Below are 284,340 nucleotides of genomic sequence, written 5' to 3'. Positions count from 1 at the left end.
CCAGACTCTAGATCCCCCATTTTTAGGAGATGGAAAAGCCCCTCTACCTTCACCTACACTTCTATGGTTCTTCCAGTATTGGCTCAGCAAGGGCTCTCCTTAGTACATCCCAGGTAACCTGGCCCTATGGAGTGTAGAGGAGCAGGGCAGGGCACTCAGAAAGGGATTTATCAACTTTCCAACATATTTTCTGGGAAGATAGCAGGCTGCTCATCTCAACACTTCTGAAAAATCCCACCTCAGGAGTAGAGCTCTGCAGGAAACCCTGATATATGGCATCAAAGATGTTGGTTAACTGTAGCAAATTCCTGTGGGTGGTTGCAGGAAGTGAATTCTTTTTTTTTTTTAAAGATTTTATTTATTTATTTGAGAGAGAGAGAATGAGAGATAGAGAGCACGAGAGGGAAGAGGGTCAGAGGGAGAAGCAGACTCCCTGTCGAGGAGGGAGCCCGATGTGGGACTCGATCCCGGGACTCCAGGATCATGACCTGAGCCGAAGGCAGTCACTTAACCAACTGAGCCACCCAGGCGCCCAGGAAGTGAATTCTTACTAGAAAGGAGGGCCCTGGATCCAGGTGGGGACTACCTTACCTGAGACCTCCGCGGGACATAGATTCCCAGGAGAAATGCCTCTGACGATCAAAGCACCTAGTGATTCTGTGGAGAAGATCTTTATAGGTAGTGCTTCAGCTCCCAGGTTTGGGCACGTAGGCACATGTAGCATGGATTCTGGAGCACAGCCAAGGCTCTCTGCTCTGGTCTCATCACTGATGCTCAACCTCCAGCATCACAGCTTCCTCATATTGGCTTAAGACTAACACTGTAAAATTGCAAATATGTCTCATGATATTGGTCTCACTGGTTGAGGTTGCCTTCAATGAATGAGTTTATTAGATCCTTTCCCATGAGTATGTTTAGGTTGGGAGGAAGAAGAGAGGGGGTACAAGGCACCTGGTCTTCCAGGAAAAGGTCCAGTAAATCAGAAGGAACCCAAGTGACCATCTGGTTCAAAAGTTAGAACTCAAAGCCCACAGGCCAAATCCAACCTGTGTGTGGTTGGTCTAGAATAGTGCCTAATACAAACTTTGAATTTTGTTTCCTTTAAGTAGGATATGAGCCTTCCACTTCGTCGTGGATCCCATCACTCCTCATTGTCTTGCATCTGTTTACTTCGTCTGTTCAGGACACCTAGCCCGAAAATATGTGTGTTTGTGACCCTGAATTCTAGTACCAGTTTCCTCTCAATGCAAAGTCCTTTTGACAACCTCAAGCAGTCTGTCTTGATTTGTTTTTCACACATTTATTCAAAATATATGTACTGAGCACCTACTACAGGGAGGCTTATGAATGCATAGTAATTTAGGGCATGAAGAATCCTTGGAGATGTTCTAGTGCAACCAAAGCCCAGAGAGCCGCATGACTCATGTAATGCCACAAAGCTGCTCCAAGGCAGAGCTAAATTTAGTAAGAAACTGGGTGGGCAGAGGTGGCTGCTATCTCTCTTGAGACTGCCAGGCACCTCGGTGAAACCCAACTACACTTTGACTATGACACTCCCCTAACGTGCTTAGTTCAGTGATTCTCAAAGTGTAGTCCAGGAGCCTCTGGGGTCTGAGAGCCTTTCAGGGCATCTGTGAGGTCAAAACTATTTCCATAATGAGACAAAACTATCATTTGCTTTTGTAACTCTCATTCTCTCACATATGTATGGAAGTTCCCAGAGGTGTGTGATGTGTAATATAGCAACAAATTGAAGGCAGAAGCATATATGAGATTATCAACCTGTCACTGAAGAGGTTAGCCTAACTGTATAACTATGCCACTGTTCTCACTAAATCTTTGTTTGGAAAATATATTCTATATATTATTAATATATATATATTTTTAATTTTTTAAATTTTATTATGTTATGTTAGTCATCATACAATATATTTTTATTTAAAAATATGTTATTTATATCGACATTTAACATGTTTTATATTTATGTACTGTTATTCATTTAAAATACATTAATAAACAGTTTTTACATTTCTCAGTTTTAATTTCTAATGTGGTAAATATCAATAGACATAATCCACATCAACTATAGCTTTGGGGGGTGTTCAATAATTTTTAAGATTATAAAGAATTCCTGGATTTAAAAAGTTTGAGGACTGTTAATTTATTCTGATAAACCTAGCAAAGGAAAATTATAGTACTTGAATTTTTCCAACAGGCATATGGTCACGTAAAAGTTGTATAATTATTTCTTAAAAAGGAAAAAAATTGAACGGGGTCCATTTTTGCTTCTTAGAAATGAAACATAGCACCTTGTGTTGTGGTAGGCCCCATGACTCCCTCAGTTACCTCAAGGATTGGTCTGACTTGAGCTATTCCGTCACCAAAGACTGGATGGAATAACCCTGGTCCTGTGGTGAATAAGGTATGAAATGAGGGCCGGTGTTACTAGGATTTATATCTCAACCCCCACACCCGCTCCTCCTGCTTTCGTCTTAGCTACAAGTCCCATCATCACGAGGGGCTGGGGCCAAAAACCTGGGTTCCTCTTCCACTCTCCTCTCACTTTCTGTCACACTCACCACAGCTGTCTGCCTCAACAGCTCTGGTACCTTCGTCTTTGCTGCATCAGCTGCAGTTGAGACAGCCATGATGTCATGCTTGGAGGTGGCTTCTGTCTTGCTGATCTCCACCCTTCTGGTTCCCTCCATAGTGGCGCCGCTCTGCCTCCAGATTAAGCTTTCAATTACATGAATCTGATCATGATCCATCCTGTTCCACCTTCTTCAAGGCCCTTGGTCATCTGGCCCCTGAGGACCAACGAGCCCCACTGTCTCACACACCTCTTCCACCACGGAGAACTCTTTATATGTCTGCAAACCCACTGGGCGCGGTAGGGCTTCAGGGCCTTTCCACCTGGGATTGGGAGTTCCCCCAACCTGGAGTACATTTCCTTCCTGTTTGTCTACCTGACCAACTCAAGCCTCAGCTCAAGAACTCCCTTCCGGGGCACCTGGGTGGCTCAGTTGGTTAAGCGTCTGCCTTCGGGTCAGGTTGTGATCTCAGGGTTGTGGGATCGAGGCCCCCTTGGGCTCCTAAGCAGGGAGCCTGATTCTCCCTTCCCCTCTGCCCATCTCCCCCTGCTCCTGCTCTCTCTCAAATCAATCAATCAATCAATCAATCAATCTTAAAACAAAAAACAAACAAAAAAACAACAACTCCCTTCCTTTGGAGGAAACCCCAGCTCCTGGCCCCATACAAAGTAAATAATACAGTAAGCCTTTGTTAAACTGCTTCAATGTTAAAATGTTAAATGCAAATGTTCAAATGTTCAAATGAATGAATCCTTCATTTGAAAAAATATTCTATACTGTCTGTTAAATTTCCCTGCCTTCTTAAGTATAGCATAACAAACTGAGCTGATAATTGCCATCCTGCAGGGTCAGTGGTCTTTGCTCTGGATGCCAGGCCTCATTGTGCATGCCGCAGGGTAGAGACAGTGAGTTGGAATGAATCTTCATCGACCTTCAGACTTGACCCAGAAGTTAGTTTTCTCTTAATATATCTTAATATCAACTGTTTTCTTGTCTTCTGCTTATTTCTCCTTAAAATGGAATCACAGGGTGAGAGCAAGATGATCTGTGTTTCTAAACAGGTGATGGGGATTAAGGAATACACTTAACCATGATGAGCACTGAGTAATGTATAGAAGTGTTGAATTACAGTATCGTACACCTGAAACTAATATAACATGGTATGTTAACTATACTGGAATTAAAATTGAAACTTAATAAAAACATAAAGAGAAAAAATACCTTTAAAAAAAGATGATTTGTAGTTCTAATAAATTGGCTTCTGGTTAAATGGTTCTGTCACTTTAAGGTTAGTAATACAATACTTATGAAGCTTTTATCCAGTGTAAATAATTCATGGATATTATTCTTATCACTTTCTCATTTAAAACAGTACTTTGTAACATTACTTCGGGCAGCACTTTTCTTATAGTGTCAATATGAAATAGGATAGGTTGTCACAGAGCCTTTTGCCTGATTAAAATAACCTGTGATCTCTATTTCTTATTCATAGAGAAAACCTTACAGAAAATATAATCTGTTGAAATAACCCTGTTCAAGCACATAAACCACTTGTCACATGGTAGTGAACAATAAATGCTAGTTCTTCTCCCTTCCATCATTAAAGTCAAATTTGACAAAACTAAGTTCAAAGTTTTCAGCATGGCACGTAAAGCCCTATTGATCTGACCCCCATCCACACTGGAAACGTGCTACTCTCCCCATGCAACTTTGCCTTCCAGCAACCTGCCTTGCCCACGATCCCTGGATACACACCGCCTCTCTTCTCTGCCTTTATTCACTCGGTTTCTCTGCTGGAAATGCCCTTGCTCCATCTGTCTGCCTCCTGCCCTGCCAGACTCCAAGCAGGTATCACGCTCTCCGGAAACACTTCTGGTCCTCCCCAGCGAGGGTTAATTGCTCCACCTTGAAGCTCCAGCCCAACCTTAGGCTGACCTCTCTCAGAGCTCTATGACCTTGGGCAAGGACCTGACCTCTCTTATCTCAGTTTCCTCTCTGTAAAATGAGTAATAATGGTTTCCACCTCATAGGGTTATCGAGATAATTACTTGAGATTTATGTAAAGTGCTTAGAATAGGAACTGGGACATATTAATTACCCGCTAAGTGCTAGCTGTTATATTTGTTTTGGTATCACTTACCATGATGAAAATATCTGTGCACTTATCTAGGTCTCTATGACTTTTTTTTCCTCTGTCTCTGAGAATCTAGCATACCTCCCAGCAAGTGCTCTGTAAATTGAACTAACACTAATTCTATTATCTATCAATGTACATATAAAGATTTATACCATAGTAGTCAACAGAGAACAGTAGTCCACATTCTGATCTTTCACTTTACATCATCCATGCTTTTGCCCCCCCCCTTTTTTTTCTTTTTTAGGTAGGCTTCATGCCCCGCATGGAGCCCAGTGCTGGGCTTGAACACACGACCTTGAGATCAAGGCCTGAGCTGAAATCAAGAGTAGGATGCTTAACCAATTGAGCCACCCAGGCGCCCATGTTTTTGCCACTTTTAACAGCTATGTACATGTCTATTCATTTCCCTTTATGTTTTTATAATTGATTTGGTTATAAACATCTTTAGCATTAGACAATAAGTGTTTCCTTGTGGCAGCAAACAGTTAGTTATTTGGTCAAAACTCATAAACACCTTTACAACCCTTGAGGGGGATCACCACACTGATCTCCAAAGAGACTGAGCTAATATATAATTTCTCATGAAACTATTTCTTCCCAGACTTGTCATCATTGGATTTTATCACTAGTCTTGTTGTTTTAATGTGAGTATAATAGTTTCTCTGAGTTGTTTTTATTTGTCCGTTTGTAATCACTAATAAGGATGGACGTTTTAGCACATGATAAGGTGCTATTTCTTTTCCATCAGCAACAAAACATCTATTCCTTTTTTACTACATTCAAAGTGGAATCCAAATGGTAACCTTATATGTTTCTCTTTTTTTAAGATTTTATTTATTTATTTGAGAGAGAGAGAGAGAGAGAGCAAGCATGAGCAGTGGGAGGGGCAGAGGGAGAGGGAGAAGCAGACTCCCCTCTGAGCCGGGAACCCAACCTGGGGCTCCATCCCAGGACTCTGAGATCATGATCTGAGCTGAAGGCTGACGCTTGACTGACTGAGCCACTCAGGTGCCTCAGGGTATATTTCTATAAAATTTTTACACTTCTTCAGATATAAAATACCCTCACCCTATGCCTTTTCTTTTTAACATGTATTTACAACATCTTCAGCTACCACAGAATTTTGTACATCAACAATGCCCTTGTAGTCAGGCGATAGTAATACTGACATTCAATCTGTCCTTTGACAGTCTTCGATAGTATTCAATTATGCTAATTTTTTACTCCAAGCTCCTTTGAAAGGTTGTTTTTAAATAGTTTATTCTTTGACTTATTCAAGGTCTATCCTATGGTATAGCTCCGAGTTTATTCTCTTCCCTACTGAGATCCAGTTTCTACAAAGCAGATTGAATAGTGATTCTTTTCCCTGCTGTGATACTGTTTCTAGCATGTTATAAAGTTCTGTACAATTTTGAATTTCTGAAATTTCTGTTCTATTGCACTGATGAATCTTTTAAATTGCAAGTTATATGGTTTCAATTGCTGTTACTGTTTGCATTAAGTTTTTAATTTTAATTCCAGTGGAGTTAACATACAGTGTTATATTAGTTTCAGGTGTACAATATAGTGATTCAACAGGCCTATACATTACTCAGTGCTCATCATGATAAGTGTACTCTTAACCCCCATCACCTATTTCACCCATCCCCCCACCCACCTCCCCTCTGGTACCCAACAGTTCTCTATAGTTAAGAGTCTGTTTCTTAGTTTGTCTCTCTCTCTTTTTTTTCCCCTTTGCTTATTTGTTTAGTTCTTAAATTTCATACATACAAGTGAAATCATATGGTATTTGTCCTTCTCTGACCAGCTTATCTTGCTTAGCATTATACCCTCTAGCTCCAACCATGTCATAGCAAAAGGCACAATTTCATTCTTTTTTATGGCTGAGTAATATTCCACAGTATATACCACATCTTCATCCATTCATCAATTGATGGGGACTTGGGCTGTTTCCATATCTTGGCTATTGTAAATAATGCTGCAGTAAGCATCGGGGTGCATATATTCCTTTGAATTAGTGTTTTTGTATTCTTTCGGTAAATACCCAGGAGTGTGGTTACTGGATCATAAGGTAGCTCTCTTATTAACTTCTTGAGAAAACTCCATACTCTTTTCCACAATGGCTGTACCAGTTTGCACTCCTACCAATACTGCACAAGGGTTCCTATTTCTCCATGTCCTCTCCAACACCTGTTGTTTCTTGTGTTGTTGATTTTAACCATTCTGATAGGTATGAGGTGGTACCTCATTGTGGTTTTGATCTGCATTCCCTTATGATGAGTGATGAACATCTTTTCATGTGTCTATTGGCCATCTGTAGGTCTTCTTTGGAAAAATGTCTGTTCGTGTCTTCTGCCCATTTTTAAATTAGATTATTTGGTTTTGGGGTGTCGAGTTATATCAATTCTTTGTATATTTTGGATACTAACCCTTTATCAGAGATTTCAGTTTGCAAATATCTTCTCCCATTCAGTTGGTTGTCTTTTAGTTTTGTTGATTGTTTCCTTTGCTGTGCAGAAGATTTTAATTTTGATGTAGTCCCAATAGTTTATTTTTGCTTTTGTTTCCCTTGCCTCAGGAGACATACCTAGAAAAATGTTGCTAGAGCTGATGTCAGAGAGATTACTGCTTGTGTTCTTTTCAAGGATTTTGATGGTTTCCTGTCTCACATTTAGGTCTTTAACCCATTTTGAGTTTATTTTTTGTGTATGGTGTAAGAAAGTGATCCAGTTTCATTCTTTTTCACGTAACTGTCCAGTTTTCCTAACACCATTTGTTGAAGAGACTGTCTTTTTTCCCCATTGCGGATTCTTTGCTGCTTTGTTGATGATCCATTGACCATATAGTTGTGGGTTCAATTCTGGGTTTTCTATTCTGTTCCATTGATCTATGTGCCTGTTTTTGTGCCAGTACCATGTTGTTTTGATTACTACAGCTTTGTAGTATAACTTGAAATCTGGAATTGCGATACCTCCAGCATTGCTTTTGTTTTTCAAGATTGTTTTGGATATTTGCGGTCTTCTGTGGTTCTCCACAAATTTTAGGATTGTTTGTTCTAGTTCTGTGAAAAATGTTGGTATTTTTTTATTATGTTCAGTTAGCCAGCATACAGTACATCATTAGTTTTTTATGTAGTGTTCAACAATTCATTAGTTGTGTATAGCACAACACAGTGCTCATCACAACACGCCCTCCTTAATACCCATCACCTGGTTACCCCATCCCCCCACAACCCTCCCCTCTGTAACCCTCAATTTGTTTCCCAGAGTCCAGAGTCTCTCATGGTTTGTCTCCCTCTCTGATTTCTTCCCATTCAGTTTTCCCTCCCTTCCCCTGCGGTCTTCTGTGCTATTTCTTATATTCCACATATAAGTGAAACCATATGAAAACTGTTTTTCTCTGCCTGACTTACTTCACTTAGCAAAATACCCTCCAGTTCCATCCATGTCAAAGCAAACGATGGGTATTCATCCTTTCTGATGGCTGAGTAATATTCCATTGTATATATGGACCACATCTTCTTTATCCATTCTTCTGTTGAAGGGCATCTCAGCTCCTTCCACAGTTTGGCTATTGTGGACATTGCTGCTATGAACGTTGGGGTGGAGATGCCCCTTCTTTTCACTACATCTGTATCTTTGGGGTAAATACCTAGTAGTGCAATTGCTGGGTTGCAGAGTAGTTCTATTTTTAACTTCTTGAGGAACCTCCATACAGTTTTCCAGAGTGGCTGCACCAGTTTGCATTCCCACCAAGAGTGTAAGAGGGTTCCCCTTTCTCCGGATCCTCACCAACATCTGTCATTTCCTGTCTTGTTAATTTTTGCCATTCTAACTGGTGTAAGGTGGTATCTCATTGAGGTTTTGATTTGGATTTCTCTGATGCCGAGCGATGTTGAGCACTTTTTCATGTGTCTATTAGCCATTTGTATGTCTTCTTTGGAGAAGTGTTTGTTCATGTCTTCTGTCCATTTCTTGACTGGATTATTTGGTTTTGGGGTGTTGAGTTTGAGAAGTTCTTTATAGATCTTGGATACCAGCCCTTTATCTGAAATGTCATTTGCAAATATCTTCTCCCATTCCATGGGTTGCCTCTTAGTTTTGTTGACTGTTTCCTTTGCTGTGCAAAGCTTTTTATCTTGATGAAGTCCCAAAAGTTCATTTTTGCTTTTGTTTCCCTTGCCTTTAGAAACGTGTCTTGAAAGAAGTTGCTGTGGCCAATGTCAAAGAGGCTACTGCCTATGTTATCCTCTAGGATTTTGATGGATTCCTGTCTCACATTGAGATCTTTCATCCATTTTGAGTTTATCTTTGTGTATGGTGTAAGAGAATGGTCTAGTTTCATTCTTCTGCATGTGGTTGTCCAGTTTTCCCAGCACCATTTATTGAAGAGACTGTCTTTTTTCCATTGGGTATTTTTTCCTGCTTTGTCGAAGATTAGTTGACCATAGAGTTGAGGGTCCATTTCTGGGGTCTCTATTTTGTTCCATTAATCTATCTGTCTGTGATGTTATATGTGTCTAGGAATTTATCTATTTCTTCTAGATTGCCCAATTTGTTGGCATATAATTTTTCATAATATTCTTTTATAATCTTTTATATTTCTGTAGTGTTGGTTGTCATTTCTCCTCTTTAATTTCTGATTTCATTTATTTGAGCTCTCTCTCTCTCTCATTTTTGTTTTGTTTTGCTTTTTTGAGTCTGGCTAAAGGTTTATTGATTTTATTGATCTCTTCAAAGAACCAGATCTTGGTTTCATTGATCTGTTCTATTGTTGTTTTGTTTCTGTTTTGTTTATTTCCAATCACTGTTACATGCTATACAGTGTATCAGGATAAGAGGAATGTTATTGCCCATCTAAAATGGTTTTGATGTTTTTGCCCTCATTTCTTCTCAGGGGTGGAGAAGTGAGAACAATGAGAGTCAAGATGGTCAGGGAACCTTACCTTTCTTCCCCATCTGCAGAATTTGGATGGCTGTAATGGTTTACAGCAGACCTCAGCAACTGGCTGCCCTACCTGACCTACAGTCTTGTTTTGTTGAGAGGATGAGGGTAACGTGGAGTTGGTGTGTCAGGGTATTGCAGAGTTTCAGCTTGGGATAATGAAAGTGTTCTGGAAATGGACAATGGTAAGGGTTGTACAACAATGTGAATATACTTAATGCCACTTAATTGTGCAGTGAAAAACACTAAAATGGTGGGGTGCCTGGGTGGCTAAGTCAGTTAAGCATCTGACTCTTGATTTCAGCACAGGTCATGATCCCAGCATCGTGAGATCAAGCTCCAGGTTGGGCTCAGTACTCAACAGGGAGTCTGCTTCCCTCCCTCTTCCTCTGCCCCTCGCTCCTGCCCTCACTCAAGCGCACAGGCGTGCATGCACACACACTCTCTCTCTCAAAATAAACAAATAAAATCTTTTTAAAAAATTAAAATGGTAAGTTTTATGTTACATATATTTTACCACAACAGAAAACTTTTTAAAGGGATTATAAACATAGGGAATAAGGGATAAGATGAAAAATCTTTCTGATATAAAAAAGCATAGTGCAAAATTATATCTATAATATCACTGAAAGAATATAAAATTGATACAAATGAAAAAAGATTAGAAAGGATCACAAATAATTAAAAGTACAATATTTTAGGACCATGCAATTATGTATGAATATCTTCTTTCTTTAATTTATAATGTTAATAATGTTGGCACAATGTTTTTGATTTCATTTAACATAACTGGGTAGTGAGTGATATCCTCTTCGTTCCCTCCCCTAAATGCTGAATTTGAACAAAGGAATGTATATTGATAAGTTTAAAAGTACAGAGAAACACCTCCTTCTGCCATGAGGGCTCAAGGAATAAGTCAGTCTGGAAATGCTTGAAAAGCAACAGAAAAAAAAATTCTCACCTGGATGAGTCCCTGGTTTATTCTCACTGTTGATCTCTGCCTAATAGAATGGCTTTTTATAACTCTTCTTTACTTATTACTTGCCAGAGTGGACTAAAAAATCATCTTTGCAAATTACTTCCTGTATCAGGAACAGAATCAATTAATATGAATGCCTCCAGCGGTCATGGTATTTACAACCCTAGATCCTTCCTTGGGTTACTTGTGCAGAATAGGATGCAAAGTAGCTATAGCACATTATAGTTCAAGGAAGGAAATGAACTTTATTTGACCACTTAGTACTGACCACATGCCAGATTCTGGACTAGGCATTTAGGTGAGTATTTTAGCTTACTTCAGAGCAAAGGTAGGTATCTTTATTTCTATTTCAAAGGTGAGAGACTTAAGGTTCAAACGATTAAGGAACTTGCTAGTGACTTACAATTCTGGCAATATGAAGAAAGAGGTAAACTACCTGAAAGTCCTCCACTCTCGTACCCTGGAAAGGTTGGATATATTTATGACCAAAAAGATAACATTTTAAATGCATGGATGAATTCACAAGAAAAGGGTAGAAATATATAAACATTAGCAACAAGAGAAAGGCATAAAGGAGAGTAGTGAGAATAGTTAGTGAGAACAGAGCCTGTGGCTTCCTGAGGAAAATGTTAGAACCCAGTAACTTAGGCATTTGGATTTTACCACCTTGTGAGAACTGAAAACAAGTTCTTGGTCCTGCAAAGAATAGAAGTTAGAACTGAGGCCCATACACACAGCCAGGACCATCTAAAAGCAGAATGCTCAGTAAAAAGGTGAACTAGGAAAAAAAAAATCCATCTACCAGCACCGAATGACAACAAAGAATGTCCATGTTTTTGTTTGGAATCAAAGTGAGGAAAAAAAATACTTTCAGTTGAGAATATGAAAACATGGAGCCTTATTTAATGAGGATTTGTGTTTCATTTTCTCCTAGTTACTTCTTTTTGGTTATTGTCAGAACTCCCAGGCCAAGGAATTCTTCTAATAATTGATCCCAAAACAGTGATACTATACTTAATTCTTCTCTGGCAGGAGGCCAATCCAGTCCACAAGGATTTCTCTCCAGAAAAAAAGCAAGTGTCATCAGTGATGAGCTCACAATCAAAATTTTAAAAATACATAAGGTAGATGGAACTAGAGAGTATTATGCTAAGTGAAATAAGTCAGTCAGAGAAAGACAAATATGTGATTTCACTCATATATGGAATTTAAGAAACTAAACAGATGAGCATATTTGGAAGGGGGAAAAAAGGAGAGAGGGAAGCAAACCATGACAGACTCTTAATTACAGAGAACAAACTGAGGGTTGCTGGAGGGAGGTGGGTGGGGGATGGGCTAGATGAATGATGGGGATTAAGGAGGGCATTTGTTGTGGTGAGCACTGGGTGTGATATGTAAATGATGAATCACCAGATTCTACTCCTGAAACCAATATTGCACTGTATATTACCTAACTAGAATTTAAATATAAATTTGAAGAAAAAATAATTTTTAGTATGCCAGTTAATTTCCAATAAAAACATATTTGTAGGGGCGCCTGGGTGGTTCAGTCCGTTAAGCATTTAACTCTTGATTTTGACTCAGGTCATGATCTCAGGGTCATGAGATGGAACACCCCACCCCCCCCACCCCCGCCCCAATCAGGCTCTGTGCTGGGATGGAGCCTCCTTAAGAGTCTCTCTTTCCCTCTCCCCCACCCCTCCCCCCTCCACTCATGCATGCACTCCCACACTCTCCCTCTCTCAAAAAAATTAAATAAATAAAATAATAGGGACACCTGGGTGGTGCAGTCGGTTGAGCATCAGACTCTCGGTTTTGGCTCAGGTCATGATCTCAGGGTCGTAGGATCGAGTCCCGTGTCGGGCTCTACACTCAGCATGGAGTCTACGTGAAGATTCTCTCCCTCTGTCCCTCCCCTGCACTCTCTCTCTCTCTAAGGTAAATGAATAAATCTTTAAAATATATATATATTTGTAACAATAATAAAAAAATAAAAACACATAAGGAAAAAAAGTCACCCTGTGCACAAGTCAGCAGACACAGTAAATATCAGAATTTGAGCCCTAAAAACTTGAGACAATGGAATTGAAATTTTCAAAAGTAGAATTTCTAGAAATAAAAAAATAGTCATTGAAATTGCAAATAGTGGATGAGCCAAATAGCTTATTAGACACCTGAAGAGAGAAACTGGATGATAGATATGAATCCATCCCCTGGGAGAGGCCATTGTTTGCGCACAGGGAAGGTGATCTTCATTCTGCTACTGAGGACCCAGGCAGACCATGGGGCCTGGCAAGCACTACCAAGCCTGTAGGAAAACCCATGGACAATTCCATATACATTGTCAATGAGGAGAATCAACTTGACCCCAGTTTGGGGCTATTTGATTACTAGAGAAGATTTTGATATGGCAGTAGGAGATTTCACTCTAGTTGGGCTCACTGACTTGTTGGGTGGATTTATTGCTTAAAATTGGGATAATTATTAATCAGCTTTGGAAAATATTCTTGGTCCACTTGCTGATGAAATCCCTATCAGCACTCTATATATTAGCTTGACCTGTGCAGATCTTACTCCAGTTTCACTTGTTTATATGATAATTTCAAAGATGTAATATTGGCTGCTACCATTTTTATGTCAGATATTGAATTTTCTTCCAACACTGAGAACACCTGCTAAGTATTTCAATCCTTGCTGTGTCACCACAACTTAAAACCAGCATGCATCAGCAAAGTAAACACAGTAGTCCAGTTAATCTTGGCAGTTTCTTTGGCAGCTCTGGTTTTCAATTATGCTGACAGTATTTATCTTCAGATACGGTGGTGTTTCATATTTTGCAGCACAGCCGCATTAGTTTACAGTTACTATCATGCTCAGAATGCTGGTCAGGGGAAAAAATGAGATGAAAGTCATCCATCATCTTTAGGAAGGAAGTGGTATGCACCATTGGCAGCAGGACCACTCGGAAATCTACAGGAATTTCCCATTTTAGTGTTCAGCCTGAAAAACGACGTGTCAGAACAAACCATATTCAAAATTGAAGTAGCACATTGAAAATAAGATTTATCATGAAGATATGCAGAATTTCCAGTGTATTTTTGAAAGATTTTATTTATTTGAAAGAGAGCATGAGAGAGAGATTACAAGTAGGGGGGAGGTGTAGAGGGAGAAGCAGACTCCCTGCTGAGCATGGAGCCCAAAGCAGAACTTGACCCAGGACCCTGGGATCATGACCTGAGCCGAAGACAGACGCTTAACCAACTGAGCCACCCAGGCGCCCCCAGTGGATTTTTAAATGCAAAGAGAACTTAGAATACCATTTTATTTTGAGGTTCTTTCATTTTTTTGATGGCTGAGTAGTATTCCATTGTGTGTATATATATGTATATATATACCACATTTTCTTTATCCATTCATCTGTCGATGGACATCTGGGCTCTTTCCATAGTTTGGTTATTGCAGATATTGCTGCTATAAACATCGGGGTGCACGTAACCCTTCAGATCCCTACATTTGTATCTTTGGGGTAAATACCCAGTAGTGCAACTGCTGGGTCATATGGTAGCTCTATTTTCAACTTTTTGAGGAACCTCCATACTGTTTTCCAGAGTGGCTGCTCCAGTTTGCATTCCCACCAACAGTGTTGGAGGGTTCCTCTTTCTCTGCACCCCCACCAACATCTGTTGTTTCCTGACTTGTTAATTTTAGCCATTCTGAATGGTGTGAGGTGATATCTCATTGAGGTTTTGATTCGGATTTCCCTAATGCCGAGCGATATGGAGCACTTTTTCATGGGTCTGTTGGCCATTTAGATGTCTCTTTCTTTGGAAAAAATGTCTGTTCATGTCTTCTGCCCATTTCTTGATTGGATCACTTGTTTTTTGGGTGTTGAGTTTCATAAGCTCTTTATAGATTTTTGTTACTAGCCCTTTATCTGATATGTCATTTGCAAATATCTTCTCCCATTCTGTCGGTTGTCTCTTGGTTTTGTGGACTGTTTCTTTTGCTGTGTGAAAGCTTTTTATCTTGAAGAAGTCCCAATAGTTCATTTTTGCCCTTGCTTCCCTTGCCTTTGGTGAGGTTTCTAGGAAGAAGGTGCTGCAGCAGAGGTCGCAGAGATTGCTGCATGTGTTCTCCTTTAGGATTTTGACGGACTCCTGTCTCACATTTGGGTCTTTCAACCATTTTGAGTCTATTTTTGTGTGTGGTGTAAGGAGATGGTCCGGTTTCATTCTTCTGTATGTGGCTGTCCAATTTTCCCAACACCAATTGTTGAAGAGGCTGTCTTTTTTTCCACTGGACGTTCTTTCCTGCTTTGTCAAAGATTAGTTGATCATAGAGTTGAGGGTCCATTTCTGGGCTCTGTATTCTATTCCATTAACCAAAGAGGCAAAGAATCTGTACTCAGAAAACTATAAAATACTCATGAAAGAAACTGAGGAAGACACAAAGAAATGGAAAAACGTTCCATGCTCATGGATTGGAAGAACAAATATCGTGAAGATGTCAATGCTACCTAGAGCAATCTACACATCCAATGCAATCCCTATCAAAATACCATCCACTTTTTTAAAAAAAATGGAACAAATAATCCTAAAATTTGTATGGAACCAGAAAAGACCCCGAATAGCCAGAGGAATGTTGAAAAAGAAAAGCAAAGCTGGCAGCATCACAATTCCAGACTTCAAGCTCTATTACAAAGCTGTAATCATCAAGACAGTATGGTACTGGCACAAAAACTTTCATTCATTTCTTATTGCTGGAAGGTCATAGTCCTTTCTTCTGATTGGAGAAGGAAACACGCTGGTGGAGAAGGCAAGCCAGCATTTACTCGGCCCTGCTCTCTGAGACGGACAAATTCTCAGCTGGTGGATGGGCTGCTTTGGTGTCTCTGCCATCTTGTGGTTTCGGGCTTTCTGGGCGTCTGCTCTCATGTTTGAAGGTGCAGCGATAGGCAAGACCTATCGCCATTGGGTCTCATCTCCTTGATTCCCCATGTCTTCATTGCTGTCCTCTCTTGGCGGTCTTTGGCATGGACAACCCCTGAGAATCGCTGTCTGTAACTGCCCCCCCTCCGCCCCCGTCCCTATTCTGTCTCACTGGTCTACCTTGCTCTCCTGCACCCTGCTTCTCAGCACTCTCTATCCCTTCCCCCTGCGCAGGAGGGGTGGAGTGCAGTGGTTGCCAGAGGTAGGGTCCATGTGCCAGCAGGTGGGATCAGTAGCCTGGGCAGGGTGGGTGCTGTGGGGCCTGGCCTCAGGGAGCACTCTCCCACCCCTCCTTCTTTCCCCACTCTCACTGTTCTGGTACTTTTGTGGGAGGACACTGAACCGGGGCTAGGATGCACTCTTCTGCATAGTTCCTGCCTTGCCCTGGGGCACCAACACGGCCTGAAGCATTGGTTCCTCTGAGGACATCAGGCCCCACAGTCTCTGCAAAGATACTTCCCCGGGGTTCTTCTTCTTTATGGCAGTCTGGTGTACAAATACATCTTTCTTGGTGTCATTCCTGTTGATGAAACCAGATATATCTTTTTCTTACATGCAACCATTTTACTGTTTCCACAACCTTTCTTGCAGTGACATTCTTGTCCCTGCCAGCAGGTGCCTCAGTGTGAGGCTCTTAGTACACACTCCCTGGGCCACTGTGGGTGGTGCGGGGCTGGGTGTCACCAGGCAGTGCTGATGGTTGGTGGCTGTGAGCTGCCCTGTGTCCCTGTCACTGCACAGGGTTGTGGTCACAGTGACTGGGCTGGCTTCTGCCACTGTGGCTCCTCTCGGGTGTGTGTAACTAGCCCTTTGGTGGTGGGTGTGCTGCTCAGGGCTCTCTGGGGTCCACTCTCTGTACATGCTCTAACAGTACACTTTAAATGAGTGAATCTTGTGGTGTGTGAATTAATATCTCCAGAAAGATGTTTTAGAAAATCTTTTTTTTCATTATGTTCAGTTAGCCAACATACAGTACATCATTAGTTTTTGATGTAGTGTTCAATGATTCACTAGTTGCATATATCACCCAGTGCTCATCACAACACGTGCTCTCCTTAATACCCATCACCCGGTTACCCCATCCCCCCACCCCCTCCCCTCTGAAACCCTCAGTTTGTTTCCCATAGTTAAAAGTCTCCATGGTTTTTTTTATCCCCCCCCCCCCTTCAGTTTTCTCTCCCTCTCCTATGGTCCTCCCTGCTATTCCTTATGTTCCACAAATAAGTGAAACCATATGATAATTGACTTTCTCTGCTTGACTTATTTCACTTGGCATAATCTCCTCCAGTTCCATCCATGTCAATGCAAATTGTGGGTATTCATCCTTTCTGATGGCTGAGTAATATTCCATTGTCTATATGGACCGCATCTTCTTTATCCATTCATCTGTTGAAGGGCATCTAGGCTCCTTTCACAGTTTGGCTATTGTGGACATTGCTGCTATGAACACTGGGGTGGAGATGCCCCTTCTTTTCACTACATCTGTATCTTTGGGGTAAATACCTAGTAGTGCAATTGCTAGGTTGCAGAGTAGCTCTATTTTTAACTTTTTGAGTTAAAAAATACTGTTACATACTGTTTTCCAAAGTGGCTGCACCAGCTTGCATTCCCACCAAAGTGTAAGAGGGTTCCCTTTCTCCACATCCTCGCCAATATCTGTCGTTTCCTTTCTTGTTAATTTTAGCCATTCTAACTGGTGTGAGGTGGTGTCTCATTGTGGTTCTGATTTGCATTTCCCTGATGGCTAGTGATGTTGAACATTTTTTCTTGTGTCTGTATGTCTTCTTTGGAGAAGTGTTTGTTCATGTCTTCTGCCCATTTCTTGACTGGATTATTTGCTTTTTGGGTGTTCAGTTTGATTAAGTTCTTTATAGATTTTGGATATCAGCCCTTTATCTGAAATATCATTTGCAAATATATTCTCCCATTCCATGTGTTGCCCCTTAGTTTTGTTGACTGTTTCCTTTGCTGTGCAAAAGCTTTTTATCTTGATGAAGTCCCAAAAGTTCATTTTTGCTTTTGTTTCCCTTGCCTTTGGAGATGTGTCTTGAAGGTCTTGATAGTAAGTGATAGCCTGAAAATAAAACTGATTAGAGCCAGATATCCCAGGATCAAGGGCCAGTTTGGTAATCTGGGCCTCTATTTTCATATGTAGAAGATGTACTAGATGACCCCTAAGATTCTTTCCACCATTTAGAATACAAGAGTCCACAAAAGACAGGTGAACAGCATTAAGACAAGTTTCTCTGCTTGAAATTGAGGCTCCCCTTTATGTAAGGTCAAGTGTTGGTTTCTTTGTGTTTGTGGCAGGTGGTGGGGAAATCCCCCTGAGAGTTCCCCATCTACTGTTGTGTTAGAGACACCAAAATCAAGTGGAAGAGAAGAAAGAAAAGTCTATGAAGACAGTAATTTAATCCTGGCTGTGATGTTCGAGCCTTGATCTGGTCCTAGGCAGCCCTTAGGGGATTGGGTCAAGTTCCAAATCACCCATGATGAGTTGCAACCCAGGATGTTGCTGTCCACCTTACCCTCATCACTCTAATGTCAGATTTGTATTTCATAAATTATGCCTATCTTTATCTGTAGAGAGAAAAATTTAGTATATTACTCTGCATTCTGTTAAACTCCAGAATACAGAATCAGGCAATGTGTAGGAATCACTGCAGACTTTGGCTCAAAATAAGAAGAGATTTTCTAATAATTAAAACTATATGAAAATGGAATGACAATCTGATAATATGGTGAAACTCATTAGTGGGCATGTCCAAGAAAGAGATCACACCACCAAGACTGCAATCGAGCAGTTCTCAAACTTTCTCTGCATCAGAAACCTGGGAAGCTTGTTACACCACAGATCACTCAGCTCTCTCCCAGAGCTTCTGATTCAGCAGGTTTATGGCAGAGCCATATAATTTGCTTTTCTAACAAATTCCCAGGTGCTGCTGGTGTCGCTGATCCGGGGACCACACTTTGAGAACCACTGCTAAAGAGGATCTCCTGCCGTTGGGCTGGATGCCATAGTAGATAACTTCCAAGTTATGTGTCAGCTCTGAGATTCTGTGAATCCATGGAAGGCCCATACAAGGCAAACAAGCAAGTTCCAAAGGGATGAATTTGCTCCAAAAATAGAACTCAGTTCACTTTAGTTCAAAGAACCGAGAACTTACAGAACACTCATTATGTTCTTAGCAGTATGCTATTAAGTACTTAAGGTACTATTTAAAAATTTACAGGAAATAATCCTGGCTCTCAAAAAGCCTACATTTGAACTAGAAAGGTAAACCCTAGGTCCTCCACGTAACTTTCGCCTATTTGACAAATATTCATTATGTTTCTATGTTTCTACTATTCTTCCATCTATAAGCTACACATGGGGGTACAAAGCCGGGGGGGGGAGGTGATCCAATCTAAGAAGTAGATAAAGTTATAATCTTTCTAAAAATGTATTTGCATGTAAAAGGGAAAAGATACCTACTTCCCAAAATCATTGTGAGAATTAAATTAGATAATTGTTTATGGAAGTGCCCATGATAGGTGCTCAATAAATACAGTAGTCCCCTCTAATCCATGGTTTCAGTTATCCGCAGTCGTTCATGGTCCAGAAGCAGATGATCCTCCTTCTGACTGTAGTGAGAAGATCAATAATAGCCTACCACTAGGTCACAGCGCCTACATCATTCCCCTCACTTCATCTCCTCATGTAGGCATCTCTCATCTCAAATCACTGCAAGAAGAAAGGTGAGTACAGTGCAATATTGAGAGAGAGAGACCACATTCACATAACTGTTATTATAGCATATGGTTATAATTGTTCTATTTTATTACTAGCTGTTGTTAATCTCTTACTGTGCCTAACTTATAAATTAAACTTTATCATAGGTATGTATGTATAGGGAAAAAAGCAGCATACGTAGGGTTCGGTACTATTTGTGATTTCAGGCATCCACTAGGGGTCCTGGAACGTATCCCCCAGGTATTGAGGGGAGACTACTGCACTTCTTTTGTCTGGGATGCTTCATATCAGAAATAAAACTTGATCAGGTCCTTGAGAGCTGACGAAGTAAGTTCCTGGCTGTCATATCTCCATGGAACAAGTGAGCAGGGTATTTTTCTAACCACTCCTCACTGTGATCTCTTTCCTCCCACTGTCACAGTTTCTCCCCCTCTACCAAGAGCAGCAGAACTAAGTCTCAGAGGACCCCAGGAAAAGCTGTAAGAGCCATGTCATCACTGGCGCCACCATTCCTAAGTACCCCGGGTGGTGATGAGCTGATAAGCAGCAGTGTACAGAGTTTCTCAACTTTGGCACCATGACTTCTTGGATTAGATAGTGTTTTGTTACTGGGGGCTGTTTGTGCATCGTAAGATGTTTAGCAGCATCCCAGCCCCCTATGCTCTAGAAGTTAGCAGCACTCCTTCCCTGGTCGTAACAACCAAAAATGTCTCCAGACACTTCCAAATGTCCCTTGTGGGGTAAAATCATCCCCAGTTGAGAAACACCGGTGTTGATGGATTCTCACACACATAGAATTGCCAGATTTAGCAAATAAGAATACAGGACCCCTGAAAAGGCAACCCATAAAGTGGGAGAAAATATTGGCACATCATATATCTGATATATGATAGCGGGGATGAATTTCCAGAGTATACAAAGAACTCCTACAACTCAACAACAACAAAAAACATCAATTCAAAAATGGACAAAGGACTTGCATAGATAGTTCTCTACAAGACATACAAATGGCCAAGAAGCACGTAAAAAGCTGCTCACCATCTCTAGCTATTAGGGAAATGCAAATCAAGATGACAATGAAGCATAGGGGGGAAATGATGGAATGGAAGAAAATATTTGCCCTAGTAGAATGGTGGTTGCCAGGGCCTGGGGAGGGGAAATGGGGAGATGTTATTCACTGGATATCAAGTTTCAGTTATGCAAGATGAATACATTTCTAGAGATCCACTGTACCACATGGCACCTGTTGCTAACAATATGGTCTCGTGCACCTGGCACATGCTAAGAGAGTAGATCTCAAACAATAATAATAAAATAAAATGGAAAAAAACACAATGAGATATTTCTTCACACTTACGGCTATTCTAAACATAATTGTTTAAAGCATGGAAAATAAGAAGTGTTGGCAAAGATGAGGAGAAATCGAAATCCTTGTGTACTGCTGGTGGGAATAGAAAATGATATGGCTGCTGCAGAAACAGTTTAATGGTCCACCAAAAAGTTAAACACAGAATTACCCTATGATCTGGCAATTCTACTTCTAGTGAATTCCAACAAAAATAAAAGCGGGGACATACCCCAATGTCCAAGGCAGTAGACAAAAGGTGAAAGACACCAAATGTCCATCAACAGATGAATGGATAAACAAAATGTGGTACATACAATGGAATAAGATTCAGCCTTAAAAAGGAAGGGAATTTTGATACATGTTACAACATGGATGAACCTTGAAAACAGGATGCTAAATGAAGCAAGACAGACACAAAAGGACAAATATTCTATGACCCCACTGATAGAAGGCACCTAGAAAAGGCAGATTCATAGAGACAGAAGATATTGTAGATGTTCCTGGGGCATGTGGGAGGGGGTAGGGAGTTCTTTTACAATGGGTACAGTTTCTGTTTGGGATGATGGAAAAGTTCTGGAAATGCAAAGTTCTGATGGTTGCACAATATTGCGAATGTACTTCATGTCACTGAATTACATACTTGAAAACTGCTAAAAGGGTAAATCTTATGTAAATTTCATCACAACAACAACAAAAAATGTTGACTACAGGACCACCCAATTACATTTGAAATTGATGTGAGCAATGAATTTTTTGGCACAAGTATGTCATGTGCAATTTTTAGGATGTACTTATACTAAAAAAAATTTTTATTGTTTTTCTAACATTCGAATGTAGCTAGGCAGTCTGCATGTTCTCTGGCAACCCTGACAGGAGATGCTCAGAATCTTAACTTAGGGAGAAACAAAGAAATGGAAAGGATTCCAGAGATGTTTTAGGATTAACACTGTTAGGACTTGGTGACCAAATGGAATGAGCACATGCTGAAGAGGGCAGAATTTCAAATAGCACTGAGGCTTCTGTTTTATAGCACAGGGATGCCATTCATGGAGAAAAAGAGCCACCACGAACATTCAGTTCATTCATTTGTACCACTTAACCCGTATACTTTGTTGACATTGTTATACGGGCTATCCAGACCTCAGTGAGGAAATAAGGAGTATAGGGTCCAGTAGGGTCAAGGACAAGTAAGGAGACAGTGACAATGGGTTATGAAGAGTTCCATGATGGAGGGAGTAGCCGCTGCAAGGACAGCATGTGGTGGGGCTTCCTAGACAGGATCAGATGGCAGCTCACTGGAATTCTGGAATAGGCGAGAAGCAGCATCAGGAGCCCTTGGAAGACTACTGGAGACAGTCCTGGCCTCCTGGGCTGTCACCTGGGGTGACCACGAGGAATCTTACTTTTTTATTGTCTTCCAAAGATCAATGTCCTAAGGAGGAACTTCACAGCTCCCAACCCAGGCAAACCTGTTGCCAGCAGATTCAGATAATATCTTGCAAACTGGAATGACTACCGTCTGCCCTGCAGCCTTCCTGGAATAATGATTTTAAAGATAAAATATAAAATATATTGTCAGGGTCCTTCCCAACCACAGGTTTCCCAGCTGCCAATGTGTGGGGCAGCCAGTGGGACCTGGAAAATGGGCAGCTTCTCGGTTGGGTTGATTCCTTGGCTTCCCTTCTGCCCTGGCTTAACTGGCCCCCTCTGCTGCCTCGTTATACTGTGCGCATCCATAAATTATCACTTCATTAGACACGTTGTAGCACCACTCAAATTACATCTGCAAAATGCACCATTAAAGGACTAGGGCTGGCTCAGGAAGAATGAGTCATCGAGATTAAAGAAGAGCCATTTCTAAAATCCTGGCATTTCTTGGGAAATTCCCTGAGGCTGCTCAGTGGGAAATTAAATTGCCTTGTTAGCCAACTGGATTCTTTGTAACTTTCTGTGCCTAGAGACACAGCCTCTTCTCATCTCCTTTTGGATCTTCCTCCTTGGTAGGGAGGGTGAATTTCCTGTCAAATTTGGTGAAGATTTAGAGGGGTCTGGCTGGTAAATCAGCCGAAATCCTGGGGCGGGTGGGGCAAGGCAACTTGAATATATGCTGCACCTTGATTTCAATCCAAGTGAGCGTAATCTTATCTTATTCTTGCTTGGGCACGGGAGGCATGGGGGCAGACCCCAAGAAGAACAAGAGGGATGAGCAAAAGGGGCTGCAGCTGGAATTTTTAGAGCGGTACAACTATTCTGTATGATACTGTAATCGGCATATGTGTCACTATACACTTCTCCAAACCCATAGAATGTACACCAAGAATGAACCCTAATGCAAACTAGATTTTAGGTAACAATGCATCGATATTGGCTCATCACTTGTAACAAATGCACCCCACTAGTGCCAGGTGTTAGTAATAGGAGAAACTAGGTGGGCAGTGAGGGGAACTCTCTATACTTTGAGCTCAATTTTCTGTAAACCTAAAACTGCTAAAAATAAAATAAAGGCTCCTAATTTAAAAACAAGAGAGGGGGGCTGCCAAGTCTTCCCAGGGTAGGACTGGGATGGAGGCAGGACAGGCAAGGAATGGATTCATTCATAAATGCATGAGGTCCAAGCAAGCAGGACTGTAACCACTTAGAAGGCAAGGACGAGCACCTGGGTGGCTCAGTTGGTTAGGCGACTGCTTTCGGCTCAGGTCGTGATCCTGGAGTCCCGGGATCGAGTCCTGCATCCGGCTCCCTGCTGCTCCGCAGGGAGTCTGCTTCTCCCTCTGACCCTCTTCCCTCTCGTGCTATCTCTCATTCTCTCTCTCTCAAATAAATAAAATCTTAAAAAAAAAAAAGAAGGCAAGGACGATTTTATTAATCTCTGTATGTGTACATCATAATATGTTTGCTGTATGAGTGAATGAATCAATCAATCAATGAAACTGATTTAAGGCGGTTATCAAGGAGTAAATGATTTAGAAACACCAAGGAATTTTTCTCAAAAGATACAAACCCATTTGTCTATCTGCCCAGCCCATAAGATTTGCAATACACACCCACATGTGTGCACAACCCCCCCCCCGCCACACACATACACATAAAGCTTCCTCATCTGCAGCCAATCCCTAGGTTGAGAGCTACAGTTTTTAGGGATCTCCTCACCCTTCATGCACATAGCTATAGGATAAATGTATTATTGCCCTGTGTTGCCTGGAGGAGACCCAGGCTAAGAAAGAACCCATCTTTGCCAAATTAATTTTGCATGTGACAGAGCCCTACATGCAGGCAGAGAATGCAGCTTCCCAGAAGCATATGCAAGAAGTTCTCTGCTTCTCTTCTTACTGCTTCTCTCTACCTGGACAGAAGCCTCCCTCCAAGTGCTTACTGGACTTCCTTACATATTCCAGAAGGCCTCTGTTAAAACACCTGAACCACTCCTATTCTCTCCCCACCGCACTGAAGCATGGCCCATTTACCTGATGATCTAGCTGGCACCTTACTCCTTGGGAAGAGGAGGCAGGGTAAGAGGCTATCCTGGATTATAAGAGGGTTCGGAGGAGGCTGGCAGTGGAAGGTCAGTTCTAGAAGGGTATTGAAGGCCTGGCTTAAGCTTTGGATTCAGGGAATCATGAAAGAGTTGGCATTTAAGCTCAGGTTTAGGAATAAATAGTAATTTCCATGCAGGCAGAAAAGGCCGGAAGGAATTAAAATCAATTTGACTGTTTCAGAGATTAAGAGTGGGCCCACTCACCACTGCCCAAATCTGACGGCAAGAGAGAGGCAGTTTTAAGTTGCTTATGCATGGGGTCCTGAGCCCACATTAGCTTTAGAGGAAGGGCAGATCTCAGATCTGAGCAACTAACCCGGTGAGTCCCAGCCCTGGACAGTCTGGGTATTTCTGGCTCAGAGCCTACTCTACTTAGGTAAACTTGCCCCTTCTCCCTCCCTCTGTCCCTCCCCCTCTCCTTCCCCCCTCTTCTTCCTCCGCCTCCTGTTTTTCTCCTTTTTCTCTTTTTCTTTCTTTCTTTCTTTCCCTCTCTCTCCCTTCCTTCCTTCCTTCCCTTTCCTTTTCTCTTCTCCTCTCTGCTCTTTTCTTTCTTTCCTTCTCTTTCTGTTGTTAGAAATACCAAGAACATGTTCCAGCTGTCCAATTTCTTAGCTTGTCTAAGAGGTAAAGCAGGGCGAGCTCACTCCACGGGAACTTGGAAAGATTTCCCCAAGCCCAGAAACAACACAGTGTGTCTCACATTCAGAAGTCCCACATGGAAGCCTGTGATACGAGCTGAGCAAAGTATTGACTTTATGAATTACACTAGTGCTTCCCAAACTTTAATGTGCATACAAACCACCTGGGGATCTTGTTAAGTTGTAGGTTCTGATTCAGTAAAGCTAGGGTGGAGCCTGAAATTCTGCATTTCTAACCAACTCCCAGAGGTTGCTGTTGATTCTAACTGGTGGGACCTACTCTTTGAGTAGCAAAGGATAGATACCTCACCCCAATGTAGAAGGAAGTTCTCAGCCTCGTTGGTAGGGTATATGAAAGAATGTTTGCCCATCACCTGTCTGCCCATGGCTACTTCCAGGTACCATTTTCTGGGACTGGAAGGGGACTGTTGGTTCAGAACATATTCATATACCTGCGTCCCTACCCCCAGACAGTAGGCATCAGCTCGGACTAGTTGTCAATAAGTTTCTTTCAACTAAACTGTGTGAACAAGGCAAGATGAGAAGAGTGAAGCTAAATCCTTTTTTTTTCCAAGTAAAAAACAAGGTATTAACATTCACTAAAATGTCTGTTTGTCATCACTTTATTCATAGCATCTACCCTAGAACGGACTTTGGCACCTGATAGGTACTAAATGTACAAATGAGTGAATAATAATAGTTATCATGCACTGAGCATGGAGTATGTGTCAGATTCTACACAAATTATCTCATTTCTTTCCTACAACCAGAAGGAGTCTTTATTAATTCCAATCCTACTGGTAGGTCAACCAATGCTTAAATAGCTTGCTGAGCTAACAGACTTAGTGGTAAAGCTCAGGCGAAAGCTTTCTTTATACCTTCTGTGGCCAGTCATCATTCTAGCCTGTACTCTGGAGACTTTCCAGTGTGCGGGCATTCTCCAGGCTTGTCTTTCTTGGCTCAGGAGGATAACTGGACAAGGGAAGAAAAGGTATATTGAGAAAACAGTCAAGCAAAGGTTGAACTATCTTCGTAGCACCACTGAGGCCAGGGGCACTCCATGGGGACCATTTGTAAGCAGGCCACATGTATGAAGAATGGTAACAGAGCCAGCCGTTGTTCGCTCTCAGACCCATTCTCTGCATTTCACAAACTCCCTTGTCTGCTGGCTTCTGGGTGGTAAGTCCAGTAGGATACATTGGCCGAGGAGAGCAGAAACCAAGATAATTCTGTCTTTCCCAATTTGCCGTGGGTGGCACTTGCGGCAGTGGCCTTCTCCTCTGAGCCCCAGCTTCTGTGACCTCTCACCTTGTGGTTCCACCTCTGACTGGCTGTCCCCACTGTGGTTCTAACTCCAAGCACAGAGTTCCAGCATCGCACTTTGACAAGGCTCCCTTGTTCTGTTGTCCAGCCGGACCTAGGGATGGAGCGGCGTCCTGCTGTTCCTAATCATAGGATTGTCTCAGCTTCTCATGCTTAGCTTCCAAGCTCTTTCATCTTTTCTATAACCAATTCCTTATATTAAATTCCCTCTGTTGGAAGACTTAGAGCTGTACCCAAATAATCCAATTAAAAATGAGCAGAAGACGTGGACAGGCATTTCTCCAAACAAGACATCCAGATGGCCAACAGACACATGAAAAGTTGCTCGATGTCACTCATCATCAGGGAAATATAAGTCAAAACCACAATGAGATATCACCTCACAACTGTCAGAATGGTTAAATTAAAAAACACAAGAAACAGCAAGTGCTGGCAAGGATGTGGAGGAAAAGGAACACTCGTGCACTGTGGGTGGGAGACTGGTGCAGCCACTGTGGAAGACAGTACAGAAGTTCCTCAGAAAGTTAAAAATAGAGCTACCTTATGATCCAGCAATCACACTGCAGGGTATTTACCCAAAGGATACAAAAAAACAGTAATTCAAAGGAATACATGCACCCCAACATTTATAGCAGCATTATTTACAATAGCCAAACTATGGAAGCAGAGCCAGTGTCCATTGATAGATGAATGGATGAAGATGGAGTAGATAGATATACAAAGAAGTATCATTCAAGCACAAAAAGAATGAAATCTTGCCATTTGCAACCCTATGGATGGAACTAGAGAGTATAATGCTAAGCGAAATAAGTCAGAGAAAGACAAATACCATATGACTTCACTCATATCTGGAACCGAAGAAACAAAACAAATGAGCAAAGGGACAAAAAAGAGAGAAAGAGAGACAAACCAAGAAACAGACTCTTAACAAACCCGCGGTTGCCAGAGGGGAGGGGGGCGGGAGGATGGGTGTAATAGGGGATGGGGGTTTAAGAGTACAGTTATCACGATGAAAAAATAAAATAAAATAATATTTTAAAAAGAACAGATTTTTTAGTAGGCACTTTTCAGCTCTGAAATGTATAATTTCTACTGAGAGGCCCAGTTTCAATCAAATAAAGCATAGCAGCCAATGTGTATCATTGTCTAACCTCAGACAAACGAATCCGTGAGTTTCCCCTCACTGGAGTAGACCACATTAACATCAGTGACACTTGCCCAAGACAGCTGCAACAAGGATTCTTTCATCAGATAAGAGGATTACATCAGAGGGCCTCAAAAATCCCTCCTACGTTTATGATAAATATAAGGTAGACTAAGAGCTCTTTAAGATCTGTCTTGCCCACCAGAACATTCCCAACACCTAGCACAGTACTTAGGATTTAATAGGTACCAAGTAAACATTTGCTAAATAAATGACTGGCGGTTCTTGGATTCTTGGGCCTGTAATTCTATTATTGGTGTCTGAAGCTTATTTTATAACACTTACCACAATGTGTTGTAGCTGTTACTTTATCTGTTATCTGCGCTCCTTTCTGACTTCCCCCCAACGACTGGGGCCGCTTTTTTAATTTTACTAACCAGGACCGTACACAACAGAAAGCAAATACTAAGTGAATGTTTGTTGGAGACAGGGAGAAAAATAGATGAACAAATGAGTAAATTCTTTGATCCACAATTCTGTGACTTGTGAACATACCAACTGCACACCTCTTGTCAGAGATTCACTTTAAGAAAGAAAAATCAAGACATAAGGGATAAAGACCCATAACAAAATGGCAGAAGGGATTCCAGGGAGAAAGTTGACTATGGAAATAATTGCTAACGTTCCAGAGGGGACGTTTTGTATCTGAAATCAGTCAGGGTAGAGCAGACACCTACCAGGTTCACGTCCCCTCCCTACATGCTGAGAGGTGACGATTCAAACTTTCCTGAACTTATCGTCTAGATTAGTGGTCAGCAAGCTTTTTTGGTAAAGGGCCAGATAGTAAACATTTTCAGCTTTGCAGGTCAGATTTCCCCAAGGCAACTACTCAACTCTGCTTTAGAGCCAAAGCAGCCATAGATAATATGTAAGCAAATGGGTGCGACTGCTTTCCAATAAAACTTTATTTATGAACCTTGCAATTTGAGTTTCACATAATTTTCATATGTCGTGAAACATTATTGTCTTTTTGATTTCTTAAATAAGTAAAGCACAGGGATCTTTGAGGGAAGCGAAACTATCCTGTATGATACCTTGATGGTGGCTACATGTCATTTTGTATTTGTCAAAGCCCACAGTGTGTCCAACAGCAAGAGAATCCTATGGGTTCTATGAACTATGGACTTTAGTGAATAATAATGTCTTAATATTGGTTTATGAATTTTAACAAATTTGCCACACTAATGAAAGATGTGAATAGGGGAGACTATATGTTGGGGGGGGGAAGTGGGAGGGGAGGTAGACACATGGAACTGTATGTACTATCTGCTCAATTACTCTGTACATCTAGAACTGTGCTTTATTTTTTTATTTTTTTTTTAAAGATTTTATTTATTTATTTGACAGAAAGAGAGACAGCGAGAGAGGGAACACAAGCAGGGGAAGTGGGAGTGGGAGAGGGAGAAGCAGGCTTCCCGCCGAGCAGAGAGTCCGATGCGGGGCTCGATCCCAGGACCCTGGGATCATGACCTGAGCCGAAGGCAGACGCCTAACCGACTGAGCCACCCAAGCGCCCCTAGAACTGTACTTTAAAAAAGATCTTTAGGGGAGCCTGAGTGGCTCAGTGGGGAGCCTGCTTCTCCTTCTCCCTCTGCTGCTCCCCCTGCTCATGCTCTCTCTCTCTCTCTCACTGCTCATGCACTCACTCTTCCCTGAGATGAGAGTCAGGGGCACCTTCTGTGAGGTCTTGAGCTGACCACTGCCCTCTCACACAGCAGTGACCAAGGCCCTCTGCAGAAATCATAGTACGAGATCAGAAGTCTCCAGATTGAGGCGCCTGGGTGGCTCAGTAGGTTAAGCGCTTGCCTTCGGCTCTGGTCATGATCCCGGGGTCCTGAGATCGAGTCCCAAGTTGGGTTCCCTGCTCAGCTGGGAGTCTGCTTCTCCCTCTCCCTCTGCCCCTCCCCCTGCTTGTGCTCTCTCTCTCTCTCTCTCTGTCAAATAAATAAATAAAATCTTTAAAAAAAAGACTCTAGACTTTTCTAATACTGGGGAACAACTTTTCTAATACTATGGCAACTCATTTCAGAGATTAATCCTTACAGAAGGGAAGAAAAAAACAGGGGTAGGAAGAGAAGAAGGATTAGTAATGAAGAAAAAAAGGAGAAAATTCTCAGATCAAGTTTTGCTGAGCCCGCTTTTCTGCCTCTCTGCTCAATGTTCTCTAATTCAGAGCCCCTGAGAGGCAGGCAGGAACGTGCTTCTGTGTTCCTTCTCTGTGATCAGATGCTGATAATGAGAAGGTGCACAGGGGAACCGTAAATTCAGACAAATATGAACAAAGCACTGTGTCCTTAGAAGGATGAAAAGAATTCAAGACGTAAGTTGGCGTGGTTTCCTTAGGTCAGTCAATATTTAACAAGCACTTACCATACATCAGGCCCCGAGCTGGGTGAGGATAAAAAGAAAAGTGAGCAGAATTTTGTGTGCCTGTCTTCAGGGAACTGATGATGGAACATTTGTATATAAAAGATGATCATCTTTATCCTCTCTCTTGGAACAAAGAAATTGATTTGCCCCCTCTGCTCTTAGTGCAACAAGGTAAGCACAATTCCAAGGGAACTCCCACTCAAGCTCTTGGATTTTTTTTTTTTTTTAAGATTTTATTTTTTTACTTATTTGAGAGAGAGAGAGAGAGAGAGCATGAGCATAGGGAGGAGAAGGGGAAGCAGGCTCCCCACTGAGCAGGGACCTGGGACTCGATCCCTGAACCCTGGGATCACGACCTGAGCCAAAGGCAGATGCTTAACCTACTGAGCCACCCAGGTGCCCCCACTTTCAACTTTTAATTTAATAACCGATAATCAATTCAGTCACTGGGAAGCATTTAAGTATGTTTGGAACAACTTGGGTATACAAATCAACTTTTCAGCTGGAACGTTTATAAAATCTAAGTACAGATCAAATATTACCAATGAAAATTTACCAGCTAAATTGAGATGTGCCATAAGTGTAAATGCACACTGGAGTGCAAAGACTCAGGAGGAAAAAGCTGTTACGCAGTTTACTGATAATTTGTATATTGGTTACATGTTGAAATGTCCTATTTTCAGTCACTCAGGATAAAGTATAGTATTTGTATTAACTTCACATTTTCTTTTCTACCCTTGCAATGTGACCTTAGGAAATCTACAGTACTATATGTGGCCTGCCTTTTGTTTCTACTGGACAGCACTGCTCTGAAATGATTGCAGTTTCTTCGTTGGGCTCCAGCCCCCCCACCCCCACCCCCAAGTGGCTCTGAGTTTTGCTGTGTCCTCTGTGCCAGGAAGCCCCTTCTCCAACTCTGTTTTTCACAGGGCAGTTTTCCAGTGGGGGCCTCCCGGATCAGATCAGATTATAACCTGTCAGTTCGCAGTCACGACTCCCCAGCCACGTCCCGGCCCCATGCAGCCCACTCCTCCCCCTCTGCCGCCCCACAGCCTGTACGGTGGGCAGTCTCTTATCTACTCCCCGCCGGGCCGCCTCTGCTCTCGCCAGACGCAGGTTTTGCCAAGCCCATTTTGGTCTTGTGCTTTTGTTGCTCTCCCAAGCACTCCTCCCCTCAAATCTCACCGCTTCTCCAACCTACGGCTTCCACCCCTTCGATGTGGGTCTCAAAAATCCAGCTCTTCCGGAAGTATTTCCCATGGCAACGCCAGCCCTGCCCATTTCCCCCTCCCTCCTCCCCCCCGCCCCCATTCCTGGGGCCTTTAAGTCGCGTCCTAGGTGCCGCTCCTCCCGACGCGCGTGCCCGCGCCTTGGGCCCCCAGCCGGCTCGCCGGCTCCCCGCAACAGACGCATGCCCGCTCCCTCACGGCGCCCCGCAACCCGCCGCGGCGCTCGTCTTTGCTGATGAATGAACCGCCTGCGCGGTTGTAAGCCCTCAGGAAGGAGGCGCAGAGACAGAGGATAGGGTTTCCATGTACTCATACTTCTTCCTACAGATTTGTTTTGTGTGGTGTGAGACCACGCCTGGCCATGTCACCTTTCATGTCATGTGTAGAAGGGACACACCTTCATCAAAGCCTCCGTTTGCCCAAAGCACTTTACAATAAAGCCCCTTGCTTTTACTTAAAGCAGACATTTGTACAGGCAGAGCTGTTCGCCTTCTATCTAAGAGACGGCCTTGGCGCTCTCTCAAACTTACGGGTTCTGGTTGTTGGGGCTTTTTGTCATTTTTAATGGCACGACAGTATTATTGAGCTAGTACGGCCTTAGAAGAAAAGTTCCATGGAACTTTCAGTCCAAAAACATCCTTCCCAACTTCTGATCTACACACAGTGAAAATCGCCTTCAAAAATGAGGACAAGGGGCGCCTGGGTGGCTCAGTGGGTTCAGCGTCTGCCCCTGGGGTCAGGTCATGACCCCAGGGTCCTGGGATCGAGCCCCACATTGGGCTCCCTGCTCAGCGGGGAGCCTGCTTCTCCCTCTGTCCCTCCCCCTGCTCATGCACACTCTTATCTCTTTCTCTCTCAAATAAATAAATAAATCTTAAAAATGAGGATAAAACAAAGACATTCCTAGATACAAGGTAGCTGAGAGAATTTCCCACACTCCAGTTGACCCACACTATAAAGAATGCTACGGGTTGTTCCTCAGGTTGGGGGAAATACTACCAGATAGAAACTTGATTCTACAGCAAGAAAAGAACATCAGAAACTGCGGGTAAATATAAAATACCGTGGTTTGTTTTTCCTTCTTGAAATTTCCTCAGAAAGACAACTGACAATTTAAAGTGACAGTAATAATATTATACGGACAGGTTTATAATATGTGTACAACTGAAAGTCATGACAACAATAAAACGGAGGGTAGGGAGAGTAGGTGAATGGAGTAATACAGATGGAAAAATTATCATACTCGTGAGGTAGGAAGTGTCAGGTATGAAGTGGACAACTGGAAATGTGAAGGGTAAGGCGTAAAGAGAAAAGTAGAGAGTGTGAAGGGGGCAGGGCACCTGGGTGGCTCAGTGGGTTAAGCGGCAGCCTTTGGCTCAGGTCATGATCTCAGGGTCCTGAGATCGAGCCCCACATCGGGCTCCCTGCTCAGCGGGGAGCCTGCTTCTCCCTCTCCCTCTGCTGCTCCCCCTGCTTGTGCTCTCTCTCTCTCTCAAGAAAATAAATAAAATCTTTAAAAAAAAAAGTGTGAAGGGGTGTGAGGTTGACTTGAACGGCCTTTGATATGTTAAGGACACATATTGCTATGATGAGAGTGGCCACAAAGTGTTTTGTCTCAGCTAAGGTATTTTACATCATCTGCACGTTACTGTTCGTGTTTGCTAAATTGGCGCTTTTATGTTAACTATGGTATTATACTCTGCTACCAATTTGAAAATTGGATCAAGACCTCAAATATGATTCACTGAAGTATCAAAGTCATGATTAAAATAATAGCAACACCAGATTTCAGAATAAAATCATAAATATAAAGAGCAAAAAGAAAGCGAGTCTACGTAGACTAGGAGTCTGTACTGGGACCAGTGAATCACTGAAAGTGATGATTTTCCGAGGCAGCGGAAAACGGAAGTTACCCATGTGAAATACAATTTCGATCTGAAAAGTTGATCTGATGATGGGGCAATCCACTCATCTCTGGTGCCCACTGCCCTGTCTATTAGGGAACATCTCAATCACAAAGCCGTTAGATGCTCTTGTTTCATGTTCAAACAAAGACCAGTGGCCTTGTTTTTCAAGAAATAGGTTAATCTAAAAAAAAGAAAAAGAAAGAAAGAAGTAAATGTAGTCATTGGAGAAGAGAAAAAACCTAGAGACATGGCTCAAACTGTGCACCTTGGACAAAAATAAATAAGTAAATCATATATTTCCAAAGTTTCTAAAACCACCTCCCAAAGTTCAGAAAACAATATGATACTTACAGAGAGAAGAGGAGTTAATGATACATTTCCTGTGTCAGATGACATGAACAGCACACACTGTGGGACAACAGTGGTGAGCCATGTGCATACTAGCAAAATTTTACTTGAGTTGAATGAAGTGTACTGTAGTCTTGTTGGTCAGTACTCTGAGGCTCCATGAGAGAGTATGATTCAGTTCTTGAAATGGAAAGTACCCATATCGGAAGGAAGTGCTTACAACCTTTCTTTCCTTTTTAGATTGTATTTATTTATTTATTTGAGAGAGAGAGAGAGAAAGAGAAAGAGCACACATGTGTAACTGGGGGGGGGGTAGCGGGAGAGGAAGAAGCAGAGTCCGTGCTGAGCATGGAGCCCCACATGGGACACGATCTCTCCACCCTGAGATCATGACCTGAGCCGAAATCAAAAGTCAGATGCTCAACCAGCTGAGCCACCCAGGTGCCCCACAACTTTTCTATTTATCACTGAAAACCAATGTTATAGGAGCAGAACATTTTGTTAATTCACAATCAATGTGTGAGTTCTGATATGGGCTCAAAAGGCATTTGGAAATCATTGTTGACAAAAAGGTCTTGTTAGGTGACCCGAGCAAGTCACTCCATCTCTTCACCTCGATTTCCTCCCCTGTGGTCTGAGTGTCAGTATCCATGACCACCACGGTTCTTTCTCAGTCCCCCAGGCGGCCACTGAACTTGGGCAGCGCTAGGACAGAAGCTGGGTGTTGGTCCCTAAGCCTTTTCCTTCATGCTGTTCAGGAAGGTAGCGGTGTATAACAATTCAGGACAATGGCTCTGGATTAGCCTCTCTATACCTCAGTTTCCTTCTATGTTAAATGCGGATGATGTGGTGAGACCACTCACCACAAAGTATTGTGAGTATTAAAAACAGTAACTTAGCAGAGACATGACATGTAAAAAGCACTCCATCAATATAAGCTATTATTACTGTTGTTGTTGTTACTTGTTTATTATTATTAATTATTATTATTATCACCTTCCTTCTAACTGACATCAGTTGTCAATGAGGACAGCTTGTAGGAAGACATAAGTTTAGGAAAGGAAGAAAAACAAAATTCCAGTTATATATCTTTACATATCAGAGAAAGAAACAGGTCTGGTCGGACCTGTTCTTAAATGGGGAAACTGAGGCAATGAGCTATGGAATTGCAGATCAAAGGCTATCCAGTAAGTCAGTAATAGAACCTGGAACAAAGCCCAGAAATGGATTTTCTGAAGAGAGTGGTAAAGGCTGTTCAGGTCCCAAGTCTTAGGAGATTTCCCAACAAGGAAGTGTTCCACTTTCTCTACCCTAACATCAGCCTGAAGGCCATCAGTCAAAGAAAGGCACATGGGTACCTGTACTGAGGTATAGAGGGTATTGGAATGAAGCAAAATTTTAAGGATAGGAGGACTCGTGATGATAAGCTCTCTGAAATAATTTTTTTAAATTTTTAAATTTTTTATTATTTTTTTATCGTGTTCAGTTAGCCAACATATAGTACATCATTAGTTTTTGATGTACTGTTCAACGATTCATTAGTTGCCTGTAACACCCAGTGCTCATCAGATTACGTGCCCTCCCAAGTACCCATCACCCGGTTACCCCATCCCCACGCCTTCCCTTCTGTAACCCTCAGTTTGTTTCCCGGAGTCCAGAGTCTCTCATGGTTTGTCTCCCTCTCTGATTTCTTCCCATTCAATTTTCCCTCCCTTCCCCTGTGGTCCTCCACACTATTCCTTATGTTCCATCTATGAGTGAAACCATATGATAATTGTCTTTCTCTCCTTGACTTATTTCACTTAACATAAGCCCCTCCAGTTCCATCTATGTCGATGTAAATCGTAGGTATTCATCCTTTCTGATACAGCCCCTCTGGAAAACCATATGCAGGTTCCTCAAGTCGTTAAAAATAGAGCCTTCCTACGACCCAGCAATTGCACTACTAGGTATTCATCCCAAAGATACAGATGTAGTGAAAAGAAGGGGCAGCTGCACCCCAATGTTCATAGCAGCAATGTCCACAATAGCCAAACTGTCAAGGAGCCGAGATGCACTTCAACAGATGAATGGATAAAGAAGATGTGGTCTGTAAATACAATGGAATATTACTCAGCCATCTGAAAGAAATTTTTCTTCCCAGAGCTCTCTCATGGAGCCTCAGAGTACTGACCAATAAGAGGAGCTGTAACTCCCCATCCCACTACAAAGACAGGGGTCATGGACAAGTGCCCTAGGATGACCCGCCTGGCCACAAATGGAAACTCTGTAAGAATCACTGACCGCACACACTCTCACTGAAGGTAAAAAACGTGCTTTGTCCTCATCTCCACTTACTTTCTAGAAACACAGTCAATGTTCACTAAATACTACTTCGATCAAATCCTGACTGCTTCTCGCCATTATTCCACTGTTTAAACCCCTAGATTTATGTCATGTGAATGCATTTAGAATCAGAAATCAAAGTCGAACCTAGCATACGTAAGCTTTTATCTCCCCCACATTTACTCACTCTACTGAGACAATCACCGCTTTCCCATTCTCACTCATGCAGTTGGGACAGAGATGACTGCATCCCCTAGCTCAAAAGGGGCGTATGTGACACCAGCCTAGATATCAGAGCACCTCATCTTCCTGGTCTCTGTAACTGGCTTGGAACACATCACTCAAAAGGGCCAGCAAAGAACAAGGAGACTTTTTCTGAAGCTACAGAAAAAGGTGGAGATTCTTTTCCACTGGATTGTAAACCATGGAGCATATGACCCAACCCCACCCAGGGCCAGCAAATAAAGGCAGAAAGGTAGGATATGGAGCCGAGAGATGAAAGAAGCCACATCTGGTGATGTCGTGGGGCCCCCTAAATTTAGCAGTGGTCAAAGCCAGTCTACCACTTATTAGTTATGTGGCCAATAAATTCTCCTTATTAAAAAGAGCCAATTGAAGTTTGTTTATATCTATACTTGTCGCTTGAACTTGACCAGTGTGTTAGTCTGCTGGGGCTGTCATAACAAAGCAGCACAGGCTAGGCGGCTTCGACAACCGAAATGTATTTTCTCACAGTTCTAGAGGCCAGAAGTCCAAGATCACGGTGTCAGCAGGTTTGGTTTCTTCAGAGGCCTCTCTCCTTGGCTTGCAGATGGCTACCTTCGGGCTGTGCCCTCACCTGGTGTCTCCTCTGTGTGTGCATCCCTGGTGGCTCTCTTTGTGTGTCCAGATTTCCTCTTCTTTTTTTTTTTTTAAAGATTTTATTTATTTCTTTGAGAGAGAGAGAAAGAGCACAAGCAAAGGGAGCGGCAGGCAGAGGGAGAGGGAGAAGCAGGCTCCCCGCTGAGCAAGGAACCTGACGTGGGGCTCGATCCCAGGACCCCGTGATCATGACCTTACCTGAAGGCAGACGCTTCACTGACTGAGCCACCCAGGCGCTCCTAAATTTCCTCTTCTTATAGGGATGCCTGTTATATTGCAGAGCTTTAGGAAAAGGATAATTTCAACCTTGAATTCTCTACCTGAATCATCTATCGCTTATGTTGAGGGAAGAATAAAGACACGTCTAGGCATTCAAACCTCAGAATTTATTTTTAATAGGCCTTTGGGGGGAAGCTATTGAGGATATTCCCTAGCAAAGCAAAAGAACAAGCCAAGAACAAGGAAGACATGCATTCCAAGACATGGAAGCAGTGAGGAAATCCCAGAGTAGTGACTGCGCAGCATGCAGAGAGCAGGCCGTGAGAGGACAGAGCCCCAGGAGTGGACGTCGGGGGTGGGGGTGGGGCGACAGACACAGGGTATTTAACAGAATGCCTCTTTGGATCAAGTATTCAAAAATAAATTAAGGATGTAACAAAAGCAAACAGTGCCAGAAAAAGGAAGGACTTACAGGAAAAACCCAAAACTCTACAAGAGAGAAAATATAATCATCGTACAAAGTCAGACTCTGCCCTGAACAGTTAAAATGATCTTCCACTCTTAAAATAAACCTACAGATGGAGCACAGTGTACAGTTACGGTGTCAGGACAGAATGTGTGTATCATCAATCATGACGCCGTGCAAGTCCAACGGAGAGACGTCGGGAGGTGGGAGGCAGGAAGGGGAGCTGACGGGCACGGTAGGGATGGGGATGGCCCTGTTTGGCAAAGCGAGAGTCAACAAGTGTCTAGCGCTGAACAAGATATAGAATGGTAACAAGTGATGTGGAGCATTTTTTCATGTGTCTATTGGCCATTTGGATGTCTTCTTTGGAGAAGTGCCTATTTATATTTTCTGCCCTTTTCTTGACTGGATTATTTGTTTTGGGGTGTTGAGTTTGATAAGTTCTTTGTATCACTCGGCATCAGGGAAATACAAATCAAAACCACAATGAGATACCACCTCACGCCAGTCAGAATGGCTAAAATCAACAAGACAGGAAACAACAAATGCTGGCAAGGATGTGGAGAAAGGGGAACCCTCCTACACTGTTGGTGGGAATGCAAGCTGGTGCAGCCACTCTGGAAAACAGTATGGAGGTTCCTCAAGAAGTTAAAAATAGAGCTACCCTATGACCTAGCGATTGTACTACTGGGCATTTACCCCCAAGATACAGATGTAGTGAAATGAAGGGACACCTGCACCCCAATGTTCATAGCAGCAATATGCACAATAGCCAAACTGTGGAAGGAGCCGAGATGTCCTTCAACAGATGATAAAGATGTGGTTCATATATACAGTGGAATATTACTCAGCCATCAGAAAGGATGAATACCTACCATTTACATTGATGTGGATGGAACTGGAGGGTATTATGGTAAGTGAAATAAGTCAATCACAGAAAGGCAATTATCATATGGTTTCACTCGTATGTGGAACGTAAGAAACAGTGCAGAGGATCATAGGGAAGGGAGGGAAAACTGAACGGGAAGTCATCAGAGCAGGAGAAAAACCATGAGAGACTCTTCACTATGGGACACAAACTGAGGGTTGCTAGAGGGGAGGTGGTAGGGGGATGGGGTAACCGGGTGATGGGCATCAAGGAGGGCACGTGGTGTAATGAGCACTGGGTATTGTATGCAACTGATGAATTGCTGAATACTACATCTGAAACTAATGATGTACCATGTATTGGTTAACTGAATTTAAATTAAAAAAAAAGACATAGAATGGTAAGTTTGTGACAAATTTCCAAGGAAACTGATAAAAGAAGCGGAATAGTGATATAGCTAAATCCAAAGGTTGCGAGCAGGGGGATGGAGGATAGTAAAACCACAGTAGACCAATGGCGGAAATTCAGTAACTGATTTCTAAATGTGAACAATCACAACAGAGGACTTTAAACATTTTTATTCAGAGATGAGGAGTGATACCAAAAGAACCAGTAAAAAGGGGACAAGTGGCTGCCCTAGGGAAAAGGGCAGGAGTTAGGAAGGGAGGAGGTAAGGAACTGTGGCTTTTATGACCAGAGTTCTATACTATTTGATGTGTTAACAAAGGTCAGTTATTTTATAAATTTATTTTTTTTATTTTAAAGCATTTTAATGTTTCCTTTGGGAATCACTGCCAAATTACCTTTTTAGCCCTTGCTTCATGTACAGATTCAAATTCTCATGGGCAGCTGCCAGGCCCCAGCGCCAAGAAGTCCTTGGGTGCAACCCCCTGTCTTTTCATCCATCTATCTGGGAACCCTATAAGCAATGAAGCTTCCATGAGCTTCCATAAGTCAAGGGTTTTTAATAGCATTTGATATTTATATGGTACCTTTCATCTGAGGGCCACAGTGCATGTTACAACATTATCTCACCATGTTCCTCTGGAGAAGGTAGGAGGCGGGTGCTATTAACCCCATTATACATATGGGAAAACTGAGGCAAAGGGCTCTCATGACCAACCTGACGGTTGGATCTGTAACTCAGGATTAAGGGGATAACTGCTAAGCCTCAGGACCCTCCTAAGGGATTCTGGGAGATTTAACCTGTTTTTTAAAGTCCTGAAGAGGATTGTTTCTGAAGACACTTGTGAGTGGGCCTCATTATGGGCTTCATCTTTTCCCTCTTCTGGAGTGGAGCCATGGAGAGAAGGGAGTAAGTCACAGAGATGGTGAAGAGAGGCAGAAAGGAGAAAGAAATCCCTAGTTAATTATGGCCAGAGTCTTACCATTCACTAAATAGACCAGCAAGTACCCATAACGCCCCCTATAGGTGTTCAGGTCTAGGCTTGAGGCCAGGCAGAATTCCAGGAAGAACAGAATTAGTGCTCATTGATCAGTAGTTCATCATTTACCCGGAGTCATAAGAAATACGTGCAACAGAAAACATACAAACAGGGCACCTGGGTGGCTCAGTTGGTTAAGCGACTGCCTTCGGCTCAGGTCATGATCCTAGAGTCCCGGGATCGAGTCCCACATCGGGCTCCAGTCCCACATCGGGCTCCATGCTCAGCGGGTTGTCTGCTTCTCCCTCTGACCCTCCCCGCCTCATGTGCTCTCTCTCTCAAAGAAATGAATAAATAAAATCTTAAAAAAAAAAGAGAGAGAAAACATACAAACAATGTTACACTGTCAGGTAGAAGCGGGAAAGGAAGTGAAATCAGATTTTAGGGGAAAGTAAGGTGAGCAAGGGCTTGAACAGTTACTTTTTTTAAACCCGTGTTTGTTTGTTTGTTTTATTCAAGGGAATGGGCTCCTAGGGTCTCTTTTTCTGGAACAGGAACACTAGGTAGCAAGTGACAGAATACGACTCAGTGGTTTCTGTGTGCAGGGCCAGTCCTAAAGACTGTTGACTTCCCCAGCTCTTTGGTGCCCTCCCTTCGCTGCCCTATTCGCTCCTTCCTAGCCCGTTCCTTTAAGTGTGAAGAGCAAATCTCAGGAATGCCCTCTGGATGAGGCTAAGTAGAAATAAGCAGATCTGCAGTCCGTGCAGAGCCTTTGCTGAGTCGTGGAGCCCAGCCACCACCCTCCCTTACACCCACTGGGCCTGGGTAGGCTCAGCTCCTCAGGCTCCATCCCCTCTTGCCTCCACTGCAGGGCACTTCTAAGTCTCCTGGGGTCCCTAGACATAGCCTAATTGCCGACATCTCTCTGCTCCCCTAGAAACATATGATTGGTCTTGTTACCACTAATAATTAAGTTTTTAAGATTTTATTTATTAATTTGAGATAGAGAGCACACGCATGAGCGGGCAAGGGGCAGAGGGAGAGGGAGAAGCGGGAACAGACACACACACACCCCACCACCCAACCCTGGGCTGAGCAGGGAGCAGGGAGCCAACCGTGGGGCTCAATCCCAAGACCTGGGATTAGGACGTGAGCCGAAGGCAGATGCTCAACCAACTGAGCCACCCATGTGCCCCAATAATTAAGTTATTATTAGCAAATATTCTATTTGTTGTAACTAATGTTATCAAAATTAGCATAAATACATGTAATCATTACTACTAGTAGTAAGTTTAACTATTTGATTCACAAAAACCCCTGTAGGGTTAAATGGACTTGTCCGTGAGCCGTCAGGAAATAAGCATGCGGCTTCCCAGGCATAATATTTTCTCAATTAGCCAAGTGAACAGCTGAATAAGAGAATGTGCGCTCTGCTGCTCGGTTCACACAGCCCTCCTTTCTTCCCAGGGCTTTGTGCTCTCACAAGGTCGAGACGCCCTCTAATGGTCATATGTGGTAACAAAGGAGTCCCTCAAGTTCACCCAGAAACCTGCTCGGACCTCCAGGGACAAGATAGTAGCCCTGAATCAGACGTGGCCTCTCAGATCCTGTGGTACCTTCTGGTTTCACAAGTACTAAAGCCCAAAAAGGTGAAGATCAATCCAAATTCCTCTCAACTGATCATTAGAAAAGGAGCCAAAATAAAGTTTTGAGACATACATGAAATCTATTTGGTAACTTCAGTAGAGAGGCTGAGGTCCTGAGACTTTCATGCTTGAATCCGAAAAGCTATGAAATTACAAATGGACATTAGACCCCACAGGTGTGAGAGAACGTGACACTCGTGTTGTTCAACTGCTCACCTGATCTTCAGTTCCTTCCCCTGCACCCTGCCAAAGGAGCCAGCCAGCCTCCCAAAGCCCGACTTCGGTGTGAGTCCAAGTCAGTGATGACAATAAACAAGCTGGCTGTTCATGGGGCGAACCCGGAGAGGAAAGTCCCATCATCCTTTTAAAAAAGAAAAGAAAGAGAGGAAAGACAAGATCTATATTCTTAATTTCCCATTTAATTAATTATCCAGTTCATTAAAGGCAGATGAATTATAATATACATGTGTAGTCTCATGCTTAAAAATCCCCAACAGTAAATAATAAAAGCAAAATCCCTCTTTGTGAAGTTATTTTAAATATCGTATTTCCAGCGTCGATTCTAAAGATGACCAAATAGAATCGTTGTTTAACCATGAGGGATGGTACCTGTGTTTGTCTCTGCTCCCTCCTGAAAACTGCCTCCAAAAACACAGTACAAGAATTGAAAAGGATAAAAGAATGAGAGAGGAGATCACAGAGCAGGAAATGTGAACGTATTTGGGGACAGTGGAAAGCAAACGCAAGTGGGGAACCTAACTTAATCAGAAGGGAGGAAGCTGGACTCTAAATGCCTAGGGAAGAGGAAACTGATGTGAACGCTAAGGACCCAGCATTTCAGCCGGGAAGGGCTCAGGAACCAGAGTCATCTGGTTCGGAAGGTGGAGGTGGAGGATAGAGCTGAAAACATCTCGTGGCTCGAGCATCCCCTAGGATCTCTGCAACCAGCCAGCAGACAAGAGAAAAAGAGGTTGGAGACTCACACACGAAGGATGATTACGGGCCAAGCCTGGAAGTAGCACACGTCACAGCAGCCAGTACTCACTGGCCAGAATATAGTCACATGACCACACTTACCTGCAAGGGATGCTGGGGAAGTAGTCTGGCTCTTTTTGTCCCAGACAAAAAGGAAACAGGGTTTGGTGATTGCATAGCAATTTTGCCACAGGCTGGAACTCTTCTAATAGATGGAGCAAGTTATAAAGTTCTCAGTGCTCCGTTATAGGGTGCTCACCAAATACTAGATCCTCTAGAGTCATAAACCATAACTTTCCTGGGGGCTAACTCTGCATGTTTAATAATAAATCCCATAGTGTTTGCATAGTGTTTACTCTGCACCAGGCATGGTTTTAAGTACATTACACTTACAAACTCATTTAATCCTCAAAACAACCTGTAAAATAAATACTATTATCATCCCCATTTTACAGATGAGAAAACTGAGGGATGGAGAGGCTTGTAACTGGCTCTGATCACTCAGCAACTGAATGGCAGAACTGAGATCAGAGATCAGCCAATACGATTCCATAGCTCTTACCCTAAATCCTTCCACCCAAAATTGACCTATATGGCATCAATAGGAGCATTCTTTGGGTTGTCTCCAAGACGGGCAAAGAGGGTATTTAGCATGTTTCTTGGGAGCTGTCCCAGTATTCATGGCTCTACATGGTGCAGCGGCCATTTCCAACCTGGATCGTAAACAAGAATCTCCGTCTCCTGCCACGAGGCATTTGCCACCCCTCCCCACAATGACAGTGAGGGTGACCAAGATGCCAGCATGCAGACCAAAGAGCTGCAGAGAGCATCAGCACCAGCGGCTGTTCCTGGGGCCATGGTCAGGCTCCGGCATCGCTCAGGACACAGTGGAGGGAAGCCCCTGCCTTGGCAACACCCTGGATCACAGTGATCATAAACACGTCCTCAGAGAGTGCAGTTAAGGACTCAGCAGTCAGTACTCCTTCACACAATACAAGTGGGTGGCATTTATTGAGCATTTACTCCCCATCAGGCACTATCACATGTTTTGTGACTACTCTCTATTGACAAACAGGATTTGCATGTACTAGGAACCTGCAATCCTGACCATAACCCTATGAGTTATGAGGTCATCTTGCTATGATTGTGATCCCCATTTTAGAGATAAGGAGACTGAAAATGGAGAAGTATTTACCCAAATACATACAACTGGTAAGGGGCAGAACAAGGTTGTTAGTGTCCAAACACTTTGTGCTATTCGGCAGCATAGCACATGAGCAGCATGAAAAATGTAGGAGAGGATCAACAGGGCCTGGGAGGAGAGGAAGCTCAGACTGGAGCCCACCGAAATCACCTCCTTGGCTGTGCATTTATGCTGCTTCATTAGTGGGATGGAACTGGAGATGCAGGAAAACTCTATGTAGAACTCAGTTATAGCCGTGCATATATGTGTTTGCACTAATAATTACATCCACTAGATCTCTGTTTTTTTATGATTTTATTTATTTGAGAGAGAGAGCAGAGGGAGAGGGAGAAGCGGACTCCCCACTGAGCCCCGATGCGGGGCTCAATCCCAGGACACTGAGATCATGACCTGAGCCAAACTGAGCCACCCAGGTGCCCCTACATCTGCTAGATCTTTCTGCAATCCCTGTAAGGTCCCTCCAGTTGTGTGATCAATATCTGGACAGGGTGGACTAGCCTACTGCAGCCAGGATTCCGGGCACCAGAGGGGCAGACCCGATAAGCACATCACTCCATGATGTTTTAACAAGTCAAACAACTGTGGGCGCCTGGGTGGCTCAGTTGGTTAAGCAACTGCTTTCGGCTCAGGTCATGATCCTGGAGTCCCAGAATCGAGTCCCACATCGGGCTCCTTGCTCAGCAGGGAGTCTGCTTCTCCCTCTGACCCTCTTCCCTCTCTCGTGCTATCTCTCATTCTCTCTCTCTCAAATAAATAAAATAAATCTTTAAAAAAAGTCAAACAACTGTGAGTGTGCCTCAAGTTTCATATGCTGACATATAATCATGAGTACATGTAAGTACATATGTAAACATGTAAGTAAATGTGTGTATAATACTCATTGTAGGTGAGCAAGCATATACAAGCCGGGTTCAAGTGCCACATCTTCCATCTATTAATTGGAAGACTTGGGGCAATTCTTTAATTCTCTCTGAAACTCAGGTTTCTCCTCCGTGGAAGAATACCTCTCTCACAGGGCTACTGTATGAAATGTATCTGAAATCTCTTTATAAATCAGAAAACTTGCCTTAAAACTGTGAGTTATTGTATGTATATGTATCTAAGTATAACACAGATTCTTTATTAGCCTGCTTGACATTTTTACCTTATTACCTCTATGCAAACCGCAAGTGAAATTTCCCCATCTCTCCTTGCCTGCTCCTAGAAGCACATTCGTCAGGGAATGATGTTAAGGCTATGCTTTGGAAGATGGTTGCATTATTTTGGATCCTTTAAGAATGGTGTACTCTTGTTAAAAGGCACCAAATAGTATAGACATTTGGCAGCACTGAATAGAAAAATCTGCCAAATGCCACCTCTACCAGGCTGACCTGGGGACCCCATAAAGCCATGTCTTTATTAAAAGTTGCCCCCCACCCCACCCCACCCCCGTGGAAGGCAGCCTGTCCGGGCACATTGTGTAGGCGACAAGCAGTGTGGAGTACACGTGAAGGCCCAGAATCTCCTCCAGTGGGACAGCCCAAGATCAGAAGGTTATCTCAGTGCCATGGAAAGAGCACAAAAATGAGAACCTTGATCACTCTCTTGGTTGCACTGACCTTGGGCAAGTCAGATCTTCACTGATCCTGGTTCCCCATCTGAATAATGAGGAAAAAATAATATCACGCTGACAGGCCCCTGGGTTCGCCAAGAAAAGAATGTAGGCACAACCCGGAAGAGCACTTGGCGATCACTGTAGTTACTGATGGTGACATGGTTAGGCCTCGAGAGCCAGGAGTCTGACCAGAGGGTCCCTGGTTCCACTTTCTCAGGGGCTTAGCAGCACAGCGGTAGTGGCTGCATAGGAAATGTAAGACTTGGTAGGTTGCTAAAGGGATGTGTGTTCCCATGGGCAGCAAGGCCAAAGACAAAGAGGGCATTCTCCCACAGCCTGCAGGGGTGCCTGGCTGGGAAAGCCGGGAGAGAACTAGAGCAGAGCCCCTGGGGCTCATCCCACTGGGCGACTGGGTGACCGGCTGCTGCCATGGTGCCCCCAAGTAGTTACACTGCATCCGTCTCTTGCCACATTAACATCACCGCATCAGGGGCAGGAGGGACGAGGGAGATGGAAGACAAGGCCCCCTTGACAAGCCATTTCCCTTCCTTGGCGGGCTGAGAGACCAGGTCCAGCCAGGAAGCTGAGGCACAACCAGGAGGACGCCTTGCCTACCTATGTGAGGTACGACCCATCAACAGCCCCGGGGCCTTGAGCAGGGGATATTCGAGAAGACAAGATGGCCAGGTGATGCTCTGACCCCCCAGTCCCTAACCTGGGCCCTTCCTACACAAGTGCATGCAGGGCCGGTGGGCCCATCCTGCCTGCCAACATCCAGAGCAACCACATCCCCCACACCCTCCTCCAGTCGCAGCTGAGCGGAAACACATCCGCCAGGGAAACTTTTCAGAGGTGATCAGGAGTGACCCAGAGAGAGGAGACGAGCGTGGTGAGCACAAGTGTCTTTGCAGCCGGGGGCCACTTGGCAGGGGAGGCAGTGCTGGCTCTTACTGGGGGAACTTGAGTCACTGTGCCCAGCCTGGGGGAGCAGGAGAGAGGTGGGGCCAGACAGGGAGCAGGGAATCCTGTGCCTCTCAGAGTCCAGGGTGCCATCGTGCTGGGGGGCCTCAGAGGGTCCTGGCAAGGGCTTCAGCCTCTAAAGAGACAAGTGACCTCCTTACCGAGAAGACTTTGGGCAAGATCAGACGGCTGTGGTTAGACGCCCAAACTGCCCTGTGAGGTGGGTGCCTGCTGAAAGGGGGAAGGACCCAGACAGAGCCTGCCAGAAACTTCCAGAGGCTGAGCTAGAAGATTCTCTGGAACTGCCACATGGCTTGCAGGCCCCTTCACCACGGCTGGCCGGGCCGGGCCGGGCGCCCTGTGCCCCAAGCCCCCACTGACCAGCTACTGGGTTGATGGGTATGTCTGTGTGTCTCTGCTTAAGGGTGGGCAGGATTGGGACGGCAAGCCTCAATGCAGCAACCACGCTGTCCAAGCCAAGTTTAGGGTGTAATCACCCGACAAGTATGAATATGAATATATGGGGAGCAGGGGACAGACGATTTGATATGAAAGCTGTGATTAAGGAATTTAAGGGATTGTGATTTTCCCACCTGCCAAGCATGGTGAGGCCCAAAGCTATGGTAACTGGATAGACTCAGAAGAAAAGCGGGCTCATTGCAAGCTGTGTGACCTCAGACAAGTTCCTTAACTTCTCTGAGCCTCAGAGGGATCAGCAGCAACTGAGTAAAATAGGCCTAATAAGGACGTGTCTGTCTCTGGACTATTGCAAGATGAAGTGAGAGAATGCCTGTGAACATGATGGCAACTATTTGTGCTATTATTTCCAACTACATAGCTGTCTAACCTTGAACAAGTGGTTACTACTCTCCAGGGCTATGCTTCCTAGGAAATGAAGGCACTGGATTTCAGAGAGTCCTTAGCACCTTTAACATTCTCTGCCAGGACCCAAGAGAATGATCAGTTTCTACCGTTTTATTAAGTGCCCACCTTGGGTGCTGCATGGTTCCCCTTTCCAAATGTGGTCCCAGTCTCCCCCTGCCATACCCTCCCTTTCCTCTTAAGAAGATCTGCAGTTTTCCTGGAGAGTTAGCACAACCGTATTCATTGCAGCAAGGGCTGTGACATCCAGGCATCAAGGAGAAACGGGGGGCTTTTGGATTGGTACCCTTCTACAGGATGTAAGAGGGCTCAGCCGTGCTCTGGTGCCTACTCTGCTGCCCTAACTAGGTCTAACTCCAGGTGGAAATGAGCAGACCTACACTGAGTAACAGATCTGTTATTTACCAGCTGGGAGACCCTGAAATCTCTACTGCTATGAGCTGGTTTCCTCCTGCAGCTATGGAGTGGTTACCCCACAGGGATGTTCTGAGGATTGAACGAAATCGTGTCCATCATGTGTCGAGAGCGAGTAGCAGTAGTCGTATGTGTTGCTGTCGTCTATTGTAAAGTATTATTTCCCAGTGTTACTACATTCTCATCGTAACTACTATTAGTGATCATAATGGAGAGTGACGTCAGCAGACTTGATCGCCTTCATCCACACAGAGGTGCTAGAGGCAGCACCCCACTCAGGCGTCAGCTTTCTGCAGCCCTGAGTTTGGATCTCAGAGAGAAATAAAACCCCAAGGGGCACCTGGGTGGCTCAGTCGGTTAAGCGTCTGCCTTCGGCTCAGATCCCAGGGTCCTGGGATGGAGCCCCGCATCGGGCTCCCTGCTCTGTGGGGAGCCTGCTTCTCCCTCTCCCTCTGCCTCTCCCCCACCCCCGCTTGTGCTTGTGCTCTCTCTCTCTAGCTCTGCACTCTCTCTCTCAAATAAATAAATAAAATCTTTTAAAAAATTCTATAAACAAACAAAAAAAAAAAAGAAAGAAAGAAAACCTCAAGCATTCTCATCCTGCCTAAGCCATTGTTCATTAGTAACTTCGGTTCCTCTGGGGAGGAGTAGAATGCTAAGGCTGGACGTTCTCTGTTTTGTCCCCAAAGAGAGGGCCCTGGCTCTGCAAATTGCCCCAGACTGCCCCCATGGGCATCAGGCACCCCACAGAGGTGTCTGGAGGTAGTGAATGAGATGCTGTTCATGAGCCAGTTAACAATCTCAGCATGCATCTGAGATGAGAATGGGCACAAAGCAGTGTTAAGAGAGCGCCACCTAATGCAAAATAGGAACCCCTCCCCAGGTCACAGAGACGTGGTCCAGAGAGGAGCCCCTGAGTCCCCGAGCAACGCCCCCAAGCACCAGCGTTGCAAGCTTCTCCAGCAGCTTTCACTCCACAAATGAGGTACTGAGTTTTCTCCGACTCATTTATGCTCAGGAACAGTGAGCGCAGAGAACAAAACAAGATGCAAAACCTTTCCCTCTTTCCACATGCCTCCATCCCGGCTTCTCGGAAATCTTCAGGGTCGATATTAACAAAGAGAGTGAGGAAGGAAATTTTCCATGTAAAGAAAATGAGAGGCCAAGAGGATTGAGATCCTCTTCTTAATTCGGTAGCTGCCCTGCATTGAGAGTTTTATACGAGGATGTTTTTGAAAAGGCTTATTTTCATCCTGTCAACAATCCTACAAGGTGAGTGCTATGTCAGTCCCACTTTCTAGATGAGGAAATTAAGGCAAATGATGTAAAATGTGTGACCTTGATCTGGCCCAAGGTCACACAGCTGCTAAGCGAGGGAGCCAAGGTTTGGACCCAGGTCCTAATTCATGATCATTAGGGGAGCTCGCAGGGAATGGATGAAAGAACCAGAATGGGGACTGAACATTACTTCAGTCCCCCGGTCCTTTAAAGAAAGCCTGTTGAAATATCTATTATGAGCCGCATGCTTTTGCATTTACTATACTTCCTTTAGTCCACACACCACCATCTATGAGGTCGATATTTTCTTTATTGATGTGCGGACCTGAGACCCGGAGAGGGGAGAGAGCTCCCCAGTCCACGTCATCCACCAATAGGAGAGCTGGCCTTGGCATCTCGCTGTTGGGGCTCTGAGGCCGGTGCTTTCCCTCGTGGTTCTGCAATGGCTGGACTAGGCAGCTTTCTGATATTGGTTGTTTTCTCTCTCCCTTCCAGGGAGGATTCGCCATATGTTCTGAGATAGGCTCCAGGCGCACGGGCATGCTCCTCTTGGCCTTGGCCATCATGGCCATCATCACCAACCTCCTACTGTACTTTCCCAGTAGGCAGGTGCTGGAGCCTGCCAAGATTACAGACTTGATCTGGCTTCTCTACAGCTTTCTTGGAGCTGGACTCTTGGTAAGAAGGAGACTTAGCTACCTTGCCTCCTCCAAGTCACAAAACAATCATCTCATCTTGGGCCCACTTTCTCTGGGCCCCCAGAACATGGCTAGCTCTCTCCCTCTGTTCCCCACAACACACGACACATAAACACTCAGTACATGGTACTGCAAACATCTATGTGCTCCCCCACTGGGCTGTGAGCCCCTCAAGAACACAGCCCACGTCTCATTCACCTTTGCCCTCTACTTGCCTACCTAGCAAAGTGCTGGCTTTGACTAGAGTTTAATATGAGCTTGTTAACTGCATGAGTGATACATTATAAAAAGCACAATAACCGAGTATTTGTCAGGCTCATCAGGTTTCAACCTCCCATAAAGTCTTCCCTAGGCAAAATTATGAGGCTGGCAACCTTTTCCTGTAAAAGGCCAGATAGTCAATATTTCCAGCTTTGCGGGCCTTGTGGTTTCTTGTTTCAACTACTCACCTCTGACACCAAAGGGCAAAAGCAGCCACAAACAATACATAAACAAGTGGGTGTAGCTGTTGTTCCAATAAAACTTTATTTATAAAGACAGGCAACCTGCTGGATTTTGCCCACCACCTTTAGGTACTGAGTAGGTGCTCAGCAAATGGACGGTTGCATGCACGGGGCATAAAGAACCCTCAGGAAAAAGTGACCATCTTCCTTCCTATTTCTTCTCCCCACACAGTGGGAGACGCAGTGGTCCCCTGTCCCCCGCCCCGACCCCCCCCCCCCCCCCCCCGCCGCCCCGTGCTGGCAGAGGCTGGGCCTTCCTGCCCAAGAGCACATTTAAATCAGCCATACCTGGACAAAGCTTGTCTGGGTCTCAGCTCAGAGCCCTTCCTGAGAGGCAGCACAGACCTCCCTGAGCCTCAGTTAAAAGGAGAATCACACCATTTCAGTGCGGAGAACATGAAATGAGAACATACACAGGGCACCCCGCACATACCTGGCAGCCAGTAACATGCAATCTGTCCTCTTTCCTGGCTCAGATGACCGACTCCTCACCTCCTCCACGGACCAGGACCAGCCAAGCATCTTCTCCTGCCTAGCCCCCACCTTGCTTACTCCCACGGAACATTTGTCAGCTCCCCCACCAAGCAAATGCTGAGCTCCCCTCGGCCTCGCTCTCCTCACCTGCAGGATATATAGGAACATTGGCGCGCAACTCTCTCAAGATATAAATGAGCAAATGCAGAAACTATTGAAGGCAGTCAAGTCAAGCAGCTGGAGCGAATTTAGTTTCCCTAATAGCAGGATCTCAGAACGTTTACTGGGAGAGAGTGACCCAGAGGGAAAACATTGCCCGGTCCTCAGGAAAGCAGAGTGGAGCCTGACTCAGTCCCTCTTTCTCCTCTTTCCTTCTTCTTCTTTCCCCCTTTTCTTCCTTTTTCTCCTTCTTTCGGTGTTCAGTCAGTCTTCAGTGTCTGTTCTATGCCTTGACACGGGCCAGCTCCAAGGCACGCTAAGGCGGCAGCCCTGGGGTTGGAGAGAGGGAGGAGTGTTGGAGCCATATTGAAAGGCTGAGCTGGCAGGGTCTGAAGACTGACGGGGGTGAGCGGAGGGAGCAGTCCCGGGCGGCTCCAGCATTCTGGCCCGGGCACCTGGGGAGTCAGGGGGGCATTCTCCGAGGCAGGGACCTCGGGGCTGCAGCCGGGAGGGAGGCAGAGGTCCCCCGTCTCCTGAGGGATCAGAGGAAGCTCGGCTCGGCCTGGAACCCAGGAGAGAGGCAAGATGGAGAACAACTGTGGAGAGGCGAGGGGGGACCCCAGAGGCAGAGGGTCCACCCAGGGCTCATGAGGGGAATGAGAGGAGAAAGGAAGCCAGGTGAAAACCCTAAGCTGTGCTGCAAATTAAAAGGCACGAAGAAGGAGGAAAGCATGGGAAGGAAGACTGAGAAGAACGCCTAGAAAGTCTCAGGTGAAGCCGAAAAGAGGCAAATGAGAAAAGCTGAGAACATTTCAAGGCATGAGGAATCACAGTGCCCACTGCAGTGGAAGGGACAGGGGCTGGGCCCGGCCAAGCATCTGGGGCACAGCGAGGTGCCCAGGGGTTCGTGGCTGGAGCGGTCCTGGGGCTGGCAGGGCTCCAGACAGCAGAGGGCTCAGGAGTGAGTGCAGGTGAGGAGCTGGGCTCCCAACAGGGGGGAAGAAAGGGCAGGAGGCCTACCTGCCTCGAGGAACAGGATCTCAAAAGCCACAGGGGAGGGCACCTGGGTGGTTCAGTTGGTTAAGCGACTGCCTTCGGCTCAGGTCGTGATCCTGGAGTCCCGGGATCGAGTCCCACATCGGGCTCCCTGCTCGGCGGGGAGTCTGCTTCTCCCTCTGACCCTCCCCCCTCTCATGTGCTCTCTATCTCCCATTCTCTCTCTCTCAAATAAATAAATAAAATCTAAAAAAAAAGCCACAGGGGACACTCTGTGGACAGTAAGAAGCACAACCATTACTTAGCATCTGCTCCACGTGGAACACGATTTAAGGATCTGTAGGAGATCATCCAGGATCCATGCTTTCTGCCCTTTAACAATAATTGTAACAGGCATGTGCATGAAGGTTTCAACATACGATTTCATTTCCTTCCCACAGCAACTCTGCAAAGTGGAGATCACTCTCCCCTCCTGATGGGCGAAGAAATGAGGCCCAGGCTGATTAAGTCATTGTGACCTCAGCCGCACAGCCGGCACGGGGCAGAAATGGGACTTAAACACCCGTCTGAGTACAGAGCCTGTTATCTCTCCATTTCTCGCCATCCGCTGCGGCCGTGCACCCGCAACACAGGACACAGAGAAGGATAGCATGAGTGGGGCTATGGCAGCAGGGCACCTGCTCCCCGACACGTCCCTGGTGAACAGGACAGGGAGGCAGCTTGAGGGCTACTCCAGACAGTGCTGCTTTGCAGATGAGACACAGAAACAGGGCCACGTGAGTCACCACCCCCCCACCAGGCAGACAGTCTTTTGGGGGCTGCCTTCCTCCTGCAGTCAGTCACAGCCACAGTGTGTAAGGACATATCCAGCAACGTGTCATCTTGGTAGGGACGTCCCCGGCAGCCGCCCCCTGTTGTCACTGGAAGGCAGCCTCATGACATCAGCAAGGCAGTTGTCTCAGAAAGCCAATGCCAAGAATAAAAGCTCTCTAGTTGCATGGCACCACGGGCCAACCCAGAACTGGCAGGCTTCTGTGGTTAAACACCTGGGCACCTGGAACAAGCAGACCTTGAATTGGGTACTCTGGGGACTGAGAAACAGAGCCCCCATTTTTTTTTCATGTAACCAGTGGTTGTTTTCCAGCAAGACCTTTAAGAGGGACAGTTTCAGACTAGTCAGTGGTGTGATTTGGGATCACTCAGGGGCCCGATTGGGAGTAGAAGGACTGCAATGCGTGGGGGTCTGCCCAACCCAGCAGAAATGGGGTTCCTATGCTCCTTCAGGCCAAGGGAGATGGACAAACACACAAATAATTCAGCCCAGTGGGGTGAGTCCCCACTGCAACGGAGCCCGGGGTCTGCAGAAGAGGAAATATTTACCTGTGGGAACTAAGAGAGGCATCCCCAAGAAGAAGGTGTCTGCGCTGTACTGTAGAGAATGAGCAGGTGTTCGGCAGGCAGAGAAGGGAGGAGGGTGGTCCAGGCAGAGGAAGCGGTTTGCACAAAGGCATAGGAGCATCAGTGAGCCGTGGAAAGCAAGCATCCTGCTCACAAAGGCCAGAGCTGCCTAAGTGACAACGAGAAGGCAGTGGTGCTGGAATGCGGGTGAAGGCAAAATTCCACGTGACCTTGTACACCATGCTGATGAGCAGCTTCTTTCCCTTGACTGCGTCACCCACAAGCGTTTCTTGAGCACCTACAATGTGCTAGCACTGTTCTAGGCATGAGGGACACAGAAGTGGAAAAAAAAAAGCCAACAAAATTCCTGCTTTCCTAGCGCCTAGTGGGGAAGAGAAAGACCATGAATATCATCAACTGTATAACATAATGTCAGGTGGAGAGGGCTCAGAAGAAAATAGAGTAAAGAAAATATGGCAAAATGCTATGTGAGGAGGTGGTGTTTGAGCAGCTGCTTGAAGCAAGTGAAGAATAAGCCGTGTCGATATCTGGCGGGGAGAGCATTCCAAGCAGAGGGAATGGCACGTTCTATGGCCCTGGACAAGGAATGTGCTAGAGAGTTCCAGAATCAGCAAGAAAACCAGGGTAGCTAGAGTCAGGTCAAAAAGGTTTAGGAGAGAGGGAGGGAAATGAGGTCAGAGAGAGGAAAAAGTAGCCACTGGAAGCTGAAAGCAGGAGAGAAGCATGACCAGGTGCCATCCTGCCAAGACAGTCTGGCCTGCCACCATCCCTGCATTCTGACCCCTACCTTGGAGCCTGGCTTGCTCTAAGCACCAAGCTGTGCTCCCCAGAAGGTGCTCAGAGAGACTCAGCACACACATCTTCCAAGGTGATTCCCACAGTTCCTACGCGTTGGCCGCAAACATGTACCCTCACCACACAGTCCCCAGCTGGTCCTCCCATTTGACTCAGGGGAACTTTGGGTCCCCACAGGCCCAACATAAGAACGGAAGTAATTCCTGATGTCAGAAGGGTCATCAGAACAAGAAAAAGGAGCTCACGAAAGGGAACGTGTTGGCCCACCTTCCAGGATACAAGTGTACAGGGACCTGAGGCCCATAGGTGCCCACAGCGCCCCCCCCAACCCCTGCCACCAGGGCAGCCAGGGGTCCTGGCCTAGATCTACCTACCTGGAAGGTTCTCATCAGCTCTACATCCCAGCACTGAGTTGCCTAGGGGTGAGTTTGAAAATCTGAGGTTCTTGTGAAAATACTTCATTTAAAGAAATATGTGCATTGAATAAATGGGAAGCACACATGCCCATTATATTCGTCAAGCTTTTCCTGAAAATTTTAATCTGCTTTATTCGTGCCGTAAAACAGTTCAGGGCACACAGTCATTTGATAATTTGCGTGAGGCCTGCAGGCAGTAGCAGCCATTCTGGTCTGGGAACAGTTCTCCCCTCTGGGGGGTTAAGAATTCAGCTCTGTGACCTGATTTATATTGTTGTTGGGGGGAAAGAAAATGAGGTGGAAAACCAGGAGGGAAAAGGGAAAGAGCGGGCTGCATCAGGCTCCCTGCTCAGTGCAGAGTCTGCTTCTCCCTCCCCCCTGTTCGTGTGCTCTCTCTCTCTCTCTCTCACTGGTTCACTCTCTCTCTCTCAAATAAATAAAATCTTTAAAAAAAAAAAACATACCCCGTTTAAGGCACCTTGGAACTGAATCTTTGAACTGGAAAGAATCTTAGATGTCAATATTTTAAGGCTTCTTCTTTTATAGATTAAAAATGAAGAGCCAAGAGAGGTTCAACTCGATCTGGCCCACAGAGATAGTGTGTGGTACAGCAAGGGTAGAATGCAGGTCTCCGGGCTGAAGTTTAAAGAATGCCCAGGATAGACTTGACAGTGACCACTCAGGGCAGCAGTGCCTCCATGGAGTCAGTTCTGGTCAAGGTCTGACATGCAGCATCACAGATCAGGAGCCCCGTTTCATCTGGACCCAAAAGCAGACCTCTCAGGAACCAAGAACAATACTAACCAACTCGTACACCGCTGCTCTTTGTCCTACGCAGCGCTGCTAGGCAAAAGGTATGGAAATGTCCCTACAAATTTTGCAAACTTGTTTCCATTTGACAACGAGGAAAGGGAAAGCCCAAAGAGGCTGAGTGGCCTGCCCAGATTTGCATGGCTTTAATTTGAGATCCAGAAAGCAAGTTTAGGATTATTTAGCCAACCTCAGGGAGAGTGTAAGTTCCTTTCTTCAGCGCCAGGCCCACATCTTACCATCTGTGTACCCCCAGGTGCCTGACACACACACAGTTGGCTCTCAGGTCAGGTCCCTCCAAATGAAGGCAGGACTGGCCAAGTTGGGACTCAGTCTCTGTCGCCTGGCTCCTGGGATCAGGCTCTCTCTCTCTCACTTGCAAAAACTGCTTCCCAGTGTCCCTGATCACAACCAGGTGTTCATCGCCCTTGCGATTCTAGTTCAAACACCATCTCACTTTTCTTTTCTGCTCCAAAGCCCCCTCTCCTGTCTCTTGCAGCCGCCAGTCAGACTCTCCCCAGATCCTTAGCCCCTGTGTTGTCCGAGGACCATCTCCAAAGGGTTCCCAATCCCTTCCATTCAGCCCTGGCTGTCTCCCTCCCTCCAGCCCTGTGGTAGGAAAGACACAACTTGGACGTGTCAGGAATAAAAGCTCATGCTTTGAAGCAAACCCATCCCTCAGCTCTGTCCCAATTCATTAAGGCACTAATATGCCAGAAGGTCACCTCCCTTTGACACTGGCGTCACCGCCACACTCACCCACCCGTCCAGTCAACATGTAATTATGGAATTTGTACACAGTAAAGCCCTGTGTTGGTCACTGACTCAGCCATTAGAAAAACAAGTATTCATTTACTCGCCCAATCATGCAACAAACAGTTGCTGAACATTCAGCACCACAATGGCTGATAGGTTTCATTTAGAGCTGATTGACCCCTTGTTCTGTGAAGGACTGTGAGGCCTTGTCCAGGGTCGTTGGGGAAGACTGCGGAGATCAATGACTGATGTCTACAGTGAGCGCCGACAAGAAGACGGGCGGCACGCCTCATGTCCATGCCAGGCCGTGGGTAGGCACTGGCGGTTCAATGGTGAATCAGGTACATTTCCCGCTCACAATTTTGTAGTGAATGATTTCATTCTTTAGAACTGCAGCGGGGGCAGGTGAATGGACAGAGGGCTTCTCAGCTCTAGCACTCCGTTCTTTGTGCATTTGAGAAGCAAAAGAAAAACACCTACCTGGGGCGCCTGGGTGGCTCAGATGGTTAAGCATCTGCCTTCAGCTCAGGTCATGATCCCAGGGTCCTGGGATCGAGTCCCGCATCGGGCTCCCTGCTAGGCAGGAAGCCTGCTTCTCCCTCTGCTTCTGCCTCTCTCTCTCTCTCTGACTCTCATGAATAAATAAATAAAAAAACATTAAAAAAAAAAAAGAAAAACACCTACCTGGTCTGGCATCTACAAGAGAAGATTCAGATTGTCTTCAGTTTACCAGGAAACTCAAGGGATGCATTTTTAGAAAGCAACTTACCACCTCCCTCTTCCTATTACGGCACTGAATTTTTGGCTCTGTTCCACCGCAGATGCTGTTCCCTGTGCTTCTGGCCATGCAGGGCACTATGGGGGCTTTGTACTGTGTGGTCATTTCTTCAGTGGGTTTGCTTAGCAGCCCCTTCTGTGAGATAGGCAGTGGAAACTACACCTACCTTTTCAGTAGTAACACCTTGGAGTGAGTAGCATTCATGGCCTTGGGTCAGTGTCTGACATCTAAAGATGATACAACTGATGACCTCAAAGAGTGTGCTCTCAATATGTACCTCCATTCACACCCAGTGTCTTGTTCTTCCCCAAGCAACAATATCTAGGAAGTGGTTGGCCAAGGCAAGGAGCCCTAGTATGGCTGAGGAATTAAGCCATCCATCTACAGAATTCCATGCAATAGCTTGACTTCATTAGCCCTAATTATTAAACTCAATTGAGTATGAGCTGAGGACTTGCTTAGTACTGGCTAGGCACTGTCGTGAGAGAAAGGAGTACAAAGGAAAGAGAAGACAACCTGCCTATTTGCAAGGAGCTCACAATCTAATTGGGGAGACAATGACCCCACTTGGGGTTGCACAAATATCCTGACATGGGTGGGCTCTGTGATGCACATTTCTTTTCCTAAAGGAATAAGAAACCCAGCACCAATGATTGAGAGAGACCCTGCTTCTCTTCTCATTTTGTGTTGTCTCCCTAGCAGATCTCATCTGTCCCCATGGCTTTCAGAACCATCCATCTACATATGTAAATAATCCCAATGTGTTTATTTCTAGCCTAGATCTTTCCTCTGAATCCTTTTTTTTAAAAGATTTTATTTATTTATTTGACACAGAGAGAGAGAGAGAGAGACAGCGAGAGAGGGAACAAAGCAGAGGGAGAGGGAGAAGCAGGCTTCCCGCTGAGCAGGGAGCCCGATGTGGGACTCGATCCCAGGACCCTGAGATCATGACCTGAGCCCAAGGCAGGTGCTTAACGACTGAGCCACCCAGGTGCCCTTTCCTCTGAATTCTTAACGCAAATATCTAATTACCTTGTTGGAATTTCCTCTTGAACATCTCACAGCATTTCAGTAGTAATATGTCCAAAACCCTTGATGTTCCCCCACAAATCTTCTTTCTCGGTCATCCCCAGCCCATTAGATGGCACCTAGAACCTGTGAGTCATCTTTATTCTTCCCCTTTCTTACCTTCCCCATTCAGTCCACCACCAAGTCCTGCCAATCCTCCCTCAACAGTATATCTGAATTGGCCACTGCTCTTCACCTAGACTGCCATCACCGGCTTCCAAATCCTATCCGGTACCCTTTGCCTCCAACAAGCATCCACTTCCATTTTGCCCTTCAATCCTTTGTCATACATTTGTCAAAGGGGTTTTGTGAGATGGAAAGGTGCTGATAAGGCCACAGCATCTTTACACTTAAGAAACTTGTGATCTCATTGGGAACTATATAGAAATGGATATGGGTATATGGGTAAAGGCAGAGATAGAGACGGAGATACCAAATAATACATAGCCCCATGAAATATGGCCTGAAAACCTATTCCATTTCCCTCTGTCCAACCAGTACTCTCTGATTCCAAATTTCCCTTATAATTTTTGCTTACACACTATTTCTTCTTACAGTTCATTGGTCTCCTCTCTGCCACTGCTCCTTCAAGGCCAAGTGACTCCAGCTTTTCCTCTGAGGTCTTCTCCAGTTACTCTAGGCCTCTCAGGTCTCCCCTTTCCACAATAATGATTATGATGTAAATAAAATATATCACCTACTACATGGCAGGCGCTGTGCTAACACCTTAACTGATCCTTCCAACCACGCTATGGTATTAATGTTATCATCAACCCCATTTTCCATATAAAGAATCTTATGTATGGTAACATTTGGGAAACTTCTTAGTGAGGGGGCTGGAATTAGGACCTAGGTCAGTGGGACTTTGAAGCCCAAGTTCTTCACCACTTTTAACTGCCCCTGAGATCCATACAGCGGCAGTTAGGCAGTTAGACCCTGCTTCTCGTCCCATTTTGTGTTGTCTCCCAAGCAGAACTCATCAGTCCCCATGGCTTGTATCACACAATTTCCTGTTTCTCCATATGCTTTCTTGTGTGGCTATGTCTGTACCTACAACACCTTGCTGAGATGTTGAGATGTTGTGCCAATCGAGGGAAAGATGGTGTGTTCAACACTTTGACCAATGGGCAATGATAAATCTGCTGTCTTTATGAAGATGAGAGCAACAAAGACCCATAAGCTTTGTAAGCTTTGTAAGCACCTGTGTTAGACTCATGCTTCTACATGCTTGTAGGTAGCAGGTCCCTCCGTTTACTGTCTCTCAAGGCTGGGCTAACGTTCTCCTCTGTCCTGCAGGGATGACTACTTATTCAACCAGCCTACCTGGGCCACCTGCCAGGAGCCTGAGCATATTGTCCTCTGGAACGTGGTCTTGCTTTCCATCTTCCTGGGCATCGGTGTGGTAGAAGCTGTTCTCTGTGTTAGCCAAGTTGCCAGTGAACTCTGTGACATCTTCTGTGGTACATGTGTCAGAAAAGGACAGGTTGGTGTTTCTAGAACCCAGGAATGTTCAAGTCATTTCCCCCTGATCTGTTCATGCTGTCTCCCTCCTAGTCCAACCCCAACACTCAGAGAGGTAAGCCAGTAACCAGAAAATGCATTTTGAAATACAGAACTTTATCTGACACTTTGGGTTTAATTTTCTTCGAGGTGAACATCACTGGCTTCTGACCTAAGAAATCACACCTGACTGGCACATGAAGGAGAGTTCCTCAGTTCGGAAAGAACCAGATTTACAATGGAATAGTACTTGGACATCAGAAAGGATGAATACCCAACATTTGCATCAACATGGGTGGAACTGGAGGGGATTACATTAAGTGAAATAAGTCAAGCAGATAAAGACAATTATCATATGGTTTCACTTATATGTGGAACATAAGGAATAGCAAGGAGGACATTAGGAGAAGGAAGGGAAAAATGAAGGGGGGGAATCAAAGGGGGAGACGAACCATGAGACACTATGGACTACAGGAAACAAACTGAGGGTTTCAGAGGGGAGGGTTAGCCTGGTGATGGGTATTAAGGAGGGCAGGTATTGCATGGAGCACTGGGTGTTATAAGAAACAATGAATCCTGGAACACTACATCAAAACTAATGATGTACTGTATGGTGACTAACATAACATAATAAATAAAATAAAATAGATAAACAATAAATGAAACAGAAAGATCTAAAAAACAAAAAGAAGAAGAACTGGATTTGTTGAATATCAATCCCCAGAGTTCTGAGGAGCTGAGGGAAAAAACCCAACTTTCTTTCCAGAGGAGATTTTATAAAAACACAACTGTTATAAAAACTTCATCTTCTTTGTTAGAATCAACATTGTCATTTCCCCTGAATGACCTCTAAGAATGATATAAGATGTCATAAGGCTGTACAGTAATAGAATAATAACAAATGATCATCTAACAGGAGGTGTTTAATATACTCATTCTTATATCCCAGGTTCTGTGTTAAGCACTTTATCTACATTATTTCAATTAATCCTATAAAGCAAGTGGCATTAGAACACCATCTTGAGATGAGGAAACAGGCTCAGAGAGGTTCAGTTACTTGTCCAAAGTCAATTAATGTAAGTTTTGAATTTGAGCCTGCTGTCAACGTTTACATTCTTGATCACGCTCCAGTGGTTCTCAGATTTTGTTGCTTAGACACTTGCTCCATGGATCGTCATAGGTGTTATTCATTCACAAAATAAGTGGTGCAGAGGACTCTGTTGTCAAGTTAATTTGAGATACAATAGGTTTCTTCACTATAGGACTTGTCAAAACCTTTACAAAGGCAATATAAAATATTGCTAATCTCCAGGAAGAGCATACAAAGGCAGAGTTGCCCAGTTTTCTTTGACCACAAAACCCTTTTCCCCGGAACCATTTTTATGGCGCTAATATCCCATGGATCACACTTTGAGAAACACTGCATAACTCAGTGAAACCTACCTCACTTAACCCGTGAGAATACAAGAGACTTCCAAACCACGGGAGAAGCAGAAAAGTATAGGATGAAACAGGTTAAGGACTACTCACTTGTGCTTAAGAAAGAAAGAAAGAAAGAAAGAAAGAAAGAAAGAAAGAGAAAGAAAGAAAGAAAGAAAGAAAGAAAGAAAGAAAGAAAGAAAGAAAGAAAGAAGAAAGAAAGAAAGAAAGAAAGAAAGAAAGAAAGAAAGAAAGAAGAAAGAAAGAAAGAAAAGAAAGAAGAGAAGAAGCGGAGAGGAGAGAAAAGGAAAAGAAAAGAAAGAAAAGAAAAGGTTTACTGTAGTATCTGGAATCAGAATTTTCTTTCAGGTTTCTTTACTGTCATTGCAACAAACATCTTTGAGACCCAGTCTACCGTACAAGCTGTGACAATTACCAAAGAGGCATCAAGACAAGGTCTCTGCTTTATAAGCTTGCCAACTAATGGATCCTGCATAGTTGATTGCTTCCACAGAAGATGTCCAGGACCCCTGCCAGCTCAAATGGCACTTTTGTGCACATTAGAAAAAAGGCAGAGGATATAGCTTGGCAATGGCAAATTTAAAAAGGCACCTTCTTGTCCAAGTTGATGCAGCCTATAGGGGTTCAATATCACACACCCCCCCACCCCCCAAAACTTCACATTTAACAGAAACCTCAGAATGTGGCTTTATTTGGAAATAGGGTCTTTGTAGAGCACCTGGGTGGCTCAGTCGGTTAAGCATCTGCCTTCGGCTCAGGTAGTGATCCCAGGGTCCTGGGATGGAGCCCTACATCAGGCTCCCTGCTCAGTGGGGAGCCTGACTCTCCCTCTCCCTTCCCAGCTCCCCCTGCTTGTGCTCTTTCTCCCTCTGTCAAATAAATAAATAAAATCTTAAGAAAGAAAGAAAAAGAAGAAAGAAAGGAAGAAAGAAAGAAAGAAAGAAAGAAAGAAAGAAAGAAAGAAAGAAAGAAAGAAAGAAAAGAAAGAAAGAAAGAAAGAAAGAAAGAAAGAAAAGAAAGAAAGAAAGAAAGAAAGAAAGAAAGAAAGAAAGAAAGAAAGAAAGAAAGAAAGAAAGAAAGAAAGAAAGAAAGAAAGAAAGAAAAAGAAAAGAGAAAGGAAAGGAAGGAAGGAAGGAAGGAAGGAAGGAAGGAAGGAAGGAAGGAAGGAAGGAAGGAAGGAAAGGTCTTTGTAGACATAGTTAAGAAGTGGTCATACTCGGTTAGGGTAGAACCTAGGGTGGACCATAACCCTAAACCCAACATGACCAGTGTCCTTATAAGAAGAGAAGAAACCACACACAGGAGAAAAGGCTGTGTGAAGACAGAGGCAGAGATTGAAGTTAGGCTGCCACCAATGAATGCCAAAGATTGCTGGCAACCATCAGAAGGAGAGAGTCATGGGACAGATTCCCCCTCTGAACCTCCAGACAGACCCAGCTGACATCTGGATTTCAGACTTCTAGCTCCAGAACGGCGAGAGGATCAATTTCTGTGGCTTTAAGCCACCCAGGTGGTGGTAGTCTGCTAGCCTGTTGGTTTGGTAGCAGCTCTGGGAAACTCGGACACAGCCCCACACCAGGGAGCAGGTGAGCAGGACGCAGGCCGGATTGCAATACTTTCCCCCACCCTGCCCCCCACCCCATCTCCTGGATATGCTGCCTTGTGCCAAAGCAACCTGCTCAACTGAACAGAGCAACCCTGCTGCTGTCACGAGCACCCAGCTGCCCTGCTAATGCAGGCAGGCTGCTTCTTAGCTTCCCCTTAACTGGCCCACTGCCACAAATCCAGACACACAACCCCCAGGCACAAGATGTACCACGTGCCGGGCAATGAGCCCAGCACTGCGCCTGCACCCAATTGCTCCCTCAGCCCTGACAGCGCTGTGAGCTCGTTGCCCCGTGAGGAAGCTGGGCTGAGAAAGGGCAAGTCTTTAGGACCTTCGGTCCCCCACATAGAATGGCTCTATAGGCTCCAAGTACTATTTCCCTGGGGGGGGGGGGCGGTGGGGAAGCCAAAGCAAAGATTTTTATTAGCTTTTCCTCATTGAAACATGCTCTGTGCAAATTGATAGATTTGGAGCAAGGGAGGAGAAAAGTGTTCCACCTTTGGCAAAAGTCCGTCTTGTGGCTCTTCCTTTGGTGAGTAAAAGGAACTCGCTGTTAAAGACACCAAAGTACAAACATTCTGGGCCAATAAAATGGGCGGAGGGGGCCCTGAGGCAGGGCCCAGCTCATAAAGGTGGCAGGGCTCTGCTAAAGCACATCATGAAGGGCTTTGGAGGACGGGAAGAGCGCCTCCAACATTTTAAGTGTGGGGGCCAAGCATGAAATGGTCATGATTAAGCCACTTAAAAAAAAAAAGGTGTTTATTGCCAAATAGAAAATAACTGAAATTAAGTAGATTTTCAAGGCTGACCTAGGTCTAGTCTTTAGCTGCTCTACAATTATTTCCTGAATTTCCACCAAGGGCCAAGGCAAAGTGCCTGGAGAAAGGAGGGATGGAAGGGCTCTTGGTTCTGGAAGAAAGGGTCTAAGTGGAGGGAAAATCTCACTGCACAGCCGCCCAGAGGAGCGGCGGAAACGGGGGAGCTTATAATTTCCGCTTCTATCTGTCTTCGAGCACATCTCAGCTTTTAAAATTCCTTCCTTTCTCAGGAGAAACTGATGTTTTCCAGACCACGGTGGACTGACACTTCTCAAACTCATCCTCTGGACATTTAGAATTATTTTTCCTTCAGGGTACAACAGTGGTTTTAGAATAAGATACATGTATTATCGGGAAGAAGAAAATAGCTCTCCATAGTGAGTTCAGAAATTCTTCCCACTTTACACTTTGCTAGAATATAAAAATTTTCCCATTTTCCACAGAAGCAAGGAAAACTGTTATAATCATAAATATCTGTGAAAAAAAATTGAGTTTACCTTTCGCAGAAACCTTCTAGAAGACTCCTCTGTCTGCCATGTCTGGTGAAATGCTCTTGCAGTTTTAACCCCGACCTGAGAGAAACTTCAGGACTCAAGGCTCATGGACAAACCAACATATAGTATTTCTTCCAAGTCAAATGGGCAGAGATAAAGTTAACACAGGGAGATGCACAGTAGGGTGTGAGTGTTGGAGAGGGGGGCTGGGAATGAAGCTAACCTAAGTAGCTTGAGAAAATTTGGAAAAGGTTGCTTTAACTGGAAACTGTGAGGCTAAAGACCAAAGGAACTGTATATGAACACTGTACTCTAAATTTAGTGTTCTGAGAGGTAGGAGTGAACAATTATGAATCTGCTCTGTGTGTGTCCTGGGGTTGCGTGGGGGGTTGTGGGAGGCAGGTTTCTCACTGTTAAAGGAAGAAGTTTCAGAAAAGCAAGGAGAGAAGGCTAGAATGACCCATGTGGTACTGGATTAAGAGTCAAGGGCATCAAGGGCGCCTGGGTGGCTCAGTTGGTTAAGCGTCTGCCTTCGGCTCAGGTCATGATCTCAGGGTCCTGGGATCCAGCCCCGTGTGTCAGGCTCCCTGCTCAGCAGGGAGTCTGCTTCTCCCTCTGTCCCTGCCCCCCGCTCATGTGCTCGCTCTCTCTCTCAAAAAAAAAAAATAATAATAAATAAAATCTTAAAAAAAAAAGAGTCAAATGCATCAGTATAAACTCATATTTAATTTAATATAGATGCAGATGGGTAAGTACAGAAATACAGCTGTGTGGATACATACAGGTTATTATATATGCAGGCATTTCCTGGCTTTGTCTGCCAAGAGAGCTAGAAGCAATGACACCCCGTGCTCATTTTTATTATTTACTTTAAATAATATATGATTTTAAATCTAAAATTTTATTAGATTTATTGAGTTATTAAGAAAGAAAAGAAAAAGGAAAATGGGCTTCCTTGATTAAGAGGCTTTGAGCTTCCCTGCCTACCCAAGCAGCAGTCTAGAAAACCCAAGTCATCCATAATTGGAGGCAGACTCGACTCGCTTGTCCCATGTCTGAGCATCATTGCCACAGCCACGAAATACAGGGCTCATTACGTACGCTCCCTGATTCAGCCTTTTCCTCCAAGGCAGTGTGATGACAGGGGGTCTAAAGAAGTTAGTTTAGGTCACAGACACAATATCCATGCCCCATGCCCCCTGAGAAACCAGCAGCTCAGCCCTGACGCAACTGGGAACGTGGGTGCAGAAGTACAATAAAGTCGGACCGATTCCTTCGCATTGGATGCTTTCTTTCCCTACCACCAAGTGCCGTCACATGCCTGCCATGCTGACGGACCCTGCAGGCAAACAGTACTCTGAGGATAATCCACAACCCCCTGGTTTGAGCAGGTGGCCCCTCTGCTCCCTGGACATGTCCCCATTGTCGCGCCTGCCTTGTTCACACCACAGATCCCTCCATCTGGCCGCAGTGTAGGATAGGTCTTATTCCCCTCTGTCTCCCCAGTGCCCAGGGCATGACAGGCTCTCAATAGATGTTTAGTGAATGAATAAATGAGTGATTGACCGAATGTTCCAAACCTGCAAAGGTGTTCGGGAAATGTAAATATACCAAGGGGTTTATACAGAGTGAATGCCCAGCTCTTTAAAAGTCACCTTCCTTCTTTTTGTCATCCTCTCTCTCAGCACCCTGGCCCACATGTGGACCTTCCCAGAAGGAAACACAGCCGATCCCAGTGGAGTTGCATTTTGCAACTGTCGCCAAAATATACTCCATCACTTGCCAGCACCGTTCAGCTGAGGCTTCTGTCAGGTTCTCAGCACGGGCCGTGTTGGTCCAGGTGCAGCACCGTGCTACTGCGATCTGTAATAAAATTATATATACTCTGGTCTCCGTCTAGAGCTCCCAAAACCCTTAGAGTTTCCTAAGTGATAAGAGCAATCAAGGCGTCTTTTGTTGCTCATAACAAGCCCCTTTCAAACCACACTTGAGTTTATGTTAATCACGTGACTTTTGGAAAGCCACCCCCCCCCCCCGCCCAAGGATGGGGACTGAGTGTCAGGGGAACAAACCACGTGATTAGAGAGTTGGAACTTTGGGCCCCACCACCCCAACTCCCACCTCCAGGGAGGGGAGAGGGACTGTGAGGTGGAGTTCCATCACCAATGGTCAATGATCGAATCAGTTGTGCCTATGTAGGAAGCCTCCATAAAAACCCAACAGGACAGGGCTGGGAGAGCTTCTGTGTTGATGAACACATCAAGGTATTGGGTGGGTGGCACACCCAGAGCAGGCATGAAGGCTCCATGCCCCTTCCCACAGACCTGCCCTGGAATCGCTTCCACCTGGCAGCTGCTGAGTTCTATCCTTTATAGGATAGAACATCTAGCAAGTAAACTGGTTTCCTGGGTTCTGTGAGCCAACTGAGCAAATTAATCAAACCAGAGAAAGCGTTGTGGCAACCTCTGACTTCCAGCCAGTCAGATGCACAGGTCACAGCTGGGCTTGCAATTGGCACCTGAGGTCGGGGGGTGGGGGCAGGACAGTCTTGTGCGACTGGGGTCTTAACCTGTAGGACTGATGCTTTCTCCAAAGCAGATCGTGTCAGAATTAAGTTGTAGGACACCCAGCTTGTGTTGCAGAATTGCCTCAGGTGGGGAAAAACCACCACACAATCGGTACCAGGATAAAGAAGTATTCAGAGTATCGGATGCAGGATAAAGGAAAATAATAGAATTTTTTTTTTCCTTTACAGTATGACACACAAAAACCCTATGATGATGATTGTGTCACATTGTCCAGGGACAAATGGTGATCACCGTTTTACTGGTGGGTGGGAACCGAGGTTCAGAGGTAGCTGCCCAAGACGAAGCAGATATGCGGCCCAAAGCTGAACTTCTGAGTCTAAGTCCAGGGGTTCCTTCCATGGAATCTTGCTGCTCGTAGCCTCAGGAGGAGATAAGGCCAGTCAGTACAGAGGAAAGAACGAGAGGGCTCTGTGCTGTGGGCTGGAGCTCTAAGGGAGGCCTCGGGAGGAGAGGAGCTTGAGCTGGACAGGTGGGCAGGAGCACAGGGAGGAAGCAGGACTTCTCAGGGCCTCGGAGAAGTGCACTAAGGAGGCCCGGTGATAGGGACAGCGGTTCACGCCTTGCACATCTGGGAGCAGAGAAGCTCTGCTCTTGGTGAACTTGTGATGTACAAACGTTCACAAAAAAACAAAGCAAGCTGAAACTCAGGAGCCAAAATGCCCTTGACCAGCATGCGGTGGTCTTAACAGTCATTTTACCCTCTGACATATTGTTAGGGCACGTTGCTATGTTCAGATAGTTGTCGTTTTTGTTTTGTTTTGTTTTGTTTTTGGCTTTTTAAGTTTTTACTTAAATTCCAGTTAGTTAACGTACAGTGTTATCTTAGTTTCAGGTGTACGGTATAGATTCAACACTTCCATACATCACCTGGTGCTCACCACGACAAGTGCCCTCCTTCATCCCCATCACCTATTTCCCCCATCCCCCCACACACCTCCCCTCTGGTGACCACCAGTTTGTTCTCAAGAGTTAAGAGTCTGTTTCTTGGGGCGCCTGGGTGGCTCAGTTGGTTAAGCAACTGCCTTCGGCTCAGGTCATGATCCCAGGGTCCTGGGATCGAGCCCCGCATCAGGCTCCCTGCTCAGCCAGAAGCCTGCTTCTCCCTCTCCCACTCCCACTGCTTGTGTTCCCTCTCACGCTATCTCTCTCTCTCTGTCAATTAAATAAATAAATAAAAATCTTAAAAAAAAAAAGAGTCTGTTTCTTGGTTTGCCTCTCTCTTTTTTCCCCTTTGCTCATTTGTTTTGTTTCCTAAATTCCATATATGAGTGAAATCATATTATATTTGCCGTTCTCTGATTGACTTATTTCACTTAGCATTATACTCTATAGCTCAATCCATGTTATTACAAATAGCAAGATGTCATTCTTTTTGATGGCTGAATAATAATCCATTGTATATACCACATGTTCTTTATTCATTCATCAACTGATGGACACTTAGGCTGCTTCCATATGTTGGGTATTGTAAATAATGCTGCTATAAACACTGGGGTGCATGTATCCCTTTGAATTACTGTTCTTGTATTTTTTGGGTTAAATACTCAGTAGCTCGATTGCTAAATCATAAGGTAGTTCTATTTTTAACTTTTTGAGGAAACTCCATACTGTTTTCTAGAGTGGCTGCATCGGTTTGCATTCCCACCAACAGTGCACGAGAGTTCCTTTTTCTCCACATCTTCACCAATACCTCTTGTTTCTTGTGTTGTTGATTTTAGCCATTCTGACAGGTGTGTAGTTTTGATTTGCATATTTCCCTGATGATAAGTGATGAACATCTTTTCATGTGTCTGTTGGCCATCTGGATGTCTTCTTTGGAGAAATGTCTGTCCATGTCTTCTGCCCATTTCTTAACTGGATTATTTGTTTTTTGGGTGTTGAGTTTTATAAATTCTTTATAGATTCTGGATACTAACCCTTTATCAGATACATCACTTGCAAATATCTTCTCCCATTCTGTAGGCTGCCTTTTAGTTTTGTTGATTATTTCCTTCACTATGCAGAAGCTTTTTATTTCGATGAAGGCCCAATAGTTTATTTTTGCTTTTGTTTCCTTTGCCTGGGGAGTTTTAAGGCTTTGCTAAGATTATTAATGAAAGGAGCATCCTTCAGTGGAAGCAAAGGTAGAGACTTAAAAAAAAAGGAGTTTATAAATGATAAGGAAAGGCTCGTGTTGTATATTCTAATGGCTGAAACCTTTGACAATAGAAATGATTCTCAGAATCAAAGAAAATTCTGCCATATGTCAGGAGGGCTGTAACAGCAAACATGTACCAACCAGGAAAATACCAGAAAGGGAATGAATGAAATGAAAGCTTTTGAATACAAACACAGCTTAAAGTTCAGCATGGACTCGGAACATATGAGAGACTAATGTAATTAGAAGTCAGCTGGGAGCTTTTTATTTAGTCATTCCATAAATATTTTTTGAGCATCTACTATGTGCCAAGAACTGTTCTAGATACTGAGGCTAGATCAGTGAACAAAATTAACGTCCCTGCCCTCATGGAACTTTGTAAGTAAGGAGAAATAGATGGAAAACAATGTACTTATCAGGTGCTGGTAAGTGTTACGGAGAAAAATAAACAGGGCAACTGAGTTAGGGGGTAATGGTGTGGGCAGGGCAAAGGAACATTGGTATTTGTACTCTGTGGTCAGGAAGACCTCTCAGAGGAGGTGGCTTTGGTCAGAGACCTACCAAAAGTGAAGAAGTGATTCTTTGAGATTTGTAGATTTAAACACGATGAAAATGCTGCCAATGAAACTTTTTGAAATTTTAAAAATTTAACTAATTTTTGTTTAAATGTTTAAAGATTTTTGCTTATTTCATGTGGGCTGGGGCAGAGGACTGAGGCTGCAAGACACAGAGAGTCTAGCAGGTTCAAGTCCCCTGGCGGATGCTGTCACATTTAATTAAAAGCCCTGCAGACCAGTCGGGTCCTGTGGACACCAGAGATGCTGGAGTTTTCTCAGACACTTACAGAGATTCTCGAGGAGCAAGTTTCCTGCTTGCTTTGCTTCGGCTTTGGCCAACTGCTAATGAAGCAGAAACAGGCCTATTTTGGCAAAAGATGCATGATGATAGAGTCATCACTAATAGATGGCGAGTGTGTTTGATTTTGAAGCCTAAAATTAACTCACATCTTTATTAGGTAGAAATGATCTGGGAAAATACAAACCTCAACAATTTTTGTCATTTTGATCTTTAAAACTGACCTCGTTGGCAAGCTGCCGTGCTGGGAATTCATTTCCTTCTCTTGTAGTTCTTCACGGAAAATAGACATTTGCTTTGCCTTCCAGATGCTGGCGGGAAATCTTGAGTGCTGTCATTTTTGGCCCTTCTGATGAGCCACATGTACCATACACCTAGCCCACAGGGAACATTCCTTCCAATTTCGAGAGTGCATTTGTCATGCATATTGCTGGCACCAGCCTGACACAGAAACTCTCATAATTCAAATCCAGTGGCATGGTGTGACGAGGCAGAAGCAAAGCAAAGCAAAACTCAGAGGAAACACAAAACCGGCCCAGCTGTCAGCCCAGATGGCCTGACTCATGGCCTCCGTGCCCAGGGGAAGATGCGTTAGGCTCTGGTGACACTCCCACAAGCCAAATCAAGCACTCTGAGTTGGACTGTTCCGGGAGGAAAATGGGAACTTATCCTTTAATTATTTAATATCCTAAGAGTCCATCCCCTGTGTTGTGGAACTTGACCTCTGCAGCTACTACCTGGGTTTCCAGCTCAGCTTTGCTACTGACTGTGGGACCCTGGGCAAACAGCCTCTTTCCCCACTTCCTAGGAAGGTTGTTAGGATAAAGCGAGATAAAATGGGAACCTATGTGCCTGGAACATAATAAGCTTTGAATCAATGTGAACTACTGGTGTTATTTCCCCTCATGATCTCTTGCCTACACACCTGCAGTGGTCTCTCAACTGATTTCCTGCCTCCAGTCCCTACCTAAATCCATCCCACACTCTGTTGCCGAAGTCATCTTTCAGCACACAAATCTGATTCTGAAACCCTCCAGTGATTCCTCGGTCAGGATATGTCCAGATTCACGTGCAGGACATCAAACCCTTTACCATCCGACACCTCTGTACCTCTGCATGCTGCATGCCCAGCCTAGAAGGCCCTCTCTCACCTTGACCACCTGCAAAACTCCAACTCATTCCTTAAGATTCAATGTAAGCATCATTTTCTTCAACCTCCCCCTGCCACTTGATGCATAGTCAGGCATCTATTTCTTTTTTTTTTTTTTTTTAAGTAGGCTTCACACCCAGCATGGAGCCCAACAAGGGGCTTGAACTCATGACCCTGAGATCAAGACCTGAGCTGAGATCAAGAGTCAGATACTTGACCGACTGAACCACCCAGGCGTCCCTTGAACATCTATTTCTGTGCTCCCTACAGAACACTCAGTGTTGGCTTTGATGATGGCACTTCCTGCATTGTGCTGCCATTGTTTGCCTCTCATTCTTCGCCTCTAGGCAGTTTCATTGCGCCAGACCACAGGAGTGAGACCAGATTCGAGGACCAGAAAGAATGGCAACTCAGACTCAAGAATGGTGCTTTTACTCTGGTTTTCCAGCACTTCAGCCAGCTGGCGATGCATAGAACACGCACGATGCAAGGCCATCCTCTGCTCTGCGATGCCAAGGACTTGAGGAGTTATTCTGAAGAAAGAATAGTTGTAAGAAGGGGAAGTGAGGTGATCAGTTTTCAAGAACTGATTGTTAGGACCAAGACCAGAGGCAGGAAATGAGCAAGAGGAATTAGAGCTTGCAGTTTCCCAGACTAAAGAAGATGACAGCCGGAACTAGGGCAGTGGCAGTGGGTTGGAGAGAAATGGAGAGATTTGAGACAACTCAGGGTCACAGAACGCAATAACTGATTGGAAGCAGGGGTGAGGAAGGAGTTGACTGGGGATGCTATTAATTGAAGTAACCCAGAAAGTAGAAGTCTGTTAGAAGAGATAAATTCAGTTAAAAAAAAAAAACAGATTACACACAAGATCAAGGGTACGTAATGATGCAAATGGTGAGGCACACTCCCTGATTCCTACAGGGAGTGCTCAAAATTCAGGAGTCTTAGCAGACTTCAGAGTGGGAGGAATTTGCTCGGTCAGGGAAGCCCAGAGGTGAGGGTTTGCTGCTTTTCATGAAATTTTAGCGCCAGGATAAGAACCATGTAAGATCCTGTCCCTGGTCCTAAAGTTGGGTTCACAATATCTTGCTGCACCACAGTTATACAAGATATTTACTTACACAAATGCAAGGTTTCAAGGTACTAGACCTGACCCTGGCTTATCATACCGTGCATATCCTGCTGACAAAGACTGTATCTACATACACAGACAGATAGATATAGTAGGTGCTCAATAAGTGTTTTTTTAAACAAAGAAATCAATGGCATCTATAAATACATATAATACGAACTTCATAAGGTTATATAAATTTGATGAGATAACCAGGCAAAGCCAGACTATAGTTTATATACAGAAAAATCCTGCTGGCATTTATTGGAAATTTAAGTAACCATGTTTAGCCTTACCCACAGGGAGCTAACCTATTTTATCATATTCATTCAATTTTAACATCAATTCATTGATATTGAATTCAGTTCATTGAATATCAGTTCATTCATTTTCAGTATCAATATCAATTCATTCAATTTTATCAATTCATTCAATTATTCAATGTGTTGCCTGAAAACATACTTTATATAAGACATGTCAAAGCATAGACATATCAGAGACACATATAATCTAATGATCAAATGCTGTGAATAAAAATAAATAAATAAAAACAGGACGAGGGAATTGAGATTGACAGGCGAGGACGATTTTGCATATCACAGAAACTTTCCCTGAGGAGGTAAAAATTGAACAGATACTTAAATGAATTGGGGTGTTACACAGACATCTGGGGAAAGAGAGTTCTAGGCTGAGAGAGCAGCAAATGCAAAAACCCTAAAACAGCAACAGCTATGGTCACATTTTCCTATGTCTTGGAATGTCTAGTCATTCTTGTTGGGAAGCTAGACATTATAAATTTTATATTATTGAGTACTGAATCTTGTTGTACAAAAAGGATTGGATTATTTTCTGGTCAAGTAGGTAAATTACTTGGAGTTCGGCTTGATCATTTTGAGCCTTGTTTTTAAGTTTGGTTAGTGCAGGTCTCAAGTAGTCTTCACTTTAGGACTAGTTTAGCCCTATAAATACAGCACTAGCCCTTTGAGGTTTTTACTGAATACTCCAGGAATTCACTAGCACTGCCCCTCAGCTGATTAAAACACAAACATCTTCCAGATTTCTACACATAAGTGCTGGGAATTTTTCAATTTCTAGGACCTAGTCATTCTCTGCTTGGTCTCCTGGAAGTTTACCCTATGTGTACATAGTTTGGTACTCAGCAACAGACGTGAAGGGACACTTAGAAATATTTCTCCCTCTGTGCAGTTCCTTTCCCCACTTCATTACTCTGCTTTGTCAATTTTAGCCACCTTAGCCCCTCCAAACTCAAATCTCTCCACAGCTCAGCAAGGTTGCCATGTTCTGCTTGGATTTTCTCCACTGCACTACAGTCTGGAAAGCACTTCCAGGCAGCAAGCTGAAGTGATCATAGGGTTCACTGTGCATGCCTCTAGTTTTCCGATTTGAAGTTTTAAAAGTTGAGTCTGGCTGCTTTGTGAATAGAATGAAAGGTAAGAAGAGTGGCAACATGAGACCAATTAGGAGACTGTAAAGTAGTCTGGGTAAGGGTAAGGTAGAGCAACTGAGGAAATGAGAAGTTAGATTCCGAAGATATAGATAGATAGATAGATAGATAGATAGATAGATAGATAGATATAGATAGATAGATAGATAGATGATAGATATAAAATGTATATTTGTATATGTAAATATGTGTATATATGTAATGTAATTTGAATATGTAAATATATATGTGTATATATATATATTTAAAGATTTATTTATTTTTTTATTTTAGAGAGAGAGAGAGTGTGCGTGAGCTGGGGAAGGGGCAAAAGAAGAAGGAGAGAGAATCCCAAGCAGACTCCCCACTGAGCACAGAGCCCAACACAGGACTCGATCCCACAACCCCGAGATCATGACCTGAACTGATCAAGAGTCAGATGCTTAACCGACCGAGCCACCCAGGCATCCCCTGAATACATTTTGACGGTAGAACCCACAGTGTTTGCAGAAGAGTTATATGTAGAAGTGAAGGAAAGAGAAAAATCCAGACTTTTTGACATGAGCAGCAAAGTGAGTTGTGGTACCATTTACAGGATGGAGCACACTGAGGGAACTGGGGGGGCTGGGGGGAGGATGAAAAGTCTGGTTTCAGGCATGGCAAGTCTGAGTTTCCTACTGGCATCCCTGGGGAGACGATACATAGGCCGTTGGTTATGTGTCTGGAAAGTAGTGTAAAGGCCAGCATTAAAGACATAAATCTGGAATACAGAATGAATTTAAAGTCAGAACTAGGCAAGATCACCTAAAAAGTGAGTACAGCTAGAGAACAGGTTCAAAGCCTGAGGCTTGGGGACTTCAACATTTAGAAGGCAAGGAACCAGCAAAGGAAACTTATTTTTCCACCCGTCATAATATCATTTCTCTGTGGCATCGAAGATGTGAGGCTTCCAGAAAGAATACAAGGCCCACGTCACAGTGTGGGTGAAGAGCCATCCTATGCGAAATTACCCCAGAAAGCACAACTACCCTAGATGGCCCACATGTGCCTGAGACCCATCTGAGTTGGAACTGGCCAAGGTGAGTTTCTAAGTATGGCATAATGTAGTGACAAACGCACGGGATCAGCATCAGAGATAAGAATTCCAGTCCAGACAATGGCTTTAATTAACTGAACTCAAGCAAATATCAACTTCTCCTAGTTTCTTCACCTATAAAATGAAGAGATTGAGCTAAGTGGTCCTTAAAGTCTCTTCCAGATTTTTTTTTAAAAATCCAAGAGAAGAAGTGCCCAACACCAGGAAAGAGAGATTTATAATTCCATCCTCCACTGAAGATATGCCTCCTAGACCGCTCCGAATGTTTTGGAACAAGCAGTGCCTCTTCATATCTCGAACTGCTCCTGCGCCCCGTGCCTACCTTCCAGAAAGGTGGCTACCCAAAGAGGACCCACCAGCCCCTACAAAGGGAGAGACTTCTCATCAAATCCCTCAAGAGTTTCCAAGACTCAGGGTCCCTGTCAGAGTGCAGTCCATACCACACCAACTACCACAGCAGTTATTTGGTGAGAGAGAATTTAGATTTGGTGATAGAGAATTTAATGTAAAGAATGGTTTGCTGGGTTTGGAAGAACTGAAAAGGCAGAAAGAAAAGTCTAAGCTATCACTGAGCTAAACAAGTGCAGGAAGCAGTTCCCACCCCCAGGCCTGGGGAAGCAGAGGGAAGTGGTTGGAATGAGTCATACCTAGAAGTCTGGGAGGAGAGGCCTGATGGGACTGGGGTCCAGACCCCAGAGGAGGAGGAACTAACCTCCTAGAGCTGTTGGCCTGCATCAGGCAGGGAAGAGTGGTGCCACGAAGCTGATTCTACAAATGTTGGGGAAACTGCCAGTTGGATTCACCTTGCTGCTATTGGACTAACTTGGCCCCGCCATGGTGAAGAAGTATTTCTGGGGTCACGCTGAGAGGCACTAGAAGCAAAAGAACAGGGCCCTGTCCATGTCTGTGTTTTCGTCTTCCAGCCTTCCTCTAGCATTACTTACTGGTGCTACCCAGGAACAGCCGGCAAAGGAGAAAGGTGATTTGCAGAGCCCCAGGCCCCACAGTGCTCCCTTGTCCATGGGGGATACGTTCCAAGACACCCAGTGGATGTCTGAAATGGCAAGTAGTACCAAACTCTATCTACTGTTTTTTCCTGTACATACATACTAATGATAAAGTTTAATTTATAAATTAGGCACAGTAAGAGATTAACAATAGCTCATAATAAAATAGAACAATTATAACTGTAACAAAGGTAATGTGAATATATTCTCGCTCTCTTTCTCAAAATACCTTAGTGTATGTACTCACCTTTCTTCCTGGGATGATGTGAGATGATAAAATGCCCCTGTGAGGAGATGAAATGAAGTGAATGACGTAGGCCTTGTGACCTAGCTTGAGACATCTACTGACCTGACGATATGTCAGAGGGGGACCATCAGCTTCCTGAACATGGTTGGCCTGGGGTAACTGAAACTGTGGAGATCAAAACCACAGATAAGGGGGGGACTCCGATATAGCAGACCACATTTGAAACTGGGAGATAATAGTTTAATTACTGACCCACTCGTTTCTTTTGAAATTACTACGAACAATACTGGGTTTGTAATCTGTAAGACATAATGTAGTATCCTTTAAATTCTCTGTTGAGCAACCTAGAGCTTCCTGTGTTTATTTTTAATGGATCTGAGTTCCTACACTTCAAGGTATGCTTTTGAGCCCAGTAAATAAATACTCCCACGACACCCAGAAGGCATCTACAACTCCCATTCCATTACACACCATCAACCAGTGTCTGAGCAGCTGCCATACACCACCTGTTTTTGTAGGCACTGGCTTCTTACCTATGTGATTTGAGAGTCACCAAAAGTGGAGTTACCTTGCACCGGATAACGAAGAGTATTTTCTCCAGAAAACATTATTAAAATGTAGACATGCACTGGCATGTTGGTGAGTCCTCTAAACCTCTCCTGACACCATTCACAAATCCCTTCCCCAACATGCCCTTGCCATTCACATTCATTATCCTGTTGATCCCCCAACCACATGTGGAAACAGACGGAGATGAATATACCCACGTCACTGAGGGAAGAAAGCAAGATTTGGAAAGGTGGTCAGTTTACACACAGCTTTGCAATTCGCTGAGCTATTATTTACACCCACTCTTCGGATTTAAAATCCGGGACTCTGGATGGTTGATTACATTGGTTGACTTTTAAATGTTGACCCACCCTTGTGTCCCTGAAGTACTCCACTTGGTCGTGGTGTATAAACCTTTTTTATGTATTGCTGAATTCTATTTGGTAACACTTTGTTAAAGATTTTTGCATCTATGTTTGTGAGGTTTATGGGTCTGTAGTTTTCTTTCTTTTATTTTTTTGGTACTGTCTCTGGTTTTGGTATCAGGGTAACACCAACTTCATGAAATGAACTGGTAAATGCTCCTCCCTCTTCTTTTTCCTGGAAGAGGTGTGTAAAATTGGTGTTAATTTTCTCTGAAAATTTGGTGGAATTCTCCTGTGAAGTCATCTGGCCTGGAGCTTCCTTTCTGGGAGTTTTTAAGTTACAAATTCAATCCCCTTAATTGTTAGGGGGCTACTAAGCCCTCTTTGATGTTGGGTCCATTGTGGTAGTTGTGTTTTTCCCAGGAAGTGGCCCATTGCGTCTAAGTTTTCAGATTTATTTATGCTAGTACGTGGTTTTAATAAAGAATACATTATTTTTCATGGATTTTGTGATGTGTGTGAAATTCGACAGTTTTTACAAAATTTGTAATCTGTTGTGATTTCTTCCAGTCTAACTAAAAATGCACCTTTGGATGAAATAAATAAATTAAGTAAGTAAGTAATTAAATCTGGGACTCTGCCCACCACACTAGGATGTCCTTTGCATGAATAGTTTATCAGGTTGGCTGGTGGTATAGACCTTCTGGGGAAGATTCAGAAATGATTTCATATAGTCTCCCCAAGCAGGCCCAGATCCCCTATAGTTCCACATCAGTATGCCCAACCAGCCTGGCCACCTCACTTGACTGACCACAGATAGCATCTTATCCGAAATCCTGCAAGGTGAAAATGCCAGGTGGCCTGACAACTCAGAGGCAAACTAAGAGCAATGGAGAGCCTCACCCTGGCATGCAAAAGAGGAAAAGAAGAATGCTCCCTTCCTCTCTCTTTTGCTACCCCCCAACCCTCCTGCACTCCCCACATAAACATTCACGGCACCTCACAATGACATCCCCAATTAATGGGGAAGAAAACCAGAACCAGTAAGGAAAGCCAGATGAGCCCCATTTTCATTAATGAAAACAAACATTTATAGGGCTCCCATTATACACAGGGCATGAAGGTGGTGAGGATGCAGGGTGGTGTAACATGTCTTTGATGTTCACAGATGATTTAATTGCCCTCTATCCCCAATAGCAGACAAATAGATCAATGAGAACTAGCAAAGCTCCTTGAAAAATAGGGCATGGCCTTTTATCTCAGAAATTTCAAAGACCCTTTACAAACATTCATTAGGCCCAACCTCATTCCATAGGCAGTGAGTGGAAGACCCAATATGAGCCATAGACTGAACTCTACCTCTATTACTTCCAGCCCAACATCACACAATCACCTCTCCGGTAGCGTCTGCTCAATGAACCTTTTTGCTCTACTCATTTACTTCTTTTATTCAGCCTTCAGTGAGCTAGCCAGGTGCAATCTTGACAAGGAAGCAGCTATGTTGCTGTAGGATGGCCTTCTCCCTTTCTAGAGAGAGTAGGACGATCACCAGGAGAGCAGATACAGCAGGAGGGAGTGGCAGGCACTGAGGCGAGTCTCTGGCTTCCATCCTCGGGGCATTTGGTCATCCCCCAAAACTAAGGAATTATCAGTCTCACCAAACTCCATATATTATATTTATCACAGTAAGTAGCTTATTTTGAGCACTAACTATACTCTCAGTTTCTCATTATCTGGCTAAGAGGTTACCTCTGGAATCAGAAAGATGTGGGTGTTGATCCATTTTTGTTACATAATAGCTATGTGACCTTAAACAAGACTGATTATTCTCCAAGCCTCAGTTTTCTCATCTGTAAAATGGGAATGATAATAGTATCAGTCTCACAGAGTTGTGGGAACTAGATGAGGAAACTCACCTGAAGCACTTAACATATGCCCAGCACAGGTTAAATGCTCAATAACTATTAGCCAATATTAAAGTTTGCTGCAATTCCCTGAAGCAGATATTAGATATCATTAGTCCCTTTTTATAGATGAGGAAATGAGGATTCAGAGATAAAGTCATTTCCTAAGGTCACCAACTCTAAGTAAGAGAACCCAGACTCGGTGGGGGTGTAACTGACCCAGATCCCACGCTGGTAACCACCATCATGTATGGAACGGGTCACAGTGCTACAACCATGGGGCTCATGGCCACCATCCCAACCTAGCCATGCTCCAGTCATCCTGATAGAATGCAAGGATCACTCAGGGCAGAGCAGAAACAGGGAAGCAAAAGATTGGAAGACTTGGGTGGCCCAGACATGAAGCTCAAACTATCATATATAAGTATCAAAGCAATGGCAAGCAAAGAAATGCTTTGGTCTGAGATACTATTATCAACACTTTTATTACAATGGGGAAGTTGAGGCTCAGAGGGGTTAGGTGACCTGCATAAAGCCACATAATGAGTAAGAAACAGAGCAAGGACTGAAACCCAGGCTTTCTGGCTCTTACTTGCTGCATGACATGGCTACAACCCTATAGACAACCCTGTACAGTTGGCTCTTTCTGGGTCTACATACAGAACATGTCCCTGCTTCAACTGAAGAAGAAAAGGAAGCAAATCAATCGTTACTGAGCACCTCCTGTGTGTCCATCTCCTTGCTAAATACCCTGGATGTATTCATTTAATCATGACAACAACCCACAGAGGCAAGTTTAATCTTACAGAGAAGAAAACAGAAGTTCAGTCTCTAATTCAGGTAAATCTACCAAGTAAGAAGCAGGGAATTTGAAACTCCAACTTGGCCCACCTCACTTCCCACATCACACTACCCCTTGGGGAAGGCTTGGGAGAGCCCATTTTCTCATGGGCATGGCAAGCTCAGGACATCCTTTAGCCATCTGGAATTTTTTTCTTCAGGAACTGGGGCAAGATCAGCTCAGACTGTTGAGGGGAGACCTGTCATCAATACCCATATTATACCCGCCGTGAAGTTGTCTTCAAAGCTCATCAGGAAGATAGATAAAACCTGCCACCTAAAACCAGTCTCTTCATTTCAAGAGGAGCAGAGGGGTGCCAGGGCTGAGATGACAGCCTCGAGGCCCATAAATTTCATGGAGGAAGATTTGTATCCTCGTACATTCATCTGGCAAGTAACAATAATACATAGAAATGGTGCTTACTGCAAAAAGCCATAAACTCAGAGGACTGAGCTTGATTCAATTCCCAATCTAAAGCTATTTTTCTCCTATGATTACAACTATTAGTTTGCTCCAAGACAATTGACTATTTTTCCTTTCTGCTGGTACATTTTGGGCCATCACTCTCATTGCAGGCTGCACTAAACATCGTGCTCTGCAAGATGGGGCTGGAGGGGCTGGGTGGGAGCCACAAAGCAAGTCCCTTCTCACAGGGGTCCCAAATCCCAGAAACCCCAGGACCCAACAAGATCTTAGCGCTGGCACCCTCATAAGTCACTTTCGTTCCCACCTTGGAGAATTGGTCCCTTGTTGGCACACAGATGTCTGGGTTTTCTCTGCAGTCTGGGAAAAGCTTGAGCCCATGCTGGGTTAATCAGTGCATATTAACAACAATGAGCATTTTTCTCTCCTTCCTTTACACTTGGTGAAATGCTTTGGATTAAACAGGTATTCACGATATATAAAACTGCCACTTTTCAAGTGAGGTCATGTTTAAGGAGTGTCAAAAGAGGGTGGATAAGAGAAAGATTCAAATCACTTTTAGGATGTCTGTAGATTTCCAAAGGATTAAAGGTTTGCTGTGTGGCCAGCCCGGAGGCTGTACTGTCTCTTATCTGAATGGGGAGCTGAGACGCAGCTCAAATTAAGAGGGCTGTCTCCCAGTGTGTTCCAAGAAGAAAAATATCATTAGTCATAATAATCATGTGTACTTATATAAGACCTTTCATCTGTGCCTCTCAAAGTATTCTAACCACCATTAATTATACCTCCTGACACACCTCTGAGGTAGGTAAAAACTATTATACCCATTTTACAGGTGAATAAAGGACTACCAAGGGAGGAGGCGTGAATTATCTGGGGCCTCACATAAGCCAGTGGCTGAGCAAGCAATTCCTGCCCTCCAGGTCAGGGTTAGGGCTGCCCTGTTCTTGTTGGCTCTTCTCCCTGAAGGACTGAGCTCTGATGGAGAGTCAAAGATGCTATTGTGATGCCACCTTAGGGGCCAATGGAATCAACCCCTCTTAGTGCAGGCTCTTAAAAAAAAGTAAAGCAGCCTATTTATGGAAAGTATAAAGGCGGAGTAGTCTCAGGCTTTGGTCATTGTCCCTTAGTATCGATATGGTCGGTGATCCACGGGATGCTTAGGACACACCTTGGGCCCTGACTCAGCTGCCTTGGGCCCTGACCAAGATGTTCCTTTCAATAGTCACAGAGTCGGGTCTCAAGGTAAATCTGAACCACAGACGTTCTGCACAGTGGCTCTTCCTAATGACCAGGGCTCTGTCTTCTCAAAGCATTGTCTCCCCCATTGCCCCTCACCTTCCGTTCTCCATTGCCCACACCACAGGAACACATAGCAGGGATATCTCACTTAGTCTTGGGAACTTGGGAGAGCCCAAAGGAAGGGTGCAAGAATGCCAGCAGAGGGATTGGGAAGGGAAGAATTTTAGTGAGAGGTAACAGCAGCATGGGGCTGAGAGGGGACAGAAAGCATAAGTGTGAGGAATGCAAGGCATCCTTTATGGATGATATGCAGCATGTGTGAAGGAGGAGTGAGTGTTAAGAGCCAAAATAAGGAATTTTACAGAAGAGCATCAGTAGACAGTGGTGAGCTGTGGAAAAACCCAATCAAGTCTGTATTTTTGGAGTGGTTTGTATTTTGGAAGCCTGAGAGGAGTCCCAGGTGTGGGTGGATATGATGCTGAGCTCAGCAGGGACATGCGAACTTCCAGGTGCCTGTGGATGTCCAGTGGGTCTGAGAACCGGGGTCCAGAAGTCAGAGTCTGGGCTAGAGATGGCAAGTCGGGGTACTCAGAGCCACGGTCTTTGATATTTCTAAGATCTCAACAAAAGGTTTGACAGTCACACTTCATTTTCAGGTTTTCCTGGCAGTGTCCTAGATTTGATCTTTGCTCGAAAGCCAGTTATTAATTTTAGCACCATTTGCCATCTGGAGAGGCTGAGAATATTCAAAACAATCAAGTGCTGGCTTCCTTTTGCTTCACGGTCCTTCCACTGGGTTATCCCTCTCTTCTCACATTTTACAAGCCATGGGGAGAAATCAGGAGTTATCTTCAACTCTTCACTTGGAAATCCCGTCAAGTAGATACCCCACTGCATTCAGTATATTCTCTACTTTCTATCTACTATTGCTGCAGGCGATGGTGTTACTTATCATTTCTGCCATTGCATAAGGATGGCCTTTCTTCAAGTTTCCAGTAAGATTTTCCTTACTCTCCTTTAAGGCCTCACTTAAGACCTTCTCAAAGTCCAAAATTCTGTGAACTGTGGGCACCTAAAGCTTTCACTAACATTCTCTTCAAAACCCTATAGCCAGCTTCCAAAGACACTCCCACATTGAGATTTTCGTTACAGTAGCACCCCACCTCCAAGAACCATAATCTGTATTAGTTATCTACTACTTTAGAACGAATTACTCCAGAATTTAGCAACCCAAGACAATGAACATTTATTATCTCACAGTTTCCCATTGTCAGGAATCTGGAAAGCGGTTGAGCTGGGTGGTTCTGGGTGGTTCTGGGTGGTTCTCTCTAAGACGGCAGTCAAATTAATTGACAGCCAGGGCTGCTATCATCTCTCGGTTTGGCTGGGGCTGAAGATTCCTTTTCCAAGCTCAGTCTCATGGTTGTTGGCGCACCTCAGGTCTTTACTAGCTATTGGCTGGCAACTTCAGTTCCTTGCCACACAGGCCTCTCCATATGGTAGCTCACAACATGTCAGCTAGCTTTGCCCAGAGAGATTAAAGAGAGAGAGGGGGAAGACACCCAAAATAGAAGCCCAAGTCTTTGTTAACTTAATCTTTGTGGTGACATACAATCACTTTTGCCATATGCTATTGGTCACGTAGACCAATGTGTGTGCAGACCAGTAGGCAGGGATCATTGGAGCCATCTTGGAAGCGGGCTACCACAGCTGGGAAAAATTGATTCACCCGGTTTTGTCTCCTTTCTCCCTCCTTTGTTAGTTCCTAGTTTCACAGACACCAAGCATCCCTTCTTCTGAGGCAAAGACTGTGCTAGGCACTGGGTTCAGGGACTATCAGACCCTGCCCTTCCACAGGTGTTTGTCTTGTCTAGTCCATGGAGATGAAATATGAAGAGAAGAAAGAGACAATTTACATCTACACACCTATTATGGAACAGGTACCTTGCTAGATGCATCAGTGCATTTCACGTCCACAATAATCTGACAAGGTAGACACACCAATGTCTAGTTTTATGGATAAGAAAACTAAGACTCAGAAAATTTAAGAATATTGCCCACATTCTCATAACTAGTAAATACCAGGAATGGGATTTTAATTTAGGCATTCAGGTTATGGAGGGAGGCATAAGGAAGGAGGCTGCATAGAAACACAAAATAGATAACTATCAAGAAAGAGCTCAACAGTTCAATTACACACTATAAACTATTTGATGAAATGTTGAGACAGGAGGAGAAGTAGCTAATAGTGAAGTTGCAGATATGAGTGACATTTACTAGGGAGCCATGAAGCAGATTCTGACCCTTTGGCTCAAGCCCTTCAACCTGGCTTTGCCTTGCCACCACCTGCTGAAAACTTCCTCACTCTTGAGTCCGTTCAGTCACTGACTCGCTCAGCTCCATTTTGACTGTCATCCTCATGTTGTAACACCTGGGATTTAATAACCCTGGGCATGGACCTGGCCTGAAAACCCACTGGGCCTGCCTGCTTGTTCCCAGAATCCTTCACTCTGGTTGTAGACATAGGTACCACACACCTACTCTACCCCCAGCCAGTCTCCCTCTGCTCCCCCCAACATACACAGCCCATGAGGAGAGCTGAACCACAGATACAGGATGGTGTGACATGAGAAACAAAGCCACCAGCTTTTTTGTGGGCCTTCCTGCCCCTGTACCCAGCAAAGCCCTTCTTTTGGGGTCAAGCAGGGGCCGCCCTTAGGAGTGCAGGTGCTCCTATCAAAGGAAGTTGCCTGCTTGGGTATGTTCAATCTGATTCCTTAGTCTTGAGGTACCACAACTGGCTTGTGAGGAAGATATATCAGTCATAGGAACTGAAAAGCCATATTCTCTTTTTTTTTTCCCCTAATTTTTTTTTTGGAGGTCAGTAATTTGTCAGTTTTATATAACACCCAGTGCTCATTACATCACATGACCTCCTTAATGTCCATCACCCAGTTACCCCATCCCCCTACCCCTCTCCCCTCCAGCAACCCCCAGTTTGTTTCCTATGATTAAGGGTCTCTTATGGTTTGTCTCCCTCTTCTGATTTAGTCCTCTTTTATTTTTTCCTCTCTTCCCCTATGATCCTCTGTTTTGATTTTTAAATTCCACATATGAGTGAGATCATGATAATTGTCTTTCTCTGACTGACTTATTTCACTTAGCATTACCTCCTCTAGTTCCATCCACGTCATTGCAAATGGCAAGATTTCATTTTTTTGATGGCGGAGTAGTATTCCATTGTATATAGATACCACATCTTCATCCATTCATCTGTGCATGGACATCTGGGCTCTTTCCATAGTTTGGCTATTGTGGACATTGCTGAAAAGCCATATTTTCTTAGCACATCTCAGTGAAGCATGAAAATGTTGACCCCACTTCCATCTAGAGGGTTGGTCATTCAATTAACAGCTGTCTCTCCTACTAGACCTTGTTGGTTTGACTCGCCACTGTATTCCCAGAACCTCACACATTATAATAATTAAATATTAATTTAATAATTAAATTTCTGAAGAATGGGTAAATAAATGAAATGAAAGAATGAAAGAGTTGAGGTGGATAGAATTCACCTTGATCTAAATCAAAGACTAGCTTCATGGTGGGGAAGAGTAGAGGACAGATGGGAATCTGAGGAAGTTCAAAGGCACAAGGTAGGAAGCTGAGGGAGTCTCCACAAGATGTCTTTTACTTTTTCTGTGAGTTGGGGGGGTGAGGGATTATCTCCTGAAAGGGAAGGGTGGCAAGAAAAGGAGGGGGGATGAGGAGAGAACTATAGGTTTGAAACCTATGTAGGGAATGAGACTGAATGCCCACCAGAGACTCGTGGAGGGATGGCTGGCAGCAGATGACTCTAAGGATTCAACCATGGTGCCATGGTTGGCACAAGGGCAACAGATGCCATCAACCAAGAAAGGGAATGGACAGGGAGGAAACCTAATGGGGGAAGAGTTATGGGGTGTCAGACATGCACATGGAGCTAGCCGTCTCAGGTCAACAAGAATTTACCAGGTTCCTACTACTTTCTGGACCTTTGTATTGAGTATAAAGAAAAATAGGAGAGCCCCTGATTTGGAGGAGCTAGAAGATGCATCAGATGTGAGGCAGTCATGAATGCCTAAGTAAAGCACAGGAGGTCTTATACTGTGGCTCAACTGTAAATGCAAAGAATGACAAGACAAAGGTGTTTTCTCTTCTCTCTCTCCCTTCTCCTTCTTTCAAACTAAACATCACAACTTCTTGTCTCTGTGCCCTCTTGTCTCAGCAAGTATGACCTACACTAGGCAGTCTTAGAACACCACCTGGTGGGTCTTCAAGGTATTAAACATTGAACTTCCAAAGGAAAGCATTCTAGACTGTAAGAACAGAAGGAAAATGTATTCATTCAGCAGTATTTATTGCCCCAAAACATTGCAACAGGCACCAGGAGTATGAATATGTGCCCTCAAGTTTCTTCCAATATTATTATTATTTTCATATTAGAAAAAAATGAACTGAATTGAAAGCCTATATGAAAGCAAATTTAATGAGAACTACTATCTGTTGGTTGAATTCTGGTTCTTCGTAGAAGAGAACATAGCATCCACTGTTTAATAGAAAATCCAAAATCCAGCCCATCCATGTAGACTCTTTTTCCCCTGGGCCTACTCTATCTTCTCTAGCTCTGCCAATTTTGCTCTGAGAAGACACTACAAAACCCGTATCTTCAAAGGTACCAACAGGGAAGGCAATTATGGGCGGGGAAAGAGAACCAGACTGAAGTCAACAGTCCTGAACTTGAGCTGAAGGAAGCCAACTGAACTTGAGCATAATCTTTTTTATGTCCCTGGGCTTCTGTTGCCTCACTAGTTAACTGGAAATTAAAATGCCTACTTTTCAGGATGGTTATAAGAATTAAATAAGATAATAAAGTGGGAAATGTTTTTCAAAGTACTGGTCAAGTTTTGGGTTATTGCTATTATTAGTCCATAGAAGGGTACCTTCCTTAAAGGAAAAATGCATCCCCTGTCCTTGGTGAGCCATCACTGACCCAGGTACATGAGGGAAGTGTGAGGTGAATGCAGAGAGAGGCCTTATCAAAGACACTTTTTCAGGGCGCCTGGGTGGCTCAGTTGGTTAAGCAGCCAACTCTTGGTTTTGGTTTTGGCTCAGGTCATAATCTCAGGGTCCTGGGATTGGGTCCCACATCAGGCTCTGTGCTCAGCACAGAGTCTGCTTGAGATTCTCTCTCTGCCTCTGCCTCTGCCTCTTTCTTTCTAAATGAATAAATAAAATCTTTTTTTTAAAGATGCTTTTTCACTTCACAAATAATCAAAACTACGTAGAAAAATTTTCTGTATCTGTGGGAGACAGAATCTACCTTTTCTAATCATATCCAAAAAATATGAAGTGCAAGGGCACCTGGGTGGCTCAGTCAGTTAAGTGTCTGACTCTTGATATTGGCTCAGGCCATGATCTTGGGGTCATGGGATCGGGCCCCACATTGGGCTCCACATTCAGCACAGAGTCTGCTTGAGATTCTCTCTCTGTCTCGCTCTCTGCCTCTCTCTCTATAAATGAATAAATAAAATCTTTTTTTAAAAAAGACTCTTTTTCATTTTATAGATAATCAAAACTACATAGAAAAATTTTCTGTATCTGTGGAAAACAGACTCTACCTTTTATTTTAAGATTTTATTTATTTGTTTGTCAGAGGGAGAGAGCACAAGCAGGGAGAATGGCAGGCAGAGGAGGAGCCCAACACAGACCTGGATCCCAGGACCCTGGGAACATGACCTGAGCTGAAGGCAGACACTTAACCAACTGAGCCACCCAAGCAACCCTAGACTCTACCTTTTATAATCACATCAAAAAAATAGGAAGAGCCAGGGTGCTGGCGTGGCTCAGTTGGTTAAGCATCTGACTCTTGATTTCAGCTCAAGTCATGATCCCAGGGTCCTGGGATCAAGCCCTGCTTCAGGCTCCACGCTGGGTGTGGAGCCTGCCTGATATTCTCTCTCTACCTCTCCATCTACCCTTCCCCTCACACACTCTCTCTCTAAAAGAAAAAAAAAATGAAATGCCTAGGAATAAATAGGACAAAAGTTGCATTAAGATTTTAATGAGGAAAATTATAAAACTTATTGAGAAACATTAAAAGGAACTTAAGATACATACCACCTTTGTGGGCTGGGAGACTCAATATTGTAAAAGAGTCAGTTCTTCCAGATCAATTATAGAGTCAATGCGATTCCAGTCAAAATCCCAACAGACTTTTTAGTAGTATTTGACAAGTTCATTCTCAAGTTTACATGAAGACACAAAGGGCAAAGAACAACCAAGATACGCTTGAAGAAAAATTATAAAAATGGAGGACTAGCACTACCAAAAAGCAAGAATCGTTATGAAGTTATAATATTTAGAACAATACGTGGGTCCAGATCAATAAATAGACCAATAAAATAGAGTCCAGGAAGAGAACTCTGTATTGTACAAGCACTTGATAGAGGCGGGCAAAGGACAGTTTTTTAATAAGTGCTGCTGGTACAATTAGCTACCCATATAAGTTAAACAGAAATCAATTCCAGGTATATTCAAGTTTTTAATGTAAAAGGCAAAAAAAGAATATATATATATATACACACACACACACACACATATATATATGAACTGAACCAACACTTTGCCAAAAGAAAAAAATAAATATCTAATAAACTTCATTACAGGGAAATACTAGTTACAACAATGATATAACACTATACACTCATGTACAGGCAAAAATTTTAAAAGTTGATATTATTAAGTGTTGTTAAGGATATAGAACAAGTAGAATTCTCATACACTGCTTTTGGGAATATAAGTGGTACAACCAATTTGGAAAACTGTTTGGGGTGATCTGCTTAATTTGACTATATGTATATTTTTATTACTAGTTACACACCCTAGAGAAACACACACATATGTGCACATGAAAATATGTACAAGAATGTCCATAGTAGCATTTTCAGGAGCCAAAAACCTGCAGACCATTCAAATACCCATCAAGAATGTAACAGAAAAGTAAATTACAGTATATTCAAAGAAAGCCAGGTCAGAAAACTTTTCCCATGAAGGGCCAGAGAGCAAATAGTTTAGGCTCTCTAATTTTGGTTTTGTTGTATTTTTTTATTTTACAACTTTATAAATGTAAAAAGCATTCTTAGCTCATGGGCCCTACAGAACCTGCCACTGGCTGGATTTGGCCTGGAGGCCATAGTTTGCCAATCCCTGATATAGAAGAAAATGATGCAGCATTGGAAATGAATGGATCACTCTTTGTGACCCCCTGGATGAATCTTACAAACAACACTGAGCTAAAGAAATGACACAAATACATGCACATAATACAAATCACATATACAGACATGACAGGTAAAGTTCACAGAAATATAATTCCATTTATATACAAGCACAATGAACCTAGGGGGTTCAGGAATGCATAAATAGTCCTTAAAACCACAAAGAAGGGCACCTGGGTGATTCAGTCATTTAAGCATCTGCTTTCAGCTCAGGTCATGATCCCAGGGTCCTGGGATCAAGCCCTGCATCTGGCTCCCCACTCAGTGGGGAGTCTGTTTCTCCCTCTCCTTCTGCCCCACCTGCCCCCATCTCTCTCAAATAAATAAATAAAATATTTTTTAAAAACACACACACAAAAATGCAAGAAAACAGTTACATAGAAGTCAAGATCATGGATGGTTCTGGGTGAGGGAGGGGGTTGTGGCCCCAGAGGGACCCCTGGGGCTCTGGCAACGTTCTATCTCTTGACCTGGATAATGGTAATACAGGTGGTTGCCTATCATTATTTGTGAACTTGCCCATTTGTGTTTATTAGTTGACAAGTTGTGTGTTTATGTTTTATGTCCTTTTCTGTGGGTATTGTGTTTAGATGGATCATCAGCTGAAGTCGACAAAGACAATGGTAAAGAAAAGGGTTGAAGAGGCTCAGATAGCATGGGAGAGGATCTAAGGGAAGGAGACAGTGCCCCTAAGAATGGGGGAGGCTGGTAAGGTCCAAATATGTGGACTTCAAAGACAGAAGGGCTCCTGAACCATAAAGGGCTGCCCTGGTCGGAAGCTGCCTTGGGCAGTGGAAAGAAGGCTACCAGATGCTTCTGGTTCTGTTGAGGGCTGGTACTGAAGAGTCACTGTCCCAGCGTCCACTGGAGCACAGTGGACAGGCTGGGGGGGCCACAGGCAGAAGGACAGGTCAGGACAAGACAGGACAGGCAGGCCTCACAGTGGGAGATGACAACAAGTCTGCACCCTCTCTGACGCTTTACCCTTCAGATCCTCCCTCGTGGGCACTGGGAAGCTATCAGGGGAGCTATGTACAAAGGAAAGAAAAGGAGATTTTTTTACGTACATATTTTTTTTAATCTCTATTTTACAGAACAAGATATTGCGAATCAGGGAGGTCGAGATGTGTCTAAGGTCACAGATTAGTACACAGTGCAGATGAGATTGGGACCCAGGTTGGTCAATGTGTTCATCAGCGTTCTCCAGAAAAACAACAAAGAGGACCTCTATAGAGAGAACATGTGTGATTGAGTATATGAGAGAGGCTCATACGACGTAGAGATTGGCAGGTATGAACTCTGTGGAGCAGGCTATCGGCTGGAAACTCAAGCAGGATTTCTAGGTTCACATCTGGAGGCAAACCTGCTTTTTTTTCCAGAAAACCTCAGTCTTTGCTCTTAAGGCCCTCAGCTCATTAGATGAGGCCCACCCACACACATCTTGGAGAGCGATCTTTACTTAAGTTGACTTTACTTAAAGTCAACTGATTATAAATGGTAAGCACATTCACAAATACTTCCCCAGCAGCATTTAGACTAGTGTCTGACCCAATAAGTGGGCACCATAGTCTAGTCAAGTTGACACAGAAAATTAACCATCACAGTTGGACATGAGCACCCAGTATCGACTGATTCTAGCCTCACGTGCAGTGATTACCTAAACGTAGGCAAGTGGTTCAGTTAGGAAGCGTGGACCACACAATAGTGTCCCCATTGTGGAATGAGGAAATTTGTATTAAATAACCTTCCAGGGGCACCTGGGTGACTCTGTCAGTTAAGTAGCTGCCTCCGGCTCAGGTCATGGTCCCAGGGTCTTGGGATCGAGCCCCGAGCCCTGTATGGGGCTCCTGGCTCCGCGGGAAGCCTGCTTCTCCCTCTCCCTCTGCCCCTCCCCCTGCTCTTGCATGTGAGTGCTCTCTCTCTCAAATAAATAAATAATAAATACAGCGTTACCCTTTTATCCCCTCCTAATGAGAACACTGAACTGTTCTTGGAAACTCACTTTTTTTTTTTCCTAGACTGTTCAACAGAACTACGTGAGGGATACTTAATGCTAAATAATGCGAATTCCTGTGAGCGATGGCCCCTCTCCTCTTTGGACACAAGAAACCAGTGACTCAAAGGTCTACAGAGAGAAGCCTTCTCTCTCTCTCTCTTTTCACACAACCTGGTGGCCCAGGTTTCCAGAACAATCCCATCAGGTCAGAGACTCTCCCTGGACCACCTGGTGGGGCATAGTACTCATCAACCAAGGCTCTCCAAGGAAAACACGTTTTCGATTTTCTGAAATTATGCTCAAACCAACTTCTTGTGAAAGTGAGTCCCCTGCTTTGAAAAGCTAAGTCACACCTACTTGTGGGTTTAGACCTAGCCAAGCATTTTTGGGCAACTGTTGGCCAGGGGCCAATTTTATATTGGGAACAAGTACCATCTTGGGAAATCATTCATCCTAATAGAAGAGTCCCTCAAATTTGGGGAGTCAGTGATGATGGAGGGGAGGCGTGAATCTGAATGCTGGGAGAGGTTTACCTCTCAGACTGTAGGAGCTGTATTGAGGAGGGTGTACCAGGAAACCAATGAGCAGTTTGCCTAATAGCTCTATAGGACATCTGCTCTGTGGCTTATGCACTTTACTCTCTTGGAGTGAAGGCTGCAGCTCTTAAGGGCATGCAAGAAAAATGATGCCTAGTAAGCTTCCAGAGAGAGGTGGCTAGAAAAGCTTAATGGATCAGAGGTCAGTTCAGATCAATTCAATTCACTTCCACGTGCCAGACCCAGAGGAGCACAAATGAACTAGACCTAGCCCTTGCCTTCCCAGAACAGACCAACTGGCAGGGGAAAAACAGATAACGTCAGCAAGATAGAGTTCAGTGCTGTGATAGAGACACACACAGAATGTCACAGAAGCATGATGGAGGGGCACCCCATCTTGCAAAGAGGTTAGGCTTCCTGAAGGAAATGACACTTGGGCTGAGCCTTTAAATAAGAACAAGAATTTACTAGTGGAGGAAAGTGAGAAGAGCATTCAGGCAGGGACAACAGTGTAAGCAAAGCCTCGGAAGCATGAAGATGATGGGCCAGTTGGGAAATGAGCTGAGACTTCATGGATCAGAAAGTAGGAAGACAGGCGGGCAAGAAGCTAAGGCTGATAGTAGGGGAGGGGACAGGGTCTGTATGCCAAACTAATCAATGTGTTAGATTGTATCACATAACCTAAGGAGGCCCAAGGGCCTTTCTGAGAACATGACGTATTTATTGGTTCCAAATCAGAGTAGGTATCACTGATTTCTGTCTGCCCACCTTCAAACTATCAGGTTTCAGAGCAAGCGTTCTAATGTGTAAATCCAATGTTATTGCATGAATGAATGAATGAGGGAAGGAGTTATTCAGGGACAAATAGAAAGATTATCTGGTTCCACTGAGGCTCCAGCAGAGATGAGAAATCACGAATTTGCAGAAATGCCAATCTGCATTGTTGCATCATTTTCTCCAGCAACAGGCCAGGTATAGGAGCAAAAAAAAACCCAGTATATGAGATGGATACAGAGTCAGAGTTTTGCCATATCAGACCAGAGAGTGAAGGTTGTCAGAGAGATGTTTGTAAAATTCTTACCTAATAAACAATTTAGGACAGTCAAAAACAAACAAACGAACACCAACAGAACTCCTTTTTTCTTTTTTTTTAAAGATTTTATTTATTTATTCGAGAGAGCTTGAATGAGAGAGAGAGAGAGAATGAGAGAGAGAGAGCACATGAGAGGGGGAAGGGTCAGAGGGAGAAGCAGACTCCCCACTGAGCAGGGAGCCCGATGCGGGACTTGATCCCGGGACTCCAGGATCATGACCTGAGCTGAAGGCAGTCACTTAACCGACTGAGCCACCCAGGCGCCCCAGAACTCCTTTTTTCTTTAAGCCAGTTGAACATGGCGTCCTATCACTTGCCCCTGGAAAAGCGCCAACTAGTAATGCGCAGAGAGATCAGGCCTAGTCTCCAGTCTCTGGAGGCTTCTGTAAGCTTTCAAATGGCAGCAGGAAGGAGGCTATAAGATGTCAGAAGTCGAGTTGTTCCTGGGAGCAGCAGTGTCATGGGGTGGGTCATGGGAATGGTTGCTGAAGCAGATGGAATGAAAGGGAGAAGATTGAGCTGAGAGGCTGGGCCATCCTACACACCCTGAAATGAACCAAGCTGGGGGCAGGCATGAGGTAGAAATCTACCTCAGAGAATTACGGGCTAATTGTTTTCTTTCCCCTCAGAACCTCTCCCCTACTCTGTCCCACCTAACCTTGACCGGTTGGTTTGTCCCTGAATTTGCTTGGGAGGCCAACCACCCGACTAATGGAAACTTTTTACTCTTTCTATCTCTGGAAAAGAAGCCAGATAAAATCCAGTGTGTTCACCCAATAGGGAAGAAATCTTGAAGTGCCCCTGAGGCCTGGAGATGCAGTTTCCACCCTTCCACTCTCATCCTGCCCCAGAGCAATCATGGCTTGCTGGAAGAGTCTCAGAAACTTCATGTTTCCACTTTGTTCTTCTCTCTCCAAAATTACCTCAAGTAACCATGAGGCACTGGGGAAAAAAATGTGAGCATTGAAGTGCAGCAGATCTGATTTGAATCCCAGCTCTGACCTTGGACAAGTTACTCAATTTTTCTGAGCCTCGATTTCCTTCTCTCTAAAATGAGGATAATAATTCCCACCTCATAAGGTCATTGTCAGAGTTAAATGAAATAATTTATATCAAGCTACTACATTAGTCCCAGCACAGAGTTCCCACCTCCACCACCATCAGTCCTTCCCCCCAAACCCCAACTGCCTCAGAGGCCCCCTCCATTAGCCATTACTGGGCGTGAGGATGGCCACATGGAGCAACCGAATGAGAACTGGATTAGCAACCGAATGAGGACTGGAATGAGAACCGAAAGAGCCCACATTCCAGATGTGGCTTTAGTGGTTCAGCTGGGCACAACACTCAGCCTGCCAGGCCCTCGGTTCTAGCCCTGCCCACCTCACAGAATGGAGGTAATGTGATTTACAGATATTAGCAAAAAAGAACATGAATAAGTTTGCATTAAAATGCCAGTGAGAACAATAGTTCAGAGTGCTACTTTTCTGGAGAATATTGCATTTTCCTTTGCAGTGAAATGTAATCAGCCATTCATTTAATAAAACTGAATTGGACATCTAGTCTACCATGTGTTCGATTCCTGTGCAAATAATTAGTTTATAAATAACCCTTCTTCCTCCGTGATACTAGATACATGGGTTGAACATTCATTCATTCCTTCATTCCTTCATTGATTTAATAAATCTCTCTCGAGCCCTGACATTTAAAAGGAGCTATAGGATTTATCTCTTATGGGACATATTTCAGTCTTAGTAGTAATTTCACTGACTGTCATCTCCTAGTGAGTAGACTGTGAGTTCTTTGAGGACAGGTGGGATCCAGGCAAGGTTCAGTGTCTGTTGACTGACCAAATGAACCCAAAGGACTGACTGTTTCCTAAATAACACAGCTGCCATAAGCTGCTTCTCTGACCATGAGCTATACTCACGGGGGCTCCTTATCACCCTGGTCTGGCCCAGGGGAAGGAACTGGACTCATCATGTTTCCATCACCCCAACCAAACTACTCCTTGCCCTCCAGAGACTGCCCTCAGCAGTCTCTAGTCCCTGGCCTGGCATCGGCCCCCAGGATGGCCCTGGGCAATGCCATCTCTAGGATGAGCACAGCCTGGCATGTGCCCAACCCTCAATGTTAGCACACCAGTCCCTTTGCAGCCTGCAGGCTCAGGAGTCATTAGGGCTGTCTGGGGCCTCTGATATTAATGAGGGACGCTCTCAGCACAGCTCAGCTCTGTTTCCAGGGCATCAGCCCATCAGGAGGAGACAGATCTCACTGGCAAGTGTACTTGCCTCCAGTCCTGGGCTGCTCCCAGGCTGCCTGCTGGATGGGTGGCATGGGAAGGATTTGGCTTCTCTCCCTCCTATTGGTCTCCTCCCTTCCTCCATCTCCCGTCTCCATCCTCCCTTCCCTTCCTTGCCCCCTCTCACTTTATTTTTGTCCCCTCCCCCCACACACACCCCTTCTTACTCTTTAGCACTTTCCCTGCTTTCTCATTGTCCCTGTCCTTCTTTATCCTGTGCCTACCTCCCTTCCTCTCCTGTCACTGTAGCTTTCTCATCTTTGTTAATTTCCAGCTCTCTGCCAGTTTGCCTCTCTCTGTCCTTTTGTATGTATCTGTCTCTGTCTCCCTTTCTGGGGTGTCCTCTTGACCCCCACCTTTCCCACCCCTAAGTCCTCACCTTCAGTCTGCAGCCATTACGGGATAGGAAAGCATGGATGGTTCAAGAGAAGTCCAGGTCTAAAGGAACATGGGACACACAGAGTGGGCTAATCGGAGGAATCTGGGAAAGTATTTGAATTATCTATCAGACAAGCTTGAAACCAGGATAAAAAGGAGTCCTCCCGGCAACCTTCTCAGGGCCCCTCCCTCTTTGGGAGCTTGGTACTATCACTCAGTAGACTTGCTTTGTTGCCCACTACTCTGCCTGGTCTACCTCTTCATTCTTCGAAGTGGTGTGACCAAGAACCACGGGCACCAAAGGAAAAAATCCTGTAACACTACTCACATCTATTTAATTCACTTGTTCTCAACAATTATGTGGACGTTACAGATGAAAATTGCATCATATCAAGTTTGTATTATTATTGAAAATTTTGTAACAGATAATGAACTTATTTGGCTAATAAACCCAGGTAGAATCAAAGCTTTATGTCTGTATTACATTCAGTATTGATAACTCTATGAACATATGTCTGTTTTGGGGCACCTGGGTGGCTCAGTTGGTTAAGCATCTGCCTTTGGCTCAGGTCATGATCTCAAGGTCCTGGGATCAAGCCTCGAGTTGGGCTCCCTGCCCAGCAGGGAATCTGCTTCTCCCTCTGCTCCTCTTCCCACTCCTGCTCTCTCTCTCTCTCAAATAAATAAAATCTTAAAAAAAAAAGAGTCCTCCCAACCCCCCCAAAATAAAACACAACAAGATATCATTTTATACCCACAAGACTGCTAAAAATTTGACTTGACCAAATTTGGCAAGGATGTAGAAGTAACTGGAACTTCCGTATATTGCTCATGGGAGTGTAAAATGTTACAACCACTTTGGAAAACTGTCCTTTTCTTTTCTCATAAATTCAACATACATCTGCTCCCTGACCCAGCAATTCCACTCCTTGGTATATACCTGAGAGAAGTGAAAACCTGTTATCACATAAAAACAAAACATGAATATCCACAGCACTTTTATTCATAATAACCAAAATCTAGAAAATACTCAAATTTCCATCAATAAGAAAATAATCATGGTATACTCATACAATGGAATATTACTCAGCAATAAAAAGGAACATGCAACATAATAATTAACCTCTGAAATGTTATGTTGAGTGAAAGAAGCCAAACACAAAAGAATATGATTCAATTTACATGAAATTCAAAAACAGACAAACTGTTGCAGTTGACCTTGACTGCAGGTTTGTGAGACTCTGAAACAGAGAGCCATTTTTCCATGTCATTAAAACTAATCTACTGTGGGGGCACCTGGTGGTGGTTGGTTAAGCATCTGACTCTTGATTTTGGCTCAGTTCATGATCCTCAGGGTCATGAGATTGAGCCCCACATTGGGCTCTGTACTGAGCACAGAGTCTGCTGGAGATGCTCTCTCTCCCTTTCTCTCTGCCCTTTCTGCCCCTCACTCACACTCTTTCTCTTTCTCAAAAAAACAAAACTAATCTATTGTGATAAAAATGAGAATAGGGGTGGGGTGTGGGATTGGCAGGGAGACAAGGGCATGAAGAAACTTCATCAGCTGAGAGAAATGTTCTATCATTTTGGATGGCAGTGACACAGATGTATATAGTTCTCAAACTTCATTGACCTAGACACTTAAGATCTGAGCATTCTCCTGTGTATGAATTATGTTCGTTTTTAAAAATCACCTGTAATTACATAACATGCAGAAAGATACTGCTGTATTTTCACTTTTTGTATCTATATACAGATCTATTTTCCTAATTGTGGTTAAATGCCATATACAGTTCTTTTTCTCTTAACATTATTTTGTGCATTTTCCCATGTCTTTAAAATTCTTTGAAAAGCTTACCTTTGAATGGATGTCATAGGTCACCATAAAGATGCATCATGATGTACCTCACCATTTTCCTGTTGCTGGACAGGTATGTTGTTTCCAATTTTTCACTTTATAAATAGCAATGTTGTGACAAACATAAATGGAAAAGTGTAGATATTGAAGATTATTTACATTAAATAAGTAGTTTAACAGCAGGGACTCTGGAGCCCAGACCATCCATATGTTTGAATCTCAGTCCCACCACTTACATTTTTGTGACCTGGGCAAGTTAATTAATCTTTCTCTGCTTCAGGGCACCTGGGTGGCTCAGTTGGTTAAGCATCTGACCCTTGATTTCAGCTCAGGTCATGATCTCAGGGTCATGAGATGGAGGCCTATGGTGGGTTCCGTGCTGGTGTGGAGACTGTTTAACATTCTCTCTCTCCCCTTCTCCCTCTGCCCCTTCCCATGCCTCTCTCCCTTTCTAAAAAATAAATAAAAACATTTCTCTGCTTAAATTTCCTCATTGGAAGTGTCGATATTAATAGTAACTCCCTTCATTACATTGTTGTGAGTTAAATGGGGCCATAAATATAAAGCACTTAGAACAATGCCTGGCATTTAGTAAGCCCTCAAAAAGTGTTAGCTATTACTTACAGTATTGTTTGAGGAAAGATCTACAATTAGGCTTAGAACAATTGATGTTGTAAACAAATGAGAAAGAAATGATTATTGTTGGAGGACTGGGGGAGACTGGAGAGGGTTTCTAATATGCTCCAAAAGTCTATGTTTGGCTTGGCAGAGTCTAGACCAGGGATGGCCTATTCCATATTTGCCTCATTCCTTGACCTTGGCAGACAGCACTCTTCAGTTAAAAAAATAAAAAATAAAATAAATTAAAAAACCCCAAGACGATATCAGATAATCATCACGCAATGAAGACAATAAGACTGATGTCAAAAGGCAAAAATGGAAAATAACCCAAATGTTCATCAGTGGGTGAATGAATACACAACTGCAGATTAACCATTCAGTGGAATGACAAGAAGTGAAACAGCGACACATACAACACAGATGCATCTCAAAACGATGCTGGGTGAAAAAAAACATGCTGTCTGATACTACTTATGTAAGATTCTAGAGAATGCAAATGAATCTGTCTTGACAAACCATTGGTTGCGTGGGGCTAAGGGCAGAGAGAAAGATGAACGGGCTGCACAGGGGAACTTCTGGAGTGATGGAAATGTTCTGCATCTTGATTGTGGTCATTGTTTCATCGGTGTATCCATATAATAAAACTCCTCAAATCGCACACTTTCAACAGATGCCTTTTCCTGCACATTAATGAAACCTCACTCAGGTTGGTTTTAAAAAATGGGACAGTGACTGTACAGGTCATTTGGACAGGGCTCCTGGAAGCCTCTAAAGAGAATGATGCTTGTGCTGAGATGAGAAGGATGTTCAGGTTGTAAGAAATCCAAGACATCAAGCCCAAGAGCACCTGAATATTCAATCCCTGGCAAACCAGGGGCAGGGAGCCGCTGAGCCCTGATGCAAGGAGGAGGTTCAGTGTCTAAAGAGAATTTAAAAATAAGAATAAGACCCACCTAAAAGTTTTTATTATCCCCAGCCACTGGCAATTCTAAACAACATCAGTGAGAAAATGCTCTTCCGTGCTGGAGCAGACTGCTCCTACACCAGTGTTTTCCGTAACGGTCCACGGGATCAGAAAATTCTGTGTGGCATACGGTTCACAGTAATTTTTGTTGAATACAGTGGTAAATTGTAGGAATATGATTTGTAAGCTTTGATCAGACCTATTTTACTTTGGCAGGACTCCTTCATTGTGCCCTGACTTTGTGACTTTTTCATTGATTTTTGTTGAAATTGGACTTGAATAGCTCAGTGCCCTTCTCTGTGGGTGGGATACCCAGCCCATCCGGGCGCGTAATGGTAATGTCAGACCCTGTGGGCCATCTAGCCCACAAACGCCAGGTAGTTCAGGGAAACCCTTTTGTCGTTCTCACTTTTATGTTTGTTTTGGTCAGTCCCATATGGACTGAAGACCATATTCTGAGATTAAGCACAGGCATCTGCTCCAGACCATGTACTCAAGACCTCACACCTCATTTTTACCAATGAAGAAACTGAGACCCAGTGATATGAAATTATTTCCGCAATGGAACAGCTAAGACCAGAATTCAAGTTAGACTTTTTGCCATCCACCATACTGCCCCCACTGCATATTTACTGAATACCTTTAACATGCCCAGCACTGTGCAGGAAGAGACAACCCATAGCAGATATAGAAGAAATGGTCTCTGACCTTTAGAAGTATCCTCTTTGAGCCCAAGACTAAAAAGCATGAATGCCACAGGAAAATTTATTCAATTACTGAGTACCTATTATGCACCTATTATGAGCTGGACATTGTGATAATGGACCTGGGGTTTTTCGTGGGATCATCGCCTTCACACCTGTTTCTTACTAACCTTCCCAGCAGCACCAGTAAGTAGTAATATCGGAATCCCATTTTACAGCTAAGAAAACTGCCGTAAAGAAATGTTAAATCATGGGGGGCCTAGATGGCTCAGTCAGTTAATCGGTTAATCGTTTGCCTTCCACTCAGGTCAGGATCCCAGGGTCCTGGGATAGAGCCCCATGTGCGGCTCCCTGCTCAGCGGGGAGCCTGCTTCTCCCTCTCCCCCTGCTTGTGCTCTGTCTCTCGCTCTCTCTCTCTCTCTCTCTCAAATAAATAAATAAAATCTTTAAAACAAACAAAAAACTGGTATTTGTTGAAAGAAAGAGAGAGAGGGAGAAAGGAACAAAGAGAGGGGAAATGAAATGGTCAATGTAATCAAGGCTTAAATGGACTCATGCTCTCTCCCTCTTCTAGGCAATCCTACTCTAAAGAAAGACTCTGACAAACTTAAGATTTAAGTGTCATCGAATGTGACCAGAAGAAGCTTCTAACTAATGTAGAACAGTGCTTTTCCACCCTGGCTGCACATGAGAATCATTCAGAGAGCTTTTGAAAAACACTAATGCCCAGGCCCCACCCCCAGAGCATTTGATTCAATTGAACTGGAGGGACACCCAGGCCGTGGTGCTTTATTCCTAACGTACAGACAGAGTGGCCCATTTCTGGCCCAGTCCAGTCCCCTCAGAGGTCCAGAGAGTTGATGTCACGTCTCCATGGCCGGAGAGCTGGTAGGTGACAGAGGCAGGAGATAAACTCACAGCATCGCTGGGTCACTCTAACCTTTATCAGCCCTTGATCTCACGAAATCCTTCTTTCTCCCTTAAATTTCTCAGACCAGTTTTTCTCATTTAACAAATGGTTATTAAGCACCTGCCATGTGCCAGATGCCAGGTATACAGCTGTGAGCAAAACAGTTTTCCTCTCACCTTGGCCTCAGCAGGAAGAGCCTTCACGCCTGGACCCTTTCCCAATTTGGACCAGTTGGTCTCCACTAGTTTGTGAATTTCTTGGGCCCAGGAGTCATCTTTGGAGCTGCAGAGCCTAGCACACTGCCTGGTATGAAGGCAGATTTGATAAAAGTTTGATGAATGAACAAAGACAAAGGATTCCTAAATCCTCATACATGGAATAAAGAGAAAGTTTCAAGAAGATCACTTTTATTGGGTCAGGACTTTCTCAATTCTATGTCGTAGAAATCTAGCTTAAATTTTCCCAGTCAAGAGAGGGTATTTACTTGCTCATAAGTGGCAAAGGCAAGTGTATAGAATCCCGGAGCTCAAACCATGTCATTAGGGATCAGTCTCTCTTGGCGGCTCCCAGCTGGCTCATTTTGTGTCATCTTGGTGTCATTCTTAATTCAGGGCCTCTCCACATGACACGGTGCCTCCAGGCACTTCCAGCCAAGATGGTCCTCCAGGACTCCCATGTTTGTATCCTCTGATTTTAGCAATCCCAGCACAGACTCTGAGGGCCCCATGTGGGCATCCCTGAACCAAACGCTATCTGGCTCAAACAAACAGTGCTCTCTGAGTACCATGTGCCAGGCCCCGTGCAAACAAGTAGGCTATGAGGGAACACTTGGATAGATGGAGGGATGGATGGATGGATGGATGGTGGAGGGATGGATGGGTGGATGGTGGAGGGATGGATGGATGGATGGATGGTGGAGGGATGGATGGGTGGATGGTGGAGGGATGGATGGATGGATGGATGGTGGAGGGATGGATGGATGGATGGATGGTGGAGGGATGGATGGGTGGATGGATGGATGGTGGAGGGATGGATGGTGGATGGATGGATGGATGGATGGTGGATGGATGGATGGATGGATGGATGGATGGTGGAGGGATGGATGGTGGATGGATGGGTGGATGGATGGGTGGGTGGATGGTGGAGGGATGGATGGTGGATGGATGGGTGGATGGATGGTGGATGGATGGGTGGTGGATGGATGGGTGGATGGATGGGTGGGTGGATGGTGGAGGGATGGATGGTGGATGGATGGGTGGATGGATGGTGGATGGATGGGTGGAAGGTTGGTTGATGGATGGGTGGAAGGTTGGTTGATGGATGCGGGAACGGTAGATAGATGGGTGGGAGGGTGGATGCGCAGATGATGGCTGGTGGATGGATATCACTAGTATCCAGTGGCTCCACCCAGAGCAGCCTGGGGCTCCCTTGTTGTCCCCTGTTCTCACCCCTTCACCCTAGGCTGTCACCTCACTTTCCTAAAAGCCTTCTCCTTGCCCATGGAGCCATTGGACGGTCTCTCTTGGTCCTCAGGCAACAGCTAGTACTTTCCCTCCATCCTGCCATCCAGCATCCAGCTGAATCAGGAATCGATACCAGTAAACTGGGTGTGAACGGAAGGAGACGGCTCATTATTTGCCATTATTTACTTCTGAGTGTGTGCATTCTCACCGCTTCCCATTCTCTGTCTCTCCTCTTTCCTTCCCACTTCTTGGGAACTGGCTGTACAACCAGCTCATCTGCATTTGGCCCTAAAGGACCTGCGGACTCCGGGGAGGAGGGCGGAGGCAGCGGGCGGGAGCAGCACGGCGGCGGTGACAGCGCACAGCCCGGCCGCGCCGCGCCGCTGGAAGCCCATGCCCGGCCCGAGCCGCCGGGGGGTTGCTCATGAGGCCGCTGCCGAGCGGGAGTAGGAAGAACCGCGGCATATCCCTGGGGTTGCTCGCCCTCTGCCTGGCTGCCGCGCGGTGTCTGCAAAGTAAGCGCCGGGCGGCGCGGGGCGGCGGGGAGGCTCGGGGCGCAGTGGGGGCCGGCGGGGCTGCGCGGGGGGCGGCGGAGCTCGGGCGGGGGGTGGCGGCGGGAAGGCTCGGGGCGCAGCGGGGGACGGCGTGTCGACCCTGGGGGCGGCAGCGGAGCTCGGGCAGGGGGTGGCGGCGGGGAGGCTCGGGGCACAGCGGGGGCCGGCGGGGCTGCGTGGGGGGCGGCGGAGCTCGGGAAGGGGGTGGCGGCGGGGAGGCTCGGGGCGCAGCGGGGGACGGTGGGGCGGCGCTGGGGGCGGCGGGGAGGCTCGGGGCGCAGCGGGGACCGGCTGGGCTGCGCGGGGGGCGGCGGAGCTCGGGCGGGGGGTGGCGGCGGGAAGGCTCGGGGCGCAGCGGGGGACGGCGTGTCGACCCTGGGGGCGGCAGCGGAGCTCGGGCAGGGGGTGGCGGCGGGGAGGCTCGGGGTACAGCGGGGGCCGGCGGGGCTGCGTGGGGGGCGGCGGAGCTCGGGCGTGGGGTGGCTGCCGGGAGACTCTGGACGCAGTGGGGGCCGGCGGGGCGGCGCCGGGGGGCGGCGGAGCTCGGGCGGGGAGTGGCGGCGGGGAGGCTCTGGGCTCAGCGGGGGCCGGCGGGGCGGCGCGGGGGGCGGCGGAGCTGGGGGGGCGGCAGGGGACCACGGGGCTGCGCGGGGCTCAGCGGGGGGCGGTGACGGGGCGGTGCGGAGCGGCGGGCGGGTCCTGGGTGTCGCGGCCGCCCAGCCACAGACCCTAGCCCACCTTGGGGGATTAGGGGCGGTCCGGCTGGCAGGGGGCGCGCTGCTTCCCGCCGGGGCTGGGCGCGTCCTCTAGGGCGCCGACCGCGGCCGGAGGGACCCGGCCAAGTGGAGGCTTTCCCGGCCCGGCACCCTGGGCCACTTCGGGGTGCCCGCCCCGGCCCCGCGCGGCCGGGCGTTATCAGAGCCGGAAGCCGACGCGGAGATAATCGGCTGCCGGCCCGGTGGCCGCCTCCTCTACAATATTTTCTATTTCTTTTTCCTGGAATAACCACACTTGCAGCTGAGGTGTCCCCGACCCCAAGGGCACGCGGGCCCCGTCCCCTACGGTGGGGACCCCTCGCCTTCTCTCGGGCTTCCCTAGTCCCCCCGACATTCTGTAGGCCTATCCCTTCACGCAGGCGAACCCGCAGCCGACTCTCTTGAAGAAAAGGGGTTCTGGGGCTTTGGGTTGGGTGTGGGGGCTGGAGGTGGTCCTCACCACTGTGCACCGAGTGGCGGGCGTTGGGTGGGTCGGCCCCAGAACCTCCCGAGTTTGATGAGTCTTCATGTAACGCACAGCGGCACAAGCTCCCGCCGACACAAACCACAGATTGTGATACGGTTTTACTTTCTCATCTAATCGTTAACATTATTGTCATTCGCATGTTACAGATTAGTCGACTGAGATTTTGAGTAACCAGTGCAGGGCCATTGGAGGTGGGAGGACCTATATAGTAAGAGCCAGAACTTATTAAGCACGTGTGCATTCACCATCCCTCGGACTTTACAAGACTTCTATGAATCCACAAGGCAACCCTCTAAGTGCTACTCTATCCCTGTTTCACAAGTGAGGAACCTGAGGCATATGGAAGTTGTTGCTTGCACAAAGTCACCCGCTAGTCCGTGGTGGTCCCAGGGCCCAAACCCAGGCGATCTAGCACTGGACCCTTCCACCGCTCTGCCCAGAGCCCAGCTTGGGCGACTGCAGATGTCAAACCCTGAAGGACTACTATAGGGCATGTGCTTCTCGCTGCCTGCCGAGCAAGAAATAACCGGTTGTTAGTCCTTCAGGTAGGTGGGTGTGTTTGGCGTGGCAGTGACCTTTTCAATTGTTTTTCAACCCTCCAATCCGCTTCCAACCACCATTCTTACACAACATCTGTACAGATGCTCGCGACACTCAGGGGCCAGCCATTTGCCACACTCTCGCTCATGACACCCTCTACCTGTAGGAAGCAGGCCACAGTGGGGAAACCTAGTTCACAGTCATGCCCCCAGGCGAGCAAACGAGTTGGGGCTTGCAGTGGTGAGCTGGGAGAGGCAGGAGGTGCTAACGTTCTGGGAACCCCAACTGCAGAACTGGCCCTACTGAGTCATTCATGACCCAGTTCCCAGGAGAACAGGGGAACAGAGAGCGGGCTGGCGGGCTGAGTCTGGGTCAGGGGAGGGATGGATAGGCCAGGAGCGACCCTAGCTAGAATGGAGCCGTGGGTTCTGGGCTCAGCTGGGGTTGGGACAGGTGGGGAGGGGAGGGCGAGTCAGGGTAGGAGGAATCTCACTGCATGCCATATGCTGTACTTGGTATTCAGAAACCTACTGTTTACACCATTTTCTTTTCTTTTTTTTTAAGATTTTTTTAATTTATTCATGAGAGACAGAGAGAAAGAGAGAGAGAAGCAGAGGGAGAAGCAGTCTCCCAAGGAGCAGGGAGCCTGATGCGGGACTCGATCCCAGGACCCTGGGATCAGGACCTGAGCCGAAGGCTGAGCCACCCAGGCGCCCTACACCATTTTCTTTTCAGCTCCATCCACATTGAGAAGCAGAGATCTTGTTCATTCCTCTTGACTGCTGTACCTACATCATCATATGAAAGTTCTGGTTTGTACTTAACCAGCCCTGTCCCGAAGGACATTTACACTTTCAGTGTTTAGCCCCCACACAGGTGAGAGCAGCCCCCTACTGCAGGATAACAAGTATAGTGCTAGGGATCGGCGCATCATCTGGATGACACGGAAGGCTGGGCCACCTCCAGGCTGACAGGTAGCCCCAGGACACACACTTCCTTTCCACAGGGATAGTGCTAAAAAAAAATGCTTGGAAGATTAAATGAAGCGATTGAGGGAGGGGTAAGGACTTTCAAACAGAAAGTCATCCAGATTTCTTCATTTCTGATCTCCAAGGGAGATCTGATATAGTCCGTGCTGGTCTGGAAGAGGGCTGCAGTCAGGAGACCCTCCTTTCTCCATTATCACCAGGACCTGAGGACACCTATATATTTCATTCCCTGTAAGACTTTTTCCTTTAACATTTATTTATCTACATATAATTGGCATCCAATGTTATAGTACCTTAAGGTGTACACCATATTGATCTGATAATTCTATATATTACTCAGTGCTCATCACGGTAAGGGTAGTCATCCTCTGTCACCAACAACGTTATTAAAAAATTATTAACTGGGGGGCGCCTGGGTAGCTCCATCAGTTAAGTGTCCAACTCTTGATTTCCACTCAGGTCATGATCTCAGGGTCATGAGATTGAGCCCTGTGTGAGGCTCCATGCTCAGTGAGTCTGCTTGAGATTCTCTCCCTCTTCCTCTGCCCCTCCCCACTCCCCATCCCCCACCCCTGCTCACACACGTGCTCTAAATAAATACGTAGATAAATAAATAAAATCTTTAAAAAAATAAAAAACGTCTGACTGTATTTCCTATGCTGTACTTTTCATCTCCATGATGTATTTATTTTATAACTGAAACTTTGTACCTCTGCATTCTGTTTACCCATCCTCCCAACCCACCTCCCCTCTGGCAACCACCAGTTCTCTGTATGTGAGGGTCTGTTTGTGTTTGTTTGTTTGTTCATTTGTTTTGTTTTTTAGATTCCACATTTAAGTGAAATAATAACGGTATTTGTGTTATCCATGTCTGACTTATTTCACTTAGCATAATTCCCTCTAGGTCCATCCATGTTGTCAGAAATGGCACGATCTCATTCTTTTTTATGGCTGAGTAATATTCCATTGCGTGTGTGTGTGTGTGTGTCTCCTTTATCCATTTTTCAGTCAATGGTTACTTGGGTAGCCTCCGTATCTTTGCTGTTGTAAATAATGCTGCAATAAACATAGGGGTACATATATCTTTTCAAATTAATGTCTTTGTTTTCTTTGGGTATCCAGCAGTGGAATTACTGGATCACATGGTATTTCTATTTTTAATTTTTTAAGGACCCTCCATACTGTTTTCCACCGTGGCTGTACCAATTTACATTCCCACCAACAGTGTCTGAGCTTCCTTCTTCTCCATATTCTCACCAACACTTGTTATTTTTTGTCTTTCTGATACTAGTTATTCTGACCTGTGCAAAATGATAGCTCATTGTGGTTTTGATTTGCATTTCTCTAATGATTAGTGATGTTGAGCATCTTTTCACGTGTCTGTTGGCCATCTGTATGTCTTCTTTGGAAAAATGGCTATTCAGGTCTTCTGCCCATTTTAAATCAGGTTGTTTGGTGTTTTGTGTGTTTGTTTGTTTTTTGGTGTTGAATTATATAAGTTCTTTATATATTTTGGATATTAACCCCTTATCGGATATATCATTTGCAAATATCTTCAATAGGTTGCCTTTTTGTTTTGATGGTTTCCTTTGACGTGCAAAAGCTTTTTATTTTTGTGTAGTCCTGATTCTTTATTTTTGCTTTTGTTTCTCTTGTCTGGGACGACATATCTAGAAAAATGTTGCTAAGGCTAATGTCAAAAAGAGATTAGTGCCTCTGTTTTCTTTTAAGATTTTATTTATTCATTTGTCAGAGAGAGAGAGAGAGAGAGAGCACAAGCAGGGGGAGTGGCAGGCAGAGGGAGACGCAAGGATCCTGACATGGGACTTGATCCCAGGACTCTGGGATCATGACCTGAGCCGAAGGCAGACGCTTAACCAACTGAGCCACCCAGGTGCCCCCTGCCTCTGTTTTCTTTAGTTTTATGGTTTCAGTTTTCACAGTTAGGTCTTTAATCCATTTCAGTTAATTTCTGTGTACGATGTAAGCAGGTGGTCCCAGTTTTATTCTTTTGCATGTAGCTGTCCAGTTTTCCCAACACCATTTATTGAAGAGACTGTCTTTTTTCCCATTGTATATTCTTGCCTCATTTGTTGTAAGTTAATTGACCATATAATCATAGGTTTATTTCTGGTCTTTGTATTCTGTTCTATTGATCTCTGTGTGTTTCTGGGCTAGTACCATACTCTTTTGATTATTACTGTTTTGTACTATATCTTGAAATCTGGGATTTTGATACCTTCGGCTTTGTTCTTCTTTCTCGAGATTGAGTGGCTATTTGGGACCTTTGTGGTTCCATACAAATTTTAGGATTAATTGTTCTAATTCTGTGAAAAATGCTATTGGCATTTGTTTTAAAAGCTTTTATTTATTTATTTGACAGAGAGAGACACAGGGAGAGAGGGAACACAAGCAGGGGGAGTGGGAGAGGGAGAAGCAGGCTTCCCGCCGAGGAGGGAGCCCAATGTGGGACTCGATCCCAGGACCCTGGGATCATGACCTGAACCGAAGGCAGATGGTTGACGATTGAGCCACCCAGGCGCCCCTATTGGCATTTTGATAGGGATTGCACTGAATCTGTAGATTGCTTTGGATAATATGGACATTTTAATGCTATTAATTCTTCCAATCTATGGTATATCTTTCCATTTGTTTGTGTTGTCCTCAATTTCTATCATCAATGTTCTCTCATCAGTATAGTTTTCAGAGTATAGGTCTTTCACCGCCTTTGTTAAGTTTATTCATAGGTATTTTATTCTTATTGGTGCTACTATAAATGGAATTGTTTTCATAATTTCTCTTTCTGCTACTTCATTATTAGTGTATAAAGAAATGCAACAGATTTTTGTATGTTAATTTCATATTCTGCAACTTTACTGAATTCATTTATCAGTTCAAATAGTTTTTTGGTGGAGTCTTTAGGATTTTCTATATATAGCATCATGTCATCTGCAAAGAGGGACCATTTTACTTCTTCCTTACCAGTATGGATCCTTTTATTTGTTTTTATTTATTTATTTATTTTAAGATTTTATTTATTTGAGAGAGAGCTAAAGTGAGAGAGATCACAAAGGGAGAGAGAAGCAGACTCACAGTTGAGCACAGAGCCCGGTGCGGGGCTCTATCCCAGGGTCCTGAGATCATGACCCGAGCTGAAGGCAGTCGCTTAACCGACTGAGCCACCCAGGTGCCCCTTTTAATTCTTTGTTTTGTCTGCGTACCCAAGCTAGAACATCCAGTACTGTGTTGAATCAGAGTGGTGAGAGTGGACATCCTTGGCTTGTTCCTGATCTTAGAGGAAACACTCAGGTTTTCACCATTGAGTACGATGTAAACTGTGGGTTTTATGTATGGCCTTTATTATGTTCAGGTATATTCCCTCTAACCCTGCTTTGTTAAGGTTTTCATCATGAACGGATGTTGTACTTTGTCTAATGCTTTTTCTGCATCTATTGAGATAATTATATAGTTTTTATCCATCGTCTTGTTAATGTGATGTATCACCTTGAATGATTTGCAGATATTGAACCACCCTTGCATACTTGGATTAATCCCACTTGATTGTGGTGAATGACTTTTTTGTTGTATAGTTGAATTCTGTTTGCTAATATTTTGTTGAGGATTTTTGCATCTATGTTCATCAGAGATTCTGGCCTGTAGTTTTCTTTTTTCTCTTTCTTTCTTCCTTTTTTTTTTTTTTTTTTTTGGTAGTGTCTTTGTCTGGTTTTGGTATCAGGGTAATGCTGGCCTCATAGAGTGGATTTAGAAGTTTTCCTTCCTCTTTTATTTTTGGAATAGTTTGAGAAGAATAGGTATTAAATCTTCTTTAAATGTGTTGTAGAATTCACCTGTGAAGCCATCTGGTCCTGAAATTTTCTTTGTTGGGAGTTTTTTTTCCCCCTAGGCTAAAGTTTTATTTCAAAACATTCTGCAGTAAGAACAAACATCCCTCCCCCCTGCAGCACATTACTTAAACAAACAAACGAACAAACCCACACTGTTTTCCCTACCCAGAGAAGTGAATAAGAAGATCATCACAATGTTGACATGTCCTTTAGCATAATCACAAGTCAGAGGCTACTTGATATTCTTTGATTAGCTGGAGTAAGTTTTCCACTTTCATTTTTGTGTCTCCCTTTTTCTTTACTTCCTCTTAAGGGAGGGTGGTGGCTGCGGGGATGAAACCCTCAAATCTCAAAAGAGTACCGAGTTGTAGAGTTCGCTATCTTCTAATACCATTTCCACCGAAGGGGTTATGAATCATCATGTTGGGATTTTTTTGATTACTGATTCAATTTTATTACTAGTAATTGGTCAGCTCAGATTTTCTATTTCTTCCTGATTCAGTTGTGGAAGCATGTATGTTCCTAGGAATCTATTCATTCTAGGTTGTACAGTTTGTTAGCATATACGTTTTCATCATACTCTGTTATAATCTTGTGTATTTCTGTTGTGTTGGTTGTTATTCTCTTCCTTCATTTCTGATTGGATTAATAGAGTCCTATCTCTTTTTTTCTTGATGAGTCTGGCTGAAGGTTGATCAGTTTTCTCTTTTCAAAGAACCAGCTCTTGGTTTCGTTCATGGTTTTTTCTACTGTTTTTTCAGTCTCCTTCATTTGTTTCTGCTGTAATCTTTATGATTTTCCTTCTTTCCACTGGCTTTGGGCTTTGTTCTTCTTAACTCCTTGATGTGTATGGTTAGATTTTTTATTTGAGATTTTTCTTGTTTCTTGAGGTAGACCTGTTGCCATAAACTTCCCTCTTGGAACTACTTTGCCCTGTCCCAAAGATTTTGGACTGGTGTATTTTCATTTTCATTTGTTTCCGTGGATTTTTTATTTCCTCTTTGATTTCTTTATTTAGTTGGTTAGTGGCATGGTGTTTAACCTCCAGGCATTTGTGTTTTTTCCATTGTTTTTCTTGTAATTGATTCCTAGTTTCATATGATTGTGGCGGAAAAGATGCTTGATATAATTTCAGTCTTCTTAAATTTATTAAGACTTGTTTTGTGACCTACCATGTGATCTATCCTGGAGGATGTTCCATGTGCACTTGAAAGAATATACAGTCTGTTGGTTTTGGATGGAATGTTCTGTACATATTTGTTAGTCTATCTGGTCTAATGTGTTGTTCAAAGCCACTATTTCCTTGTTGATTTTCTGTCTGGTTCATCTACCCATTGATGTATATGGTGTGTTAAAGTCCCCTACTATTACTGTATTATGTTAATTTCTTCTTTTATGTCTCTTAATAGTTGCTTTATGTATTTAGGAACACTTTGTTCAGTGCATAGATATTTACAGTTGTTATAGCCTCTTGTTGGATTGATATCTTTATCATTATGTTGTAGCCTTTTATCTCTTGCTGTAGTCTTCATTTTAAAGCCTATTAATGTCTGATAGGAGTATTGCTACCCTGGTTTTTTTTTCCCCCTCCCATTTGCATGTTTTGGTTTTTTTTAGAGAGAAAGTGTGAGCCAGTGGTGGGGGGGTGGTGCAGGCAGAGAGAGAGGGAAGGAGAGAATCCTAGGCAGGCTCCACGCTCAGCACAGTGCCCAGTGTTGTGGGGCTGATCTCAAGATCCTGAGACCATGACCCGAGCCAAAATCAAGAGTCGGACCCTCAGCTGAGGCCACTCAGGTGCCCCCGCAGGGTATGTGTTTATCCAGCTCTTCACTTCAGTCTGTACGTGTCTTTAGGTCTGAAATGAGTCTCCTGTAAGCAGCATGAATGGGTCTTTTTTTTTTTTTTAATCCATTCAGCCACCCTATGTCCTTTGATTGGAGCACTTCGTTCATTTGCATTTAAAGTAATTATTGACAGGTGTGTACTTACACCATTTTGTTAATTGTTTTCTGGTTGTTTTGTAGTTCTTCTCTGTTTCTTCTCTTGCTTTCTTCCCTTGTGTTTTGATAGTTTTCTTTAGTGTTATGCTTGGATTCCTTTCTCTGTGTTTTGTGTTTTTTAGGTTGTTGTGTTTTTTTTTTAAGATTTTATTTATTTATTTGACAGAGAGAGACAGCGAGAGAGGGAGCACAAGCAGGGGGAGTGGGAGAAGGAGAAGCAGGCTTCCCGCGGAGCAGGGAGCCTGATGCGGGGGCTCAGTCCCAGGACCCTGACATCATGACCTGAGCCGAAGGCAGACGCTTAACGACTGAGACACCCAGGTGCCCCCATTATAGGTTTTTGACTCGTGGTTATCGTTGGGTTCATATATAACATCTTATGTGTAAAGAAGTGTATATTAAGTTGACAGTTGCTTAAGTTTGAGCACATTCTAAAAGCACTAAATTTTATTCCCCCCTCCACATTTTATATATACATTGTCATATTTTACATATTCTTATTTTGCATATCCCTTAACTAATTTTTGTAGGTATAATTGATTTTACTACTTTTATGTGACTTTGTAACTATTAATCTACTACTATTCTATATGTTTGCTTTTATTCATGAAATTTTTTACTTTTCATAATTTTTTTACTTCTAGTGATGGCCTTTTCTTTCCACTCAAAGAATTCCCTTTAACATTTCTTGTAAGGCTGGTTTAGTGGCGATGAACTCCTTTAACTTTTGTTTGTGTGGGAAACTCTCTCCTTCTATTCTGAATGATTACCTTGCCAGGTAGGGTATTTTGGGTTGTAGGTTTTTGCCTTTTAACACTTTGAATATATCATGCCACTCTCTCTGGCCTGCAGAATTTCTGCTGAGTAATCAGCTGGTAGCTGTATGGAGTCACCCTTGTTTGTAACTATTTTTTTTTCTTGCTGCTTTTAAAATTAAAAGTTCAATTCTTTATCATTTTATTTTAAGATTTTACTTATTTATTTCAGAAAGAGGCGGGGAGGGGCAGAAGGAGAGGGAGAAGAAGAGGGAAAAAATCCCAAGCAGACTCCACAGAGTGCAGAGCCCTACACGGGGCTTGATCCCACAACCCCGAGACCATGATCCAAGCCGAAACCAAGAATTGGACACTCAACTGACTGAGCCATCCGGGCGCCCCTACTTTTTGTCATTTTAATTATTATATGTCTTAGTGTGAACTGCCTGGGCTTAATCTTGTTAGGGGCTGTCTTTGCTTCCTGGATCAGGACGTCTGTTTCCTTCCCCAGATTAGCTGTTATTTCTTCAAATAAGTCTTCTACCCCCTTCTCTCTCTTCTCCTTCTGGGATCCCTATAATGCAAATGTTATTACACTTGATGATTTCAGAGTTTCCTTAACCTATTCTCATTTTTTACTATTTTTTACCTTTTTGCTGTTCAGCTTGGTTGTTTTTCATTCCCTGTCTGCTGTAGGACTTTCTTATTTTTTTTAAAGATTTTATTTATTTATTTCACAGAGAGAGAGAGACAGCTAGAGAGGGAACACAAGCAGGGGGAGCAGCAGGCAGAGGGAGAAGCAGGCTCCCCGCTGAGCAGGGAGCCTGATGTGGGGCTCGATCCCAGAACCCTGGGATCATGACCTGAGCCGAAGGTAGACGCTTAACCGACTGAGCCACCCAGGTGTCCCTGCTGTAGGACTTTTTAAAAATGTATTTTACGTTGTCTAAAGTCAGGATGCTTTAATATCTAATCAATAGCTTTGCTATAATCTCTGTTGGCCTGGACCGAAGTTGAGCCCTTCCTGAGAGGATGTGTGTTGCTTCTGTCAGTCACTGGGAGGCAGCTTATCTGGGGAGTAAGAAAGACTTCATGGAGGAGGTGAGGCCGAGTCTTGAAATATGAGAAAGTGTATACAAAAGGGCAAGATGGAGAAGAGAATTCTAAGTAAACAGCAGGCACTCAAAATATAGGCACACTATTCCTTTTGGGGCCTGGCAGGATCTGGACATGCTAAGAAACAGAAGAGGAAGCTTCTTAGCAAGCATCTACCAGGATCTTGGCAGAAACCCCACTCCCAGACCCTGCTGACACTGTACCTCCCTGGTCCATTGCGTTCAGGACCCTGGCCTGCCTGCACCTGTTTTCCCTGGAAAATGGGCTTGGGGTAGGAATGTATTTACTTATCCAGAAGAAATGAGAGTAGGAGAGAGGCTAGACTGGCAAGTTCAGAGTTGGAAAATGGTTTTCTCCTGTAACGGCTTTGCTGGGCTGGGGAAGCAACAGTCAGGCCTGGGGCCAAAGGGGAAATGACACACTGGACCGTAAAGGGAGCACAGAATGTTCCTCCCTCACGTGTGGGGCAGAAAGCACATTGGCCTTTCCCCGTGCTTAGGTGCACCCGGGGGAGCTCAGGCCTGTGCCATGCTGACCCCACAGGCACCTGGCAGCTCTGAGACTTCCCTGGAAATCCTCAGCTGGCAAAAGAGGAAGAGCCTGGATGACAGATCCCAGTGCTGGCTGTAAACCCTGTACAAAGACAAGTCACCTACCTCCTCCGAGCACACAGGGCAAGGAGGGTGGGCTGGTTCAGTGGTTCTCAGCCAAGGCTGCACGTTAGAACCAAGGTCTGCACGTTAGACCTACGGATGCTCACACCCTACTTTAGAGAGTTAAGTGGGTGTCTCCAAGGGCAGGACCCAGTACTGCTTTGTTTTGATTTTAAGTTCCGTGGTTGATTCTAATGTGTGGCCAGGCAGTGCTCCTGGACTAGGCCATTTCTAGGTCCCTTCCATAGTCTTGTCCTAGGGAAACAGCTTGTCAGGAAGTGTGCATGTTTCTCATACCTTCTGTTCTCAGAACACCCACCATTGTGTAGCTGAGTGTCACTTACGTCTTTTTTTCTTTTAAGACTTATTTATTTACTTTTTAGAGAGAGAGAGAGCATGAGCAGGAAGGGGAAAGGGAGAAGGAGGGAGAATCTCAAGCAGACTCTGCACTGAGCGTGGAGCCTGATACGGGGCTCCATCTCATGACCCTGAGATCATGACCTAAGCCGAAACCAAGAGTCAGACACTTAACTGACTGTGAAACCCAGGCGCCCCTCACTTATGTCTTTTTTTTTTTTAAAGATTTTATTTGTTTATTTGACAGAGAGAGAGATAGCGAGAGCAGGAACACAAGCAGGGGGAGTGGGAGAGGGAGAAGCAGGCTTCCCGCCGAGCAGGGAGCCCAATGTGGGACTTGATCCCAGGACCCTGGGATCATGACCTGAGCCGAAGGCAGACGCTTAACGACTGAGCCACCCAGGCGCCCCTCACTTATGTCTTATTTATGGTTTTATCCTGACAAACCAATAGATGCTTTCCCACCAGGCTTAGGGCAGGAGACAAGGCTGCTTTGCTTGGGAATTGGTTTTGCCCAATAAATATTTCCTGAGTACCTACTGTGTGAGAGGCCCTGTGCCAGGAGCTAAGGATACTCAACAATAGGGGATGGCATGGCCCAGGGGGAAGTCAGATCCCAACCTGATGATTTGATGTTAGCTGCCCTGGGAGCACAGAGAAAGGGATTTACTTCACTTGGTTGGAGTTGGGAAGAGGCCTCTCGAACAGCAGGCCTGGAAGGCTACGTAGGAGGTAGCCAGGTGCACAAGGAGGGAGAAAGTTCTGAGTAACAGGAAATCACAGACAGAGCATTGCAATCTTTCCTTCCTTTGCTCCAGTAGCAGGGGGCCTGCTCTTTAGTTAAACCGGCTCTTCCAACACTTGCCAATTTCTTCCTATTTCATCTTACACGTTCTGTAGCAGGTAAAGGAATAGAGCTTGGGAAGACTTTGGATCTTAGGTGGAGGGTGCTGGAATAGTTCCTCGGATAGACCCTTACACTAATACCAGAGACTCAGGAGGGAGATGTGGGTCCTTTGGCAGCAAGCAGTGACTAGGGCACCTCCCATGAGGCTCCCCTGATGATTTGCCCTTCTCCACGAGGGTAATATCCCTGCCCCAGTCTCACCAGGGGAATGGATTACATTCCTTTTGTATGTACTTTGAGATGGGATTTCAGGGGTTCTTGAACCAGAGCTTATTCCTCTCTGTCAAGGAGACTGTCGATTCAGTTTGATAGCCCCAGCCTGAATGAGCATCCATCCATCATATCACACACTGCTGGGTGCTGGCGAGCGCTTGCCTGCTCCTTCCAGCAGGGAGATGGGCTGTCACTCCTCTAACGTGAACGCAAGGCAGGCTGGAGACTGTGCCCCCGGAGTCTGGTGGGGGGCGGGCCCTGGCAGAGGAGGCGCCCTGAGTGAGCACACACCTGGGAAAGGTGGGGGGTCTCCCCTGGGAAAGAGGAACAAAAGGCCCAGAGTGGTCCACAGTCTGGTGAACTGGAATTGGGTGGGGAAGAGTCTTGAGCGATGGGGATGGAAGAGAGAGTTGAGAGCAGATCATTGAGGTCTTTCCAAACCAGGGGAGACACAGCCAGGTGTGTGGTCTGGAAAGATCACTTATAATAGCCTCCAGCCGACTGAAGAGGAGAAAAACCAGTCTCTCCTGAGTTTTTATAATTGTTAATAACAGTTAAAAGACAGCAATGTGTGTGGCTGTGTATTGAGCCTGCGCTTTGTGCCAGGTACTGCAATAGCTGCTTTCCATTCACTGGCACACAATCCTGCAAGTAGGTGCAATTAGCCCCCATTTTACAGGTAACAAAACTGAGGTTCAGGGAGGTTGAGGAACTTGCCTAGAGATATTCATTCCATTAGGTGCTTCTGGAAAGCCCACAGGGCCAGGCACTGCCCTGGGCCCTAGGGATTCAACAGCGAACAAGACAGATCCCCCCTGGGTTCAGAGCTGACAGCTGATCTAGGAGGATGAGCCATCAATCAAGAGGAATTACAACGGACTGGGATAAGTGTGTTGCTAGGAACATGTTGCTATGGTAACACAGGGCTGGGAACCTAACCTGCTGTTGAGAGATTAGGGAAGGCTTCCTGGAAGAAGTGATGTTTAAACTAAAATCTGCAGGAGGAAGAGGAATTGGCCCTTTTGTCTCTCTGAAGGAGCAGCTTCGTACCCTAACCACACTACCCTGTCATGAGTCTGCCTGAATCCTGTGATTGCTCTACACCCGTCTGCCAAGGGCCTTCAGGCATCCTATAAACTCCCAAAGAAGAATGTTGCGCCTCGTTTCTTCCTTAGTCCTCTTGTTACCTGCAGAGGTACCTGAGAACTCCACTTTCCAGTTCCCCAGGCTGGGCACTGGCCCAGGCCCGACCATGAGTCCTGCAGAAACCCAGCAGTGCCCCACTCCCAGGCTGTGCAGGACCAGCCAGCCGCCTCCACTGTGCCTCGCTTCCTTGGCATCTGAGTAGAAATGCAGCCCATGGCCATTCAGAAGAGTTCAGCTTTCCAGCAAGGGCGGCTCTTGCTTATGGTAGGAAGATTCCAGAAGGAATTCCACAAGGAGGAATTTCAGGTTATCCAGTCTCTGCACATTTCCACAAGGAAATCACAGATTTACAAATGCCCATTCCAGTCTATACCTGCTATGTGATTTGGGCTGGAAGGACCAGGCTCCTCCACCAACATGTCAGCTCCCAGTCTCAAATATACTGCTTCAATCCCCGGTCCGACTCCAGCTTCTGCTTACACACCCCTGGGGATGGGGAGCTCACTACCTCCGTGAGCAGCTCAGTGGATCTTCAAAGAATTTTTATTAATTTTAGCTGATATTTCTTGAGCGATCACCAAGTGTTAGAAACTGTGCTAAGCTCCCTACATGTATGGTCTCACTGAAACCTCATTCTGCTGCAGGAGGTGAGCACAGCACTATTACAGTATATTTATTTCATAAGTACGGTAACTGAAGGTGACAGAAACTAAGGAATTTAACTCCCAGATCACACGACTGTTACTGGCAGATCGAAATTTTGACTCCAGAGTCCATGAATGCATCCATTATACCAACACAGCCTCAATTCTGTTTACCAGAACCTGCCACTGATCGTCATTCCATGGCCAGGTGGCCCACATCTTCCCTTCTCCAGGATGAGAATTTCGGCAGCTGAGGTGGGTCCCCTGCGTGGTGTAAGTGGTGTTAGTGGTGTTGGAGGAGAGGAGGGGCTGGCCTCCAGGGATGCTGGGAGCATCCTCAGTGCCCCCTGTGCCCCAAGGGCTTGCAGAACTGGAACTGCCAAAGTTCTAACCGTGTGGCCCTGGGACCAGCAGCAGCGTTACCTAGAAACGTGTCAGAAATGCCAACTCTGAGGCCTCACCCTGAACCTACTGAAGTAGAAATGGGAGGGGGCCCAGCCACTTCATTTCAAGGAGCTCTCCAGTGACTCTAACGCAGCCCCATGTTGAGAATGACCGCATTATATGCTGGACGAGGTGGAGGGCAGTGGAATTCCTCCCCAACCCCAAAGCACCGCTAGAAATGAGAAAGTTTGAGGGATGCCAGAAAAATTCTTTTCCCCCTGATAGCGCATTGACAGGGCTATCACAGGTGCCTCAAACACTCCTCTCTCACCTGGCAGCCCTTCATTGCTTTGGCTTTAGGCTTTGTTAAGTGCCCCCTTTGAAGGGCCACGAGCTTCAGCTGCTGACCCCTTCGTGTGATTCACTCAGTAGTTACCAATCTTGGCTGCACACTGGGGACTTAAAAATCACAGAGGTCTTGAACCCTCCTCCCTCTGCCCCTACTGCCCCCCAAAGATTCTGAATTCATTAGTCTGGGGTAGGATTTTTTTTTTTAAGATTTTCTTTACTTATTTGAGAGAGAGCAAGAGAGAGGGAGAGAGAACGCACAAGCCGGGGGAGCGGCAGGCAGAGGGAGAGGGAGAAGCCGGCTCCCCACTGAGCAGGGAGCCCCACTCTGAAGACCCTGAGATCGTGACTGGACCTGAAGGCAGATGCTTAACTGACTGAGCCACCCAGGAGGCCCCTGGGTTAGGAGGTTTAAAAGCTTCCCCAGATGATCTAATGTTCAAACAAGGATGTCAGGATTCAATTAGGAGTCTCAGCTATGGTGGGAATGGGTAGATGAGCTCAAGTGACCCACCTTGGTCCAGTCCACTGTGGCCGGGGAGACTGAAAGGCCCTCTGGGGTCGGGGTGGGGGGAGGGCTCTGAGAAACATTGCCTGCAGTGCCTCAAGCACCAAATTAACAATGGCCTTGCACACAGAGCGAGTGACCCGAACTGGTGCTCTGTAAATGTTAATCCCTTTGCTCTCCTGCCTAAGTGCTCAGAATGAAAGAGACTGGATTGAATTCTCATGGCCTGGAATCCCAGCTTTGTCTGGGTGAGAAATCAGGCAAGGGAGCTCCTCCTATGACCTTTGGAATTGTTCCTGGCTGTCAAATTCTCACACCCACATGGTGGTGTGAGAACACAGCAAGGTGCTAGGAGGGTGGTACGCCCAGAAAGAGCATGGAGGCTCCACACCCAGTCCCATATACCTGCCTATGCATCTCTTCCATGTCACTGTTCCTGAGTTGTGTCCTTTATATATTCTTTAAAAGATTTTTATTTCAGATTTCAAATTGGATCATTGACAGCTGAATGGTAATGGTCTCTAATTACAAATGAGGAAATGGCAGGTCAGAGAGGTAAAGAGCAGTGCAGAGTGGCCCAGCCGGGGTGTGGTGCTGTCCACACAGCACCGGGGTCTCTTGGTTACACAGAGCATACCCTGGCCCGCACCCTGCCACCCTCAGCTCCAGCGGCCAGGTGTGCCTCCCGGCATCTGAGAAAAAGGCAGAGCTACCCTCTTAGAAAGCCTGTGGAGCTTCCATCCTGTGGTCCGAGAAGGAGCAGGAGGGACACCAGGATACCTGGCGAGTGTGACGGCCCAGAAGGCGCAAGTGTGTTTCAAGTAGGAGGGGTGGGCCGCAGTGTCCAGGTGGAGGCGTTCATTAGCTGAGAATGAAGAGGAATTTGGAGGTCTAAAGAGACTGGAGGGACCTGGTCAGAGTAATCGTGGAAAAGGGAGTATAATTTACATGAAAAAAAACCATCGAGAGACTGGCAGTACGGAGGGCCCTCTTGAATGTGATGTTCATGAATGTAGGCGGGAAGCCCTGTGCTTTGTTGTGGGAGTGTCTGCTGTGGGATGGTCTCCCTCGGTGTTGACTGCTCAGGTTTGAGCAGAGAGGAAGTGGAGCGTTGTTGACCCAGGTCTGGGCAGATATGACGAAAACGCAGAGGCCAATGGAGTTTAAAGAACTGGCAAGAGTGCTTGGACCATGGACGGGCCATGGAAGCCGGGCTGGCTGGGGAGGGTGAGGATTGTGGATGGGGAGAAGTGGCGGGAGTCGGAGGGGGAGGACTGACGAGGCCGGTGGGAGCAGTTGAACGGTAAACAGGAATGAGAGAAGGCTGTGCTCCGAGAGGCTGCTTCACTGGAAGCTGAGGGAGAATGTTCTGGTAGGCAAGGGTGCTGGATGGGTTGTCCAGGGGGTCCTGGAAGTACTTCCAAAGATGCCATAGCCCCCAGTAGAGTTGCTAACATGTTTGAAGAATGAAGAAGAAAGACTGGGGTGGGGGGGCCCCTGGGTGGCTCAGTCTGTTAAGTGGCTACCTTTGGGGCTCAGGTCACCACCTCAGGGTCCTGGGATTCAGCCCCACATCAGTCGGCAGGGAGTGTGCTTCTCCCGCGTCCTCTCCCTTTGTGATCTCTCACTCTCTCTCAAATAAAATCTTAAAAAATGACATGTGGCTAGCAGCTCCGGATCTGGCAAGCCCAGGTAAGGGGGACTGTTTGTTGCTTCTAGTAACATGGGTCTTAAAGTCTCTACCAGCGCTGAGCCTTGTGCTATTTTGGGAAACATAAAAGAGGTGTAAATCTCCACCTCTATGCTCAGCGTTTTATTTTATCAGAGGCAGCTGTGGGGACACTGAAAGCGCCTTGGGTTCCAGAGTGAGCTCTGATTTTCTACTTGGCGAGATCTTGGCCTCTGTGTTATGCCTCCGGGCCTCCATGCCCTCATTCCAAAGTAATGATCAAATAAGCAAGTGAGGCAAAAACATAGTTCTTTAACTCGAGCCTCCTGCCGGCCTCCCAGGTGGGGACAGTGCCTGTGAAGCGCTTTAACTGTGCACACGTGAATTACAATTTCAAATGCAAAAAACCTGCGGCTCAGACCCAATCTTGGCATGCATTTTATTTATTTTTAGGATCATGCTATATTTTATTTTTTAGGTAATTCACAAACTTGCTAAAATAGTCCCAACTTTTCAGAAGGGTATAAGGTGAAATGTAAGACTTTCTTCCACCCAGACACCCACTCCTTCCCCAAAGATCACCACAGTCCTGGTCTTTAGAGAATTGTCCAGGAGATTTTCTGTGCATATACGGATGAGCCAGTGTGTGTGTACGTACATATCATTACTTAAATGGAAGTATTCTCTATGTACTGTTCTGCCTTGTGCTTTTTCATGATTTTTGACATAACAATATCAGTGCATATAGATGTATCACATTTTTTAAATGGCTCTGTAGTATTAGAATGTGAACATTCATATTTGGTCTCCTCTGCCTGGTTCCTGAAGCAAAGCCCCTAAAATCCTAGTAATTTCCTGGGTGATAGGAGTGATGGGGGCCTCTCCTGTTATAATATTTGGTCTTACTCCCTGGTTCCTGATACAAAAACTTCCTAAGACCCTTGGAATCTCCAGAGTGCGAAATCTTTGTTTGCCAACGAGGTGACTCTTGAAGAGTAAGGCTGGTTGGCAGAGGAACTAACTGTGTGATTAGAGGGTTAACTGTCAGCCTTAACCTCCCTCCCCACCCTCAGCCTCTGGGGATAGGAGAGAGGCTCAGATTGAGTCAGTCACCAATGGCCAATGATGTCATCAGTTCTTCCCAAATCAGGGAACTTCCCCCCAAACCTGAACTGAGGAAGTTTGGAGAGCTTCTGGATTGGTGAACACAGCAAGATGCTAGGAGGGTGGTACGCCCCGAAAGAGCATGAAGGCTCCACACCCAGTCCCATATACCTGCCTATGCATCTCTTCCATGTCACTGTCCCTGAGTTGTGTCCTTTATATATTCTTTAAAAGATTTTTATTTCAGAGAGAGGGAACACGTGCATACATGCACGTACTCAAGTATGGGGGGGGTGGGGCAGAGGAGAAGCAGGGAGCCCAATGTGGAACTCGGATCCCAGGACCCCAGGATCATGACCTGAGCCCAAGGCAGACGCTTAACCGACTAAGCCACCCAGGCGCCCCAGTTGTGTCCTTTATAGTAAACAGATAATAGTAAAGTGCTTCTTAAATTCTGAACCTGAGGAGGGGGTGGTGGAAACCTCGGATTTATAGCCAGTTGGTCAGAGTACGGGGGTTGTGGACTTGTGGTCGGTGTCTGGAGCAGGGCTGTCTTGTAAGACTGACCCTTAACCTGTGGCATGGGCACTAACTCCAGGTAGCTGGTGTCAGAAATGTCATGAGTAGCGTAAGGGCCCGTTTTCCTTTACTGGTCCCTTACCAGTGAGCACATAGGATGTCTCCCGTCTTTTGCTGCTACAGTCACCCAAACTGCGTCAGTGACAAAACCTACCTCTATGTGCCCTTTATCACTTGTAGGATCAGTTCATAAAAGTGGAGTTTCTAGATCGAGGGTTGGGCTAATAATTTTTATAGATTTTACCGTATTGCCCTCCAAGAAGATTACACCCATTTACAATCCCCACAGTAATGTTTGAGTGTGACTTCTGCATACTTCTGACAACATAACGTTATCAAAATTCTTCATCTTTCCCAGCTGATAGCGGCCCGGTCATTCAACTTTCCCAGCCTGGGTTTTGCTGGGCAGTGGTAATTGCCTAGGACAGCTAGTACCGCACGGGCGGTTGCCGACAGCAATGGTGGCTAGCGCTATTTTGCAGGAATAAATATATCTATTTTCTGGTTGGGGTACAACGACAGGAAGCTGATGAAGGGGAGCAGTCTGCGAGCCTCGCCTAAACCTGCCTCTGTCCATGTTGTTTGGGTTTGGCTGACATCTGGGACTCCCCAAGGCCATTATCCAGCAGGATCACCAGGGAGCTCCATCGGGGACGAGCTGAGCTTTGGTCTCTGAGTAATCAGGCACTGAGAGAGGAAATTACTACCTGACTTAACAGGAGGATAGATAGCCTGTAAACTGTGTGCAGAGGTCGGTCTTCAACACTGTCCATGGCGTCTAAACCCAAAAGCCCCGATGTTTGGAGTTGGCTCCGAGGGCCTCCTACATGGAACTCTGTTTCCAAAATTCCAGGCTTGCTCATTTCAAGAGTGACAGAAGTTAGCGACGTGGATGTTTCAGTTGTAGCTTGAAGCTGCTGTTTCTCCTCTGAGCTTTTGACCCTAAACAGATCTGGGGCTGGATAGGGGGTCTCACCAGCACCTCCGTCAGTTCCACAACAGATTCCCCTGTCCCTGATCTCTCCAAAGGGGCAGCGGTTGGACAGGCAGAGCACGCATGTCTTTATTTGTTGGTTGGTACCAGGATATTGTGCGTGCCCACAAAGTGCCAGGCACTGTGCTGGGCTCTGCGGCTTCTGAGCTGGATGACGGCAAACAGTTCCAGGGCAGACCTACCAAGCACACGTGTCCTTCCTGCTCCTCCCACCACCACCCCAGTGCAGGGCCTCAGGCTGCCCCCCACTGTTTGGGCTCCAGACGTGGGTTCTCCAGAAGGTTCATAGGACTGGCCCAGGTGGTGGGCTCCAGGCCTTGCAAGTGATGTGTGTAAAGGATAAATCTGCTGCCAGATGGCCCTTCCAGAAGCCCAGTTCAGATCCTGCTGAGCCTCTATTTGAATACCAGCCCTGGGTCCGCCCTGCCCGAGGGCTAACTCCCACACACAGTCTCCAGCTTGTCACAGATCCCTCAGGCTATTACCTGTGCTTCTTACTCAGCAGGTTGGGGAGCTGAGGATCCTGAGTCCTGTCGCCCTGGGTGGGCTTACGGTTCTCCCAGCCCAGCTTGCACTTTCTCTCTTTCCCATGCTTTAATAAAATTGTATTCTGCAAGCTTCCGTTTCAACGCGTGTCTTCTCCCTTCCCCAGCTCCTGCAAGCTTCCTGGCTCATTACCCGGACAGTGAAGAGTACACAGGATTTCATTCTTGGCTCATCCACTTACTGTGACGTGGCGCACATTCCCTAATCTCAGTGAACTTGCATTTGCTCCTCTGTAAAATGGGGATAATAATAATGATACTGTTCCCCAAGCCAGCACCCCAAGCCAGTGCCCTGGGGCGGAGCAAGCGATGGTGGGTGGGGGCAGCATTCAGTGACTGGGGGAGCGGGTGCGGTGGGATTGCTGACTGTGGAGATGAGCTAGGAAGCCAGAGGGGTCAGGGAAGGGTAGGTTTGGCCCTCCCCCAGCTCTGCCCCTGCGCTCCACCCCTGGGGGCCTCAGAAATCTGCTCTTGTATCCCTTGGAGTTTTCTCTTTCCTCTTTGACATTTCTAAGTCTCAGGGTGACCAGCTGTCCTGGTTTGCTTTTAGCCCTGAAACTCCCCAATCCTGGGAAAAGTCTCAGAGCTTGGCACACCGGGAGGGTTGGTCACCCTCGAGGCCAGTGGCACAGACCTGAGCTGAGGAAGGCAAGCATGGGGGCCTACATGCTGTGCCCTGCTGGGCCTCACACATGTCCTGTCCCGTGGGCCTCGCAGCCTTCCTCCGGAGGCCTTCCCACTCTCTGTTCTGGAAGGTGAGGGTATTTCTCCACGCCTCACAGCGAGGAGGTGCTGGGGTTGAACCACATGGATCCTGCTCACGCCAGTTGTCCTAATTAAGGCGTCCCCTCCATGACCCCCGAAACCCAGAGGCTGCGTCAGCCACCTGTCTCACCATTACTTGATACCCTTGTTCATCGAAATTGTGCTCTGAATAGTATGGACCTTTCTTGCGATTTCAGAAATCTATCCATCTTAAATCATCAATTTTTTGAAGCCGCCAAATACAACCTTGGTAATTTATGTGTCAGAAAAGGCATAAGGAACCATTCGTTCTGAGTATTCTGTTCCAGCCCATTGCTCTGTAGCTGACTTCACCTGCTGGTACTTTCCCTCCAATTAGTTCTAAGTGGGTCTCCCCAGGGCCAGGTAAGTCAGGCTTTCAGGAAGCCCCTGGGTTCGTGTTCCAGTGACTTCGCCGCTAAAATCTTTAGTTCTGTGACTCCTTCCTTAAAGGAGGCATCTGCATCAATTTGGGAAATGGGTAGAATTTAGTACTTCTCTGTTTTTCACGTAGAATGCAAGTGAAGATGTAAAGCAAGGTCAACTTTGAAACTTTTTTTAAACTTTGCCCACCAGCTTGCTTGGTCTGATCAGGAGAATTTTTTTTTTTAAAGATTTTATTTATTTATTCGACAAAGAGACACAGCAAGAGAGGGAACACAAGCAGGGGGAGTGAGGGCCCTCTCCCACTCCCCCTGCTTGTGTTCCCTCTCTTGCTGTGTCTCTGTCGAATAAAATCTTAAAAAAAAATACATTTTATTTTTTATTTCAATAACTGAAATTCAAAATTATATAAATGTATAATTTAGAAAAAATTCCATTGCCATCCAGTCTCTAAGGGGCAATCCCTTAGATTTTTCTGTTGTTCATATGTACATATTTATACAAATATAAATGTATGCTGCTTTAGAAATTTATTTTTTAACTTAGTAGCATGTTGTAGGTATTCTTCCTTGTCTGTACAAAACTCATGCTGCTTAACGGCTGCCTGGCCTCCATTTTACAAGTAAAATCTCATTTATTGAACCAACCTCCTTGAATAGAACATTTGAGCCAGGTCTGAGTATTGGTGTAGGTACTAGCTTTCTCTAACTTGTTCTGAATGATTTTAGCATGAGGCGCAGAGGTGGTTACTCATTAATTCAACTTCTTAAGCAGGTGACAAGTAGTTTGCCTTTGAGTTCTTGGAACTATTAATTTTCCATCTTTGCTATAGACAATTTATTACTAATTATATGTGGTAGATACATAGAAGGAACTCTTTGCTCCAGAAACCTAGTTAAATGCCTGGTTAGTAGGAGGGTTTTGTTTTGTTTTTGTTTTTGTTTTTTTTGAGATTGATTTATTTATTTGAGAGAGCAGGGGAGGGGGGGCAGAAAGGGAGGGAGACAAGCAGACTCCCCGCTGAGCAGGATACCCGCTGTGGGGCTCAATCCCAGAGCTCTGAGATCATGACCTGAGCTGAAACCTAGAGTCTGATGCTTAACTGACTGAGCCTGATTAGGAGGAGGTTTTTAGGGTCAAGAGAAAATAAAGAAACCAACAGTCTAGTTGGCCAGTTTCCAGGTATATCAGCACCTCAGAAACTTGGGGATGTTATTTTTGTTTATTTGCTTTTCAGTTGTGTTTGTTGGTCCAGAGTACTTAAAAGGCTTAAAATGAAGGTCCCTAAGGGTATTGAAAGTGCTGATAGTATCCTAGGAAACTAGTCTACCAGTACCGTTGACCAACATGTTTAACACAGTGTATATGAAATACACATATGTTGTGATACAGATTTGTCATGAGCTCTAAATGTGGTTCTCTGAATCTTACCGTAATCACTATTCCAACTGCTCCTATTTGGGGTCAGAGAAATCCAAAAACATAAATAGATGGATGCCACAAAGTGAAGTGGAAAAAAGTTTTTTGTATGTTTGTTTGTTTTATGGGAGTATAACTGACATACAATGTTACATTAGTTTCAGGTATACAATGTAGTGATTTGACAGGTCTTTGTTATGCTGTGCTCATCACAAGTGTAGCTCCCATCTGTCACCATACAACACTACTGCAGTATCATTGACTGTATTCCCTGTGCCTTCCCTTTCGTCCCATGACTTCTTCCATAACTACAAGCTTGTACCTCCCACTCCCCTTCACCCATTTGGCCCATCTCCCTACTCCTACCCCTCTGGCAGCCATCAGTTTCTTCTCTGTATTTATGGGTTTGTTTCTGCTTTTTGTTTGTTCATTTGTTTTGTTTTTCAAATTTGACATATAGGTGAAATGATATGGTATTTGAATATCTCTGACTTATTTCACTTCACATCATATTCTCCAGATCCATCCATATTGTTGCAAATGGCAAGATGTCATTCTTTTTTATGACTAATATATTCCAGTGTGTGTGTACACTCTGCCACTCCTTTTTCCATTCATTTATTGAAGAACACGGTTGCTTCCATATCTTGGCTGTTGTAAAAACTGCTGCAATAAACATAGAAGTGAAACTATCTTTTCAAGTTAGTGTTTTTGTTTTCTTTACGTAACTACTCAGCAATGGAATTACTGGAACATATGGTATTTCTATTTTCACGTTTTTTTGTTTTGTTTTGTTTTGAGCACCTCCATACTGTTTTCCACAGTGGTAACACCCATTTACATTCCCACCAACAGTGCATGAGGGTTCCTTTTTCACCACATCCTCACCAGCACTTGTTATTTCTTATCTTTTTTATTTTAACCACTCTGACAGGTATGAGGTGATCCCTCATTATGGTTTTGATATGCATTTCCCTGATGATTAGTGATGTTGAGCATCTTCTCATGTGTCTATTGGCCATCTATATGTCTTCTTTGGAAAAATGGTGATTCAGATATCTGCTATCCATTTTTTTTAATGGTTTTGGTAGTGAGTTCTGTAAGTTCCTTATATATTTTGGATATTAACGTCTTATTGGATATGTCATTTAAAAATATTTTCAACAGGTTGCCTTTTTCTCTTGTTAATGGTTTCCTTTGTATTTTGGTGTAATCCCTAGTCTTTATTTCTGCTTTTGTTTCCCTTGCCTGAGGAGACGTATCTAGAAAAATGTTGCTAAGGCTAATGTCAAAGAGATTACTGCCTGTTTTCTTTTAGGAGTATTATGGTTTCAGGTCTCACAGGTTTTTAATCCATTTCAGCTAAATTTTGTGTATGGTGTAAGAAAGTGGTCCAGTTTCATTCTTTTGCATGAGGCTGTCCAGTTTTCCCAACACCATTTATTGAAGAGACTGTCTTTTCCCCAGTGTATAATGTTACCTCCTTTGTCATAGGTTAATTGACCATATAACCGTGGGTTTATTTCTGGTCTTTATATTTCTGTTCCATTGATCTGTGTTTGTTTTTGTGTCCATGTCATACTGTGGTTTTTTTTGTTTGTTTTTTTAAGATTTATTTATTTGTCAGAGAGCGAGCAAGATCACACACAAGCAGAGGGAGAAGCAGGCTCCCCACTGAGCAAAGAGCCTGTCAGGGGACTCGATCTCAGGATCCTGGGAACATGACCCGAACTGAATGCAGTTGCTTAGCCAACTGAACCACCCAGGTGCCCCGATATCATACTGTTCTAATTACTGTAGTTTTGTAGTATATCTTGAAATCTGGGGTTGTGATACCTTCCACTTTGTTCTTCTTTCTAGAGTGCTTTGGCTATTCAGGGTCTTTTGTAGTTCCATATAATCTTAGGATTATTTATGTTCTAGTTCTATGAAAAATGCTGTTGGCATTTTGATAGGGATTGCATTGAATCTGTAGGTTGCTTGGGTAATATGAACATTTTAATGCTATTAAGTCTTCCCATCCATGGTATATCTTTCCATTTGTTTGTCATCCTCGGTTTCTTTCATCAATGTCTGATAGTTTTCACAATATAGCCCTTTCACCTCCTTGGTTAAATTTATTCGTAGGTATTTTATTTTTGTTGGTGCTGCTGTAAATGGAATTGTTTTCATAATTTCTCTTTCTGCTACTTTGTTATTAATGTATAGAAATGCAACAGATTTTTGTATATTAATTTCATATTCTGCAAGTTTACTGAATTCATTTGTTAGTTCAAATAGTTTTTTGGTGGAGTCTTTAGGATTTTCTATATATAGTATCATGTCATCTGCAAAGAGTGACCATTTTACTTCTTCCTTACCACTATGGATCCTTTTAATTTTGTCTTGTGTGCTTGCTGTAACTAGGATTTCTAGTACTGTGTTGAATCAGAGTGGTGAGAGTGGACATCCTTGGCTTATTCCTGATCTTAGAGGAAACACTTTCGGTTTTTCACCATTATGATATAGGCTGTGGATTTTATGTGTGGCCTTTATTATGTTGAGATATGTTCCCTCTAGCCCCACTTTGTTGAGGTTTTCATCATGAACAGATGTTGTACTTTGTCTAATGCTTTTCCTGCATCTATTGAGATAATCATGTGGTTTTTATCCTTCCTCTTGTTAATGTGATGTATCACCTTGAATGATTTGCAGATATTAAACCAGGCTTGCATCCTTGGATTAATCCAATTTGATTGTGGTGAATGACTTTTTTGCTGTATAGTTGAATTCTGTTTGCTAATATTTTGTTGAGGATTTTTACATCTATGTTCATCAGAGATACTGGCCTGTAGTTCTCCCTCTCTCTCTCTCTTATTTCTTTTTTGTAGTGTCTTTGGTTTTGGTATCAGGGTAATACTGGCCTCATAGAATGAATTTAGAAGTTTTCCTTCCTCTTTTATTTTTGGAATAGTTTGAGAAGAATAGGTATTAAATCTTCTTTAAATGTGTTGGAGAATTCACCTGTGAAGCCATCTGGTTCTGGACTTTTTGTTTGTTGGGAGTTTTTTGATCGCCAACTCAATTTTATTACTAGTAATTGGTCAGTTCAGATTTTCCATTTCTTCTTGATTTATTTGTGGAAGAGTACAGGTTCCCAGGAATTTATCCATTTCTTCTAGGTTGTCCAATTGGTTGGCATGTAAATTTTCATAATCTCTTATAATTCTTTGTATTTCTGTGGTGTTGGTTGTTATTGCTACTTCATTTCTGATTTGATAGGGTCCTCTCTTTTTTTCTTTTGTTTTTGGTTTTGGTTTTTTGTTTTGCTTTTTTTTCCTTAAGGAGTCTGGCTAAAGGTTTATTAATTTGGTTTATTGTTTCAAAGTATCAGCTCTTGGTTTCATTTATATTTTCTACTGTTTTTTTCAGTCTCTATTTCTGCTCTAGTCCTTATTTTTTTTCCTTTTACTAGCTTTGGGCCTTGTTCTTTTTCTAATTCCTTTTATATATATGGTTAGATTGTTTATTTGAGATTTTTCTTGTTTCTTTGAGGTGGGCCTATATTGCTATAAACTTCCCACTTAGAACTGCTTTGGCTGTGTCCCAAATTTTGGATTGTTGTGTTTTCATTTTTATTGGTCTCTTTTTTTTATTTCCTCTTTGATTTCTTCACTGGGGTCTTTCATCTCCCTGATTAAATTTATTCCTAGGTATTCTTTTTAGTGCAATTGTAAATGAAATGTGTTCTTGATTTCTGTTTGTGCTGCTTCATTATAGTACATAGAAATACAACCGATTTCTATATATTATGTATTCTGAAACTTTACTGAATTCATTTATTATTCCTAATATTTTGGTGGTGTCTTTAGGGAAAAACACGGCTTTGAATCAGAACTGCACTCAAGTCCCATCTTTTCCATTTCCTAGTTACATGGGCATGTTGCTGACTTATGTAAAACATTAGGGAATGATTGGTAAGTACAATAAGTATATATTTTAATAACTGGCACATAAAGTCTTGACTAAATTATAGTTCTTTCTTATATGTGTGTTACCTTTTAGATGTGCTAATTTTTCAGACCACTTCAGCAGCAACCTTTCTATCAGGAAATCTCACCCTTCTTGTTATAAATATTTTGTCATTCAGTTATTCATTCACTCAACAAACACCTATTGACCAATCACTATGTGTCAGGGATTGTGTTAGGGGACACGGAGATGAAGAAAATACATAACTCCTGCCTCGAAGGGCTGACCTGGAATTTGACCTCTGTTTTCTTCCTGAGAAAAAGAGTAAATGTGGCAAAATGTTCATAACTAGTAAATTAAGGAGAGGGTACATATTAATTGTACTTGCCTTTCAAAACTTTTCTCTGAATTTAACATGTTTCAAAATAGAGTTGGGAGAAAATGTATTTCTGTTACTTGGCAATTGTAACTCTTGAAAACCATTACCACATTCCAATTTTTCAGCATGAGGTTTATCAGATGATTTCTAGTCACCTAGCCAAGAGCCTTGGGAGAGGAACACTAATGGAACGTGCTGGGGATGAGAGAGGACAGTGAGAAATGCCTGGAAAAGTAGCAGGTGTGGTTACCTGGAGCCACACGGCAGGGGCTTGGGGCAACTGGGCCCTCAAAGATTGAGGGGGACCAAACAGGAAGTGGAGGTGGAAACCAAGGGCTGGGCTCCAAGCTTCAGTCCTGCCCTGTTCATTATCCAGTCTCCAGCCAAGTCTGACCAGTCCTCTCAGGGTGTGGGGGCATTTGTTACATTCTGTGCTCTCCACCGCGAACCATTGACTATTGATTCAAGCTTAGAGCTTGAATATGTGAGCTGTGGAGCCGGCAGCCCTGTGTGACTCTCTGCCTTGCAGAATGAACTTTGACAAGCTAGTCAGTCCTGTCGACAATGAGGCTTGCTCTGTGCTTGATAGAATTGCAGGAGGTTGTGTGTGAGACCTTCCTTAATGAGACGATGTGTGTAAAGTGGTTGGCGCGGGGCCTGGGCGTGGTACCTACGTAATACCTGTACGAGGGCATATACACATAACCTCAGTCGACGGTGCTGCTACACATCTGCACATGTGCAGAAACCTCTGCTCCGTGCCTCTGCCTCACCCACACCCGCATCTAGTCCGTCAGCGCGTTTTGTCCTCCCTGCTGCCGAAGACATAGCCTAAATCAGACCACCGTTCACGCTCTGCAAGGCGTCCATCTCTTATCTGTGCCCTGTAGCAGCCACCTGACTGCTCGTCCTGCTTCGGCTCTTGTCCCCTCACCCCCAGAATGTTCTCCACAGCACACGTTCTCAAGCTTAACGGAGAATGTTACCTCCTGCCTAAGCCCTCCAATGGCTCCCATCAGCCTCGAGTGAAACCGCATCCCTAACCCTCACGGCCCGCCTCCTGCCAGCTCTGCGGCCTCACCCCCGCCCCCCATTGCTCACTGCACTCTAGCATGCTGGCCTTCTTTCTGTCCCCCAGACACACCCGCACTTGCCCTCACCTCAGTCTTTGTGCTGCTCCCTCTGCCCGAGATGCTCCTCCCGCGAGTCTCCACATGCTGCCTGCCTGTCCTTCAGGTCTCCATTCAAATGTCATTTCCTCCATGGAGTCTTCCCTGACCATTCTCTCTAATGCCACGTGCCATCTCCGCCCCCACCGCTCACTAGTGCCCTGTTGTATTGTCTTTAAAGCACTCGTCGTTGTCTAAATTGATCTCCTTTATTTCACCATGGTATGTCTCCCTTATAGAATGGAGCCTCCAGGGAGGTGCACTGTTCATCCAGGATACAAGAACCTTGTGTCTTGTTCACGGTCTTAAACCATAACAAAATACCACACACCAAGGGGCTTAAGCACCAGAAATTTATTTTCTCGAGTTCCAGAGGCTGGAAAGTCCTATATCAAAGTCCTAGCACAGTTCAGTTTCTGGTGAGTGCTTTCTTCCTGGCTTGTAGACAGTCACCTTCTCTCTGCAACCTCTGAGTATTTTCTCTCATTTCCCCCTTGCATCCCTGTGGAGAGATGAGAGAGAGAGTGAGAGCTCTCTGGTGTCTCTTCTTATAAAGACAGTAATCCTTTTGGATCAGGGCTCCATCCTTATGACTTCATTTAACCTCCATTACCTCCTTGGAGGCTGCATCTTCAAATATAGTGATGCTGGAGGTTGGGCCTTCAACATAGGAATTTCAGGGTGGGGGGGGGCACAAATATTCAGTCTATAACCTTCACCACTGTGGTGCCAGTACCAGAATCTGGAAGACAGCCTGGCATGTAACAGGCCCTCAGTAAGTATCTGCTAAATAAATTAACGAATCATGGCAGCTCACTGGCCTGTAAGTTCATATGTAAGTTGCCCCCCATCTGGCACTCCGTCCTGCAGGTCAGGGCGTGTCACTGTACATCCCCCAGCCCACCATCAATGCCACGGTGGAAGAAGACATCCTGCTCTCGGTTGAGTACTCCTGCCACGGCATCCCCACCATCGAGTGGAAGTATACGTCCAACTGGGGAGCGCAGAAGATCGTGGAGTGGCAGCCAGGGACCCAGGCCAACATCTCCCAAAGCCACAAGGACAGACTCTGCACCTTCGACAATGGCTCCATCCAGCTCTTCAGTGTGAGCGTGAGGGATTCTGGCTACTATGTCATCACAGTGACGGAGCGCCTGGGGAGAAGCCAGTTTGGCACCATCGTGCTGCATGTGTCAGGTAAGACGGGGGCCCGGGCACCCCGCTGAACTGCCAGCATGTGCGGGCGTGTCTTCATGATACTAAAAGGGACCTTGTCTTCCCCTTCCCCTACCTGCCCCGTAGAGATCCTCTATGAAGACCTCCACTTTGTTGCTGTCTTCCTTGCTTTTCTCGCTGCGGTGGCCGCACTGTTAATCAGCCTCATGTGGGTGTGTAATAAGTGTGCATATAAATTCCAGAGGAGGAGACACAAACTCAAAGGTAATTCTCTGGGCCCTGTGATCATCCATCACGCTTTCATGGCTGGAGGTGGTGCCTGTTAGCCTGGTATCCCCAAGAAACCACCCGTGGCTGATCAGCACCTGACGGGCTTATCTTTTGCTTTGCAGAGAGCACCACTGAGGAGATGGAACTGCAAGGTGTTGAGTGTTAGCCAAGGCTGCACCCAGTTACATTCCTACCTCAAGAGGAAAATGTTATTTTTCCAACAAAAGGAGCAAACCTGGCCGATCCACCCTCACAGCCTCCTGTTGCCCGGCCTCGGCCAGCCATTCCTGAAGGCACTGTGGATGTGAACAAAATCGACTGGAGCTGAGGACTCTTGCTCCCTACGCTCTGGGGCGGCTGCTAGAGGAGTCCCCGGGGCCGAGGCCAGAGCATGTCCGGACTGAGCGTGCAGCCAGCACTGGACAGGCTCTCCGTGTTCTTTCCCTCTGCTGTGGGAGCTGCTGTGAGACGTTCGATGGGCCGCCTGCCGAGCAGAGGAGGTGGCTGTGAGCCTGCTGCGGGGCCCTAGTGAGGTGCTCGGAGCAGGCCCAGGCCCTGGGCCGGAAGCTTTAGGGAGGGGAGCTTCACTCGTGCCTGTGGGACCAGCACTGGAAACAGGAATAGGCAGAAGATTACCTTTCTCCTCCTCTCTTATTCCAACATTAACCGGATTTTCCCTCCATGGCCCCAACTTAGGCCAGTGTGAGGAACCCACATGTTCATCGCCACTGGGGGCAGCAGCTGGTGTCCAGATGGCTCCCGGACAGGCTGGGTAACGGTACCTGTGTGAAAGTGAGCCTGCATGGGGGGTGGTATGACCAGGACGTTAGCTGGGGCTTCGGATCTCTGCACTCCCTCCCCCCGTCACCAAGGCTTTGTCTCAAGTCAGGCCCTCGTGCTCTCTCACGTGGGCTTAGGAACGCTTGGCCCTCACCTACCTCACAGTCAGGGTATCACGTGAAGCCCACGAATGCATAGAGCTCCCCAAGCGTGAGGATTCTTCAAGGATCTGGAAAGCAATAAGCCCTCTACAGAGCGCTACCAAGTGAGAAAACGCTCTGGGGTCTTGGGGCTTCAGGCGAAATGAGGGACTGACTGGATCACAGCTGGCGTCGGCTCTCATTCTCTTGGCTTGTGAGTCACCATTTTTACCTGAAAGTGTCTCCATCCCACCTTCCGTTTGGTAAGCTCTAAAGTAGGCATGAATTTATTTTCCATTCTCCTTTCTCTCTCCAGCATTCTTATCTACAGACCAAAGGCACCACCCCAGTTACGGTGGAGGCCGAGGTCAGGAGCTAAGTCCCCAGCCTCCACCTGCAAAGTCACCCCTGCAGACATGAAGGAGAGCTAGAACATTCCCTCTTTTCCTTAAGTCCTCAATGTCTGCATCTGTTCTACTTGCCATGTGGCAAACGAGAAGTTGCCTGGAGAAGTTGGTAAGAGGCATTTCTCTAAATAATCCAAGGTTACAAGAAGAGATCTGGAGCAGTCAGACAGGAGCTCTGTGACCTTCCAGAAGGACTCTAAAGGCACTGCTTGATTCAAAAGGCAAGAGAGCAGTTGGTCCACACAACTGATTTGTAGCTGGAGCGCCTGCCACAGAGAAGATCCTCAGCCTCGGGCCATTTCCTGTACACACACGGGTCCTTTCCGCAGGCAGCAGTCCGAGGAGCCAGGCCCCAGGGCCATGAGGAAGCGGGGTGGCAGTACCAGAACAAGCAGAGGGTCGAGGGCCATCTGATCAGTTCTTTCTTTCACACAGAAGGCCCATTGGCAGGAAACCGATTGGATCTGGACGGCTGCTGGAGTCTGTGTGTCTTCCTTTATACTCCCTACTTTGCAGAACTGAACTTCTCAGCTTGTCAGAGGTCAGGGGTGGTCATCTTCAGAACTAAAGGTGAAATGGAGGGGCGCCTGGCTGGTTCAGGAGGTAGAGCACGTGACTCTTGATCTCGCGGTTGTAAGTTCGAGTAGAGATTACTTAAAAATAAAATCTTGAAAAGGGAATGGCAAAGCATACCCAGGGAGAGACCTACATGGACAAACCCAAATGTAAAATAAACTGCCCCCCAAAAACTCATGAAAAGTTAGCCCCTCTGGCTTTCCATTTTTTTATTTTGCACTTTTAAAGCTCCCTCCATCCTGAACATTCTTGTTCAAGTGTTCATTCCAGAGCCTGAAGTTGTTTTTTTTTTTTGTCTGTTTTCCAAAAAAGAAAATATTACGTTCTAGAGGGTAGCCACTGGAAATGTTAAGCTATATGTTATGTTTTAAGCTGTGGAAAAATATTATTTTAAACAATGAAATAAAGCCTGGAAATAAAGGCCGGGTCCTTTGTGTGTGAGCCCACTCCTGCCGAGCACTCAGAGGCCCTGGGGGATGTGGGCATAAGCAAACCCCTCGGCCTTGGCCACGGGGCTGGCACATTTTTTAAATGTTCAGGGAATAATGACATTGATTCTAACTGTAAACATTCTTTAGCAGTCCTGAAAAACAACCCCTAATCAGCCCATTGTTCAGCCCTGCATCTTCCCAGAAGACTAATTTGAAGTTTCATACTTCCAGAATATTAATTGTAATTCAATAGAGTCCTTTCTGCTTCTGGAAAGGGCTGAAATAAAGATGTGGCCCGTGTTACCATCTCGTTCAACAGCAGGTAAGATGCAGGACAGAACGTTCATGCTCTGTCAACAGAACATCCTGTCAGATTGCGATCTAAGAAATTAAAAAGGTATATACTGTACTTTCTCGTTTCCTGGTGTCTTGGGCATGGAAGGAGGGTGGAAGGCCCCGGGGAGGGTGGCCCTCACAGCTCGCTGGGCTCACTCGGGAGCGAGGCAGCGTGGGAGAACCAGGCGATCGGGTGTGTGGCTAGGGCGGGAGGCTGCTGTGAAACCCCAGGGCCTGGGGGCAGGGGAACCTCCTCTCTCTCATCGGTTTCCTATCCCAGCCCAGGTGGCCACTGGTCAGAAAGCAGAAGACACCTCTGGTTTAGGGAGTGGAGCCAGCCCTGTGGCTACTGTCGATGCATCTGTCCACGAACACAACTTCCCTTGGCCCTGGTGCCTTTCCAGACCCTGCGACATGCTGTTCCATGCTCGACTTCCATGGCCCTTTAAAAATTGGGTGGGCGTTTTAGCTTGGTTTAATTGCAAAGGTGAGAAATCCTCCTTTATTATTTTTTAAAGATTTTATTTGAGAAAGCATGCATGTGTGAGCACAAAGGGGTGTGGGGGTACAGACTCCCCACTGAGCAGGGAGCCCCATGTGGGACTCAATCCCAAGACCCTGAGATCATGACCTGAGCCAAAGTCAGACACTTAACTGCCAGAACCACCCAGCGCCCCCTAGAAATCCTTCTTTAAAATTAAAATGATACTGGGACGCCTGGGTGGCCCGGTCGGTTAAGCATCACTCTTGATTTTGGCTCAGGTCATGATCTCAGGGTTGTGTGATGGAGCCCCACCGCAGGCTCTGTGCTCAGTGCAGTCTGCTTGTCCCTCTTTGTCCCCCTGCTTGCTCTTTCTCTATCTCAAATGAATAATTCATTTTAAAAAACATTAAAATCAAAATGACACTGGAGTCTGTATATAAAGTCAAAAGTAAAGTTCTTCCTCCCTTCAATAGTATCCTTCTAGACCTAGGCATATATGAACCTGTCCTTCTCGGTCTCTGCATACACAATAGTCACACATCACAATGGTCCATCCATTTTCCTTTTAGGCAAATGGGATGCTGTTATACATGTCCTACAATTTGCTTGTTTTCACTTCATGTTTCTTGGGCATTATTTCATGTCTCTACCTATTCCTAAACTCCATTCTTCTTGCCTGCACAGTGTGATCCCTAGCATGGATACGTTTTGGTTGTTCACTGAAAACTTCTCTTCTAAATGATATCTACAAAAATACATCTTTCTTTTACAGCGATCTTTTAGGGCAGACTTGTTCCTTCCTCTTAACTAATGCATTCAGCTCTATTCCTAGGAATCCTCCCGTCTTTCAGGACTTCAGAGTCAATGTTTTATCTTATTGGTGGGGTTTATGGTAAAGCTTATCAGAGACTGTCTGGGGAGGGAGAAAGAGCATTGTTCATGTAAAATAAAGCTAAAATTTTTGCTGTAGATTTGACCTTATAACATGGGCACATGGGTGGATAGAATTCCTTGGATTCAACAGACCAGTGATTGTGCAGGTGGCTCCGGCCCTAAAAATGCTAAAAGTCTTTTTCCTTCAGGTCTCTTGGTTTGCAAGAATTTTTTACTAACCAAAATGAATGTATTAAATAATAACTTAATTTCCTGTTTTTATTAATCAACAGTACAAAAGTGCCAGTTAGAATTCCTGGTCAGGGGTGCCTGGCTGGCTCAGTCGGAGGAGCATTCAACTCTTGATCTCGGGGTTGTGAGTTCGAGCCTCATGCTGGGTGTAGAGGTTACTAAGAAAAGTAATTTAATCCTTTTTAAAAATTTTTAAAAATTACAATTCCTGGTCAAAATTAAGTAATCAGGCGTATCACTTTAATTTGATGGTGTTCTGGCAAAGCAATCTGATAGCAAAGTTTTGTTGGCTAAGTGTAGGATTTCCTTTAGGCTTTTTCAAATAGCAAACACAGATCATAGTTCTCTTTTTTGCAGGGTCCAAGGGACTCGGATTGGGAGTACTTGTAAAGCGAGTCAAAAGAAAAGCCGTGAATAGATTTAGGCGAAAGAGATTATGCCACTGGCCTCAGCAACTTGGTATACTCACTAAATTATCAGGAAGCTTTTCAGATTGTATGTTATTCTTTTTTTTTTTTAAGGATTAATCTTTTTTTTAATCATAGATAAATAGAGCCAAGACTAAGAGAAGTGTACACTTTTAATCTCAGAAAGCATTGGTTTCTGTTTTAATTGAAGTAATCAACATGCAATGTTATAGGAGTTTCAGGTGTACAATACTGATTCAACAGTTCTATACGTTACTCAGTGCTCACCCCGATAAGTGCAGTCACCATCTGTCACCATATAATGTTATTACGGTATTGACTGTATTCCCTGTGTATACTTTTAATCTGTGACTTATTTTATAACTTGAAGTTTGTACCTCTTAATCCCCTTTATCTATGTCGCCCATCCCCCATCCACCTCCCCTCTGGGAACTACTAGTTCTCTGTATTTAAGAGTTTGTTTGTTCCTTTGTGTTTAGATTCCACATCAGTGAAATCCTATGGTATTTCTCTTTCTCTGACTTATTTCACTTAGCATTATACCTTCTGGGTCCATCTATGTTGTCCCAAATGCCAAGATCTCATTCTTTTTTATGGCTGAATATGTGTGTGTGTGTGCGTGTGTGTGTGCGTGTGCGTATACCACATCTTCATTATCCATTCATCTATTGGTGGACACTTGGGTTGCTTCCATGCCTTGGCTATTGTAAATAGTGCTGCAATAAACACAGGGTGCATATCTTTTCACTTTCTTTGGGTAAATATCCAGCAGTGGAATTACTGGATCACATGGTATTTCTATTTTTAGTTTTTTGAGGAACCTCCATACTGTTTTCCAGAGTGGCTGCACCAGTTTGCATTCCCACCGACAGTGTACGAAGGCTCCCTTTCCTCCACAACCTCACCAACACTTGTTGGTGAGGTTGTCTTTTTGATTTTAGCCATTCTGACAGGTGTGAGGTGATATCTCACTGTGGTTTTGATTTGCATTTCCCTGATGATCAGTGATGTTGAGCATCTTTTCATGTGTCTATTGTCCATGTTTTGCTTGTGTGGAAAAATGGCTATTTAGATCCTCTGCCCATTTTTCAGGTTTTTTCTTTGTTTTGTTTTTTATTTTGGATATTAACCCCTTATTGGCTCTATCATTTGTAAATATCTTCAGTAGGCTGCCTTTTTGTTTTGTTGATGGTTTCCTTTGCTGTACAGCTTTTTATTTTGATGAAGCCCCAATAGTTTATTTTTGCTTTTGTTTCCATTGCCTGAGGAGACGTACCCATAAATATGTTGCTAAGGCTGACATCCCAAGAGATTATGGCCTATGTTTTCTTTCAGGAGTTTTATGGTTTCATGTCTCACATTTACATCTTTGATCCATTTGAGTTAATTTTGCATATCCTGTGAGAAAGTGGTCCAGTTTTCCCAACACCATTTATTGAAGAGACTTTTTCCTGTAAGTTCTTGTTGCCTTTGTCATAGATTAATTGACCATATAAGTAAGGGCTTATTTCTGGGCTCTCTACCCTCTTCCATGTCTGCTACTTTTCTATCTCAAACATCTCCTTCATCCATCATTTTAAGCCAAATATAGTCTGTTCTACAACAAATGTTTTACAATCAGTAAATAGGCAAACAAATACAGAATAATATGGAAGTTTTCCTGGTTCCCAATCAAGGAGAGCCAGAATATTGGGAGCAGAAAAACTCCTTGGCCATTTGAGCTCAACTTTTAGAGAAGTAAAAATGAGTGCCGGTATTTGGGGCTCCTTTACCAAAATATAGTCCTTCTCATTTGGATGTTTAGATTGGTCTCAATTTTTCACTTTTGCAGACCTCCTCTAATCCTTATACAGTAATCTTTGTGAATCTGTGCTTTGTGAAGTATGCCTACAGGATGAATTTCTAGAAGTGGCCTGGTAGATAGGAAACAGCAAACTTTAGAACAAAGACCAAGCTCTGGTCACTGACGAGGCTGAGTCCCAGTGCTTGCTATTTCAGACACAGGGTTTCTCAGGGATGAATGGTCTATTATGTCAGTTCCCATCCTAAAGGGAGATTCAAAGAGCCTTTGGCCCCAAGTACGTATGGCCTCGAAGAACTGGAGTAGGAAGTGAAGAACAAAGGTATGGAAAGAGACTGACCCGAGCATGGCTTTAAAAATGAGCTGGAGAAAACAACAATCTTCATGGCCACAGACGCACTCACTGTCTTTACCATCTGTGAATCTGAACGATGCAAGACATTCCAAAATGCTTTCTCCTTTATTAAGTAAAAATAAAGCTGGCCTCTTAACTGCTTACCAAATTCCAAAACGCTTGACTTTCGGAAAACAGGCATTTAATGTTTTATAGCCACACAGCACTTCAGAATTTCACGCCCATTACCAACCATACTGAGGTGAGCAGGGCCATCCATGTCCTTGTTGTACACCTAAGGGAACAGGCTCCCAGAGGGCAGCCTTGCCAAACGTAAACAGCTAAGCAGAGGTAGAACCAACTTCTGAGCACAGCTCCTGTCAGCCTGTGAACACAGGGGGAAGGACTAACTGGTTTTCTCTAACCGGTCTCCGAAGTTTCGCAGCGCCTCCTTCCGGCGCCAGGTCCTTCAGGTTGCCACATTAAGCTGGAAAATATAAATCAACGCAAGGCCGAAGAGCTGCCATTTCCCATCCCTCCCCCGCCTTTACCTCAGTTTCCATAGTGGGTGATGGCTATTCCCTACCCGGTGATTTAAAATGGGATAGGAAGGCATATGAAGATGGTGTCAGTCTTCAACTGTTCCACTCTCCTCCAATGAAGTTTAAGAGAATAGGTGGTCCTATCTGTGCGTGCGCTCTCCGCTCCAGTGTGGTCCTGTTGTACTGGCTCATGACGAGGGACAACAAAGCATTCAGAAATGTTTGATAGCCATCTTATGTCTATTATAATAAAAGGAGAGGGCTTTTATTTGGTATCTCTTTAAAATTTAATTTTTCTAATTCATTTTTATTATATTTACTATAGTATCTACCTACAGTGGGTGGAAATTAAAAAAACCAGTCCTCTGGCAAAAGTCCTTTGAGATTTGCTGTATTAGCGTGTGAGCCTTCAAAATCACACAAGGCTCCTCGTGGGAGCAGAACTGTACAGAAGAGCTTAGGATAAGTAGCTAAGGCAACTTTTCTGGGCCACCATGAAAAGATTGATACAGATTTATAATTTAGATTCAGACCATTTTTAAAAAATTTCCATGGAAAGGAAGATGCAGTATCTTGATCAAGAGGGCAAAACAAACACAAAGATGTTATGGTATTTGAGGGCTTACAAGCTCCATTTTTCTTAGAAAAAGGGAGAAATACAGAAACCTTTTGAAGTTACTTCACAGTCATCTTATGAATGCTTAAAAGGGTCTCTTTTAAAAAATTGAAAGCCTTTCTCCTCAGGAAAACACTACTTATGTATTACTTATGGTGGTTCCAAAAGACCCATATCAACTTAAGTCTCTTATGAAGGGAAGCTCCTTGGGCACATTTTAGGATTGGGGATTAGTTCCAGGAAGTTCAAACATGTTATTTGTAAAACGTAATCGATTCACTGATCCATCAGTTTTTCCCCTCAGGAAAGAACGCCGATGGAGTAAGGACAAGACTTTCACTGGGAGTGGAGTCCAGAGCTCCTGGGGGGGAGGCAGGGGCAGGTGGGGCGAGGTGTAAACACATCTGGTCCGAATGGACAGAGGTCATTCACGGGGAGGAAGAGACCAAAAGGGGGCCCGAGGAAGCCCTAGAGATACATTCTGCTCTCAGGCCTTCAGCTGGTACCTTCTAGGAAGCTCTCAAACTGCTCTGACCTGTTTTGGTCAGACCCGGGCATACATGACAGTGAGATACTTGATTTGCTGAGACAAGCGCCCACGTTGGCAGCTCTAGGAGGAGGGGCTCCCCCTGCAGGCCCGTCCTCTGTTCCACTTGCTTACGGGGTGAGTGCGCTCCTGTAGGAATGCTGACTCACGAGTGTTCAAATATTCTTACGCAATCTTTTTAACAAATAGTGGAATGAGACACGTTGATTAAAGGTTATTAAGAGTTCAGAGAATATCTGGAATTTTTAACCATATGCTTTATTTGCTGTCAACATCAAAGGAATATTTAAAAAAGTTGAATTCAAACCCATAAATTAGTAACATTTCAACTGCATAAAAAAAGTTGTTTTACATCTCCCCATACTATATACCCTGTAACTGTACATAAGCGTCTGCATTTCAAAGCACTTGGCACTTATAAAGTGAAAGGTTTCAAAATGCTAGGTAAACATTTGCCTTTTTTTTTTTTTTTTTTTAAACAATACTCCTTTGGAAAATTTCTCTTCCTTGTGCTTATAGTTCTTCTCAAGTCAGTTTCTGGAAACTTCTCTGGAAAAAAATAATCTAGAAACCGTTCTGGAAACAACTCATAGTAGGCAAGGGCTAAGTGCAGACATAAGCAGCTCCATTTTATAAACAAAGTTTCGACCTTCCATTTTATTCCACTGAACTTCTTTGAATGGTCCACGAAGATGATTCCATTTGCTGTCTTGTAAAACATCACTTTTTGGAAGATCTTTACACTGGTTACGGGGAAACTGAACCATGATCTTGCTGCCACTCTCAGGGCCATTACGAACTGTGGAGCAAAACCAAAATATCAATAGTCAATTTCCAAACTAGAAAACAAGGGTCCCACAACTTTCATTCTACCATGAATACAAAAACCTTGTCTACCAACTTGAAATCTCTTGTTTAAAAGTGCTTGTCACTTTTAATATGCTAACCGCCCTCCCCCCAAAACCCAAAAAGCTTGCTTATTTACATGGTATAAATATTCATGAATTATTTGTACCATAAAAGTGCAGCAAGATGAATTCTGGCTTAGGAAAGTCAAATGTCCTATCTATTTTCAGAAAACCAATTTATTTTTTTCTAGAACATCTGATACACACCTAATATATAATGAAACTCAAACATTTGGCATCAGGACCAGGAGAGATGAAGACAAGATTATTCTGAATTAAGAACTTCAGGTTTTAATGAGGCTTCATCACTCAGCAAAGAAGAAATGGGTTTCGAAACTCTTATCAGTAAAGACCTAGCAATGACCAAGCCTGCAGATTCACAAGCTATGATTCTGTGGGAAAAATTTTCTAATTACTCTTTCAAATATTTAGAGCAGGTATTAGAAAAGACCACACTAAAGCCGTAAGTTTTCATTTTCAACTAGGTATCATCTTCAACTAGATAATACGTGTGTTTATTAAAGTGCCCGAGTCAGAATGAGTGTTTAAAAATCACCTCTCCTCTCTGTTCCATCCCTTTACATCTTTGGGATCAGATGTGACTCTGGCCTGTTTGAGCAGTACATTTTCCAAAAGCATTTATCCATCAAAGGTTCTGAACTGCGGGGTAACAATGATGAAAGAAGTTTTCAGAGCTCTTAGGAAAATGTGTCACCAAACAAAACATTTTTTATGATCACTAGAAAGAATTAATAATCTGTTGCTCTGAATAAGAGCCGTGATCAGATAAATGTTCAGCGTTAACTCCTATATGAACTCGCTGCAGAGAGAAATTACTCTGAAGTACATCTGACTAGTACAGGTGAACATTAAGGCCAAACTCCCAAAGATCTCTTCCCATTCAGGGCAGTGGCCAGTACCTGAAATAGCATAGTCACCGCTCGGGGAGGCCACGGTGATGGCGGACGCGTTGCCAATGCTCTCTATGGGCCCAAGTCCCACATGATTACTGAAGCTGAGCACCTGCCAGCCCATGACCTTGGCGAGCTGCTGAACTGCATGCACCTGATGCTGTGACATCTGTAAATGAAAAAGGCAACTTTACGCATAATCACCATGGAGATTTACTTTGCAGATTTACTTTGCAGACATCATGATTGTAAACTTTCCTTGGGGTGCTCACTGCCTCACACGGGAATCCTCCTCTGTGACTACTGGGGGGAGGATCCCACCTTCCACTGCAGAGGCTAAAATAGCCTGAGACTCAGCTTCCGTGCCCACTGGCAGCTGGAGCACGGGAACAGGACCTAAACTTGGCCAAGTGGAGACTCCCACCTGGATCACCAAATGTGGAGCAACATGCAAAGCAGCAGGGGGTGGATATCTTCCAAATCCACTCGCCATCCTACTCGGCCCAGGGAGGATCACCCATATGGTTCCATCATCTGGCTTCGGGTGGGGTTCAGATAACGGGAGCCACCCGGGTAATGGGGAGCCAGAAGGATGACGAGGAAGAGAGTAAGATCGGGGCATTTATTCGCCCAGTACCCTCCCCTGTGAGGTTGTATCCTTTGACAGAAGGCAACTGGTTTTCTCCAAGTGGCCTGTTCCATAGGACTCTCTCCTTCAGGGTACCCATAAGCCCTCCCCTTATCTCTCTGGCCTAGGACTGGTGACCACTAAGCCCCCCAGGCCTGGTTACCTGGTTATTACTAGCACTAGGTTACCAAGCTCTCCCTGGTGTTCTCCAACACCCACACTTTTGTAAATCCTTAGTAAAATGACTGAGCGTGCCACGTACTTCCTGTTAAGATCCGGATCGATATACTGGGGCCCTCTGGAGTGCATTCTGCCACTAGTGAGGAAGGCAGGAGTGTCAGGGTCTGCAAGCCTTCCCATCGATTCCCACCAGCCTTCCAATATATTTCTATGTATGTATGCTTATGGTGACCAAAGTCATTTTAGATGTAACCAACCAAGAGCTGCCATACCTCACAAAACGCATTTTATTTACTTGGCACCAAAGAAGCAAGTCAGTATAAAAGATTATTGCTTCTAGGATGGAAAGCATCCGTATTTTTTTTTTAATTTTATGTGAAAGATAAATGTATTTTGTGAAAGGCATATTAGCATTTCTAAACCTATTCTTTCTCCCGCAACTCCGTTTTTCATTGGATCATAACTCCCTGAAGAACACAGGAAAAATACTGTTCTTAATTTTATAGAACAGGAAAGAGAGGTCCAGAAATTTGTCCAGTGTCACAAAGCAAATGTGTGGTAGAACTGGAACTAGAACCCAGCACTTTCCATGCTGTCCCTTAATATTGAAGAACTCTTTCTTAGGGCTTAAGTAGAATATTCCACTATTACGGTTTTCTATCGGTTCCCCCTTCCCTGGTTTTCTGGGGTTAATATTTCTTTACTTTTATGTGGTCCCAAAGGGGTTGTAAACCTTGGCAAACATGAGAAATAAGAAGTTTGTAATCCCAGAGCTGGTCCTTCATCTTTTTTTTTTTAAGATTTTATTTGAGAGAGAGAAAAGACAGAGAGAGCATGAGGGGGGGAGGGTCAGGGGGAGAAGCAGACTCCCTGCCGAGCAAGGAGCCCGATGTGGGACTCGATCCCAGGACTCCAGGATCATGACCTGAGCCGAAGACAGTCACTTGACCAACTGAGCCACCCAGGTGCCCCTGGTCCTTCATCTTAAACTAACTGGAAATAAACCTAGGCCAGTTCATCAACATTTTCAGTTAACCCATAAGTTGTAGAATGTGCACTAGAAATTAAATAAGTGGCAGAAAAAACTGGCTTTCTTTTTATAACAATATACTGGAACTACTTCTTACTCACTTTGTTCTTTAAGCTGTTACTAGAGGAAGAGGCTCAGGATTTGACGTCTGCAACCCTTACCTGGGACAGAAGGAAATCCTGGAGCTCCTGCTCCTGATGAGACAGTGTAATCACTCTTCCATCCCTGTGTACAACTCGGATCTGCTCAACTCCGATATTCAACTGCAGCTGGATGGACCTTTATAGACACACATACTAAAAGTCAGAAATGTTCAAAATTACCTTATACAGTGCCCCAAACATTAAACCTTAACATCAAAGAAACAAAATACCAATTTGGATAACCTGCCCTAACACCCACAGGGAAGAGGGGTTTTCTTGGGTTCAACCTAACCATCAGACTCCTACCCGACTCTCCCAGGCCACACTGAGTACCAGTCTGCTCAGAAGGCTGCACGCGAGGAAGCACAGCTTTCCAGCCAACCACCATCCACTGCTCCTCTTCTCGGGCAGTCCTTCTGCAGGGAGTCTGCTTCTCCCTCTGCCTCTGCTCCCCCCTCCCCCGGCTCATGCTTCTCTCGGTCTCGCTCTCAAGGAAAGGGAAAGGAAAGGAAATGCTTGCTCCTGGGAAGTTCTAAGAGAATTACTTTCAACTTTAAGTAGCGTAAGTTGACCCCAGCTATAAAGGATGAGGAAAGGGGGGGTATTCTACCACTTCCTTTCCCTCCTGCTGCTATCAAGGCTACATTTATCACTAACTCTTCTTCACCGAAGTTTACAACCCCTGGGTCCTGTAACCATAACCTCACATTTGTTTGGTCTTAGTTCTAAATGTAAATAACTTAACGCTGATATTTTTTTCTTTTCCACTCCTTTGTGTTCACTCTTTCTCTTAACATCTTATTATGGACATTTTTAAACACAAACACAAGTATATAGTACTATAGATTCTATATATATATAGTTATATAAAAATATTATCATGAAAGTCAGTGACACCATCACCCAGCCCTAACAGTTAAAATACATGCCAAACTTGTTTTATCTTACTCAGCAGCTACTCTCTGACCACACACCAAGTCACCCCAATTATTTTCTTGTTTCTTTAGGTATAGGGGCAGAAAACCATGATCCACCTTCACCTCACTATCTTTCCCTGGAAACAAGACTGATTTCCATTGTATATTCTTTTATCTTCTATATTCAATCTTTTAAATCATGCTCATTGACTATTTTTTGTTTTTAAAAAAGTGAACTAAAGCCTTGATATTAAAAAAGAGCAATTTAAGGATATTATACTCCCCTACACCTGAAGGTGGTGATTTTGCTCCCAGTGTGTTTTGCTCACTGGAGAGACCACTGTGGCTAGTTAGGTCTGCCTGAAATAAGCAACTAAAGTTTGAAAAATAACAGGCACTCGTGGACCTTGATAAATGTTTGCTAGGGGCTCACTCACACTGACCTGGGGAAGGGCACTCAACTGTATCCTGCCAGTTGTCAAATTTCAACAAGGCTCAAATGGAGGCCAAAAATGCCTTTCATGGCTACTTGCTAATTTTATTAACTTCGTTTATTCCCTCCAGTTTTTTTTCCCCTCCAATTTTATTGAGATATAACTGACATATATCATCGATTAGTTTAAGGTATACAGCATAATGATTTGGTAAGTGCATATATTGTGAAATGATCATCACAATATGTTCAGTTAATACCCACCACCTCACATGCTACCCATTTTTCTTCCTGTGATAAGAACTTTTAAGATCTACTCTCTTAGCTACTTTCAAATATACAACCCAGTATTATTAACTGTAGTCACCGTGCTGTACCTCGCACCCCAGAACCGTATGTTATAACTGGAAGTCTGTACCTTTTGAACACCTTTACCCATTTGGCCTCCTACCTATCCCCCTCCCCCACTACCGCTGGCAACCACCAGTTTGTTCTCTGTACATTAGCTTGTGATTTGTGGATGTAAATCAGGAAGAATGCTTCTCTGTGAACAGTGGGGTCAAAAGTCATTTCACCCCCTTGATGGACACAGCTCCCAGCCCCATTTTAAGGGCATAATCACGAACTGGATTCGACTAAGTTTAGGCCCACGCCATGAGAGAGCTACAAAACTTAGGCTGTTTCAGGCACAATATGGAGAGTATAGGCTCTAATATAAATGTCCCCGCTCACTTCAAATACCCCAGACTCACCTCCACAGCCTCCAGGCAGCAGCTGAAGCAGATCAGTCTGAGGTGTGGTAGCCTCTCCCTCAATGAGGAGGTTCATTTTTTTTTTTTGTAACCACAACTCAAACCCGTCACATTTACCTAAGGGAGACTATTTCAGAGCTTCTTACCTCTCATCCTTACACTCTACAGTTGATGTCATTTATCAGAATGTTATGCCACTGTAGCAAATAAAATCCAAAAATCTCTATGTAATCACTCAACAAACATCAATACATAAAAAGCAACTTAACATTTTAAATGAATAACTTATTTTTGATACTTACTTGCATATCTGTTCATAACCTTGTGATGTGATTAAAACCTTCACACTGGACTCATAAACATCATTAATATTTGACCAGTGAGCCTGTATCTGAGGGTCCTCGATGCGACTTGCTAAGCTGTCAATGGTTGCAGCAGTTCTTTTAAAGAAAAAAAAAGTCGACATTTTCAAAAAGTCATCATATAAAAGAGTAAGATTATATATCACTTATCAACATTATGGCTATGTGAAAAGAGAGGACTACTTTTCAGAAGGACCACATCTGAAAAGCCAAGACTTTTTTTTGAAAAGGGTCAGATGAGGTGACAAGAGCCTCCTCAGGCCGACGGCGTGCGGGTGCCCGGCGCCACACTACGACACACGCTCACTCACAGGCTTACTGCCTCTGAACTCCCATTTGTTTTCCCAGGAAAGCTTGTCAAAACACAAGGAAGAAGGGTACTTTTTCGGGTACAAACCTCAGCTCTGAAAAGAGTATAAATCACTCACAAATGGCAGTCCTTGGTCCCCAGTAACACGGGACACGCCCACAGCTGAGGCCCATTACCGTCACGGAATAACAACCATTTTCTTGAGAAGCCAGAGAGACTCTGCACAACGAAAACTTTACACTCCAAGAAAGATAAATATGATATATACACATGAGAGATAGGATTCAAGTCCTCATTATGCACCAAAGACTGGAATAAGTGCTTTCATGAGTGCTATCATTTCATCTCATTAACAACCCTGTCAAATACATACCATTATTACCCCTATTTTTCAGTCTAGCAGTGCTCAGTAATTTGCCTAAGGTTACCCACCCATGAGCTGGGGCACAAAAACCGGTAGCCTACCAGAGCCAAAAACCCGGGAGTGTAACCCTAGAGCCAGTAATCCTTCCTTTTTATATACACTAATCAACAGCCACTGCCCAGAAAAAGCATAAATCATGAAAGTTAACCAAACTATTGGAGGTCCTCGGTTTCCAGTTCTCTGATTCTAGCACCTGATTGGGAAGAGAAGGAAAAGGCCAGAAGAAATGCAAACAGCCATTGAGGACAAGGGGCATTTACATAAATAGGCTTGGGATTTGCGCTTTTACTGCGTCTGCTCTGGTATTGGTTTCTTTCAACCTCTTAACTTTTCCTTTTCCATGACTTGTTTCCTCGAAAGTGCTTCAGAAATTCCTACAGCAGACAGATATGTAGAGGAGAGCGTTCATCTTAGTATTAGGTTTCAACAAACTGGAAATAAAAACTATCTGGCAATTGAGAATTGATGAAAGAAATAAGGGAATATTCACATAATGGGATATTCCATAGCTATTAAAATATCTCTGAAAAACATCTAATGAAAAATGAAAAAACTTACAATATTAAGTGAAGGCAGGGTGGATTAGATTTTTTTTTTTTTTTTAAAAGATACACACACCCTGGTGCACATACATCAAAACAGACGAGCATGTTAATAGTTGGTCTTGCTGTGTATGCTATTTATACAGATGAGGCTGATACACTGGAACATTATTTTTATAACTGGGGAAAACAGGAACATTTTACAAGCTTTGCTACTTCCAAGACTGTAACTAATACTCTGAAATGTATAATGGTTCTAAAAATAGCGACTTCCATGCCCCTGACTTTTGGTTAAAGGTTTCTATAATTGAAATGCACAAGTGAAGGTAACAACAGTAACCTACCATATTTGATTGTTTATAAGGAACTTCTGCATACATTATTTAATTTGATCCTAAGACCAGACTCCTGTATCCCTAACTGACAGAGAAATAGGTGGAGGGCCAAAGACATGGAAACCGAAGTTAGTTAGCAGGTGACTGAGCCCTGGCTTAGACACATTTTTTACCCCAAACGCATCATGCTGTCTTCACTAACATGTCTTCCTAATTCATTTTACTAAAAGCTGCAGACATAAGTTTCCACTCAAAGACTACAAACTAATGTGCCATTAAGACCATGACTTGTGTTAGCAGGAAAAAATGAAAATCAAAAATAAACTATCACCCAGAGCAGAGTGAGCCCACTCTCGAAAATTCTGAAAGTACAAACAGCCCTCTTCACCAAGGACCAAAAATAAAATACAAGAGCACCTCCAGCACTTGAAAAAGATACACTGAGGTCCAATCATGCTAAGTTCTTTCGTAAATAATATGTACAGAAGCGAGACGAGCATGAGCTTGGGAGCTACACAGACCTGGGTGTATGGCCTGATTTTGCTACTCTTCAGCTGTCTAACTTTGAGCGAGCTACACAACTTCTCTAGGCTTCAACCTTCCCATCAGTGAAAATGGGCTCACACCACCTACGCCAGAGAAGAAGAGCTAGAAAAGTCAACATATGAGAAAGTGCCTTCTAAAGTCTTAAAAAGTGGATCAGCCAAAAAATAGCGGAAAGCTTCAAGAAAAGATTAAAACCAGTTAAGGAACAAGTTTCTGGTGGATGGGTCACTGAAGAAGGTGAGGAGTTCTAGGGCACATTCCTAGTGAGGTGTCTTTCAAAACTGTAGCCAGTGTTAGAAACCATCTGGAAGGTGACATGGGCCCTGGAGCTAAGTCTTCCCCAAACCTGACAGGACCATCCCCAGCTGTAAACGCTCGCCCTGCAGCCATCCTCCTCTCCCTGGGAAAGGTGAGCACACGCCAAAACTAACGTGTACAATGTCACTAATAAACGGTTTTCTTTTCCAAGAAAACCAGTTACTTTGTTCATCCTTACCTGCTCCTCAGGAAAATATGCTTTGCTTGTTTAATTATTTTTTCCAGAAGCCCTTCACTGGATTGTAGTGAACTGATTTCATTCTTATCGAAAGCTTGAGGGCCTGAAAGTCTCATTCTCTTGTGACCAAAAGGTGCACTTGCTGGATGAGGCATCATGATGGAACTCAAGGTCTGTTTATGAAACTGTAACAAGAATAGCCATTTTTTAATTAATTTTTTATTGAAGTATAATTGACTTATATTAGTTTAAGGCACACAACATCATGATTTGATGTTTGTATATACGGTAAAATGATTCCTCCCAAGTCTAACTAACATCTGTCACCATAAAGTCACAAATTTAAAAAAAATTATTTTAAAAAACAACTAATACTTACATATTAAAAACAGGGGAGGCTGGAATACATACTTCTATTAAGTTTCTCAGGGGATTCTTTTGAAATTAGCCTAAACTGTGAACCTGCACTCTGGAAACACAGTTCTAGACAACCTGTAAGCAGAATACGTCCTGAAATAACTTGATTATCCTGTTTACAGGCTCTGGCAAGACATCTTCCCCTCCCCATCACACTATCAGAATCACTCTTCCGTCTGCACCCTGCATGCTTTTCTTACGCACCTGTATATAACTTGTGGTATATTTCTACCACTATAAGCTATGCTTGGGACAGAGACTGATAATCCTGATTATCTGTGTATTCCCCCAGCATAGAGCAAAGATCTTTCACACCACAGACAATGAATGTCACAGAGAGGAGCTTGTGCACATTCACTGCACTGGACATGCTTACTACAATGGAAGAAGAAACATTTTACTCCTTACCTCTCTAATTAGTAGATGCAAATTATGCTCTAAGACATAAAGATGGTCCTCCGGACTTTGCTTCTCAGTAGCAGATTTTTGGGATTTCTTATCATTTGAGGAATGGCATAAAGAAATCAATAACTGCAAGCCTATTTATAAAAAAAAGAAGTAGAACAGATGCAAATCACCTAAGACATGGACAAGCACAATTGTCTTCCTAAAGTATAATCAGAGCCCATTCTCAAAAGATCCATTCTAAACCTGAAGGTCAGGCTTCGTGATTAACATTTTCAGACCAAAATGACTATTCATGAGTATGACAAACTATCACTTATTTTAACCATTCAAATTCTATTGACCTACAATGTGGCTGTTGACCTTAAGGTGGGGTTAAAGACAGGTGAACAGAAGCTGTATGTTAACTAATTAGTTTCTTCTTGCCTTTTAATTAAAGAAAGCAAAACAAAACACAACACCATTTTTGAGAAAAACAAAAAAACAGAGCTGGTATCTGGTCTTACTGATGAGAAGACAGATACTCTTCCTTGCTGCCATGAAAACCAGGATGGAATTTTTCACTTCTAAAAACCCATTCCTTTGATAAGACCCCAGAAGATACATCTCAGAATTTGTATAAAAAACAAGAGCACAGCTAATTACAGACTGAGTTCCAAGGCAGGTCTGACTGCTCTAGAGTAATATAATTAAAATCCCAATTTCCACAAATTTAGGAGTATTATGGGTATTCAATAACCACTAACATCTCATTTAGACAGTAAGATAGGGTCCCTGAAAAATCTTCCACAAATGGTGTTAGCACAGACACCTCAAAGCTACTGCTGCTAAATAACAGCACTGCTGGTACAAATGTTTAATATATACTGTTTAAAATCCAGCAGTTACACTACTTAGGACACAGGACGGAATCAGCAATGTGGTTTGCCCTACATGCTTTATGAGCTACCATTATGGATAGCAGGCCACCTCTTTGCTCTTACTGTTCCAACACAGCCAAATATGTAGTTAACCCCTCTGTTCTGTTCCCCAGACCACAAAGTCCTGTTTATAAACTCGAGGGGGTTGGCTGCTCTTACTTGGAAAGGGCTGAGAGATAATCTGGTTTTTCACCACAATGTGAGGGATCTGTGACTTAATTTGAACAGCTTCCCGAGAGAGCTGTGCAAAAATTTCTTTACACAAGAGAACGTTTTGTGCTGCTTCTAATTTCGTCTGCCAATGTGGGGAACCTGAAAGACAGGGGACATAAGTATATATCAATTATCTGACTGTATTATGTATGAATTAGCTTAAATGGTGATCTGGATACATATAACGAAAGTTCAGAAAACATTATAATTAGAGCATATCCTTTCCAAAATATAAAAATTTTCCTGCCTTTTACACAGAGAAAACTGGTGAAGAAGTTCAGTCTTAAAAAAGACTGCACAGCTATTCACTAATGGTTAATGAACAAATTATAAATAATAAATTTCCAATTGTTCTTAGTCCAAAGTACCTATTTTCCTCTCTACATTTATCATCAGTTTATTTGGGAATGTAAGCTCAGACAGAACCACAAGTTAGAGGGCAGAACATAACTACACCTGGTTTGGATTTGGGCAAAGGTCGTTTGAAGAGGTTGACTGTGCCCAGATCACCTATGTCTGGAGCCTGTTTCTGAATTGAAACCTATAGGACAATAAAAACATGAAAAGGTGTTAGCAAATTAACTTCTGGGCTAAGTAATAAGAAATTACTTAAAGTACTTGACAAATACCTTGATATAGGCAGACCCCTCTAAATCGCTAGGAATTTGAACATCAAGGGGACAGTAATCTTCAGGTATCTTCTTATCCAGATCAATATCTGTATTCTTTATTACTTCAAATGTACCATGATGGGGAAAGAGAGATCCTAATGGGGTATTAAAAATAGGAAAATAAGAACAGTTAACACATTAATTTAACATACATTAAGTATATAATATTTCACTATTACATCACTGAATCATAAATTAAACTCCCATCCAAAATGTGCTTTGGGGGGAATGGGGTAAGGGTAGTAAGCAAAGGGAATAAAGGAAGCAGGAAAAAAAGTTATTTACCTTAAAAAAAAAAAGACTTCTTGGTCTAATGGTATCATTATACTATGAACTCCATGGGCCATCAAACTGTTTTGTTCCAATGATATTTGGCTGATAAAATTGATGAAATGGATGTACTTCTAGAAAGTACTTCCTCAGATTTAAGCCTGAGAGTTTAAACACTTCTGGAGATAAGTTTCTGTAATAAGGCTGCATTTGAAGTACTCTGAATCCAGCCAGAACAACAAAAGGATGCCACCTTTTTTTCAACCAGTTCCTAGATTTTTATGTGATAACCTTTTGTGTAGTTCAGACCTCTGAGTAAGTTGTTCTGGGCTGCTGAATTATGTGAGGAGTAGGTGGTTATATGTACCTGCTGTTTTGTAACACAGGAAGATGTTCAAGATCTTGCAGTTAAAAACAGAACGTAGGGGCACCTGGGTGGCTCAGTTGATTAAGCGTCTGCCTTCAGCTCAGGTCATGATCTCAGGGTCCTGGAATCAAGCCCCGCATCAAGCTCCCTGCTCAGCGGGAAGCCTGCTTCTCCCTCTTCCCCCCATCTCTGCTCATGCTGTCTCTCTCTCTCAAATAAATAAATAAAATCTTTTTTTAAAAAAAAAGTTAAAAATAAAACTACCCTAAGATCCAGCAATTGCACTACTAGGTATTTACCCAAAGGATACAAAAATACGGATCTGAAGGGGTGCATGCCCCCTGATGTTTATGGCAGCATTATGAACAACAGCTGAACTATGGAAAGAGCCCAAATGTCCATCAACTGACGAATGAATAAAGAAGGTGTGTGTGTGTGTAACAATATTATTCAGCTATCAAAAAGAATGAAATCTTGCCATTTGTAATGAAGTGGATGGAACTAGAGTGCATTATGCTAAGCCAAATAAGCTGGTCAGAGAAAGACAAATACCACAGGATTTCACTCAGGTGAAATTTAAGAAACAAAACAGATGAACATATAGGACAGGGGGAAAAAAGAGAGGGAACTAAACTGTAAGAGACTCTTAATGATAGAGGGCTGATGAAGGAGGTGTGGGTGAGGGATGGGCTAGGTAGGTGATGGGTATTGAGGGCACTTGTTTTTTTGTTTGTTTTAAAAAGCATCTTTAAAAAGCATGAGGTATAACTGTTGTACCAAAAGCCATGCATATTTAACATGTGCAATTTGATGAGTTTGGAAATATGCAAACATTCATATTACCACCAGCACAATCAAGGTAACAGACATATCCAACACCTCCAAAGTTTCCTTGTGTCCTTTTGTGAGTTAATTTTTGTTTTTGTTTTGTGGTAAGAACATTTAACCTAAGATCTACCCTCTTAACAAATTTTGAAGTGCATCATGCTATACTGTTAACTATAAGCACTGTGCTGTATAGCAGATCTCTAGAACTTGTTCATCTTGCTTAACTGAAACTCTACAGCCACTGAACATCTCCCCATTTCCTCTAGTCCACAGTTGAGGGCACTTGTTATGATGAGCGAGCACTGGGTATTATATGTAAGTGATGAATCACTGAATCCTACTCCTGAAACCAATATTGCACTGTATGTTAACTAACTAGAATTAAATAAAAATTTAGAAAAAAAAATCAGTATAAAAATAAATACGTAAATACAGGGTGCCTAGGTGGCTCAGTCAGTTAAGTGTCTGCCTTCAGCTCACATCATGATCTCAGGGACCGGGGATCGAGTACTATGCTGGGCTCCCTGCTCAGTGGGGAGTCTGCTTCTCCCTCTCTCTCTCTGACCCTCTTCCCTGCTCGTGCTCTCTCTCGCCCTCTATCTCAAATAAATAAAATTAAAAGTAAATAAATAAACTTTCTGCTAAAAGTACCTATGTAAATAATTTAGATTCAATTATGTAAATATATTTATATAAGGCAATGTTAAAAGTAATTTTAGCTTATCAGGTTTATGGGTACAGAAATTAAAGCTTCAAAATGTAACATATAACTGAGAAGCAATATATTACAGACTATGTAACATTACAGTCAATCCTGTATTGTTTTTTGACAAACGATAGTCTAAAAGCATAGTTTTTAACGGTGATCTATACCTGCACTTCTGTAGCTCAGATCTCCAAGAATCTTATCCCCAACTTTTCTGAGTTTCCAGTGTTGCCGTAATCTCAAAAGCTCAGAGTTGAAGTCTCTTTGCAGCTTATTTTCTTGGTTTTCAGTAACTGATTTGGTCAGTCTTTCTGCCCCTTTCAACAGGATCTGTGCTGCTCCAGCGAGCGACTTCTTTTTCGATATCAACTGCAGTGTCTGTGGATTCTATCAAAAACAGTAGTGTAGTTCTGTATTTTTAAATGATTTCAACATTCTCTTAATAATAAAATACCTACTCAAAACAAAATTAAGAAATTAAAGAAAAGCAGGTAACACTGTTTTTTGAAAAATAACCTTAACCTACTTCTCTGGTCAACTCCAATAAACTTACGTTAAACCACAAACACCACACTGGACTACAAATCAGAACCTACCCCAACTCTGCCCAGCTTAGATGAGGTTCCCCTCTCACACTGTGCGCATGCCCACCCCCACCCATGTGTATACCCTTTGTGGCGCTCATTATACTTCTGACGAAAGTCTGTAATCCCTGCTTGAAGGTCATCCACATGATGGTTAAACCTACTATGTCCACAGACCCTAGAACAATGCCCGCACATAATACTTGATTTCTGGGATAAATAAATGACCCCAATGAGTCCAGCTATAAAATTATCTTATATCATGGCAAGCTACTAATGTGCCTTTGGAAAAAAGACTGAAGCACACAGCATTAAAATTAATGCACTTCACCACAGGCTGATTTTTGGAAAACTGATGAGAAATCATAATCTATATATTATATAAACATAAATATCCATAATCCCCAACAATCTGTGTACTCTAGTCACCAGATACACTTCTAAAAAGACAAATTTAATACGAGAAAGTCTTCTGACTGCATGAGTCAAAATCACAAAGTCTCATAAAATGTCACAATAATCTTCTGACCATATCAGGGGACCTAATTCTAAGTTTTTGGCGAGCTCAGGAAATTCCTGGAGACCCGTGGGTGGGCAGAGCACACGAAGGTGGCAAGGGCTGTGGGCTAGGAATAAGGTGACGAGAGTTCTTGTCTTGGCTCTCTAACTACTGGCTTTACTGCCTCTGGACACATCACACAACTCTTTGGGCCTCAGTTTTCTCTCCATAAAACAAAGGAACCAGACTGAATGGTCTCTAAGAAGTCTTCCAGCACAGTGTTTCTAGATTCTGAAACTATTACCACATGAGTAATTATATTCAATTCACTTCACTTACAAAAGGGTAAAAACAACCATTACTTCCTCTCCTTGCCACTAACTTGGTCATGGACCTGATGCTCGTTTTCCTCAAGAACCTCCTAAGTGAAATCCCTGGTCTCAGGCTTTTCATTCACCAATTCCTCCTTCTGTTGTCTCTCTTTCATCTTCTAATGTTCAAAAACTGAACATGCTCTTCATCAAACTTCAACAATTTTACCTAGCTTTCAGTAGCTTCCATAATTTGGCCTAATTTTTCTAACCAGGCCCTAAAAAGAGGTTGAAGGGAAAAACGGAGACTTCAAGAAAATCACTTGTTGAAGGACCCAGGGCTGGTGAGGGCAGAGGCAGGATTTGAACCCAGGTCGGTCTGACTCCAAAGCCATATTTACCATCACGTTTTTGTGTAACACACTACAGATCAATGATCCAGGCTGTAAGAATTTGATAAGATCTCGGAAACTTTAGGGGCACCTGGGTGGCTCAGTCAGTTGAGCAGCTGACTCTTAGTTTTGCCTTACGTCGTGATCTCAGGGTAATGAGATCAAGCCCCACGACAGGCTCCATGCTCAGCATGGAGTCTGCTTGTCCCTCTCCCTCTGCTCCTCCCCGAGCTCCTGCTCTCAATCTCTCTCTCTAAAATAGATAAATAAATCTTAAAAAAAAAAAAAAAGATCTGGGATACTTTAAAGTACTACATTACTAATGAAACTTAACTCTTCTGAGGGTCACAGGGCCATTAATAAAATAATAAATAAAGGAGATGCTGTTTTATGCCTTTGCTTTGAACCGGTTAGTCTTTAAATCTTTGTCTGGACTTAATTTTGCATGAAAGGAAAAGGAGACAGTAGGCACACAGCCTGAGAAGTGATCCTGGGACTTAATAAAATGGTACCATTATTCAACTGAAGCCCACACATACCTGTTTTGGAGGAAGTGCATCCTGAGAGACCGGATCAAGCGTCATAAATTTTTTATCCCTAACAATACTGAGGACATCATAGAGAACACACATCTCTGTCAGGGCACTTCTCAAATTGTTCCTCACTGAGTCCCAAGGCCAAAGGGAAGGTTGAAATTTTACCAACCCTAAAAAAAAAAAGAAAAAAAGAAATTCACAGGTATTAGCTACACTGGCTAGAAGACAAATCTCATTTAGATGTTACAAGTACTAAAAGAAGAAACAATGACTTTCTATTTCAAATCATTTCCTGTTTTATCCCATTCTGTCCACCCTTTCTTGAATCTCCGTAAATATTTAAGTTAGCATTCCTACAATGGCAAAACAAATATGGTATCTAATTTCCACAGCTTAAATCTAACATTCCAACATTATAGGTAAGCATTTCAGTATTTTTTAAATTTATGCAAATAACATTTTTCTTCCAGCTTTTAAAACCTGAGTAATTGGAATTTCCAAAATACATTAAAGTACAAAAATAAAAATGACCTGTAACAGCAGCATTCAAATATTAAACAATGTTAACATGCCTTCCAACCTCTTAAATCATTTCGTTAATTTTCACCAATACATGTTCACTGTATAGAGTTCAAATAGAGTCACAGAGTAAAAAAGTAAAACTTTTCCTTTATTCCCCACCCCCAATTTTCTCCTCTTAATATATGTTTTTCAATACATTTACTTCTGTTCTTCTATTACTTGCTTTTTTCTCCAATCATTATATCCTAGAGATACTTCCATGCCAGCACATATAAATCTATTTCATTCTTTAACACTGTTTGACATTCTGGAGCATGTATGTACAATAAGTTTAACCATTCCTACTTAATGGACATTGGTTTCACTAACGCTAGTAGTGGTAAACACGTTGAACACACATCTGTGTACGTGTATAACTTTTTGTGTAGGTTAAATTCCTAGCTGTCATTTAGTGGGTCAAAGGAAATGCACATTTAATACTTTTGACACATATTGAACAGCTAAACTGTCTTCCAAAAAGGTTTTACCAATCCACATTCCCAACACGGATATTAAGTCTTTTAAGTTGCTGCCAATGTTATGCACGAGAATAGTGTTTTAATCTGCCTCTTCCTACTAGTAACATCTGAAGTCTTTTTCAGTGAGCTGTTTATACCTTCCGGCTATTTTTCCAGTGAGTCGTCTTTTTCCCCCCCAGTTTGCCGGGAATCTTTCAACATCAGGGATTGCAACCACTGTGTCCTATATGCTGCCAATACTTTTCCCAGTCTCTCATTATTTTCTTAACTTTATTCGTGGCATCTTTTTCCATTATTATTTTAAAATTTTATGTAATTAATCTCTCTCTGGCTTTATAATTTCTATGTTTCCTATCTTGCTTAAGGTCTCTTCTGCTCCCAGAGTTCTTTATTTATAATTTCCTTCCAATCTTTATTTTATTCTCTTCATTGGCATTTCAATCATTGCGGGAGTAATCCGAAGTGTGAAGTACGAGATAGTATTTATTTTTTATTTCCTAATGGACCCCAACTGTCCTAACACCACTGGCTCAAAAATCCATCTTTAAATTCCTATTTACACAGGGTCTGTCGCACATACCCAAATCAAGAATTGTATTTTTTATCCCTGACAATATTGAGAATCCAAAACCCACTCATACTTTTTCTACTATTCTTTCCTAACTAGTCTCCCTCCTTTCAGTTTTGCTTTCCCTGTAACCCACTTGCTACATAGGATCCTGAGTAATCTTTTTAACATACAATCACCTGTCTACTTAAAATCCTTCCAAAAGCTATCAGTTGTTCTTCTAATAAAACCCAAACGCTTATCTTGGCCTACTGGCTCGGCATGATTTGGCCCCCGCCCACCTCTTAGACCTTACCTCATAGTCCGGTCAATACAGACCTCCCTCTTTTCAGCAGGTGTTATTAGCATCATCCCCATTGCACAGGGAAGCAAAGTAACTCGGACAGTAAGTGGCACATCAGCGATATGAACCGCAGGCCTCTTAACCAAATGTGCCACATTACAGACTTCATCAGTGACAGTGTCTCAAATGCTCCAACTCAAGAAACCGTGCAGAAGGATAAGGAGTATTAAGAGGCAGGCAGCGCCCTAAATTGTCCAGTTGTGAAAAGACCCCAGGGAGCACGATCACTATGCCGCACGGGTGTTTTCAAAGTTCGCCCACGCACCGCATCTCGCCCAGCGCGGGAGAGCGGGAGTGGCAATACCTGGGTGGGTACCCGGGCCCTCAGACCAGCCGTCGGACTCGAGCTGCACACACGGGCCTTACCTTCCTCATCGTCCTGGTCCGCGCTGGACCCGGCGCCCGCCCAGTCCTGCGCGTCGCCCTCGGCCCCCGCCGCCTCCTCCTCCTCGGAGCCCGAACCCTGGCTGAAGTCGATCCGCTGGGCCAGGCGCGCCAGGTTCTGCGACATGGACAGCGGCTGCAGGTACGTCTCAGTGCCATCCAGGCCCACCTCCTGGACCTGCTTCTCGCAGGCCGACTCGATGCTGATCCGCACAGCGCGCACTCCAGACATGCTGGCGGCGTCGGGAGGATCCCCTGCGCAAGCCACAACCCGAGGTGGGAAGCAGAGGCGCCTCCCAGGAGAGCCCGCAAAAGCCGGGAACCGCGGTGCCTCCGCTCACCTCGGAATACCAAACCCTGCGGCGGGGCTGGACACAAAGCCGAGGACCAAGCGACTTTCCCAGAATGCACTGCAGTTCCCTGCCCCGGCTCGGAGTCTCCCGGAAGCCAACTGGCAGGCGCCGGCGCTCAGGGCTTCCGGGGGAGCGCTTCCGGTTTTCCTAGCGCTGCGTCGGGAAAAACTTCCTGGTCCGTAGGAGGCGTGGCCAGCAGTGGGAGGGAGGAAGAGGGGGAGGGATCCCCGTGCAGAGGGCGTGGATTGGCTGGTCCGTGGGGTCCGTCTGCATTTTAAAGCATTAACTTGCTTGTAGTTGGAGTATGGAAAGCTGAAGACGGCGAAAAGTAGGGAAAAGGAAGTGAATGGGTCCCCTGGGTCTTAGCAATGAGAGGTCCTCTGACAATGTTGAGATTCGAGGGTGTACACCTAAAGAAACATGTCTGCAGAGTTATAAAATAAGGACGTAATTTGAGGAAAAACATAAATCGTGCTTATCATTACTGCATAATTGGCGTTATCTGTTTTCCTGTTAAGTTGTAACCTCCTGGACAGCGACTATCTCCGGGAAGCATAATAGAAACTGGCACGTAATACGAGCTTAATTTTTATTTCATGCCTCAGTAACTAATAAGTAAATACTTTAAAAGATTAAGAAGAAATAGTGTAACTTCAGTCTGAGTCCCCAAGAGTATGTCATTAGTATTAATTCCACAGAGGAGGATAGATTATTTTATATTACAAAACTCTAAGGAATTATGTATATATCATTTTTTAAAAAGATTTATTTATTTATTTGAGGGGAGAGAGAGAGAGAGAGAGAGAGCATGAGCTGGGTGGAGCAGCAGAGGGAGATGGAGAAGCAGACTCCCTGCTGAGTAGGGAGCCTGATGCGGGGCTGGATTACAGGACCCTGAAATCGACCTGAGCCAAAGGCAGACCTTTAACGGGCTGAGCCACCCATTTATCATTGATGAGGGATAGAAGTAGAAAAATGTTTACCATCAGCCCAAAAGGCTGACCTAGAGCCTGCATAGCTTTGATAAGGATCAAACAGGTGCTGGCTACTACATTCTTTTTTTTTTCTTAATCTATTCTTTTTTAAATTTTATTATGTTATGTTAATCACCATACATCATTAGTTTTTGAGGTAGTGTTCCATGATTCATTGTTTACGTATAACACCCAGAGCTCCATTCAATAGTGCCCTCCTTAATACCCATCACCAGGCTAACCCATCCCCCCACCCCCTCCTACATTCTTAAAGGGTCTCATTGACTGCCTTTACATCTCACCCATAGTTAATATGGAGCTGATTGATAAGCACCAGAGAAATCTTGCAAACGTAGTTTTACAAGTAGAAATTTGAAGACATTTATGATCTAATACTCCTGCATGTCCCCTCCCCCTTGAGCACTAAGTTTAGAACCACTGGCTTCACACAGCAGAAGTGCAGCTCCTGCCCACAGGTCCTGTCCCTGTACTATAAAAAATCACCTTTTTGCAGAGAAAATGTCTCAAGAATTCTTGCTTTCTCTTTCTTTCTTTCTTTCTCTTTCTTTGAGACAGAGAGTGTGGGGGGGAGGGGCAGAGAAAGAGAGAGAGAGGGAGAAAATCTTAAGCAGACTCCATGCTTAGTAAGGAGCCTGAGGTAGGGCTCTCATGACCCTGAGTTCATGACCTGAGCCGAAATCAAGAATCAGACGCTTAACTGAGTCACCCAGGTGCCCCTCAAGACTTCTTTTCTGATCATTTGTGGCCCCACATCAGTCATGAGTCTTTTCAAGTTTTGTACTGACCAAGATATTATTTAAGTTTTTGAATTACTTTCCTAAGGTATTTAGGAAAATAGGATTGTGCTGGTGTCAGCCTCTACCAAAACAATGTGTTGGGAATGTGAATTTTCCAAGAGAGACCTATTTTTTGGCAAGCTCAACAGGGATTCTTTTGCACAATCATGTTTGAGAACCACTGTATTCTTTAAGTTTGTAAAAGGTTTTAACACATTAAAATCTGATTAGTATTTATCGTTGGCTCTATCTGAGCCCATCACTATGCTAAGTGTTTTAATCGTATTTCTTATTTTATCTTTTTAAGGTTCTCGTCCTTCTGCATTTTGGCCCTGGCATCTGCTATCTCATCTGGGTTAGGGCACACACCTGAGAATTAGAATCTAGGCTGGGCTCAGCTGGTGGGTTCTACTTCACGATCTAGGGCTACAGGTCATTCAGATAACTCTGTACCATGTGTCTCTCGACTAGCAAGCTGTTCAGGGTATGTTCTTATGGTAATGGCAGAGGTACAAGAGGGAAACTTTGCCTGCATTACATGTCTGACATCCACATGGCCCATGACCGAGCCTAAAAGTCAAGGATGGGAGAGAGGACACTTTTCAGTTGGAGGAACTGCAGAGTTGCAGGGAAAGGGGTGTGGATAAAGGGAGGAACAAGGCCAACAATCTGTCACATATGGAAAATAATCCAGTTACGTTCCCCCATCTCACACATAAATAAAAATTCCAATTGAATTAAAGATCTAAGTATAAAAAACAGAGTGAAGTCTTCTGCAGACTCAGATATATCTGAGACTAAGTCCTGTTTAAAGGGAAGTGTTCTATGAAAATTATTTGTCGGATTTTTAGGGTTCATGGAGCTCAAGTCTTCCTAAGGGAAGAAATGAACCCCCCTACCATCTTTCAAGGCTGAGGAGACAGAGATCTGCTAGGATCTCAATTAAAACTCCAAGGAACATATGGAATAACAGGCTCTAAGTAGAGGTGGCCTGAGTCTTATTTAAAATGCGACCCTAACCCAAACCAGCTCAATCTCTGATTACACTGAGGAAATCAGTCTCTCACTTTATCTACCTTACAAAAGAAAGGTAGAAACCCTCATCAGTGGAAGATACCTAGACACACAATATCCAGCATATAATGGTAGTAGTAGTTGTAGACATGTAAAAAGGCAGGCAAGAGTGACTGATAATCTAAACCTAAAACAACAGGGACGTATCCATGGATGATCAAAACATTGGAGATGGTAGGCAAGAACTTTAAAATAACTGATCAATGTTAGATGAAAATGGATGAAAGGCTTTCAACAGAAACGGGAAATGATTTTCTATTCTATTGGGTCTGATTGTCCATCACTGTACCAAAACCACACTCTTACTTTAATAAGTTTATAAATTTTGGTATCTATATATCAAATACCCCTGACCTTGCTGTCTTGATAAATCTTTGTTTAATCTTGGCCCTTTGCTATCCCATATTTTAGAATCAACTTGTTCTATGAAAAGCCCTACTAGAATTAGACTGGCATGGAATTGACAAGAAATGCTTCTGATGCTTCTATGATATTGTATTTTCCTAGATATATTTATTTTGCATGTTTTTAGGTTAACAGTTTTGTAATTTTCTCCATGATGACTATATATAATCTTTGTTAAAGTACTTTTGATAACATTGTAATTGATATCCTTTTCAAATTTATATTTTTAACTATTTCTTAGTGGTATGAAGAAATGCAACTTATTATTATACATAGACTTTATATTTTAGAATCTTCTTGAACTCAGTCTAATAATTCCACTATAAACTCTCTTGGGTTTTTTAAAGAATCAATCATGTTTTCTGCCAAAATTCCTCCCTTTTCAGTTGTTATTCTTTCTTGCTTGCTTTTCCTGGCTAGAACCTCCAATTGTTGATGATATTAGGCATACTTGTCACATTTCTTTTTTTAAAATATTTTATTTAAGTAATCTGTATACCCAACAAGGGGCTCGAATTTACAACCCCAAGATCAAGAGTCACAAGCTCTATCAACTGAGCCAGCCAGGTACCCCATCATATTTCTAATTTTAAAGTGAATATGGCATTAACATATAACTTTGTAAATACATACATAGCATTTACAAAACTGCTTCTTAGAGCATGCACTAGGTGTTAGCTGCATAGAATCAGGGGATCCTATTTTGTTCACAACAACCTCCTTACTGTTTTTTTTTCTTTAAGATTTTATTTATTTATGTGAGAGAGAGCACACACAGGGGGTAGGACAGAGGGAGAAGCAGGCTCCCCACTGAGCAGGGAGCCCAATGTGGGACTCGATCCCAGGACTCCAGGATCATGACCTGAGCCAAAGGCAGACACTTAACCGACTGAGCCACCCAGGCACCCTACTGTTTCTTAAACATACAAAGTCCCCTACCTCTGGACTTTTAAATCTGCCAGGAAGGATGTTTCTCCAAATAACTTCATGATTCACTTTCTCATTTCTTTCAGGTCTCTGCTAAAATGTCTCTTTATCAGAGTCTTTTCCTGATCTCCCTATGTATGTGTAATAAACAGTCTGATTCCATTTTTTATGTTTGCTGACAGCTTTTAAGCGTTATTCCTCCCTCTTCCCATTCTGCTCCATATTTGAACAAGCTGATAAGCCTGGCTGCTCCTTCTTTGACACTTATGGGAAATTTAAACTGCATATGGAATCATCACCCTGGCCCTAACCCTTCACCACCATAAAAACCCCAAGCCAGTCTCCTTTCCCTGTTCTCTCAAGCCAGTTTTGGATCTGCTTGGGAGCTGTCCAGCTTTCCCCAGAAAGCCTCATTATGCGAGCAGTAAATCCTTTCATATCCTGTTGGGGTGTGTGTGACTTTATCCTTCTTGACATCCCAGCCGAATTTTGGGTGATGAGTTCATCCTGTCTCATGTGAGATGGACACAACAAAATAGCATCCTCCTTTACAGTCCATCCTGTGCTTTGTTTTCCTTCATAGGACTTAATACCACCTGTCACATTATATATTTGTTTATTGTGAGTTTTCCTCCACTATATAAAATGACTGAATGATAGAGCCCAGCATCTGGTGAAGCATCTGGCATAATCTTTCACACACTCATTCATTCAACAAATATTTACTGAATGCCTGCTTTAGCCAGGCACTGTTAAAGGCATTAGTGCTACACTGGTAAACAAAGCCCTTACCCTCATGGAGCTTACATTCCAGTGGGGAGAGTAGGTGTCCAAAACGCTTTTGTTAAACCAATAAACTAATATTTTTTCCTGTCTGGAGGTAAGATACTAAAAAGAAACATTATACTGTGAATACAAAATTTTTATTCTTTTTTTTTTTTTTGCTTCAAACTCGTGCTTATTTAAAAATAACATTTAGGAATTTATACTGACAGGACATGTTATAGGTAACATCCAAAGAAGACAATCAAAAAATATTTTTTGAAGATTTAGTATGTGTTTGGTATTAAAGAGCTCCTAAATTTACACATGGTTAGCATTAGCAAGATTAAGATTAGACAGTTGATTTATGACTAATGATTATTATAGAAGAATATCGGGGAAAATTTCAATAATTACAATCAGTAAAATAGTATAATTTTTTATTTTACAAAGGACAGTGGTCATGTTTAGCAATAGCTTCACTTGTAAATTAAAGTATACTCATTTCAGTGCTATATTTTGATGCTGTTTCTTTTCCCTTTCCTTCTGGCAAATAACCCATAAGGTACAAACTGCTTCCAACTGGCAAGCTAAACAAAGGCAGTGGCATCATGGCCTACTACCTAGTTGCCAATGTTTATGAAAGGCAAACTGCAAACTTCTGAGTATGGTTCAACGCCACCAAAAGGGGAAAAGTTGCTTCCTCTGCCCACCTTATTCCATGAAAAAAAGTATACTCTGATTTCTGAAATGGATTTTTTTAATTTAGTACTAAGATTCAACAACTATCAACATTTGCAACACTTATTTTTCTAATACCCAGAAATATCCACTTAGGAGTTGTGAGACTAATTTGAAAAATTTAATAATGTTATACAAATGTAAGTTATTGCCAGTAGACAGTAGGAGTAAATCACATGATTTTGTTGTTATTAAAGAATAAAAATATAATGAAGAACATTTTCATTACATATATTTGTTTCCAAAAATCTCTAAGATAGTTCCATGAAATAAAAGAGTTTAAATGTCAACATACCTTTCAGTTAAAGGCCAAAAAATGGGATTTAAGTAGTGAGATTATTTCTATTGGATTTTATAGTAGTATCAATTAATGCATTAATTAATTAGCTTTAGTTAATTATTTCTGTTTCACTTGATTTAATCTCGCCCAAATGAATGGGTCTCTTTTGGTTGATCGATGCGATACAGAAACTCCGCAGGCAGGAAGTATCCAAGATATTCCACTGTGTCTGGGGTAGTATCATAATGGTAGTGTCCACCTTCTCCATGATGACTAAAACAATGAGTGTGCTCCAATCTCAAATCAAACCCCTAGAACAACAGACAAGCTATCTGTCAGTATTCAAATAATTTTGGATAGGATTTGTTTAAGGGGGAGGGAGACCTTTTTATTAATGTTACAATAGTTTTTATTTTTTTAAGTAAAATATTCACTTAATTCAAAATTCAAAGGGTGAAAAAGGATATATTCATTAAAATGTGTCTTTCTATCTCCTGCCTTTACTACTTCCTCCTTTTCCTTGCAGGCAACCAGTGTAAGCAGTTTTTTTATATATCTTTCCAGGAATATATACTTTTGTAATTTTTACTCAAATGGTAACACCCTGTACATACTGTGCTGAATACTACTTTTCTTCATTTAACAGTAGGCTTGAGATCTTAGTATATCAGATTATAAAAGAGCTTCCTCTTTCTTTTACATCTACATGGCATTCTATTGTACTTACATACCACTTCCCAACTGACATTTAGATTATTTCCAATTCTATTACAGTAATGCTTTCATGACTAACCTTTTAACTAATAATTTCACATACTTTTGAATATATTTGAGGATAAATTCCTAGACATGTATGTAATCATTAGATCAAAAAAATATGACTAGTCAGTATTCTGGTAGATACTTTCTTTGAATTGGTCTATATTATATCTTTTTCTACTGTATAATATTAGACTATAATGATAGTATAATGAGCAACAAATAAGATAGGATACCTGAATCTTGGTCTTGATTCTACTATTTAATAATATGACTTTGGGTGTTATTTAAAATACCTGTGCCTTAAAAAAATAATAATAAAATAAAATAAGACACCTGTGCCTCAAAAGTAAAACCTGCCCAGCCTAACTCATAGGGGTGGTTAGCCACCTGCTCCCTTATCTTTCATGATAATTCTGGAGACTATCCTAGTTCTTAAATAACAACACAAAAGTGCCCAATTTCAAAAGAATATCCTAAAAACTAAGCATTATCACTGTATGACACTGCAATATAGAAGACAGACATAAACTTACTGGGTCTCTGGAGACAAAAACTGGCAGACAAACCAAAGGAGCTTTCATCTCATAAAAGCGCAACCATTTATTCACCTCTTCATCAGAGTTCAATGGGCAGGAAGAAAATTCTGTGGGCTACAATAAAATATCATTCTAAATATACAGATTATTGAGAATTAAACTTTTAAAATTATATATAACTTCATGAAGTTAAAAATTTAAGCCTTCTTATACATTTAATTATTTTTAGAATCAAAACAAATTACATACCCTAGTTTTCAAAAGGATCACCAATCAAGTGTATAAGCTAAAATGTATGAATGAATGAAGGAAGGAATGAGTCTATTACTATCTTTTTATTTTTCATAGCCTCTCAGTTTTCCTGGAAATATATCCTCATCCTAATTTTAAATCTCATTACTGCTACTGGTAGATGGGTTGGGGGAGGGGGAAGCAAGGCATTAGAAATTGGTAGGAGCATCAAAAAAAATAAAATACTAAGGAATAAACTTAATCAAGGAGGCAAAAAACTTGTACTAAAAGCATTGCTGAAAGAAATTTAAAGACACTCCAATAGGGGCACCTGGGTAGCTAAGTCTTTTGGGTGACCAACTGGATTTCGGCTCAGGTCATGATCTCAGGGTCTGGAAATCAAGTCCTTATTCAAGCCCCATCTGCAGCCCCCCATCGACCCCTTGAGCCCTCTTCCCTTGTGGAACCCCACTATGAGGGTGGCAAGGAGCGCCACAAGGAGCCCTGAGGGCACAGCAGGGAGTCTGCTTCTCTCCCTCTCCCTTCCCCCTCCCCACACTCGTATATGTGCACACGTGTGCGCTCTCTAAAATCTTTAAAAAAAAATAGGATAAAAAGATTCCAATAAATGAAAAAATATCCTGTGTTAATGAATTGAACTTAATATTGTCAAGATGTTAATACTACCAAAAGTGATCTAAAGATTCAATGCCATCCTTATCAAAATCCCAAAGAAGTGTTTTGCAGAAATAGAGAAGAATCCATCGTAAAATTCATATGGAATCACAAGGGACCCTGAAGAGTCAAACCAATCTTGAGAGAAAAAAGAAAGTTGGAAGTCTAATACTTCCTGATATCAAACTTATTACAAGTAATCAAAACAGTGACAATGGCATAAAGATCAGTGGAATAGAATAGAGATCCCAGAAATAAACCCTTGCATATACAGCAAATAATTTTCAGTAAGGATATCAAGACCATTCAATGGAAAAAGGATAGTCTTCAAAAAATGGTGCTGGGAAAACTGGATATTGATGTGCAAAAGAATGAAACTGGACCCTTAATTTATATGTATACAAAAATTAACTCAAAATGGATCAAAGACCTAACGGTAAGAGCTAAAATATAACACTTAGAAGAAAACACAGGGAAAAGTTTCATGACACTGGATTTCACCATAATTTCTTAAATTTGACATCAAAAGTACAGGCAACAAAAGGAATAATAAACAAGTGGGACCACATCAAACTAAAAATTTCTGCACTGTAAACAATCAACAAAATTAAAAGACCATTTATGGAATGGGAAAAAATATTGGCAAACCATATATCCAGTAAGGGGCTAATATCCAAAATATACAAGGAACTCATACAACTCAATAGCAAAAAAACAACCCAATTAAAAAACAAAAGAACTGAATTAGACATTTCTCCAAAGAAGACATACAAATGGCCAAAAGGTATATGAAAAAGTGCTCATATCCACTCATCATCAGGAAAATGCAAATCAAAACCATGAGATATCACACCTCACTCCTGTGAGGATAGCTATTATCAAAAAAAGCAAAAACAAAAAACAAGAGATGGGGAGGATGTGGAGAAAAGGGGATGCTTGTATGCTATTAGTAGGTATGTAAACTGGTACAATCATTATGGAAAATGATATGAAAGTTCCTCAAAAAATAGAACCATATGATCCAGTAATCCCACTTCTCCCACTTCTGGGTATATCTATCAGTGGATGAATGGATAAAGAAATTGTTTTGTGTGTGTGTGTGTGTGTGTGTGCGTGTGCATGTATATAAAATTGTGATAAATACATATGAGGAATGTTCTTCAGGCTTAAAAAGGAAGGAAATCCCACAATTTGTGACAACAGGGATGAACTTGGAGAACAGGGTGAAATAAGCCACACGCAGACAAATATTGCATGGTATCACTTACTGGAATCTAAAGAGTCCAACTTAGAGAAAGAGACTAGAAGCATGGTTGCCAGGGGCTGGGGTGGGGAAAATGAGGTATTGCTCAAATGGTACAAAAACTTTTCAGTTCTAAGATGGGTAAGTTTTAGAGATATGATGTACATTATGGTAACTACAGGCATACCTTGGAGATATTGTGGGTTTTGTTCCAGACCACTGCAATAAAGTGAATACGCAATAGAGCAAGTCAAATGAATGTTCTGGTTTCCCAGTGTATATAAAAGTGATGTTTACACTATACTGTAGCTTTTTAAGTGTGCAGTACCATTACGTCTAAAAAAATGTACATACCTTAATTTAAAAACACTTTATTGCTAAAAAATGCTAACAATCATCTGAGCTTTCAGCAAGTCATAAACTTATTGCTGGTGGAGGGTCTTGCCTCAGTGTTGATGGCTGCTGAGTGATCAGGATGGTGGTTGCTGAAGGCTGGGGTGGCTGTGGCAATGTCTTAAAAGAAGACGATGAAGTCTGACACATCAATTGATTCTTCCATTCACTAATGATTTCTCTGTAGCATGCGATGCTGTTCAGTAGCATTTTACCCACAGGAGAACTTTCAAAACTGGAGTCAAGCCTCTCAAACCCTATAGCTGCTTTAGCAACTAAGTTCATGTAATACTCTAAACCCTTTGTTGTCATTTCAACAATCTTCACAGTATCTTCACCAGGAGTAGATTCCACCTCAAGAAACCACTTTCTTGGCTCATCCATAAGAAGCAACTCCTCATCTGGTAAAGTTTTATCATGAGATTGCGGGAATTCAGTCACATCTTCAGTTCCACTTGTAATTCTAGTTCTCTCACTATATCCACCACATCTGAAGTGACCTCCTCCACTCAAGTCTTGAACCGCTCAAAGTCATCCATGAGGGTTGGAATCAACTCCTCCCAAACTCCTATTTATGTTGATATTTTGGCCTCTACCCTTGAATCACAATTTTTTTTTTTTAAAGATTTTATTGATTGGGGCACCTGGGTGGCTCAGTTGTTAAGTGTCTGCTGTCGGCTCAGATCATGATCTCAGGGTCCTGGGATTGAGCCCCTCATCGGGCTCCCTACTCTGCGGGAAGCCTGCTTGCTTCTTCCTCTCCCACCTCCTCTGCTTGTGTTCCCTCTCTCGCTGTGTCTCTCTCTGTCAAATAAATAAATAAAATCTTAAAAAAAAAAGATTTTATTTATTTGAGAGTGTGTGCACAAGCAGGGAGAGTGGCAGGCAGAGGAAAGGGAGAAGCAGGCTCTCCGCTGAGCATGAAGCCTGATGGCTCGATCCCAGTACCTGAGATCATGACCTGAGCCAAAGGTAGATGCTTAACCAAGTGAGCCACCCAGGCACCCCTCACAAATGTTCTTAATAACATCTAGAATGGTAAATCCTTTCCAGAATGTTTTCAATCGACTTTGCCCTGAGCTGCCAGATATCTACGGCAGCTATAACCATATGAAATATATTTCCTAAATAATAAGACTTGAAAGTTGAAATTACTCCTTGATCCATGGGCTGCAGCATGGATGTTGTGTTAGCAGGCATGAAAACATTAATCTCGTGGTGTGTCTCCATCAGAGCTCTTGGGTGACCAGGTACATTGTCAATGAGCATGAAAGGAGTACTTTTTTTCTGAGCAGTGGGTTTCAACAGTGTGCTAAAAATATTCAGCAAACCATGTTGTAAACAGATGTGCTACCATCTGGCTTTGTTGTTCCATTGATGAACACAAGCAGAGTAGATTTAGCATAATTCTTAGGGGCCTACGATTTTCAGAATGGTAAATGAGCATTGGCTTCAACTTCAAGTCACCAGCTGCATTAGCCCTTAACAGGAGAGTCAGCCTGTCCTTTGGAGCTTTGAAGCCAGGCACTGACTTCTCCTCTCTAGCTATGAAAGTCCTAGATGGTTTTTCTTCCAATAGCAGGCTGTTTTGTCTATGCTGAAAATCGGTTGTTTAGTGTAGCCACCTTCAGTAATGACCTTAGCTAGGCCTCTGGATCACTTGCTGTAGCTTCTACTTCAGCACGCTCTGCTTCTCCTTCTGTTTATAGGTTACGGAGACAGCTTCTTTCCTTCAGCCTCATGAACCAACCTCTGTTAGCTTCAGACTTTTCTTCTGCAGCTTCCTCACCTCTTTCAGCCTTTTATAGGATTGCTCTGGATTAGGCTTTGGCTTAAGGGAATGTTGTGGCTGGTTGGATCTTCTATCCAGACCACTAAAACTTTAACCACAGCAGCAATATGGCTTCTTATCATTTGTGTATTCACTGGACTAACACTTCTAATTTTCCTTCAAGAACTTTTCCTTTGAATTTACAACTTTACTGTTTGGGTAAGAGGTCTAGCTTTTGGCCTTTCTTGGCTTTTGACATGCCTTCCTCACTAAGCTAAATCATTTCTAGCTTTTATTTTTTTGTTTTTATTTTTATTTTTTAAAGATTTTATTTATTTATTTGACAGAGAGAGACACAGCGAGAGAGGGAACACAAGCAGAGGGAGCGGGAGAGGGAGAAGCAGGCTTCCCGCGGAGCAGGGAACCCGATGCGGGGCTCGATCCCAGGACCCTGGGACCATGACCCGAGCCAAGGCAGACGCTTAACAACTGAGCCATCCAGGCGCCCCTCACTTCTAGCTTTTAATTTAAAGTTAAAGAAGTGCGACTCTTCCTTTCACTCGAAGATTTAGAGGCCATTGTAGTGTTATTAACTGGCCTCATTTCAATATTGTTGTGTCTTAGGGAATAGGAAGGCCCAAGGAGAGGGACGGAGACAGGAGAATGGCCGGTTGGTAGAACTGTCAAAACATACCAACATACCAACTGGTTAGGTTGTCCATCTTATATGGATGTGGTTTGTGGTGCCCCAAAACAATTACAATAGTTATGTCAAAGATCACTGATCACAGATCACAATAACAAATATAATAATGAACAAGTTTGAAATATTGCGAGAATTACCAAAATGTGATACAGAGACAGGAAGTGAGCAAATGCTGTTGGAAAATTGATGCCAAAAGACTTGCTTGATGCAGTGTTGTCACAAACCTTCAATTTAGGAAAAATGCAGTATCTGTGGATTGCAATAATGTGAAACACAATAAAACAAAGTATGCCCGTAGTTAGTAATGAAGTATTGTATACTTGCATATTTAAAATTCCTATAATTAGGGGTGCCTGGGTGGCTCAGTCGTTAAGCATCTGCCTTCGGCTCAGGTCATGATCCCAGGGTTCTGGGATCGAGCCCCGCATCGGGCTCCCTGCTCAGCGGGGAGCCTGCTTCTCCCTCTCCCACTCCCCCTGCATGTGTTCCCTCTCTCGCTCTCTCTGTGTCAAATAAATAAATAAAATCTTAAAAAAAAATTCCTATAATTATTTGGTATTTACAAAAATATTTAGCTATAATTCTGTTTTTAATAATTTGGAAAATTAAGTATTTTCACAATGTTGTGTTTTTCTTTGCAAGATCAGCTGGCTTGCCATTTAAAATTATCAAGATGGGGTGCCAGGGTGGCTCAGTCAGTTAAGCATCTAACTCATGATTTCAGCTCAGGTTGTGATCTCAGGGTCGTGGGATTGAGCCCCACGTTGGGCTCTCCGCTCAGCATGGAGTCTGCTTGGGATTCTCTCTCTCCTTCTCCCTCTGCCCCTCCCTCTGCTCGCACACATGCTCTCTCTGTCTCTCTCTCTCTAAAATAAATAAATATTTTAAAAAATACAATAAAAAATAAAATTATCAGGATAAAAAACATTAAAACCAAACATTTTTTGATGATTTTACTGATAAAATGAAAAGGAAATTAAGTTTAATGACTTTTATACTATTCATTCATTCATTCATTCCAAAAAAATTTTTTTAAAACCTGAATGTCCTAGGTCTTGCTTTATATATATTCCATTCTTAATGTCTTACAAACTTGTACAATTAGCCCATAAGATTATAATTCTCATAATGAGTCCTTTCCCCAAAACAACCATCTTTTTTTTTGAGAATGAGAGAGAGGGAGAGAGAGGGAGGGATGCTGAGGGGCAGAGGGAGAGGGAGAAAGAGAATCCCAAGCAGGCTCCATGCCCAGCATGGAGCCCGATGCTGGGCTCAATCTCACAACTTGAGATCATGACCTGAGCTGATAATAAGAGTTGGATGCTCAACTGACTGAGCCACCAGGCACCCCACCACAACCATCTTAATAGCAAAATCTATGTATGGAGTTTGGGATTCTGGCAATAAAAATGATAATCCATGTCTAAGGCTTATACTCACATCTCTCTAGATCTTAAAAACAAACACAATGAAAAGAAAGTTCTAATTTATTAACATGAAAAAGGACCCTACTTAAGATATTATCTCACAGTGTGATTTAAAGCATTGTTTGTCATTTAAGTTTTAAAGTAATACAATCATAGTAAAAGTATTCAGGTGTCTCTAAGGGTAGAATTGTCGATGTATATTAAAAAATCCTAAGATCTTCAGTATGTGCACATACATACCCACATACACATGCACGCACATACACGAAGGCCCTTACCATTATGTGAGTCTTCGCTTTTCCCTTCTGAATTATGAAAGTGCCTCCCATCCCTACAGGTTTATCTCCGTAATGTTTTTCAAGAGTCTGTCTCATACAAGTCACAAAGTTAAGTTTTCCAGTTCTTCTTTTGGCTTTCACCTCAATGACCTAGAGAGAACATAAATATGCATACCATTGTTCTAAGCTGCAAAATTCTATGTGACTAACTATCAAAGTGAAACACATAATCTAATGCCATCAAGCAAATTATTTGCTTAGAAGACCCACAGAGGAGTTGAGTGAGATGTCTCAATCCTGTCTTGATCAATGATATATATTTTATATATATGATAAGTTGTCATTTACTCTAATAAGTCTTATTCATGCTCTCTTAGAGTTACAGTGAAGTCCTCCACTGAGCTCTAGAGATTCTTATCTTTGTATATTAAAGTGGTTAAAAGTTGAGAATTCCTGGCTTAAAGGGGTTAACCTCTGGTAATTCAGATGGGAAGAGAAAGTGATTACATTTTTTCCTTTCCCTTAAAATTCTGGACTTGTATTACTTCCACTTAATTAGGTCTTTTTTTTTTTTTTTTAAAGTAGGCTCCACACCCAGCACGGAGCCCATCGCAAGGCTTGAACACACAACCCTGAGATCAAGACCTGAGCTGAGATCAAGAATCAGATGCTTAACCAACTGAGCCATCCAGGGACTCCTTAATCAAGTCTTTTTAATTCACTACCTTGTTTCCAAAGTAGCTAAAGTAGCTACCTCTATTTAAAAATCTGAGAGTTCTCACAACTGCTAACACTGTAATCATCTTTTTGTGTTCTAAGAGGAAGTAAATATGAAGTGAAGAATTAATTCTCCTTCCCTCCTCCTTTCTATAACATTTTACTACCACCATTTCTGTCTAGGTCAACCAACATCTGATCCGTCAGGAATGGATTACTTATAGACTAACTACAGGTAGGCACTATCTATTTATTTCAACTGAATGGCTCATGTATTTAACTCACTCCCCACATGAATATTCTGTTACCTTTTATTCCTCAGAATAAAAGATTTATTTATATAAAATCAATTTTAATTTATTCCTCAGAATAAATTCCTTACTATTTTTTTTCTTGCTTACTAAGTATTCTAACCTCAGTTTTAAATAAGACTTTCTCCTTGCCTATAGTACCATAGTAATCTTTCATAACTGGGTTATTTAAAGAAATTTGACTTAGCTAGTTTTGACTTTTCTTAAGAAAACTGTATTTGTGGCAATAAAAGTCCAACTTTTTAGCTATCTGAGAACTTTTGGAGAATACTGTGTTTTTGTGAACAAAAAAAATTCACCTTTCCAGAGTGACCCTCACTGGCAAAAAGATTAGCCAGTAATGCACACCCAAAATCATGATGTTTCTCACTGTATTTCTCTAGTAGGCACCCTCCATCTGCAGGGTTAACACGGGCAAAGTAACTTCCATTCACTGGAGGTTTGTGTTCACTTTCTGTTTGTATAACTGGCATAAACTGAAAAGAAAAGTAAATAAGAAAAGTAAATTAGTCAACCCTGGCGTCAATATGCAAAGAGAATATTAGAGTAACATAACAAAATATCTTATCCTTGACTTAAGATATTTTATTTTCAGGACCTAGTAAGAAAACATGAAGTATGAAATATTTAATTTGTGATTCAAAATGTTAAAGATTTACAAACATCAAAAAATTGAAAAAATATTTTATAAAATGTTTACAGTATTTCTTACAATGTTTCTGTAACATTGTAAATTGGGCTTTAAAATGTCTGACTTTAGATTTTAAACTTTTTTTTCTATATTGAACACTAGGTAAATTATATTAATCTTTCTACAAAAGAACTTGCAAGACTATTGACTAATGGTCACATCTGAAGAGGTGAGGGGATGGGCAGTCTGAAGAGGTCCTTCACTCTTCTATTTAAGAGACGTGAAGAAACAGTGATGTTTTTATGTTGTAAATACACTAACATACACAGTAATAGTACCTTTTGTAAATAATCACCATACCACAGGGGTAGGTCCTCACTATTTAGTCTGAAAGAGGGAATTAATGAAATCATTAATTATTCCATTCATCTTCTGATCAAAAGCTGTTCTCATATCAAAAGGAAAGATTTATAGTGAAGCCAGGAATTCTCTGATGTGTAATGATTAAAATCTTTCACAATCCATGGTCTCAGCAGACCACATTAGGACTTCAGACTCATCTAACACTGAGTGTATACTCTAAGAAAATCTGAAATTCCAGGTCAGTGCTCCATTATAGTTAGAGCATATGCTATAGTCCAAATCTATATCAAACAATATCAAATCTGTAAAGAAAGATGACATTGCGTATTTATAATTCATTCAAAAAGCATAATTTCTGATAGGGCAATAAAAGAAAAAAGGTAAACTAAATGTCAAATCAATAAAATAAAATAACTATATGTATGCTGACCTCACAATTGAACCCAAGAGTCTGAAATGGGCCTGCTCCTGCTCCAAGAATAAAAGCTCCAGGAAGCTTGATTTCTTTTGCAATCTTATTTATATCATAAACCTATGCAAGAAGAAAAAATATTATTTAAATGATTAACTCATACAAATCTCTTGGTTTACTTTTTTTGACTGAGTCTATTAACACTTCCTTGCCACATTGGTCAATGGATCTTCTAATAATAAAAAGAGGATCAACCCAATTTCTTATAATCTTTATGTGAATGTAAAAAGTAAAAGTACACTTACTTTTTCTTTTTTTACAAAAGGCAATAAGTAAGGCACACCTCCTACTTCTGCAATTCTAGTTTTCCCACAGATGCCTAAAAAAAAAAGTCATCTTAAAAATAGGCAAACCATCTAACTTAAGTATAACATGCCAGAAGGCACTAATTTAATTTATTAAGAGTATATAACTTTTCCATTCTCACAGTTTTACAAGTAGCAGGGGTTGGAAGATGAAAGTAACTCTGATCCCTATCCTATTCTAACTACTTGTGTTTCTAATATTGTCAGAATTAAGCATGACTTGATATAGTTGGTAGCATAAAGGCAACAGAAAGTTGGTAATAGAGCAAGGCTAGAATTGAAGCCAAAGTTTGGATCGGATGAGATTTCCAGAATTAGTCTGTAATGACCTATTCCTTTAAAAATCTGTGCTTTTGGTGGGGGGAGTTGGCTAAAATTGTATTTTTTTTAAAGATTTTATTTATTTATTTATTTGACAGAGAGAGACACAGAGAGAGAGGGAACACAAGCAGGGGGAGTGGGAGAGGGAGAAGCAGACCTCCCAAGGAACAGGGAGCCCGACGTGGGGCTCGATCCCAGCACCCTGGGATCATGACCTGAGCCGAAGGCAGACGCTTAACGACTGAGCCACCCAGGCACCCCTAAAATTGTATTTTAATATAGAATATTTTGCTGTTTGAGTTATTAATTATTTGAGAAATCCATACTGGGAAATCAAAGTTGTTTATTCCCAAGGTTGTTTATAGAAATGCAAGTAATTAGAGATAACTTCAGATGCTGGGAACTTTCTACTTACATTTTTAATTAACATCATAGGTACAGCTAGACACAATTTGGGAAAGGTACATTCTTTTTTTTTTTTTTGAAATGTAGAGTGGAAATTAATTACCTTTTGTTTGAGAAAAAGTGGTCTTGTCAGTTTCATACTAACATTATTACAAAGTAAAGTAGATAAAATTGCTCTATTCAGTTATGCAGAGGGTAGATGTGCAAAATTTTTATAGATCCCATTTATAATTAGGGATTTTAGAAATGTTTTCTATGGGATCAGCAGAAATTACTCATGGATAAGAATCTTTCTCATAAGTGATAGTAATGTTGAAGTTGTCTTTTTGGCTTTGGGGTTTTACTTTTCTTTTTTTATTTTAAGTAGGCTCCACCCCCAACATGGGGCTTGAACTCAGGACCCTGAGATCAAGAGTCACATGTTCTACCAACTGAGCTGGCCAGGCACCACCGGTAATGTTGAAGTTGAAAGAAACCATTGGGGGACAATTTTAAATAGTCTAGGAAAAAGACAAGTAATGAGCTAAAAATGGTTAACTGTAAAGATGGAGAAGAGGAAATTAAGAAAAAGAACAAGGGAGGATAAGCAACTATGGTGAAGGAATGAGCTAAATTTTAGACACGCTGACCTCAAGTTGTCCTTAGCATATATAGGCGGAGATGTCCTGTGGACAGCTGGAATTACCAATCCATAGCTAAGAAAAAGAGAGATGAAGGTGAGATGTGCAGATTTCAAGTTCTTGTATCCAAGTAGTAATTTAAAACCACAGGAGTGGATGGAAAAATGCAGAAAGATTGTATAGAAGAAGAGGCTGAGGAAAGAATTCTAGAAAATGTCAGGATTTAAGAGCCTGCCAGAAAGAGAAATGAGCTAGGAAAAATAAGGAAGAAAGAACACGGAATTAGGAAAGATAACAAGGAAGAAGAGGCAAAAGAACCAAGGAGAGGGGAAAGAAAATGTCAGGCATCAATGGCCGGGTACTATGAAATACGTGAGAGATCAGAAAATACTAGTAAACATACCAAAGTCACTGGTGACTTCAGCAAGACCAGTTCATGTAGAAAGTACCTAACTACATTTATGAAAGATCATTTATATATAAACACACATATCTAGGCTCTTTAGTGTTGCAATTTAAAGGCTTACAAATTATTGACTAGAAAATTCTTTGGATGACAGAATTAAGATTAACCATTTTTTCTTTTCCTTGTATTCTTCTGTGTTTTCTGATTTTTTAATTTTATTTCAACTAATTAATTACTTATTTAGTGGGGAGAATAGATTACTTTTATAATTGGAAGAACCATGGCTATAAAAAAGTATGATGCTAAATGCTTTCAAGGTACAACGAGAAATTGCCATCTGGTACACAAAACTTCTAGAATTTACAGGTATACTTAAAATCAAAGATTTTAAACTGGAAAGACCAAAAGGAACATGAAAGTCAAATCTCTCCATTTTAATATATTTGAGGGTCAAATACATTAGTTGGCTTACCTAGGGTAATGAAATCTATACGTGGCAGAGAAAGCAGCAGAGTCCAGGACTTCTGTGTAAAACTACTTTTTAACAAAGATGTCAGTTACATAATCAAAGAGGAAGTGAGAGTGAGTGTTTATCTCAAATTGCTCATCACAGTAGGGTATAATGGGAGAAGGTCAGACTTTTGAAACAGATACACTTGGATTTGAATCCTGCTTATGATTACCCCTGAGCTTAGCCTCTCTGAGCTTCGGGTTTCTCATCTATAGACTGAGGCTAGTACTTACCTTGCAGTATTACTGTAAAAATTAAAACATCAAATATAGGTGTTTATCATACAAATTATATTTACTCAATCAGCATTAACTTCCCTTCTTACAACACTGGCTGGATGATCACTTGGCAAATAAGTATTTCACAGATGATTCAAATACAAGGCTTTTAAGATCCCTTCTGGTCTTGAATAAATAAATAACATAAAATTTTATGTTTCCATAACAGTCACTTCAATGAGCTAAATTTTGACACGCTGACCTCAAGTTGTCCTTAGCATATACAGGTGGAGATGTCCTGTGGACAGCTGGAATTTGTTAGTTAAAAACAAAACTCTCATGTGATATCAAGGATTCTAGGCTACTGAATATCTATTATGTAATCTGTGATAATAACAAAAGTGCATAAAACAATATTTTCCCAGAAGGGTATAAAGTGAAATTTGCTCAATATAAGAAAACAGCACAGAAATTCAGCATGATTTAGTCTACAATTTGGGACAATATCCTTTATTTGTAGATAATTTAAGATGGTCCTTCATAATAATTCTCATTTCAGAAAAAGATTAGGACTGAAAAAAGTGAATTGCAAAAATTGTTTACCTTTCACAGGAAAGGTGAACGGCTCCTTAGTCAAATCAGGGCAATCAACCAAAGAGACCTGGACATCAGCAAAGTTATCCTTTAGCCCCTTCTGCAGAACTGACAAAGACAAGGAAAAAAAGTTCGTTAACATTAGGTAAAAATTTGCCACCATATATCAAATCTTTCCTCAACATTTTGGATATCATGCTTCCAATCTAAACTTGTATTATTAAAAGTTGGGGGAAGGAGTGCACCTGGCTGGCTCAGTAGGTAGAGCAAGTGACTCTTGATCTTGGTTCAAGCCCCAGGCTGGATGTAGAGCTTGCTTAAAAAATAAGGGGGGGATGAAATGGTCTTCCTAATGAATATAATTAGACATTAGACACACAATCACATGTGTAATATCAAATACCCCCATAAAATTCACTGTAAATCTGTAGAGGTTTAAACCATTGAAGATAAACACTGCACTAAGGTGAGGACTACCTACCTTTTGGGGAGAGAATTCCAAAGACCTATTGAAATGTATATATTTAAATGGTTAGAAAGTAAGCAATTACATGCAATAATTTCATTGACACTTAAAGAGAAAATGTTGAGCAAAAGGAGTAAGACACAAAAGAGTATATGTAACTTCACTTATATACTTCAAAATCAGGTAATTAATCTAAGGTGACAGAAGTCAGAACAGTGTTACCTCTTGGGGTAGAGATATTGACTGGAAAAGCAAATAAAGGGGTCTTCTGGGAGGCTGGAAATCTTTTATATCTCAATCTGGATGGTAGTGACATAATAAATCTAGGAGCAATGTACTTCTTTTTTTCTTTTTTGTTAGAGATGGGGAGAGGAAGAGGGAGAGGGGAGAGAGAATCTTAAGCAGGCTCCACGCCCAGTGCGGAGCGCAACATAGGATTTGATTTCATGACTCTGAGATCATGACCCTGAGATCATGACCTGAGCCGAAATTAAGAGTTGGATGCTTAACCAACTGAGCCATCCAGGTACCCCAGGAGGAATGTACTTCTAAGGGTGATAAGTTTCCATAAAAGTTTTTCTGGGAGTAGTCAGCCATTAGTTTAGGTTTTATAGAATCAGATTCTCCAAAACATGAAGTCGTCTTAAATCTAGCCATGTATACATTCCACACCAGATCTTTTAGCTATATGAAAACAGAAATCAAGTTGCCTGGAAAATTCCCCTCCCCTAAACTAACAACTGCAGACTTATAAATAGGAAAAGATTTCAGCATGTAGAAATATAGTAAAATCTATTTTTTATCAATTACAAAGAGACCGAATTCTTGCTCTAGGATTTTCTGTAAAACTGAAAATAAATTTTAAGGCAAAAAACTCAGATTCCATTTCTATTTTGTACTGAATATAATCTGTACATATAGAAAGAACATAAAATACACAAGCCACAACAAAGCAAAACCCAAAAACACTTCTTGACTTCAACCTTATCAGGAAGACAGACAAACTATCAGGATGGGTGCACTTTGAAAAGGGTGGTTTTATAGGTACTATCAGAACCTGAAGGTTGTCAAATAAATGGTAGCTTTCTGACAGGCTACATAGTTTTGGGTTAGTACTATTCCTGGCTTCATTTCATATTCCTATTTTTATTTTCTTTTTCTTATCTATCACCCCTCCTAATTAATCCTGTGAAGCTGCCTTAAATTCTTGTTCGAACACGGGGAAATGCATAAAAATATATGCAGACAGAGAAATCTAAGCAAGTTCATCGGCAGTCTATCGTATCAGGAGAAGGGGAAGGAGTAGTAATGTTAGGAACATGATTAACATACCACAGTAGGTTATATATTTAAAGAATATTGTAACTGGTAAAAAGGTAAAATTGTGTGACTTTGTGGGCATCACACATACTTAAATCTTGGATTACTATATTTGTTTTCACTCTGTAAAGTTGGTATCTTAACAAGAATCTTCAAATGGTGAGTTTAGTTTTTTTAGGGGGGCATAATTTTGGACTCTTTCAATAAAAATAATACGAAGGCTCCTGTGTGGCTCTGACAGTTGGGCATCTGACTCTTGGTTTTGGCTCAGGTCAGGATCTCATGGGTCATAGGATGGAGCCTGAGGCTCAGTGCCACTTAGGGCAGAGTCGGCTTGGGATTCTTTCCCTCTCGCTCTCCATCTGCCCCTCCACCTGCTCGCACACACATGCTCTCTCTCTCTCTGAAATAAATAAATCTTTTAAAAAAAGTACAAAGAGATATCAAAAAGGAAAATGAGAGGGAGAAGCAGACTCCCTGCTGAGCAGGGAGCCCAATGTGGGGATCCATCCTGGGATCATGACCTGAGCCAAAGGCAGACACTTAACTGACTGAGCCGCTCAGGAGCCCCAGGAAAATAAGTTCTGCAATGGAAATACTATTGCATAAATCATATCTTAGAATATTTTTGTTTTTAAATTTTTTTCCTTCGAATAATTAAAAAAAACTCAAAGTTATTATTGTATTTACCTCCAACAAGCTCCTCAAGACTTGGCACATGAAAAGAATACTCAGCACAACCCATTTCTTTCTTCTTTAGGTATCAGGATATACACACAAAACTATGGTAGGCTAATGACCACAAGAATTTGCCTATGGTAGGCTAATGATCACAAGAGTTCACCGTGCACCATGCATGAACAGCTGTTGCTCTGGAAAGGAACACAAGAGTTCAGTTATATAAAAAGGGCAGAAGGGCATTTATGTTTCTTTCCTCACAGAAGGGCAACCACAGTTTCCAGTATTTAACATTCCAAGTGAGAAATGCCCAAGTAATCTTTTTTTTAATACTGATACATTAAAGTCAACACTTAAAATAGATAAAAGGAAATGCCAAACTAAGGAGGCACATGACTCATTTTCTTTAGTCATATATGTGGATCGAACATGCAGTTTTCTTTTTTTTTTTTTAACTTTTTAATTTATTTATTCATGAGAGACAGAGAGAGAGAGAGGCAGAGGGAGAAGCAGGCTCCCAAGGAGCAGGGAGCCCGGTGCGGGACTCTATCCCAGGACTCTGGGATCACGACCTGAGGTGAAGGCGGACGCTTAACCGTCTGAGCCACCCAGGCACCCGAACATGCAGTTTTCTAATGGTTGGTCTAAGGAACATAGGTCCTGAAGCAAAAGGTAGCTTTTAAGGTTTATAAGTAACTATTTAAATGGTTGTAGATAACAGTATAGGACGCTCAAGTAATTCATAGATAATTTGTGTTTTCTATTTTGTATTTGACATTTAGGCTAAAACTTAAACAAGTTTCTTAGGCTAACACTTTTATAAAAGAAAATTTAAATTACTAAGAGAAATGCAAACTTCTACAAATGAGTAGCTATTGAAATTCAAATTATTACTTTTACTTACAAGTAAATAAAAATACTTTCTTGGTAAGCAGCTTTAATGTTCAATTATTCTGATAACCTAACCAATTATAGTTAGATGTTTTAAAAATATATGCTAAGCATATTCTACAATAAGTAGGCATTTATACATAGAGATTAGTATCTTACCTTAAGTGTTCAGGTGATAAGGTGCACAAGCAGAGCAAAGTAAATCAAATGAAGAAAAAAAAAGCAAAAATAATGTGAGGTGGGTAGGGAATCCCACTCTCAGCCAGTTGCAACAAAGAATGCAAGCAAAACTCTTTTAAGAGTGTTTCTAAGAGCACTATTCAGATTCTCATTAAAACTGTTAATGGAACACCTCATTAATTATTAATCTCAATAGTCTTGATACAAGCTTACTTGGTAAGTGAAAGGTGGTCTTTCAATATCACTTGGAAAATCTCTCCACCCCCACTTTTTTTTTTTTAATTTTCCAAAGATTCACAGGTTCCTTAGAAACTAGGTTTCTGGTTTTTTGTTTTGTTTTAAGATCTTATTTACTTATTTGTCAGAGAGAGAAGCAGGCTCCCCACTGCGCCAGGAGCCTGATGCGGGACTCGATACCAGGACCCTGGGATCATGACCTGAGCTGGAGGCAGACGCTTAACCAACTGAGCCACCAGGCATTCCTGGGTTTCTGGTTTTGATGATAATTTCAAACAACATATCCTCCACAAACATGCTAATCTCATACATTTAGGACTTAACATTTACATAAGTACTTCATCAAATACCAAATTTTATTATTCTTTAATTACATAATATGCACAATCAGTCTCCCAAATAAAATACCAACTGTTGATAATGGGCCCCAAGTCCTATATAATCATATTTCAATGATCTCAAGCATATCTTTCAGTTGAACAATCTGTAATTGTTCAAGAATGAAACATTTTAACTTTTTTTGAAATTAATTTCAGATGGACAGAGAATACATATAAATACTCCTGTATACTCTTCACCTAGATTTTCTAAATGTTAACATCTTATATTTTCTTTATCAGAAAGTACTAATTAAGAACATGTCAAAATCTGCTCAATACTGTATTTATTTATAATGAGGAAAATAAAGCATTCTAGATATTTCTGTTTATAGTAGGAATAATAAAGACAAGTTTAAATTCAAACACAATCCTAATTTTACACCCTTTGCTATCTTTAAAAGGTCAGCTTTTTTTTGTTTGTTTTCTTTCCCCACCAAAATAAAAACAAAGTCCAGCCCCGGGAGGCTACAGTTGAATAACTGGTTTGGAAATGTAAACTTTGGGCAAGCCAACAGCCCAGAAGGCAGTGTGGTAATGTGTGTATAAATGTGTTTATGTGGGAGGGAGGAGGGAAGGTTGAAGCTGCATTGATGAGAGAAGGGGGTTAGAAAGGTTCTAATGTAAACTCAAGTGTGGCTCTAGGAAGACAGCTTTAGGCCAGAAGGAGGCACATGATATTTACCCTCCAGATTCCATCGCTGGGAGTCAGTGGCCCAGAAGGAGGGTCTAAAGAAGGGAAGAGTATAAAGGGGAGGCAGCTGGCTTAAGTAGAGCCGCAGAGACAATGCCTGACAGGGTAGGCCAACTGTAGCAACCAAGCTGATAACCATTTATTGACAGCCTGCTGTATAACAGGTACCATGTTAGGTACTTTACATTCTCTCAGAACCTCTCACACCAAATAGATATTATAATTCTCATTTTACAAAAGAGGAATAGGCCAGAGAGAATATATTATTTACTCGAGATCGCTCAGCTATTAAAGTGGCAGAAATAATTCAAAACCAAATGTAGCCCTCTGTAAAGCCAGAACACCTTATATTATACCATGTGGGTTAACTTGTGATGGAATGACACATTTCAGCTCCTAGAAGGAAGAATTTGTACAGAGCCATGTTATAGCACTCAGAGTTATCATCTGTTTGTTTTGTTTCTTTCACCTAGGCTGTGATCTCTTTGAAGATAGGACTGTGGTTCTGTCTTCCAAGTGCCTTCCTAGTGGGCACCAGTTCAGCCTTAATTATATTTATTGAGTATTTACAGTGTATCAGACTCATAAGGCTCTGGGATAGGGCTGGCCTCAAGGGTGTACAATTAGTATAATGACACAGGGCCATGTGCTCAGAATGGCATTTGGTTTAATGCTCTATTGTCACCACCCTGAAATTCTTAACTTTATATTTGAACTTTTAAAAAGACCGATAGGACAATGGAGCATGTGCAGGACCAGAGGCCAGAGGGGCAAAGTGCATTTCCACCACTATTCCTTGCTACCTCATTCACATAAAGCATTTGTAAAACCCCATGAGCACAGAAATCTGGTGGACCCACCATCTGTGGAATTCTGTGAAACTCAAAGTCCCCGGATTCTGTAGTGTTGGTAGAACGTGCATACATCAAGAAAAAAAAGAAAAAAAAATACAGGTGAGTTGGTTTTGTGCAGTCTCCATTGTTCTAGTAAGAACAAAATACATGTTTGTATGAGCTATGAAATACGAATTGTGAATTTCATCCATTCTGCATAGGAGTTAACCGTTCTTACATTTGTATTTAAAACTGGCATTGCATGCTATAAGAAGTAAAATTCATGCTAATAATTTATATTTAAAATTTTTTCTTTACTTTGACATCATATAGCAAATTTCTATTAATAATAGCATAATAATAATAGCATGATTAACATGCTATTATAATTAACAATAGAAAGTTAAAACACCATGACAAGTCAAAGGAGATAATACAGAAGAAAGGAGATGGCTCATATTTTAGCACCTTTAGTGGCGCTTCCCCCTGCTTTTTGAACAAGGGACCCTGCTTTTCATTTCATACTGAGCCTCACAAATTCCATAGCCAGGCCAGCTCCCACATAGGGCAGTGAGTAAGACATGCCCTACCTGTCCTGGAGCTTCCAAGTATTTCCTAGACTGTGGAGATGCCTAGAGGATTCGACTTTTATGCCTGGAATTTTTTTCAATATTTAGAGCGAAATTGAGTAAAGAGATCAGACTACCTTCCAGGTCTGTTCAATCCTGGGATGACACTAACTATACAGGACTAGGCAGCCTTACGGTTCTATCATATGATACAATAGGTCTGAAAGTGGAACCATCAAACCAGCTCATTCCTTTTTGTAACTCCTTTAGAGGTTAAAAAAAAAAAACAAAAACCCACCAAAACTAAACTAGTTTAAACTGTTTCAACACTCAGTGGCCGTTCAGGGGACTAAGGAGTCAAAATCGTAGGAAGAAAAAAAAATCCACCGCTGGTGTCTTGGGATACGTTAACCAAGTCCTGGAGGCTGACCCTCAGTTTGGAGGGAAGGAGTGAGCTAACAAAACAAGTCCAAAAGTGGAGAGGGGAATGGGGTGTGCTATGGAGTAACACCGGCTTCCAGGACAAAGGTTACACATTTGGAGTCACGGTCAAAGCATGAGCCTGTCACAGTTTCACACAGAAGAGATTTTTGAAGGCAAAAGTAGACCTGACAAAACACAGCCAGCACCACACTCACCGCCACGCACACACCCCGAAGGCTTTAGAAAAGTCGACGACCACTCAGCAAATGCGAGACACCGGAAACAGAAGAGCGGCTGAGTCCTCGCAGTTCACATCCACTCCGTTTACTTGGCCCCACAATTTGTTCTCGTCATTTGCGTAAAGGTTCTTGGCTATTCCACGTACCTACTAGGTTAGCGAAGCCAGCACCTGAATCCTCACTTCGTCTGTCAACCGCGCCTCCTCCGCATTTGGGCGTTCAGCCACCGCCCACCGCCAATCGCCCCACCCCTCGCGGCGAACGCCGTCCCGCTGCTCGCCTCCTCCCACCATTAACTTTCCTCGTGGCGTTCAATTGTTCTCGCGAGATTTCGGGCCCACTATTAGCTGGGTCGCGGGCTGGATCTTTCTTTCCTTGCGCGAGGTTGTGGAGGTAAGCAGTTGTCTGCGTGTTGGGGTGCCGAGGGTTGGAGGTTGCCAAACGCGGACGTCGGAGGCCTGGGTTGCGGGGCGCGAGTACGCCGCTGAGGCCCGTGGTGGGCCGGCGCCTTTGGTGCAAGCCGGTCGCCGATGTGGGTGGGTAGGAAGAGGGCACGACTCTCGGGCCTGGTGAGCGAGGGAGGAGCTAGCTTTTCCGGGGATCCCCGCGTTGCTCGGTTGGCTCGAGCCGCGGAAGGCAGGCCGGGAGGGTGGAGGGCTCGCGGTCGTTGGGCTGAGGGCTTCGTAGCCGGACTGTGGCCCACACCTGCGCGTTCATAGGCGTGCTGCATTGTGTCTGGATGCTTAAAATGAAGCATTACGGACAAGTACACGTCTTGTGAATTTTCGTAAGTGCGAGGTAACCATTTCTGACGCCTTGTTGCGTGAGGTGAGGTGCTCCCTGGAGGCCCTCGCCCCAAGGTCAGGCATAGTAAGTGGTTGAAGGGATTGTTAGCACTAAGTGCGCCAGCTCGCCGCATGGCCTCTCGCGGAATCTTGGGATAAGAAGTACACTTCGATAGGAATGTTTTTCTACGCGGTTTCCGGAAACTGGTTTTTAACTCCACTGTGCTGATATTTAGAAGACAGACATAACCTCCGGTATACCATCAGTGCTGTGTAACCCAGTTTTTGTTAAATTTCATTTTTGAGCAGTTATTTCATGAATAGTTAGGTTTTCGCATTTTAAAACACTACCAACAAAACATAACATGAAATTACCACGAGTCCATCGGACATTTTGCAAATCTCTACCTGACCTTGATGATTTCTTGTATTTGGGATATTTTGTCATTTTATCCTAGGATTCCATTCTTCACTACTCAGTTGTTATTCTCAGGTATACTGAAGACAAAAACGGAAGAATGTTGGTATCCCTTGAAAGAGGGAGATGAGGTAGTAAAATAAGACCTCTACTTTTTTGCCCACTATTGTCAGATTTTCCAAGGAGAGAATAAAAAGACAAAGGGCACCGTTGTGTGGTCTGTTAGTCTTTCATTGAAGTTTGAGAATTCAGAACTTATTAATTAGTACCCATAATGGCAAGGAGATAATATGCCAAGGAAGAGGTTTCACAGTGACTTTGATGAATCATAGCGTGAATGAGAAGAGGCTACAAATGGAAATCCAGGAGATTGGATTGAGGTAGTAAATCGTGAATCTTTTTCCTGATATACTGAGGCAACACTGCCTTCTGGCTTTGTATGTAAAAGTTTTTCCAAGGAGTTCCTATCTGCTCTTGAAAAATGGCTTTTTGGCCATTAATTGTATGTGAATACTTGTATGTTACATGTTTAGTAAAATTTCATTTTGTATCATGGGAAGATGTTTAATACTTCTTTGGAAATGACAATACTGTTCTGGAATCTCACTCCACTGGATAAGATTGAGAAGACACCTGAAAAACGGAAACCGTGAATTCAGTTTCTAGATTTTAGAATTTGATTTGAAATGGATGATTCCTATATAAAAATATTAAGGGCCTTGTATATGATTTTGCCTTAATTTACATAAAATGTGACATAATCTGACTACATCAAATTGTGTATTACTGGGATACTAGCTGTTTGTGTTGGCATTTGTTCAGAGAAACTACATCACGTTTACCGAATTGTCAGAACTCTTAAGCAAATAAGTGGCGAATAAAACAATTTGGAGAAGGACTTGGGAGATATGTAACTGGAATGAATTTTAACTCTATAATGGCATCTAATTCAGCTGTGGAAATTGAAAATGAGAGGTAAGTGCTGTTTTCTTAATCAACCACCACTAGATTTTTACTGCAAAACTGACTAGATTGGCTGATAACGTTTACTGTATTTTTATTATTGGGTAAGCAATAAAGGTAATTTTCAATAATTAGGAAAGAAAAGGAAAACCTGTTTTACACAGGTCTTCAGTTTATGTAGTTAACAGTGGGACACATTCTTAACCCTGGGGAAACAATATTCTCTGGGCCAATTTGGTATCTCTTCCTGGCTAAATCATCCTAATCTTAAAACAGGAAAATAGACATCAGTGGGGGATCTTGCTTAAAAATCAACTTGTTGGGATAATGCACATTATAATAGAGCTGGCATGATGGAAATAATCACTGGGGAATCCAATCAGCATTTCTGTTGTAATCAAATATCTGTTTGCTAGGCTACTCTTGTTTTATTTAGAGCAAGCTCTAGCACTAAACAAGACTGCCTTTGGAAATTAAAATTCTATTATTTATCTTGGAAGGTGATGTTTTGGTAAGAGCTATGGCATCATGATATTATGGCATTACGGTCCATTTTAGGTAGTCTGAACTAAGTGGTTGGTTTAGTCCTGAGCATGTTTTCCTGTTTTTGGTCTGTGGAAGAAAAGTACCTTATGGTAATAAGCATTCAGTAATAAAAAGAGTGCAATTAATTTTTTCCCCTTTTTTTCTAGTGATAACTCTTCTGGTAGCAGCTTATTTAAAACTCAGTGTGTCCCTTACTCACCTAAACAGGGGCAAAGAAACCCTACTAGAAAGTTTGTTCATTCACCTGAAGATGTTCAGGCAAGGGATTCATCTAGTGACTCATCTTTTGAACCAAGACCATTGACTTTAAAAGCTATTTTTGAAAGATTCAAAAAAAAGAAACGTAAAAAGAGGAAATATAAACCAACAGGAAGACCAAGGGGAAGACCAAAAGGGAGAAAAAACACTAGACGTTCCCAAATAAATAAGAAACAAGTTCAAGATAAAGGATCTGGGTTCCCATTTTTAGAATCTGAGAATGCAAGAAAACCATTACCTTGGAGAAAAATTTTAACCTTTGAGGTAAGTCATTATTTTATATGTGTGGATACATAACAGCTAAAATGTCTGAAATGACTTGGCCACTTTTAGAATTTAGATGTGCCTGGAACATAGAATCTGCGACTTTGATAATATCCTTCTGTACCGACTTATCTGTCGCTTCAAGACCAACCCATTCTGGGTGGATTCTTCACTGGTATATTGTTTCAATGAATATACCCGTATGTGAGGTGTTTTGTCTGTTTATATAAAATCCGTTGAACTCCTCAGGTTTTTAAGTATCATCCCTAAAACTCAAGTGATCCCAATTTTACAGTAACCTACGTCAAACCCACCCATATTTTCCATGTGTAGTGGCTTTAGTAGAGGCCATTTCCTTATAGATACTGAATATTCGATTTTGACAGAATTGCCTGACAAATAACTTAGCATTAAACTCTCAAATACTTGAGTTAAATGATTGCATAATTTATAATCTTTTGCTCTAGAATTGGTGATTTGAAAGAATACTAACCTTTTATGTTTTAAGCTGATAGGTGAACAAAAGAGATTTCTCTTTGCATTTAAAAACGTCTTTAGATATTGAAGAGCACTGGGTGTTACAAACAATCATAGAACACTACATCAAAAACTAATTATGCCTTATGTAATGAATGGTGACTAACATAACAAAATGAAATAAAATTAAAGTCTTTAGAGGGGCGCCTGCGTGGCTCAGTCCTTATGCATCTGCCTTGGGCTCAGGTCATGATCCCAGGGTCCTGGGATAGAGCCCCGCATCAGGCTCCCTGCTCAGCGGGAGGCCTGCTGCTCTCTCTCTCGCTCCCCCTGCTTGTATTCCTGCTCTATCTCTCCCTCTGTCAAATAAATTAAAATCTTAAAAAAAAAGGCCTTAGAAATTCCCAAACAATATAAGATTTGTGCTTAGTTTTTCTTGGTATACCAACAACTTACGTAAATTTGATAATGTGCTAGGTAGATAGTGGGTTCTTTTTACAACCAGCATCTGGTGTATGTGATCCACATATGGCAGAGTGAGTAAATCAGAATCGCTTAAGTTTGTGGTAAAGGAACCCTTTTCATTTTGGAACATAAGGTATCTGCTAAGTCATGGAAGAAAATTTTGTGTTTTGTAAGACCATTACATAAAGTCCTTTTGATATTTAGCAAGCAGTGGCAAGAGGATTTTTCAACTACCTTGAAAAACTGAAGTATGAATACTACCTCAAGGAATCCTTGAAACAAATGAATGTTGGTGAAGATTTAGAAAAAGAAGATTTTGACAGTCGTAGATACAAATACTTGGATGATGATGGTTCTCTCTCTCCTATTGAAGAATCAGAGTAAGTTTAATCGTGACATAATTTAGGTCCTAGGTTTTATTGAATTAATTTTTTAAATTTTAATTGTTCCATATTATGTTAGGGATTTGTTGTTACTTGAATAGTGATGGGAGCATAGCTACAATAAGGGTTGTAGTTGAGCTTTGAGCTTGGCACATGAGCCATCCGTTTTGGGATGTCATACATGACAACATAATTTTTCTCCTTAACTAGTATTGCTGTTTCATTTGTGTATCATGACAGTATAATATTGGATTCTAGATAGATGATTTTGTCGTCTGAGGGTATATTTTAACATTACAGAACAGAGGAGGCTGCAACAAATCTTGAACATAATGATGAATGTGATATCAAATTGGTGGTAAGTAACATTTTTTCCCATTTCAGGAGGATAGCAGTTGTACAGGAAGAATTTAATCCACTAGTTACTATCTTAGATTCTGAACTTAATTTTTGAAAGGCTCAATGGATTTGGTGTACAGGAAACGTAAGAATAAAAATAGGGATTATTTGGATGCTTGGTGAGAATGTTGGGTTTTCAGTACTGTTAATAAGTTTAATATGTTAGGTTTTGCTATTAGAATGTCTAATTAGGATTTTCTAATAAAAAATAAGTTGAATTTGGGTTTTTAACATCAGGCCTTAGTCATTAGGTTATTTTAAGTAACCTAGAGTTCAGTTATGTGTAATTACTAAAGCAGTAAAATTCAGTAGTTACTTAATAATTGGAGTTTTTTATGCAGGACAATAATGATTTCATAATAAGTTCTGAAGTACCAAAGATGAAGAATGTGTATTTAGAACAAGAAGAATATACTGAAGAAGCCGCTTTGTCTAAAAAGAGAGCATCAAAGTCCAAAAACATTGGACAGGACAGAATGGCCTGAAAAGAGATAGGAATATGAATGTTAAGGTAAATAGAACAGAGAAAACGGCTTTTTGTAGAAAGTAAAGATGAAAAACATAATGTATATGTTGGCGTAGTGATAAAGAACCTGCTAAGGAGAAAAAAAGAATGTCTGAACAAGTTAATGAAACTCGTAACGAATTACTAGAAAAAACCATTTTAAAAACAGTGAAATTATACACATAGAAAAAATTGAGGCTTGCATATAGCAGAAATAATCACTTGAGAAATAATAAACAGAAGATCTGTTTTGCCTCTGCTTGTTTATTTCAGGGTAAGCACTTAAAAGGCATCATTTGAGCCTTCAAGAAGTACAGAGATTGTAAATCTTTTATTACAGTAATCACTAATGATGGACGGCAACCATCCATTCCTCAGAGTACCTGAAACGGGTTTTGCCCGCAGTTTTATTCAGATAAAAGTGACCTTTAGCTTCAAATATGTAGTACCATAATAAGAACTTACTAGTTACCTAGACTATTTCAGCTACCACTTACTACTGCATATTGCTGAGTATGCCACTAAATATATACTGTATTTTATGATCGCACTTGTGCTTGTTTTTGTTTAGTTTGTGAACAAAGACTTAGACTAAGTGCAAAAAATAAATCCTCTTTTGCAACCCAGAACTCATGGCACAGTATGAGTTTTGATACATACAAGAAGGAACAAGATCCCTAAAACAGATTAAAGTGATGGTGGGTATATTGACAAACCTGAAGGGCGGTTCCAGGACTGTAGAATTACTAAAGGTATATAAGGGAAGGGGTGCCTGGGTGGGTCAGTCATTAAGCGTCTGCATTGGGCTCAGGTCAGGATCCCAGGATCCTGGGATCTAGCCCTGCATCAGGCTCCCTGCTTGGTGGGGAGGCTTGCTTCTCCTTCTCCCACTCCCTCTGCTTGTGTTCCCTCTCTGTCAAAAATAAATAAAATCTTCAAAAAAAAAAATAAGGAAAATCTCAGCTATATTGAATTAGTATTCTAATTTTAATGCTGACATGAAACAAAGATGCTTTTTTTTTTAGGCTTTTCACTTGAACACAATGTCTGGACTTTATGTCTTACGCTTTAGGTGAGTATTTGGGTCAGATTTGTTGAAATGAACTTTGTCAGACAGTTTAAACCTCCACAGGTTTCATTACTGAAAGACATTTTGTCAGTTGACAATTTGTTTGACATTTCATAAAAATGAATTTTAGGGTTCACACATTTTATAGTGGTAAAGTGCAAGCTTCACTTTACTAGCAAGAAAGGGTCTCCACAAACTAAGTTAGTTTATATTGAAATAATCAGAATACTAGATATTCTCATTTCACACATTTACATTATTTTAAACTAATGCATAATCTAAAATGAGGTATAAGATTTAGTAGTGTAATGTTAGAAATGACTAGAGGACATAAAATTTCCTAAATCTGAATGATGCAAACGGTAATTAAAAAGCACCCAATTTATCTTCCAGTGATTTCATAAATGGGAAGAACAGAAATACATAAAGCCACATTAATATTTTCCTCTTTTTTAGTGATATCAAATAATGGTATTTCTTAAGGTGAGGCAAAAATTTAAACACTGCTGTAATCTGGAATGTCCTAGACAAAACATACTCTGATACTGGAGTTTGCCAAAATCAGGACTTTTAGATATGGAAATCTTTTTCCTTCCTTTGGTGGTTCTATAGTAGCCACTTTGTACTTATTTTTAGTATTTGGTTTTTATTCTCATTGTAACTTACTCCTTCCTGTAAGCATTTTAAAAATCCTTACTGTGTAATTTAGGGAATGATAAGTTTGTTGTAAATGTTAGGCTTTTTGCACAATTTTGAACTCTGTGACTGAGAGCAGATCACTGTTGTGTTTTTCTTGTGGAATCTTCCAATTTAAAACTAAACAATGGTTGAGGTCTATCCCGATGGGGCTTTTTCTCTGTAGACCTACATCGTTGGAAACGCCTCATAGAGTATATGTGTGGTTTTCTTTATTCACAGAACTATGTGTTAGATCTGTGGGAAAGAACTACAAGACATTTAACTGCTAAAATTCTGTGAAAGACCTAATAGTCAAATTTTTTTAAATCTTAGGTGTTGGCATATCCCAACAATCTGTACAGTTCTAGGGTGTGATGGCTTAGGTAAGTTTCCATTGGGAACAGTGCAATCTTTGGGGTACTGTTACAGTTCAGATGATGAATTTAACTGTTCAACTGCTGAATGATACAGACATGAACTAAAACTTAATTCTGACAGAGCTGACTATAGCTTAAATCCAGTTACAATGTGGATGCTAGTCATATATTTAGGTTTTAAATTTTAATCACACTTAAATTGTTCTTAATCTTTTGTTATTTTATCTGTAGGGGTGAATAGGATTTGAACTCATATTTAGAGGTAGGTGGAACATCTGATTTCTATTGAAATTTATTAAGGATCCAAACGTTCTGAAAAAATAGAAGTGAGGTCAGCATACTGTTGTGCAGTAGTTGGGTATGCAACAGAAGTATCAAGATCTTAGTAAAAATGTTTGCTGTAAAACAGAATTGGACAAACTGAAGAGACTGTCTAGGAAATAACATGAAAATGCCCTTTTGTATCTTTATTAAACAATTCATTTGGATATGTTACAACAGATATACTAAATTTTTTTTAAGGAATTCTGCCTGATAATCTGAGCAACTGATCTTGTTTCTAATGCATCATTTCTTTTAGTGATTTCCCTTCATAGTTATGTATGTGAATTATACAGAGACAGGAAAGATAATGGAGACTGGGCTTATAACTTAAGTTGCAGGTAATATTGTCTTATTGGAGTGGCAATTAGGAATAAAGGTCTACATATTACAAGAACTTAAATTTCGAGAGAGAAGTTTCTCAGGTAGCCTTTGAAGTTAGAGGGGTTTACATATCCGTCAGGATCGCACTGCATGGTATCTGCCCTCAGCAGCTCATTCCTGCTGGGTGTTCAAGAGACAGTGCAATAGAAACTCAGTATCTGGCATCGTTGGTTTTCTTGGCTTCGTGCATGTTAAACCTGGTATTTTTATTGAAACAGTTTTCCTCTAGTTTTTCATATTGTTCAATTTGAGAGAATCTACAGGAGGAACTAACACGTCTCTTTTTCTAGGGGTGTTTGAAATTGAGAACCAGGCAGATCCAGGCTCAGACCCTAACGGGTAAGGTTTTTTATTTCAGTTGCTTCTGGTGGCTTTCTTTTATTGACAGCATCTGGTTAGCAAAACAGCAAGACTTACAGAGGCAGAAACCTTTGTATAGATTATAAGCTTGAGAGGAACTTCTCTAAAGCCTCATTCTAGGTAGAAGTGGGCACTGTTGTTCATGGTGTCCAGAAATTGTTGATGTGGCTACATTGAGACACAGGTTATGCTTCCATCATAGCAGATTTATTGCTGTGGTGACAATGAGGCCTGTAACATTTCTGTAAGACTTTTCAACATTAGAAACAATTAGATCTATTTGCCAAAATAGCAATCAGTGTACTTCTACAATTTGACTTCTAGGGCCCCGGAGTAAAGACATTGGATCCCAAAGATTACAGGTAAGATTTCCCTTCAAAAGCCCTATGTTATAGGAGATGGAATCCATTTATTTACCTAATTTTGACAGCTGCTAATCCTGGTAGTTCATTACCTCACCACTTAAAAAAAAAAAAACTCTAGATGTTAAAAGGCCACAATGTGTGTTTATACTGTTTGCCAGTGATTTGTGATGTTATGATGATGGGCAAAATGTTCAACTGCTCTGAATGTGCTGAATGAAAGTAGCCTTTCTGAACATCCATCCAAATGAAATCTGTGCTGTATTTTCCAGCAAAAGCTCTAAGTAAAAGTTAAACAGGAATAGTTACTTTGGAGTGAATAATCAGGGCATTTCATGTCAATTGAGGTTTGAGTGCAAATGAATATAGCTTTAGTTTAATATATATTCCCAACATTTAAATGAACTGGATTGAAAACAATTATTGCACCTTACGTAGTTTTAAGTCTGCAATTTGTAGCACATACTAGTTCAGAACTGGGTTTCAGGATACTTGGGAACCTAATTACATTTTGAAAAATGTAGTCTAAACTTTAAAATTTTCCATAGGTGGGGAGTTTCTGAAGTATGTCCGTATTCAAGTGGAGATCGAAGAAGCTCAACCGAAAGAACTCTGGCAAGTTAATTCTCTTACCATATAATGGTCATTACCAAGGCTTTGAGAATGCAGTTTCTCATTTGCTGTGGACATGACCATAAAAAATTTTCCCACTAGGTTTTTTTTCTTTCTGCTACTTTGCCTAGCATTCAGCCTATTGGGAACATTTTATCAACCGTGTTCTATTTCCATTGGCTAGATCAGCACTGTCCAGTATAAATGTAACAAAAGCCATATGTGATTTGGTAATAGTCATATTTCAAATTCTAATCTGACCATACATGGCTAGTATATTGAACAGTGCGTGCCTAGATTTCTACTCTTGCAAGTGTCTTTTGCTAAATCACTCCTGCTAATATCCATGCAACTTGTAATACAATAGATTTAATAGAGGGAGGCTGGCTTCAGTTTACATGATCATCTCTGGAAATGGAACCTTACTTTTATGTTCCTGTTATGTAGGACTGACAGTGACAACTGTAGATTGAACAGTTCTTTTTAAAAGGTATGTACACATTTGAAAAAAATAACTTCCAGGTCATTTCAAAGAGGGCTTGTGGGACTAAAACCAAGAGCTCTTAACGCTATGACCAAATACTGGAATTCTCCATAGGATGTAATAGTTACTCAATAGTGCTATGTTTTCCTGAGGAGATACAAGATTTAGCTGCTTTTATCCATGATTGGTCAAGTGGGAAAGAAGAAATGTCTCCGAAGTTTAACCAATGTGTATACTCTTGTTCTCAGGGCTATTGTGAAGATTATGATTCTGACTTTGGAGGAACTACAGTGAATGGAAGCGGAAGGAATCACATGTAAAATTCCTCAAATAAAAATTTATTAACTTTAAATAATTTTGCCTATATTACACATAATTAAAAATTTACACTTTTAGTAGAAAGTCAGCATGTATTTTTGGCTCGAAGTTTCTGTAGTGTTTTCTGTGGAAGGAATAAAAAAATAAAATTTAGCATTTATCCGTTGCAGTATATATACCCTAGACATGGAAAAATTGTAGGGGGCCTAGCTCACCTTATGAAATTCTTTTGCCCTTGCTCTGTTTTGGGCATATGCATCTTGCTTTGCTTTCTCTTCCCTTTGCCGTTTGACTTCAGCTAACTGATTGTATGATCTGTAAATTGATACATAGAATTAAGGACACACATTTTAGGAATGTAAATTACTATTCACTCACACACATACACACACACCTATACCTTAGGGCCCTTTGATGCATGAGGGCTTGTGCAGTCATTCTGTCTTCAGGAAGTGACACTCTAACCTTAACCTTATTCACACCCTTCAGGCGACTCACAGATGAGCCTGAGCAGAGAACAAGTGACTTGGCAAATATTACAATGCTACATTCTCTTTGTGAGACCTGATGCAGATTGTGTGGAACATACCTGTAGGTTTCTCCTTAGCTATTTTGGTTTGAGAATTTTCAGGAATACGAGTTTTATTCTTTATTTCTTTCTGTCTCTGGGAGGATCTCTCCATAAATGATTTTTTCCTCTTTATAAATGCTTCTTGTAAGCTCCCAGGTAGAGCTATAATCTTTGGAGGAGTTTCTGTTAAAAAAAACAAAAACTGAAGCTTAAATGTTTTGTGCCAGCAGTGTACAAGATTGTGGGACAGTGTGAATATTGGAACTGAATCGGGAACTCTGCCAGCCCCTCAGTTTAAGCATTTCAGATGCTCAAGGGCATACCTGCCGACAGGATCACTTGCTCCTTGCTGCAGTGTTCAGATACACCTAGATAATCCGAGGTTTCTGTTTCTGATAAAAGAGGCAGAAATTCACTCACCTAATTGCAAAAAAAAAATTATAGATGAATTTACCACTTTTCATCTCACTGAACAGAATCACAAGCGTAGGTTCTAAACCTTTTAAGTTTCTAGACCCCTGGTTCCCTTTGTTAGACAAAGAGATGTGGTCTTTGGGGGAGAGGTAGGCAGCTGAGTGCCTTACTCTCTGCTCCCCAAATGCAGTATAGGAATCCATATTCAATAGACTTCGTTCCTATTCTTTCTTTGTGCTGGTTCTCACATCTGAACTACAGGACTAAGTTTTCTGGGAAGGGAAAATTTTAATAAATGACTTTATTCCTATTAAAATGCTTTACCTGACCAGCCTACTCTAGCCAAAAGCTCCCCCCACCCCCTACCCTGATTGCTGTCAAGTTCTTCCACACCACTTCTGCATTAGCTCTTGGTCTCCTGCTTCTCCAAATTACCCTTATCAGTAATCATGGCAACAAGTACTAGGTGTGGAGTCATTTATTAGATAAATAATCTAATACTGTATCAGGCCACAGTACTCTCTAGAATCTGGGACTTCCCTGTAAGAGTTTACCTCTTAATACACAAACAGTTATCAGTGAATTCATCTATTGTAATCTAGAATCTTAGTAAATTAGCATTAAATGTATGGCAGAATTCCCTCCAATGACTATCTTCTAAGAAGTGAAGTGAGCCAGGAAGAATGGTTTGCTTGCAGTGGAGGAAAGTATAAGGAACCTGCAGCTAAAACCTATCTTGGTGTTTTATAACTTGAAATACATCTTCATTTTTTCTTCAAGACACGCACAAAATAAACTCAAAGTAATAGCACTCGTTCTGTACCACCCTCAGTTCTGATTTTTACCTATCTTCTAGAGCTCTGCTCCTCAGAACTTTTTTGGAACAAGATTCATCTTTCATTGAATCAATTCATTTCGTGAATTCCAACCCTTCCAGGTACTAATGAAATCTACAGCATCGTAAGATAAATGTTCCTCTCCTCAGCTGTCAGTTGCTTAAAGCACAGTAACCCCTCCTGTTCACTGTAGTTGACAGCATTTGCACCCGGGAAAAGGAAGGAAATTAGTTTGCAAACAATTCTAATGAAAAAAAGTGGAAAAACTTACCTATTTCCTTATTCTCAGCTATGTGTTGCTGTGTAAAATGAGGTGTATTCATATTAAAGGGAGCTATGAAATTTACCTGAGAACTGTTTTTTGTCTCATTTCCTTTCTTTTCTTCCAGGGTTAGATTTACAAAATCCATTTCAGCAATACTGGTATCACTGGTGCTTACTAGTGTAAGCTCTGGTTCTTCCATTATACCATGGCCAGATTCTGTCTCCTGTGCAGTAAAATTCAAAAGGAAACCGTACCCTTAAAAGCGTAAAAATACGTTACAGAGGAAGAACAGTGGTCCGTGAAGACCACCGTGGTGCCTCCCCCACGTCCAACCCACTTTAAGAAATATTAAGACTTTGGGGATGGGCGAAATAATTCTCTGAAAATAGCTAATGCAAGGGTTATAAACCCAAATGCTTATTATGGGGCTATGCAGATAGTACAAAGGTGGGTTGACTGGGGGCTGTGCAGAACCTGAGGGGGTAACCTATCGAAAGGGAGCAGTAGCTGGTGGGGTGCAGCCAAATGGGAGACCCTTGCTGCCAAACTACATTTTTAGAGGAAAGTATCTAATTACACTGAAGAATTTGCAAAACAAACACAAAACCACTCCAACACAAAAGCTGCAAAATAAAACATCTGTGGCCCAGATGTCACTCTTGCTCTCAATATAATTGATCGGTGGAAGGACAATACTAGAAGGCAAAAACCATATTCAGGTGACTCGAGTTGAAACCAAGCAGATTAATGCAGTACAAAGAAGCTGAAGCATAGGCCAAGCCATTAGAAAAGGGATGTGTCAATGGGGAGCAAGACCTTTTATTGGAGATTTCCAATGATAACAAGATTGACTATCTCAGAAATATTAGCAAGTATCTTGGTTGCTTCTGTTGAATTTTGTTTCAAAAGACTTCCCTGGAAATGAATCTTTTTACATACAACAGATTTCACTTACCCACATTGGAATTGAGCTCTGTAATGATCCAGAACTTAAAAAGAGCTCTGATTGTGCTAGTTGAGAAAGGTTTCTTAGGACTTTTGGAGTTTCTTCCTTAGTTGAATTCTCAAAATATTTTTCATTCTGAACAGAATATGGTGTCTGAACTGAAGTTCCCATCTCCACTGTTCTGACACAGGATTGAGAATCAATTTCCTCCACATGTGAATTTATGTTTAAAACCCCACGGGTTTCATTTTTGTCTCCATCGAGTCCTCTTTCTGATAGTTCTTCAAAACCCAGTCCTTCTTTTCTGCCTTCTGGTTGGGCTTTTACTGAGCACTCACTAGAGGTAGACCCACATGGAGTGCTATACTGTAGACTTAAGGGATGAAATACATTAGCCTCATCAGATGAACCGAAGACTGAACTCTGTAAATTTCCTACACAGAGGTGGAAATGAACACTTTTTTCCTTATTTTGTATTTTAGTCTGTTCAGAGTCCTGATTTTCCATGCCTTGGGAAGAATCTCTTACTTCAATGGTGAAAATACTTGGTAGATCAACATGCTGGCTCCCCTCCTGTGAAGAAAATTCTGGTAGAAGCTGTTGAAAAGATTGTTCAGATCCTGTAAGAAGTTAACCACAATGACATGTGAAACCTGGATACAGATACAATCTCTAATAGTCTGACTAAATTGCAAGTAATGAAGTCAGATTACTTCCTACAATTTGAGGAGTGAAAGCAGATATATGTATACATGAATAGAAAACTAAAAGGATGGTCACTGATTTTCAAATTCTCCCACAATGTATTTTCTCCTAGTCTAATAAAACATGGTTATGACACATGATGAAGACGAGAGAGAGTCCTAAGACTCTCCTAAGAGAGACTTGATTTCAGTAACAGAACTCCGACTAAAATGTGTATGTGTATCTCATAAAAATATGTGTGTGTATATATACAATTTGTACAAGAAGTTTTAGAAGGATACTTAAAACTTAACTGTAAGGGTTGAGGTAAGGAAGCTGAGGAACAAGAGGCAGCACTTTGGCTTTTTATCAAGTTCAGAACTGTAAAAATGCAAACTAAGCATTATTACTTCTATATTGAAATGAATACACAGAGAAACAAGCTGTAACACTGGGAACGGGTCAGGACAAGAGTGGAGACATACCAAGAACTGCTAGGCACAATTTCCAAGGAAAGTGGATGTAAATCATGGAAAAGTATTTTCTAACTTAATCATACCCTCAGTATTTTCTGTAGTAAATATCTGAGCTGCAGCATGAGCCAAATGAGGGTCCGGCTGCTGGTTCGGGCTTATGTTAGATGAATTCAGGCTGGTTCTCAGTGCTGTAAAGGAAACCGTACTTTTGGATGCTACAACAGCATGGTGGCTTTCACATGAAGAATCTGAGTTCTGATGGAAAACAACAGGGAAAGGCTGACATACTGATTATTACCAATTGGATCAATAGTCATGTTCCTATGATACTACTATTACCACTTTCCTTTCACACTAATAATTTGCTTATTTAAACCCAATTCTTCCATTTCAGTCAATATGAAAGAGACTTTAAAAAATTTAGAAAACAAATTGCAAATTAACCAGATAGTTTAGAATACGACAAGATCACTTTCTTTTTCTTTTTTTTTAAAGATTTTATTTGTCAGAGAGACAGCACAAGCAGGGGGAGCGTCAGGCAGAGGGAGACGGGCTCCTGATGTGGGACTCAATCCCAGGACCCTGGGATCATTACCTGAGCTGAGGGCAGCTGCTTAACTGACTGAGCCACCCAGGTGTCTGACAAGATCATTTTCTAAAGGCAGGAACTATTATGTAGGACAGCCTGGGATGTCAGGGTATGGGAGAAGAAAGACCTAGTTTTGAATCTCAGCTGCTTTACTGTAATAGGAAGAGGCTTTAAATTTTGTAAAATTCGTAATAAAAAAACAATAAAAATATTCTTGAGCCTTTTATGGATTATACTCATTAACTGGAGATAAGGCTGACAGGACAAAATTCTAGTATAGCTGGTTTCCAATCTTGGTTCTACATTATAATCGCCTGGGGAGCTCAAAGTTTTTTGATAATCTAAGCACTCCTAGAGATTCTGACTTAATTGGTCTGGGTACAGCCTGGGCATTGGGATTTTTAAAAGCTTTCCACGTGATTCTAATGGGCAGCCAAGGAAAAGAACCACTGTTCTGTTCTAACAGAAGAAAAGATTAACTGGTTTTGGACATTCACAGCAATGAAGCATCTACATTAATATACCTGGTAAAAGTCTCTGCTGTCTTGAGAAATCCCAGAGTATGATGATGATATATCAAAATCTGGATGTGGTTCTAACGGCTTAAATAGCTGACGATGCAAATTTGGAAAAGTGTGTTCCAATTCTGGAAAGTCAAGGTCAACTGTTGCAATTTTGAGAAAAAAAGATAAAATTTAATTTTAGGTAACTGCAATTTAACAAAATTACTTCCATTTTTTTTTCATTGCCAGCAGATGCTTTCAAATTAAGTCCTATCATTACATCCCACATACAAAAAAATAAGGATACTGAATGACCAAAACCTTTGACAAAGTTTCCATTTTTACTAGCTCCAAAGTCTTATGAAGTTTAATTAGAAGAAGCCACTATGATCACTGCTTTGCTATAAGCTTTGTTATTCTCACTTATTTCATTTTGGCATCAATGATTTAAAAAAAGAAGAAAGAAGGAAAGTTCCTGTATAGGGTGTTAACTATGGGCCAGGCATTGTACTTCATGTGTACTATCTCATTTAATCTCCAACAGCCCCCTTTTTAACAGAAGAGGAAGGAGTAAGCAATATGCTCACTGTCTCACAGCTAATATATGATCAAATTAGGGACTCAAGGTCTGATCTTATTCTCAATATTGGCAATACTGCCTCAGCTGTTACAGCTAACTTTGCAATGGTAAAGGAAGATCTGTTCATCTCTGCTACATGTTCTTCAGTCTAATTCATTCCAGATCCCCTCTCAGTAAATGCCCTGTTTTCCATGTATCGTGTCATAACTGCCACAGCAGGCCAAAGAGACATGAAGCTCAAATAATCATTCCTTAAGACAAAAAGGATGAAAGGTTATATAAAAGCACTGTTTGAAATAATTTTATCCTCAAGTCTGTTTTTTCAATCATCAAATTTGCTTCATTTATGTGCTTGTCTATCATCTGCCGCATATGTGTCTTACCAGGTGTAAACTTTTCCACCACAGGCAACAGAGGTTGATGAACTTCCCGAGAGTCCTGCCTTTGATAAAGAACTTGCGATGAAGGAAGTATAGAACTTAAAATACCTCCTTCCTCTTCTTTACCAGTGGTGGATTCTTGTTCCCTGGGGTCCACATGCTCTGAAAATGACCCTGAAAAATGAGTTCAATGAAAATACTGAATGGCTGGGCACTTCCTTAGAGACAAGTTTTGGTAGAGAGGCATAGCAATATACATTGATGAGGGATCAGAGCAATTAAGAAATCTGCTCAGATTCCCACTGGATAGGAAAATGTGAGCAGATAATTCTGAAAATGTTGTTGGAGAACCACAGAGTATCCCTGTGGCCTGCAGGCCTGTGACTTCCAGTAATGTTTAGAGTAACATACTGCCCATTATCCTCTCAGGCATGAACAGTTTACTTCTGAGATTTAAAGAAACAAGCCCTCTCAGCACACTGTGACAAGCTCTCAGTGTTTGCTCTCACCACTGTACTGACCTCAACTGATGCTGGTCTTTCAATTTATTTACAAACATTTTGACTTTATTACCTGGATCTGTAAGGCTCAGATCTGTGTTTTCGTAACTTAAAATGCTGCCAGTAGAAATAGTTACTGATGATAATGGCTCATGATAAATCTCTTCTGTTTCAGCCTAAAAATGAAGAGGAATGTTAGACTACAATGTAGGAAGTAACAGCTAGAAAAAAACCCAAATCAGCAACAGTTATCAATTCTGAGCTCAGATCAAGTGTAGAAACCTTCATAGTTGTAAAGGTCAGTAGTAAAACCTTTTCATCACTGCTCAGAACTCTAGTCTCACACACACACACACACACATCCCCCCCATCTCATTTATCAAGTCTTAGTTATACACAGTCACACGATCACCTTTACACACACACACACACACACCCTCCAGACATAAGCCCTTATCGTTCTAAGTTACTTTTGCTTCTCAGAACTAGAGAGATCATGCATCGGGTAGACTGGAAGGTCTTCTGATGCTCAGATTTGGCTATTTTCATCATTGATCCACCTCAGTAAGGGCAGATCTCAGACAACACAGACTTCAATTATTTCACAACTTCTATAAACTAAAAGACAACATGAAACCAAACAGCTCTAACAATGGAGTACCTATTAAGACACTACTAACATTATCCGGCTTCACAGTTGGACTCAGATATGTATGTTCTTCCTCCACAGCACAGCTTAATACGGCATGATTCTCAGCCACAGCCTCCTTGACCTTGACTGAAATTGGGGGGGGGGTAATTCAGATTATTATAAGTCAAATTCTTAGCACCAGAGGATATCATTTCTATTTTCCTACAGTTTTCTTTCATAGCTTGCTTTGTAGAATTGCCTTATCTTAGACCAAAAAGAAACAGAAACATTCATTTTATTATTCATTAACATTCCTAGTCAGCACAATATGCTTTTCCCTGGAAAACTATACTTGTTATTATTCTACAAAGAGGAAATTACCAGTATGATGGGAAATTTTTTTTTTAAAGATTTTATTTATTTATTCATCAGAGAGAGACACAGCAAGAGAGGGAACACAAGCAGAGGGAGTGGGAGAGGAAGAAGCAGGCTTCCCCACTGAGCTGGGAGCCCGATGCGGGGCTCGATCCCAGGACCCTGGGATCATGACCTGAGCCGAAGGCAGACGCTTAACAACTGAGCCACCGAGGCACCCCAGGGAAATGCTTTTGTTATTAAGTGAAGCAAAAATATTCTATCATTAGTACAGTATGATCTCAAAGTTGAGAAAAATGCATATAAAAAAAGACTATATAAAAATTATTTCGTCTCAAGAATTCAGGTATTCTGAGTTAATTTTTCTCTTCAAGAGCCAACATTTATGGGAAAGCTAATCAAAGTGTACAGTTATCTGTGGCTCTGAAACAGAATAAAATTAAAACTGTGCCACCAAATACATAAACTAAAAATGTGTGTCTCATTATCACCATGATTTCATTAAGAGACATCATACACATTAAAAGTTTGTTTCTTAAATGTTTTGGTAAGAAATGTTTTCTCAAAGACCCAGGACACACACATGTACCTGTATATTTATAAAATAATATCTATATTATGGATAATGAGGCAGAAACAAAGCTAATACTGAATATTATATATTAAGTACAATTTGTTTTTAATCATTTTTTTTACTGTCTTCTACTTCATTAAAAATGTATTATTTTGATCTAATTGATATAACCAATAAACTGTTACTTGGTTTCTTCTATACAAACTAAAATTTTCAATAAAGAAACTAAGATATGGTGAAATTGTACAGTAAGTTCTTATTTTTTCCTAGGCAGCTCATTTCAAAAGCTAGTTGGGGAGATAAGTTAATCTGGGGTTTATCCATTCATAATCCTAACTATACTGTTATATCTAATATACCAAGAAGATTCCCCCAGGGGGAAGATTTGAGTAGAGTAAGAGGTAAGAAAATAAAAATAAGAAGGGAACAAGGTCTTCTCTTTTGGAGAAATGTTGCAGAATTCAGTGGACAGATCCCTGAATGAGCTGGAAGAGAAACAAGTATCAGTGGTTTGGATAGGACTCACTGATACAAGGGGCCCATTATGAGATTACTGAAAAGGGGAAGTAGCATCATGAAAGCAATGCCCTGCACAGAGTCATCTTCCCATGATACACAAGAATTTCCCGCTTTCCTTCCGAAGCAAAGCACCATTTCCCGCCTTCCTAAAAAAGCAAAGGGTACAGAGCTTGAAGTTAGTGATACCAGCCTAAGAAATCACACTGAGGTGATGAGGACCTGAATAAAGAGGAAGGGAGGGAACAAAGAAGAAGTAACAAAGCTGGCACTCTCTTTTCTAAGACAGAAACAATGGATGATTATGAGAAAGAAAAAGCAGCCCCGAGCTGACCTGGCCCAATCAGCGAGGCCTTAGTGTTCTCCTGTTAAACATGAACAATTTCACAGAATACCAGTAACAGGAAAGGCTACCCTGTGACGATGATGGATCAAGACAAAAACCAGGCCATCGGTACTCATGTCTAAACACAGACAAAACCAGGAGTATTATCCAAACCACAAAAATGACCAAGCATCTCCTTATCTGGCCTGAATTAAGTCAGACAAAAAGTGTGATTTGATGTATTTTTAATGTCAAATATAATGAACAATTTTTAAAAATATTATTAGAGAGAGAGAATTAATCCCAAGCACGCTCTGTGCTGAGCATGGAGCCTGACACAGGGCTTGATCCCACGACCTGAGATCATGACCTGAGCCGAAACCAAGAGTCAGATGTTTAACCGACTGAGCCATCCAAGTGTTCTGAGAATGATGATTTATAGTAAAAGCTATACATGCTCATTATGATTTCAGAAAGCACCAAAAGTTATAAAGAAGGTAAATTCCTCCTTTTCCTACCACTCATAAGCAACCACTTACTGCACTTTGGTGTTTTTCTTTGTTGCTTTTTTTTATATGAGTAACTGCTTCTTTACTAGTTATAGCTTTCGTAAGCCTCACTCCATTATTCCCACCCTCCTGGATAATTCCTAAATGGAACTGCCCCTGCTTCCTGATAACATCCAATACTCATAAGTAGTGCCCCATTTCCTTGAAGCCTCTCCCAAATCACCTAATACAAGCCCAGATCTCACAGTAAGTCCTTTCTAATACCTGTACTGAGACACTGCTCCCAGTTCCCTGTTGTGAGCATTCTACCTCACTGCAACAAGTCACAACACTCAGGTCTGTTCAACTATAGGTAAGTTCCTGGTCCTCTTTGGCTGGAGGACACCAACAGTAGACTAAAAAGGAAGTACACATATCCACTGGCTAAATCTAAAAGAATGGTAACAGTTTTATTTTAAACTCTTGGCTCTCCCTCATCTCTCATTCTATTAAACTATAGTGACAGCAAAAATAAAAGGAAATCTGGTTAGAAAAGGTAACTGCTTAAAAGATACTTTGGAACTAATGCAGCAGTATGAATCAGAACTATGCTTTGTAGGGTAAGCAGTATTACAGACATGAAACAGTTATATATGCGCAGAAATTCAAAAGGGGAAAAAAAATTAATACTGGTTGTGTTTGGGAGGCAGGATTAAGTGATTTAAAGTTTTTTCCTGGTAACTCTCTTTTCCAAATATTTTAAAGTAAACATAAAGCATGTCATTTAGAATGCTACAGAATATTTTAAAGATAATATTTAATAGTATTAAATTAAATATGGACTGCTACAAATAGGCTTAAGTATAAAATTTGTGGAGGTTGCCAACGGTGAAAACCTCATATCATACCCTCATATACTTCCTATTAGCATTTATTTAGTAAAATAATTTAAAAGCAAAATTACTATTCTCTAAATAAACTTCACTCCCTCATTCAGCTTTCTGTGTAAAATAATATGTGATTTTTGTAAAAAAGAAAAAAAAAACTATAATATATGAACATATAAAATAGAAAGTGAAACCCAGCCTCCAAAAAAGGTAAACCTGTACTGACACTTTGGTGATTATCATTCCAGATAATTTTCAATGCATAAAGATAGGTTTTACTCCCTTCATTTAACAAGTACATAGAACCACATGGTCCAGATGCACCATAATGATTCTATTACCAACAGTCACTAAATCTATTCACCATTTCTCACTACAAATTACACTACAGTAAATAAATATCTTTTGACCACATACCCTTGTGCACAGCAATTCCACTGCCTATTTCTCTCTCTCACCTGCTTCCTTGGAGTCATCACCGCAGACGTTCTCCTGGGCAATGGGGTAAAGACAACCAAATGCATCACAGTTCAGTGGGCTCCCAAAGAAACTTTGTTCTCGGCTTACTGAGACCCTTAGAGGGTCCCTGTCTTGATAAAAATCTGGTTTACCTGGGAGGAAGAAAAGATGGACTCATTAGATTTTCACTTACGCTTCTAGTGTTAGTAGTTAAAATGAAAGTGGCAATTTAGATTGCAGGTAAAAATCTATGTAGAAAGAAAATAATAACCGCTTATCTTTCACACAGGCCTTTAAATTATTTCACTTCGATTTTACTAACTTTTTAATGATAGTCCCACTTCCAATACCAGATAATACTTCAGTATTGACTAATCACAGAAAAAAATGCCTGGAGAATTTACTAACCATGAATGGTATTATAAGATATAGTCTGTGTTCATAAAATAAAGTCAAAAATAGTCACAGCTAATCTGTGGTATAAGAAATCAAGGTAGAGGTTTAACCTGGAGAGAATGGACAGACTGGAACTGGGAGGACACAGGGGAGGGTTTGTGGAGTTCTCTAAGGTTCTAGTTTTTGACCCGAGTGGTGGCTACATAGGGGTGGTTATTCCAGCAGTAATCACTGAAATAAGTACTTGCGATTTGTGCACTTCTCTGAATGTTATACTTTGATACAAAAATAACAAGTAAGGAAACAGAGGAGGGGGAGATACCCCAAAGCAGAAGCTAATCTACCCTGCACAACCCTAGCAAAACGTGGCAATTCAAGGCACCAGGTATTACATAAGGAAAGTGTGCACCAGGGAACGAAAGACAGGGAGATTGTTTAGAAATATGTACTTGGAACAGATCCATCCCATCTCCTAAGATCCCTGTCCCTCAACATCATCCCCACAGAAGACGAAAGGTTTATTCTCTGGAGAAACTGAATCCAGTACACTCTGAAAACAGGGGGCTCAGCACCAAAAGGAAGCAACGGTGGAAAGAAGTGAGGATGCCATGAGGTAATCAGGGGTATTCAAGTCTGCACCTCAATGCAGATCCCCCCAGGTCTGGCTCCGTAACAGCAACAGCCAGACTTGTATCAAGCTCGGAGGATCTTTTCTTAAAGAAACTAAACTGTGAACTGCCTCAAGGAAAAGAACTCCAGATATTAAATTGAGGGTACCCAATGAGAAACCTCCTTTTCAAATGAAGTTCAGCAGGAAGCAAGGTCCCTGCTTACAAAATTTCTACTTAGCCTTTAGCATCCCACTCAAATATGCAAGATGTTAGAGAAAAGCCTCTAAAAAATGAGAAACAACAAAAAAGGAACAAAAGAATTCAGACAAACGGAGAAAATACAGGAACCCAAACAAAACATTATATATATTCAAATCAGGTAATACGTTGCACCCGTGAGAAAACAGAAAGATGCTATGAAAAAGGAAGAAAAACAAAACAAAACCAGGAAAAGAGCAAACTTTTAGAAACTGCAATTTGACAGTCAAAATGAAAATTCCTAAGTTAGAAAAAAAAAATTGAGGAAATTCTTCCAGAAAGAAAAACCGAAAGCAGAAGAGATGAGCTAGAGAAGAAAACTGGGGGGTCAATACAGGTCAGTATCTCTCAACACGACTGAGGAGCCTGTAGCTATTATCTGTCCTTCTACATGCCTCCTTCCCCTCCTATTGCCATGAAATATGAGCTACAGATACGCTGTGTAACTTTTTATGTACACCTGTGCTTTGGTACATGAACAGAGTAAGACTTTTCACCTCCCCAAGAACCAATTCTCACCTTCTTTGGAAGCAATAGCACCCTTATTAAGAACGCACGACAGAGCTCCCCAACTTTCAAGTGGAAGGTGAGTTTCACAGAGAAACTGGTGTGATCTCACCTTCTATTAGAGGTATGTGAAAGAAGTATTAGTGTGAGAAGACAGATATTTAACAGAAACTTTAAGCAAATAAAAAAAGGAGACAATTTACTATACAAGAAAGTTGTACAAAAAAAGGAAACAGAGTTCCACTGTCTTAGCAGTGAAAAACATTTATACATTAGCATGATGGCAATTTAGCTTAATATTTCCTAAAATTCATTGCCAACTCTTGTGGTAAATATAAGAAGAAACACATAAAAGACTTGAAAAGTGGCTGCTCTGGTAAGGTTAAGGGGTGAAGGGTGGGTAGGGGCAGGAAAAAAAATGCTGTTTCATGTTATAACCTTCTAGTGCTATTTGCCTTTTAAAACCATTTGCCTGTAATATTTTGACTAAAAGTACTACCCAAAGAAGTGTGATAAAGGCTAGGATAAGAGCTCCAAAGGTCCAGGAGAATAGGTCAGGCCCAGTTAACCAGAGAAGGGGCCCTTAATCAGCCCCACCCAGAGGAGCAAGATCATGAAGGGCCTGGCAGGTGAAGCTGGAGACTGAGACTCAATTTAGACCTATTCCTTGAATCGAACAGAAGCCCAGTGAAGAGTTTCAAACAGGGAGATGCAGAGAGAGCTTGCTCGGAATGTACCACGGGAAAATGAGAGTACAGCGAGGCTGGAAACAGGAAGCCATGGGGAGCTGTAGTAGCTCCCCATGAGAGAGAACTGACAGCCTGCATTCCTGAGTGGGAGGGAGAACAAGCGGACAGATGCCCAAGCTGAACAAGGAGAACTTGAGAACTGGTGATTTTTATTGGGTGTCGGAGAGATGAAGACAAGGGCAGCGTTAAGATTTACATCTAAGTACTTGCCCTGAAAAGAGAAGGCTCAAGGATAAGGAGGTGGTGGTGAAGGGTGAGCTATATGATAGTTTCCCTTTGAGACAAGGTGACATTTAAAAGCAATCACAAACATAACTCATCAAATCATAGGAATAAAAAAAAAATCATGGGAATCAATGGTGAGAATTTCCCAGGGTGCATTCTGAATTAGGGAAAGCACTAATTCCCAAATAGCTGTGGTTTGCCAAAGTTACAACTTCCATAAGATACAATAAGGAAGTAGAAAGGGGACTGATTCTTATGAGTTACTCTGAATCTCTACCTTCCCTAATTCTTTCAGTCAGAAACAAAGGTACAATATTTTGTGGCTTAAGACAAAAGTAGCTGTTAATATTGCACTTCTACGTACTCTTCTAGTGACAAAGCCAATTTTCCCCCTTAAAAAAGGATGTGCTTTGATAAATTTGATCAATTACTTGAGTCTGAATTCTAAAAATAATTATGAAATTCAAATAGGGCTATTTATTGAAGATCACAGGGAGGACTTTTCCTAGATAACTGCATCTAGGAAGAAGTACAGAGAAGAAATACAGTTGTAACTATCTTTAAATCCAGGATTTTAAGCATACTAATTATCCTATAAAAACTACAAGAAAACAGCAGTGAAGCTATTGAAGTAGAAAAGCAGCAAAGAAGAAAAGAAAACACAGAGTTACTCCTAAAGAAACAGGTTTAGAAAGAAGGCAGATATGAAAGGAAGCAGAGGGAAGCAAGTGTCAGAAGCAGAGGATACTGAAGAATTTCTGTCTACAGTAAACAGATTTTCACCATTTATGAGAAGAAACTAGTTACTTAATGCCATATTTAAGTCCAAATTTTAAATACTCTTTATGTAAACCATTTTTTTCTTTCATGAATACTCACAGCCTGTTTCTTCAAGACAAAAATTTAGCATCGTGAAAAAAATGTAGAAAACTGACAAACTATTAAAAAATCCTATTTTATCAAACCATTTATTTACCTAGTATAGACGTTCTGCCACTTGCTGGTGACTCTACCTCTGGTATAGCACTGAGTTCATGTTGGTTCAAGTCCAATCCACATTTCACTTTTGCTACAGGTGGCTTTGAGGATCTCCTGCCTAGTTCTTTGTCCAGATGCTCACCTATCAAGTCAGTGACAAATTTAGGCATAGTACAAATGTTAGCATACTACAAGCTTTTCTTCAGCCACCAGGTTGCTGAAGGTGAAAGTAAAGAATAATCAGGATAGTTACAATAAAAAAATGGAGTTATCTTACCACTTTGCTTGACACCACTCTCTTCTGAAGGCAGCTGATTGTCACCACAGTTGCTCCTACTCTCAAGACTAATGCCTTCCTGATCATCTCCTGCTAGGTCTTGGAGATGAGGAAGCCACTCTCTGAGCTTCTGAGTTTCTACATCACCTTCAGCTGTGGGCTTACTTATCTGAAAAAGTGGACAATTGAGGGTGGGGATGACACAAGATGAGGGATCATGTGAAGAATTCACCAGATGTGTATCATCCTTCTTAAATTAGAACCTCAACCAAATATTTCCATCAATTACACTATCACAATTTTAGAGATTTAAAAAAATGTGAAATGCTTCTAATACAGAAAAGGTGATACTTCCATTGAAAAGTATGGCCTTTCACAGGGCTTGGGCTTAAAAACTTAGCCTCTACTGTGTCTTTTAGTAAGACATTATACTTGAGTACTCTTCCCTGCTTTTCTTTCCCCATTACTTTTCCTTAAAATGACCAGGAAATCTCTACAACTCAAGCTCTCATGAACTCAACTCAGGCTTCATCAAAGGATTTATAGAATTCTATTTAGGCTAAATCATAGATTCAGGAAGTGGCCTATTAAAATGAAATGGATAGATTCACATCCAGGAGAATATACTGATCTCCCCTACAGAGAAACCATGAATGTCAATGTGACCATGCCAGAGTCTTCTCACCAATTCAATAACAAACAGCATGTCTAACTGCCCATCAGCCTAAAATCATGCCAGTTTTTGAACAGGTGGTGATACTGTCACTTAAGGAAAAAGGTGGTACTAATTTTGATTCAAATACAAATGTCAACAAAGTGCTATACAGAAAGCACAAGACTTGCTATTTGCATAAAAGAAATTCTAATTATTTTGCAATTTAATCTTTTTTAAAAAAAAGATTTTATTTTTGCGAGCGAGCGCGCACGCATGTGCTCACGAGTTGGGGGGAGGGGCAGAGGGAGAAGCAGACCCCCCCCACCCCTGCTGAGCAGGGAGCCCAACACGGGACTGGATCCCAGAACCCCGGGATCATGACCTGAGCCAAAGGCAGATGCTTAACCGACTGAGCCACCCAAGTGCCCTTGCAATTTAATCTTATGGTAAGCTCAAAGCCCTTTATAAAAAAACTTCAAATGACAATCTGCATTTTTAATGGTGTTTGCATTTGGCTATGTCAAACTAAGGCTGAAATCAGTTGGGCTTCAAACGACTATTAACCTCATAAATACCATGCAAGGTAGAGTCAATTTTTATGTTTTAATTTCAGTGTTTAAGGTAGAAAATTAAAGCAGTTAAGGTCAAACCATTTATTCTCAAATAACTGAGAATTTACTTAGGCCTGAGATTAAAAAAAATATCTAGCTTGTCTGAGTCGGGTTACCTCTATTTATTTAATTTCTAGGTATTCAAGTTTAATACATACCTGATTATATTTAAAGAAATCCTTCAAAGTCTCTTGATGTTTCTGTATCTGCTGCTGCAATGTTGTTTGTCTCTGTACAAGCAATTCTTCTTGGGCTTTTTGGCTATATTGCAGAACTTTCTTTTGTAGATCCAGCTGCTTCTGAAGTCCTATGTTATCTTGCTGAGTTAAGACAGGTTGTGAAAAACACACAAGTCTATCTTGAAATCTGGGGGTCATGGAATTGCTTGAGGGAGCTGCATGTTCATTCTTAGATGAATACAATTCACCATGGTTTTTAGATTTAACTTCAGCAAAAGGCAGTGGAATAAATGAATGCTCTCTTTCTGTGGGTAAAAACAAAAAGGGAATAGCATGCTCGGCAGATTCACTTTCAGTCAATTTTGTCTGTTTGTTTAACAGCAGTTCTTCCCGGTCCTCCTCATTAGAATGCACCATTTCCCTCTGTAAGTCCAACTGTGCTGTCAAAATATCTTGCAGAGGCAGAACAGGTGGTGATGAACTCGAAAGTCTATCCTGGGATGTTGGGATCTCAGGATGACTTGAGGGAACAGTACTGTTACTTCTGGTTGCAAGAGGCTTTTGGATTCTTTCAGAGTCAGCAACAGGCGGTGCTATCTGGGATAATGATGAAGAGCTAATCTGCTCAGATGATACCCTTTTCTCCAATTTACTTAGTCTTTGCAAAAGTACTTCTTCTTGGACTTCCTGTCTAGATCGAATGGCTTTCCTTTGTATTTCTAACTGCTCTTTAAGTACTTCCAAATCACCCTGGGGAAGCTGGACAAAATGCTCCGAAGATAACTTTTCCTCAAATTTATACTGTCTGGGCAAAACCAATTCTTTCTGGGTTTTCTTGCCACACAGAAGAGAATTTCTTTGTGCATGCAAGTGTTCCTGTTGAAGTGCAATCAAGTGATCTTGTTGAGGTAAAACAGGCTGTGATAAACCTAAAAGCCCATCAGGCAATCCTGGTACCTCAGAATGTCTTGAGGAACCTGTATTATCACTCTTAGTTGAACATGGTTCTTGGATTCTTCCAGATTCGCTAAGGGGTAATGAAGCAAATGAATGCTGTACAACTGGGGGTAGGAAGGAAGAGGAGCCAACATGCTCAGGAGATATTCCTTGCTTCCACTCACCCTGTTTGTGCAAAAGTAATTCTTCCTGAGCTTCCTGTCTAGATTGAACGATAGCTTCTCTCTGGGTAGCTAACCTTTCTCCAAGTGCCTTCAAATTATCTTGCTGAGGCCGAATAAGTTGTGATATCCTCAAAAGCCTATCCTGCAATTGTGGGATCTGAAGATGGCTTGAAAAATTTTTACTATCACTCTCTATTGAAGGAGGCTCCTGGGTTGTACCAGATTCAGCAGAAGGTAATGAAGTAAATGAAGGCTGTCCTACCTGGGGTCCGAATGAGGAGTCAGTTTGTTCTGAAGATACATTTCCTTGGGTTTTCTGGCTAAAATGAAGGTCCACCTTCTCTGTGTCCAGCCATTCTTGGTGTTCCTCCAAGCTAAGTTGTGAAAATCCCAGTCTTCCCTGAAATCTCGGGATCTCAGACTGGCTTAAGGGAACTGTACTGTCACTCTTGATTGGCATAAATTCCCGGAATCTTTCAGACTCAGCTACCTGGGACAGGGATAAAGAGGTACGAGTCTGTTCAGAAGAAACTGTTTTTTCTACTTCATGTGGTTTGTGTACAAATTCCCGAGTTTCTCGTTCAGCACCAAGCATTACCCTGTGTGTGTGAGACTGTTCTTGAAGTGCTGTCAAATTTTCTTGCCCTGGAAGGTTATGCTGTGGGAAACCACGAGGCTCATCCTGAAATGCTGGGATTACCGGACGACTGGAGGGCAGAACACTCTCCTTTTCAGATAAATAAAAGTTCTGAATTCTTCTTGGCTCAGTTTGAGCAGAAGTTTGTGAAGTAACTAAACACGGAGAAACCGCTGGTGGAAGTGAAGAACTCATTTGCCCAGACTTACTGTCTCCCAAATCCCTCTGTCTATGCAAAAGCAATTCTGCCTGGACTTCCCGCCCGGCCTGAAGAGCATCCCTCTGTGTAGTCACCTGTTCTCGGAGCAACTGCAAACTACCATGCAGAGGTAGGAACTGCTGTAGGAAACTCAAAGACCCAACCTGAGATTTTTGGTTTTCAGACTGGCCTGAGAGAAGTTCCTTCGCACTCTCAGATGAATACTGCTCCTGGATCTTCCCAGAATGAGTGCCAGCAGAAGGTAGTGAAGTCAATGTATGGTGAGCTATGTGAGAAGAGAGAGAAGGGGGTGCAGTCTGTTCAGACCATATTCTTCCATTCAATTCATTCTGTTTATGTACACATGATACTTCCTGGGCTTCTCGCCTCGCCTGAAGGCTGTCCCTCTGAATATTTAACTGTTCTTGGAGAAATTTAAAATTATCTTGCTGTGGTAAGACAGGCTGTGAAAAACTCAAAAGCCTATCCGGAAGTCGTGGGAGCCCAAGATGGCCTGAGGGAACTGCAGTATCATCCCTGGCTGGAGAAGATTCCTGGATTCTCCCCGATTCAGCTCTGGCAGAAGGCAGTGTGGCAAATGAATCCAGAGATACTAATGGAAGGGAGACAGAGAGGCCAGTCTGTCCTTCCAATTCTTTCTGTTTGTAGAAAAGCAATCGTTCCTGAGCTTCCTGTCTTGACCGAAGAACTTCCTTCTGTAGGTCTAACTGTTGTTGGAGAGCCTTCAAATTACCCAGCTGGGCTGTGATATTCTCTGAGGTTGGCAAAGACTTATCCTGCATTTGGCTGATTACAGAATGACTTACAGAAACTGTACTTTTGCTCATGGCTGAAAAGGATTCCTGGATTTTTCCAGATCCAACTGCAGCAGGCAGAGAACTAAAAGCATGCTCAGCTGCCAGTGGTTGGAATGAAGAACGTTCAGTTAGGATGGAGGGTATACTTTCCTTGTTTTCTGAGAACCTTTGCTGGGGATCTAAAGTTTGAAAAGTTGTTGCCCTAGATATTTCAGCTATTTCTTTAGGATCCTGTATTATTAGCAGCCTGTCATGTGACAAAGGCTTTGAAAGTGTATGAGAATCTTTATGAACCAATTTGTAGTCTCTCTGTTGTACTTCACTCTGTGAGAATTGCTTAGGCTGTTCCTGTGATTCCAAAGACTGCCTGGCTAAAACATCTGAAGTGATTAATTTGTCTGTTTCTACCTGTCTTTGTGGAAAGAGACTTTGTCTTGGAACCTGAAAATAATCTTGTTCTAATTTGGAGATCTGTATGGATGGTATAGGTTGATATTTGTTAGGACTCAACTTGGGTCTCTGACCTTGATCCCAATGCTCTGATATAACAGTGGGTCTTTGAGAATTCTGTGGCAGTACTGATGTAACAGAATCAGGTATCAATGAAGTGGCTAACCCGGATGAGTACTTTCCTTTTAACATAGTCTGATACTCGAGTAATCGTTTCCTGGCTGTTTCAACAGACTGTCTGTGAAACCTAAAACAAGCACAAAAAACCAAAGATTATTCTTTCTTGATGAAAAAAATGCCCTATATTCTCAAGTGTCTACACATTAAATTTAACAAATAGCAATTTAGGTTTGGCCATTATCATGATGGAAAAAGAACAACATTCATATTGCTCTTAGGGAAACATATATACTGTAGTTCTAAGGGAATCCTGATTAGATCTTCATATAAAACAAATAATAAATCCTGAAGAGGTAGCCACACAGTACATCACATATAAATTGTACCCTAGCTCATACCTGTTCTGCTGTAAAAGCTGATGTTGATAGTTACGAATCATCTGCCTATGATTATCTTCATCAGAAGTTACAGTGCATGGTGTTGGAGCAGTGCCAACCTAATAAACGACAAAGCTACTAATTAAAAGGCAAATCCAGAAACAAGTTCCTGTTTAAAATAAAAACAAGTATTGTATATAAACTGAAGTTCCACAATTGTAAACTTTCATACAGCTTTATTTTTCATAAAAAAGACTGGCACTTCCATTATTAAGAAATGAAGTAATCCACCATTCTCCTTTAGTGCCAAGTCCAAGAGCTCAACACACACATTATTTATAAATCAAGGTCACATATACTGGTACCCTTTAGAAACTGAAAGATGAAAGCCATTAGGTTTGTATAAGCTCATATATACATATATCTATATCTACCTATATATGCACACACATACAGTGTTAAAAGAAAAAAAATCACCAAATAAAAATTAGAAATGCATTTTACTTTCCTGAATGCTACGACTGCTCATGTTTTCTTATCCCCAACAATCTATGTAGGGATGAGATTTCCTGCAACCTACCCCAGTCTGCTGAGTTCTTTTCCTTTTTTCTTCTTCCAGCTGAGCCTTGAAGCAATCAGTTTCTAATCGTAACTTCTGTTGTTCAATTTGTTCAAGTAATTCCAACTGCTTTTGCTTCTGCTCTTCTATTTCCATTATCTAAGTAACAAAAATACTATCTATTAACAACAAACTCAGACAAAAGAAAAGTTTATATGAATTACATTGACAAGAAACCGATCTCATCACCAAGAATACCAGTTACCCGAGAAGAAAGTGGTAATGTTTTATCTGTTACTGCTCCTGCCAGAGGGAGGAAGAGGGTGCGATGGGAAAGGGGTAAGGAGAAAAAGGGAAGGAAAAAATAAACACATTAACTGTCCCTATGTCCTGTGGGAGCATGGTGAAACCTTGCTCACCACTCAAGACCCACCCCCAGAGAAGCAGCAAATGATGCTCAGCCAAATTCTGTGTTCACATCTTTAAATTTACAGTGTTCTCAGAAAGAAAAATGACCGAAGAAATTAAATATCAAGGCCTCACAAATAATTTGACTTCTTAGGCATACCCATAAAGGAGTGCAGTTATCTAGAGGCCAAATAATACATGAGCAACATTCTGTGTCTTCTGTCAGGTGTGAAACAGACGGGAAGACAATGGCAGAGGGCTGACACATAAACTCTAGTATTACACCAACACACACACACACGCACACGAACACCCAGAGATCCAAGTACTTAGAACATGTCAGAGGAGCTCCACACTTCGTAAGGACAGGGACTAGTCTGACTGGTTGTGTGCTAAATCCAGTACCTACTACAGTCCATAGAACACACATATTAAATAAATAGACATATTTTTAAACTTTTTCTAAAGCTTTGAGAAATACTTCACATACCGTAAAATTCACCCATTCAAAGTATTCACTTCAGCCTTTTTATATATTCACAGGGTTGTGCAAACATTACCACAAACTAATTTTAGGACTTTTTCAGTACCCCAAGAAGAAACCCCATACACACTAGCAGGCATTCCTCTTTCCTGCTTTCCCCTCATCCTTCCACCAGACTCAACCTTACCAATTATTAATCTACTTGCTGTCTCTAAGTATTTGCCTATTCTGGATATTAAAATAAATAAAATTATACAATATGTGCTCTTATGTGACCGCCTTCTTTCAGTTAGCATGTTCCCATATTCCATCGATGTTGCAGCAGCAGACACAAATATTTACTGAATAAGTAGAACAAGGAATGTATGGGAAGTTTTATAAAGAGGAACACTTCTGCTACAGAAAATGAAGAATGATCTTGTTTTCAAAATAAAAAATGTCTCAATCTGGTATTTCACCTATTCCTAATCAGGCAAGAGTGGCTACAGCTGAGTTCTTGTCTGCATCCTCCCTACTTTCCCCTCACTCATGGGAGCCACTGAACTTAGACCATTTACAGTTCTGTAGTACCTCTAGAACCACACTATCAACACTATAGTTACTAGCTACATGTGACTCTTAAAATTTAAATGAATTAAAGTTAAATAAAACTGAAAATTCAGTTACTCGTTATACTAATCATATTTCAAGTATTCAATAGCCCATGCAGCTAGGAGGTACCATAATGGGACATAGATATGGAACATTTCCATAACCAGAGAAAGCTCTGTTGGACGATACTGCTTTAGAATACTGATTAGAAAACACTCATCTGAGAAGAAATACTGGTTTATAGAATTCTTACTCCCCAGCTGTATGACTATAAACTAACTAGCTTAGTGACAATTAACATTTTTCAAGGAAATCTGTTAAAAAAAATCTTGTATTAAAGCAAATGGGACCAAAATTATAGTTAAGGAGGTTGAATTAACAATCTTTCTTCTGAAATACTATTTTTCAAAAAAACTTTTGAGGTTATAAAGCCTAGATGAATTCAACATTTATTGAAGACTTACCATGTACAAAGCATTGCACCAGAAACTATGTAAAGTAAATAGAATTTTCAAAAAAGACAGTCTCTGTCTTTAACGAAAAGTATTAAATACAAAACAGAATGCAGTAAGGGTCAAATGAGTAATATAAGCAAAGATGAAGTATCTTCTATCAGCTGAATGAATAAAACAAGACAGAAGAAATAGTATCAAAAGCAGCCAGACAGTAAGACAAATTTCATTGATCACATAAAATTATAGAACCTAGGGGAAGAAAGAAACCTCTAAAAATAAAAATTTCAGATTACCTGTTTCTGCCTTGCTGCCATTCTAATTCTGGCTGCTGCTTCTTGAGGATGAAGTAGAACTGAACTCTGAGCTACAGCTGTGATAGGCTGAGCCTCCTTTATTTCTAAGAGAATCCCTAAAACAAAAATTAGTTTCAATAATTTAGAATTCTGACACCGCTATAATTCTCTTTATTCATTTACCACATATGTAATTTTGTTAGGAAAAAAATGTTAAGTTGAGCAACTTTAACTTGAGAATGTGATAAAAAACAAATACCTTGTTCCTTTTCAGAGTCTGTATCCAATGAAAGTGCTTTCTCTTCACTAGTAAGTGGTCCAGAGTCAACTGTTAGAGTATCACTCTCAGCAACTGTAGTAGATATATTATTAGGAACATATTATCACTGTAAGCCTAAATCTGAACAAAGTAACAAAAACCTGCATTCGGATTAACAATTCAATTTTGGTCCCTCTGTCATATTTAGTTAAGATCCAGTCATGTTCCAGATGACTGCATATTTTATCCATTAAACTTGAGCCTAGTACCAGAAGACAGATGGGAGACTAAAATTGTGAACCAAAAGGAAAAAAATGAAGAACTGATTAAAAAGGTTTACTGACAGTTTCAAACACCAGGAAAAAGCAAAGAAGAACAGAATAAGCAAAACACCTAAGTTTAAAGAGAAGCTTAAGGAATGTATCCCTGCCATTTTTAGATAGGATTTTTCTTATTTCTGAAATCAGAACGGAGAAGGAAGTTAAAGCAGTTTCTTAGACCATATCAGGGTAGTCAGAAACTCTGCATCAAGCATTCAATCACTCACTCATTTATGCAGCTCCTACTTATGTGCTGCATGCTGGGGATACAGTGGCAAATTTTAAAAAGGCCTAAAGGAGGTTTTACAGGGCAAGTGGGGGGACAGAAACATTAATCTTCCTAAGAAAAAATTACAAAACTAGTAACTGGTAAGTGCTATCTATATAAGAGAAAGGATTATGCAGTAGAGTATTACAGGAGAATCTGAATTAGACTAGGGGCTCAGGTGAGATTGTCTTAGGAAATGACATTTAGGAAGGCATCTGAAAGGTAAGAAGGAATCAGCCAGGTAAAGAAGGTGGGGAGGCAGGAATGAATAAGAGATGGAGTCAGACAAACAGGAGGACGAATGAAGCAAGATTATGCGGGAGAAAGCCAACTCATACAGGGCCTTTTAAAAAAAATAACGTGGTTATGGATTGAAGATGAAAGAGCCTCCTTTTACTGAATTCCAAAACCACACTCTCTCCTACTTTGTCGGCCACTCCTTTTGGACACCTTTGCTGTCTGCCCCTTCTTTAGTCATCTTCTAAATGCTGGAGTTCCTCAAATGGTCTCATAAGACCTCTCCTCACCAAATTCTTTCTCCTAAAAGAGTTCTTCTATGCCCGTGGCTTTAAATATCATATCTACATGTGACTTCCAAACCACTCTTGTTTTAAGCTACTCAATCCAGCAAATACTAATTGAGCATCTTTTATATCCAAGGCACTGGTCTTGCCCTGGGGATACAGCAATGAAGAAAACCCAGTTCGTCTCTTCAGTGGAACTGGAGGATGTACAGGGTGGAGAAAGGGTCAAGAAGCAAATAAACCAAGGAAGTAAATTTATGGTACAAGAGCTGCTTGTAAGAGCAATGGAAGGAGTGAAGGTAAGAGCTATGGAGAAAAAGTAGGGTAAGGGGGGTAGGGAGTGAAGGCTATAGGAGGAGGAGGAGTGTAGAAACTTGCCATTTTATTATTTTTTTAAAGATTCTGTTTATTTATTTGACAGAGAGAGACAAAGCGAGAGGGAACACAAGCAGGGGGAGAGGCAGAGGGAGAAGCAGGCTTCCCGCGGAGCAGGGAGCCCGATGTGGGGCTCGATCCCAGGACCCCGGGACCACAACCTGAGCCGAAGGCAGATGCTTAAAGACTGAGCCACCCAGGTGCCCCAAAACTTGCCATTTTATACAGAGTGAACAGAGAAGGCCTCGCTGAGAAAGCCATGTCTCAACAAGTATCTAAAGAAAGTGAGTGAGGCACAGAAATATCCAAGAGCTCCCCAGACAAAAAGACCAGCAATTTGCAAAGACCATGTAAGTCATGTTTGCTGTGTTCGAGGAACAGCCAGGAAGCCAGTGCTTATGGTTGAGTAGTTTGGGAGGGAGGTGTGGGAGAAAATGAAGTTAGAGAAAGTGAGGGTGAAAGAAATGGTGGGAGAGGGGTGTATATGTGTATGTATTATACAAGGCTTTGATGCCACTGTAAGTACTTTGGTTTTAACTGAATGAATTGGGTAGTTGTTGGGAGGCTTCCCCGAGCAATGACTAGAGGTGATTTGGATTTTAAGAAGATTCTGGGACTAGATCGTAGCAGGGAGGTGCAAAATCTGAAGACAGACCAGTTAGGAGGCCACTGCCAAGAATTTACATTGGACAAGAAGCACAGCTTAAACCAGGATGGTAGGTGGTGAGAACTGGCTGGAGTGTGGATAGGTTTTAGAAGTGAGACCAACAGGATTGGCAATGATTTGGATGTAGGATATGAAGAATGGGAACTAGAACGCCAAGCTTTTTGACTTGAGTGACAGAATTTCATTGCCACTTACTGAAATGTGGAAGTATGTAGGAAAAGCAAGGGGAGGGTGGGAACGGATATTAAGAGTTCACTTTTGGAAAAGTTTAAGATGTGATTATAAGATGTCAAATAGACATTTAAGTAAATGAGTGGAGTTCAAAGGAGAGGTCAAGGCTAGAAAGACACTCATGTCATCAGAATAAAGATGATAATGTAAAGTCATGACAATAGCATTCAACCAGGGAGTGTGAAAGCATCTGAGAAACAAGCTCTGGGAGCGATGACTAGTGGTTGTAGAGATGAGAACAGCAGCGAAAGAAATCAAAAAGGAGGAGCCACTAAGGTAGGAAAACTAAGAGGGTGTTATCAAGAGGTCAAGTGAAGAAATTAGTTCCAGATCTCCTGTTGTACTTAGGATAAAGTCCAAAATCTAGACACAGACTGTATATCACTTCTTTCAGAAGCCTGGTAGCAAAATACTTCCATACAAATCCAATCATATTTTTTAAAAAATACAGAAGATAAAACTCTAAGAAAAAAAAAAAAGAAAGGAATTACATAATCACGACTCATTTGTTAGTCTGTAACTCCACATAATGTTCTGGCTTGACCTTTCTAACTTCTGGAAATTTATTTCACAGCCTTTTCATCTACCAAAAAAAACTTCTTTAAGAGTGACAAAGAAACCAAATTTCTGGTGGCAATGTGAAATAAACACACAATACCATGTATTCAAAGCTGTTAACCCGTTCATATTCTTTGATTCAGGAATTCTTTCAAGAGTTGTTCCTAAGGAAATAAAGATGTACGCAAAGACCGCTAAAAAGATGCTCACAATAGCACAAAAAAATAACAAGAAAAATTAGAAACTGGCTAAATGTTTTAACAATAACAAACTGGTTAATTCTGATTCATCAGTTACACTGGACTATTACTAATATATACGGCTGACCCTTGAACAACGGCAGAGTTAGAAGCCAAACCCTCCCACTTACAACTTCTGACTCTCCAAAAACTTTACTAATAGCCTGTGTTGGCTGGGAGCCTTACCAATAACATACTCAGTTGATTAATACATATTTTGTATATGTATTACATGCTATATTCTTAAAATACCTTCCTAATTTTTTCTGTAACTTTAGGCTGTGCAGTTTCTGTTTTCTTAAACTGTCACAACCTTCAAAAAATCTTCTGTTTATGCAAAAAAACCAAGCATATAATTGGACCCATGTAGTTCAAACCTGTTTTTCAAGAGTCAACCATGTATAAATACTACTACTACGTTAAAGTGTGTCTGGAAGAAGGTTCATGAAGGTTTTTAAACATTTACTGCCTTGAAGTAGCAGCACTATTGGCTTTAAGCATTTTCTTCCTTTTGACCACTATTCTTTGATGTTTCAGGAATGAGCATATTTTTGAACAACTTAGAAAGGGTCTGTGTGCTACAAAATGAGACTCTTGGAGAGAACCACCTTGTTCCTGCCCAGAAGATGATGCTCTCTCTTCACCAACAGTTGCTCCTGATTCGACTGTTGGTGCTTTACTCTCAGTTTCACTAAGAGTTGTGATCACTTCACTTTCATCCTCAGACGTGGATTTAATTGTCCAGAGAGATTTTTGGCTTCGGATCTTATTTAATAATTTCTTAAAAAGAATTTTTGAAGGGACCTGGTGGGTCTTCATTGCCAAGGGAACTAAAAGAAAAGAAAAAAAACTTACTTAGGACCTGTTCTATGCCAAGCAAATTATTCCATTTTACTTAGCAACCGCACAAACACTAGTTAAGATAAAAGCACTTTATATTCCTCTATATTTTTTCATTTATAATTTAACAGCATGTACAATTATATTTGACCCCAACTGCAATTTTATAACCAAGAATAATTTTCAATTTAAATTTAAATAAAGGCACCAAAATTCAACTATTTTCCAACAATATGCATGCAACACCGATTTTAAGCTTAAAATTTATCACGGAGAGGTTTATTCTGCTTGCTAAATGTCAACAGAATGCATATCACATAATTAACCTGTGTGAGATTAGCATTCAAAATGTTCTGTAAGATTTTATACTCTATCCTAGAGAAGGGTCCCAAATATGGGTCTGTACTTCTTAGTAAGCTACAGAGGAAAACATTAACTAGTTATAACCTTAAAAGCCAATCAGGTGCTCCCAAATTATTCCTGGTATTATCTGGAGAAAATTTTTCCCACCTATCTTCATAAAGAGATCCCTTTCAGTTAAAAAGAAAATTCTTCAGTTATTTCCCCAAACATTCTTCCCTATGGGTTGGTGGTACAACACCAAAACTCAGCATAGTACAAACAATTCTCTAAGGGGACAAAACTGTGCTGTAAATACATGGTTCTCTGGCTTAATCAAGGAATAAAATTTAAGAAATCCATTAAAGTTGAAAACTGGTGAACTACAGTTTTGCCTGACATACTTTTTAAAAAACTTTGTAATTTTAACTTACAAACAATAAAGTACACAAAACCTAAGAGTAGAGCTCAAAGAGTTTTACATGTATCTATGTAACACCATCCAGATCATTATGTAGAACATTATGAGCACCTAGAAAGCTCCCTCATGCCCCTTCCCATTCAGTTCAACCCTAAAGATAACCACTGTTCTAATCTCAAGACCAGATTAGTTTTGTCTGTTTACTTTAACTTCATAAATATGGAATTATAGTTAGGTATTCTTTTCTGCCTTCTTTCAATCATCATTAGTCTGTGACACACGCATATTTAAGAAATTAAATTTGTTGCCAATATTAAAAAAAAAAGAATTTTTTGAATCAATGGGATTCCTACATTCTTTTGAAAAATCAAGAGAACTGGCAACATTGAGCAATTCCAAATGGGATTAGCAGGAGCTGAAAAGTAACTGTCCCTTTGGATAAGGCAAGAATTACAATTCTGACAAACTAGAGATCTGAATAATACTCCCAATTAAAAAACTGAAAACGCTGGATGAAACAGTAAAACTATCTTCCTTAAAGGCACTGCTGATCTGGTAAGGAAATCAAAGATTCTTCAGAGGCTAGAAAGAAAGTATAACTGGGAATTCTGGAAGGAAGTGAACCTTAAACCCATCTTCTGATGTTTCTGACAAACCACAGTAACCTTACACTGTTAGACAGCAGTGTGGACATAGGAGGCAGGGATAGAACCTAGAGTCTAATAGGAGTCTCACCCAAGGAGTCGAACAGGAGACCCACATAGAGTTGGAACCTCAAAGGGCTACCTATCCACAGTATAAGATAAAGATTTATAAGCTTGAGTGGTTTTGAACAAAGGCAGTATTAGTAGGTGGTAGGGAGGCGGGAGAGATCAAAATAAAGAGAACTTGGTCTCTAAGGAGACATGAAGTAAAGGGGGAGGTGTTACAGGTAATGTTCACTGGTCTGGCTTAAGACAATTACAGATTGTGGTACCATTCACTAACATGAGGAAGACAAGGTTTCAGTACGCAAGGGAGGTTTAAATGTATAGTCAGACAGGGAGCTTTAAGTAGCTGTGAGACAGCCAAGTGAAAGAATTAAGAATGGTGGGGATAGAGGTGAAGTTCAGAAGAGAGACTGAAGTTTGTGTTACTCATTATTGTTCATGAAGTACTTAGCAGTAATTAACATAGCAAGATCTTTGCTGATTTGATGAAAGTCTAAAGATAATGCTGAACCTTCAAAGAAATTCAGAATTGGGCATCTAACTTAAATAACCTAAAAATCTTCAGACTATATGTACATGTGAACAAAATGACTTTCCTATGTATATGAAAAGGATATTTAATGATGGAAAATCTAAAAACATGGCTTCTTTCTTCCATCACTCCCATTAGTATTAGTCATTTGTTTGCACTAAAATTAGACCAGATTTTCCTGTTGGCAAATTACTAGCATTTTTTTTTCTATGAAATATGGTAATATTCAGCTCAGAAGTTGTTTTTACCGTCTGCTTCACTAGAACATATTGTTTCAGCTTCTGTCACTGGAATGTTTTCAGTTTCTCCTACACTTTCTTGTTCCATTGAAAGGTCCAGTTCTTCATCTTGGATCTGATCAGTCACAGTGGGCAAAGTTTCTGGTTCGAGGTGCAAAATCAAGTTTCCTTTCACTTCTCAGTAAAGAAACAGAGAGATAGGTTTCCATTCTGAAATGACTAAAAAGAACTTGAGCATAAAATTTTAAAGGCCATTTGTTTTTTAGGATTTTATTTATTTGTCAGAGAGAGAGAGACAGTGAACACAAGCAGGCTCCCTGCTGAGCAAGGAACCCGATGCGGGGCTCGATCCCAGGACTCCGGGATCATGACCTGAGCCAAAGGCAGATGCTTAACCGACTGAGCCACCCAGGCGCCCCATGAAAGGTCATTATCATTTCTAAGTCTAAAATATGAGGGTCTCTTTCAAACCGAGAACTCATCCCAACATAAAAACTGCTTTGTCAATACAAACATATTCCCCCAGCAAAACACTTAGAAGCACTGCTGAAAGCTTATGGCAAGTGAAAGAGTCTTACTCCTGTCTGCATTGTACATGTCTTCAAAGGCAAATTCCAGCTCTCTCTGCCAGTCTTCCTTCATTTCACTGCGTTTGTACGGAAGCTCGACTAGTTGCGGTGGCATCTGCGCTACAGTCTGTCTCCTACGTGCCAGGTCCTCTTGTTGGAGCTGTTTGAGTTCTTTCATTAGTTTCTCCTGAGTCTTCAAGAACAGAGGGACTTAATCAACAACAGTTCGGTCACAGACTTTAGACAGTAACATTAACAGGAAGGGAAAAGTGGAGAAATCATGAGGAACAAGGCCTGGAGTTTTCTCCCTGCCCCTTCCCCGTGTTCTGCCACAAAAAGACATTAACTGTCCATTCAAAGACATTTATTGAAAGCCAGGTACCACGTGAGATGCTCGGAACACAATCTCACTCCTAGCCTAGAGATCAACATGCAGGTAATTAGTATTACGTTAGCATTATGGAAGGACAGGTCAGCCACAAGGTTTCCAAATTGTCTGCTGGTTACAGATCTCCTTTCTCAGGATGGCTGTGAAGTGACAGTCTCTGTGAGCTGCCGTGGCTCCTGCAGGGTACTTTGTTCCAGTTCTCCCTGCAGCCAGCAGAATGTACGTAACAGTCCTGGGTAAGGACCAAGATCCAGAGTGACTGGCTTAACAGATATTTCTTGTTACTGGCTAATATGAAAGTTTAAGTACAATGTTTTGGTGAGGTTATCTAACTACGTTTTGGTGGTGAAGGATAATGAGGAACGATAAGGGAAGACCTCTCATCCCGAGTTGAGGATTTAGCCAGATAGAAGTGGGTGAAAGAGAAGGAGTACAAGTAAGAAAGAGTAGCTGGAGCACAGAGGTATGGGGATGAAGGCACAGGGCATTCGGGGAGAATACACTGCTCTAGGGTATGGGTAGAAAGGGTATGCACAAGGAGAAAAGATAGTATTGGAGAAGCAGGTAGAAGCCAAATACTAGTTACAACAGACTCTAGGAGGAAGTTAAGATCCCAAGGCACAATGCGGTCTGCAGCAAAAAGGCTTCCCCAGGGAAAAGGAAATCCTCTACCAGTGGTGAGACTGCACGTTTTGATGACCATTCTCACATAAGAGACACTAAGTCAAAAGGCAGAGAGCCCGTGTAATAGTGTTTGCCAAGTGATAATACAAACACTACTTATTCTTATATAAAGTTTTATAAATTCATTTCTTTTGTATTAAGATTCAAACGATTTCACTAAATTTTCAACGTTATCTGAATATATGATTTCTGGCTCACTGAAAGTATGGCATATTATTCTATTTGAATTATTTTATAATAACTACCATCACCACTGACATTTGCTGTGAGCCTATGAAGTTCCGGGCACAATTCTAAGGGCTTTAACTCATTTAATCCTCACAAAATAGACAATAAAACAGAACTCAGAGATGTTAGGTAACTTGCCTGAGGTCAACCAGCTAAGCAGTGAAGAAGGGAGAAAATTCCAGGCGGACTGTGGAGTCCACCTTCTTAACTACTAAACACTCTGATTTATGGAAGAATGCGTTCAGTTTATAATTGCTTTTCTATCAGTTTAAATCTTAGATGAGAATTACTGGTAATAATTCAATCAGTTATTTTAGTCATAATTTACTCCCAGTTTACAAAATCTAAAAATTTAAGGAAGGTCGTTTATAAATCAGTTAAAATTATTATACCAATGAACTTTAAGACCTTTAATTCCCACAGAAATACTTAAAAACTCACTCTTCACATGAGTGTTTGAAACATCCAAATGTATTAGTCAAATACAGAAGAAATGGTTTGACTTCGAAAATGAATCATTTTTATGCTACGTTTCAGGATAAACACTGAATAAGCGTGACAGAAGCTAAAATTATAAAGCCAATTTTCATAATATGTATCGTATGGCTCTATGACACTTTTTCAAAGCTCCCTGATAGCCAGGATCATGACTCTACCTTTGAATCAATACTCTGCAAAGCCAACAAGTGCTTTGCTCAGTAAATATTTAATAAACAGAATCCTAAAATCTGCAGAGCACAAATGCAATTCATTAAATAAGAAAAGTGATTCATTTCTTTTCAGGCCATTTCTGGCTGATGAAAATACTAAACTTTTAATAAATTCATCATTATAAAAACTTTTAGAACAGCAATATACTGTGAGAATTGCTGCACCCAACCTGAATTTCAAACAGGAGGTAAAAGTCGGGAAACTTGAAATTACGTGAGCTGAAGACTGTTATTTTCACATTCTTCACACCTCTGTACTTTGAAACCATTTATACTGATCCGTTAGTTCTAGTCTTTCAGTCCGACTACCAGTAGTGGTCCCAGCCAGAATTCTTACTTGAGCCAAATGGATCTTTTTCATTGCTTGGAAACCCCGTACATGTGCCTTTTCACACTGTTCCATTCTCTCCTGTGCTGCTTGTTTTTGTCGTTCTTCCAATCTCTTAGCTTCTTCTTCAGCAGCCAAATGAGGATCTGGCTAGCAATCAATAACATTTTAGACAATTTCAGAAATTGTGAAATAAAGTGATAACTAAAAAACAACCTTAAAATCATGTTTTCCTACTTATATAAAATTAAAAAAGAAGAGTTGTATTTTTAAATGCCCACAATTACGAAGCACATGTATGAAAAATATAAAATTGTTCGTGAAAGTTTAGCAAGCTGGTTCATTTTAAACCAGATCACACTATTCTCACCCACACATTTCTCCATCGTTGTTTTGTTAAGAAATTCCAGTAAAACAGTGTTGTAAGCACTCACAAAGCCAGTAGTTAAGAAGCCACAGACGGCAAAGGTCATTTAGAGAAGCACTGAGATTTGTCTTTGGTTTTCAGTCAACATCTGCTGCTTGACTTCAACCTCAGGAAGGTCAAATCACCAAACAACTACTTTAATATAATTTCTGACTTCCTAAAACTTGTACATAATCAATGATTATGTGATTGTTCAGTCAGCTATCATCTCACCAAGCTAACAATAGCAAGTAAGTGGGGGAAGGGCACATTACCTGGATTTACTATTATGCCTGAATGTTCACTTTCAAATATGGGTAAGCATTCCAAATGTAACTTTAAGTAAACATCTCCTTATGTTATTTTATATATCAAAATTCTTAGGTGAAATAATGATGATGATTATGAAAGCTATCATAGTTGACCCTTAACAGATTTAAACTGTGCAAGTCCACTTACACATGGGTTTATTCCAATAAATATATTGGAAAATATTTTGGAGATTTGCAAAAATTTGAAAAAACTAGCAGATGAATCATGTAGCCTGGAAATACTGAAAAATTAAGAAAAGTTAGATATGCCATGAATGCATAAAATATATGTAAGGTACTAGTCTATTTTATCATTTACTGCCATAAATACATAAAAATCTCTTATATAAAGTTAAAATTTATCAAAACTTACACACATAAGCACTTACAGACCAAACATGGAAGGCATTCACAGTCGAAAGAAATGTAAACATAAAGATTCAGTATTTAAGTCATAACTGCATAAAATTAACGGTAGTACATCCTGTACTACTGTAATTTTTAGCCACGTCCTGTTGCTATCGCAGTGAGCTCAAGTGTTCTATCTGCTTAAAACACTGTGTGACACTAATCATTCCTGCGTGAGCAATTCAACTCACCAGTAAATCGTGTATGGTGGCAAAAAGTGACTGTCTCGTGGTTCTTGTGTATTTTTCACTGTGTTTATGAGAGTAATACCGTAAACTCTGAATAACATCATGGGGCCCATACAAAGTACCACTAGTGATACTGGAAGCGCTCCCAAGAAGCAGAGACAAGTCATGACATTACAAGAAAAAGTTGCACTGCTTGATATACACTGTGGGTTGTGGTCTGCAGCTGCAGTAGCCTGCCATGAATCCAGTGTGAGGAAATTGTAAAAAAAGAAAAGGGAATTTATAAAGCTTTCGCTGCAGCTACAATAGCAGGCATGAAAACCTTGCACTTTTTGCAAAATAACTTTTATCTCATATTGAAAATGCAGCTTTTCTGTAGGTGAATTGTTGCAAGAAAACACATACCTATTAATTCTAATATGATTCAAGAAAAAGGAAGTCTTTTTTTCTTTTCTAAGGATTTTATTTATTTATTAATGAGAGACAGAGAGAGAGAGAGAGGAAGAGGGAGAAGCAGGCTTCCCGCGGAGCAAGGAGCCCAATGCGGGGCTCGATCCCAGGACCCTGGGATCATGACCTGAGCCGAAGGCAGACGCCTAACCATCTGAGCCACCCAGGCGCCCAAGAAAAAGGAAGTCTTAAAGCAAAAGGAAGGTGAAAGACCTGAAGCTGGAGAATTTAGAGCAAGCAAAGGACAGTTTGGTAATTTTAGAAAGAGATTTGGCTTAAAAAGATCAAGATAACAGAAGCAGCAGCAGTTTCCAGGGTGTATTTAAGAAAATCAATGAAGAGAAAGGGTATCTGCCTGAACACGTTTTTAATGCAGAGGAAAATACCCTATTGGGAGGGGGGACAACATGCTGCAAAGGGCACTTATTAGCATGGAAAAGAGGTGAGCATTAGGGATTTAAGGCAAGGAGGGATAGGTTAACTACTGTTTTGTGCAAATGCACACAAGTTTATGATCAGGACTGACCTTATCTGTAAAGCTGTAACCCTCGAGCCTTCAGAAGGGAAAAGATAAACCCCAGCTGTCAGTCCTTTGGTTGTCCAAGAAGGCCTGGACAAGTAGAACCCTTTCTCTTGATTGGTTCTATAGGTGCTTTGTTGCTGATGTCAGATAGTACCTTATGACCCCTGATCTGGAGGCTAAATTAGAGACGTTGTGTTTGGGAGCAAGCAGACCACGTCAACACTTTCAATATTATATCCCTTTTGAGCCAATAAATATTTATGTAAATCTACATAAAACCAGGCAGAACAACAAAAGCTAGATTAAATCAATAATGTAGTCTTCAAAACATTTATTTAGGGAATTAAAATGCATAAAATTAAATGAAGTAACTTCTAGGAACAATATTTCATTCCACTTAGGCCATGAAATTTTTAAGAAAAAAATTGTTTGGAAATTCGTCATATCATTTGAGGGTGAATTAATAGCAGAATGTCAATTTTGCTAAACCAAAATTTTAAGGGAAGGAAAAACTTTAAAATATACAACACTCAAAATAAACATATTCAGTCCAAACACAATGAGGTATATGAAGGATATGAAGAAAATAAGGGTTAGAGTCACTGTCCGAACTTCAAAACAGGATTTTACAAGAATTTTTAGGAAGGCAATCCTTTATAGATTTGTGTTAATGACACTAAAAATTTATATAAAAATCTGGTCCAAATAATTGTTAGATTACATTTTTAGTAGTTGAATCCAGCACGTATAGGAAACTTGCAAAAACTGTGAATCCCAAGCAAAAATTTTTCGAAAACATGTTTCTAAAAACTTTTCCATGAATTATACTCTGCAGTGCATGAAACAGTGATATTATTAAATATGCTATTTCTGCATCTTGTACATCAGACATTTGGACAGAAATCTTTTTAAGTATGACAGCAGAGTTTCTGCTTTACTTGTCTATTTTGCGGGTCTCACAGCAAACAATATGGTGGACTGGATTAGAAAAATACTCCTAGGGGCACCTGGGTGGCTCAGTCGGTTAAGCATCTGCCTTCAGCTCAGGTCATGATCCCAGGGTCCTGGGATTGAGCCCTGCATCGGGCTCCCTGCTCAGCGGGAAGCCTGCTTCTCCCTCTCTCTGCCTGCTGTTCCCTGTGCCTGTGTGCCCACGTGTGCTCTCTTGCTCTCTCTCTGTGTCAAATAAATAAATACGATCTTTAAAAAAAAAAAAGAAAGAAAAAATACTTCTAGGAAAAAAAAAATCTATTTTAAACAAATGCTATGCTATGCAACTATCGTTAACAAAGAACAAACACAATGAAGGCCATGAATAATTTAGAAATTGCAAGCATGTTCTGTTAGTTGTGTGCATAGAAAGCAAACGTGGCGGAACATAATTCAGAGAAGAACTGGCTCTAAGTGGGAATATAGTGGACTGAGCGATTCTACTTCAGCCAAATACAAATTTTATGACATGTAAGAGATTTTAGAACTACTTTATCAGGATTCAAGCAAAATATGACAGCACTCGTACATGTTTTAGGCTGACTGAACACATGAAAATAATTTATTTGCAGAAAGCAGCTAAAGAAATCACCAACCATGTATGCCAAGAGGGCAAGTATTTTTTGCATGATACCCACTGTAAAGATCCTATCATTCTACTCCAGAAAAGATGCTAAATTATTGTGCATGTGATATAAGCTTAGATGCAGATGAAAAGTCTGAGGTAATTTTATTATCTGGAAAACCAAACACATTGCTCCACAAGGTTTAAAAGAGAGAGATTTTTCTCAAGTGATGATATAAAGTAGCAAATAAAGAAAATATCAGAATGCTTCAGTTTGTGGGACTGTTTTTATAAAACTGCATTATACTACTGATCCAATCTTCAAGCCAGAAACTGAAGAGAGAGGTCTTTTAGTTACAATCAAAGAGAAAAGTTTAATAACTCACTGTAAGACTATCAGTGGTACCCTATACTATAGCTAGGTAAACACACATTTTTCTTCATCAATATTACTTGAGAGAGAACTATTTAGTACTGCAAAATGTAATATAGTAACCACAAAAACAAGTTAGCTACAGACTGAAGTTACTGTTTTTTGTTACAGTAATATTCAAGTTGTAATAATAATTTACAATTTTAAACAAATCAAGATTTATTCTTATTTCTTGGAAGTTAATTCTACAATGAGAATACTCATCTTAGGTCTTGATGAATAGCGATTTTAACAACTGCCATTAAGCATGTAACCAAAATGTGTATTTGCTGTGATCTAAACTCCACAGGAAAGCTATATTGAGAAAGTCTGTTTTCCCAGGAGCCAAATATATCCAACATGAAAAGAAATTAAAATCCAGTTACAAAGAGATAGCAATTTCAATAGCAAGGATTATCATTTATCACTCTTGAGACTGGCAACAATTTCTAAACCATAATCATCCATACAAGGGAATGGAGAAAGGTATGGTAAGATGGTCATTCTCATAAGTTGCCGATACTTCTTACAAGGCAATTTAATGATCCATATCCAATTTAATGATTGTATCAAATGTTACATAGTTTGGAACCAGTAATTTCTCTTCTAGGAGTCTACTCTAAACATACCTCAGAGTTGTAGACAAAAATGTACAAGATTATGTTTGCATTATTTACAGAAACAGAAAGAAATGAACAAAAGAACGAATGTTAAATCTATGATGAAATATTAAGTGTCTATAAAAAATTGTTTTGAAAAGTGTGCATATGTTTACATATAAAGGCTACAATAAATTCATTAATGTATTAATCACATTACTTTTAGGTGATGGAATTGTAGTTGTTTTTCCTATAGTTTATGCTTATGTGTACAGTTCCAAATTTTTCATGGAGAATATGTATAGATATAACTCACTTCAATGAACAGAGAAACAAAGTGCGGACTGTTAACAACAATAAGTCAATCACCTGCTTTGTGTCCATCTCTCTATTCACAAAAGTGCAAAGATGATGATAGGTGGATCTACCGGTTTTCACACTAGAAGTTCTCTTTAGTTCAATGTTCTGAAAAAGGAACACAGACAATGGAGTATTAGGTTAACAGTATTAATTTTCAATTAAAGCTGGAACTTCCCCCAAAAAAACTGGACCCAATAAAAAAAAGTAATTTTGTTTTTAATCAGTTATCCTTATTCATTTTTCTCTACATGGGCTGTATTTCTATTACCTGGAATGTAGGTTTAAAAGCTGGAGTATACTTAGGCAAGAATACTAACTCAGGAATGCTGTACAGTTGACTACACCACAGCAGGAGGCACAGACCGGCAAGCTGCTCTCCTTTTATGGATTCTAAGTTTGATCACTTGGTTATGGTAGTGCATGCCCAGTGATGAGAAAGTTCAAACAGAAGTAGGACAATGAATAAATGTAGAAGGATGACAGATACCTGTCTGGTGCCAAAGTATCACCTCCCAGATTACTCGGTAATTGAAAAGAGAAAAATAGACCTTTATGATAGAGATCTCTTGTAGTCACCACCATAACCAAATGAGACAAATACAGAATATGAGAAACTAGTCTCTTCAAAAAGTCTGAAATAAAAAAGTTGACCCAGGTTGCGCAAGATAATTCCAAGAGAGAATAAGACAAAACAAGCAGAAGCAACAGGTGAAGCCCGACTGGATCCTGGTTTAAAAAAGAAGTTGTAAAATAAAACAATTTAGGGACAACTGGAGAATGTTGATTACAGACTGTATATTAAGTGGTATTAAGAAATCAATGTTAATTTCCTTAATGTGATACTGTGGCTGCATAAGAGAAGGTCCTTAATTCTTATAAGGAGCGTAATGAAGTATTCAGGATGAAACGTCATCTCTACAACTTAAATTCAAATGTATACATTTGTACATACAACTATTTGAAATCTATACACATGTATAGATATAAACTATTCACTATTTTCCTTTCTCTGTATTTTGAAAATTTTCGTAATAGAAAGTTGGGGAAAAAAGTTCAGCTACACATTTGCACATCATTCATATTTGCACTTACACGTTTTATTTATGTAAATATGTGACCTTGGCTCGGTAGGAACATTATGAATTACAATAAAGGTAATCAAAACGCGTCATGGATAAAATACTGCTTTTAACACCTTTTAACACCTTTTAACACCATACTGAGGGAGTGACTGAAATCTGACTTTCCCATTTGAATCTTGGATCAAATGGCGTAGCAGATGGCTCCACATAAAAGCAGGAAGGCTGACAAAATGAAAAGCTTAAGAGGGCAACATCTGGTACTTATGCTCATCTTACATACATAAAATATACTTGTATATACAATGAAATCAGATATCCCTATATGTATGGGGGGGGGTTTACTTCTATATTTTAGATAAAAATAACTATGTAATTGTGAGAACCATCCAAAGAGCCATTTCAATAACTACAACAAGCTATTGTAAAACAAAAGAACCAGTACCTTTTAAAATTAATTTCCACTTTACTTAATGTCTTTTCAAAAACAAGCTCCAGATGACAAAAGCACACGTATTACTCCCATAAACAGACTTCACTCATCCACTTTATGTAATCTTGTGTAAATTTATCTTTCAAACCTAACTTCTTTACCTGTAAAATAATAACTATTTACAACACCCAAATCTTGAATGTGAAAAAGTTGATAGGGCAAATAATCTGTTTTTTTACATTATAATTAAAGGACATTAAAAAAAAAGACCAAACCACTTACACTTTTTTAAAAATCAAAAATATGGTTTTTGAAACAACTAAAATAAATTAAGACAATTGGTAAAAACTGAATACAGACTAAATATATCAGGAATATTAGTCCTGTGCTTTCAAAAAAAGTAATTATATATCAGAGTTACATACTAAAGAATGGGTAAAATGATATCTAAGATTATTTTTAAATACTCCAGACATACTCATGTGTTACCTGTAAGCTTAAAAATTAAGTTTAAGCAAATGAAATTTTGACCTGCATTGAATTCTAATAGTAAAGAAGAAGTATTATAACCTAGTTCTTCTCAACACTCAAAGACATTCACCTCAAAAAGAGTTGGAGGTGGTGGTGGCAAACTTGTAATTTTGGCCGATCTCTCTTTTTCCACAAGCAGTGCTTCCTTTCGAGCTGTTATATGCCTTGAAAAACAAGAGATGTCCTAAATTAATCTCTCAAGTAATGTTAGAACACAACCCTCAGGGTCTAAAATATAAAAGCCACAGGATCTCAAGAAATCCTCCAATCTGATCCCACAGGCTCAATATGCTGTTTAATAAACAATCTATACACACTGGACACGTAAGAAAACGCAAACCAAGTAAAAGAGGTGTATCTTTAAAGACATAAAGCCCTATGGTGAAACTGACCCAACAAACATCTAATATTTCTTCATTTACAATAGTGTAGATTAAAAACCAGAAATGTTGATAAAGATTGGGGTCACTGTATAAAATAAGCACTGTTGACTAGTAATAGGCTCCATCATCTTTACAACATGCAAAAATGATTTGCCAAGAGTCTAAACCTCTTTTCATGTTCTTAATTGCACTGATTTTTCTTTTTTTTTTTTTTTTACATCTGAGGCAGATTCTGGGGGACATGCATTTTGAACTAGCCATACATTTCTCCAGAAACTAAGTAATTGTCGAAGTCATATGAGAAGAGAAAGTTCATGTGTTACTTTGTGCACCAAGGTAAACCACACCTCCACTGCATTATTTTTAAACCAAGTTTAACACACCAATGGATATACCATATGACTTATATTTAATACCTGCTTAAACAGTACCCAATGTACTCTCTACTTCTAGCCATATCACTTTTCAGTGGAAAATGTGGTAAATTTCATTATTACTTTACCAGGTTTTTTGTTTCACTAGTTCTTCTTTTTTATTTTTCTGTAATTTTAGAGCTTCTTTATGCCTCATTTCTGCTTTTCTTCTTCTTTCTGCTGCCCGCCGTGCCAGAGCATTTAAATCAGGTTCCTAAAAATATATATTACTTAAAATGTTATGTTAAACAAGATTAAAATGCCAACCATGTAAGTAATATGGATGTTTCTCCAGTCAGGGCAAAATCATGAAGGTATTCAAATGACTGAAGTTTGGGAAACGGCGCACTAAAGCAAAAAGTTAATGGTGGCATAAATAAAACTATAAATATCAGATGTCACAACTTAAGGCTATTACTAAAAACACAGATTAGATTAAACCCAGAGAGCAAGAACATATTTCATTGTCACATACTGTAAAGATATTTATTTTCCTCACTAATTGTTTGATATCAAAGACCTGCCTTCTCTGGAACCAGGTTATTTATTTTGTGCAACTACCTCTGGGACCAGAATCTAGTCTTTCCCAACCATAACTCACAATAAACAAAATATGGTCAGGGAACACTGTTAAAGTTCTACTTTGCCTTTTTGAAAGTCATCAAAGAATTTTTACTATATGTGAATGAAATATAAGTGTATATACAATGTTCAACTATACATGTCTTAGAGGTATGAAGAATCATAATAAAATAGGAAATCTGAATTCACCCCAATGAATCTGTCCAAAATGCTTGAAATAATCAACAACTGATTCAGAAGGTTATTTTATTTACCCAGACAGTTAAGGACTACAAGAGAATAATTCCAATTTAAACACCATATGAAGACAGATTTTACTTGATGTGACTCTTACTAGGAAATGCATCTAGCAGCATTACTGAAAGACATTAATATACAAAAAAGTTGAGGCAGGTCTGCCAGGGCAGCCCCAACACGGAGCACCCCAGGAACCCCAGCCTGCTCCAGTTTAGTCATCTTGCCAGTATGGCCCCAGCAGAGAGCACCTGAGACCCCTGGTCCATGCCCAAGTCCACTCTAGTTGTCCCATCAGGCTGGTCCCACAGTGCAGCACACCTGGCCCACAACTGTAGCAGCTCCAGCTGGCTAGCCAAAGCTACCAGGCACACTCAGTCTACACTGGAGACATTCCTACATAAGGCCACTCCCTCAAGACCAGGAGAGGGAGCTGTTCCACCTAATTCCCAGAAACAAACACAGAAAGTCAGACAAAATGAGGAAACAGAGGAATATGTTCCAAATGAAAGAACAAGGCAAAACTACAAAAAAAGAACTGAACAAAATGGAGACAGGCAATATAGCTGGTAAAGAGTTAAAAGCAATGGTGAGAAAGATGCTCACCGGGGATTAAAGAGTGGATGAATTCAGTGAGAACTTAAAGAGAGAGAAAATATAAAAAAGAAACAATCAGAGTTGAAGAATACAGTAACTGAAATGAAAAATACACTAGAGGGAATCAACAGTAAGTTAAACGATGCAGAAAAATGAATCAGTGAGCTGGAAAACAGGGTAGTGGGAAGCACCCAAGCTAAACAGCAAAAATAAAAAATAATAATTTAAAAAATGAGAATAGGTTATGGGACCTGAGACACCATCAAGCGTAACAGCATTCACATTATAGGAATCCCAGAGGAGACTTAAAGGGGCAGAAAACGTATTTGAAGAAACAATAGCTGAAAACTTTCCTAACCTAGGGAAGTAAACAGACTTCCAGGTCCAGGAAGCAGGGAGAACACCTAATAACATGAAACCAAGGAGGCATATACCAAGACAAATAATTAAAATGTCAACAATTAAATCATCACCATGAAACCAGCCTTACAAGTAATGTTAAAGGGACTTAAGTGGAAAAGAAAATGCCATAACTAGAAGTGAGAAAATTATTAAAGAAAAAAATTCCACTGTAAAAGCAAATATACTGTAAAGGTAGTAGATTAATCATTTATAAAGCTAGTATTAAGATTAAAGGATAAAAGTAGTAACATCAATTATATCTACAATAATTAGTTAAGGGACACACAAAATAAAAAATTTAAAATACTACATCACACACATAAAATATGAAAGGGGATAATAAAAATGTAGTGCTTTTAGAATGTGTTCAAACTTAAGCAACCATCAACTTAATACAGACTGCTATACACATAGGACACTATATATGAACCTGATAATCACAAACCAAAAACCTGTAATAGACACACAAAGAGAAAGAAATCCAAGCATTAACACTAAAGAAAGTCATCAAAGGACAAAAAGAGCAAGAGAAGAGGAAAGGAACACAGAACTACAAAACAACCAGAAAACAACAAAATGGCAATAAGTACGTATCTATCAATATGGCTCAGTCGGTTAAGTGTCTGCCTTCGCCTCAGGTCATGATCCCAGAGTTCTGAGATCGAGTCCCACGTCGGGCTCCCTGCTCCTTGGGAGCCTCCTTCTCCCTCTGCCTCTCTCTCTCTCATGAATAAAAGTTAAAAAAACCTTAAAAAAATATAATTTCTTTAAATGTAAATGAACTAAATGCTCCAATAAAAAAAAGGGGGTGAATGAATGGATAAAACATGACCCATCTATGTGCTGCCTACAAGAGACCAACTTTGGACCTAAAGACACATACAGACTGAAAGTCAAGGGCTGGAAAAAGATACTCTATACAAATGGAAGTTTAAAAAAAAAAAAAGCCAGGGTAACAATACCTATTATCAGACAAAACAGACCTTAAAACAGACTATACCAAGAGACAATGAAAGGCACTACATAATAAAAAGGGATCAATCCAACAAGAGGCTGTAACAATTGTAAATATCTAGGCACCTAACATAGGAACACCTAAATATATAAAGCAAATGTTAACAGACATAAAGGGAAGAAAGTGACAGTAATACAGTAATAATAGGGGACTTTAACAGCCACTTACATCCACAGATCATTCAGACAGATGGACTTAAAATATATAGAGATTACATTCCATCCAAAAAAATTAAAAATGCAGAATACACATTCTTTTCAAGTGCACATGGAACATCCCCCAGGATAGATCACATGTTAGGCCACAAAACAGTCAATAAATTTAAGAAGTCAAATCATATCAAGCGCTTTTCCAACTACAACAGTATGGAACTAGAAATCAATTACAAGAAAAAAACTGAAAAAAACAAAACAAAACAAAAAACACAAACCCAAACAAATAGAGAATAAATAACATGCTATTAAACACAAATGGGTAACAAAGAAATCAAAGAAGAAATAAAATACGTAGATACAAATGAAAATGGAAACACAATGGTTCAAATTCTTTGGGATGTAGCAAAAGCAGTTCTAAGAGGCAAGTTTTTAGCAACACAGGCCTCTCTCAAGAAACAAGAAAAACCTCAAATAAATAACCAAACTTACACCTAAAGGAACTAAAAAACAAGAAGAAGCAAAGCCCAAAGTTAGTAAAAGTTAGGAAATAAAGATCAGGGTGGAAATAAATTAAAAAATAGATTAAAAAAAAACAAGATCAATGAAACTAAGTTGGTTTTTTGAAAAGAGACATAATTGAGAAACATTTTGCTGACTCATCAAGAAAAAAGAAAGATCATTCAAATAAAATTTAAAAGAGAAGTTATACCACAGAAAAACGAAGGATTAGAGGAGACTACCATGAAAAATGATATACCAACAAATTGGACAACCTAGAAAAAAATGGATAAATTCCCAGAAACAATCTTCCAGGCCTGAATCAGGAAGAAATAGAAAATATGAATAGACTGATGACTAGTAACAAAACTGAATCAGTATTCAAAAAACTCCCAACAAATAAAGGTTCCACGACCAGATGACTTCCAGTGAATTCTACAAAACATTTAAAAAAGAGTTAATACTGACCCCTTCTCAAACTATTCCATTAAATAGAAGAGGGAGGAATGGTTCCTCATTCTACAAGGCCAACATAACCCTGAAACCACAATCAGACAAAAACTGCAGAAAAAGAAAATCACATCCATTTATCCTTGATGAACACAGATGCAAAAATCCTCAACAAAATATCAGCAAGCTGAATTCAGCAATACATTAAAAGGATCACTCATCATAATCAAGTAGGATTTATTCCAGGAACGCAAGGATGGTTCAAAAACCACAACTCAATTAATGTGATATACCACATTAACAAAACAAAGGGCAAAAACCATATGATTAATTTCAATAGAAGCAGGTAAAGCATCTGACAAAAATCAACATCCATTCATGATAAAAACTCTCAACAAAATAGGCTCAGAGGGAACATATCTCAACATAATAAAGACCATTTATGAGAAACCCACAGCTAACATCATACTCAATGGTGAAAAGTTGAAAGCTCTTCCTCTAAGATCAGAAACAAGACAAGGATGTCTACTCTATTATTCAACATAGTACTGGAATTCCTAGGCACGGAAATCACACAAGAAATAAAAGGCATCCAAACTGGAAAGGAAGAGCTAAAACTGTCACTATTTGCAGATGACATAGTTTCACATATAGGAAAACCTGAAGACTCCATCAAAAAGCTATTACAATAAATGAACTCAGTAAAGTTGCAGGACACAAAATACACAGAAATCTGTTCCATTTCTATACATTAATAACAAAGTAGCAGTAAAAGAAATTAAGAAAACAATCCCATTTACAATTACATCATAAAGAATAAAATACCTAGGAATAAATTTAACTGAGGTGAAAAGACCTGTACTCTGAAAATTAAAAAAACACTGATGAAATAAATTGAAGATGACACAAATGGAAAGACATTCAATGTTCACAGATTGGAAGAATAGTTAAAATGTCCATACCACCCAAAGCAATCTATGGAGACAATGCAATCCCTATTAAAATATCAATAGTATTTTCCACAGAACTAAAACAAATAATCCTAAAATCTGCATGGAACCACAAAGACCCCAAATAGCCAAAGCAATCTTAAGAAAGAAGAACAAAACTGGAGGCATCACACTCGCTGATTTCAATCTGTATTACAAAGCTGTAGTAATCAAAACGGTATGGCACTAGCATAAAAACAGACATACAGCTTAATGGAACAGAATAGAGAGCCCAGAAATAAACCCACGTTTAAATGGTCAATTAATCTGTGACAAAAGAGGCAAGAATATACAATGGAGAAAAGACAGCCTCTTCAATAAATAGTGTTGGAAAAAATGGACACTTTCTTACAACATAAACAAAAATTAACCCAAAATGGATTAAAGACCTAAGTGCAAGACCTGAAACCATTAAACTCCAAAAAGAAAACATAAGTAGTAATTTCTTGGAAATCAGTCTTAGCCTTATTTTTCTGGATTTGTCTCCTCAGGCAAGGGGAAAAAAAGCAAAAATAAACAATTGGGACTAAACTAAAAAGCTTTTTACAATAAAGGAGACCATCAAAAAAAGCAACCTACTGAATGGGAGAAGGTATCTGCAAATGATATATTAGATAAGGCATTAATATACAAGATATATAACTAACTCATATAACTCAAAACAACAAAGATCAAATCTAATTTAAAAATGGGCAGAGGATGGGGTGCCTGGGCGGCTCAGGTGTTAAGCATCTGCCTTCGGCTCAGGTCATGATCCCAGGGTCCTGGGATAGAGCCCCACATTGGGCTCCCTGCTCCACGGGAAGCCTGCTTCTCCCTCTCCCACGCCCCCTGCTTGTGTTCCCTCTCTCGCTATGTCTCTCTCTGTCAAATAAATAAATAAAATCTTAAAAAATAAAATAAAATAAAATAAAAATGGGCAGAGGATCAGAATAGTTTTCCAAAGAAGACATATTGCTGGCCAAAAGACACATGAAAAGATGCTCAACATTACTACTTAGAGGAATGCAAATTAAAACCACAATGAGGTATCACCTCACACCAGTCAGAATGGCTAGTATCAAAAAGAAATAACAAGTGTTGGTGAGGATATAGAGAAAAGGTAATCCTCACACACTGTTGGTGGAAATGTAATTTGGTGCAGCCACGGTGGAAAACAGTAGAGGTTCTTCAAAAAATTAAAAATACCAAACGATCCAGTAATTCTACTGCTGGGTATTTACCCAAAGAAAATGAAAACACTAATTTGAAAAGATATATGCACCCCCGTATATTTTAAGATTTTATTTATTTATTTGAGGGGGGGAAGGGCCAAGGCGAGGGAAAAGCAGACTTCCCCACTGAGCAGGAAGCCTGAAGAAGCAGAAGCGGGAAGAAGGGGGAAGCAGCAAAAGCAGGAAGCGGGGCTTGATCCCAGGATCCTGGGATCATGACCTGAGCCGAAGGTAGCCACTTAACCGACTGAACCACTCAGGAGCCCCTGCACCCCCATGGTTATTGCAGCATTATTTACAATAGCCAAATCTTGGAAGCAGTCCAACTGTCCATCGACAGATAGAGAGATGAAGAAGATATGGTGTATATATACAATGGAGTATCACTCAGTCATAAAAAAAAATAAGATCTTGCCATCTGTGGAAGTATGGATGGAGTTTACAGGTAATATGCTAAGTAAAATGATTCAGACAGAGAAAGACAAATACCTTATGATTTCACTGGTAAAAAACAAATGAACAAAAAAACCAGAAATCGACTAATAAACACAACTGGTGGTTGCCAGAGTTGAGTGAGTAGGGGATGAGTGAAACAGGTGAAGGAGATTAAGAGGTACAAACTTCTATGAAATAAATAAGTCACGGGAATGAAAAGTACAGCATAGGGAATATAGTCAATATTATTGTAATAACTCTGTATGATGACAGCTGGTAAATACAATAATCAGGATGAGCATTGCATAGTGTATGTAACTGCTGAATCACTGTTGTATACCTGAAACTAATATAATACTGAATGTAAACTATAATTTTAAAAAAATAATCATAGAAAACAAATTAGTTCAGGCTGGCCAAAACCAATTCTATACATCCATGTATACTATAAACAATTTACTTTTTACCAATACCACTACCAGACAGGTAGTCAAATAAGCATTCACTTACATTTTCTTTGGCCTGTTGGTGTCCCTCTCCCATACTTCTTAAACTTGCCAAATACAGCTTTTCCAAGTTCTTTATTTTCTGAGTTTGTGATTCTTTCCATTCTGTCCTTAGTTCCTCTGCCAAACGAGTTAATTGCTGATTTCTCCTCTGTTTTATGTCTTCTCTTATCTGTAAAGCGATACCCCTTTCTTGTTCTCGAACCTAAAGAATGCATATTTAACAGATTATGAGAAGAGGCTTACTTTAAGTTTTTTGAAAAGCTATTTGGAAATAGGAACTTCAATGAATTCTCCTCAGGTGTATCAATTCTTCCGAATATCTATATTAGATAAGGCCTCTGTAAAGCGGAAAATCTGGTGATGTAAAAAAGTTAAAACCTCAAGACGACTTCTAAAGTTCTCTAACTTATTAGCTATTATCTTCTCCCCAACCCTAGGACTAACAGGACTACCATTATCATTTTAATAACTGGTAAGAGGTTAAAATGGTAAGGATGTTCAATAAAATTTATAGCCAAGGGGTGCCTGGGTGGCTTAGTCGGTTGAATGGATGCCTTTGGCTCAGGTCATGATCCTGGAGTCCCAGGATGGAGCCCTGCTTTGGGCTCCCTGCTCAGCAGGGAGTCTGCTGCTCCCTCTCCCTCTGCCCCTCCCCCCACTCGTGTTCTCTCTTTCTCCCTTGCTCATTCTCTCAAATAAATAAAATCTTAAAAAAAAAGTAAAAAAGAATAAAATTTATAGCCCAGGTGAGTACAGAGCCAGATGAGAAGTCCATATTTGTGGTACATCATCCCCAATTTCAGACAGAATGGCACCTAAAAACACGCTTCACAAGGGCTTAACTATCTTACTCTGAAAAGACTTCTAGAAAATAATCTACAACTTCTTAAATGTTATAGCAGCTTATAATCTTTCCATTAAGTCTTCTTCAAAGCCATTCTAATCTTCCTACTCTAATCTTCATCAGTAACACATAGTTTGAAAAATGTTTAAAGAACCATTTTCCAGTAATTACCGAGTCAAATAATCCCTATCTCAAACTCTTCATCTATTTACCATTTCAGCCTATTTTTTCAAATTTTCCTAGGGCTCTTAAACAGCCAGAAAAGGGTTTTAAATGCATCACTCAGAACTCTCTGCTGTAAAAAACACTAATAATTTGAGGAAGACAAAGAATTTGAAGCCTTGTTCTAGATGAACCTTACCTGCAGCAATCTTAGTTTTCGTCGCCTTTCATAATCTTCCTTTAAAATGTAAGCCTCCTCGTTAGGACTCAATCTCAGCTTGCCAGCATTCACTACCTTTCTTTTCATTTCCGAGTACTTTAAAGTTTCTGAATTAAAAAAAAAAAATGAAAAATGTCTATTAAAACAGGGCAGCAAAGATTAGAACAATGTTTAAAATACATTTAATAGTTGACATTAAAAGGACTACATATACACAAAATAATTTGGGTAAACTGAGCCCAGCTTATATATTTACAAATTGCAATTACTAAATTCAGAACTTAAGTCAATGATTCTCAAATGGGGAGAAGGGGTTAAAAGGAAGGTGAATCAGAATTACTTGAATAAGTTTTTCCCCCATGACAGCAGACTGTTGTTTACCTAGAATACCTGGGACCTGACTTATTTCTGACTGGGATTTCCAGAGTTTACCTACCTTAAATGTAAAAAAGCACAAAGACTTAAAAAAAAATGTTTTAGCATAGAATAAATGTTTTTGCAATTACAATTTTACATTTTAGAACTCTGATAACTTGTTCGTAACCAGCAGGACTGTGTAATTGCAAAAGGCTCCCAGTCCCTAGTTTCAACTCCCAGTCTGTTGTATATAACTTGATGACCAAGTGTCACTGTGTCATATGGAATCACATTAACCCCTCAACAATTCTTTAATAATTACAATGGTGTGATGGTTTTAAATCAATGACCATTTAAAAAATTTCTGAGAATGAGTCTGTTTGCATGAGTCAGGTGTTTAGGTTCTCCGATCAATTAATGCCACTGACATTCAGGTGTTCTCACTCTCCTCCCTTGATTGTAACATGATACTTACATCCTTCTGAAGCTTGCTGAAGCTCCACTTCTTCATGAAACTGTCCTCTAGTAATTTTTGCTTCACCCACCCACCACCTCATTCCTGACTTGCCCACCCAGAATGCACATTATCTTTACACTCAGTTTGGAGACGAATCTAATGCTGTCTTGGTATTACCTTGCTCTAGTTTTTCATCAGTTGAATATTAAAATAAAACTATTTTATTTTATCTAGCTAGAAAGCTAGATTCCTAACAACTGAAGGACAGAGGTTATAGTTTTATTTTAATATTCAAATTAATTTAACAAATAACAACTATCAGGCAGTATTTCACAAACTATGGATGGATACTGTTTTGGGCTAGGAGGACTTAAAGTTACCTAAGAGGGACTAATCGGACTCTGATGCCAATAAATAATTGCTTGCATTTGAAGATCTTTTCCAGTAAATAAAGTAACAGTAGGTAAAGTGCTGTCTTCCTCATTTTATAAATGAAGAATCAAAGGCCTCTTGTGTTAAAAGACTTCACCTAAGTGACAGGATCTACTGGCAGGTCCAAAGGAAGAATCTGGTTTCCTTATTCCATATGGCTCCTAACTTTCTGATATGCTAAAACATGTGGAATGAGGAAATTTTTGTTTAAACTGGTATTTTTTGCTAGTGGGGATTGATGAACAAGGAAGGACCGAACAAAGAAAAAATGAGCAAGATTAAATTCAGTCTTATTTTTTTCTGAAGGTAATTCCTGATAAATCTCACAAAGTATCATGAGAAAAAAAGACAAAAAAGAGAACATACTGTAAAATTCCATTTATATGAAGTTCAAAAACAAACAAGACTAATCCATGATGACAGATTAAAACAGGGGTCACCATTCTGTAGGTTAATGACTAGGAGGGGCCACATAGGAGCCTGCAGGGATGCTAGAGATGATCTGTATTTTGATCTGTGTTATAATTATACAGATGTATACATATGTAAAAATTCCTCAAATAATACACTTAGATTTGTGTCTTAAGGTTATACCTCAATAAAAAAGGGAAAAAGTCCTATTTTTTCAGATTGTTTTTTGAGTATCTATCATCTCAATTGCTTGAGGATTACAAGGAAACATACATTTGGTACTTCTACCTCCTGAGATGTGGTACAATAATTTTTCTACTTTACTTTTTTATTTGGAAATAATTTCAGACTTAGAATTCCCATATACTCTTTCCCCAGCTTCTCTAAACATCAATCAGAGCACAATGACCGAAACCAAGAAACTGACACTAACACAATACTTCTAACTAATTTACAGACTTTATTCAAATTTTGTCAAGTATTTTGTCAAGTATTTCACTCACATCTATTTTCTGAACCAGGACCCAATCCAAGGACAAGCCACTGCTTTCGACTGCTGTGTTACTCTGGGTCCTCCAAGAAGCAGAGGGCAAGATAGGATTAAACCCACAAAGATTTTATTAGGAGAAATGCCTGTGTGAGGGATAACGGGAGGGAGATGGCAAAAACCGGGAGCACTTCAGACTTCCACGCAAATCTGACACTGAATAGAAGGGAAAGTTGGGTAGATGACTGCCATGCAGTCTAAAGAAGATTCAGTAAGATCTCTGAGGAGTTAAGGGAAAGTCCCTTGTTTCTCAGGAATAGGCCTGCCTTAATTCCCATGCCATGCTCAGTCATTGGTCAGAAGCAGCCCTTGGGAAGCCCTGGGAAGCATCCAGAATAAAGGAGCTGAAGGTCTGTGAATTACATTCTCATGGCTGTCGAAACTGTCACCTATCCTTGGACTCCTCTAATCTGAGACTGTTCCTCAGTTTGTGCCTTTCTTTTTAACATCCTGACTTTTAAAAACTACTGGCCAGTTATTTTGTAGAATGTCCCTCAATTTGGATTTCTTTTCTTGTGGTTAGACTGAGATTACACATTTTTGCCCAGGAACGTGGAAGTGATGATGCACCCTTTTTCAGTGCATTATATTATTTTAACTGGTGATGTTAATTTTGATTCCTGGTTAGGTGGTGTCTACCAGGTCTCTCCACTTTTCCTTTATAAGTATTTGGAAAGATGAGACTATATATAAATAGCATGTTCCTGATTACACCTTTGCTCCTTCGTATCCACTGACAGTTGTTTGAAGCATTAACTATAGCATTTACCAAAAAGCATTTTCTATATCCATTATTCTTTCTACACTTATCAGTTGGAATCCCACTGTAAGGAAGAGTTTCCCCTGCTCCCTCTTATTTATTAAATCATTTATTCGTATCAGTATGGATTTTTATATTCTGTGAATTAATACTATCCAATACCAGACGATATTAACTTATTTTTAAAGATCTTGTCCTGAGAATTAAATGGCACTTGGTATATTGTAATCACAAAATACTAGACTTAGAAGATTTGTGTTCAAGACTCATCACAACCATTTACAGCAGGAAGACACTGGCCAGGTCGTTTAAGTTACCGTGGTCTCGTTTTCTTAAAACTATGTAATGGGAATCCTAACATCTATCCCAACAGGTTGTTCTGATAATTACGTGACTTAATGTGAAACTGCCAAATACTTTTAAGTATTAAGAACTCAAACGTTCCCCACTGTTTTAAAAGCTCAGTTTGTGGCAGGACTAACTACCTAAGAAGTTAAAGGTGAGAGCAAAAAAGAGCACGCTCTCTGCGAGAAACAATTCCAGGCAGTGCTCTTAAACGGCTCCCGAGTTTCAGGACAAGTCCTGGGGGGACCTAGGGGCAGGGTGGGCAGGCCGCAGCGAGAAGCGCTTGCAGCAGCAGCCCCGGAGGCCCTCCCGGCCGACCGCGGTGGGGAAGCCCAAGGACCCCGCGCGACCCCACCCCGGGACCGCGCGCAAGGCCACACGCGCCTAAGGCGGGAGAGCAACCTCTCGGAGCAAGCTGCGGGTCTGCGTCGGGACGCACCTCCCTTCCCCGCACTCGTCGCCACCGCCAGGCCGACGCCATCCAGGGCCTGGGGCGCGCCGAGGCCTCAGAAGCGCGGGCCGTGCTGCGTTCCAGACGCCGCGCCTTCACTGCATCCCCTTCCCGGGGAGCACACCCCCCAGCTCCTGGGCTTCGGGGGGTTGTGCACGCCCGGGCCGCGGGAAGCCGGCGCGTCCGTCACTCACCTGAAAACCCGAGGCCGGGAATCAGGAACTGCAGCTCAGACAGAGACGGCCCCAGGGCCCGCGGCCCACCAGCTTCCCAACAGCCGTTTGTGCGCCTGCGGGGAAGCCATCTCCAAGCGCCCGTCGCTTCCGTCATTCAAACCGCCCGCCAATGGCGGGACCAAGCGGCGGGAATCGGGCTAGTCCCGCCTCCCGCGAGGGCCGCTGGGACGGCCGCGCCGGAAAAGCCGGCGCACACGCCAAACCCTACGTAGCGGTCCATTATTTCACATACGTACCGAGGCTTTGAGGTTCAGTCTCTCACTGGGTTCCCTTAACACAGCAGGAGACAGAGGTCCAGAAAGGAGAAGATATTTGCCCAGAGCATTGAGGGTGGCTTTAGTTTTAGGCCCTATTATGAGGATGCCACGGGATATGTATCCTTTTGCGCGTTGACTTGTACAATTCGTTTGGTACTGTCATTCTGCAGTTAGTGTCTCATAGCGTTCATTAGGGGCTCCAACTTGTACAACAATGAACCATATCGTGACAGACTGTGCCTCCAGAGGTCTGATACATCTACATGTCACAGTTTAAACTATAATCAGGAGATAAGTGCAGGTTTATGTTTATTGAGCAACTATTATGTGCCAAGTACAGTGTGGTAGGTGCAGGGGAGACAAGGGTAAATGGGTTATGGCCCCTCTCCTAGATTTTGTAGCCTAGAGGTAAAACATGGCAAGAATCAAAGAATTAGAACATGGGGAGTGGGAAAGAGGGAAGTTGCTGACATGATCAGATTTGGCTTCATGGTGGGGAAGAGGCCAGAGGGAATGAAGACTGAAGACTGAAAGCAGAGAAACCAATTAGGATACTACTATAGGAAGTGAAAGATGATCGAAAACGAGGCCAAACATCAGAAATTGGTGGTTACCTGGTTATGGAAAGCAAAGGAGAAGGAGAATCAACCATGATGCCTAAGTTCTATATTTGGCACTGAGTGGATGGGGATAACATCCTTCTAGAACTCAGGAAGAAGAGCAGGTTGGGGGCGGGGGAGTAATGAGTTAAACTTTGAATATTTTGAATTTAAGCTGTTTATAGGATATCTAGACAAAGGATGAATTGTAGAAATATTTAGGAGGCAAAATTAGTAATACTGACAAAGGATTGCATGTGGGGTTGAAGGAAAAGTTGAGAGTGAAGTTAACCTCATAGGCTAACAATGTTAAAGGTGGTGCTGCTACCAACCAAGGGAGAAATCAGACGTGGGAGTCAGTTAAGTGGGCAAGGTGATGAGCTCAGCTCTGGACATATTGAACTTTACTTGGGTGTGGAACATTTTGTGATGTGCAGTAAGCAGATGACTACAGTGGTAGACAGCCCAAGAACTGGGCTAGCATTTAGACTTGGGTTTCATTTCCATATGTGTGATAACCAAAGCTATAGTAGATAAGATCACTTAGGATTTGCAGAGTGATTAGAGCAATGAGCTAAGGACCAAACTCTAAGGAACATCAAAACTTAAAGGGAATTGGAGAAAGGAACTGTCCAAGTACATGAAGAGATAGTGTGGCCCCACCTCAGCTTTGCAAACAAGGAAGCTGAGTTAAGGGCAAATTCAGTGACTTGGCCAAAAGCACATGTAAGTGGAGGGTGGAACCAGAGCTAGAATTCATGTCCTTATCCTAAATACTAGAATTTTTCTTCCCTGTCTCCCTTCCCCATTTCAGTTCACATTTATCTTGATGGACAGTTGTATTCATTCTAAACATAGTCTTCAACATCCTCAACATAGACTCAGAGACAACCTCTTACACCCAACAAAAGATGTGCCCATTATTTCATGCTGTGGGCTAGGTTTAGTGCCCACCATGTTTTTCAAAAGCACCCTGCACCTTTCCCATCATGGCACTTATTGGTTCTTATTGAAATGAACTATTTATGGGGCTCTCTATTGATTAGACTCAGTTCCTCAAGAACCAGTAGAGCATTTTATCTGGTTGCTGGCCACAGAAATCTTAAATGTTAGCTGAGTGAATGATATGCTCCACTTCCCCAACCTGCATCCTGGGCAGAAATTCTACAATTGGACATTTTGAATTAAGGCTTGTTCTGTTTTTAAGAGAAGACAGTAAGGAATCAAAGAAAGCCCAGTGGGCTTAGAGTCAAAGCATTTGGTCTAGCATCACAACTCTGAGATTTCTAGCTGTAGGACTCTAAGGCAATGAGCCCTAGTTTCTGTTTTGGTTCTCTATTGTTGCCAACCAAACCACCCTAGAATGTCCATAGTGGCTCACTGTTTATGGCTGGCAGTTGACTCTGGCTGTCAGTTGAAAGCTCAGCTGGAACTGTTGAATGAAATGCCTCCATGTGGCCTTTCCTTGTGGGTTGACTTCTTACTAGCTGAGTTTAAGAGGGAGTATCCTCAGTGTGAGCATTTCCAGAGAAAGAAAGTGGAAGGTGCAGGGCCTTTCAAAGACAAAAATGGTAAGCAGTTACAGTAAGTTCAGCCACATTTTGTTAAATATAGGGCAAGCCCAGATTCAGGTGAGAGGAAATGAACCCCATCTCTCAATGGAGAGAGTGACAAAGAATTTGTGGCCATCTTTAATTCATCACCATTATTTTAATAATATTTGATGTGCCCTCTTCACAGTGGTTGAATCATGAGAACATTTTGTAAGTTCCAAGAGGTATGTTACATAATATAGCAGCTATTTTATATTTCTTCTCTGGCAACTTTCTCTCCTGGTATAGTCCCAGCCCTCCAGGCCACAGGGGTAGGACCCAGACTAGGCAAATTACAGTCCTCTCTCTCCCTTGCTACTGGGATTGACCCAATGATGAGTACATGACCTAAATTAGGCCAATGAGAATCTTTCACAGGAATTTTTCTTACTGGGGCCAGCAGGGATGATTTTTTTCCTCTCTGGGCTAATCTTAGAATATGAAACTGAAGCTTCCCCAGCAAGGTTCCCAACAGGTGGCCCCCCACAAGATAGTCTGAAAAAATGAGACTGATATTCACCTCAAACACAGAGGATCCTGTGTTCAAGTTCCTGGATCCAGCCCATTCTCCAGCTTACTGACAGAAACCATTAAATCCCCCCTTGTATTTAAACTGCTTTGAATGGGAGTTTCTTTTTCTTTTTGCAAATGGAAAGAGGCTGTAGATTTACATTTAAATTCTCATAGGCAAACAACATCTGGGCTTCTTGGGAAATAATATCATAGAGTAGTTAAGATCTTGGACCTCAAGTCCAACTGCCTGGATTTAAATTCCTGCTTTAACAACTCTGACCTTGAGCTAGTCCTTGAACCTCCCCCAAAGTCAATTTCCTCATCTTTAAAAGGGGGGTAGTAATAGTACTCAAAAGGCAGTTGTAAGGTTTAAAGCTCTTAAGACATGCCTGGCACAAAGCATGTGATAAATGCTAAGTTTTTTGGCTTTTATTTTAATACATTTATTTCAGACCACAGAAGACAAAAACAAAAACAGGAGCAAAAGCAAAAAAAAAAAAAAAAAAAACTTTTTAACAGGTGCTCATTGGTGTTTTCGGTTTCATTTTTAATAAGGTCCTTTCACATTTTGTAGGCCTAGGTAAAGGTATGTATACTTACCTTCTTGAGTATTGTTCTACCACTAGGAATGAATGTTGGTGTGCAGGGATCCAGAGGAAGAGTTGCCCAACACAGTGATGACTTCAGTGTGACTGGTTGCTGGGTAATGCTGCCCCTCCTTAAAATGCAACTGGAGCGTTTTAAGATTGGAGCTGTTTCCGGCATTTCTTAGGTGCTGAGAGTTTCACTGTTCTGCGTTCACATGAGTCTTTGTCCACATCCAGTATGAGCGGCTAGCATTACAGTGGTGGTGGGTGGGGGGAGGAGGGGACTCCCTCAGTAATTCTTGCAGTAGAATCCAGAAGAAAGGGAATCATAGAGGCCGCTTTTAGGCAAACAGGCTTGAGTGATGGAAGGTAGAGAGGGTCCACAGGGACCCCTTGGCTGAATACAGAGAGGCCCATCAGGCGACCCACCTCAAAATATCCAGAGGCCCTGACTGACCAATGGGCTACTTACAACCAGGCACCGTTATTACCAAAACAAGGGAGAATTCCATATGTTGCCATAACTCCTCATCCTCCCCCTTTAAATAGAGCCCCCAGCCACTGCCTCTTTGCAGATAGTATATTCTCTGCTGCCCTGCCCCCTGTTCACTTGCAGTGTATTCAGTAAACTTCTATCTCCTTTGTTCTGCCTCCGGTGAATTCTTTCATCTCCCATGCCACCGACTTCCACCTGATTGTCACTCCACATTTGGGGGCCCCTTCTGATAGAGAGACACCCCATTTAGACACCACAGGATTCTCTGCAAGAACAGAAATAATTAACCATCTGCCCGTCTGCCAACTGCCCTCCCTCTCTCTGGCATAAACACCACCAGAATTTAACAAGTGATAGTATCTCAATGGGATAATTTAGAGCTGCTACCAGCAGTGAGATTAATAGTGCCCAGCGAAGAGGAAAGATGGGCTGGGAAAGGCTTTTAAAAGCTATAAATAGGGGGCGGAGCAAGATGGCGGAGGAGTAGGAGACCTGGATTTGGTCTGGTCTCAGGAATTCAGCTGAATAGGGATCAAACCATTCTGAACACCTACGAACTCAACAGGAGATCACAAAAGAGAGTAGCAACAACTCTGGACAGAGAAGCGACCACTTACTGGAAGGTAGGACGTGCGGAGAAGTGAATCCGACGCGATATTCAGGAGGAGAGACAGCGGGGGAGGGGGCCTCCGTTGGCCGCTTCTGGCAAGTGATAGAGCCGCAGAGCACAAAATCAGACCTTTTAGAAGTCGGCTCCACTGAGGGACGTCGCTCCAGTGGCTAAGTGGGGGGTGGAACCCTTGTGGGACAGTGTGGACTCAGGACCCTCGGGGTCACAGAAAGACCAGGGGTGCCTGAGTGCAGCAGAGCTCCCAGGTATCGGAGCAGGGAAGCCGGCTGCAGAGACGGAGCCGAGGCGCGGGCTTGCAGCTCGGGTGGCCATAAACTGTGATCCGCAGCCCAGTCGGGCCACTGCTCCTCCAGCAGGGACCCAACAATCGGCAGAGCTGGGGAGACTCCCCTTCCTCCCCCAGGAGGAGCGGCGCGGGAGTGCACCGCAGGGATCTGCTGGGTTTGGAGACTCCACACAGGGTCAGATGCCAGAGATAGAAACACTCGGTCACAGGCCGGGTGAGCGCGGAGTGTGGCTGGAGACTGGGGAGACGGGAGTGATTGACTGCTTTTCTCTGGGGGCACACTGAGGAGCGGGGCCCTGAGTTCTCAGCTCCTCTGGGCAGAGAGTGGGAGGCCACCATTTTCACCCTGGTCCTCCAAAGCTGTACCGAGAGCTTCAGGGAACAAAAGCTCCTGAGAGCAAACCCGAGCAGCTTGCTTAGCACGGATGGACAAGGGTGGGGCAATTCCGCCTCCAGCAAAGATGTACAGGAACCACGTGAACAGGCCCCTCCCCCAGATGATCAGCATGAACAGCCAGCAAGCCAAGACCAAGTTTACCGATCAAGGAGAACGGGACAACTCCAGCGCTAGGGGAATACTGCACATAGAATTCATGGCTTTTTTACCATGATTCATTAGTTTTTCAAAGTTAATTTTTTTAACTGTTTTTTGTGGGTTTTTTTGAATTTTTCTTTTTCCCTTTTTCAACCAACATCTTATCAATCCCTTTTTAAAAAAAATTTGTTATTTTTCATTTTTAGAGTCATATTTTATCCCTTCATAGTAGTTACCCTTATTTTTGGCATATATATATATAAGTTGTTCTCTCTTTAAAATTTTGATACACAGTTTCTTCTAACAGATCAAAATATACCCTAAATCACTAGTGTATGGCTTTGTTCTAGTCTCCTGCCTGATCACAGTCTCTCCCATTTTTTTCCTTTTCTTTTTTCTTTTTTTTAAACCTTCTTCTTTCTTCTTTCAAACAACTTCTTATCAATTCCGTTTATAAAACCTTTTATAAGTTTCATCTTTACAGTCATCTTCCATCCCTTCATTGTATCAACCCTTATTTTGTACATATATAAGTCTTTCTTCCTTTAAAATTTTAGGAGGCACTTTCTTCTAACAGACCAAAATACACCCAAAATCTAGTGTGTGGCACTGATCTATGCACTAGCCTGATCATATTTGATCATATTCTGGTTTTTTTGTTTTGTTTTCTTCTGTTTTTGTTTCCTTTTATCTTTTTCCTTTCCTTTTCCTTTTTTTTCTCTTTCTTTTTTCTTTCTTTCCCTTTCTTTTCCCCTGGTTTCAAGTCTTTTCTGATTTGTATAGAGTATCTTTGCTGGGGACGTTGTTAACCTGTTAGCATTTTGTTCTCTCATTTATCTGTTCTCCTCTGGACAAAATGACAAGGCGAAAAAAATCACCTCAGCAAAAAGAACAAGAGGCAGTACTGTCTGCCAGGGACCTACTCAATACTGACATTAGTACGATATCGGACCTAGAGTTCAGAATCATGACTTTAAAGATACAATCATGACTTTAAAGATATACTTTTTAGAGAAACCCTTTCTGGAGAAATAAAAGAACTAAAATCTAACCAAATCGAAATCAAAAAGGCTATTAATGAGTTGCAATCAAAACTGGGGGCACTAACTGCTAGGATAAATGAGGCAGAAGAGAGAATCAGCGATATAGAAGACCAAATGATGGAAAATAAAGAGGCTGAGAAAAAGAGAGATAAACAACTACAGGATCGCGAGGGCAGAATTTGAGAGATAAGCGATATGATAAGACAAAACAACATTAGAATAATTGGGATCCCAGAAGAAGAAGAAAGAGAGAGAGGGGCAGAAGGTATATCAGAGCAAATTATAGCAGAGAACTTCCCTAATGTGGGGAAGGAAACAGGCATCAAAATCCAGGAGGCACAGAGAATCCCTCTCAAAATCAATAAAAATAGGTCAACACCCCGACATCTAATAGTAAAACTTACGAGTCTCAGAGACAAAGAGAAAATCCTGAAAGCAGCTCGGGACAAGAGATCTGTAACCTACAATGGTAGAAACATTAGATTGGCAACAGACCTATCCACAGAGACCTGGCAGGCCAGAAAGGACTGGCATGATATCTTTAGAGCACTAAATGAGAAAAATATGCAGCCAAGAATACTATATCCAGCAAGGCTGTCATTGAAAATAGAAGGAGAGGTAAAAAGCTTCCAGGACAAACAAAAACTAAAGGAATTTGCAAACATGAAACCAGACCTAAAAGAAATATTGAAAGGGGTCCTCTAAGCAAAAAGAGAGCCTAAAAGCAGCATAGATAAGAAAGGAACACAGACAATATACAGTAACAGTCACCTTACAGGCAATACAATGGCACTAAATTCCTATCTTTCAGTAGTTACCCTGAATGTAAATGGGCTAAATGCCCCAATCAAAAGACACAGGCTATCAGATTGGATTAAAAAACAAGAACCATCAATATGTTGTCTGCAAAAGACTCATTTTAGACCCAAAGACACCCCCAGATTGAAAGTGAGGGGGTGGAAAACCATTTACCATGCTAATGAACACCAAAAGAAAGCTGGGGTGGCAATTCTTACATCAGACAAATTAGATTTTAAAACAAAGACTGTAATAAGAGATGAAGAAGGACACTATATCTTACTTAAAGGGTCTATCCAACAAGAAGATCTAACAATTGTAAATATCTCTGCCCCTAACATGGGAGCAGCCACTTTTATAAGGCAATTAATAACAAAAGCAAAGAAACACATTGACAACAATACAATAATAGTGGGGGACTTTAACACCCCCCTGACTGAAATGGACAGATCATCTAAGCAAAAGATCAACAAGGAAATAAAGACTTTAAATGAAACACTGGACCAAATGGACTTCACAGACATATTCAGAACATTCCAACCCAAAGCAACGGAATAAACATTCTTCTCTAGTGCCCATGGAACATTCTCCAGAATTGATCACATCGTAGGTCACAAATCAGGTCTCAACCGATACCAAAAGATTGGGATCATTCCCTGCATATTTTCAGACCACAGTGCTTTGAAACTAGAACTCAATCACAAGAGGAAAGTCGGAAAGAACTCAAATACATGGAGGCTAAAGAGCATCCTACTAAAGAATGAATGGGTCAACCAGGAAATTAAAGAAGAATTAAAAAATTCATGGAAACCAATGAAAATGAAAACACAACTGTTCAAACTCTTTGGGATACAGCAAAGGCAGTCCTGACAGGAAAGTATATAGCAATACAAGCCTTTCTCAAGAAACAAGAAAGGTCTCAAATACAAAACCTAACCCTACACCTAAAGGAGCTGGAGAAAGAACAGCAAATAAAGCCTAAACCCAGCAGGAGAAGAGAAATAATAAAGATCAGAGCAGAAATCAATGAAATAGAAACCAAAAGAACAGTAGAACAGATCAATGAAACTAGGAGCTGGTTCTTTGAAAGAATTAACAAGATTGATAAACCCCTGGCTAGACTTATCAAAAAAAAAGAGAAATGACCCAAATCAACAAAATCACGAATGAAAGAGGAGAGATCACAACCAACACCAAAGAAATACAAACAATTATAAGAACATATTATGAGCAACTCTATGCCAGCAAATTAGATAACCTGGAAGAAATGGGTGCATTCCTAGAGATGTATCAACTACCAAAACTGAACCAGGAAGAAATAGAAAACCTGAACAGACCTATAACCACTAAGGAAATTGAAGCAGTCATCAAAAATCTCCCAACAAACAAAAGCCCAGGGCCAGATGGCTTCCCAGGGGAATTCTATCAAACATTTAAAGAAGAATTAATACCTATTCTCCTGAAACTGTTCCAAAAAATAGAAATGGAAGGAAAACTTCCAAACTCATTTTATGAGGCCACCATTACCTTGCTCCCAAAACCAGACAAAGACCCCATCCAAAAGGAGAATTACAGACCAATATCCTTGATGAACATGGATGCAAAAATTCTCACCAAAATACTAGCCAATAGGATCCAACAGTACATTAAAAGGATTATTCAGCATGATCAAGTGGGATTTATCCCTGGGCTGCAAGGTTGGTTCAACATCCGCAAATCAATCAATGTGATACAATACATTAACAAAAGAAAGAACAAGAGTCATATGATCCTCTCAATAGATGCAATAAAAGCATCTGACAAAGTACAGCATCCTTTCTTGATCAAAACTCTTCAGAGTATAGGGATAGAGGGTACATACCTCAATATCATAGAAGCCATCTATGAAAAACCTACAGCGAATATCATTCTCAATGGGGAAAAGCTGAGAGCTTTTCCCCTAAGGTCAGGAACGTGGCAGGGATGTCCACTCTCACCACTGCTATTCAACATAGTATTAGAAGTCCTAGGCACAGCAATCAGACAACAAAAAGAAATCAAAGGCATCCAAATCGGCAAAGAAGAAGTCAAACTCTCACTGTTTGCAGATGATATGATACTGTATGTGGAAACCCAAAACTCTCCACCCCAAAACTGCTAGAACTCATACAGGAATTCAGTAAAGTAGCAGGACATAAAATCAATGCACAGAAATCAGTGGCATTCCTGTACACCAACAACAAGACAGAAGAGAGACAAATCAAGGAGTCGATCCCGTTTACAATTGTACCCAAAACCATAAGATACCTAGGAATAAATCTAACCAAAGAGGCAAAGGATCTGTATTCAGAAAACTATAAAATACTCATGAAAGAAATTGAAGAAGACACAAAGAAATGGAAAAACATTCCATGCTCATGGATTGGAAGAACAAACATTGTGAAGATGTCAATGCTACCTAGGGCAATCTACACATTCAATGCAATCCCCATCAAAATACCATCCACTTTTTTCAAAGAAATGGAACAAATAATCCTAAAATTTGTATGGAACCAGAAGAGACCCTGAATAGCCAGAGGAATACTGAAAAAGAAAAGCAAAGCTGGTGGCATCACAATTCCAGACTTCCAGCTCTATTACAAAGCTGTCATCATCAAGACAGTATGGTACTGGCACAAAAACAGACACATAGATCAATGGAACAGAATAGGGAGCCCAGAAATGGACCCTCAACTCTATGGTCAACTCATCTTTGACAAAGCAGGGAAGAATGTCCAATGGAATAAAGACAGTCTCTTCAACAAGTGGTGTTGGGAAAATTGGACAGCCACATGCAGAAGAATGAAACTGGACCATTTCCTTACACCACACACAAAACTAGACTCCAAATGGTTGAAAGACCTAAACGTGAGACAGGAGTCCATCAATATCCTAAAGGAGAACACAGGTAGCAACCTCTTTGACCTCAGCCACAGCAACTTCTTCCTAGAAACATTGCCAAGGCAAGGGAAGCAAGGGCAAAAATGAACTATTGGGACTTCATCAAGATAAAAAGCTTTTACACAGCAAAAGAAACAGTCCACAAAACCAAAGGACAACCGACAGAATGGGAGAAAATATTTGCAAATGACATATCAGATAAAGGGCTAGTCTCCAAAATCTATAAAGAACTTATCAAACTCAACCCCCAAAGAACAAATAATCCAATCAAGAAATGGGCAGAAGACATGAACAGACATTTGTCCAAAGAAGACATCCAAATGGCCAACAGACACATGAAAAAGTGCTCAACATCGCTGGGCATCAGGGAAATCCAAATCAAAACGTCAATGAGATACCACCTCCCACCAGTCAGAATGGCTAGAATTAACAAGTCAGGAAATGACAGATGTTGGCGGGGATGTGGAGAAAGGGGAGCCCTCCTACACTGTTGGTGGGAATGCAAGCTGGTGCAGCCACTCTGGAAAACAGTATGGAGGTTCCTCAAACAGTTGAAAATAGAGCTACCATATGATCCAGCAATGGCACTACTGGGTATTTACCCCAAAGATACAAATGTAGGGATCCAAAGGGGTACATGCACCCCAATGTTTATAGCAGCAATGTCCACAATAGCCAAACTGTGGAAAGAGCCAAGATGTCCATCAACAGATGAATGGATAAAAAAGAAGTGGTATATATACACAATGGAATATTATGCAGCCATAAAAAGGAATGAGATCTTGCCATTTGCAACGACATGGATGGAACTGGAGGGTGTTATGCGGAGTGAAATAAGTCATTCAGAGAAAGACATGTATCATATGACCTCGTTGATATGAGGAATTTTTAACCTCAGGAAACAAACTGAGGGTTGCTGGAGTGGTGGGGGGTGGGAGGGATGGGGTGGCTGGGTGACAGACATTGGGGAGGGTATGTGCTATGGTGAGCGCTGTGAATTGTGCAAGACTGTTGAATCACAGATCAGTACTTCTGAAATAAATAATGCAATATATGTTAAGGAAAAAAAAAAGAAGAAGAAGATAACAGGAGGGGAAGAATGAAGGGGAGTAAGTCAGAGGGGGAGACGAACCATGAGAGACGATGGACTCTGAAAAACAAACTGAAGTTTCTAGAGGGGAGGAGGTTGGGGGGATGGGTTAGCCTGGTGATGGGTTAAAGAGGGCACGTTCTGCGTGGAGCACTGGGTGTTATGCACAAACAATGAATCATGGAACACTACATCAAAAACTAATGATGTATGGTGATTAACATAAGAATAAAAAAATAAAAAAAAAGCTATAAATATATAGCTGTGGGTAGTTCCAGGGTGGTGAGCAATTGGGCCATTTATTTAAGGAGAGAGAAACGAGAGGAGAGTTTGGGAAACTGGTTTTGTTTCATATTTTAAGTCTTTCTTTAGCATATTGCTAATATGTTATTTATTAATATACTAATGTTTATTAAGCCATTAATGTGTAGACTGTGAGTTACATACTTAAAAGGGGAGGGAAGTTTCAATGAAAATTTCGGGGTGGCGGGGAGGAGATGATTTACAACCCAGCAAAGCGCGTAGCAGTTGAGGAGGACTGGTGGTGTGGCAAGAGTTTTGCAGCTGGAAGAAGAAGATGTGGGTTTGAACATCTGCTTGACAAGCAGTTCATCTCTCTGAAGCTCAGTCTCAATCTATAGAATAGAAATACACAGCATTTACTGGGCACTCTATGGGCCAGGAATATTAGTTCCCATCCTATCTTACAGAGCAGTTGTAAAGATCACTTATTAAAAATTTGTCAGTATCCTACATGAAAGCTTGTCAATAACCATAAAAAATGATACTACAGGGACACCTGGGTGGCTTAGACAGTTAAGCGTCTGCCTTCGGCTCAGGTCATGATCTCTGAGTCCTGGGATCGAGCCCCGCATTGGGCTCCCTGCTCAGCGAGGAGTCTGCTTCTCCCTCTCCCTCTGCTCCTCCCCTCCTCAAATAAATAAATAAAATCTTTTAAGAAATCATACTACAGTTTGGTGACAAATATAGGCTTGGGGCAGGCAACTTTTACACTAAGATTTCTTTGTCACTGCCATTTGGCATGCTTTAACTGATCTAGCTCTTATACAAAGGAATCAGCCCTCCCGAGTTAGAGTTCCCTTCACCCCAAAATTATTTCCATTAACCTGTGAACATAACAGTTACCTACATCCTTGCTTCCGAAATTGTGGTCCAAAGATCAGAAGCATCGGCATCACCTGGAAGGTTGTTAGAAATGCAGACTCTCAGGATCCACCCCAGATCTGCGGCATCAGAATCTGCATTTTAACTATATCTGCAGGCAATTTGTATGAAGCACTGCTCTATACAAAGCCTCATGTGAGGTAAAGTTAGGACAGAGAAATGTATGTCTAAGTAGGAATAGAAAAGCGGAAGCAAATGGGTCACGATATGAATAAGTAATAGAGGCAGATCATGACACCTTCTAAAATGTGAATAGTGTTCCTTTTTACTAATGTAGATCTTGGCCACTTGGTAGTATAGGTATGTGTGTGGTAGAAGGAGTATAGTGCTCTGGAGTTCTTATCCTATCTCTGATATTTACGAATTTAGGAAATCAGTCATTCTGAGATCCTCATTTTACGAAGAGGAAATTGATACTCAGAGAGGTCACATCCTAGGAAGTAAGTACAATGGACTTCCAAATGAGGACTTTTATTCCAAAGCCAAACACCTAAGCTTGATCCTATCCTATATTTTTTTGAATCAGTGGATCCATTGACAGTATTTCCTAACGGACATTGGATTATGGCAGACTCCTCAGTGCCAATCTCGTATTTCCAGATCTTGCATCAGGACTAGCATTACCTGTTGCTGTCCAAAGTCATTCTTACTAGGAAATTTTGTCTCTGGACTTCCTCCCTCTCGGCTGGCATTCTCCGTGCACCTGCTCCAGGTCTCCATTGCTCATCCCTGGATGTGGTTCTCTCCAGCCACCTCCTCCCTGCATTTTTTAAAAAAGATTTTATTTATTTATTTGACAGAGAGAGACACAGTGAGAGAGGGAACACAAGCAGGGGGAGTGGGAGAGGGAGAAGCAGGCTTCCTGCGGAGCAGGGAGTCTGATGCGGGGCTCGATCCCAGGACCCCGAAGGCAGATGCTTAACGACTGAGCCACCCAGGTGCCCCCACCTCCCTGCATTTTTACCGAGAGACTTTTTGCCTTCGCCTCTTCATGCAGGGCGTTTGACTCTTATTTCTACCTGGAACATTCTCTTCCCTTTCTCAGTATTTCAGTATTAGCTTGCTAGGGCTGCCTTAACAAAGGACCACAAACTGAGTGGCTTAAACAACAGAAACTTCTCACAGTGCTGGAGGCTGGAAGTCTGAGATCAAGGTGTCGGTGGGGCCCTGTTTCCTCTGAAGGGAAGGATCTGTTCCAAGCCTCTGCTAGCTTCTGGCAATTTCTTAACTTGTAGAAGCATTACCCTGATCTCTGCCTTCAGCTTCACATGGTGTTCTCCCTGTGTGTGTGTCTATGTCCAAATTTCCCCTTTTTATAAGGATACCACTCAAGGACACCATATTGGATTAGGGGCCTACTCTACCTTCAGTATGTCCTCATCTTAACCAATTATGTCTGCAATGACCCTGTTCCAAACAAGGTCACATTCTGAGGTACTGGGGAGTTAGGACTTCAACACATGAATTCTTTTTTTCTTTAAAGATTTATTTCCTTGGGGGGGGGAGTGGCGGAGGGGGAGAGAGAGAGAGAGAGACACTCTTTTTCTTTTTAAAGATTTTATTTATTTATTTGAGAGAGAGAGAATGAGAGATAGGGAGCACGAGAGGGAAGAGGGTCAGAGGGAGAAGCAGACTCCCTGCCGAGCAGGGAGCCAGATGTGGGACTCGATCCCGGGACTCCAGGATCATGACCTGAGCCGAAGGCAGTCGCTTAATCAACTGAGCCACCTAGGCGCCCGAGGGAGAGAGACACTCTTAGGCAGACTCCCTACTGAGCGTGGAGTCCAACTCGAGGCTTGATCTCACAACCCTGAGATCATGACCGGAGCTGAAACCAAGAGTCGGATGCTCAACCAACTAGCCACCCAGGCGCCCCAGCACATGGATTCTTAAGGGGCATAGTTCAACCCAGAACATTTCCTCTTGAAGCTAGTGCAAGGATGTGAAATACATGAAACAACTCTGTTCATAGGCTCGCACCTCAGAATTTCAGAGCATAAAATGATAACATTAGAGATGTGCAAAGTGTGTGGGATTTTTTGCTCCTTACCAGTGTGGAACCAATGTTGTATGACTCTCAGGGTTTCTCTCCTCTTCCTAGCATGCTTCTGTGTTGCTTGCTTATAATATGAGCATCTTGACATAAGGGGATTCCTCAGGTGTCAAGACAAAGGTGTGCTTGATAAATAGTGGGATACAAATGCCCTTCCCCTTATTTCTACTCATCTACAATCTACCCATCTTTTAAGGCTTGTAGTCTCAAACATTCTAATATCTACCATTTTATTGAGCCCTTAATTTGCCTGGGGTTAAATGGCTCAAGTCACAAGGCTGGGTTCTACTCCTGGAATTTCCCCCAAATCTTCTAATAGAGATCTACTCATCCTACACTCTCTCTCCTCAACTCTTACAAAAGCCTCAGGACTTCTTAATCTATCCCCTGATGTCATCAAGCCACCAGGCCCAGGTCAGAAGAGGGGTACATGCCCCCTTTCCAGTATATGCCCCCATCTTCAACACTAGTTGCAACATACCACATTTAGGGGGACTTAAGGTAACACACAAAACGATTACATGATCTATGGTTTACCAAGTATTTCCCTGAGAGCATAACTATCACCATTGGGCCCATTCTACAGATGAGCAAGCTCATACTCAGGAGGACTGAAGAGCTTTCCTGGTATCACACATCTTGTCCATGGCAAGAGAGGCATGGGTTCTTTATGCCAGCACGAATACAGACCAACATGGTAAGAGAGACTCCGCCTTTGGGCTGGGAAATTTTGCATTCCTTATCTTCAAGACCTAATTTCCAGTGTTATGAAATCAACTTCTGTTTCAAAGTATTACTCCTAGACGGACAATTGCAATTTTTGAGGGAACAGAGGAAGCATTTTGGGAAATCATGCCTTCTGCTTTTCATCCTTTGAATAGCCAGCAGCCCCATTTATGGTCCACCTGTATGGATGCTTCCCACAGACTTTCCTGCCCCTCTTCTTGTGAAGTCTCCTTCCTCTGGCTCTCTTAATTCATGCTAACGCCTTCGCAGGCAGACCACTCCTTGAAGGCCTAGGCACAGATTTGTATTTTTAAGAGGGCCTTTCAAAGCCTTAACACAGGGCGCCTGAGTGGCTCCGTCGGTCAAGCGTCTGCCCTTGGCTCAGGTCATGATCCCGGGGTCCTGGGATCAAGTCCCACACTGGGCTCCCTGCTTGACGGGGAGTCAACTTCCTGCTCTACCCCTCCCCTCTGCTTGTGTTCGCTCACTCGCTCGCTCTCTGTCAAATAAATAAAAAATATATATATTTTAAAAAGCTTTAACACAAGGAGGTGGTGATCAATGGGCCAGTTTTGGGCACTTCCCCACATTTACGTGGTGGTGGCAGGACCCCGAGTGGGAAGTGAGCCAAACACCTGGGATTTTTCTAGCATAACTCCAACTGGGGGGAAAGTGGTAGAGATTATTATGTCTGCCACTAGAGGGCGGATTTGTTAAGTTTTGAAATGTTTGCCAGAAAGAGGAAGAAACAAACGTAGCGCCACTGTTCTTGATAAGAGTGGGTCTCTCTTGTCATCTTCTTCTCTAAGTGTGTATAGCCTAGTGGGCCTGACCCTAGGGAAGCAAACAGTTAGCACACCAGGTAATAACAGCCTGGTATATGATCCATTTGCCCATACGCCCCTATGCAGTCACCGTACTGGGCATTTTACCTACATTATCTTCCTTGGTCCTCCCAACAGCCTCCTGAGGCAATTTTTTTTTTTTTAAAGATTTTATTTATTTGACAGAGAGAGCACAAGCAGAGGGAGAGAGAGGGAGAAGCAGGTTCCCCGCTGAGCAAGGAGCCTGATGCGGGACTCGATCCCAGGATGCTGGGATCATGACCCGAGCCGAAGGCAGCCGCTTAACCGGCTGAGCCACCCAGGCGTCCCGAGGCAAATTTTTTTAAGTCATTATTTTACAGGTGAAGAAACAGGCCTATTAAGTTAAAAATATTGCTCAAAACTACGTGGCTAATAAATGGCAGACTTGGAATTTGAACTGACGTCCGTGGGGGAGGAGTTAAATGGGAAAAGGGAAAGTCTTGAAAGGGTCTGAAATTAAACAATAAATCACCATTCAAAGCCTCTAAGAGGGCTTCCGGGCAGGGCATTTTCTGTCTTATGATAGCAGTTCTAAGCGGAGAAAATACCATTAAGCAAATTATATGTGTTCTTTGTAAAAAAAAAAAAATGATCAACACAGAATATCTAAAGAATAAAGCGAAAACAACCTTCAAATCTTATCATCTACATAAAGCACTTTTAATCATCTTTAGTCAGGATCCTACTAGCTGTTTTTTTGAAAACTGTGGGTATGTTATCACATAGAGAAATACAGGATCTTCACTATCAATATTAATGATTGTGTTTTATTCTATTGTACTTAGGTCCCTTAAATCACTTATCCAGTTCCTATTGATAAGCTTTTCATTAATTTACAATTTTTTTGTTACCGTTTTAAACAATTCTGTAACTTCTACTTCTATCCAAGGGATACTCACTTTTGTTAATTGGATACCATCTTATCTCCCTAAATTCCTTTGTCATTTCTCCCTTTTGGCCATATCACTTCTTTAGCAAGCAGATAGCAGATAATAGCTCTATCTTTTAAAAAAATATCTACCCCGGGGCGCCTGGGTGGCTCAGTTGGTTAAGCGACTGCCTTCCGCTCAGGTCACGATCCTAGAGTCCTGGGATTGAGTCCCACATCGGGCTTCCTGCTCAGCAGGGAGTCCGCTTCTCCCTCTGACCCTCTTCCCTCTCTTGCTCTCTATCTCTCATTCTTTCTCTCTCTCAAATAAATAAATAAAATCTTTAAAAAAATAAAAAAAATCTACCCCGATGCCACTCCACCTCCAGCTACAGCACATTTTCTTTCTTTACCTAGACACTTTGAATTCTTGAGAGAGCTGTTTATAACTTGCCAACCTCGCTTTTTATTCCCTCTGCTTTCTCTTGAATACACTCAAATCAGGTTTTCCTCCACAAACAGTTCTTGTCAAGGTCATCACTGGTTGGTGGCCCAATAGTCGGTCTTCCATCTCTAACTTCCTTGAAATATTTGACATACTGACCATTCCTTTCTTTCTTGGAATCCTTCACTGGCCTTCTGGTAAACCACTTTCTTAGATTTTCTCTTATTTTACTGGCCACTGCCCTTCATTGGCCACGGTCACCTTGGTTTGTTTCCCCTTGCCCTCCTGACCTCCAAATTTTGGAGCAACCCCTTGTTCCCATCTCAGACCTCCTCTCTTTCTACATTCATTCCTCAGGTGATCTCCTCTAGTCTCAGGACCAAATATTATCTATATGCCCAGACCTCTCCCTGGACTCCGGATTCCTAGTCCAACTGCCTACATGACATCTTTACTGTGATGTCTCATAGACATCTCAAACTTGATGAGTTGAAAGCCCTTCATTTCTCCGACTTCATTTCACCCAATTTCTCCTTCTACAGGCTTTCCCATCTCAATAAATATACTTCTCAGTCCCAAACACGAGACATCCTCAACTTCTTTATTTCTCTTACAACGCACATCTGTCAGGAAATCCTGGTGGCTCTACCTCTGAAACATCTAGAATTCAACCACCTTCAACCACCTCCACTGTCCCCTCCCTCATCATATTTCAGCTGGCTTATTATAATTACAACCTAAGTCTTCATGCTTATGCTCTTGCCCACTTCTACCCAGAGCTGGAGAGAGTCTTTACAAACTCACACCGTTGACCCATCACTGCTCTGCTCAAATTCATCGATAGGAGAACCCCAATGGCCTTACCATGGCTGGTGAGGCCCTGATCGGTCTCAGAGCTCTGTCCTCTCAGGTTCCATGTCTTTACCCCTCCCCTACTCTGCTCTGGTCTCATGGCCTCCTCACTGTCCTCCCTTTGCTCCTACCCTTTGCTCTGTCTGGAATCATCTTTCCGCAGGTATCCCTACACTCTGCTTCTCTACTTCCTTCGAGTCTCTGCTCAATGTGTCCTTGTCAGAGAGGTCTTTCTAATCACCCTGTTAGGAGCAGTACATTCCATTCTCTATTGCCCTTACTTTTTTTTTTTTTTTTTGCCTTGCTTTATGTTTCTTACCATTATCACCATCATGACCACTACCACCACACATACACACACACCAAACACACACATTATTTATTTGTCATCTGTCTCCCCTGACTATAGTATATGCTCCTTGAAAGCAGGCATTTTGTCTGTGTCCTTTTCGGTTATGCCTCTAACTCCTAATCTAATGCCTGAGAAATATAAGGGCTCAATACATATCTGTTGAATGAATGGATAAATATTTATCTTCTAGTGCAGTAATCTCCCTAGGGTGGATTTCTGGGAGTGGGATCACTGACTCAAAGGGCATTATGAATATTAAAGACACATTTGAAACTCTTTGTCATTATTTGATGCATTTGACCAATTTATATTCCCATCAACAGAGGACTTGACAGTGTCATTGACTCAAGGCCCATTAAAAAGGGATTTGTCCATACTTTCAATCTTTAGTAATCTCATAGGGAAAATATTTTCTTTTCACTTGCATTTTGGGATTATTTGCATATTTTAGGTATAGATTTATTGACCAGTTATACATACATTGTTTGTGTGAATTCCTAGATTATGTTCTTTGTCTACATTTCTATTATGGGTATTTCCCTGACTGATTGGTTTTTTGTTTATTAAATTTTTTTGGAATTGCCAATATTTTTTCCAGTTTTTTATGTGTCTTTCATCCTTATTTTATATGTTTTTGACAAAAAGAAGTTAACAATATATTATGCAGTCAAATTTATTCATTTTCCCTGGTGGTTTTTGATTTTTCAAATAAGAATAAAATTATGTGATGAATATTTGAATATTGAGCTTGCTTGGGCTTTCTTGGTAATGTTTACTAAGGATATTCTTTGCCTGTGGATACATTTCTTGCCAAAGTATTATGAATCCGGGTAGAAGGAGGTGGTCTAGCACTACCTGGCCCCTCAAACATATAGTTCCAGGAATCTGGGAAGTAAGAATGCTGTACCAAAGCAAAGTGCCATGAAACCAATTCCCCGGGGAGTTCATGGAAGGGTGAGTTGACACAGCTGTTAGACATCTACACATAAAGCAGGTGCCAGAAAGAGAACTTTGTGCAGCTCCTGGAAGCTGTGCGCTCATTGTTTTGCTCCAAGGAGAGACGTGCAAATGAACATAAGTACACGGTTCTGGAGAATCAGAAAGGTTTACCTTGACAGGTTTCCCAGATTGCAGAGCCACATACTCACCAGCTAATTCCCTTCCTGTCAGCGGGGTTGGCTGACATATATCTCACCACAAAGTGGTGTTAAACTTATGCACGGAGCAGGTGTCTTCCCATCCACCCTCGCCCCATGTGCGTTAGACATTAAAGATGTCCTCGGGAGCAAAAACAACACTTTCTGGTCCCATATAAATGATGAGTTAACTCAAACTAATGTGAGTGAGGATCATGCTTCCTATCCATGGTGCCACAGATGTGTTAGGGTGTATAGAGATATTTCTTCCTCCCTGGCCCTCAGGGCTGCCAGTATGGGCCTGGATGGCCTGAAGCCCCAAACCTTACTCCCTGAATTACCATCCATAGCGGGGCATCATCTGGGAGCTTGTTCCAAATACAGCATTTCGAGCCTCACCTCAGAATCTGCATTTTTGCAAGGTGCCCAGGTGATTGCCTGCCCATTTAACTTTCAGAAGCCGTGCCTGAGACAATTGATCTGGGTTGAACAATGCCATCCTTGAACAATCCCATGCCATGTATAACTACTATCATTATCTGCTCCTTGATTGTGAAGACATTTGGAGAGCTCCGACTATTATAATCCGAGCTGGAAAGAATGTCGACTAATGGTGCTGTCACTGCTCTTGTCTTTGGGAAAGGTATGGGCACTAGTTAGTTAGCACTTGCTTTTGTTAGCTTTGTCCTCATCTGTCATTGCTCCCTTCCAATGAGATGGTAGGACTATTTCATCTTACAACAGCTCCCTCCAGTTTTTTAGTACCATAAAGCAGGGTTTTGCAAACATTGCAATGGAATCACTGTGGGGGGGGGTGGTGGTGGTGGAGGTGTCTTGTTAAAAAGCAGATTCTTATTCAGTAGCTCAGAGATTCTGCATTTCAGGGAAGCTTCCATGTGATGCTGAGACTGCTGGTTCAGGGACCGCAATTTGAATGGCAAGGTTATAGAGTATTCATTTGACTCTCATAACAAGCTTATGAGGTAGGTGGACTAGATGTTACCCCCACTGTTTACAGATGAGGCATTTGAGGAGTGTGGAGTTAAGGAACAAGTCTAAGATCCCAAAGCTATTAAGTGATGTAGTTGGATCCCTTGTGGTGTTTGCCTCTTGTGACTCTTTCTTCCTTTGTACATTAAGGGCCCTCTAATGAATTGCTAGAGCAGTCTAGGGGCTATGACCAATGTTTCCTCTATTCTTCATTAATGGCCATGACTCAGGCACTACACTTTAGATTGGCACATAGTGTCTTAGTCCATTTGGGCTGCTGTAACAAAGTACCAAAGACAGGGTGGCTTATAAACACTAGAAACTTATTTCTCACAGTTCTGGAGGCTGGGAAGTCCAGACAAAGGCACCAGCAGATTAGGTGTCTGGTCAGGGCACTCTTCCTGGTTCCTAGATGGTTGTCTTCTTGCTGTATCCTCACATGGTGGATGGGGCCAAGGAACTCTCTGGAGTCTCTTTAATAAGGGGCACTAATCCCATTGATGAGGGCTCCACCCTTATGACCTGATCACCTCCCAAAGGCCCAATTCCAAAAACAATCCCCTTGGGAATTAGAATCTTAATGTATAAATTTTGGGGAAGACACAAACATTCAACCTATAGCAACAGTGAATAAGAGTTTTGTACTAGGGGGACATTTTGACACTCTCTTAGTGGACACAAAATAAATTTCATCAAAGATACTTATAACTTAAAAACATTTTTTTTTCCGAGAGAGTGAACTCGCAAGCTGGGGTAGGGGTAGGGGGAGAGGGAGAGAGAGAATCCCAAGCAGGTTCCATGGCAGAACCCAATGTGGGGCTCAATCTCACGACCCCAAGATCACAGGGGTGATCCGAAATAAAAAATCAAGAGCTGGTTGCTCAACCCACTGAGCCACCCAGGCGCCCCAAAGATACTTACAACTTTAGATCCAGTGTTTCTCAATCCTGGCTCACTTGCTGCACTCTAAAAACATAGATTCCTAGGCTCCACCATAAAGATACTGAATCCGAGTCTTTGGAGATGGGACCCCAGGCATCTGCTTGGTTTTAAAATCACCACAGGTGATTATAATAGATGACCAGAATTAAAAACAACAACAACAACAAAACACTGCTTTATCTTTTCATCCTTTCTCAGTGAATTCTTGTACAGTTGCTCCCACCCCCCATCCACAGGTGATCTGTTTCAAGCCACCCAGTGGATGCCTAAAGCCACAGATAGTGCCGAACCCTGTCTATAGTTTTTTCCCATACATAGATACCTAGGAGAAAGTTTATAAATTAAGCACAATAGGAGATTAACAATAGTAAGTAATCAAAACAAAATTATAACACTATACTGGAATACAAGTTATGTGATGTGGTCTCTCTCTCTCTCAAAATATCTTACTGTACAGTACTCACCCTTCTCATGATAATGTGCAGCGATAATGAGCCTACATGGGGAGATGAAGCGAGGTGAATGACGTAGGCACTGTGACCTAGTGTTAGATGACTACCAACTTTCTGAGGCTAGGTCAGAAGGAGGGTCACCTACTGTCAGACCGCAGGTGACCACAGGTAGCTGGAACCCTGGAAAGTGAAATGATGAATAAGGGGGGGGTGACTGTCATGGAATAGTTCACATGTATTCAGGATTTACTCTATCTGGCAATCACTCAAAGTGTGGATGGGAGACCAGCCGCATTGGATTTGCAGGGGAGCTTGCTAAAAAAAGTCAGAATCTCAGGCTTCTACCCACATTCACTGAATAAGAATTTGCATTTTAGAAAGATCCCTGGGTGATTCCTATGCACGTGGAGTTGGAGAAGTCCTGCTTTACGTGCATAATCTCCTTTCATTTTATCTTTCCAACACAGCGTGGGGTAGCTTTTCGGGCATTGGGGTCTAAGGAGGTTAACTAAGGTACCTAGGGTCATGAAGCTAGTAAGAATTCAAACTAAGTCCCATCTGACTCTAGAACCCTTAACAGATACACTAGTGATTTTCACAATTTTATGTGCCAAATATTTTCCTAGGATAATATTACAATATTCTTGTACAATAGTACAAGAATACTGATTCTTGTACTTCCTTCTCTGAAATTCTGATCCAGCCCATCTATGGTAGGGCCCAGAGATCAGCATTTAAATCCACCCATCCCAGGGATTTCGAGGCATGTGGTCACACAGACCACAATGTACAAAGCACTGCACTTTACTTTCTGGATGTGCTTTTGGGGAGAGAACTACCTTGTATTTCCAAAGCACTTCAAAATGAGGGCTTGACTGCTAATAATAAAGATATTTCCCACCTAGAAGGACCCAGATCCCCTGGAAGCCTCTGGAACCCATCCCGAGCTTTGGGAGAGAGTGAGGAGGAGTCCCACTGCAGCTGAACAGGTTTACCAAAGCAGGGGTTTGCTTGGATACCAGACAGATGCTGAGGCCAGGTAAGATCTGGGATCTATTTAAGAACCAAACCAAAGGCTTGTTATTTTTCACAATCTACAAAATTGAATGTAGGCAAGGATGTTGGTTACCTTTTTAAATTTTTATTATGATTTCATGTATAATTTAGATCACTGGATGGCTGTAACTCCTGCTAATAAATTGTGTATACTCTGAGCACAATAAAAATCAGCCAGCACAGCAGAAACAGTCTGTTCAGCTCCTGAACCCTTGGGACATGGCAGAGTCAAAGAACAATGGACAAGAACTAGCCACTGGACAAGAGCTAGAGTTGTCAAAGCTCTCCCCTCCAATTTTAACAGAATATGTTTTTTTTAAAGAGTAGTTTACATTCCACTCTCCACTTTTTTTTAAATAAATATTTTTGATGACCCCATTTTATTCTTTTTTTTTAATTTTGTGTTTATTTAAGAGTGAGAGAGCACGAGCTAGGGCTGACAGGGGAGCGGGAGAGGGAGAAGCAGACTCCCCGCTGAGTAGGGACCCCCCAACGCGGAGCTAGATCCCAGGACCCTGGGATCATGACCTGAGCCGAAGGCAGACGTTTCACCGACTGAGCCACCCAGGTACCTCCAGAATATGTTTTTGAACATACATTTTTTTCGACACAACACTCTTCTTCTAAAGAGCTCAGGGTGTAACACACGAACATACATACACACACATTCCCTGCATTTGATGATTGCCTCAAGAGTGAGCACAGGATTGACTTCTGAACAGGAGAACTAAGGGGTAAGAAGTGGGAAGAGGAAGTCGTAGCAAATTATTTTGTAAGACCCGCCATTTTGAGTCCATTCATTCGTTATTTTACTTAACAGCCTGTATTGAACATTTATTACGCTCTGAGCCACTGGGTAGCTACTGAGTCTATCACGGCCTCCATCCTCCTGAGGTGTGGGGTGAAGATACTGAAATACACAATTTTAACACATTCGCTTAGTGAAGGAAATGCGTCCTTAAAAGACATCTTCTTGGAACTTATCTGTTATCAATAAAGAGGAAATGCAGGGCTTGAAAAATGTGGTAACAGCTATTTTGGGAATGCCTCCTTACTCAGTGTCAGACACACCACCAGCAAGTCTCTGATTAGTTACCCCAGACTTACAAGGTGCAGGAGCCGCAGGAGCATTCAGGTGCTCCCAAGGTTACACTGGGGGAACGTGGCATCATCAAGACGTATCTTTGTCAGATCCTAGAGCAGGGGTCTTCCGACCTTGCCACCTTATTTTCATGGATGAGAAGGTGATAAAGAGAAGAAAGGAACATCTATACACAAAGAAAATTTGACATAGAAAGTAACACCTCTAATGATTACTGCTGGGTTTTTAGAAATTCATCTCTGTAGCATTGGGTAGAGTTTGGTAATGTTCTAGACAAGTGGATGGTCTGGGCAAGACCAGATGGGTGATTTCCTCTTATAAAGCCTGAAAGAGACCCATGCCACAAGATTCCACCTTAGTTCACCTAGAGGTGGGCCCTGGTATCAAGTAGGGTGCTAGATTCTGGGAAGAGATTTTGTTAAGGGACTTAAAACCAGAGAAACAAATGAAATCTAGGGACTCAGAACGTTACATACTGCTTCCTGGGCACTGAATCATCATAGAATACATGAATGTGTTGCTTTCCCCTGGCTGATGGGTCTATCCTCCCTTTCTGAATATCACGGTGTGCTGGGGCTGGAGCCAAGTCTGGCAGTCTGTCTGGTAGGCTGCCCCAAGTTTCTGTAAGTGGTAGGAATCCAAGGATGTGTGAATCAGTTACACTACAGTAACAAATAAGATTTCCAAAGCTCAATGTTTATGGTAACAAACGTTTATTTCTCACTTCTGTATCCTATGTGGGTCAGCTGCCACTCTATCCCACACCTCCATCCTGGGACCAGGCTGATGGAGATCCTCTCCCTGGAACGTTTCCTGTCATTGAGACAGAGGGAAATGTTCCTAGCGTCACTTCTGCCCACTCTTCATAGGCTAAGTGAGCCCATAGCTACTCTGGAGTTCCACAGGGCAGGCTTTTATAATCCTTTCTCAGGGAGAAGAATCAGAATATTAATGATGAGTAAATCTAATCTATTGCAATGAGTGAAGAGTTCTGAAAATCAAATTTGGGATCTAAATTCAAAGGTCAAGTGTAACTGATGAGAGTAAGGCCAGAATTGGGAGGGAAGACCAGAGGGGCTAAAACTCACCAGAATTGGAAGGGTACGGGGATTTGGAGCAAGGATGGGGTCAAGGGTGATTGCCATGGTACCCTGGGTCTTTTGTGTCCACTGACCAGTGGCTGGCTGGTCCCCAGGAAAGCTGGCTGGTTTAAAGGTTCACAAATGTGCAGGCTTGGGGGGCTAGATCCCAGGACCCCAAGATCATCACAGAAGCCATTAGGGTCCATCAGGGAAGTGTGAATGATTCATTTTGTGTTTACTGGATCAGTGCTGTCTTCTCCTTGTCTTTAACTCTCTAGACACTGATCACCCTGGGGGAAACTAAGGCAGCATGCTACACCAGTAAAGGGTTCTAGAACACTTCCCATGCCTATAGCATTTAGGATCTTTTTTAGAACCCTGAATGCTTTTTTTTTTCCCTAAGGAAACTTATATTGGACAAAAGCCTTTAAAAGACTTTTGATGAAAAGATGATACCGTTAGGCAAGCCTTGCAGATAATTACTGGTCTGTGATAAATAATGATTTACAATGAGCAATAGTCAGGATTGTTAAATTAGCTTTGTTTGTTTTCCCATTATCTGGAGCAATATCAAGCTAGACTCTGCTACAAAGAGGAAAAGGCAAATAATTGGCACAAGAAGGGAGTCAGATCAGGCAAAGGAACACAGGATCCAATTCTTCTTTTAGACCTTGAGAAAAAGTGTAGAATGAATTCAGTTCAGGACTCTACATACTTCTATTTAGTGTTCCCCTCACTAGTTTGGGACTTTTCCCTCCTGTGAGGCACCCAGCGCCCTCTCCCACCCCACTGCTCAGGCCTGGCTCTCAAGGGTGTCAGCATCCAAAATTCTCTCTCTTCTCCTCTATCGAAATTACCATTCAATTCCCTTAGTTGAGAAATTTAAGAGCATCACCTGAGGAATCTATGGATAGATGAATTCAGACTAAAATGCAAGAGACTAGCGAATGTATTAACCTTTTCTAGGAATATTTCCATTTCAAAGCTTCCCAAAGACAATGCTTTGTCTATGCAAACATTGCCATAGTAGTGGAATATGAGGCAAGGTGGCTTGCCAGGGGTGGTGTCTTTTTGATAGGGGGACTTTTCTTGATTATTCCCAGTCCCTTCTAAACAACCTGTGTTTATTGTACCCTCTAGGATTTGTTAGCACTTAGCCTGACACACAATTCCAGCAGCCCAGAAGCCAATGGCTTCTGCATAACACAGGGCCATTTTAAGCAAGATAGTGTGAGTTCCAAGTGTCTGTGCCTGCATGGTCAAGAAAAAACTAGTAATTAGGGGCTGCCTGGGTGGCTCAGTCGGGTGGACGTCTGCCTTCAGCTCAGGTCATGGTCCCGGGGTCCTGGGATCAAGCCCCATGCAGGGCTGTCTGCTCAGTAGGGAACTTGCTTCTCCTTCTCCCTCTGCCTGCTGCTCTGCCTGCTTGTGCCCCGCACCCCCTCCCCCCTCAAATAGATAGATAAAATCTTTTAAAAAACCTGGTAATTATAATGCCCTACATATTATCAGGCTCCATGATGATAAAATCATGAACTCCCAAGCACTTTCACATGGATTAACATAGTTAATACTCAGAAAGTCTATGATGGACAGGGCGGGCCTGTTATCCCCCATTTTAAGGATGTGGAAACTGAGATTTGGAGACATTGAGTGACTTATCTAAGGTCACACAGCTAGTTCATCTTCCCATACCTGTTCTGATGTTTTCCCCTGAGTAGTGCTGCTCCTTCGGCAGTTAGGACTGCCTGGACTGTGGGCACTTGGAGTTCGGATCAGGCAGGGCAAAAAGCGCAAGCTGGTGGGAATGATGTCACCCGTCAAAGCCCCAATGCTGTGTCTGGCCCCAGCTAGGACCTGGTCAGCATTTTGCTGCGGGGCATCACCTCAGCAGCAGGGGTAAGGGGGGCGGGGCTGTTTTCTATATTGGTATTCTGCATCTGTATGCTTATTGATTTTTCTCTCAAAGGGTTCCATCTGCCTTCTATCTAATTATGTTACTAATCTTCATCCCAGTCCTTTGAGGATTTTAATCCTTGTTCTATAAAGGTGCAGTTTTCCAGGGTTACCAGAAATCCATAGATTGAAGCCTTTCCCCGGCTTTCTTGTAAAGGTCCTTATCCGTGAAAATCTTACTTTTTGTCATCTTTATTTTCTGGATGCTGGGTCTCCCACAACTTCTCTTTTTTACTTTTACTTGCAGTCTATCTGTGAAGAGCAATCCCTGAGAAGAAGCTTGGTGGGAAAGAGGATGCAAAATAAATTACAGACACCATGTCCTCAATGACAGTTAAACAAACCAACCAACCCCACAACTAGACCAATGTCACAAGGTGGAAAGTGCTTGGCTGTTAAAATCAGCAGATCAGGGACAGTCTCGGTTTGTCATTCGGTAACCATGTGGTCCTGACCGAGGCCTATAACTGATCCCGTCTCAGTCTTCAGTTGCTTCCTCTGTGAGCTGGGGAAATAACAGCCACATTGGTTTGTGAGGATCGGACAAGAAAATTCTGTCAGGCAGGGCTTCTCAGACGTCATGTCATAGGAATCACCCGAGGCAAATGCAGGTTAAAACATCGATTTGGAGTCTCTAAGTCTGATGTGTGGGGTCTGAGATTCTGATTTCTTTCTTTCTTTTTTTTTTAAGATTTTATTTATTTAATTGGCAGAGAGAGAACACAAGCAGGGGGAGCGGCAGGCAGAGGGAGAGGAAGAAGCAGACTCCCTGCTGAGCAAGGAGCCCGATGCAGAACTCGATCCCAGGACCCTGGGATCATGACCTGAGCCGAAGGCAGATGCTTCACCGACTGAGCCACCCAGGCATCCCAAAATTCTTCTTCTTCTTTTTTTTTTTTAAGATTTTATTTATTTATTTGACAGAGACAGCGAGAGAGGGAACACAAGCAGAGGGAGTGGGAGAGGGAGAAGCAGGCTCCCCGAAGAGCAAGGAGCCTGATGTGGGGCTTGGTCCCAGGACCCTGGGATCATGACCTGAGCCAAAGGCAGATGCTTAACAACTGAGCCACCCAAGGGCCCCTCCAAGATTCTAATTTCTACCAAATTCCCAAGTGGTGGGACCAAGATTGAGTACCACCATCTCAAGAAATGTTGGAACAGCATGCAGTGACAACTCTTCCAATTCATCTTCCTTGATCTTGAAGACCCTCCACAAAGTTGTGTCAAAATGGGACATTTATTGTTTTTTCTTATTACAGAGGTAATGAGGGGTATTTGTGGACACAAGCCTGACTCACATCTCAACACTTTTCTTGGCTGACATTCAGACATTTGCAGTGCCATGGGCTAAAGATTTGAAAATATCCCAGCATCCTACCACATAGGCAGCTAAATTAAACTCAATACCCAGGACCTGCGTGATTAGAATAGTGAACTATTCCCATCTACCTCTAAGACCTGTTGGTGGGTGAGTATTGCAGGAGCTGGAGGAAGCCACATTTGGGAAGCAGAAACTGGATTGCAAAAAAGAAAGTCCCACCAACTGTTTCTATATCAGATAAATTGTTGTTTGGGATGGTGAGCAATTTGCTGCTTCAGTTTGCCCTGAGGTATGATGGATTAGAGAAAAACTTTCTCTTTTCTCATTTGCAGAAAGTGGGCAAAGTCTTGTTATGGTCAATACCATGTCCCTCTGTATTCCCTTGTCCAAACTCTCCATCCCGCCCCAGAGACTGGACAGTCTTGGGAAGGTTTGTAGACCAACCATGCTGCTGACCCAAGACTTTGTTGTCTTCAGGATGATGAGTTAAAATTGCACAGTGCTTTATGGTTTCAAAAGCACTTTCACCCACGTTACCTTTTTTGATCTCTATGACTCCCCTTTAAACCAAATAATATTATCCCTAATTTCAATTTTGGAGAATTTATATGATGTATCCAAGGTCATGCTGGAAGTGGCAGATCGGGAAGGCAAAACCATTGTCTGACCACTTATTTATTGCTCTTTCTACAATAATCTATCTGTCCTTGTTCTAGAACAGTATCTTTTCAATCCTGGACTCACATTAGAAGCTTTATAAAAATAGTGATGCTTAGGTCCTATCCCAGATCAATTAAATCAGAATCTTTGAAATGGAGCCAATATCCATCTGCATTTTAAAAAAATTCTGAGAATGATTCTACTGTGCATCCGGAAATGAGAAATCACTGCTCTGGTAGTTTTGGGGACTGCTAGAGGACAAAAAAAAATATTTTTTTTTTTATCAAAAGGGAGGTTCTATTTATGCAGGGCTAGATATTGTCACAGTACTTGATTCTTAGATGTGTGATTTCTAGCATCTAGCTTCACACCTGGCAGAGTGGGAAAAAAGAACTAAAGTTGCTGAACCCCTACTATGAATCAAATGCCCTGCTAGTTATTTAAGTGCCCTACAACTCAGTGAGACTGGGATCACTACCTCATTTTCCAGACGAAGCCACTAAAGCATACCAAAATAAAAGGATTCATTCAACATCATGCCCCTTGTAAGTATCATGGCTGGGATTTGAACCTACACCAGCTGGTGCCAAAGCCCAAGTGTGTTCCATCATGCCGGCAGTTCTAATCCCTGGCCAAGAGTCTGACTGCCTAGACTGGAGTAAGGGCAAGACATTGGTATGTTTCAGAAGCATCCCAGATGACTGCCCCACATCACTCTGCCTTTCCAAAGTGCTTACAATACATCTGTTGACCTTGAAAGTTCCTGGGGAAGGATTTCCTTAGGCATGTAGACACATACATGTGCATACATCGACATATACACATCTCTTCCCACCCCTCCACCTAAAGTAGAAGGGACAAAAACTTTCCTTCCACAGTGAAGACTTTTTGGAATGGGGAGCTTAAGCTCCCCTGTCAAGACTTTTCTGAGAAATTGTGCCCAAGGGCCTGAGTATTTAAGTGTGGCTGGGCAGAAGGAGTGGGGCTCAAGGGGGCTAGAAAGTTGAGTTGGTGGGGGGGGAGCACAAACAGACAAACTTGACCATCTTTACAGTTTTACCTGAAGTCCATCTTCCCCAGGAAGCAGCCAAGTCTTGGCAAGCAGGAGTGATCATTTACTTTTTTTTAATTTTAAAAAGATTTTATTTATTTATTTGTCACAGAGAGAGAGAGAGAGAGAGAGCACAATCAGGGGGAACAGCAGGGAGAGTGAGAAGCAGGCTCCCCGCTGAGCAGGGAGCCCGATGCGATGTGGGACTCGATCCCAGGACCCTGGGATCATGACCTGAGCAGAAGGCAGCTGCTTAACCGACTGAGCCACCCAGGCGTCCTGGAAGTGATCATTTAGCCTAGATTGTAGTGTGACTGAAAGATCACTTGGAGGTTTAGAAAAACACCTTATTAACTCCCTGGATCCAGGCATGATCTGAGAGGATGGATTCATATTTTGAGGAAAACAGAATAGATTTTTTCCCCTTGGATTGGGTCCAGCTCCACTAATCTTCAGTGGGTCCCATGTATACATGTAACACTGTCTGGGTGTCATGGAAGAGGTGGGTGCGTTTCAATCCCAGGTAAAGTGATTCTCAGGTACTGCCCCTGTTTCCAAAGCCATATGCACATCATTGTTGTTATTCGAGATTCCAATTAAGTGCTTCAGAATTACTCCTTAGAGAGAGAGAGAGAGTCTGGTATCTCCCCATTAGTGTTCCTACCATGTTAGTAGAAACACAATATAATTTTTACATCATTGTTTGAAATTTGTCCAAATGAAAATTCTCAGTCCATTCCATTCAGTTGTTTGCTCTTGACCTTAGCTGAACCTGAGACTCCAACTTCTAAATGCCAGACTATTATCTGAGGGTCACAGCTCAGTGACCCCAACCTTAGAAAAGGAAACCTTAAGAGCCAGACTAAATTGGGTCCAAATTAATTTATTTTTGGCCAAAGATATGTTTCCTAAGCAGAAGAAGAATCAACACTTTAGTTAAACATTTTGGGTCTCCTAAGCCAACATTTCAGAAAGGCCCCCTAACCTCTGTTAATGACATCTGAAGTCAGTTTGATAAGTATTAATTGAAGGAATACTTAATTGGAAGATTCAAAATGGAGTAGAACAGAGTCCTAATCATTTGTTCATCAAACATTCAGCAAGCTATTATTATGTACCAGGCATTGGCCTAAGCATTGGGCTATGAAGATAAGCAAGCTGCTGCCCCCAGCCTAGTGGTTTCCCGTGCAGTGGGAAGGCTGACAGCATTTCCTCAGCATTCCCCTGCAAAGTGGGAGTGGTATTTTTATATCTGGCGTATGCATCAGGAGAAAGAGAAGGGCTGTCCCCCTTGTTAGCTCTCCGCTGTCCCTTCCTCATGCAGACCCAAGCCACACAATCAGACCTTAATAAGCCCTAAAATCTCCTAAACATTTAGAGGCTTTGGATGCAGTCCTTTTTGGACCTCTTCCAGGTAGTTCAAAGTAAACAATACTTGTTGACTTCCTCTGTGCTGTTAGTTCATTTTATAACCAGGAAGAGGCAGAGGTTCCCTCAGATGTGGTGACTCTTGGTTGATTTCTTAAAGCCACAGAGACCTTTTTCTGAATGCCAACTCTTACGGGGATTGGTTGGGTAATTTCACCTGGACAGGGATAACACATCATAGCACATTGCCCCGTTTCACCATTATTGTCATATAACTCACTTAACCAGGGCAAGAATGTGGGATCTTGACATTCTACCCAACAAGCCATAAACTAGGACTCCATCAGGCCAAAGGGAGGGTAAAGTGGGAAGTGTTTGTAGCCTAGGCATTAGCCAGAACGCTAGGTGGGGGTGAGCCTAAAACCTGTGAGGAGGCAGGAAGGGGTCAGAAGTCAGATGTCCTCAAAGTCTGGGCAGGGGCTCAGGAATGAATGGGTAATTCTGGTTAGAAATAGGTTAAAAGTGAAAAGGTTAAGGAACCACAAGAGACCAAGGGGCTCTCAGCCGCCAGGGTCAGGGACAGGCTCGAATTCTCAGAGGTGAGGAGTCTCTACAGCTGTGTTGGCAGAAGTGATGCCAGCATTTGAGTGGGCGAATGCCCAGAGCAGGGATCTCAGAGGTGAGCAGGGAATGCAGCTGCTTAGGGCAGAAGAAAGTGGAGGCTAGAGATGGTTAGGAAGCTGTTTCTACTCATTGAAGGAGAGTGAATTCTTCCATCTATATTCTTAACCTTATTGTTGCATTTATATTAGTGTGTGTGTGTGTGTGTGTGTGTGTGTGTGTGTATTTATAAAGGTATGTGCATTTTAACATGCTACCTCCCCAGCAGATTTTGAAGCCTCCCAGGGCAAGACACTAGGAGCTTGCTCATATAGATTTGGCACACGGTAGATGTCGTTCGCTTTACCCGACTCCTAATCCAGTATTCTTGACTGTCCCCCCCAGAAGTTTCCACATGGATGCTCAAACACATTGAACTGACGTTGCTAAAAATTATCCGGGTTCTTTTGGTCACCGTTGTCTCTGACATAGGTGTCACACTGGCTTGCAAATCAGTGGCATAATGTTAGAGACCTTGCTTCTGTGTTCTGCCCAGATATCCCAATGAGATAATATTTATTGAGAACTGGTACAAGCTTGGCCATGTGCTTATGGTGCTAACTTCAGTTAAGGTACTCGAAAGTCTGTCACCATCACCCCGGCTGCTTAAGCAAAACCATCCCCAAGGATGCAGCCCTTCTCATCTCAGTGATTATAAATGGCTCTCTGATAACTCTTGGTAGTCTGCTTCTAGGTCTCTTACTTGGATCTTTTTTTTCCGGCTGACTGTCTTCTAATGAGGTATGGCATTTCTTTTTTCTGAGTCCCACACACTGGGATAGAATGAAAGCAGTGCTATTAGCTGCTCTGTCTTACGGTTTTTGTAAAGAAAGGAAAAAAGAGAGGAAGAATGGAAAAAAGGAAAGAGAAGAGAGTGCATGGAGGGAGAAAAGAAAGAAAAACAGAGAAAAGAAATGTGAGGGAAAGTAAGAAAGAAAAATAATGTGAATCTTCTGGACAGTCAGTTTTGCCTTGTTCTGAAAGGTTTTTTCTTTTTTAAGATTTTATTTATTGGGGCGCCTGGGTGGCTCAGTCAGTTAAGCGGCTGCCTTCGGCTCAGGTCATGATTGCAGGGTTCCTGGATCAAGCCCCGTTGTCGGGCTCCTTGCTCAGCGAGGAGTCTGCTTCTCCCTCTCTCTCTGCCGCTCCCCTGGCTCATGCTCTCTTCCTCTCTCTCTCTGTCAAATAAATAAACAAAATATTTTTAAAAATATTTATTTATTTATTTATTTGAGAGACAGAGAGAGTGAGAGAGCGCACAACGACTGAGCCACCCAGGTACCCCCCGAAATGTGTTTAAATCCTTCAGAGTTTCTCTTTCAAGCCAATCCCCAGTCAGAACTTGAAACACCTCTTCTGCCTAGATACAAGCCATAAGAGATGGAAATGATACAAAGATACCTATCTAGATACTTCTATTTAAGTTCTCTGTGGTGTGTATGTTCCTTAGTAGGGCTATGGTGACCACCTTGGACTTTGAAAACCAAAGATGGACTCTGTGTTGTTTCTTTTTTTCCAGGACCCAAGTCTCTGCTCGAGATTTTGTTTCACTGTGTGATGGCTTTAGTTGGATGGTCTAGTGGACAGTAATTCAGTTATTCATTTTCAGTTCATTGATTCGCCAGGGGGCAAGGGGAGGAAGATGATTCACTTTCTTATGTCTTGACTGTTTTATTTTGAAGACAGGAAAAAAAAATGACCTTTCCTCCTTCTGTCCTGCTGAGCTTCCCAGAGGCCAGTTCTCCTCTGTCCTGTCTTAGCCCATTGCTGGCCAGCCTTTGTCTTCAGTTCCGTGCCCTCGTCTGCTCCAGACGGTGCCTACTGCCAACTCCGCGCAGCTGCCCCATGTGAGGGGGCCTTATTTTTGGTCCACTCAGCAGGCATCCACCAGCTGTGTCTGTTCTTCTTTCCAGTGAGTCTTTTAGCGATGCTCCTGATGAGATGTGAGGGAAAAAGCCGGAGCACCAGGTCCAAGGAGGAGGAGAAGCAAAATTCTCAACAGTGGAATCAACAGTAGTCAGGGCATTAGCAGGTGTGTGTGTGTTTATGAGTGTGTGTGTGTGTTTGTGTGTGTGTGTGTGTGTGTGTTGGGGGAAGATGTGATGTTGAACAAAGGGGAGGGGGCAGTGCTTGGATGTTCCCGGGGGTTATTTTTCCCTGATTATTTTAATTCTGCTTCCCTCCATCCCGAGTGGCCCTCTGACCTCCCCCACCCGCCCTCCCATACCCCCTTCCCTCACTCCAGGATAAAGAGGAGCTCAGGAGAGGAGACAAAATGCCATGTCACCTGGAAAACTCTTCAGTGAGTGTGGAGGTGACAGGGGGTGGGGAAGTAAGCAACCCAGAGAGGAAGAGAAGGGGGCATTTTGATGGAATTAGGAGTGTAGGCTTTAGACACACTTGGGTCTGAACCCCACTATTAGCACATGGTAGCCGGGGAGTCACTTAGCTTTGCTTATTTCAGTTTTCACATCTGTAAATGAGAATAATTAGATTCTTTAGAGCATTCAGAATGCTATACATTTAGTAAAATCTCAATAAATGTTGATATTATTAGCACGGAGTACCTGGGGTGCAAGAGCTTCGAAGGAGTAGTTTTTATTTGAAGATGCACAAGCCAATGACTCCCACCAGCATGAGGAACACTAGTCCCAGACGCCCCCAACTCTTGAGCCTGGGCTGTGGGCAAATGTGGGGCATGGGTGAATGAACAGCCTCTATTGGAGAGGACTTCATGGATATCTAAGGGAGAGGCAGGTGAACAGTTGTCTGGAATTCCCTTTTTAAAAAATCATGTCCAGGGGCATCTGGGGGACTCAGTCGGTTAAGCATCTGCCTTTGGCTTAGGTCATGATCCCAGGGGTCTGGGATCAAGCTCCGCATCGCAACGGGGCTCCCTGCTCATCGGGGAGTCTGCTTTTCCCTCTCCCTCTGCCCCTCCTCCGCCATGCTCTGTCTCTCTCTCAAATAAATAAATAAAATCTTTTTGAAAAATTGTGCCTAATATCTTAGCTTCAACTATGTGACCCTTAAGTTCCTTTAAAATCTAATTAGAAAAAACACCACACGATATAAAATCTAAACTCTATAAGAGGATTTAAGGACAGTGAAAACAAGCACTCCCTCCCCCGAGTCTCCCAGTTCCTTTCCCCAGCGGCAACCACTCCAACCACTTTCTTATATATTCACATGCATTCTAAATGTTCTAGTCTGTGAAACCCCTTTGCAGAATATCCCATTCTCCTTTAAGCCTGAGTGAAAAACTAACCTCACATATTCCCTTTTATACTTTGTTTTGAGACTTTCCACACTGTCATAGCGGATCTGATTATGACCCAGACAGCTGCTCACAAATACAGGGCACTGTGCTTTCGGGACTGTCCAACACGAGGACATGGAGCTGCAAGTGGGGCTTGGGCCCCAGAATAGCCTGCCACCCATCCGCTCTCCCACGGGGACATTTGCTTCTGGCTCTCTGATCCCCCCTCCATATGGCCCAGACATCTGTGAACAAGATAATGCTAATTTCTGCCAGTAGGGTGTGGTGAGGAGAAGAGAGGGAGAAGAGCATACATGCTCAGCAGTGGGTGGGCCGAGGAATGGAGGGGTGTTTCCTTCTGTTTAAGAGCCCGGAGAAAAGGGCCAAGAGAAAGAGAAGCTCAACTGGAGGGGCGCCTGGGTGGCTCAGTCAGTTAAGCATCTGCCTTCGACTCAGGTCATGATCCCAGGGTCCTGGGATCGAGCCCTGCTTCTCCCTCTGCCCCTAACCCCCCTGCTCATGCTCTCTCTCTGTCAAATAAATAAAATCTTAAAAAAAAAACAACAACTGGAAAGTAGAAGGGAATGCAGGGGACAGCAGTGTCACT

The 284,340-nt window shown here is 42.0% G+C and overlaps 5 protein-coding genes, 10 non-coding genes and 1 pseudogene across 28 annotated transcripts; 11 read left to right on the top strand and 5 right to left on the bottom strand.

The window, feature by feature from the left end:
• The first annotated feature begins 12,913 nt into the window (after positions 1 to 12,913).
• Positions 12,914 to 13,552, top strand: LOC114221559 (cardiolipin synthase (CMP-forming) pseudogene; annotated as a pseudogene).
• Positions 13,553 to 100,081: 86,529 nt separating this feature from the next.
• Positions 100,082 to 130,970, top strand: VSTM5 (V-set and transmembrane domain containing 5). 2 transcript variants are annotated; one of them, XM_088017937.1, is made up of 4 exons: positions 100,082 to 100,373; positions 130,229 to 130,555; positions 130,661 to 130,798; positions 130,927 to 130,970. In XM_088017937.1, exons 1-4 carry the CDS (start codon positions 100,082 to 100,084, stop codon positions 130,968 to 130,970), a joined length of 801 nt encoding a protein of 266 aa, XP_087874063.1. The 2 variants fall into 2 exon arrangements, with proteins under 2 accessions (XP_087874063.1, XP_027975398.1); XM_028119597.1 differs by lacking the exon at positions 100,082 to 100,373 and adding an exon at positions 100,606 to 100,696.
• An 8,618-nt stretch (positions 130,971 to 139,588) lies between these two features.
• On the bottom strand, positions 139,589 to 158,238 carry MED17 (mediator complex subunit 17). 2 transcript variants are annotated; one of them, XR_003611761.2, is made up of 13 exons: positions 157,705 to 158,238; positions 155,391 to 155,557; positions 153,233 to 153,452; positions 150,853 to 150,989; positions 150,680 to 150,764; positions 150,170 to 150,322; positions 149,094 to 149,224; positions 148,269 to 148,453; positions 145,556 to 145,693; positions 143,170 to 143,287; positions 141,180 to 141,339; positions 140,816 to 140,919; positions 140,064 to 140,150 (listed from the first exon to the last, which is right to left on the bottom strand). XR_003611761.2 is itself a non-coding variant. In XM_028119622.2 (12 exons), exons 1-12 carry the CDS (start codon positions 157,952 to 157,954, stop codon positions 139,939 to 139,941), a joined length of 1,956 nt encoding a protein of 651 aa, XP_027975423.1. In that variant the 5' UTR covers positions 157,955 to 158,238; the 3' UTR covers positions 139,589 to 139,938. The 2 variants fall into 2 exon arrangements, 1 of the variants encoding a protein (XP_027975423.1); XM_028119622.2 differs by lacking the exon at positions 140,816 to 140,919 and having other exon boundaries at positions 139,589 to 140,150.
• Positions 158,239 to 163,274: 5,036 nt separating this feature from the next.
• Positions 163,275 to 185,089, bottom strand: BKGD (beta-keto-L-gulonate decarboxylase). 2 transcript variants are annotated; one of them, XM_028119615.2, is made up of 9 exons: positions 184,985 to 185,089; positions 180,408 to 180,589; positions 177,941 to 178,039; positions 174,797 to 174,870; positions 174,510 to 174,611; positions 173,385 to 173,561; positions 172,058 to 172,207; positions 165,331 to 165,447; positions 163,275 to 164,346 (listed from the first exon to the last, which is right to left on the bottom strand). In XM_028119615.2, the coding sequence occupies exons 2-9, from the start codon at positions 180,460 to 180,462 to the stop codon at positions 164,173 to 164,175; spliced, it is 948 nt and encodes a 315-aa protein (XP_027975416.1). In that variant the 5' UTR covers positions 180,463 to 180,589; positions 184,985 to 185,089; the 3' UTR covers positions 163,275 to 164,172. The 2 variants fall into 2 exon arrangements, with proteins under 2 accessions (XP_027975416.1, XP_027975417.1); XM_028119616.2 differs by lacking the exon at positions 184,985 to 185,089 and adding an exon at positions 184,815 to 184,975.
• Positions 185,090 to 185,145: 56 nt separating this feature from the next.
• TAF1D (TATA-box binding protein associated factor, RNA polymerase I subunit D) lies at positions 185,146 to 200,271 on the top strand. 10 transcript variants are annotated; one of them, XM_088017936.1, is made up of 13 exons: positions 185,146 to 185,231; positions 186,864 to 187,016; positions 187,697 to 188,072; positions 189,219 to 189,394; positions 189,698 to 189,755; positions 191,327 to 191,373; positions 192,382 to 192,431; positions 192,657 to 192,687; positions 193,421 to 193,469; positions 193,815 to 193,852; positions 194,401 to 194,467; positions 195,197 to 195,264; positions 197,108 to 197,433. In XM_088017936.1, exons 2-8 carry the CDS (start codon positions 186,961 to 186,963, stop codon positions 192,671 to 192,673), a joined length of 780 nt encoding a protein of 259 aa, XP_087874062.1. In that variant the 5' UTR covers positions 185,146 to 185,231; positions 186,864 to 186,960; the 3' UTR covers positions 192,674 to 192,687; positions 193,421 to 193,469; positions 193,815 to 193,852; positions 194,401 to 194,467; positions 195,197 to 195,264; positions 197,108 to 197,433. The 10 variants fall into 10 exon arrangements, with proteins under 10 accessions (XP_087874062.1, XP_087874058.1, XP_087874059.1 ...); XM_088017932.1 differs by adding an exon at positions 194,912 to 194,954 and having other exon boundaries at positions 195,197 to 197,433; XM_088017933.1 differs by having other exon boundaries at positions 194,401 to 194,954.
• Positions 190,848 to 190,974, top strand: LOC114221590 (small nucleolar RNA SNORA40). The gene has a single exon (XR_003611777.1). It is a non-coding gene; the product is annotated as a small nucleolar RNA SNORA40 (small nucleolar RNA).
• LOC114221587 (small nucleolar RNA SNORA18) lies at positions 192,197 to 192,329 on the top strand. The gene has a single exon (XR_003611774.1). It is a non-coding gene; the product is annotated as a small nucleolar RNA SNORA18 (small nucleolar RNA).
• Positions 192,477 to 192,548, top strand: LOC114221592 (small nucleolar RNA SNORD5). The gene has a single exon (XR_003611779.1). It is a non-coding gene; the product is annotated as a small nucleolar RNA SNORD5 (small nucleolar RNA).
• On the top strand, positions 193,213 to 193,350 carry LOC114221582 (small nucleolar RNA SNORA8). The gene has a single exon (XR_003611770.1). It is a non-coding gene; the product is annotated as a small nucleolar RNA SNORA8 (small nucleolar RNA).
• Positions 193,598 to 193,732, top strand: LOC114221585 (small nucleolar RNA SNORA1). Its single transcript, XR_003611772.1, has one exon. It is a non-coding gene; the product is annotated as a small nucleolar RNA SNORA1 (small nucleolar RNA).
• LOC114221596 (small nucleolar RNA Z40) lies at positions 194,021 to 194,093 on the top strand. The gene has a single exon (XR_003611782.1). It is a non-coding gene; the product is annotated as a small nucleolar RNA Z40 (small nucleolar RNA).
• On the top strand, positions 194,493 to 194,618 carry LOC114221586 (small nucleolar RNA SNORA32). The gene has a single exon (XR_003611773.1). It is a non-coding gene; the product is annotated as a small nucleolar RNA SNORA32 (small nucleolar RNA).
• LOC114221584 (small nucleolar RNA SNORA25) lies at positions 194,985 to 195,111 on the top strand. Its single transcript, XR_003611771.1, has one exon. It is a non-coding gene; the product is annotated as a small nucleolar RNA SNORA25 (small nucleolar RNA).
• CEP295 (centrosomal protein 295) lies at positions 195,266 to 248,099 on the bottom strand. 2 transcript variants are annotated; one of them, XM_028119598.2, is made up of 30 exons: positions 247,964 to 248,099; positions 243,989 to 244,116; positions 242,785 to 242,985; positions 235,793 to 235,917; positions 234,978 to 235,071; positions 232,874 to 232,969; positions 227,662 to 227,802; positions 225,324 to 225,507; positions 224,755 to 224,922; positions 222,273 to 222,494; positions 218,483 to 218,575; positions 218,224 to 218,339; positions 216,014 to 216,151; positions 215,455 to 215,552; positions 211,691 to 215,183; positions 210,267 to 210,435; positions 209,988 to 210,131; positions 206,265 to 206,417; positions 202,691 to 202,788; positions 202,084 to 202,186; positions 201,514 to 201,684; positions 200,572 to 200,711; positions 199,542 to 199,713; positions 198,308 to 198,918; positions 197,435 to 197,575; positions 196,161 to 196,257; positions 195,856 to 196,020; positions 195,667 to 195,772; positions 195,482 to 195,581; positions 195,266 to 195,390 (listed from the first exon to the last, which is right to left on the bottom strand). In XM_028119598.2, the coding sequence occupies exons 1-30, from the start codon at positions 248,097 to 248,099 to the stop codon at positions 195,352 to 195,354; spliced, it is 7,842 nt and encodes a 2,613-aa protein (XP_027975399.2). In that variant the 3' UTR covers positions 195,266 to 195,351. The 2 variants fall into 2 exon arrangements, with proteins under 2 accessions (XP_027975399.2, XP_027975402.2); XM_028119601.2 differs by lacking the exons at positions 195,266 to 195,390; positions 195,482 to 195,581; positions 195,667 to 195,772; ... (2 more) ...; positions 197,435 to 197,575; positions 198,308 to 198,918 and having other exon boundaries at positions 199,569 to 199,646.
• On the bottom strand, positions 202,269 to 202,338 carry LOC114221588 (small nucleolar RNA U2-30). The gene has a single exon (XR_003611775.1). It is a non-coding gene; the product is annotated as a small nucleolar RNA U2-30 (small nucleolar RNA).
• Positions 202,488 to 202,567, bottom strand: LOC114221589 (small nucleolar RNA U2-19). The gene has a single exon (XR_003611776.1). It is a non-coding gene; the product is annotated as a small nucleolar RNA U2-19 (small nucleolar RNA).
• Positions 248,100 to 284,340: the final 36,241 nt, after the last annotated feature.

This window comes from Eumetopias jubatus, unplaced genomic scaffold (genome assembly GCF_037043125.1).
Source record: "Eumetopias jubatus isolate StellerSeaLion01/CBP00866 unplaced genomic scaffold, mEumJub1_p1.0 scaffold_13, whole genome shotgun sequence".
NCBI classification, from domain to species: domain Eukaryota; kingdom Metazoa; phylum Chordata; class Mammalia; order Carnivora; family Otariidae; genus Eumetopias; species Eumetopias jubatus.
The sequence above is the reverse complement of the archived record's forward strand: the minus strand, read 5'-3'. Positions and strand labels throughout refer to the sequence as shown.

Coding starts and splice junctions, on each gene's coding strand:
- VSTM5 (XM_088017937.1), top strand. CDS start 100,082: ATGATGGCTGGTGGATGGATATCACTAGTATCCAGTGGCTCCACCCAG. Junction 100,374..130,228: donor TTGCCATTATTTACTTCTGA/GTGTGTGCATTC, acceptor TCCGTCCTGCAG/GTCAGGGCGTGTCACTGTAC. Junction 130,799..130,926: donor GAGGAGACACAAACTCAAAG/GTAATTCTCTGG, acceptor TTTGCTTTGCAG/AGAGCACCACTGAGGAGATG.
- MED17 (XM_028119622.2), bottom strand. CDS start 157,954: ATGTCTGGAGTGCGCGCTGTGCGGATCAGCATCGAGTCGGCCTGCGAG. Junction 143,288..145,555: donor GGTTATGAACAGATATGCAA/GTAAGTATCAAA, acceptor GTGTCTATAAAG/GTCCATCCAGCTGCAGTTGA. Junction 141,340..143,169: donor AGGATTTCCTTCTGTCCCAG/GTAAGGGTTGCA, acceptor TTTCATTTACAG/ATGTCACAGCATCAGGTGCA.
- CEP295 (XM_028119598.2), bottom strand. CDS start 248,099: ATGACGGAAGCGACGGGCGCTTGGAGATGGCTTCCCCGCAGGCGCACA. Junction 210,132..210,266: donor GAGTGGTGTCAAGCAAAGTG/GTAAGATAACTC, acceptor CTGACTTGATAG/GTGAGCATCTGGACAAAGAA. Junction 199,714..200,571: donor ACAGCAGAGACTTTTACCAG/GTATATTAATGT, acceptor GTTTTCCATCAG/AACTCAGATTCTTCATGTGA.
- BKGD (XM_028119615.2), bottom strand. CDS start 180,462: ATGGGTTGTGCTGAGTATTCTTTTCATGTGCCAAGTCTTGAGGAGCTT. Junction 173,562..174,509: donor CTCTTGGGTTCAATTGTGAG/GTCAGCATACAT, acceptor TTTTCTTTTCAG/TTTATGCCAGTTATACAAAC. Junction 164,347..165,330: donor TTTTTGTCTCCAGAGACCCA/GTAAGTTTATGT, acceptor CTGTTGTTCTAG/GGGTTTGATTTGAGATTGGA.
- TAF1D (XM_088017927.1), top strand. CDS start 186,961: ATGAATTTTAACTCTATAATGGCATCTAATTCAGCTGTGGAAATTGAA. Junction 188,073..189,218: donor GAAAAATTTTAACCTTTGAG/GTAAGTCATTAT, acceptor TTTGATATTTAG/CAAGCAGTGGCAAGAGGATT. Junction 189,395..189,697: donor TCTCCTATTGAAGAATCAGA/GTAAGTTTAATC, acceptor TTAACATTACAG/AACAGAGGAGGCTGCAACAA.